Source organism: Crinia signifera, chromosome 2, assembly GCF_055691185.1.
Source record: "Crinia signifera chromosome 2, ASM5569118v1, whole genome shotgun sequence".
Taxonomy (NCBI): Eukaryota; Metazoa; Chordata; class Amphibia; order Anura; family Myobatrachidae; genus Crinia; species Crinia signifera.
In genome coordinates, this window is record NC_139218.1 from 265,363,556 (window position 1) to 265,651,913 (window position 288,358).

At 43.7% G+C, this 288,358-nt stretch overlaps 2 protein-coding genes across 9 annotated transcripts; both read right to left on the reverse strand.

Annotated features, from left to right (window-relative positions):
- Nucleotides 1–5,075: 5,075 nt before the first annotated feature.
- CNGA3 (cyclic nucleotide gated channel subunit alpha 3) lies at nucleotides 5,076–51,570 on the reverse strand. Of its 6 annotated transcripts, none has more exons than XM_083168551.1 (10): nucleotides 51,232–51,570; nucleotides 38,136–38,316; nucleotides 29,799–29,915; nucleotides 28,258–28,431; nucleotides 19,231–19,281; nucleotides 18,437–18,529; nucleotides 16,506–16,598; nucleotides 14,656–14,763; nucleotides 14,423–14,529; nucleotides 5,076–12,563 (listed from the first exon to the last, which is right to left on the reverse strand). In XM_083168551.1, the coding sequence occupies exons 2-10, from the start codon at nucleotides 38,246–38,248 to the stop codon at nucleotides 11,143–11,145; spliced, it is 2,277 nt and encodes a 758-aa protein (XP_083024677.1). In that variant the 5' UTR covers nucleotides 38,249–38,316; nucleotides 51,232–51,570; the 3' UTR covers nucleotides 5,076–11,142. The 6 variants fall into 6 exon arrangements, with proteins under 6 accessions (XP_083024677.1, XP_083024676.1, XP_083024678.1 ...); XM_083168550.1 differs by having other exon boundaries at nucleotides 38,136–38,289; nucleotides 51,232–51,569; XM_083168552.1 differs by lacking the exon at nucleotides 19,231–19,281 and having other exon boundaries at nucleotides 38,136–38,289; nucleotides 51,232–51,569.
- A 21,785-nt stretch (nucleotides 51,571–73,355) lies between these two features.
- On the reverse strand, nucleotides 73,356–232,816 carry VWA3B (von Willebrand factor A domain containing 3B). Of its 3 annotated transcripts, XM_083168557.1 has the most exons (36): nucleotides 232,579–232,816; nucleotides 229,503–229,591; nucleotides 228,363–228,536; nucleotides 227,478–227,566; nucleotides 225,710–225,960; nucleotides 224,327–224,483; nucleotides 221,906–222,075; nucleotides 217,033–217,139; nucleotides 215,057–215,167; nucleotides 205,702–205,895; nucleotides 204,774–204,928; nucleotides 204,367–204,505; nucleotides 199,507–199,638; nucleotides 174,621–174,719; nucleotides 173,271–173,453; nucleotides 168,199–168,329; nucleotides 166,174–166,310; nucleotides 164,149–164,286; nucleotides 162,376–162,433; nucleotides 162,143–162,299; nucleotides 142,185–142,303; nucleotides 137,187–137,237; nucleotides 132,184–132,388; nucleotides 124,584–124,704; nucleotides 122,962–123,086; nucleotides 121,071–121,208; nucleotides 120,788–120,885; nucleotides 116,309–116,472; nucleotides 107,766–107,860; nucleotides 106,262–106,421; nucleotides 88,604–88,690; nucleotides 86,276–86,397; nucleotides 82,507–82,599; nucleotides 79,990–80,155; nucleotides 78,149–78,383; nucleotides 73,356–73,967 (listed from the first exon to the last, which is right to left on the reverse strand). In XM_083168557.1, exons 3-36 carry the CDS (start codon nucleotides 228,502–228,504, stop codon nucleotides 73,778–73,780), a joined length of 4,719 nt encoding a protein of 1,572 aa, XP_083024683.1. In that variant the 5' UTR covers nucleotides 228,505–228,536; nucleotides 229,503–229,591; nucleotides 232,579–232,816; the 3' UTR covers nucleotides 73,356–73,777. The 3 variants fall into 3 exon arrangements, with proteins under 3 accessions (XP_083024683.1, XP_083024682.1, XP_083024684.1); XM_083168556.1 differs by lacking the exon at nucleotides 229,503–229,591; XM_083168558.1 differs by lacking the exons at nucleotides 229,503–229,591; nucleotides 232,579–232,816 and adding an exon at nucleotides 232,410–232,531.
- Nucleotides 232,817–288,358: the final 55,542 nt, after the last annotated feature.

The window sequence follows — 288,358 nt, forward strand, 5'->3', positions numbered from 1 at the left end:
CCAAATACAGGATAGTGGGGCAGATGTATTAAGCCTTAACAAGAGATCAATGCAAGGGTGATAAGGAGAGATAAACGTCCAGCCAATCACCTGCTAACTGCCATGTTACAGGCTGTGTTTGAAAAAGTCAGTAAGGAGCTGATTGGCTGGACGTTTATCTCTCCTTATCACCCTTACATTTATCTCTTGTTATGGCTTAATACATCTGCCCCATTATGCATTGCATGGGAGGGGCTCCTGACTGTTTCCAATCCATCCATATCTGGCAGGTAGTCGTGATGCCACTGTCCCAGGGCCGTCTTAACATATAGCGACCTGAAGGGCAGTTGCCCAAAGGCCCCTCAATGCAAAGGGTTTAAAGAGCAATCCTATCACCCCCATGGGCAAGGGCCCCCACGATCTGACCCTGTACAACTACTAACCGTAATGGAAAGGGCCCTCCAACCACAGCGCACCCTGATAGCCATTCCGCTCTAATGCCCGCCACCCTCTGGATGGCAGAGCAGTACTTGGAGACAGTCTGGGAGGGGATGGCGCGCAGTGGCTGTACTAACCAATGACTTGCACGAGAGGCAGGATCCCTGCTTCCGCTCTCAGGGTAGTCTCAGAGCAGAGGCGCTGCGAGAGTGTGATTTCCGGCTCCTGCCATATATATATATATATATATATATATATATATTTGAACACTGCATTTATAATAAATAATTCATAACAATGTCATACTGTTTCCTGTCTATCTTAATTGTTTTTATCATTGACATTGTTGTAAGTGGTTGTGTAGGTAAGGGCCCAACTCTACTGCTTTGCCCAGGAGCCCACAATGCTTTTAAGATGGCCCTGCACTGTCCCATATATAAGGTCAATGGCCCTTATTCTGATCGGTGCGTACATTCCTGAATTCTTACGGAGCGGGCCGCACACAACGCTATGCGGACATCGTCCGTAGTAATGCCCATTGAGCCCCCGCATTTGGATGGACTCGCTCTTTAAGAATTGGGCGTGTGTACGGACGACATACAAACCTTGCGTGTGCGGTGGACACGTACAGATTCTGCACGGTCTTACAGCGTAAGCACGGTCTTACCGCGTTGGAACGTACGGGAACCTGGCCGTAGGCACCGATGCGGAGTATTTTCGCTCAATACAACACTATTTTTCGGAGCACACACAGCGAACACATGACCCACTTATGCAATTAGGCAACCTCATTAAAAAGTGATTGTTGTCTATTTGAATCAATTAAATCTTAATATATACTGAAACACATTACTACTATATTCATGACACACATTAACCCTTACAGCATGTGAACATAACATAGGCCCTTATTCTAATCGGCTCGGTACGGCCCGCGTGCGGCCGTACCGCCGATGTTTTCTCTCTGCACATGCGCAGAGGTCACTCTGCGCATGTGCAGGGGAATTCTCCGTGTTAAAAATTTAGACGCCGCAAAGGGGGCGTATAGGGGCGTGAGGGGCTTCATCCCCTCATTTCCCTATGTGTACGCCCCGCGTTTCATGGGCGTTCCCATGCAAACGCGGGGCGTACGCATGGTAATGAGGGCATGACGCCACTCATGGGGGCGGAAAGCTGACGTCGCCGGATGTCAGCTTTCAGCCCCCATACAAGCTACCACACGGACGATTGTCCGTGTGGTCTCAGCTTGCGGGAGCTGCCGCGGCGTGCGGTCCTGCCTTCGATGGTCGTCGACCATCGAATGCAGGGGGCAGCTCCCAGCATGGTGGAGGCGTACGCCTCCACCATTTTCGTGCGGTTCGCCAGCCGTCCGTGTACGGACGGCCGTGGCGAACCGTATGGTGGGCGGGGATTCGTCTGGTGCGGTCGGAGCCGCATATGCGGCTCGACCGCACCAACCAGAATAAGGGCCATAATCTGTATACAGTATGTACAGTTTGCTTATTTAAAAGATTATAAACAAGTTACACATATACTTTTCCATTTTTAAAAAACAAACAGACAACTTCAAACTGTAATTAACTATTTATTAAGGTTAAAAAACATAGAAATTTAAGAAAAAATAAATAAATTAATTTGCGCCATCGGAATGGGATTATATGGTCGACGAGTATTAGATCGACGGTGTTTTGGTCGAAGCCGTTAGTCAGACTGTACGGTTTTATCGAAAGTGTATAGATAGTAGCATATGGTCCATCATAGTTAGATCGAAATATGCAAGGTCTTACGGCAGAAAGGTAGACCGCTATTAGGTCGACCTGTATCTAGGTCGACCGCATTTTTATCGACAAGTACGAGGTCGTTAATCGCTAGGTCGTCCGCTATTAGGTTGACTGTTAAATATGTCGACCGTTTCCATGTCGAAAATTACAAGGTCGATCAACAATAGGTGGCCCGCTATAAGGTCAATAAGTGCAAAGTCAACTGTTTATAATTTGAGCACATTTAGGACGCCTTACACAAGGGTCACCGTTAATAGGTTGACACATAAACCACGTTGTACAGCAGTATTCTGACGTGGCACCACAAGTGCCACAATGACCTGGCACTGCTTAGCGCTGCACACCCCCATTACACCGTCACCCATGAAGCTCTCCACCCCTGGGATCCCTCCATCTCCCTAGTTGCACCCATTAAATACAGCACACCTATTGCCGGCTAAATGCAGACTCCCCAAGTCTCCCCATAGAGTCACACAGCCTCCCGTCTACATTTAAAAGCTCAACTCCACTCTAGCGCATTGCCGGGCCCTATCATGACTGCGGCACCCAGTAGGCAGCTGCCCAGGGTGCCGGGATCTCGGGGGGCGCTAAAGTCTGCCTATCAAATAATCGAGGATTTCTGTGGAGGATCCCTGTTGTACTTAATGCAGCTGGCTGCTGTGGAACCTCTGAGACCTCCCCCACACTTTCCCTAGAGGCATACTTCCCTACTTTGGAGCCTAAGAAGACTTATACCGGCCCTTGTGGCACCACAAGTACCACAATGACCTGGCACTGCTCAGCGCTGCACACCCCCATTACACCATCACCCATGAAGCTCTCCACCCCTGGGATCCCTCCATCTCCCTAGCTGCACCCATTAAATACGGCACACCTATTGCCGCCTAAATGCAGACTCCCCAAGTCTCCCCATAGAGTCACACAGCCTCCCGTCTACATTTAGAAGCTCAACTCCACTCTAGCGCATTGCCGGGCCCTATCATGACTGCGGTGCCCAGTAGGCAGCTGCCCAGGGTGCCGGGATTTCGGGGGGCGCTAAAGTCTGACTATCAAATATTCGAGGATTTCTGTGGAGGATCCCTGTTGTACTTAATGCAGCAGGCTGCTGTGGAACCTCTGAGACCTCCCCCACACTTTCCCTAGAGGCATACTTCCCTACTTTGGAGCCTAAGAAGACTTATACCGGCCCTTGTGGCACTACAAGTGCCAGAATGACCTGGCACTGTGCAGCGCTGCAAACACCCATTACACTGTCACCCATGAAGGGCTCCACCACTGGGATCCCTCCATCTCCCTAGCTGCACCCAATAAAGACGTCACCCCTAAGCACCCCTATACCTGACTAAATCCAGACTCCCCAAAGTCACACAGCCTCCCTTTTACATTTAGAAGCTCATTCCACGCTAGTTGATAGCGCTTTGCCGGGCTCTGTTATTACTGTGGCACTACAAGTGCCAGAATGACCTGGCACTGTGCAGCGCTGCAAACACCCATTACACTGTCACCCATGAAGGGCTCCACCACTGGGATCCCTCCATCTCCCTAGCTGCACCCAATAAAGACGTCACCCCTAAGCACCCCTATACCTGACTAAATCCAGACTCCCCAAAGTCACACAGCCTAACGTCTACATTTAGAAGCTCATTCCACGCTAGTTGATAGCGCTTTGCCGGGCTCTGTTATTACTGTGGCACTACAAGTGCCAGAATGACCTGGCACTGTGCAGCGCTGCAAACACCCATTACACTGTCACCCATGAAGGGCTCCACCACTGGGATCCCTCCATCTCCCTAGCTGCACCCAATAAAGACGTCACCCCTAAGCACCCCTATACCTGACTAAATCCAGACTCCCCAAAGTCACACAGCCTCCCGTCTACATTTAGAAGCTCATTCCACGCTAGTTGATAGCGCTTTGCCGGGCTCTGTTATTACTGTGGCACTACAAGTGCCAGAATGACCTGGCACTGTGCAGCGCTGCAAACACCCATTACACTGTCACCCATGAAGGGCTCCACCACTGGGATCCCTCCATCTCCCTAGCTGCACCCAATAAAGACATCACCCCTAAGCACCCCTATACCTGACTAAATCCAGACTCCCCAAAGTCACACAGCCTCCCGTCTACATTTAGAAGCTCATTCCACGCTAGTTGATAGCGCTTTGCCGGGCTCTGTTATTACTGTGGCACTACAAGTGCCAGAATGACCTGGCACTGTGCAGCGCTGCAAACACCCATTACACTGTCACCCATGAAGGGCTCCACCACTGGGATCCCTCCAACTTATGTTACATTCGACCTATAAGGTTTCGATGTAATGTAAGTGTCGACCTTTACAGTGTCTGTGAAGTGGTGGCGACCTAAGTTCGTTCGATCTTCCCGTGATCGACCAAATGACCGTATACCACATTAACATATACATTTCATGTCTGACCTCAGTTTTATTTGGTCATTGGTGTACAAATCTGCATTTACCTACTAAATGTGCGGTGCACATTTCTGTGCGGTATTAGTGAGTACAAGTACGTAGACCATGCGTGGCACATGCGCATAGTGTTCCCCGCGCTTGCGCAGACGGCTAAAAAACGGCATCCGAAAGTATACGGAAATTTACGCACCAACCAGAATAAGGCCCAATGTGAGGTATTGGCCACATTCTGAGATTATTGCAGAAGCACAAGAAGGCCTAAAAAATGGATGCCACTACCACAATTTAACCTAAACCTAAATTATAACACTTCACTTACTCTTATACGTAGCGATTGTGGTGTCACGGAGTAAATACTATACTCTGTGGATCTCTGAACTTTTTGAGGGTCACTGTTCCACTCTATGGTCAAAGACAACAAACAACAGTCTTTTCTGTCCATCTTATTTATTACTTATCCTGTGCTTTTGAAAAGAAAGTAGTATTAAAACACACAGTGTATTAAGTAATGCAAATATTTTCCATTATAACATATACTCATTTACAAATATTAGCAAAAATTTATAAATTCAGAGACAAAAGCAGTGTGTACATAGCGAGGAGATTGTCTGGTAATTGCTGAGGTAAATGGACAAAGCTACTGTAGTCATCCACATTAATAGAAACATAGAGATAAACCTTACTTAGGCCCCCCATACACTAGGCCGACGTGTCCTCAGGACAAGTCGAACCTGATATTCTTGGCAGCTCCCCAGGAGGCTAGAGTTACCACCTGTCTGGGATTACTCCGGACAGTCCAGTAATTAATCCCAATGTCCGCAGTCCAGACGGGTGGAGTTCCCGGACTATACAATTTCCGGGCACGGCAGCTGCACACTCTCTTTTGACTCTGTGCTCTGTGGCCTCATGTTGCTATTTGCAACCAACCTGGCAGGCTGTTGAGTTGGCTGCGGCTGCCTCTAAGTCTGTGGCTGTAGGTGGTACTGCAAATAATGTTTGCTACTGCCTTTGCCTGGCTCCTGCCAACTCCCTGTTTTCCCCAGGGCACGTTCAGGCTGCCAGACTGACACCACAAGGCTGGCTGTCCCTGTCCCAGTGTCCTCCTGAGCCCCCCTCAGCTCGGCTGTCCCAGTATAATGCTTCAGCTCTGTGTGGACCTGTGCTGTGTGGCCCTGTGAATCCTGACTGGCCCTGAGCCCTCAGTTATGTGCATGTAATCCCCCATGGCATCAAACATGAAGGCCCTGGCATTGAGCAAGAAACCGCTAGCAATTAACATGCAGGTAAGTGGAATTTATATGGCTTAATATGTAATAGCCATTATGTTGAGTGGTATAATATGTATTGGAAATCACTATTTATGTCACATTATAGCATGTGGCATAAAATGTAATCAGCATAATAGTGTGTGGTATAATGTGTAATCTGCAACACGGTGTGTCGCCTATGGCATAATAGGCCAATGTGTCGCATAATGTGTAATGGGCATTACGGTTTGTGTTATGTAACGTGTAATGGGCATCACTAGGTGAACCACTAATGGTCGACAGTCACTAGGTCGACACCTGGGAATAGTTGATATACCATAAGTCGGCATTGACAGGTCGACCCAAGCGTACATGTTGACACTTGAAAGGTCGACACAAGTTTTTCGAGTGTAGACCAACTTAGTTCGTACTTTACTATCCAAGTGAGCATAGCGTGATAATACAATATTGTACCAAGCGCAGCGAGCCATGCGAGGGGATGTGGTACACATATACGGTGTCCATGTCGACATAGACAGAAAAAAGTGAAAATCTTGTGTCGACTTTGTGAGTGTCCATGGCATGTCAACCTTAAGATTGTGTTGACCATCTGGCAATGTCGAACTATGGTATGTCAACCATTTTCAGGTGTCAACATAATCAACCTAGACCATGGTCAACCTAGTGACTGTCGACCTACCCTCTATACCGTAACCAATGGTAGACAGGGTTGTGGCAGCCACCAGCATTAGTTTTATCTATAAAACTGACAAGAAATTATTTGTTTTGGTCCTGCACCACCAACCTTCAGTAAGGCACCCCAGCAATTGCCCTGTGGCACCTGGTTTGGGAACCACTGCTTACAGTGTTAGCACTGCCGTTATGGTAAATGCCACATTAACATATTTGTGCTGAATATAAAAATGTAAGATGTCAAATAAACAAGAAAACATGTGTAAAAATCACATTTGCCATATAAGCATAATGTTGTTTTCTGCCTTTTAAAGCAAAAAGGGAGAATTCTTTCCTGACACAGTCCAAATAGAGAGCCCAATAAATTAGAATAGATGCTTCACCTTAATTTAATATAGCAGCCACAAATACTATTAATGGGATCTATCGACACAAAATCAACCAAACCACTAGCAAATTGGCCGCATGGATGGTGTAGTGCTTAATATACCAGCACTGAGGTCATTTCCTGGTCAAAGGGACCGGTGTAATGCCACAGTGGTGGGACACTTTTTATACGGGTGCCGGACGGGGTCCCGACAGTCAGGATGCGACAGGCATTCACCCGACGTCGGGATCCTGACTGTCAAAAAACACCGACAGCTGGGTTCCCGACAGCCGTCGGCTATTTTCCCTTGTGGGGGTCAACGACCCTTATGAGGGAGAATAGAATAGGTGGCTCGCGTAGCGAGCCACCGTGCTTGCAGTGTGACGAGTGCAGCGAGCCCGCAAGGGGCTTTGTTGCGCTCGCCATGCTGTCTGGGTCCGGCCAGTCAGGATCCCGACGTCAGGCTAATGACTGTTGGGATATCGACTGTCGGACCCCTATACCACACCCTTTTTATACAAGGTCCTCCAGCTGTCACAATAACACCCTGGCTAGTAAGACCCGGACAGGGTCCCTGGGGGAGTGTGGATCCCTTCAATATAGGGGTCCTCCTTCAGGTTTTACCTATCCGGCTGAAGCCTGGGGTTGTCCCCGGCACCCCATGGAGATTTTTAAGAACAAGACAGAAATCAATTGCGATTTCTGTCTAAAAAAATTGCACCATATTACATGTCTGATTTTTCGCTGAAAATGTGATATGTGTGATTTGGTGCGATCTGAAAAATCGTCCCCCATTACTTTTCACCCATGGTCTATCTGTGTGGAGTTGATATGTTTTAAATTCCCTGTGTTTGGTTTCCAATAGATTCCATCCAATCTTCAAAAATATCCTGGAAGGTTATTTGGCTTTAGACAAAAAAAAAATAACTCAGAAATGTATGTGTATCAATGCACGGTTATAAGGAATAGATAGATTGTAAGCTCCACTGAGCAAGTACTGGTGTGAATGTTGGAATGTTTGTAAAGCGCTGCAGAATGTGTGGACTATACAGTAGAAATGTTTATAAAATAAGTGAGGCCAATTGTCATATCATTGCCCCAGGCTTCTGCACATGCAGGTGCCTTGGCAGACAGAAATGCATCTGCTCCAGGTCTGCCTTTGTCACAGGTATGTGAACAGGCCTTTACTGGCTTCCCAAGAGTAAGCGGCTTTAAGTGGAACATGTGGCTACAGACAAATGTGTGTACATTTCTGTGTATGTGCAATGTGTAAACATAGGGCCCAATTCAGACCTGATCAATGTTGTGCAAATTAGCAGAGGCCAACAATCAGGTAGATGCCGCCCTGCTATAGTGAAATCCCCCCTTGTGGATTATGTGCACGCTGTGAGAATGAATGTGTACGTCTGCTAATCTATTCGCAGCCAAGCAAATATATAAGGTCCTTAGTAAGCCACTAGTCCATTAGTAAGCCTCTCACTATCTAATGATTTCCCAACTGGTCACCACTGAACACAAGCTCCACATAGCCAGGGACTTAAGGCCGCCAACCACTAGGGCAAGGTATCACATGCGGTACCTCACATGCAATACCCCACCAAATCACTCTGCAACTCCTCGGCAGCTGGATCACATACATCATATTATGCAGAACTTTTGCATGCTAGCCCGGGCTACGGGCTGGGACAATTATTCATGGCCGCCCATCTGATCCGCAAATTGCATACCTCCCAACAGTCCCGATTCCCAGCCGGCACTGTCCCGTGGTGGTGGGGGGGGGGGCTGTTGGGAGTCCCCCCTGTCAGCTGGTGAGCAGCGCTAAGTAGATGCTGTGCACATGCCCTATTCCTGCTGTCAGAGGGGCTGGGGGCATGGCTAGGGTCACAGAGCCTCTGGACCATGTCCCCCCCAGTGTCAAAATGGGGGACATGGCCTCGCGGAAAGATGTGAGTATAGGCCATGCCCCCTTTCTGGCAAGCCACGCCCCATAATTATGTCCAGCATCATAGAACCAAGTTGGCAGGTGTGCAATTGCAATGTGGGCTCACTGGAATGCACCTCACAACGAATAGGAAAAGCGTTGTGTCACTTTGCATGTGATCAGTTGCAGCAAAGCATTGGAATCACATAAAAACAGTGGCCATATCCCACTAGTGGATAGCGCCCTTCACTCTGCGGCTGTAATGAAATTAGGGTGCTCGAGGCCGGAGCTGACGCACATCCTCCCTTAAAATGCTTGGCCGTGCCTGCTTTTTCCAAGCACTCCTAGGAGGACATTTACTAAGATGGGAGTTCTATTTCACATGTGATGTTGCTATGGGCAACCAATCAGATTCTATCTATTTTTCTTCTAGAAGGTGCTAAATAAATAAGAAGTATATTCTGATTGGTTGCCCATAGCAACATGCCATGTGAAACAGAACTCCCATCTTATTAAATTTCCCTTCTAGTGTTTTTTTCTCTTTTCCAGTCACGCCCGCGTTTTTCTTGGCACTCCCATGAAACGGCCAGTTTCCAGCCCCAGACACAGACTTCCTGTACGTACTTTGCGAATGGTTAGCAAAGGAAAAAGTAGCAGGATTTCTTAGCATGTGTAGTACTGTATATTGATAATCGGCCAGGTCTGGTCTGAATCGGGCCCATAGATATTATATAAACAGTGGATAGACTAAATTATTCCCACTATGTAGATCTCAGGTTAAAACAATATAAGAAAAAATATAAGAAAAATGTTATATATATATTTACCTGATATTTATTTTTTAAGCAGCATTTATTATAAAATGACTTTATAGAATAATAAGTCTACAGTTTTCTAAATTGTTTTAATTATACTACAAACTGGTTCACGTAAAAGTGATACAAATGAAGACAAAGTTACTGATTTATAAAATATATCAGAGGTTCTGGAGGGAAGAGGCATTTTATTAGTGAGGTCTGAAAGTACAATTTAATATAGGTAAAGCCCTTTCATATTTTCATGTGAGTGTATCATAAATGAATATACATGTTTTAAACAATCCTCTCTTCCATCAGAAGTGCATTAAATGGGTATTAGAACTCCAAATTTAAATTTTAGCTGGATTGTAAAGTATTATGTTTGATAAACCACCTTAAAACCAGTGGCGTCCACACCGCAACAACCGGCACCCATGCTCAACACGTTCCTCTCTGGAATCCCACGTCCGCAGTGGTATCGCTGTACAAATCACTGGGAAATTGGCACAGCAGCCATTTACCTGGCTATTTGTGTAATCACAGTAAACAAATCCCTGTGAATATGCCTTGGGTGCCATTTTCCTGGAGAAGTGCATGTGCAGTAAACCCTGACACAGTACCAGAGTCTACTCACTTGTGTCGGCGGCTAGAGTGGTGATTGGGGCCTGGATTGCACATAAACCACCTCCACTCTCAATGGGCAGGAGCTGCAGGGCAGCGATGGTGCTGTGACCAGAACCCTGTTACCCGAGCAACAGCACCACTCATGCCCTCCTTCCTACAGCCCTGATACAAATAGACAAACATGTGCCTGGTGTGCTGGAACTTTTGCATTCTGGTGGACTTTATGCAATAAAGAAAATCTATCCTTGTGTATCAATGCCTATTTCCCTATAGATTGTAAGCTTGCGAACAGGGCCCACCTACCTTTGAATGTCTGTAAATACCCAGTTTGTTGCATCACTGTCTCCTTTGTAAAGTGCAACGGAATATGCTGCACTATATAAGAAACTGATAATAAATAATAAATAAATAACCCTCTAGGGTGCATAATCCAAATGTCTTTTTACAAATATTTAACTTGGTGAGCATATGTGACGCTATACCTTGTGGGCAAAATCAGTGAATCAGAAATGTTATTTTTAATTCTTATATATATGAACCAAGAGCAATTTTCATATAATTATATAATTAATATAAAACTAGAAGATATATATTTCTACAACTAGTCTACCTTGCACCAAATAACATCTGGAACTGTTTGTGCCATTGCATTGTCTGAAGAACTCTAAAAGTTCTTGAGTACAAAAATACATTATTAAAGAAAAACTAAAATATATATTTAAAAAAAGTTCTGCCCCCATGTAAGCTCAGAATGAGCTGAAGCTGCTAGAATAAAAGATCCTATGTTGTCCAGTAGAAAGAATGTATAAAATGTACACAGTAGTCTTCAGCTGAGTTTGAAGTATCAAAAAAAATCTCGTTATGCAATTATTTATCATGGTCTTTGGGCTTAGCACTTTCTGTTTCTCCTGCGCTGTCTGCTCCTTCGGACACGTGCTCCACGCTGTAATTTTTCATACTTTTCTCTAGTTTAGTAATCCTTTGCTTAAGCTTTAATTGCGTAGAGTTGTAGTCAGCCAGCAATCTGGCAAACCTGGTCTGTAAACTTTCGTAAGCAGTCTCCATCTTTTCAACTTTTTCATTTATGTCCTTTGCGTCTATCCCTGCCTTTGCTGCCTCTTCATCAATGAGACCATCTTTCATAAGAATTTGTTTTCCTTTTTCTTCTAGCACTGCTTTAGCATCTGGGTACTCCGTGAGAGCCTCCATTAAGTCATCCTTAGATAAACAGAACAAGTCAGAATATCCTATACTTCGAATGTTAGCAGTTCTTCTGTTTCCTGATTTGCTCCCTTTAATGTTCAATATGCTAATTTCTCCAAAATAACTTCCATCACTGAGCACCACAAACTGAGTCACACCATCATCCGCTACTACAGCCAGCTTACCTTCTTTAATGATGTACATTTCACGTCCAATGTCCCCTTTTCGACAAATATAATCACCAGGACTGAAGACTTGAGGCCTTAGTTTGAGGACTAATTCCACCAGTAAACCTGCTTCACAGTCCTGAAATATCCTAACCTTTTTTAAGGTCTCCAAATGAACATTAATGGCAATTTCAGCTTTCAGTTTGTCAGGTAGGTTCTTCATGACCTCCTTTTCATCAATTGTTTTCTTGTTTGTCCAGAGATAGTCAAACCACTTAATCACCCTGGCTTCCAGATCTTTAGACACATTACGGAATTGCATATATTGCTTTATAGAGTCAATCTTGGATTGAAACTCTGCCCTAGATGCGTTCATATTTGAAATCATAGACCCCACGTTACCAACAATGGTGGCAAATATAAGAACACCAATTAGGAAATCAAACACCACAAAGAGGTATTCTATATCCTTTACTGGGGGTGGTGTCTCCCCAATAGTAGTAAGGGTGAGGGTTGACCAGTAAAGACAATAAATGTATTTTCGTGCAAGACGTCCATATTCTGGATGAGATATGTTGGGATAGACCCATGTGTCAGATCCAAACCCAATGGCTTTAGATATTGCAAAGTAAATGCAAGCATTCCAATGTATGATAATGAGAATATAAAGGACAAGGTTTCCAATACGGAAAATATTTGGATAATTGGTTCTGGTTTCGGTGCGGTCAAAAAACTCAAACATCCTTGCAAACCTAAACAGGCGATTAAACCGTAGCTCTGGGATATTAGGTCCTGTTTTTAGGTAGACTAAGTCAGTTGGCAATAGGGACAACATATCAAGCTTAAACTGCAAAGTTTTTGTGTAATAATCTTTTAACTTCTTGGAATCTTTCACAAGCAAGCCTTGCTCCAGAAAACCTGGGAAAAAATGAAAATATTATTAAATGTATGAAAAATACACCATGCAAACAATTAACAATACATTGCAGAGAAAGCTGAAGAAAACACTGCAAGGGTAGATCACCTGATAGATAACCCATGTGATGGATCCTAGAATTATGCACAGAGAATAGATTTGTCTGTTTTATCTACTGTATTGATGCAATCTTTTGTGGGGAACTGGGGCTGTAATCGAAGAAGCCCATGATTATTATTACCTAATGGTGACCAACCCTACTTGAGGCAGACTCAGTCCTACCTGCTATGTGGATCCTCTCTGGTCCCCTACCTACTCCTCCTCTCTGTTTTACACATTCTGTATTTTAGCTTCCCTCTAAGTGTGTTGTGGGGATAAATGATATGTGGGGTGGTGCAATATAATATGGCGGGTGGGCAAGGAATATAAATGCTATATGAAGCATTTATTTTGGTGGGGGGGGGGATATCAATGTTATTGGCTGGCTCCTTATCATATGGGTTTGGCTGGCTTATTAATACATTGTATTTGGCTGTAAATGCAAGCTTGGATGTTAAATCTACTATATGCTGTGAGATTTATTTTTAAATATATTTTTATTGAAGCCATTTGTAAAATATTAAATAATAGATATAGTACAGAGTAGGAAGCACATGTACATATTTAAGAAGCCCATCATGAACAAATCCAAAAGACTTGTTGAACAAAAGTACTTTGTGGACAGTAGATTGAACAGTCGTCAAAGAAAAAAGCAGACGTTGATAGTCCCACAGAAATATCAAAGTAAGCAAAGAGAAAACTCAATAAAATAAACTCTGCTCGTAGCCCCTGCCCCATGATCACACCAAAGACATACTAAAAGTTATTACACAAAGGGGGTTATTCTGGTTGTCAGGCTTGCATGCAAATTCGCATGCGAGCACAATGTTTTTTTTTTTATGTGCCTGCATATTTCTGTTCATGTGCATGCACCAGGTGCGTGTGGCCACGGCGAACAAACTGTTCGCCAGACGCACACCCCCAAGACTATGAGCATGGGGGGGGGGGGGGGCGAGGGATTCGCCCATGGGAACGCCCCAGCATTTCATGGGCGTTCCCATGAATACGCTGGGTGTTCCCATGGAAATCACCGGTGACGCGGGTGCGGGGGGAGGGCAGTTGGCATCACTAGATGTCAGCTGCCTGACCAGTTCCCGTTGAGTGTGCATGCAAACCTAAGTGACCTGAGAGTCACTTAGATACTGTATGCATGCACACTCCACATCATTCGATGGTTGGCAACTATCGAATGATGTTGGTGTTTCCATATGGCCTGCGAATGGATGTTTATGTTAAACATCCATTCACAGCCATGCAAATGTCACAGGACACTGCAGAATAGGGACATGGTATGCTGATATCACACACCCTTCCCTAAAATGTTTGGGCACTCCTGCATTTTTCCTGTCACTCTCAGCATTTTTTCTGTCACTCCCATGAAACGGCTGGTCACTACACACAGACATTACTTCCTGTCAGTCACCTTACGTATAGGCCAGCAATCAAAAAACTAGCAGGCTTTGATTGCAGGATGGCCTCGCGCATATGTACTACAGGCCGTACACATGTGCAGTTTCTCAATAATCGTCCGCCATGGGAATTCACAGCCGTGCGATCAGGTTTGAATTACCCCTCAAGTACATTGCTGCTGGGGTGGAATACATTCTCATTTTAGCACCTTTGATGCCTATAGGAAGCCTTCATTGCTGCAAGATTAGGTCTAATGGTACTTATGTTCAATTGCACAGCATATAGTTGTACTGAGTAAAACCTAAACAATTTGTAGCTTTGGAAATGAGCAAACAGCAAATATGGGACTCACCTGTTCTGAATCTCACTAATGTGTCAATGACATAGATAAGATCTGCACTATAGTCCAGGACAAACCACAGGATGATATTTTTTCTATGCAGCTCATCAAAGCAAGCTCTTCAAAACAGAGAATCAGATATATTAGTCCAGTACTTACACATACATACATACATACATATATACATACATACATACATACATACATACATACATACACACATATAGATATAAAGTGTTCTTCACCTGCACACTAGAAAGCACCAGTTATAGAGAACAGGTACAGAGATAATCGATAACCATCGGTAGTATAAGTTGCTAGCTGGATCAACGACAAATATTTCTCTCTTCTTTCTGTATATAAAAAAGTGATATATTTAAATTATTGTGACGTTGAAGGTGCAATATATTCACAATGTCGCAGTCTCTTAGCAGTAAAAGTCAATAAACTGTTAACCCCCAACTACACTGTAATAACTGATATCTTGATACACTCCTTATTTTAAGTGTGGAGTTATTCCTATATTGTGTTACCCCCAACCACTAAGAAAGAGCTTTATACAGGTTGAGTATCCCTTATCCAAATATCCGTTATCCAAATTATTCCGAAAAGTTTTTTTTTTTGCTCAAAGCACAACTGAGGACATCTGAAACAGCACTACTGGGGACATCTGTAACAGCACTACTGGGGACATCTGTAACAGCACTACTGAGGACATCTATAACAGCACTACTGAGGACATGATATGTAACTGCCACTAAATATGTACAAGAAAATGATTGCTTGGCATTTAAATTCAGTATCTGGTATAGTACACAAACTTTGTTTCATGGTTTGAAACCTTGTTTTATGCACAAATGAAATATATTTGTGTGTATTTCATGTGTTTGTACAACATAAATGCAAGATACCTCAAGATACATCATTGAAATATAAAAATATTCTGAAATACGGAATAATCAGTTTTTCTAAATTCTCCTGGTCCCGAGCATTTTGGATAAGGGATATTCAACCTGTAGCAGGGCATATAAAAGAGGGAAAAGTCACATTATACTTTATTGCCTTTTTTTAACCCCATTGAAATAGGCATAATATAACTATGATATATTTTTTTATAAACTGTATATCAATAAAATAAATTCTAGTGTTGAGAAGTAAAAATAATAATATCAAGCCTTTGGACATTCAAACTTTATTGGAAAGTATTGAGATCAAAGGGAATCTTAGTTGTGAGAAGGTACCAGTGACTTATATCATAGGAGTGCTATCGTACATTAGATAAAGAACATATAAATTAATTAATAAAAAGACTTCAATAGTTAACCACAGTTAAAACCGACAATTGATATACTCAGCCCCAAGCATAAAAGGGTTAATATATAAACGATTATTCACTTATTTTGTTATAACCAATCCCAAGGTATTTGACCCGACACTTTACACGAAAGTGCCCAATATAACATTTGGTATATATATATAGCTTTAGAAGAACATTAAATGATCAACATCTCAGTGTTCATAAGTCTGTTAGACTCTTTGATCCGCTTATTAATTTAGTTCTGGTGTAAAGCTGGGCACCTATTTGAGCAACATCAAAACAAGTGTCCTTAAGTGGTAATTGCACATACGCATTAGAACGATCATGTTCCAGCCTTCGTTAGCATAAACAAGATCGTTAATGATATCACTAGGTCTGATGTGCAGCACATAAAGCCTACCGGTGTGTCCTGCTACACTACTGATGTGTCCTGCTACACTACTGATGTGTATAGCAGCTTACTGTAGTGGGACTAATATGTGAACTAAGTGTAGCATAGAAAAACCTGTATGTAGTGAGGATTTTAAACACAAATAGGGTTTTCATTCTTTCCTTTTACACAGTTTTCACACATCTTGTTTGGGATGTAAACCAGTCCCCTGTCCCTTTTGTCAAAGCAGGATGATCCTGTCACCTTTAAGTGAAATCAGTTAGGGACATGATAAACACAATATGAACTAAGAATCAATTTGGTTAATAATACTTGCAAATAATACCTTGTCTTTCACTGTCTGATGATACAACGCAGTCTAGTCTAGCAAAGCTTTTAGTACTTACTCATTTTCTTTTTTATCATCATTTTTTGCATCTTTTTTGTCTGCTTGTTTTTGGTCTTTGTTGTCATTGGTTGCGTTCTGATCCTTCTTTGTACTGTTTAGTGCAGTAGATTGGAGAGTGGAAAGAGGCCTTTCAGAAGAAGATCATAGCAATACAACTAGGACTAGAGCTACCTATATCTAGCTACATGAACATGTGACCATTCCCTTCAAATACAAAATTGGAGAGAAGAAAGTATTCCAAATGGTAAGAGGGGATTCTAGGTCCAAAGATAATAGATTGCGTGTGTTTGAAATCTTAGTTTTATTAGATATACAAAGATAAAAGGGGATATTCAATCCAAGGTCATGACTGTTGGGCTGGCCGACAGCCGTGACCCTGGCCCATTCTCAGCCAGCTCGACGTGAAATTTGGCAAGCGGGATTCAATGTCCCCCCTGCTGAACGCTTAAAAGGGGACGTGGCCACGAGATACAGCAGTGGATTGTTGAGCTGCAGCCGGGAGCTCAACAATCCATGTTTGTTCTCGGCAGAACGGGCCTAGATGCTTCTAAAGTCGGGCCTGTTCTGCCGAGATCCCTGTTCAATGCTGTCGGGGAAGACAGTATTGAAAAGGCATAAATCGACCAATCATAAATCAACCGTTTTTTACAGATAATGGCGATAATGGTAAAAAAAAATGGCTGATATTGGTCCGATGCATGCTCCCGTGGATCTTTTGCTAAATTTTATGATCTTACATGCTGCATGATAGATCAGAAGGTTTAACAAAAGATCCATAGGAACGCACATGGGATCTTAGAGAAATCTTTGGTGAAGATGTGCGCTTGCCTTGATTTCAAGGCTAATTTAGGCGCACATCTTAAGATTGCAGATCTTTCTAGTGTGTGGGCACCTTAATACCCAAAGTAACTGCCTTGAAAAAAATGAATTTTTCACATCAACTCTAGTTTTTGTTCAGTAGAAAAGAGTCCAAAAATAAAAACCTGCTTCAAGTTACCTGAGTATTTAACCCAGAAAGCTGTCAGGGCTGGACATTGGTAGGGCCTGGGTTCACGGCCATTGTAAAAAGGTAAACGCGTCATCCGACCAGCATGTGAGTGCCTATGCCTCTTGAACCATATTGTGTCCCATGGGAGGTTGCATGCTGTGTGCCCTGTTATGCAGATACCAGCAGTGTACAAAGATAGTGCATGCCAGAGCCAGAAGGCTGCACAAGCAACTTCAGTGGGGCAACTTCAATGAGGGGGCATGGCCTAATAGGAGCCCTGCCACACCAAGGGGATTGTGGTCTGCCAGATTTTCTGGTGCTTGGAGATGATGTTGTCTCCAAATACCGGTCAGAGGAGACTGCACCTGTGTAGTTTAAATGGTGCAGTGGGAAAGGGGTCTGGGAAAAGTCCTGGGTCTCTCTCAGCTTGGAACCATATTCCAATTCCCGAAGCAGAACCAGAACTTTGGTGGAAAAAGGGTATAGAATCACCAAATGCAGTGTTGATACAAAAGCATCTAAATTACACTCTCAATCACTGGGGTCTTACATTTGAGATGGTTGTATCATAAAACCATTCATGTGTGAACCCATGTAATTCAGTATAATATATGAAAATATACTGCATAAATATATAGATGAGTATTCTACATTAATTAAACAATTGTACAATTTGGTGTGACTTTGTGAAGTCTGAGTAATTCTCAGTTACTCTAGAATATGCTGTGCCACCAGTAAAGTGACACTGAGCCTGCAAATGGAGGATCAAGGCTCTGGTGCAGCGGCACCACTGAGAGGGAAGCTGTGCACTATAGTTTGTGTGTACAGGACAACTGCAAGGGCGACTGAATCAGGGATCTGCGTTTGGCAACATTAGCTTTATCAAAAAGCCTATATGGCCATCGTACAGAGTCTAGTCTAGCAAAGCTTTCAGTACTTACTCGTTTTCTTTTTTATCATCATCCTTTGCATCTTTTTTGTCTGCTTGTTTTTGCTCTTTGTTGTCATTGGCCGCGTTCTGTTCCTTCTTTGTACTGTTTAATGCAGCAGATTAGAGTGGGAAGAGGCCTCTCAGCAGAGAATAACAGCACAACAAGGACTAGAGCTACCTATATGCAGCTACATTAATATGTGACCATTCCGTGCAGATATTATTCAGACGGTGATCTTCAAATACCTGGGTTCTTTGTGCGACTTGGAAAGCAAGAAAGAGTGCCATGCAATCAGTTCCTGACATTTCTCAAGCACAGAATGCCAAACTTTATCTCTCTCCAAGATTTGATAATTCTCCTACTTACATCTTACATGAAAACTTTCTTGATGCTATTTGATAACAGTCTACCTCTTGCTCACGTTCAATGTGTGAGATTTGAGAGAGAAATAGAAATATAACATTTCTTGACAAAAAGACATATGATCTATCTAGTCTGGTGGTTCTCAAAGTCGGTCCTCAGGACCCCAAGCAGGCCATGTTTTCCAGTACTGTACTACATTTATGTAGGAAACAGACACACCATTATGACTCGACAATGGCCACAATTCTTATAAACTAAAGAGTTACAGCAATAAAGGAGAAACTGACAACAAGGTTTGCTATAGATAGGCCGGACACTATATGCTATTGCCTATGTAAGCAATACAGTGGGATAATACAACATTAGGGATGAATAGTTATCACTACTAGCACATAGGGATGAGGATTTTGGTTCTACCATGGTAACAGACATGAACTTACTCATCCGTGTTGTTGCTGTTGTTGACATTGAAATTGGCAAGAACCCAATGACTGTGATGAGATGGATACAAACAGACAAATGAACATATAACATCATCCTATATATATACAGGTAGAAATCCAAACATGTTGCTGAATAAAGCCTTGCTGTCTATTAATTATAAAGGTAAAGTAATAGTCCACCTGACACTGGGTGGGGTCAGGGCCGGTGCTAGGTTCTTCAGCGCCCTAGGCAAACTTTCTGTCTACTCCCCTCCCCCCCACCAACACCCACTTTGAGGTGTATGTATATATATATATATATAGAACTTTGTAATCCTGGCACTCACTGCATACAGGGGCATAGGGTCTGGTGCCTTCCGTAGGGTCCACCGGGCAAACAGCCTAGGAGAATCCAGCGATAGCTTGTCGGTGCGGCGGCACTCAGTCACAATAGAAACTTGACTCACAGCCTGTTAGACGCCAACGTTTCAATATTTATTCATATTTTCGTCAGGGCAGCATAATACATTAAAAAACTCACCAATTTGTAGTGCAGACCATCACCAAGAATCCTCCCGCTGGGCGGACGCCGCACACTGTCGGAGTCGCCACCGGAAGTTGTCACCCCGTGAAACCTTCACCACCATCTTTAAAGCTGGAAAACAGTATATTTTAATGCAAACAACTACTGGCAAGCAGTAATAACGTTGATCACGACGTGCATAAGATATACCAGAAGTACTAAATCAAGTTCATAGCAGCAAAAAACAAATGTTTATAAAAAACAACTCAAACCCAAGGTCTCATTCAAACCATTTGGACTTAGAGAATCCAATAGATAGATCCATTTGGATTCTTTCTGCAGTAAACATTTAGATCTGTTGCCCCCACGACGTAGTGGTGGGACATGATCTATAATGATGTGTTTCAGAGCAGTGGGGGAGTGGCCAGCTTCAGCATAATGCCTAGCAACCGGTTGTGTACTATTGCCAGATAAAACCGCTGCCCGTATAGCCTGCCTGTGCTGGGCCATCCTGGTTTTAAACTGACAGTCAGTTTTGCCTATATAATACTTGCCGCACGGACAGATTAAAGCATATATGACAAAACTCGAAGTACATGTGAGCCGATGATAAATTTTAAAGGACTTGGGCAAAGAGGGATGTTTAATAATATCACCTGTGAGCATGTACCCACAGGTTGTGCAACCTGTGCACTTGAAGCAGCCGAGTTTGGGAGCACCCCAAAACCCAGCTGTGGTTCTTTTGCCCAAATCCGTCACATCTGCATGAACCACATAATCTCTCAGATTTTTACCTCTGGAATAGGTAGGCATAATTTTCTTAGAATTCAACGAAGAAAGCTGAGAGTCAGAGCTAATGATGGGCCAATATTTTTTGACCGCATCTCTAGCCTGGTTGCTATAAGGATTATATCTCGTGGGCCATATCAGTGTATTGGCCATGTTTTTCTTGGGTTTTTTCTGGAGAACACTGGCTCTAGATTTATTCATCACTTTATGTTTGATGGAAAGTAAATGTGACTTTTCATAGCCTCTGACTACGAACTTGTCAATCATAAGATCAAGTTGCCTCTCCGCTTCTACATCCTCATTACAAATCCTCCTAACCCTTAAAAATTGTGATAGGGGTAATCCTTTTTGAACCGGAGGGGGATGAAAACTGGAGGGGGGTAGCAGAATGTTACGATCAGTTGGTTTTACAAATAGGCTTGTTTTAAGCAAATGGCCATGTTTCTCAATTTTGACATCCAAGAATTCAATACAAGTGTTAGAGATCTTATGGGTCAATTTCACTGGGCTGTCACTGCTATTCTGCTCATTGATAACCTGCTCAAGTGCATCACTGCCACCACGCCATATCAATATCATATCGTCAATATACCTAGAATAGTATATGACATTGCGAGAAATGGACTCAGAAGAAAAAAATATATCACGCTCAAACCCAACCCCATTCCCGTGGAATTACAAAAATTAAAGAAAAAATCAGCATTCGATCCTCCAGTGAACAATGCATCGATAAAATCGTTCACAAGGCTTGTTGAGAATTCTCTCAAAAGTATGGTCCCCCCTGTATCTACTTCACACTCTAACCTTACGCCAGCTGAGTGGAAGGCCTTAAAAAATCTTGAAAAAAGGGAGGACATTGTTATACGGTCTTCGGACAAAGGGGGCTCCATAGTCATTCAGGACACCAGTGACTATAAGAAGGAAATTGAGAGGTAATTAGCCGACCGTGCAGTATACACACGTTTGGCGGGTGACCCCACGACCGCCTTCAAGCGGGAGTTGGAGTGTTATCTCTTAAATGCTGTAAAAAATAATATCATTAACATCGATATTCTCACTCTTTTGTCCACAGAGCATCCCACCAGGCCTCTGTTATACACCTTGCCTAAGGTGCACAAAAGCCTGGTGTGTCCCCCTGGCAGACCAATTATCTCTGCCAGGGGGTCCATCTTTCATGTGGTTTCAATGTATCTAGACACCTATCTACAGCCCTGTATACAGGGTGCTAGATATGTGTTACAAGACACTACTTCTTTGTTGCTGGACTTGAACCAGCTTACTGATGTCCCTGATGATTGTTTGCTTTCGAGTATCGATGTATGTTCTTTGTATACTTGTATTCCCCATGCTCAGGGGATTGCTGCCACCCGCCATCTCATATCAGACAGTCCTGCTTACCGCGGTCCAGATATTGATTTTTTTTGCAGTCTTCTTGAAATGGTACTCACTAAAAATTACTTTTTCTATGATGGTGCTTATTACCTGCAGTTGGCGGGCTGCGCTATGGGGGCGTCGGTAGCGCCAGCCTATGCCAACGCCTTCATGATTAGTGTGGAGCGTGATATATTTTTTTCTTCTGAGTCCATTTCTCGCAATGTCATATACTATTCTAGGTATATTGACGATATGATATTGATATGGCGTGGTGGCAGTGATGCACTTGAGCAGGTTATCAATGAGCAGAATAGCAGTGACAGCCCAGTGAAATTGACCCATAAGATCTCTAACACTTGTATTGAATTCTTGGATGTCAAAATTGAGAAACATGGCCATTTGCTTAAAACAAGCCTATTTGTAAAACCAACTGATCGTAACATTCTGCTACCCCCCTCCAGTTTTCATCCCCCTCCGGTACAAAAAGGATTACCCCTATCACAATTTTTAAGGGTTAGGAGGATTTGTAATGAGGATGTAGAAGCGGAGAGGCAACTTGATCTTATGATTGACAAGTTCGTAGTCAGAGGCTATGAAAAGTCACATTTACTTTCCATCAAACATAAAGTGATGAATAAATCTAGAGCCAGTGTTCTCCAGAAAAAAAAACAAGAAAAACATGGCCAATACACTGATATGGCCCACGAGATATAATCCTTATAGCAACCAGGCTAGAGATGCGGTCAAAAAATATTGGCCCATCATTAGCTCTGACTCTCAGCTTTCTTCGTTGAATTCTAAGAAAATTATGCCTACCTATTCCAGAGGTAAAAATCTGAGAGATTATGTGGTTCATGCAGATGTGACGGATTTGGGCAAAAGAACCACAGCTGGGTTTTGGGGTGCTCCCAAACTCGGCTGCTTCAAGTGCACAGGTTGCACAACCTGTGGGTACATGCTCACAGGTGATATTATTAAACATCCCTCTTTGCCCAAGTCCTTTAAAATTTATCATCGGCTCACATGTACTTCGAGTTTTGTCATATATGCTTTAATCTGTCCGTGCGGCAAGTATTATATAGGCAAAACTGACTGTCAGTTTAAAACCAGGATGGCCCAGCACAGGCAGGCTATACGGGCAGCGGTTTTATCTGGCAATAGTACACAACCGGTTGCTAGGCATTATGCTGAAGCTGGCCACTCCCCCACTGCTCTGAAACACATCATTATAGATCATGTCCCACCACTACGTCGTGGGGGCAACAGATCTAAATGTTTACTGCAGAAAGAATCCAAATGGATCTATCTATTGGATTCTCTAAGTCCAAATGGTTTGAATGAGACCTTGGGTTTGAGTTGTTTTTTATAAACATTTGTTTTTTGCTGCTATGAACTTGATTTAGTACTTCTGGTATATCTTATGCACGTCGTGATCAACGTTATTACTGCTTGCCAGTAGTTGTTTGCATTAAAATATACTGTTTTCCAGCTTTAAAGATGGTGGTGAAGGTTTCACGGGGTGACAACTTCCGGTGGCGACTCCGACAGTGTGCGGCGTCCGCCCAGCGGGAGGATTCTTGGTGATGATCTGCACTACAAATTGGTGAGTTTTTTAATGTATTATGCTGCCCTGACGAAAATATGAATAAATATTGAAACGTTGGCGTCTAACAGGCTGTGAGTCAAGTTTCTATTGTGACTGAGTGCCGCCGCACCGACAAGCTATATATATATATATATATATATATATATATATATATATATATATATATATATCGGGTGTTCGGGCGGCACTCCAAGGATTTTTTAGAAATAAGTCAGACACAGACTTCTGCTGTAACCAACGTTTCAAATCTTTACTAGATTTTTCGTAAGGGATTTGATTTCGTAAAGATTTGAAATGTTGGCTACAGCAGAAGTCTGTGTCTGACTTATTTCTAAAAAATCCTTGGAGTGCCGCCCGAACACCCGATATACTACAGCGTTTCACAACAGAACACTGAGGGAAGGCAACCAGGTTTATTTATATCGTTTATGGAGTGCCGGTCCACTGGACAATAATATATATATATATATATATTTATATATCCAGAAGCCATTACAATAGCTGGGGTGCACCATTAAAGAGATCCTTCTGGAAAACCATATATATGTCCAAAGTGCTTAATGAAAACCCAGGGCACTCACCAAAATGTTGCTGAAGTCAGCATAATTTATTCTTTCATGTAATAGTCGACGTTTCAACCCTCTAGGGGCCTTTGTCAAGACACTGTAACATATCCATAGGCACAGCAAGCTTGCCCCCCAATCCACCTGCTCCCTCCTGCTGCCCTCCAGTGGCCGGTGCCACAGGCAAATGCCTAAACCTGGCTAGTGGTGGCGCCGGTCCTGTGTGGGGTATAGCCCTCCGACTGTCTGGATTCCAAGAGTCATTAGTCTGACGTTGGCATCCTAACTGCCGGGACTCAGACAGCAGGGCGAGTGCAATGTAGTCCCTTGTGGGCTTAATGACTCACTGCGTTCGCCACCTATTTTATTCACTCTCTATAGGGGTCGTGGACCCACAAGGGAGAATAGCCCCTGTCAGTCGGGATCCCAACTGTCAGGGTTTTAACAGTCGGGATTACAAAGTTGGTGTAATGACTGTGGAAAATCCCGACTGTCAGGCAGTCATTCGACATGCCTGACACTACAGAGAGATCACAGCTATGTGGATGATTTAATATTCACATGACTGTAACCTATGAATTCCTCATGAACCAGCACCCCATTAACACCCCATTTGGAGTCTTATAAGGAGTTTTCTTAAATATAATTTTTTCTGTGTGCCAAGAAATAAAGAAACAAAAAACTGGGGTTTCATGTATCAAGCAATGAAAAGAGTAGAGAAGTGGTAAAACGGAGAAGTTGTCCATAGCAACCAATCCGCTTTGAGGTATCAAGTATCAATTCCATGCAATAAAATCATAGGTAGAAACTGATTGGTTCCTATGGGCCATGTCTTCACTCTTTACATTGATTGATACATCACCCTCATACAGTGTTCAAATGCAATTTCTTTTTCTCATTGCTTTCCCTTATAAAAGGTATTAGAAAAGCATTGGACAATCTTACCCCCATGTCTGCTGGTATCTATGAGGGTGAATGGAGACTCCATAAAGCCCAGGATAAACACCAGATCAAAACCCATTTCGTATCTCAAATGCTTGAGAATCCACCCTGCAAAGCACTAACTAGCACCAAGCAATGCCAGACTGGGCTGGTAACAGCAGATGTACTAATCTGCCTATAACGTTTTGAGAATAACGAGTCCTGCTTCTCCAGCATAACGTGGAGAAGCGGGCAAACGTTATAGGCAGATGTATTAACCCCCCCAAAGCCGATAAGGAGAGCCGTTATCCCCAGCGTTAACGGCTCTCCATATCGGCTCCCTCGCCGCCCCGCACATGCGCAGTCGCCGTCGCCCCCCCCCTGCCCGGCTTACTGGGCATGCGCGAGATCTCGCAAAAACCGCGAGATCTCCAGCGCAGCCCAAGCCAGACGCAGGGCTAGCGTTGTCCCCATAGTGGGGGATAGGACAACGCTAGCCCTGAGCTGGCGAAGCGGCCGGGGTGAATTAACGCCTTGAAGGCTGTTAATACATCACCCCGGCCGTTAATCCCTGGGGGGGGGGATTGCAGGGACAGCCCCGCCGAGCGTAACTCGGCTGGCTGTCACTAGCGCACGTTAGGTGCGCTAGTGATACATTAGGTACAGACGTAATCCCCCCAGGTAACCAGCGTTAAGTGCATTTTTGCACTTAACGCTGGTTAATACATCTGCCCCACTGTACCAGGGAGACGTGTAGCATGGGGTCTCTAAACTGAAAGACCAACTGTTCTACAATGTGGACCATACTACATTAAGGGCACCATGTAATGAAACTCCACTTACAATGGAGCTAAAGCTGCTCCTACTTCTCCTGCTATCATTGTGAAGCAGGCGTACCGCAATTTGTACTAAAACTATTCCTGCTGAGGAGACTGATGAAATCAGTGCTGGCGATGATGGTAGGAGCCCTATCTGGGTCACTTAGCGCTGCTATAGGTGCCCATGGCAGTGCCATCATTCTAGCCTGCTGTTAGTGCTAGTAGGTAGAAGTCAGAGAACTCCTTGTAGTACATATTGAGAAATGATATGTACAGGGATGATAAGGCCTGAAGGCACCTCATATAAATTGCAGCATATTACAATCTTATAAAATCCATGCCGTCAATATAAGATATATAGGATTGTGGGCAGGATCTGCAAGGGAGAGATACAGTTGCCATAATATAGTACCAGCCAATCAGCTCCTAACTGTCATGTTGGTCTGTGTTTGGAAAAAAAAGAGACAATTATGAGCTGATTGGCTGGTACATTATCTCCTTCCACTATATCTCTTACCAAGGATTAGAACATCTGTGGGAATCCAGTACTTTAATGAGGCTCTGTTATGAAATATGTAACTCACGTTGTGGTCATATCTGTGACTCCCTGATACCTCTGGGCAGGTGATGGGCACCAGGTAACTGGGTGATGGGCACTTCCTAAGGCTGAGCACTACCTGCACAGGCTGCAAGATGTTGTTTCAAGCACCACAGAAGACAAAGAAACACACCGCCCCTTACTACCCATTCACAACATGCACAACAAACACTACAACTATTTGGTAGAGGAGCCCTACAGGAGGGAAAAAGCAAAAATGTAAATTGAGAATTTAGTCCAAAAGGCTGAAAGACTCTCAAAATAAATTTTTCTCTTTTATAAGCTCACATTTTTATACTGTATTTGTAAATGTAAAACTTATCTTATTATAATATTAGAGGTTTCTGCTTCTTTCCACAAACTAGAAAGCTGGAAATTCTTACAAAGCTGCAATGCAGCCTCGTTGTTTGTCTATGCAATGGGTAATTTATCATTGTCTACCAATATAACAAACAGGGAACAAGCAAGAAGGGCAGTTAGGAGTCCTTCACATAAAAGAGAGAACATTGCTATAAATGAAGAAGGAAACCATAGATGATAAATTGCACCCCAGTGAAGATGAGATACAAGTACGCCCAGTGTGCATTACAGTTAAATGCCTGCTAAGAGTTATCAAAATATTTAGTACGTCAGTTCTTGTCTTTCCCCTGTTTACATCAATTTCCATCTCCTATAGAATAGCAAATGCTACGTACACTACATCTTTAAAGATTCACTACCATGCACATAGGGAAGCCAATCCTAGGCCATTTACTTTTGATTCAATACCCCCTTTTCATTGAAGAAGTGAAAAAGTGATAGAATAAGTACTGTAGGATGCTCGTTACCCTTAGGGTGGAATACACCCCTGAGTCATTCGTTGGTAGTTTAGTTTTAATATGGAATAACTTTTTGACTACTTTTGCACAAAAAAATATACAGTATGATAGTATATATGGATATACATTTAGGCCCTTATTCTGATTGCTTCACTTGGACCCGAACTTGGCCAGTGTACCGATGTTGTGCGTATACGCATGCGCAGAACCAATTCTGCGCATGTCTCTACGCAGGGAGCAAGCAAACTCGGTGAGAAGTCCGGTCGCCAAGTGCTCGCTTGTGGGGGGCGGAGAGGGGTGTTGCGGCCTGATAAGGGTCATTACCATAAGAGCACGCCCTGCGTTTCATGGGCGTTCCCATGAAAATGCAGGGCGTGCGTATGGAAGTGTGGTCGTGGCGTGCGTGAGGGGCGGACAGCTGACTTAACTGGATGTCAGCTGCCCACCCATATCCCTGCTTTTAGTCACGCAAATGTACGCATGGTCTAGGCCACTCCTGCATGGGCGAGTGCTTTCCACATCATTCGATGGAGTTTTAATAGCATTTACAGCTAAATATATATAAACATACAAATTTGTATGTGAACAGGGAAGCTTGAAAGGTGATTGATCGGTGAACCATAAGCGCAGACTGCAAATGTCTGCCACAGTCAGGAGCCCACTGAATAATATACCACAGTAAATTGAAAATATCTCTAGAAAATATATTTTTCCACAAGTACATACAGTATAAGGTTGTACTAAATGTTATAAAATAATGTTTTACTAAAATAATAAACTGAGTAAAGTAGAACAGAGTAGTTGTGCATAGAGTTTTAATTGGCAACATGTTTTTGAAAGTATACTATAACATTCAATAATACCTAAGTTAGAATTGCGCAAAAGAGGCCTTACCCACACAGTATTTTGCTTAAATATTGGAATAATAATTTGAACACAATTGATTGGATCATTGAAAAATGTAGTCCCATGAAAACAATATAATGAAATATTTATTTCAAAGCATCCATGTTATACTATTTACTTTAAACGTACCTATTTGCTCTCTGGAGTTGGCTTTCTAGAACGGAATGTGTGTTGCTGTTCCTACTTGACACCTCTTTCATGTCTGGTCCTCTGAAACGCTCCAGGAATGAGTCTGGGCGCTGATCTTCCCGGGTCAGGTGTCTCATTGCCCAGTTCCGCAGTGTGAGAAGTAATCTTGACAACCTAAAAACAAGTTATTTTCCTCAACAAACAAAATCATTCTTCTAATACATTTTAATTTGAATGCAAACTGGAGTAACATTTCAGATAAGGCCATTGGGTGGTATTCAATCTGGATTTCTGACTGTCAGAATAACCCTACAGTCGGAATCTTGGCCCGTTTTCGCTCTGCTCAATGTTCCGCATGTCGAGTGTCAAAAAGGAGGCATCATTGAAATGTGGATTGTCCAGAAACGGCTGTGAATTCGACAATCCATGGCCGTTTCCAGAAAAAAACAGATCTGACTTGTTTAAAAGTTGGATCTGTTTTGTTGAAATCCGCTATTGGAAACGGCAGTAATGAATAGGCGGCAGCGGCTATATCCCCTGTTAGAAACAGCAGCGAAATTGACTACCCCCATTGTCTGAAAGGAAAATAACACTGTAATGCAGTATTTTCTCCAACCCTCATAATGAACAAGGTATTTAGTGTGCGTTTGGGAGATTTGTACTTGCGACAGGACTGCATAAAACGCCTATGTTGTGGAAAATTGAAGGAGGGAGCCGGACCTAGGACACCCTCCTTCTGCCTTATTTTATTATTTGAATTTTTTATCACCACTACGGGGTAGCAAACACGTTCAAGTGAGATTATGATGCCATATTTTTCATCTGCCCTCCTTGGCAAGATACTTGCCAGCAATTGAATAGCACCCGAATATTGATTTGGAACAATAACTACAGTACTTTCAGTACGGGTGACACATGAAATTGCTTATTGTAAAATCCAACAAAATAATTGCCAATGATATTCAACTAGTTTATCTAGTTGTCTTCAACATTTTTATAATTTTGGATATTTTTCCCAGAGTATCACAAAAGACTTTGGTTTAGGTAGTGTTTTCCTCTCAGGAAAGTAAACATTCCCCTTGTTTTCAGATCGGAGGTGATTGGGAAATTCAGACCAAGATGGTGATTATGAGGGGAACATTAATAAGATGGGAGTTCTATTGAAGATGGGCTGTTGTCCATTGGAATCAATCAGATTCCAATGGGCATCTATCTACTATCTTCTAAATTCTTATTGGTTGCTTCTGTGATCCGCTGCTGCGTACATATTGTCTATCTGAATACCCTTTAGGGTATTTCAAGGTGTACTCCAGGCTTGCAGGGGCAGGAAATCTGTGAGGAAAGACTAAGTATAACACAAAAATCCGCTTTTAAATGCAGACAAACGTAAGAATAATTTCATATTTTAGCTATATATACATATTAAACATGGTCACAGTTTTAGATGTAAACTGAAGGAACTATCATTTTAAAAGTCTAATGAAACAATGCACTAGTGAGACAATCCTGGCAGAAGTTCTGCTCTCTTCCATAGCTATTACCTGGCCAGTCCTCCCCTTCCGGTGAAAGAGCTCCTGCGGGACTCGGGAAGGCCTCTTGGATCTAAAGCAATAACATGCTGAAGCTCTGATGATGTGTCCTCACACAGGGAATGGGCTCTGCAATAACAGAAGTTAGAATCACAGCAAACTAGTCACAAAACAAAAACGTAATACAAGACACAGATACTGTAAGAACTTGAAGCAGGAAAAAGTAAAAGGAGATATATTTTAGCAAAATAGAAGGAAGTTATTAAAATAAGTGATACATCAAGATAAAATACAAAAATGTATTCTAGACAATGTAGGCTACAGCAGTACAAAACCTCTGCATTATAATAGCAGCCCTGAATGGGGAATCCTACAGCGGGAGGCTTTGTCACTCCGATAGCAGGCTTACTGAAGCAACCGCCACCACTTACCACTACAGGAGCCTCCACTGTAATCACTATGCAATGAGGCCTCAAGGAAATTAAGGTGACACAGACCAACAAGTATTGTGGCGTTTGCATGGCCTGGCCCTCATCTAAGTGAAGGAAGGGTCATAGCTTTCATTAACACAGGGTTTCCGACTTTAGATTCTCCTCTCCGGGAGAAGCCCGGAGAGGAGAGATTCAGCAGCCACTCAGGGGCGGGGCTTGCGAGTGACATCACTAAGCCCCGCCCCCATGCTGTTAAAGCAGCTAATTCACGGATCTCCATGGAGGGGGCGGGGCTAAAATGACACGTTTGTGCCATTTTAGCTCCGCCCCCTCCTCTGAGACCCGAGGATTGCGGCATTTTAATGCCACGATCCGGGGGTCAGCGGGGGTCCCCCCTGAATCCCGGAGGGTTGCCCACCCTTCCGGGGGGCCGGGAGGGGGACCCGATTTTCAGCAGACTCCCGGAAATTCCGGGAGGGTCGGCAACCCTGAATTAACACCCTGATCGGTATGATTACGGAGATCTGAGTTGCTGACAACCACAGACATGTGTGTGAGACTCTGGGGATGATTCTGGTTTACTCTCTCAATAGCGAGTTTGGTCCAGGGACCAATGTTGCGTATCAACAAAAATACACATGTGCAGACCCAATGTGCGAACACCATTGGCGAGTAGTATCTAATGATTTTTCGCCCATACGCCCACATGGAAATGGATGTGCTAGGGTACATATCCATTCGCTTACAGGTGCAGACATTTGTGCAGTGGTGGGGGACGGGAGTTTGCTCTCCCAGCAGGTGGCGTTAACCCGCTCACTAAGCAGTGAAAGTATGCTGCTTAGCTAGTGGGTCTGAATCAGGCCCTCTGATTCAGACCTTACAATAATTTATGGGGACTTATTTAATTTTACACGTATCTGCCCGGCGTCCACCGCCTAGGGACACCGGTGATAGCCCAGGGCGCATGATATGACTGGCGGACCTTAAGTAAAAAGTGTCCCTCGGCTGTGGCATGACACCGTGGCCTGTTGGAGCCAGGTGCTGGTTCCAAAATATGGGGGACCCCCAGTTTTTTTGTCCCCCGTATTTTTGGAACCAGGAATGGTCCAAGAGACCAGGGCTGGTTTCGTAAATATGGGGGGCCCCTACGCCTACGTGATTAATATGTTATATGCACCCCCATTGTTAATGCCACCGCCACTATTAACGCCAACCCAAAGCGTGGCGAGCGCAGCGAGTCCGCGAGGGGCGGCGGTACGTGTCCTCCGACCTTTTCATACCCCCACTATCCACGTCGGCGTGGAGTTGATTTTATATAGTGTGGCGAGCGCAGCGAGCCACCGAGCCCGAAGCATGGCAAGCGTAGCAAGCCCAGCGAGGGTACGCGGAATACATGTGAAGTTATACGCGTCCGCTCGCCACCCTATATAGAATTAACTCCACGCCGACGTGGATAGTGGGGGTATGAAAAAGGTCGGAGGACGCGTACCGCCTCCCCTCGCGGGCTCGCCACGCTTCGGGTTGACGTTAATAGTGGTGGTGGCGTTAACAATGGGGGTGCATATAACATACTAATCACCCATCAGGGTGCATGTACAATTAAATCATCGTTTTGATTGCATCGCGTGCGATCTGGTCGCATGCGATGCGATCGATGCAATCAAAACGATGTAATAAGATTAAAATCGTGGGCGCCGTGCTAGGTAACAAGTAGCTAAAATTCTCACTCTGTTACATCTCACCCTATATTTTATGTGACATCATTCAGTTACTTGATATTTGTACAAACTTATTTCATTATCTGATTGTCACTATTTCATTGCTAGAAATAAACATAAAAAAGTTTTTGTTTCTATAGTGTAATATGGAAAGGGCTGTAGGTGGCAGTGTTATATAGAAGGAGTAGGGTGCCAGGTGACAGCTTATAGGAATAAGCAGGGAATATGGTAAGATGCTATTAACTACAGTGCTGTTATTGCCAGCATCCTCTCTTGGAGTGATTAGAAAATAAATGAGTTTTCACACTGCCAGCTTTAATGACATCTGGAACACTTTGACACTGTGGGTCCGGTATTCAGAAAGGGGTAGACCTTATCTTATGTGCTGTGAATAAAGCGTGTTATACATTATCCTAGCATGTAATGTACTGAATGTGCTAATGCTTATATGTATGTGTATTATTACCAGGTAATTTATATTGCATACATATTTTGCAACACTTTACATAGATTACTGAGCCATTCACATTAGACTCTGCACCAGCGGAGCTTACAATCTATAGTTATTGCCACATGCACGTGCACACACTAGGGTTAATTTTTGTGTTGGGAGCCAGTTGACCTAACAGTAAATTCTTATCAAGTTGGAGGAAACCGGAGCACCTGGAGGAAACACACACAAGCACTTCGGAGAATATACAATCTCCATACAATTGGGACTGTGGGAATTGACCTCAAGGCGTCAGTGCTATGAGGCAGTAATGCTAACAATAACACTGCGTACCTCCCAACTTTCACCCAGGAGGAGCACATTTTTTTTGGGGGGGGGGTGGCCTATACTCGCGGCTCCCCGTGAAGCCACGCCCCATTTTCGACTCAGTGGGGTCATGCCCAGCAGCTCCGTGAGCACAGCGTCTATTCAGGGTGACAGGGGGGACAGCGGATGTCAGCTGCCCGCCAGCTTCCAGTACAGGGCACCCACAGACCAGAGAGGTGTCGTAGGTCTAAAGGCACTTGCAAAATCATTCGATGGCCGGCAACCATCAAATTATTTAGTCCCCACACGCAAGCTTGCAAATGGATGTATATGCAAAACATCCATTTACATGCGTGTGGGGATATTTGGGGTGCGAGGGGGGGGGCACAGCCAGTAGTGCGGGTGGCGGGCAGCGTTTAATCCACACGCAAAGCTGTGAAATTCATCGATTTGCGTGTGGACCAGAATAAAGTACTATATTTGGAGTTTGAAAATAGAACATGGGGCAGATGTATTAAGCCTTAACAAGAGATAAATGCAAGGGTGATAAGGAGAGATAAACGTCCAGCCAATCACATCCTTACTGACTTTTTTCAAACACAGCCTGTAACATGGCAGTTAGCAGGTGATTGGCTGGACGTTTATCTCTCCTTATCACCCTCGCATTTATCTCTTGTTAAAGCTTAATACATCTGCCCCAATATTTATAGTTAAAAAATATACTGTTGCCACTTTTATGTAGTACGTTCACATAGGACAAGTTTGATATAGTTAATCAATCTTATTATGCAAATGACCAAACATTTGTTAAATGTGCCACTAATTTAGTGTTTCAATTCAGCCAGTGACATCACCAAGCAATTAGGTGAAATTGGGGCTGCACCTCCCATAACAATAAGTGGGAATGTCGGGTGTCAGTGCGGTTCTCACCTCACCATGGGCCTTATTTTGGTTCATTCTTTCTGACAAAATCCTTCTTAGATGGGCAAAACCATGTGCACTGCAGGTGGGGCAGATGTAACATGTGCAGAGAGAATTAGATTTGGGTGGGGTTTTACTTCAAAGTGAGATCTATATTGCAGTGTAAACATAAAGCAGTCAGTATTTTCCCTGCACAGAAACAAAATTACTCACCCAAATCTAATTCTCTCTGCACATGTTACATCTGCCCCCCCCCCCCCCCCCCCTGCAGTGCACATGGTTTTGTCCATCTAAGAAAGATTTTGTCAGAAAGAATGAACCAAAATAAGGCCCCATGTCTGGCCTTGAGCAGGAAGTGCTATGTGATATCAGTCACTGTCAGAAATGGGGCCTACACACGGGGCGATTTCAGGGCATTTTCTAAGTGATCTCACTAGATCGCTTAGAAAAACTAGATGCTTGAAGAAACCGCTGTGATAAGTTGGCGGGGAAACGCATCGATCTACAACATATTCTCTGCTCATAAGGACCAGCCGGCCGGCTCCAAGTGGAGCTTGGCTTATTTCCCAACAACTCAAACACAGGTTTGAGGAATCTAACTGTGGGAGTACTTTCTCCCTATATACCTGCATGCCATTGAAATCAGATATTAGAGTACTTGTAAATGTCATCTTGATTGCTGGAATATCTGCCCACTAATCCAATACTAACAGACTGGCTGCATTCATACTAACTTTCTTTGCATTATTTGGAGAAATAAGCAAGACTCTAATCGAGTTGGAACTAACTCACAGTAGGATTAATCCTAACTCATTAACACCCAGTGTGATTTCTATGTTTTTATTTTATTCTCTGGGTTTATCCTCAGTACCCCAGTAGAATTTATTTTATTCAGATTACTAATGCTTGGTATCGGCCGGTACCATATGAGATCCATTTCTGATATTTTACTGTATAATCGTTGTGTGTTTTTTTTTTTATTTGTGTGTTTATAAATATTACATGTTATAAAAATTTTGGCTATTGTCTTTGCCTAAAAACCCGAGCGCTTTCTATTTCTGTTTGTAAATATGCCTGTCAGCAGGTGTATCTATCACTGGTAAAAGTTACAGTATGTGCTGATTATTACAGTTCAGTTTTGCTACAATTTGCATTCATTCTAAGTAGGTGTTGCACTAAAACATATGATATATGCCTTTTTAAAGAACTATATGCATTAAAAGTCAATGAAGTACAGTTATGGTTCCACAGTGTCATACATTGTATCTATATTGAAGTTTGTAATGACATGCTGGATATGTACTGTTTGCTGTATGTAAATGGTGGCTGAATGTTCTAATGTTCTAGCCATGCTATGGAATTCTATCCTTATTTATCCCTCCTATTATCCCTATAGATTGTAAGCTTGCGAGCAGGGCCCTCCTACCTCCATGTCGGTTTGTATCTACCCAATTTGTTTAATCACTGTTGTTTCCAATTGTAAAGTGCAACGGAATATGCTGCGCTATATAAGAAACTGTAATTAATGTTGCGTTGCGTTCTGGTATGAAATGCAACGCCGTTGAACTTGTTTGTTATCGCAGATTCGCATTCTGATTAAAGGGTGCATATATATATACCCAGGTTGGTAAGTTAGATAATTTGGTTAATTTTTTAATGTTGGAGAATCTTCTGTGAAAGGTCAATTGTTACCACACATCCCCACACCCATGCAAGTCTGCTGACTATATTCAATTGTTTCTACCGGCGGGTGCACTATAATTATTTCCGCTTGCCACCCTGGAGGGTGACAAGCTGAAACTTAAGAAAAATCACTGTGGGACTTTTTGTGTTGAGCCCATTAGTTTGGTTAAGTTTACCTGCTACATAGGCGTGCGCACTGGGGGTGCCAGGGGTGCACAGGCACCTCCTAATGACAGGCACCTCCATGCGCATGCCTATGGTGCCACAGCACATTGCACCCCCACACCTCGCACGATTGCAGCAGCAGTGAGGATGCTGCTTGGACGGGCTGTCTGCTGTCTGACCATGACCAGTGCTGTGTGGCCGCAGTGAGGATGCGGCGCCAGCGTGGGTGCGCGGGCACACGGTATGCCGAAGACAACATTGAAATACGTGCGGACGGCTTGCTCCTCCTTTCAGTCAGCATAGCAACAGGCAGCCAATCGCGAGGCTGCCTGTTGCTGAATGGGGGGTGGGCCAAAAGACACTGCTCCTCAGACACGATTGATCTGTGAGCAGTTTTGTGCTGTGGAGACTCCTGAAGGACGCCGGGAGCACTGCAGCAAGTCCATGATTTAGCATCTACCGCAAGTCCAGGCCATACCAAAGGTAAACAAATTTAAGGGGAGGGGGGTGCAGAAATATTAGAACATATGATACAGTATAACAGAAGAACTTAATTATCTAGGAGTGGGTGGGTGGGGGGGGGGGGGTGGAGGCTGCCAACATTTAAATAACAGAACTACAAGGAGGGGGTTGTTGTATACTAATAAAACTACAGGGTGGTACTAGGGCCTGATAAATCAACAAGGCCTGCTGAGCTGTTCACACTGGTACTGGTGAACATTTGATATATGGCACCTGTCTCCCAGCCTGTCAGAGCTGGCGGATCGCCAGCCAGAGTTAGTGATTGGCTGCCAGACCGCAAGCGTTCATTGAGCCAGCGCCATATTTCAAATATCCCCCAGCACTGGTATGAGCCATCAGCAGCATAGGTGCTGAGCACACACCACACAGGGCCGTGACATTTCTCCTTCATGGAAAATCTGTAAGGGAATTATGTGTAAGGGTCATTATTGGAGGCATTATGTGTGTGGCATAGTGTGTAATGGGCATCACAGTATGTGGCATAATGTTTAATGGACATCACAGTGTGAGGTGTAATGGGCATCACAGTGTGTGGTGCAATGGGTAATGGTCATCACAGTGCGAGGCATTACGGTGTCAATTTTTGGCATTTCTGTACCTATTGCCCATATTTTACAAAAATTTCTAAAGCCCTGGTATAATATGTAATGGCCATCATGCGTGATGGGCATTATGGTGTGTGGTATTATATAGTTACATATTTCTTATTTGTACCCATGGATGTTTTTCTCCAGTAAATGTTTGTCCAACTTTGCCTTGAACGCATTTAATGAGCCAGCCGTTACCACCTCTCTGGGAAGAGAGTTCCAGAGTTTGACTGTTCTGACCGTAAAGAAATTCTTTCTACTAGCTGAATTAAAATCTTTTTTCTTCTAATCTATACTCATGCCCTCGTGTCCTAGATTCCTTTCTAGTAGAAAAGAGGGTGTGTGACAGTTCCCTATATTGGCCCTTGATATACTTGTACATGTTGAGCATGTCCCCCTTAAACGTCTCTTTTCCAAAGTAAATAGTCCCAAATTGCTTAATCTCTCCCCGTAGCTTAAATTCTCCATTCCCCTAATAAGCTTTGTTGCTCACCTTTGGACTTTTTCTAATTCTATGATGTCCTTTTTATAGTGTGGGGCCCAGAACTGTACTCCATACTCGAGGTGAGGTCTCACCAATGCTTTATACAGTGGCATAATTACCCTTGAGTCCCTAGTTCTCATTCCCCTCTTAATACATGCCAGAATTTTGTTGGCCTTTTTTGTAGCTACATTACAATGGGCACTACATCCCAGTTTGCTGTCTATTTGGACTCCTAGATCCTTTTCAAGTATGGAATTACCCAGTTCCTCTCCGCTAAGGTTGTAACTTGCACACTGGTTGTGTCTCCCAAGGTGCATTACCATTTATCTACATTGAACCTCATCTTCCATTTTTTTGCCCACTCATCTAGAATTGCAAGATCATTTTGAAGCATGGTGACATCTTCTGATGATTTGCATATACATAAATATACATACATAAGTCACATTCTATTAAGTTTGCATTGATGTGTTGATGGACACGCCCAGTAGGCTGTGATAACATGCCTAGTACGTGGTGATAGACAAGCCCCTCCAATGGTGAACCCCCTAAGAAAATGGGCTGCGCATGCCTATGACCTGCTATATGCAGCTAAACCTGACCACAATAAGCGTGATATGTGCGATAAAAACTATCAGTACAATATTGCCTCTGGATAACCCAATACTTTAGATGGGAGGTGGGGCATGATTAAAAATTAGAATATGCCCCAATGATTAAGACTGAAATGTTGAGAAAGTGTCTGACCGATGGGCCTCCTGGATATTTGCCCACTTTTTCAGATGTCTAGGAGAGACATGCGCAAATAGGAGTAAAGTGTATGTGCAAAAAGCAGCAATGGCAATAGCTTTTACTCCCCCTGACAGTGCCGTTTAAATACCGCAATCCGTGGGTCTCTGAGGAGGGAGCATGGCTAAAGTGTCATAATCCCATATTTTAGCACCGCCCCCTCCACGGAGATCTGCAAATCGGGTTATTTTGCATCATGGGCCGTGGCTTAATGATGTTATGCTCAAGCCCCACCCCCGAAGTGCCGCTGAAAGTCGGCAACCCTGGTGTATATTACATAAAATGACTATACCTGCTGGCTCCATTTTCAATTCTTTCAATTCTTTCCATATCTTCATCAATAGTTCTGACTGACAGTCTGTGCAGTACTGGGTATGAAGTCTGTGTGTTCACTATAGCAGCCATCTTGAATCACAGGCAAATGGTCTCCACAGTGCAGGAAATGGCTAAACAAACAAATGTAAACACATATGCTATATTTATCATTAGAATTGCAACCAAATATTACAGTGCTGTACATTAATAATCTACTTAGAGCGAGACAGAGAGGAAGACAGAGAGACACAAGGATATTCACCTTTGTATACTAAAGACAGCAAATGAAAATAAAATGAATCCCCATGTTACTGTTTCATTGAATTACAGTGTTGCTATGAGATACAGGCATTTGTAATAATGGTTTTCACATTTGTCCTCACATTCTGACCTCAAATGTTAGGAGAATCCAAACATACACTAATGTTAGTCCCTATCCTATATAATAAAAGGCTAATGCTGTTTCTCACCTTATGGGGCAGATTCAAGAGTTTTGTGCATCGGCGCCCACTAGATGGCGCCTGATGGAACAATTTTAGTGTTGTCCTGTTGGGGCGCGCACAGCCACGGGCAGCTGACATTACTGTTATGTTGTTCCATCATTTTGACGAACTGGTAACTACTATTGTTACAACTGTATAAATCTGCAAACGTTTTAAATATTGCAACATATTTCATTCATACAAATTATTATATTATATTTTTAGTTTTTTTTTTTTTATATATATACTATTTATAAATTACAAAGTTACTATATCGATAATAGTAATTAATTTATATAAAAGTGTTACAAAGAGTCTAATTCGGACCTGATCGCTGTTGTGCACAGTTGTAAACGACTGCAAATAGATAGTTGCCGCCCAGACAGAAAGAAAACCGGAATGTGTAAATTTGCATGAGAATTGCGAAACTATCGCAGATCACTATCCACACACAAATTCATACACAATTCCTGAACCATCAGATGGGTTTTCCAGTCCCAGCAAGTAGCTCTGACCCTTGCACAAATCTGTGACTGAGACAGGCTGAAAAAAGGCCGGGACTGACATCAGAACTCCTCCCTTAAAACATCTGCACACACTTGCGTGTTTTCCTGACACTCCCATAAATCCTAAAAATTCCACCTCCAGGTGCTGGCTTCCTGTCAGTCAACCTACGGCCACATTGCGTTTACGGTTCATACTCATTTTCTGTCGCTATTTGCACCTTTCCGATGCATACGGTATGCATGCGCAGTCATTCCATAATCCCTCGATTTGCAAATTAATCAGCGATTACTGTAGCTCTGAATCCTGAAAGTGCTGTACTCTATCAACTTAATTTATGCATTTAGTGACCCTGTATTTTGTTTCTTTTTGTTGTCCCCTATTAAAAATGCATTTTATCTTAATACAATAAACTTGCCGAATAAAAATAAATCTCCTACCCTGGTCCACTGGAATTCTCTCAGCGGCCTCCCATATGATTGTCTGAGAGTATTTTCTCAGCCAAACAGCATCCAGCCAGTCTGTTCAAAATACATATATATTTTTTTAATTCAGTAGCACTTTGCCTGGCAAATGCGGATACCACCTCCCAGCTGCTGCTCAGACCCGCTGGCCAGACCCCGCTGCTGCACATAGGTGTGTTTCACCGCTGGCACCCACACCTAGGATCAGAACTAACATATCATGGGTGCTAAAAAACACCCGCGATGTGCCGCTGATGGGTCCAATCCGACAAATTAAACCTGCTGCAGGTTCAATCTGTAGGATCGGACTCAGTGCGCACAAGTCCATGCATCGGATTGATGTCTGTTTTGGGCTGGTTTCTCTGCCCGATCTGTTGAAATCAGGCTAAATTGGTCCAAATCGGATAAGTGTATGGGCACCTTTAGTCATATCTATATGATTCCCTAAGTGTCCAAAAATGTATCCAGCCTCCTGCCTCCACCATCTTTCCTTCTGTATTTTGGTGGAAATCTAACAGTACGTGAGATATTCAAGATGCACCACAGCATTTACACTGTGTAGTGGACATTGTATGGTTCATAAATTGCCTGCTGGAGCGGGAAGAGTACTGACTCCTAGCCTACTGCTGTGAGCCCTATATGATCTGAACTGGTCCTGATTAGCAGAGAGAAGTATGAATTTGCGGGGTGGCACTGAGCTCCCATAGCTTTAAAAAAAATGAACAGGCTTAGTTTACATTTGGTTTGTCAGTTCTGTTCGCCCTTTCCACCATCCCCATCATTGGAATACAAAACTAGCGGACCCTAGCCCTTCAATTTATCAACAGGAATCAACTCACAATTTCCAACTCCCGGTGTCTTCAACATCCATCCTGACAGTGAGAATAATTTATCAAATTTATAATCATAAGTTATATGTTATTTTCTATGTATTGAATTTTTATGTGTGTTTTTATTAAAACTTATTTTTCATCCCATGGTTACTTTTCCTCCTCAAACTAGCGCTGTGCCACCACTTTGTCTCTTTTCCTGTTTGAGGGACTAACTACCCCACTTTTGCACAGCAGCTGGAATCTGAACCATTACCAGCGCCTGCCTGTCTGTCCCCTAGGGGACCACCTTTTGTTCTCCCTTCTAAATGGCTTTAGCCTAGGAAAGAATAAAATAAAGGCATAACACAAAGTTAAAAAACACATATGACAGAATTCAATTAGATGTTGCAATTTACTGCAGACTAATTGAAACAGTGGGGCTATTCAATTAGTGCCAACCCATAACCTGCTATTGCAGTTTAGTTTCCAGTCTGAGGGCTGGATGTATTAATATACATCGCCTCCCTTCGCCACTCCCCCGCTGCGATGCCAGCGCATATGTATTAACATATGCGGCTGGCATCGTGGTATGGTGACGAAGGCCCCCTGCGATACCTGTACTGTAGTGTGCGGCGGGGGGGGGGGGTCTCCATCACCTCTCAGCCGCCTACTGCTCCCCTGCAGCCGGGACAGCTCAGCGTGGCTGTCCCCGGCGCCTCCTCCTCCACCTGCAGCCGGAAGGACGTCCAGCTGCCTGCGGTGATGGAGGCCCCCTGCAATACCTGTACTGTGGTGTGCGGGGGGTCTCTGTCACCTCCCAGCCACCTACTGCTCCCCTGCAGCTGGGACAGCTCAGCGTGGCTGTCCCCGGTGCCTCCTCCTCCCCCCTGCAGCCTGAAGGACGTCCGGGTGCCTTGCTAGGGGGAGAAGTGGTTTACCTTCCGGTGTCCAGGAGGTGCAAGAAGGTAAGCTGGAGGAAGGGGGAGAGGGGGGTCGCCGAGGCTGCGGGGTTTTGGCAGAGGTGGCAGACGGCAAAAAGAAGCGAAAAGAAGCCCATAGGCTTCTATAGGCAGTGCCAGATTAAGCCTTCGGGGGGCCCGGGGCACTTTAGACAGGGGGGCCCCCTTGCACTTGTCATTACTGGCCGCAAACTGCATGGGGGAATATTACACTGTCAAAACACAGAGTAAAGGCAGTATAAACTTGGTCAATGGGTAACTTCAGGGGATATATATATATATATATATATATATATACACATACACATACACACACACACACACACACACACACACACACACACACACACACACACACACACATACATACATACATACATACATACATACCACATGAAAAGCCTGTGTTTGTCTCTCTGCACCTTACTCTTTAGGAGACCTCACAGTCCCAGTGCTGCCTCTGATTAAAACCCCCCCCCCCCCCCCATGACTAGGCTGCTGCTGCTGTTATCCATGGGCCTGAGAAGCATGTAATGAGCTCCACCAATCAGAGCTCAGCACAAACGTCTCAGCCTCTGCCCTCTGGTGCAAAGTGTCATGGGACTTAGTCAACTCCCAGTAATGCACTGCACACTTTGGCTCCAGATGCTCAGCACCATTAATCATTGTCACATTGGCAGATAGGTGAAGCTGCAGCACTACCCCACTCCCATTCACAAAACCTTTAGCTAAAAAATAAAATAAAACAGGGGTTTTACCGCATTTTCAGCTTAATACATCTTGCCCTGAGCAGGTCCAAAAAGAAATGTCCGTTAAATGCCCTGATCATGAGTGCCGTAAATGTGTTAACCCATAGGTTCATGAACTTATCCCAGATTCTATTCATTAATGTGCATTAGCAAGCTCATTTACCGGGTGAGATAAAAGCGGCTGTAATTGAATCTTGGGTTTAACACCCAATGGTACCACCTACACCACCCCCCTTGTAAAAACAAAATACCACATCTAATTGAATACCCCCAGATAAGTTTCTTTGAAAAATACAAGCCAACCACAAGGGGCCCCTAGATAGAGGAGGGCCCAGGGGTGCTGACTCTCTGTGCCTCCCCTTTAATCTGGCCCTGTTGGTGGGGCTCCCCTATTTGAATTTGGACTGTGCTGCAGCCCCACCTCTGGAGCTGCCACTGCCTCTAACACGTTGCAGGAACATGCACCTATCTGAGACCCGTCTCTGTGTGTTTAATGCCTTTGAGCATTACATAATTTTTTATTGCCATGATGAAAAATTTTAATGAACAAAATGCCCCTTTCTCACGTTCTGATTTCACAAAGATGTGACTACACAAGCATACAAAGACAAAAGACAAAATATATACTAGGAAGCACACTTGTGTGTGAATGTATGACAGCTCCACAATTACAAAGGACAGCTGACAGCCGCTAAAATTCTCTTTGGTTTTATTCCTTGCTAGAACACAGAATGGATTGAGCCTTCTACTGTATATGTGCCATCTGATACACCATGTCATTCTTTTTCATTTCACCATTACCAGCTTGACTTCAAAAGGAAAAAAATAAAAAAAAAATGGCATAAAAGCATCACTGCTTTTCACTTTGATTTTATCTCCATACATATCATTTTTGGTGATTTATTTTATTATTATTTTTAATTGAGAGATTAAATGCTTTCACCAGTAAAACTGCTGGAAGCCTTCAATCCATTTTCTAAATATCAACCCCTATTTCTCATTCTTTTTGATTCGGAATTTGGAACCCATACTTGCCTAGATTTAAAATCTAGTTTCAGAGATTATAGTTGGTTGTAGAATTTGGCACAGCGCCCCATTGAGGGGGCGGGTCATGCTCCACCCAAAGGGCGTGCTAGTTCCATATATGGAGAGATTGTGAAAATAGATTGTGAACGTGGCACCTAGAAGCGTGGGTGAGTACTGCTACATCCTAAATGAATCTTTTAAAAATACATATCTAAATGTAGATGAGCCCCAAAGCAGTTAGTAAGAGATACTCGCTATGCCCGGCACACTATTTTATTCTCCCACCATGCCATAGTGGATGGTAGAGCATGAAATACCGCCTGTCGGCACATGTTGGCTCTAAAATAAAGTGAAAAACCCCATGTAGACCTTTTAACTGTCATCCTTCCCCATGTCGACCTAATGATTGTGTCGACCTAATATCCCTGTTGGCCTAACTAATCTCGACCTTCAGTCATGTCGACAGATGTTAGAGGTCCTAGTTGACCTATTGGGTGAGATTTAATAGGATGAGAGATTCAGAAAGTGAGAGATTTGGTAAGAAATCTCCAGGGTTTTTTTTAAAGCGGCAATCATTTACACTGCAACATCAAACTGGTTCTGCAGTGTAAATGATTGCCGCTTTAAAAAAACTGGAGATTTCTTCCCAAATCTCTCACTTTCTAAATCTCTCATCCTATTAAATGTCTCCCCTAGTGTGTGTCAGGGAAGCACAGAGTGTACAGTGTTACTAGGAAAACTGGTGCCGCCGGGAGTGGATGCAGAAAGCTGCATCTTCTACCATTAAAATCCCTGACAATGAGCATGAAAACCCTGGCAACGAGAATGGAACCCAAAGCATGAAGCCCGTGATAATAAACATGAGTCCCCTGACAACATGCAGATAATTAAAATGTAATTAGGTGCTTTACTGTGGGCAGGCCCAGCAACAGGGGACATCAAAGGGGACAGTCACATTCCTACTAACATGGCCCATGCCAGGAAGGACATCTCCTGGACTTCCCTCATAATGTATGAATGGCAGCACCTATTTTGAACAGGTTAACTAATAAGAAAGGTGTTTCTTTTTTTTTAAATTCAGTAATTTTTATTATTTTTTGCATAGTACAAATAATAACCCATAACCAAAGGGGTAGGCACTACAACATATAAATGGCATATAACAATTGAGCGAGAGGATATATCGTAAGGCAATAATATGATTATTCAATACATGTTTGTAACAGGATGTACAGAGCACTGACTGCATATAATAAAGTCAGGAATACCCGAAGGCGCCAATCAGGTATACTTGTAATATAGTAAAACAGGAGTGCACATGCTGTATAAAAGAAAAAAAACTTGACATGTCGAAGCAGAGAGAAATGCCAACAAACCATTTATATTATAGTATCAACAACCTGTAGTGCCCAAGGAAATAAAAATAGATGAATAAAAAGTAAACCCCTAATACCCTTAAGCCCTATCCCAAAGCAAACCACCACCCTAACGACCAAAACAACCCTCCCCTATAACCCCCCACCCTGTACTACCCAACACCAACTGAGGTGTACCTGGAGCCCATAACTTAACTATACCCCCCCCCCCCCAGCTAACTCTACTACTAACTACCATCTAGTGCTACTCCCCCCCCCCCCCCCCACCCTTATGAACAGAATAATTAATCGGAGGAGTACTCAGAGCAAAAAAGAGGTATCAAGCTAGGATCATAGGAAAGCCAGCAAACACACAGGAAACATGTATATTTACATGCAATATCCAAGGGTATAGCATACACATGATTCCTGCGACATCAAGAAGACAAAGCAGGATGTATATATAACAGTATTCTGAAACGTAGTAAGGTAGAAAAAGACATGAAGTGGGCATCCCAGGGTGCCATATTATAGGATTTAGTCCGGCCAGTTTTCGGTGCCGTGAATGGGCCGCGGTATAGTAGAAGACCCATATCTCAACCCTTGATTCCCTTGGGAAAGCTGAGGATTGCGTCCAGAATAGTCAGGTACCAATATGAAATATTGTAAAGTTGTCAGCAGGAACGGGGTGGGGAATTTTTGTTGAGACATGGTCAGGTCAACACGAATTTGCATAAGGTGCCAAATATTTTCACAACCATTGCGAACCAACTTCAAGGAAACTTCTGGGGTGCGGTCAAATAAAGGAGTCATATGGGTTATATATGCAGGATATTGATGTAGAATTTCTTCAACCACTTGTGGATATTTGTCAGGGACATGCGAAATGGAAGGGGTTAACTCCCGAACATCATCAAGTCTGGCAGCAAGTCTGTCAGCCGAGGCCGTTATAGCATGAAGGATTTGTTGTAGATAGGCTTCCATATCTGCGCCAGGAATGCACACAGCCAATTTAACGATGATTAGGTAGACTGCTGGGAAGGAGACTTTGGGCCTTATTCTACTTCACTCTTTCTGACAAAATCCTTCTTAGATGGACAAAACCATATGCACTGCAGGGGGGCAGATGTAAAATGTGCAGAGAGAATTCGATTTGGGTGAGTTATCTTGTTTCTGTGCAGGGTAAATACTGGCTGCTTTATGTTTACACTGCAATTTAGATCTCACTTTGAAGTAAAACCCCACCCAAATCTAATTCTCTCTGCACATTTTATATCTGTCCCACCTGCAGTGCACATGGTTTTGTCCATCTAAGAAGGATTTTGTCAGAAAGAGTGAACTAGAATAACCCCCTTAGTGTATTACAATATGGTGGTGGCTAGCACACCACCTAACAATCCAAATATATTAGCAGCAGCAGAATATCTGGCTGTAGCTTCTCCCAGAAAAGAGCAGGTGATGTGTATTACATAGTATACTGTCCCTGCAGTCTCCAGTAAGCTTATACCCCTCGTATCTGCTGATCAGGGTCAAATCTGTATAGTTACCGCAGACCAGGGGACCAGCAGGCGAGGCAGCGCCACCGGCTCCGTGCGGCCGAACGGCCTGTCTCAGTGAGGACAGCTACCGCTCTCTGGGCTACTCCCCGGAGCCCTTCCAGACGCCCCCCCCCAGCCGACTCACCCAGGCCGCGGCAATCAAGCAGCCGGATTACAGAGACCGCAGGTCTGGGGACTCCCCCGTTCAGCCGCAGCAGCCGGGAGATCCAAGATGGCGCCCGCCGCTGTATAGGATGCACGAGGCCCAGCAGGCCAGGCCAGTCAGCACTCTCCGAGTAGACCAGGATAGTCACGGGCAGCTCAGGAGGTACAGGAGCAGTTCTAAAGGCAGCTGAATTGCATATAAATCTTCTGCAGGTCCGGAGACAGGATTTTTTTTCAGGATAGTTACGGAGCTCAAGGTCTCCACACCCGCTCTCATTGCCGGCTAGGCCACGCCCCAAGAAAGGTGTTTCACCACAGGTGATGGTAATCATAAATTAAGAGGGAAGTCCAGGAGCAGAGCATTGTGTCCCTCCTGGATAGGATCATGGTGGGAGGTATGCAGTCATCCCAGACTCCACGGTTTAGAGGGGCCTCACAGATTCAGGCAGGCAGTGGAGTTCGGGATGGGTAATGCATACCTCCCAACTGTCACGATTTTAGAGGGACAGTCCCGATTTTCGGGTCCTGTCCCGCTGTCCCACCCGCGGCAGGCATTGTCCCGCTGCGGGGGGTGGCAGTTGGGAGACCCCCCAATCTAGTAGAATAGATGCTGTGCGCATGCGCACAGCGTCTATTCTCCTATGAAAATGAGGTTGCGGTTAATTAGCATAAGCCGCACCCTCATTTGCATATGCCCCGCCCCCTTTTCGGGCGCTCGTCCCTATTTCCTCTGGGCAGAAGTTGGGAGGTATGGTAATGGGTTAGTTCTAAATTGAAGTGGGCTAAGGGACCTTCCGACGTCACAGGGGAGGAGAGGGGACAGAGAGAGGAGGAGCAAGCTCTGATCAAGGGTCGCTTCACTCGCCACGTTTTGGGCATGGTGGCTCGCTCCGCTTAGCTCTCCACCTGGTTACTAACGGCAACCAGTGGTGGCGCGGATAGTGAAGGAGCAAGTCATGGGCAATGCACTACTGGGTAATTACTCCCATGAGGCATTGCTGAAGGGTCAAAAGAGCATGTACTGAGCTGTGTTGGAGGAGCCCGTCACATGCTTCTCCAATGGAGATCAGCAGCAGGAGACTTGTGGAAGCGATACACACTGAGGGACAGATGTATCAAGCTTCAAAAAGTGATAAAGTGCAGAGTGATAAACAGCCAGCCAATGAGCTCCAACCTGTGATGTTACAGGCTGGGTTTGAAAAAAACACAGGTGGGAGCTGATTGGCTGGTTGTTTATCACTCTCCACGTTATCACTATTTGGAGCTTGATACTGAGGCTTTAACTGCTCTGCTGGCCTGGCTGTTGCCTGATGCTGTGGCTCCTGCTGTGAGTACACTGTGTCATTTTATAGGTTAGGAGCATTTAGTCTACAGCATGATGGTCAACACCATTAGGTCGACATGGGAAAAGGTCGAAATGGTTCTAGGTCAAAAGGTAATTAGTTCAATAGGTCGAAAGGTCGACATGTGGTTTTTCACTGTTTCTGATACATGGATACAGTTTAAAGTGCACTGCATCCGCTCGCTATTCGTCATGCACCGTGACGCGCTATGGGCCATGCACACACAATTTTATTCTCCCACCATGCCCTAGTGGATGGTAGGGCATGAAATACCGCCTGTCGGCACATGTCGGCTAAAAAAACCAGTGAAAAACCCCATGTTGACCTTTTGAAAGTCAAACTAATGACCTGTCAAACTAATGACCTTTCGACCTAGAACCATGTCGACCTTTTCCTCTATCGACCTAGACCCATGTCGACCTTTCCCCATGTCGATCTAATGGTGTCGACCTAATGACTGTCTACCATCATGCTGTAGACCACAGTGGGGGGATTGGGGAGCTACTGTATACTGTGGCATTATGTAAGTGTGAGTACAGATTTTTTGAATTTTTTACACCCACATTTAATCATCACTCTTCTGGGGAAAAAACTCTCCCTGTCTATCCAGCCGTGTACACAGGGGGGAAACCATTCACAATCACTCACCATCTAATGGTTTTCCCCTTGCAGATTTGTTTTGAAGGGGCATTGCTATATATATGGTCATGGCTATGAAATGGGGTGCAATGATATCATGTGGTGGCTCAATGTATGGGCTGCGGGATATGGTTCAATCTCCCCTGCAATCTGACAACTCAAGGAGGGACAGGCAGGGTTACTTCCAAAGCATGGGCCTAATTCAGCATGAGTTGTAGTTTTAAAGTATTGAGGGGTCGCCCTGCACAGGAAAAGGCCGCCCTGCATGCTGGGTCCCTTCCCGCATATCGGCCATGCCATGTTTTTGTCCGCAATGGCTGGTGTGACTTGCTTGGGCCACCCTGCAAACTAAGTTATATATATATATTCAGGTTGTTACTATAATAGTATCAAGTGATTTTGAAAATTATTTTTCATTTAGTAATATAGGGGAAAATTTACTAAAGGAAATTTGTAAATATAGGTGTATTTGTATCCAAAAATATAGGTGTATTTGTATCCAGAAATACACTTATTTTTGACATTTACTATCCCGAAAATACGGCAATTCGTATTCGTATTGATAGCACATAAATACGACTACGAATTGCTGTATTTTCGGGATAGTAAATGTCAAAAATAAGTGTATTTCTGGATACAAATACACCTATTTTTTACAAATTTCCTTTAGTAAATTTCCCCCATAATGTTTCCTAGATGGGTTCTGTATACTCACTGGGGCAGGATGCACCAAAGGTAAAAATGTGGGCAAACTTCTGAAAATGCCAATTTCACAGGTTTTGACACATTTCTTGTATACATCAAGCTCCAGAAAGTTATACATTCCAGAGCACGGGCTTGGTGGGCATTGCCATCTTTCAATGGCATTGCCTTATAGAAGCCTATGGGATTGGTATTACACAGACTGTAATGTAAGAATGCTACAGTACCTGTGTTTCAGTCACCAAAGTGAGCACTGTATAGTCACCAGCATGTGATATTTTCAACGTGTGTACTATATCTCACAGATATGCACAACCCTGTAACCCAGATCATTATATTATCTAACATCAGATAGGCACTGCATGTACACTGGCTATAAGACAGGACTCTATGATATATCTGCCATTTGGTTTAACATGCAGACTGATTAAAAAAAACAGACTTGATATTATATATTGGACAGCAGATGGGTTCTGCATGTATACTGGTCATATGACGGTGCTCTGTAGTATATATCAGACATCATATGGGTTCTGCATGTATACAGGTCATACTCTGTATAAATATACTGGATATGGGCTGTACATGTACTGTGCACACACTATGATTAAAAGTTAACGCAACATAGTAAAAGGCGTATAAATGGCCTGCACTGCACATTGTATTTACTATGGCAAACCTAAATGGATTGAAGCTGTATAGAGGACTATTTTCTAGTTCAAACCACTACTGAGAGGAATCCCTTTCTGTTACCTAATGAGTGAATGTAACATTATAAGAGTAAGGGGCAGAGGGAATTACGGTAATAGGATGTAAGTGCTTATCAGGCCCCATCCTGGTCCATCAGGTAAAGGAATATTGTCTACAATTGTGGCGTAAACATAAGTATGCTCCAATGGAGTTGCGCACCTGATGTTAGAATTAGGGGGGGGGGGGGGGGGAATGAAATCAACCCTGTATCATTAGTTTGGTACTAGGAGAGAGGCAGCTTTTACTTCTAATTATGGACAGTATAAAGGCTGGTTACAGTATACAGGCTGGTTACAGTATACAGGCTGGTTACAGTATACAGGCTGGTTACAGTATCACGTACAATGTATGTTCAGAAGTTCTGCTTTTTGCAGTTCTATCACCAAATGTGTAAATACATTGCTCATATGACTGTATAGCACAGCAGCACTCAATACATGATTCTTCCTTTCATAGAGAAAACACAAGATCCATCATCCACACAATTTGGATGCGCTATTAATCAGTAGTGAAGATAGCATTTAATCATTGATTATAGTGACTGAGGAATCATCAGGTGTGTGGCTGACAAATCACTTACCATACCAATCCTGGGAACTCTATTACACAATCATGTATCTCTTCCTATAACAGCTGAGGGTTAAATACCTTAATCCATCCCCCATCTCCTTCTAACAAGACAAACAACAGGCAACCTGCTCTCTGATGTGAAGCATACTGACAAAACCAAGGGAAAACCCTGCAATGTACCATTTTATCCCAATGAGGCTTATATGATGAATCTCTACAAATGAAGTGCCATCCTGAATTCAGTATGTCTGTTTCCCAGTAGTGTAACCATTGTCTCCTGTGCCAGTGTCTTTTGTTGACATGCCTGAAAAAGTCATTTCAATAGCAGAAAGGGAGAGAAGGCAATTTAGTCTAATCCACCTATGCATCGAGATGATAAGAATACAAAAGAGGCAGATTCCCATGAAAAGCACAACCTCAGCAGAGGAAGCCTAGGATAATGACAGTGTATTGTACTGTGTGCCTCCTGGAGCATGGTGACTGTTCTCTTCAGTGTGTTTACATCCACCTAGAACTACTGAGTGTCCCCCAATGTAGACTGGTGTGTGCAGCCTGCATGAACACATGTTACCCACCTCCCTATTCTGAGCACACACGCATAACATACTGTATATGCTGGCAGGGGGTAGCCGTACAGGTGGGACCCCTGGGGATGTTTCTGAGCTGTTGGTGATGAGGCTATTGCATGGTACCATTATATGACATGGTTACAGGACAGCAGAATAAGGGATGCACTGTAGTATATTCCATTGCATAAGACAGTATGGCACATCAGCACAGTGTCACGATAGAATGGGGTGCTGGTCACTGAGCGACGACTCAGGCACAATTAAAGTGAAAGCATAATTCCCTGCACACAGAGGAGAGCTGGGACAATCTTGTTACAGTAAGTGCTTTGTTAATTAGGATCGCCATGGCAACCGACCCTTCACTTAAGCTTCCCTTATCCGCAAAGTAAGCGAAGTTTGGAATATACATGTGTCCCATATGTGACACTCACTTTGCTGGCACTCACCTTATATCCAGGTTATCAGCATGCTCCGAAGTTTCATATCTTCCTACGCAGTGGTATCATCTCTTTGGCATAGTGGCATCCCTCTGAGGCTCAGTGCCCACGTACAGTGTGATGGTGAGCTGCAGTTGTATCATCCTAGTCCTGCCTCACATCCCGGGTCAGAGACCTCCAGCAGCCGCCCCCTACACCTGCCCGCAGCTAGCAGACAGACAGCGCCCTCAGCGGTGGCATTGGGGGTAGCTGCCCCGGCGCCAGTGCCAGCCGTGTACCCAGCGCTGTGTATGTGAGAGCTGCCAGCTAGAGCGGGGTTTGCACTGTGCCCGATCCGCGGCTCTGCTCCCCCTCCCTCCTCCCTCTCCTCCTCCTCCTCCCCTGGTACACAAGGTCCTCTAACTTGTGCTTGTTAAAGCCTCTGATGCACACATGTCACTCTTGTGTTGTTACCGGGAATAAAGGAACATTTTATCTTGTCACCTCGCACATCTTCCTTCATGTCTTACTAATTACATTCAGCAGGGCACATCTATAGTAAGTCATCAAGTGAGAATAAGTTATACGTACACTGAATATACTTCTGTTTTACCTTTGTACATGTACGGTTCTTTCCTCTGCATTGATCGTGCTTTTCAGCACTATGGAAAGCTCCATAGGTTTAACTTCGATTTCACTTCATGTGCTCAGAAAGGTTCTCCTACAGGACATAGCTCTATTGTGAGTAAATAGGGAGGATGCAGAGTTTACTTTTCCAGTATATGGGGTATACACATGGGGCAATTTTGGGTTAACACATTAACCCACTACGATTAAATACAACGCCGCTACAGCAAAGTATCCTTTTCATTTGGGCACACCTTATATACTGTATATATGACAGTGGATACAGGTGGCACTCATAGGACTTCTCAATTACTGTAATAAAGATACAGAGCTCTAATTCAGATTAACATTTTAATCTCATGTCAAGATCCTGATTCTGATGAAAATCTTGAAATAAGATTGGAACGTTAATCTGAATTAGATCTCCATCTCTTCATTACCTCAATTGCTAAATTTTATGAGTGCCGCCTGCATCCTCTGTCTTATATGCTCGCACCTACTGGAGGGCACAAGGCTATACTTACTATTAGGAATTGAGTGCTGATGCGTTTATTTTGTAAGAAATCACCCGGGTTTTTTAAAGCACCAATCATTTACACGGCAAAACCAGTTTGATTTTTGCCGTGTAAATGATTGCCGCTTTAAAAAAACCCTGGAGATTTCTTACCGAATCTCTCACTTTCTGATTCTCTCACCCTATTACATTTCACACATTGGGCCTTATTCTAGTTCACTCTTTCTGACAAAATCCTTCTTAGATGGACTACAGGTGGGGCAGATGTAACTTGTGCAGAGCGAATAGTATTTACCCTGCACAGAAACAAAATAACTCACCCAAATCTAATTCTCTCTGCACATTTTACAGCTGCCCCCCTGCAGTGCACATGGTTTTCTCCATCGAAGAAGAATTTTGTCAGAAAGAGTGAACTAGAATAAGCCCCATATTTTCTGCCTTTCATTGAGTGCTAGAATAGTTTAGGATAGTTAAAAAAGAAAAACAATCCATAATTACCCACTGTAGTAAATTAGTTAATTAAATGCCTTCTTACCTGTTGCCTTTTCAAAAAAAAAAATGCTGGGTTAGACTTCCAGTTTTACTGGTTAATTAATTTTTTTTAATTCAATTATTATTTTTTAATTATTTCATATAAAAGTATACAGTATCATTACAAGATTTTCAGAGGTGCAAATACTGTTGTAATACCAATTCCATAGGTTTCCTCATGCAAAGGAAAGCAACATCAGACTGTCCTAAGCAATTAGTACATGTTGTGCCCTTGTCTATTCAACACATTTGACATTGGATTAATAAGTACAAACAAATTGCCCATTTAAACATTTTTATTCTTTTACTAACATGTTTTCTCTTGCACACTTACAGATCACATGGCTGCCTCATTTAGGGCAAACACAAGCAGATACACCAGCGATGGTCTGACTGACCACATTAATGATGCCGCCCAGCAGGTGCTGCGAACAGGGCCGCCGAGAAAATTGTTTGGGGCGTGACCTAATTGCGGAAGGCGTGGCCACCTCCCGTGATTAGGCCACACCCCCAATATTTTTAGAGGTGGGTGAAAAAACACTAAAGTCGAGGGGGGTGGGGAGGTGTTATTGCCCCCCCCCCCCTCAGCAGCAGCACACACCTACAGCATGTGCTGTGATGACACGCTGTCAGTATGATGCTCATGCTGAGCCTGCTATTAGCACAGCACATGCTGTAGAGATCTGTGCTGCTACTGCCCAGGAGGGACGGAGAGGGAAGGGGGAGGGTCGCGGACCAGGGCCCCAGCCAGGCCCCTCCAGCAAGCCTGGGCCCGGGTAATTAGAACCCGCTCCCCCCCCTCTCGGCGGCCCTGGCTGTGTAGCAATATCGAGTAAAAGGCTTGCAGTCTGCAGAAAAAGGAGCATCTGGCACCTTCAAGTCTGTCTCTTGGCCATCATTAGAAATCCACCTGGATATGGATGACAACCACTTTTTCATTTCATTTTTGGGCACATACACAGGGGTTAAAGTGAGGGGGAACGGGGTGGAACTTAGTTCCACCACCACTAATGGTGAGGTGGAACATTTTAACCTCCACATTGGCCCTGCACAGTAATTCTCACAGAAAAGCATTCTAGTTTGCAGGGATATGCCAAAACCCCTACCCCATGGCCCTGTCTCTGCCTAATGGGGGGCAGGGGAGTGGGGCAATTAGATGAAATGAGTTCCCCCACCTCTGCATGACCACTTTATGCCCTGCACATACATATTGTAGGCAGTGATAATTGGTGGCTTACCTGTCCTGTTAGCAGATAACTGCAAGACATCTGTTGTAAGGACGTTCCAAAAGACCGGCTGAAAAACATGAAAATCCTGGACTTGGAGCAACAAAGGGCAGGCACAGGGGACTATGGACTATGTGGGTCATTCAGATCTGCTCGCTGGACTGCACATTCACAGTCAGAACAATTATTGAACAACTGCACGGTATGCAGCCTGAAGGCTAGCCTCTGCTTTCTGCTCTCAGGGTGATTGACACTTTGGAGGCGTGCCGGCGGCAGTTTCTGGACATCCCTTAGAAAATGCAGGCATTCCCTGGCTGTTGGGAGGGAGGGCCACTGCCATCATCAGCGGCCTCAGTCTTCCCACAGCCTTTGCAGCGATGAGTGAGTCCTGTCTTACTCTGCGCTGCGAGCAGAGGAAAAATCATTAGATGGTGAATGATTTCCCCTTTGTGCATGGCTACGTATGCATTCGCAGCTGTGCACAGGGGCAACAGGTGTGCGTCGGTGGTGCAGCGGCTACCTGCTTGTTGGACTATGACCACTTGCAGCCCAGCGAGCAGGTCTGAATTGGGCTCCATATGCAGTAGAGAATGCTGTGGAGGTTAGATACAAATATACATCAATGTGCCCACATCTCAACCAGTGCCTGAAGACTGGGAAATTAGCATTATTTACGAAACTGGGAAAAGAAAATGCTGTGAAAAACTTTATCCGAAGAATACAAAATACATTAATCAGCCCCTGTGTGCGAGTTTCTTATTATATTGAGAGTCGGTGGAAGCCGTCGGTATGCTGGGATATACAGTATATAGAGTTGTAGTGTTTAAAGTAAAATATTTGGATGTTATTGCTAAATATTTGTTATACTTAAGCTTAGCCTTTGTGTGCCAAAAGAGCGATGTTCCAAATTATCCCATAAAAATTATACTGCATTTTTCATGTAAGGAAAACATAACAGGACATTATGATGAATAAAATTGTTTGCACACCTATTTTGACAAATTCACTTGGCACTCACTCAAGTGGTTAATGAACAGTGCCTGTTAATTGTTTTATTTTGTTCGATTTACGAGAGTTAGCACCTCTTTTGCGGAAGTGTCAATTTTTCATCAGCAGTATATTCACGGTCGCCACAAACTTTTTGGTTGAGGGCGGCAAGATATAATTTAATTTTGACGCCCCTAAATTGCTGAATGTTGCGGCACCTTTATTTGCCCTCCACACCACCTAGCTAATAACAGAGATATTTATCTACAGATGCAATTGAAACCTACACAACCAGGCAATACCATAGATCATAGTGCAAACTTTACAGATTTTAAGCTAAACCCAGTTGGAAGTGGGCAGAGGCGAGGGGGTGTTGTGAGTGCAAACGTGAAGTTGAGGACCATATGAAGTAGGAGGACACTGGCTAGCAGGTGGAGAAGGGTTATGGGGAGGGAGGAGGTGGAGCAGCCTGGAAAGCCTCGCTCCAGACAGATAGCACTGCGTTCCTTGACCCAGTGCTTTCACTGGCACCTCTGAAATATTTGTGGGGTGTGGAGGAGAGCTGCCCCCTTGCCCAACCTGTTTTAGCACCTATGGGTATATTAAATCCATTTTTATTCTGTCCAGCATCCATAAATGTCACTTTTTTTAACATTCGGAGGACCACAGCCCTCCACCAAATGACATCCCGAATCTTACATCCATACTAAAAGGGTTTGCTGGCCGGCTCCCTACAGGCTATTGAACTCTGGGAATTTAATCTCAGCTACACAGGATGGTGGCTAACCTTTGCTGCTAAACCTCATCATCCAGAGGTTTTTTATCGTTTTTTCACCCTCCTGTCATTAAGCAGTCATTTTAGACATATATGTATGTACACATTTTTTTATTTTTTATCACTGGTATCGGCCGGTACCCAATGAATTGTTATATCATTGTTATTATTATTATGCTGTGTGTCATTGTGTGTTTAATTGTATTGTGATTATGTGGAAAAAAGAGGAATGTCACCAGCGCTGTGTTCCCATTTAATAGTATTTCCTGTGTCTGGTCGTTAGTTGTAGAAATTCTGACTGACCTTAAATCAGTGCCCTATGTTCACATAAGAGTATCTTTTACGAGGATAATCCACTGTCAAACATGCACTGTTCTTTAAGCAACAGGATAACCACAAATTACCTTTTTAAGGTGCCCTATATGCACGTAACAGTTTCTTTGCGATGGACAATATTCAGTGATAACCTTCAGATGAATCCCCCTTAGAATGTATAACTTACCGAGGGTAAATGCCCTATATGCCTTGAAAGGTATCTTTATCCAGTATTCATCGATTCAATCCACCATATAAACAAAAGTGAAGATGAGGTTCCTCCGAAGAGATGTTTATTTCCATAAAAATACAATACAGTGTAAAATCCAGTCCAAAGACTACATAAAAAATGGATGTGGAGGAGGTAATCAAAGTGCCCTCAATCCGGATGGGGTACAAAGATTGGTGCCAAGATGACCATCAGCAAGCCTTCACTCCCAATCCAAACAAACAGCTCCACTCACCAACGCGTTTTGGGCTCTCAAACAAGACCTTGTTAGAAGATTTGGGTACATCTTCGGAACGGTCGACCAGCAGCAGAGATTTTGGGCGCAGTCATTGTCCTATAATTTTTTCTGTATTGTGTATTGTGATTATGTTTATAAATGTCAAAATACTCTAAACTGGCATGTTTCTTAAATAACCTTAACCAGTGCGCTTTCTTCTTTTCGTGTTTGTCTTTGCTGTATCATGATTGGTAGTCCTAATTAGTTAGCAGCCGGGTTATAGGTCTATTATTAATTTAGATGGATACGGAGATTATCTTAGGGTTAGTGCGCAGATCAAAACCACAAGCAGCTCAGTGCAACATATATAGTGAAATCCCACTTTCACTTGGATTGTACACAAATTGCAAAAAAGAAATATGGCTCTAAGCGCTAATGGTGTTTGTGAGCAAATTGATACACCAAAAAGTGATTTACAAAGACAATAATACGATTACCACCTTGAGGGGTAATTCCCATATAAAAGTCACTTATCCAGTGTATGTTCCATAGGCTCTATGAATACAAAAAGAGCAGAAATAGTGCAATAGGTCTCAAACATATAACATTTTAATGAGATTTTGCACTTACAGACGTAGACAGAAATAAAACATTCAAATTGTTTCTCCAAGGCAAAACAGCAACAGTCCAGTGTGTCCCAGGTGGAATTAGGGCAGCAGTTCTCGGTCCGGACCAAGGGGTTGCTATCACCAGAAAGCAGCAGGATCACCAAGGAGTCAATCAAATAAAAAACGGAGGCACACTTAACGCGTTTCTGAACATAAGTTCCTTCATCAGAAGTGTGCTGGATTAGCCTCCTAGTCGCATATATATAGCCAATATACACCTGTGTGTAATTAACCTTGACTTCCGGCCCGGGTCCCTGTGGCCGGAAGCTGTATAATGTATTCCACATAACAATTCCCCTGATTGGTAAGGTCCGGTCATGTGATCGCTTCGCCGCATCATCATTCATGGCTGTGCGTTCCACACAGCCGGAAGCCACACAATCTTTATGGCAGGACATTCTATCAATGGGGTCCGATCACGTGACCGCGTGACAGCGTCATCACTAATGGCTGTGCGTTCCACACAGCCGGATATGGCACGGAGGGAGCAAGTTTAAATGAATGGCTGTGCGTTCCACAGCGTAACACTGTGTGACACGCACAGTCCCAGCTACAGATACATCAGATAAAAAAAGGAAACACCCAAACATTAATTTCTTAAAAACATAGAGTTTAAAAAATAAATAAAAAAATAGAATAAAAAGTGGTGAGCTTTAGAATAATTTATGTTAAAAAATGCTTCAACTCAAAATCTATATTTAAACCATTGGGCACAATGGTATTCAGACGATGGATCCAACGCATCTCTGCTTGTGCCAATCTTTTATCAATGTCTTTTGTCCGCCATCTTGGGGTTACTGCTTGAATCCCCCAAAAATTAATTAAAAAACACTCACTACAATTGTGATGTGTTTTAAAATGAGCGGAAACATTATGCGTCAGAAGTCCTTTTCTAATATTGTAAATGTGTTCCGCTAGGCGGACTTTAAGTTGTCGTGAGGTTTTGCCTACATAGAATAATCCGCAGGCAACCTCCAAGACATAAATAATATTTTTTGAGTGACATGTTATAAAATCTTCAATTTTGTATTCATTATTATTTATTCTAAAATTCACCATTTTTCTTTCCGAGGATTTTACAGATCTGCACATAAGGCAGCTTCCACAACGGTGGAACCCCCTTGTTCTTTTGCTTTGTCTCTTATTAACTTCAATAGAACTTCTAACCAGATGGTCCTTTAACGACTTTGCTTTTCTATATACGAAAGATGGTTTAGATGGTAATAGGGTCCCTAATATTGGATCCTGTTTTAGAAGGTGCCAATTACGTTTGAACACATGTTCTATTTTTTTGTGTGAATCGTTGTATTTACAGATAAAGGCCCATTGGTGTTGCGAATTTTCTTTTTTCTTATTAGGGCTTTTTTCTTTTAAAAGTTCATCTCTATTTAATTCGTTCACTTTTTCTCTTGCTTTGATTAAAGTGTCCTGTGCATAACCTTTGGCTAAAAAACGTTCAGTAACCTCTTCAAGTTGTTCTTCACAGATATTTTTGTCGGAACAGTTTCTCTTTATACGTATAAATTGGCTATATGGAATGCCGCTTAGCCAATTCCGATCATGAGCACTATTTATATCTATAAAACTATTCGAATCTGTTGGTTTACTGAATGTTTTAGTCATCATTGTACCATCTTCTATAAAAATCATCAAGTCTAAAAAGGAAACTTCACTTTTGCTGATATTAAAACTAAAATGGATGTTAAAAGTATTAGTATTAAGATGTTCACAGAACGTGGCAAGATTTTTCTCACTGCCGCACCATATAAAAAACACATCATCTATGTAGCGCACCCAGGACACCAGATTTGCCCCCATTTGACCACCGGGCCAAATTGTGAGGTCCTCCCAGTAGGCCATGTATAAATTCGCATAACTGGGGGCAAATCTGGTGCCCATTGCTGTCCCTATGCACTGTATATATATTTGAACCGTCAAAATAAAAATAATTATTTGATAAGATAAAATCAATACCATCTAAAATAAATTTCTGGAGGTCAGTACTATAAGAGGATAATGATAAAAAATATGTGACTGCCTCTATACCCTTTTCCTTATCAATAATGGTATATAAAGTACTGACATCAGCACTACAAATAAAATCAGTCTCAGACCAGTTGTAACTAGATATTTTACGCAAAACATCACTGGTGTCTTTCAGGTAGGCTTTTGTTTTGACCACCATGGGTTGCAAATAGTGGTCTATCATGGCCGAGAGATTGCTAGTTAAGCTATTGCAGCCAGAAATAATGGGCCTACCTGGAGGATTTATAGGATCCTTGTGTACTTTAGGAAGTACATAAATAGTAGGAATTGACGGTTCCTTTATAATCAAAAAGTCATATTCATTTTTTGAAATTCCATTTAAATCTCTAGCATTAGTAGTTAAAGTGAGCAGTGCTTTGGTAATTCTTGTAGTGGGGTCTGCTTTTAATTTTTTATATGTATTTCCTGTTTTTAATTGTTTTTCTATTTCTTTCATATATGTGTCTTTTTTCATTAAAACTACCCCTCCCCCCTTATCTGCAGGTTTCACGATGACATCACTGTCATCTTTGAGTGTTTTTAAAGTTTCGAACTCTTTTTTGGTGATGTTGACATTTCTTTTGTGTGTCTTTTGCTTTTCCTTTAAAATTATCTTGTCTATTTCCTCACATACTATTTTATTAAAACACTCCAAGAAACTTCCCTTGCAATGGGTAGGGTAAAAGGTAGAAGCTGGTTTAAAATTAGATTGAATGGGTGGTACCTTATCCTCAGTATTATCTTCTTTATTAGCAAAGAAACATTTGATCGTCAATCTACGAATATATTTCTGAACGTCCAGAAATAGTTCGAAGGAATTGGGTTTGCAAGATGGAGCAAATTTCAAACCTTTCTGGAGAATTTGCATCTCACATTCAGTTAGATCTCTCTCTGTTAGATTGAATATTTTTCTTGTGATAAATCTGTCCTAACAGTAGTTTTTATTGGTTTCTTTCTTTGCTTTTTCTTTTTCTTTCCACCCCTAATTCCACGTTTAGTTTTAGTTTTACTTTTCTTTACTAAAAGCGTCTTTGGGGTGTGTGGTAATCCCACTCTAAAAAAGACTGTTGATTGTTTCTACTGTTATCTTTATATTCGTTAAGGGCTGAGTAACGATTTTGCAATTTAAACCGAGGATGATTCTGAGGGGTTGTTCTAGGTCTAAAATATTTCTTGGGGGTTTCCCATCTGTTTTCCCTGTTGTAATTGTTAAATGGTCTTTGATTAGTGAAGCGATCGTGATATTGGGGTCTTTGTTTTCTAGAATATTGATCCCTCTGTGGGTGTCTATTTTCATACACTGGCATTTGTGCTCTTTCTTCCAGTGAATTATGGAACCTCTTTTTTAAGAATTGTTGCTTTTTAAATGGCGGGATATATGGCTTCTTGTATGGTCCATTAGTCCATTGGTTCCTTCTCCAAATTACAATCCCGTAGGAATTTTTTACCCTTTCTTTCATGGAGTTCCCTTGTGTTTTTGCTCGATTTATCTAGAAGGGCTTCTTCATACATATTGAAATCATCAAGACCTTTGAATGGGCTCACCAGATTTTGAAGTGTTGTGATTTCCTCATTCAAAGTCTTTAATAATTTTGCTCTATCCTTAAGAATTAAATGAATTAAAGAAAAAGAGCAAGAGTCTAGAATGGTATCCCATTCCTGTTTAAAATTGTCGTCTAAAGCATTGAAGGAAGGGGGTTTGGTAATTTTTAATCCCTTCGGGATAATCTTGGATGACACATAGTGTTCTAGTTGTAAGGATTCTGGGAGTATCCCCGGCACCCTAACTCCGTTGCTTCTGGCTGGGTTTGACGGATGTGTGCGGTGCTAGGCTTCACCTGGGCCCGTCTCGGCTGAAGGGCGAATTAGGTCCTCCCCACTCCGCTACAGGCAGGTCTTAGGAAAGTACAACACATCCACCAAGGCCAGGAGAGAGCAAGGGGAAGCCTAACTAGACCCTAGAACCGGGGAACTCCCAGAAACCCCCTGGAAGCAATACTGCTCAATCAGAGCCACGAAATGGCAACAATGCTTGTGAGATGTTATATAAAGAAATGGGCAACAATGCTTGTGAGATGTTATATAAAGAAATGGGCAACAATGCTTGTGAGATGTTATATAAAGAAATGGGCAACAATGCTTGTGAGATGTTATATAAAGAAATGGGCAACAATGCTTATGAGATGTAATATAACGAAATGAGCAACAATGCTTATGAGATGTTATAAACGGAATGGCAATAATGCTGACTGATAAGCCCAATAAGAAATGATACCAAACAACGGGAGAAGAAGCACAGGGTAACCCCTGACTTATCTGGAGAGATGATGAGAAACCAGACAAGCCTCGGCAGACTTCTGCGACCGCTGAGTGACAGCTGGGCACAGCGACGGAACTCCAGATACAGCAGGACAAGACAGGCACGGCAAGGCAGGTAGTAACAGCAAGGGAACTTCCAACCAGGACCAGGACCACAAACGTAAGCGATAGCTAACAGAACGCTATAACCGGCGTCAGTGAGAGAAAGACGCCGGCTTTTATTTGAAATAGCCGCCCCCTGTGGTGACATCACTTCCTGTCCGCTCTGCACAGTCTTCCCCGTGCAGGAGCGACTGGAGCGGAAGTTTGGGATGTTGCCTAGCAACATCCCCTGCAACCTCCTGACGACGTGTGTCGGAAAATGGCCGCCGTTCTAGCAGCGCAGATGCTGCTGAGGGACCAGGACGGCGGCAACGCCAGGTGCGGCGCTTAACACTAGTGGTTACCATTTCCCACCAGATTTTATTCTCTTTAATCATAATGGATTCTAATTTGAAAAACACGGATCCCAAATTTTCATCACTGATATCTATGTTATTATCTTGTGATGTAAAGGTATTTTTTACTAATTGGTCACGTATTTCTCTAAAGGCAAACATAATCGCAGCACCAACCACAAAAGAAATGGGAGAAAGAGAATAGATGGATACGGAGATTATTTTAGGGTTAGTGCGCAGATCAAAACCACAAGCAGCTCAGTGCAACATATAAAGTGAAATCCCACTTTCACTTGGATTGTACACAAATTGCAAAAAAGAAATATGGCTCTAAGCGCTAATGGTGTTTGTGAGCAAATTGATACACCAAAAAGTGATTTACAAAGACAATAATACGATTACCACCTTGAGGGGTAATTCCCATATAAAAGTCACTTATCCAGTGTATGTTCCATAGGCTCTATGAATACAAAAAGAGCAGAAATAGTGCAATAGGTCTCAAACATATAACATTTTAATGAGATTTTGCACTTACAGACGTAGACAGAAATAAAACATTCAAATTGTTTCTCCAATTGTTTTTTAATTAATTTTTGGGGGATTCAAGCAGTAACCCCAAGATGGCGGACAAAAGACATTGATAAAAGATTGGCACAAGCAGAGATGCGTTGTATCCATCGTCTGAATACCATTGTGCCCAATGGTTTAAATATAGATTTTGAGTTGAAGCATTTTTTAACATAAATTATTCTAAAGCTCACCACTTTTTATTCTATTTTTTTAATCTATTTTTTTAAACTCTATGTTTTTAAGAAATTAATGTTTGGGTGTTTCCTTTTTTTATCTGATGTATCTGTTTTTCAATGATATGCACTTTATGAAATATAGTGGATTTTGCACATCAGTATCATGCATGATTTTGCACATTGACACCTTGCACTTTGGGGAAAAAAACCCATATATAAAATGGAAAACATGTTTTTTAATGGAATTGATTCTGTATCATTACATCTTTTTGAATTTCAGATAATTTGACCGGCGCCGGCGGGCTGTAGCTGTGACTGTGCGTGTCACACAGTGTTACGCTGTGGAACGCACAGCCATTCATTTAAACCTGCTCCCTCCGTGCCATATCCGGCTGTGTGGAACGCACAGCCATTAGTGATGACGCCGTCACGCGGTCACGTGATCGGACCCCATTGATAGAATGTCCTGCCATAAAGATTGTGTGGCTTCCGGCTGTGTGGAAAGCACAGCCATGAATGATGATGCGGCGACGCGATCACACCTTACCAATCAGGGATATTGTTATGAGGAATACATTATACAGCTTCTGGCCACAGGGACCCGGGCCGGAAGTCAAGGTTAATTACACACAGGTGTATATTGGCTATATATATGCGACTAGGAGGCTAATCCAGCACACTTCTGATGAAGGAACTTATGTTCAGAAATGCGTTAAGTGTGCCTCCGTTTTTTATTTGATTGACTCCTTGGTGATCCTGCTGCTTTCTGGTGATGGCAACCCCTTGGTCCGGACTGAGAACTGCTGCCCTAATTCCACCTGGGACACACTGGACTGTTGCTGTTTTGCCTTGGAGAAACAATTTGAATGTTTTATTTCTGTCTACGTCTGTAAGTGCAAAATCTCATTAAAATGTTATATGTTTGAGACCTATTGCACTATTTCTGCTCTTTTTGTATTCATAGAGCCTATGGAACATACACCGGATAAGTGACTTTTATATGGGAATTACCCCTCAAGGTGGTAATCGTATTATTGTCTTTGTAAATCACTTTTTGGTGTATCAATTTGCTCACAAACACCATTAGCGCTTAGAGCCATATTTCTTTTTAGCAATTTCTATTAATTTAATAATAATCTTATTATTATCATCATTATAACCAATTTTGTCATTAGCGCTACTTTGTCTTTTTGTCTCCACCAAATGAGCATGTCACCAATGAGTGCATTCCCTGTAGTGCCCTTCATACTCTGGTCCAGTGTCGGACTGGAGCCCAGAGGGGATTCCAGTAGTTGGGCCCATGTTTATAGGTGTGGCCAGAGGTTTGGTCTGAGCCCCTTATATAGTAAATACTGCTAGACCATGCATGATAATGTACTAGATTAATAACAGCAGAATTACACCTTAGTACTGTGCAGTATAAGGTAACTTTTCTATATAAAATGTAATTCAAGTGCACAGTCTGGAACCTGATATCTCGAGGAGGAAGTGGGGCCCCTAGGCAGTAAGGCCCCCGGAGGTTTCCCCTTTGGGCCAGTCCAACACTGCCCTGGGCCAACACTGGGCAGGAGTATTTCGGTAACACCACAATCCACCACAGAGATTCCTCACGCTGTAATAAATAAAGATGTAATTTCTATGAACGCAGGAATAAAGACTGATTCCATAAAGCATATCATAGCGAATCCCTTCTCTGGAAGCTGATGAGATCTGTAGCCCATAAGCTACAGCAGATAACGCCATTTGAAGTATTCCAAAGCTTGGTCAATTCATCATTTAAGCGGCTCCCATAGAAACACATGGTGGCTGCTTTTGCGATTGAAAACTGAAAGTTGCCAGCCATCACTGCCCATACATATGGTCAGCTTTGTGAAGGGGTGTAATGCCACAGGTACAGGATGTTTGAGTTACAGCTAACTCAGTCACACCGGCCTCTCTAGTTACTTCCATACTTTGGAGGTGAGTGCGACTGGCATAGAGTAGATTTGCTTTGCTCCGTTCCTCTGCATTCTTATGTTGTTCGGGAAGCTGGCTGTTAGAATGCCGGCTGTTTAGGATTCCGGTGTCAATATCCTTATTCAAGTTGAAGTTCAGGCAGCCTGCATCCCAACTGCTGAGACCTTGTGGGTTGTGGGCCAAGGTGCAAAAATATAATTTGGGCCCCCCTCCTCCACTCCATTCAAGTTCACAATATGCAACATGGCAGTGGCTGACAGGGAGAGGCAGTAAGAGTGTGACAGGAGCAGCAGTGGGCCCCTTAGTCCTTGGGGGCCCCTGCAACACCAATAATAGTTCTGTCTGTGGCTGAGATTATAATATTTTTGTTATGTTTAGCAGTGGCGTAATAATAGCTCCGCAGACCCCCGCGGTGGCTTAGAGGTGCTAGGTAAGTTTGTGCGCCACGGGGTATGCGGGAGCTATTGCTGGGGGTTAATGCGGGGACCGCTGCTGCCGCCGAATGTGTCGCTGCTGGCAGACGCCCTCCCCCTTTTCCTTTTCCCACTGCTCCTTCTCCTCCCCTCCTCACCGCTGCCGGCCAGTCCACTGCTGCCCGCCGCCGGGAACAGCAGATCCTCCTGTTAGAATGTCACTTTCAAAATGTCCGACCCCTCACAGTAGACAGTTTCTTAAAAACTAAAAATAAAACAATGGTATATGGTAATACAATTACTAGAGCTGTAGCCCCATCATATACAGTTTGAGGAACCCAGTGCTGTGGGAGAATGTGAGCATAGAAAGTGTAGCACTGGTTCTATTATGTTTGTGTATTATTATTATTATTATTATTATTATTATTATTATTATTATTATTATTATGGTATGTTTAACCTTTCCTGACCACTTATTTATATTGTTTAAATGTTCGATACAGCCTATTCTATAGACCATCTATAGTACTCAATACAGTATCCAGTGTATACATAGACCAATGTTTACATTCATGTAAAGTGTCATCTAGGCTGTTTTTCCTCTTCCCCAGACTCCTGCACTTGCTCCACTGTTCCAAAGAGTGGTAGATTGTGGGCTGCATTTGGTAATCCCCCCTCTAGAAATCCTGCATTTGCCACTGGTAGAGCTGAAGTTCATGATGTGGGACAATGGATAGGGAGGCCCCTGCTAATTTTAAAGTATTCAAATGAGGATATAATAAGAGAATTGGTAAGGCATAGTCATATACAGGTATATATGGCTAAGAGGCACTTGGACACATGAAGATGTACACAATCAGAGTAGATGTGGGAGTGACGGCTGAAGGAGCATGTACAGTACGTTTACCAAGAGAAGAGGTACAAGGTGAGAAAAACAATAATGCTTTGGGGATCTGTAAAAGAAAGCAGAAAAGAGAAGAGAATGTTTAAGTAATTGGGTGCTTATGTATTATCTGGGCGCCCGATTTTTTCATTGCATGCCATTACTTAAGGCATGCGATGCGATGCGATTTTTAATTGTAAAGACCCGATTTTTAATTGTATAGTCATCCATGGGTAATTTCATACTCCCACTATCCAACTATGCATGGAGTTGATTTTATATAGTGTGGCGAGCGCAGCGAGCCCTGCAAGGGGACGCGGATTACTTTACATGTATTCTGCGTCCGCTCGCCACGCTTCGGGCTTGGTGGCTCGCTGCTCTCGCCACACTATATAAAATCAACTCCATGCGTAGTTGAATAGTGGGGGTATGAAATCCCCCATGGTTGACTATACAATTAAAAATCGGGTCTTTACAATGAAAAATCGCATCGCATGAATTGTATGCCACTATATTGCATGCGATGTGATGCAAAAATCGGGCACCCAGATAGTACATAAGTACCAGTAATTGAGACATTAAGTATAGTTTCTTTAACGGATACTTTACTATGGAGATCTCTGCATTGGATTTCCATTTCTTTCAGAATTCAATTCAGGTTTATTTCTCTCCTCATCTCGCCCAACTTTATACTCCTCTTACCTTGTCATGAGATTCACTTAAGGCCCCCATACACTATGCGATTTTGGGACGATTTCGGCACTTTGTGCCGATAATCGGATGAAATCGGCCCAAAATCGTAGGTATGTGACATTTGATCCGATCCGATGCGCGGTCCCGTGCGCATCGGACCGGATCAGGGAGGTCGGACGGTCTGTACATACGATCACGTCCGACCTCCCTGTATGCATATGCCTGCCACCTGACAGGCATATGCATACAGACACCGGGGGAGTAGTGGGGGCGGCCAGCGGCAGTGGGGGCGGGCAGCGGCAGCGGTGGTGGGGGCGGCCAGCGGCGGTGGGGACGGGCGGCGTGTGCGGTGAGCGCAGTGTACTTACACATAGCAGCAGCGGCGGGGACGGGACGCGCAGTGGCGGCTATTATATTTTTAAAATACTTGTCAAATGACCGGCCGCTCTCTGATTGGCCGGAGAGCTCTCAGCCAATCAGAGAGCGGCCGGTCATTTGACAAGTATTTTAAAAATATAATAGCCGCCACTGCGCGCGTCCCGTCCCCGCCGCTGCTGCTATGTGTAAGTACACTGCGCTCACCGCAAACGCCCCCCCCCCCCCGCTGCCGCTGACCGCCCCCCCACCGCTGCCCGCCCCCACCACCGCTGCCCGTCCCCACTACTGCCGCTGCCCGCCCCCACTACTGCTCACCGCCCTGCAGCTCCCCGGGTTTTTTTTTACATGGGATAAATCGCATGCGATTTATCCCATGTAAAAATGGCACATCAAGTGCCAAATTGTATGTGAGCCTCCCGGGGAGCTGCCGGGCGGCTCGCAGGTAAATTGGGTCCGACTTGTCCCTAGGACAAGTCGGCCTAATGTATGGGGGCCTTTAGTCTTGCCCTCCCTGAACTGCATCTGACCTTTGCCCCTCATTGGCTTAAATGTACAAAGATGGGAGTTCTATTGAAGATGAGATTTGCCTATAGCAACAAACAGATTTGATCAATTATCTTCTAGAAGGTGTTAAATATCTAAAAAGTACAATCTGATTGGTTGTTATGTGCAACATCCTATCTTTAATAGAACGCTCATCTTAGTAAATGTACCCCTCCCTTTCTAGTCTCATCCTGTAGTGCCACAGCATACCTGCATAAGCCCCAGACAATGGTAATCCCAATGCCACGGCACATGCAGGCTACACTGACTGTATACGGCCCACTTCCTTATTACGTGACTTTGTATTGGTGTTTGGTATTGGTGCATTGTGTCCCTAATAACTGTACCTCCTAATGTATTATTATAGCAACCCACAATGTACCAGGCTGAAGGCCTAGAGACGTCAGAGTGAGCATTACACGGCTCTCACGGATACTCTGCCTGTGGCTCTTATTTATCTAAAACTGGTCTTGTCATTTTGATCTATAATTACAACAACACAGCTTTAATTTCCTCTTGTATATGCTAATTACACGTTCCATCTTCCTCTCTACTTACCCATCCAAAAGCTGTTTCAATATTTATAAATGAATAGAAAAGAGAATCCATCTGGCAAAGCCTTGACACATCCACCTGGGAAATATGGTTGGCAGTGTGAATGTAAAGCAGCTTAGCACGGTCACCCAGTCCTGACAGTATGCACAGAACACATCTTATGAGGTATCCATCAAATAGAACACTCTACACTGCTGCCGCTGTTTACAGGATTCACTGATGTCAAGTGTTATATGTGCAGAATGTTAAATATGACCTGAATATATAAGATGCTGATATCTATGTAAATGAAATGTAGATGTCATTGCACAGCTGATACCAGCAGAGGAAATATCAAAGCCGGAGACATCAAGGCCTAGCGAGTAACCAGTAGGTTGTATCACAGTACTACAACTGGTAAATAATGAGCATACTGTACATATGTTATTGGGCTTTGGTTTGTAATGACTACAGTCAACAACAGTATGCAGTTATTGGGTTCAATGCAGAGATGAATGCAAGCCTGTTATTCAGATGGAATTTGTTTTTCTTATTAGTTATTACCGCACATGCTTCATAGCCAAGAGCATAAATCCCATTTTGTGAACATCCACCTGCTGCATTGTGTAAGGAGATCCTTATGTTTTCAGATGCCTTTTCTGCACCAATGATAAGGCAGGTGCATGCTCACACTACTAATGAAGCCAGACAGGTAGGAGTGCGGTCACATAGTTATACACAACTCGGCATATGCGCACTAGTTACTCCACCTCAGTCTCATTATGCCTAAATAGCAAAAACCCTTGCTCTGTCTTCTGGTGATACACAGAAATGCAGATTAAAGGTGCCCGTATACGGTACATATTATTGCATGCGTTTTGGACTAGATTGCATTGAGCTGTTTGATGGGATGTGCGCGGGAGCACGCATCTCATCACACCCGGCAACTGTAAATTTGTACCGTGTATGGGCACCTTAACAATGGGGAGGAAGGCACTACAGCTCCAAGCTTCCACATATTCAGACAGGCCTGTTATTATGACATCATGGTGGTGACCGGGCACTCAGCTAGTTACAGGTTGGTCATAAAATCAGAAGTAATGACTTTCTATGTACAAATATTGAATTTTTTCTACTTTTATAAATTATATAAGGTAACAAAGGGGCTGATAGAGGTGAGAAGGGGCTGGTAGGGAGTGAACATATTTAAAAGATATTGGCCAAAATCAGGGTAAGACTTTTTTAGTCCCAGCACTTGGATTAGTGGGGGTGGAGCCCTCAGTGTGGTAGAACAGAACTGCTGTGAATGACATCAGTAGGGGAGATTTCTAAATTGATCTGCCAGGTTGTAGTGGGGGTAGAACCTGGTCACAGCTAAGTTTGACCAAGTGTAGCTGAGCCTTTTCACACTGGGATTGAGCACTCTCTCTCTTTCCCATCTTTCACTCTCATTCTCTCCACCATATATCTCTCTCTTCCCAATCATTATCTCTCTCATTCCCATCTCACACCTCCCATCGTTCCCCTCTTTCTCGTCTTTTTCTCTTTTTGTCTGTCAATCTACTTTTTTTCTTCCTGAATACCAATAGTACTGTATTTAAGTATTTAGGTTTACCCCTGTGTGCAATGGCAGTGGGGTCTCCATACCAACACACATCATCTTTTAATTCCAATGCCCAGTGCAGCACCTGGCCAGTATACCGCATATCCCCAAAGCCAGTATGTGTATTGTCCCTTGCCTCTTGCAACTATCTCTAATGAAATGTACACTATATTGCCTGGACAGCATATATCACATCCCATGGCATTATATAATAAAGCACCATGCCAGGTTACAACATAGCAGGTATAATGTACAATTCACAGCTACCTCTTATAAGTCTACTCTCACTTTTGACTTCAGTTAATGCCCCTACTCTCATTATAGAAAACTATCAGACTATGAACCATGGGGCCCTGCAAAAATCAATTGTCCATCACATTCATAGTTAAGCTCTTTATTGTAGGTATTTAGAGTGGTGCCAGTGTGACATGTGTGCTAATTATTTATAGTGCTGGCTGGTTCTGTACTAGTGCCCACCTACTAGTGCACACAGCATTGCCCCTTTCTTTTCCAAGTTGATGGCAGAGGGACAGAGAAGGCTCACAATGGTTAAAAGTATACCAGCCCCCCCCCATACTGTGCCAAAAGGAAAGAAGGATTACTTAGATGTGGCGACCAGTGCAGATATTATTATTCCACGTTGGCCCGGTGTTGACCTCTTCAGCTTTGTGCCACCACCTCTTCAGGGGGAACCTACCATTGCATTACCCCTGTGGGCACTTCGTACCCCAGTCTGATTCTGGAACATACCCACACAGCACTGGTCATAACCCCTCCACTTCTCACAAGATGTCTTTGATCATTTTCAGTCCCAGTTCCCGTATGGTCCTTATACCAGCTCAGGCCCAGATGCACTAAGCTTCAAAAAGCGATAAAATGGAGAGTGATAAACAACCACCCAGCAGCTGATGCAAGAGCAAAAATGCAACAGGAAAAAACGTGACCTGTTTATGAAGCCAAAACAATGCAGAAACAGCTGCTTCCACATGATTAAAGTACTTTTTTTTAACATATGACTGGAATTTCCACCGATCTCCCTGATCAGATTAGACTGACTTTTATTACAGAAGGCAGGAGAAATCATTCGATGGTGAGTGACCATCGAATGATTTCTCCTGCTAGCAGCCGCGTGCAGGGGGATGTGTTAGCGAACTCATCCCCTCGCATGCTACCGAGGGGATTTTTTTTTTGGGGGGGGGGGGGGGGAGAGCATTAGTGTGATTTTATATATATGTATTTAAAGCATTAAAGGTTTCTTTTGTACATACTTAACACATTATTCATATAATTCATGACACCTTTGTTAAACTATTGTAATAAATAAATAAAACTACAATCATTAATTAATATTAATAGAGGCAGAGGAGGGTGTGTGGCCATCTATGGAAACAGGGAATAGACCATATATCCGCTTGGCCAGTGAGGCTCTCTGCCTCCCACGCTTTAAGGAAGCCTGTTGGCTTGTCCTCTTTCTCTGCTTACCAATGTCATTTTCTTCATTAGTATCACTGTGGCTACTTTCAGCCATTTCCATAGACTAGAAATATCACACAGCACCAACAGTGTAAGTAAAAATATATGAGCTGCTCCATACAGGATAATCGCACAGCAGGGAGGCAGGGGGTGTGGCCACCTGCTGCTTGCCCTTGCCACTTATGGTTTTTAAATCTATTAATATTAACTATTGATTGTGGTTTTATTTATTACAATAGTTTAACATTGGTATCATGAACTATATGAATAATGCAATATGTATGTACAAAACAGAAATTTAATGCTTTATATATACTGTATGTAAAGCCGAAATCTGCAGTAAAAGGCTATTTGCCCCTACACACATGTCGATATTAAGGCATTTTCTAAGCGACTTTGCTAACTTTGGTGAAGAGTGTTAAACATCTTTTAACCAAAATTGACATGACACCTTTTCCTCACCGACTGTATTCACCCAAATTGTATTTATTGCCTCCTATTAAGAGACCTTCATGGAAAATGTTTTCTGAGGTGAAATAAAAAACAGCAACAGTTCTACTAAAAGGCATCAACGTTGAAGAGTTTAAAAAATATTTTCTGAGCAATGGAATTTTTTGGGGGGGGCAAATGTATCGATTCATGTTCAGGGAGAACTTTGAAGGTGACTAAAGTTTAAAATTGTACAAATGAATAACAATAAACTGGGAGAAGCACTGCGGCAACATGGCACAGTGCTCCACGAGTCTGGAAGTGGTGGAAACACAGTACAAGTTACTGACCAGGTGGTATAGATGCCCCCCCCCCCCCCTTATCCACAAATTCTATCCCTCGGTCTCCCCCTTGTGCTGGCGATGTAACTCTCAAAGGGGAACCCTGATACACATATGGTGGGACTGCCCTAGAATCATACCCTTTTGGGAAACAATAATCCAACTATCCTCCACCATCCTGGGATTCCAAACCCCCAATAAACCTGACTTCTGGCTACTCTCTCACACCATAACACCATTAGCCAAATACAAGCGATCGCTACTAAAACATTTAAATAACGCAGCAAGGGCGGTGATTCCAGTTCACTGGAGGTCCACAGACCCTCCCACGATATGGGAATGGTATCAAAGAATAGACTTCTACTGTGCCATGGAGGATATTTACCACTCAGCCCTAGATAAACAATCAGACTGTTGCCACGTGGCTACCTTGGCTCGAGTTTAAGTCGACGGCACCATACAAAGACCAGGCCCCGACTGTTGCACCTTAATATGCTGCCTTCCTCTATACACATCACGTAGAGCAGTGTTTTTCAACCGGTGTGCCGTGGCACACTAGTGTGCCTTGAGCTGTTCTGAAGTGTGCCCCCACATCTAGAGATGCCCAAACCCATTTACAGCCACCACCAGTTCAAATGTTATTTACTGGTCTCTTCTTTTCATGTAGACGGCCACTGTATTTTATTTTTTGTTATTTGTGGGGATCAGTGTGATTGTTTGTAATGTGGGCGCCAATAGGTTTGTTTTTTTCCTGTGGTGGCCAATGTGTTTTGTCCTGTGGGGATCTTAGGGTGTGCCTTGGCAATTTTAAAGTCCAATTTAGTGTGCCGCAAGGTAAAAAGGTTGAAAATCACTGACGTAGAGGAACCAATTTTGTAGGATCTGACAGATTCAACAGGCTCGCCCAACCTGACCGGGCTCACTCAGATCATACACCCCCACCCCCCCCCCCCCTTTTTTTCCCCACATCTCTCCTTCCTGCTACACCCCCTTGTCTTGTCTCCCGTCTCCCCCCCCCCCCCCCAGATAGGGTTTGTAATATGACTAAGATAGTAGAGAAAACAAATAGACCAGACCGATTGACAGGTATAGAAATATTTATTTTACAACTGGTTTCTCCATGTTAATTCGACAATGTCATGGTATACCGACGTGTAATGGTTCACATTTCTCATTTTGTTACAGTGTACTTGTTCAACGCATTGTATTCATGACTAACTGTAATGTTCCTTTTTCTTGCTAAAACCAAAACAAAGAATATATATATAAAAAAATTTTTTAACAAATAAGCGCGCCATTTTTATAAATTAATTCCAGTTTCTTTTGGGTACCCCAAAGTAAAGCAAAATAATTTTTAGGCATTTATAGATAAAATGAATGTGCTCTAGGTGCTCGTTCACACCTATACTTTGGAAACATGATATGCAGCTGCTACACACAGCCACAAGAGAGAGGGTGAATGATTAATTCCATAAAGTATTGTCAGTAACATGTTAATGTGTTTATTCTGTAAATTGTGTGAGTACTTATAGCAAAAGCAAAATACTGTACATGGAAGCATCTGGAAAATATGTAAAAACACATCAAGAAAATGTGTCTAAAGCAAGCAATAGTTTCCTCGGTGCAGATGTGTGAGTGAGCCATTAATATGGAAAGCTGTAAGAAATAAAATACTAATTACTGTATATTATAATATAACAGAACAGATATGCCTCTATGCTTTCTTATCTGAATCAACTGATGACACTGTAAAGGAAGAGATGGTGGAGAGTGAGTCCTCGTCCTCTGAGGATGTATCTTCATCTGACTCATCTATCTGCTTGTGTTGCTGGTAGAATTGCACGGCACTGCTATACTTTCTCTCAGACAGACCAAAGCAGTGATGTGGCTCCACATTGTCACACCTGAAAGACAGGAGCAGTCGGGAATGTTGCTTAGACCCGGTTCACTGTATTATTTTCAGCTAAAAGGAAGTTAGGTTCAGCTTTGGAATTATATAAGATATATCTGTATCTATCTATATGTCAATTTATCAATCTATCTATTTATCTGTCTATCACTTTCATAAATATAAATGCAGGCGGCACTCCAAGGGACACGTATCCAATAAGGCAGGCATTCATACAAAGCTCTGAATACATGAAAACATTGGGTGCAGACCTGTGTTACAATGCATGCCTTACACATACCAATTCAGATGGTCATATCAATAGATGCAAAATGTGGCACCCCTGCAGTGGTAGACCTTCTGGTGCATAGAAATAGAAATATTGGGGGAAATTTACTAAAGTAAATTTGTAAAAAAATAGGTGTATTTGTATCCAGAAATACACTTATTGTTGACCTTTACAATCCCAAAAATACGGCAATTCGTAGTCGTATTGATGTGCTATCACTACGAATACGAATTGCCGTATTTTCGGGATAGTAAATGTCAAAAATAAGTGTATTTCTGGATACAAATACACCTATTTTTTACAAGTTTCCTTTAGTAAATTTCCCCCATTATCTCCCAACACTTTTGCGCCTCAACCCTTCCACATGTATATTACACCAATAAAAATACAGAAATTCTTATCTTTTGGACTCCAATTGATTGTGCACTGTTCCTTATTCGAGTCTCTCCAATATGTATCATGCGAATGAGAGATATAGAAAGACCATCATAAAAACAGGTTAATGGAAAGGCATCCACTCCATCACATGCAGGAAAAGAAAAAACTTTTCTTAAGCCTTGAAAAAGACCACGGCCGTGGTCGAAACGCATCGGCCCTTTAAGGAAAACTGGAAGGAACCCACCCCGAGTGCAGGAACAAGGAGAAGGTGACGCTGCCCGGAGACCAGCTGCAGAGGTCCAGGACTAGCGCCGAGTCGCGCACTTTGCCCATTTGAGAATTCAGTGGCCCACTGATTCTCCATACCATCTGGTAATTTGCTATTGACTTGTCTTTTCCTGCATGTGATGCATTTGGAGTGGATGCCTTTCCATTAACCTGTTTTTATGAGAACTCTTTAATTATAGTTCTCAATATTTTATGGTAATTGCAACATCCTGTGCATGAGGATTTTTTAGTGTGTGTTATTGTGCATTGTATGTGATTAAATCTGTTTACGCTATGATGGTCTTTCTATATCTCTCATTCGCATGATACATATTGGAGAGACTCGAATAAGGAACAGTGCACAATCAATTGGAGTCCAAAAGATAAGAATTTCTGTATTTTTATTGGTGTAATATACATGTGGAAAAGTTGAGGCGCAAAAGTGTTGGGAGATAATATTTCTATTTCACTGTACTTTGGGAGGACTGTGGAAATACCTCCATTTATCTCATCAGCAGATTTGCTGCCCACCTGGGAGCGCACTATCTGTGATTCTGAAACCTTTTTTGAAATAACTTTTGGTGCATAGACCCATGTGCTTCTGATAAAACTGTATTCATTTATTTACAGTTTCTTATATAGCGCAGCAGATTCTGTTGCGCTTCACAATTGTAGACAGTGATAAAACAAACTGGGTAACAACAGACAGACTTTAGGGTAAGAAATGGACACATTTGCTAAAAAAGACTATGGGTGACATTCTATGTGTTGCGGTAAAATCCGCATGTTTTATACCGCACCTAATCGCACTTTTGAAAATCGCAAGATTGGCCCGTTTTTAGCATATTTAATGAGATGCGAAAAACGTCCCAAATAGTGCGAATAGGTGCGATTTGATGCGATTTCTTTGGTCCTGAAAATGTGCGATTTTCAGGTCTGAAAATCGCACATTTGCAGGAAATCGCAATAAAAAAAAAAAAAAAAAAACTGCGCGGGGTCCTCATTGAGCCGGTGCTGGTGACATAAAATCACGGTCCCCGACAAATAGGGGTCCCCTTGATTTAATGAAACCAGCACCAGGCTCAAGGTCCGGCGCTGGTTCCCAAAATACGGGGGACAAAATGACTAGGGGTCCCCCGCATTTCAAGAACCAGCACCAGACCCAACCAGCCAGCAGGGTAATGCCACAGCCGGGGGACACTTATTATATAAGGTCCCGCGGCCAAAGCATTATCCCCCTGGCTGGTCAGCATGGGCAGGGGTCCTGGGGAAGTGGGGACCCCCCCAAAGAAGGGGTCCCCCCCTCCAGGACTTACCAGCCCATGTAAGTCCAGGGCTGTCCCCGATGCCCCTGGGCGGTGGGCATCGGGCTGATGAAAAGTGTAAAAAAAGAAGAAAAACTATTGTCTTATACTGTAGAACTATGAGTCCCAGCAAGCCTACCCCGCATGGTGGGACTTGGAGAACCACAAGTCCCAGCATGCGGGGCATTAAAGGGCCCGCTGGCACTTGTAGTTCCACAGTACAAGAAATAGTTAAATAAAACACACACTGACACCCAGAAAAATAAACGTTTAATACATCCACAGCCCACACATACTGATACTTACCTACCTTGAGCCCGTGGGTCGGTCCCTGGATCCGGGGTCCGGGGTCCTGGCTCCAGGGCTGAAGAGTCCGGTTCCGGGGCCTTGGTCCTGGTTCCGGGGCTGGTCCGGGGCTCCAGGGCTGAAGAGTCCGGTTCCGGGGCCTTGGTCCTGGTTCCGGGGCTTGTCTGGGGCTCCTGGGCTGAAGATTCCGGGGTCCTGGATCCGTAGTAATCCTAAGGGGTACCTGAGGAAGGAAATCCTACTCACCTGGTCCCCGGCGACGACCCCGGCATCTTCAGCTCCAGACACGCTGCTCCCGGCTGGTACCCGCTCACGGACTGGAGAGACGCAGAGATTTTCATCTTCTGCGCCTCTCCTCAGACTGGTTATGCTCTGGCGGGGGACCCCGCGCAGTTTTTTTTTAAACTGTTTAACACTTTTTTCCACCAGAACCCTGCACAGATCTCAATGATCTGTGCAGGGTTCTGGCTAATTCGCCCATCAGAACCTGGTCTGATTTTTGGGCGAATTTTAGACGCATACTATTAAATATGCGATTTGTATACTTTTCAATGTGAAAACATCTGGATGCGATGTGCTGCGAAAAACAGCCATCGCATTTCCAGAATGTCCAATTTGTTGGCCAAAATCGCACTTTTTTCACATTTTCGCAGCTCATTAAATATGCGAAAATGGAAAAACATGCGATTTTGGCCGTTTTTGCGAAAAAAATCACAAAAAAAAAACCGCATCCCATAGAATGTCACCCTGAATATTATAAAAAATATGGTACTTGTTTCCTAGCACGGCGCCCACAATTTTAATCTTGTTACATCTTTTTGATCGCGATGCGATCGATGCAATCAAAATGATGATTTCATTGTACAATCACCCTGATGGGTGATTAGTATGTTATATGCACCCCCATTGTTAACGCCACCGCCACTATTAATGCCAACCCAAAGCGTGGCGAGTGCAGCGAGCCTGCAAGGGGCGGCGGTATGCGTCCTCCGACCTTTTCATACCCCCACTATCCACGTCGGCGTGGAGTTGATTTTATATAGAGTGGCGAACCCGAAGCGTGGCGAGCGCAGCGAGCCCCGCTAGGGTACGTGGATAACTTCACATGTATTACGCGGCCGCTCACTGCGCTTTGGGCTCGGTGGCTCACCACACTATATAAAATCAACTCCACGCAGACGTGGATAGTGGGGATATGAAAAGTTCGGAGGACGCGTACTGCTGCCCCTCGCGGGCTTGCTGCGCTCGCCACGCTTCGGGTTGGCATTAATAGTGGCGGTGGTGTTAACGAGGGGGGTGCATATAACATACTAATCACCCATCAGGGTGCATGTACAATTAAATCATTGTTTTGATAGCATCACATGCCATTTTAATGGCATGCGATGCGATTTTAAAATTGTACAGTGTGGCTCTTAGGACCCGAAAATCGGGTCCCATCACATACCACTAATTAAGGCATGCGCTGGTATGCGATGGGCGCCGTGCTAGGAAACAAGTACCAAAAAAATTGATAGAAATCAACTGCACGGAATCTTTTTTATAAATATAGTAGCAGACTCGTATTTTCTACTGTACACTACAAACAAAAAAATTATGCGCCTATATCACTTCGACACAACATTAAACAAAAATTATATGGAATTTGCCAACCTTTGTCCGTCACAAAACAATGTCTGCAACTTCGCACCCCTAAGAGCAGTTATCACCCCGGGCAAGAACTTCAGTGAAGATGGGTATGCTAAAGTCAACACGTGGTCACCAACATTGAGAACATGGGGCTTGCTGAACTTCCCAAATATCCACTCAATGTCTTGTATTGCTGTACTGCCATCTGCCCAGGAAACAACATACTTTCTCCCATCATCAGTCTGCTTCAGTACTTCAGCTGCAAAAGTAAATGTTTAGTTAGCAATATAAAAGAAAGATAAAATGTTACATGTACAACACATTCTACTTAATATGTATTGGTACAGTGTGCCGGGTAATGTGTCATCTGAAAATTATAATTCAGCTTTGTCTTGTGGATGAATATTAAAAAGGGGTGTGGATTAGCTCACAGGCAATGTCCAGGTAGACAGTCAATAGTCTGACACCAAACAGTTGACAAGCACTAGGCTGACATTAGCCAAGGGTCGACACACAAACAGGTTGACATAAATTTTTCAGGTTGTGTTGGTGTCAATGTTAACACTTAAGCACATGTACCCCCAATTAGTGTAGTGCGTACACTCGCCATGCATCGGGCCTTGCTCCACTACCTCTTTCTTTAATGTTCCCAATCAGTTCACTTGCATGGTAAAGCATAAAAATATTTCAAAATAATTGAAAAATAAATGATTAAAAAAACGCATGCTAAAGTCAGCCAGAGGAGAAGTGGCCCATGGCAACCAATCAGCACTGAAGTAACACCTATAATTTGCATAATATCAAATTATACAGAGCAGATGATTGGTTGCCATGGGTCACTTCTCCTCTGGCTCACTTCTACTCGATTATCACTGCTTCATACATCTACCCTGGTATTTCTTGTTACTCGCCTGGAACACCACAATCATCTACAGTACATGTAGAAAGTCCCGACTATATATAAGTGCAGGGACTCTAGTAATATCAGTAAAGTCAAATTTTTTTTTTTTTTTACCACTTTAAACGTAAAATTTGAATGTATTTAGAAAAATGTAAATCTCTATCAGCAAAAGAGCATCCTGCAGTTATATCTAATTACCAGGGGCATAATAATGCTGGTGGGGACCTGTATGTGGCAGCCAGGGCAGCCGAGAGGAATGCCAGGCCCCGGTAAAATTTTGGGGGCGTGGCCTAAGTGTGTGTTGTGGGAACCTCCCACACTTAGGCCACGCCCCCAGAATGTTTAGAGGAGGGTGAAAGAAAACTCTAAAAACTGTAATCTCAGAAGCATTACACACCTACAGCATGTGCTGTGCTGACTGCAGGCTCAGCATGACCTCTCACGCTGTCAGTGAGACACTCATGCTGAGCCTGCTGTCAGCACAGCACATACTGTAGAAGTGTGTGCTGCTGTTGCTACCTGGGAGGGATGGAGGGGGAAGGGAGGGGTCAGACCAGGGCCCCTGCGGGGCCCCTTCAGCAAGTGTGGGCCCGGGTAATTAGTACCCGCTCCCCCCCTCTCTCGGCTCCCCTGGTGGCAGCCTCCTCCCCTGAGCAGCAACCCTATCCCCACCGCAGACCCACATCAGTTATTGCTGGTCTCTCCTCCATCTTCCCAATGATATTTGTGATGACAGTGCATGCGCACAAGAGAGCTAGGGATTTGTCACAGTGCTGGTGTCTTTGTTTTCACTGTGCGGCACCATCTTTCTGAAGATGTCGCCAGGATATATGGCTGTGCTGGAGCATGGGCCCCCTTGCAGGTATAAGGTTAGTATACCTTGCACCTTCTATAGATACTCCTGACTTAGAGCAATACTGAATGCAATTTATACATTTATACAAGTAATGAATAGTCATGTTACCAAGGTGAAATGATCCTGTTTCATCATTCCTAGCAACAACTGGCTGCCCGACCCATCGCTCTTCACATGCCAAGATGTATGCAGTATCTCGCTCGTACTTTTCTGGACTTATCAAGTAAACACATTCCCTTGGAGTCAAAGCTTCTGTATCGTCATAGTATTGTATCTAACAGTAACATATGGAACAGAATGGTGGACATTTATCAGGCAGAATTACGTCCTGCATATCTGTAGCTACTTTATTGATACAGTTTATATTTTATAAAACATAAATGTATTGTTTACAAAACAAAAAAGGATGTAAAATACAATAACAAAATTATAATAATTATAATAATAATAATAATAATAATAATAATAATAATAATAATAACAATAACAGAATGATTATTCAGTGGATTGATACCAGCCTGGGACGGCTTCCTATAATTCTGTATAAAGTAATTAGGAAAATACATTTACATAGTCTCTCACATACTGTACTGCTCACACATAAATATTTCATTTAATTTAATTATTAATTACTGCCCATATTAGAAATAGTACTCTACAGAAGACACATACTGTACTCTGCAGAGTACTGTGACACATATAAATATAGTATAACAGCTAATAGCTACATTACGTAACAATTCTTCTATACCCATTATAGCCATGTACGTATATATATATATATATATATATGAATTGTACAGTATATGCATAAACAAAAATAAATTTCAGAGTTGCCATTACCAACAAACAAAAGGCCAGTGAGAATGCATCTATGTAATATAATATACAGTTCTAAACTTAGTATATTGGATGTACCGCATGCAGAAATCCTTATGTTACATTTTCAGTCTGCCCAATGTGGCCCATGTAGTATATCAACAGAAAGAGAATGTGAAAATTGTGCATTCAGCTTATTAAAGATACTGGACGGTTCTTTGTCATTTTTAAACAGTAGTTTGTATGTAACAGGTGCACTTTGACACAGGTGCACCAATTAAGCACTAATTGAGCAATGAACCCACTGCTATTTAAACTGGGCTGTGATCATCAGTCTACACTTGCTCCTGAGGAAGCCGGCCACAGATAAGCCGGGGAAACGCGTTAAGCCTGATATCCACTTGTCTGGACTCCCATCCATCATATGTGACCAGTCCACTCTCCCGACGACGAACAACCACTCCTAACAACTGGACTTTCACCACTTATGGGATACATGCTTTATTCCTAATCCAGCACAAATAGGGAGGCTTGAGCCCTTGGAACTATAGGGCAAAGGACACTTGGTGTCACTTTTCCTGGACTATTCATCATGTCCAGGAGACAGAAAAGGATGGTAATATCTAAAAATCATTTATCATTATCTTACTGGAGTCCTAGACCTTTATCCCAAACCCACTTGAAGTTTATACATTGCTCCAATCCCTGCAGCTCTTATATATTTTTTATGCATTTTTTATGTGTCTTTTTTAGTATCTATGTTAGATATACTGTATATTGTGATAAATAAACACTTTTTATTAGAACCGTCGTTTATATTTTATTGAAACAGCTAGCGTTGGCACACCATTGTTTATATTCAGGTTATTATGCCTTCAATTGGGGAGATTTACTAATAGTATACAGCCACATACCCACTAGCCAATATCTCTATAAACTCCTGGCCAAATGACATTGAGCATACACACTGAATGATATCGGTAAGCAATATCGTTCAGTGATGTCACCGGAACCTGCTAAACATATGGGTCATATATAGCCAAAATTGAGTGTGCATCAATAACGATATTGAGAACACACTAGCCATTTCTTTTTTTTTATGATATCGCTCAGAAGGGCTTTTCTAAGCAATATGTTAAATTCTCGTCTATTGTTTATGGGGCTTAACTCTGATTGTTAGATCTGTGCTCACTGTTTATTTGTTACACAATGTAGTATACAAGAGGGTGGAAAACACAGGTAAACATATGTAAAACCATTGCAACCAATAGTTTGTCAAAGTAAATCCTTTTTCCTACAATCTGTATGGAGGATGGTATCATATTTCAGGCAGTATCATATTAGCCACGATCACTCATCCAATTAGCACCGATAATCCAGTGCGGGTTGCGGCTTATCAGGAATTTTGCCTCAGACAGGCAATTCCCAATTACCCGAAAGCAGCCCTGTTTTCGTGTGAAAACGAGGCTGTGGCAGCTAAAAGCACACATATTTCACTGAACCTGTGTGTTTTCAGGAGAAATGTGTTTACTTTTTTGGGCTATCTAATTGGATAGCCTGAAAAAGAAAACTTTAAAGAAACATCAGGAAAAGTTGTGGCTAACTGGAGGTCCCCCTTTGTCTAAAAGGCTGAAGCAATCAAGTTGCAATTATATTAACCAGAACACAGAAGTCGATATGTCCACTTATAATTTACATTTTTTCATTAAACTAACTTGAATGTTTTCTACTTTGCACGTCGCTATTGCAACAAAAACACAATTACAGTAATAACTACTAAAAAAGACAAATGCATATATTCCTTACCATCACTTTGAGATCAGAAGTAGAGTTTAATACAACCCCTGGACAATAACTCCCAGGATGCAGTGGATGAGGTCCAATAACATGGTCGCCGGCCTTCAGACACATAGCAATGAGACATGATTAAAAGATACAATGATATTCTACTGTGCAAACTTAAGGCCCATACACACTTGACGATTTTCAGCCGAAAATCGCTCAAAACAGCCGTTTTGAGCGATTTTCGGCTCAAAATCGCCTAGTGTGTATGACCCAGAGATTGCCCACTAGCGATGATGCGCGCTCCCGCATCATCGCTAGGAAAGTGGTTCATCTGCTGGTTTTACCAGCAGATGAGGCGATGATGGATGGTTTTTCATCCATCATCGCCATGTGTGTACGCCTGCCGGGCTGAAAGATTAACCACTTTCAGCCCGGCGGACCGCCCCGCTGCCCCCCCGCCCCCCCGCCCCCGCCTGTCATACTCACGGCTCCCTGCGCTCTCCCTCTGGCCGCCCGGCTGCTGCTGCTGCTGCTCCCCGGCCAGGTGAAACACCCGGCTGGCCCCGCCCCCTCCCTGCACAACACGGAGCAGACAGCACAGAAGTGCTGTCTGCCCAGCTCAACCACCAATGTTTAGATATTTCTACCCACTGCCACCAATGTATTTAAATGCAGCAAATATTATTATTAATATTATATATATATATTATATTATAATATATATATATATATTATAATATATATATATATTATAATATATATATATATATATTATAATATATATATATATATATATTATTATATATATATATATATATATATATATATATATTATAATATATATATTATAATATATATATATATATATATATATATATTATAATATATATATATATAATATATATATATATATATATATATATATATATATATTATAATATATAATATATATATATTATAATATATTGTATATTATAATATATATTATAATATATATATATATATATATATATTATATGGCCAGGTAGCGCCCCACTTTCTTCACTGGGGAAGGGGGTGTGATGCGGGCGCCGCGTTGCTCCACGAGGTATCGCTCGGGGGGAGGCTGGCAGGTGATGCGATGAGGACTACCACGTCGGAACCCTTGGAATTCAAACCCAGCCCATTTATAATGAAAGATTTTCAGCAAAGTCTTTCGCCTTCTGAAAATCTCTTGCTCTTTGGGGAAAATGGTTCAGTGTGTACGCACTACTTTGGTGAAAGATATATCTATCAAAGATTTTGGCAAAGTCTTTTAAAATGAAAATCTTCAAGTGTGTATGGGCCTTTATTCTGTGTAATCTTAAATGAGGGCAATAAGATATAGGAGGTCTACTGCAGAGATTATAATGCACTTATCTTGGGTAATATAGCATTGAATATACCCTGACCTATATTTTGTGATAAGGCCAGCAGCGTAACTATAGCCCCGCAGCCCCCGCCACCGCGCGGGGGGGCACTGTGCATGTGAGGGCGCCGGGGGCTGCGGTGCTATAGTTACACCCCCCCCCCAATCCCCTGCAGACTTACCTATCTCGCTGGTCCCGGCGGCTCCGTTCTTCTGCTGAGGACCACCACAAAATGGCCGCCCCCATATAGCACACTGTTCTCTGAAACTGTCTGCTGTATGGGGGCAGCCATTTTGTGGTGGTCCTCAGCAGAAGAACGGAGCCGCCAGGACCAGTGCGATAGGTAAGGCTGCGGGGGATTGGGGGGGGGGGGGGGGTTTGCATGGGCGGCGGGGCGGGGGGGTGGCCAAAACTTAGCTACGCCACTGGATAAGACGGAAATTATGCACCTAGTTGCCTAGCTTGAAGACAAAACACTGGCCTCACAAGCTATTAAATATTTTTTTTCCAGCATCAATTTTACTTCATGGTAATGATGACAGCCAAGTTCTAAAGGCCGCCATACACTAGTGCAATTGGCCATTTTTTACACAATTTTGAGGCATTGAGCCAATCATATGCCTTTTAATTACAATTCCAATTCGATGTACATTTCCATGCGCATCAGGTCAGATCCGGAGATAGTTAGTGCTGCAATGAGGAGTTATCGTACCCATAGCGGTGAATGGGATCACAAACAAAATGACCACATACAATGTATGTGTTCCAGCTGCTATGGAGCTGCCGGGTCATTACAAGAGGTATTGCATGCGAGGCTTGCATGTGATACCTCGCCCTAATGTAAGGAGGCCTTAACACTAACTTTTATTTTACTGTCACTATTATAATAGTAGTAAACCTGCTGGTAACCAAACCTGCAGGGCTAATCAGCATTTTGCAGGAGATTTCCCCATATGTGGTCCTTATATGTTTAGAATTAACATATTAGTATTGACATTGCTTTGTCATATTCTACTTTTACACTTAATAATCTGGGGACAGTTGATTATTGCTACTATATTTACTTTGTTTCACTGGTTGTGTTGCAAGCCCGCCCCCTATCCATTTACCTTTCTACTTGTCTATTGTAAAATTCTAGTAATAAAAAAATATATGATATTGTAGATATTAGGGATATTAACAATCAAGCGCTCCATTTATAAAAGTACAGCTATTTGTGTACAGTTGTGTATGTTGATAGTTTACACATATGTATACTGTATATTGTATTATATGAACATTTATGGAATTTTCCATTTCAACATATCCAGCTGCAGACAACGGCACACTTAGCTGTACATATGTTGGTACGGGTGTTACATTCTTGACCACAGTCATCACAAAATTGAGCACTGCAATCCTGAGAGAAGTTTGTTCCTGAGAGAAAATAACCAGGGACGTGCAGTCAGGGGAGGCAGAGCCTCCCCTGTCATAATGATGAAAATAATAAAAAAGAAGATATATTTATATATCTTCTTTTATTATTTTCATAATTTCTACCTCTCCGGCAGCCTCCCACCCTCTTACACTGCTGCATGTGAGGGTGGGAGGCAGCGGTGCCTCCCGCTGTTACATTAAAACTGCGGGCAGCGTGGGACGGGTAGGGGAGGGCAGGAGGCAGGGTGCAGCAATGGGCTGTAAAAGCCCATTGAAAATGAATGGGGAAGCGGCACTTATACTGGTGCCGCAATGACAGGGGCACCAGTATGAATGCACGCCCCCAGATGTAATTGGGCCAGCGGATCCAGTGCTGGATCCGCTGTCCTATCACACATGCAGGGCAGAGGATGCAGCAGCGCGGCCAGCGGGGAGTCCGGCGCTGCTGGGAGAAAGCCACAGCCGAGAGGACAGGTGAGTCCACCCGGGAGGGGAGGGGAGGGGGGGGGGGGAAGAGGCCTGTGCTGTGCCGTGCCCGACTGTGGCAGTGCGGGGGGGCAGAGGCTGCCGCATGTACCCGCTGCGCTGCTGCCTGTGCCCGCTCGTGGCAGTAGGGGGGGGGGGGGAGTAGGCTCCCGCATGTACCCCCTGCTGCCTGTGCCCGACCGCGGCAGTGCGGGGACAGGGACGGAGACAGGGGGGAAGGCTGACGCAAGTACCCCCTGCTGCCGGTGCCCGCGTGAGGTGAGTGCCTCCCCAGGCAATGTCCTCACCGCACGTCACTGAAAATAACCCAGCAAGAAATGTGTTTAACAGAAAGCCACAGACATGTCCATGGTGGTCACAGTCTGCCAATTTATAATCAGTTCTTCTTTTCGTTAGCAGTGACATTAAAGTTATTTATTAATTAATTCAATTATACATATGAATTTCTCTCTCCTAATGGCAACTACTAGATTATGATTTAATTGTCTGATATTGTCTACCTTTATCTCCTTTCTGTAGTCATCAGCATCACTTAGTATCTCCTCCCTCCGGACCCTTGCCACCTCGCCGGAGGTTCTTTGGACAAAATAGGTAAGATTATCACAGTCGTGGATAATGGATCCTGAAATGAAACTATTTATTAGATTAAGGCATAGCAACAACTAGAAAAGCACATATTTCCTGACATAAATAAAGGATAATATATTTTTGTAATCTTAAAAAATTTACCCCCCCCTATTCACATTCACATTCATGGAACTTCACAATGTTAAAAATAAATGAATGCATTTAAATGACTGAGAAAAGCGTGATCTATTAGGCACACATAGGTTAGCATAGTGGTTGCTACTGCTACCTCACAGGACTGGAGTCATGGGTGGGTTTGATTCTAATTAAGGCACCATCTGTGTGAAGTGTGTTTCTGTGTGTGTGTGTGTGTGTGTGTGTGTGTGTTTGAGATGGAAATGTAGTGCTCCTGCTCTTTCCTCCTGTCTCTCTACAGCCTAGCACCTCTTTTACTGGTCATATGTTTATTTTTATTACTAGTCCTAGATGATCTCATTTATTATTATACTTACCCCTGTGTTCTATGGCAGTTTCTGCTGCAGAAATCACTGGGAAAATGGTGCAGTGGCCATCTTCCCGGTGATTTGCACATGCACATTAGAGATGTCTCCAGGAGCATGCAACACAGGCACCTATTGATGGCACAACTATCTCCTCTAGCTCCAAAGGGGGAAATTTACTAAGATGTGGATTCTACTTCACATGTGATGTTGCTATGGGCAACCAATCAGTTCCTGTCTACTGTCTTCTAGAGGGTGCTAAATAAATAAGAAGTAAATTCTGATTGGTTGCCCATAGCAACATCATATGTGAAGTAGAATACACATCTTAGTAAAATTCCCCCAAAATTGTGTTATCTTTGAGTTATCCTTGATTCATCACTCTCCTTCAAACTATACATTCAGTCCTGCCATTTCCATCTCAAAACTATTTGATCAGACCCTTTTGCACACTAGATGCTACGAAGTCCCTCTTTCACTCACTAGTCATCTCCATCTTGGACTACTGTTATCTCATTTTATCTGCCGCCCTCCCTGACAAAACACCTCTCTCCACTCCAGTCATTCCTCAATGCTGCTGCCTGGCTCATCCTCACTTACAAGCCCTATACTGGTCCCCTTCCTATTCCGAATCCAATGCAAGCTTCTTACACTCACTTACAAAGCCCTCACCCATTCTTCACCCTTTTACATATATGACTTTATCTCCCTTAACACTCCACCTGCCCTCTTCACTCCATCACTCCACAAATACTTCCTCCCAATCTTTTACCCCATCACCTGTCTGTATGCTTTAGAATGTAAGCTCTTACTAGCATGGCCCTCCCATCATGTGCTCTTCCCTATTCTACTCATTACTTCCGACAAAGGCACTGGCCCTGAAACGTTTGATCACAATGGACCTAATTCGGCATGGATCGTTAAGAATTGCAGTGGACAGCCAGGACAAAGCCGTCACCCAGACAGAAAGAAAAAACGCTCCTTGCAAAATTGCTAATGATTTGCGAATGTATCAATGGGGCAGATGTATTAAGCCTTAACAAGAGATAAATGCAAGGGTGACAAAGAGATATAAACATCCAGCCAATCAGCTCCTTACTGACTTTTTTCAAACTCAGCCTGTAACATGGCAGTTAGCAGGTGATTGGCTGGACGTTTATCTCTCTTTATCACCCTTGGATTTATCTCTTGTTAAGGCTTAATACATCTGCCCCAATGATTGCTATCTAGTCGTAAATCCATATGCAGTTTCCAAAACATCGAAGAGACTCCGCCGTCTGTGGAAATTTTTGTAGGTCTGAGGCTTCCACTAATCTGTAACTGAGACAGACTGGGAGTGGTCCACATTGATGTCACAGACATTCCCCAAAAACGACTGGGCACGCCTGTGTTTTTTCAGACACACCCAGAAAACATCAGGTCTCCACCACCAAACACCGGCTTCCTTTCAGTCAAACTGCAGCTCCATATGCATTTTCAGTGACTATTTCCCATTGAACATGCGCAAAGCATACGGTATGCACGCGCAGTCATTCGTTAATCGCTTGATTCGCAAATTCTTTGATTAGTGATCCATTGTTTGCAATTAGATTTTGTACAACAAACTGAATTTCTTCACAACTGCCGAAACAATAGAACAGGGTCAAAAAGGAAATAGTTTGCTCTTTTACCATTACGAGGCTTTTTGTGTTTATGTTACGTTTTTGTTTCTTATTCAGAAAGCATTTTTAAACAATAATTCTTCCAAACCACTGATCATACCTTCTTCATACCATCCATTGTGAGTGCAGACAGAAAGCACCTTCAGCCCTGGAAGAAGTGTGTGCTCATCATTCACAATTGGGCCCACTAGAGTAATGTGACATGTAAATTACAATTAATGATAAATAATAAATGTTTACTTATGCAATAACAGTATATACTGTAATCAATTCTGTTATTATTTAAAAATGTTGATTCACATACTAACTAATGACTAATGCCCCTTTCAGACCGCACTTTTTACCCGTTATTTTGCCGTTTTTTTACCGTTTTAAAACGGTCATTTGTGCAGTCTGAAAGGTGCAGAGTGAATTTACCAGTTCTATTAAACTGGTATTTCTAAACAGTAATAATGCCCCTTTCAGACCGCACAAAAAAAACGGTATTTTGCCGATTTTAAACCGTTTTAAAATGGTAATCTGTGCGGTCTGAAAGGTGCAGAGTGATTATACCGTTTTTTTTGCGGTCTGAAACGTTACTTAGGCAGTAGTGAGCCCTATTGGTCCCCAGCGCCGTGCATATTAATGAGCCGGCCTCTCATTACATATGCGCATATGTAATGAGCGTCCGGCTCATTAAATATGCACGGCGCTGGCTCAGAGGGGACCAGCTAATGCTCAGTGTACCCTGCCCCTGCCTCAGGTACCGGGGGATGGGTACCTGGGATGTGTGCCCAGAAGCAGCGAGGTATGCAGTGTGTAACATTACCTCCTTACAGCAGCCCATACGCCTCCCCTCCTGCCTGCCCCGGAACCTACATTCTCAGAGCACACGATGTTCGCAGGCTGCGCTTCCAACCTGGGAAACATGAGGAGAGGCTGCCGTGGTTCCGGTGGTTAGTGCTGGGGGACAGACAGCAGAGGAAACATGTGCTGCTGACAGCGGGGATGGGAATAGGAGGACGGACGGGATTACTGTGCTCCCCGCTTCCACCTGGACTGGAGAGACCGGGATCGGGACTACGGGTGTCACTGTCTGCTGACCCGCAGAGCTGACACTCAGACCACCGGAGCCATTCCTGTAGCAGGGGAGCCAGATTATATATACCCAGGTGTGACATGTATTATATAACGCATGCCTGACTTCTGTAGTAACCTTTATTTACTAACCACTTCCATGTGCTGCTTTCACACCGCAAACCTGCTTTAGACCAGGCATTTAGATGCGGTGTGAAAGGGGTTACACTTGCTCTGACCCGTTTTAAAAAACGTTTTAAATACCTGGTCTAAGCAGGTTTTGCGGTGTGAAAGCAGCATCAAGCAGGGTCCTAACCGCTTCAGACCCGTTTTTTTTCATCCACTGTTTTCTATGGGTTAAAAAGGGTTCAGTGTTGTGAAGGAACAAAAACTGCATTGAAATACCGTTTAAGGACAAAAACTGCACTGAAATACCGTTTAAAGGCATGCGGTGTGAAAGGGGTTTTAGCTGGCAGACCCGTTTTTAGAAACGTTTTAAAATACCTGGTCAAAGCCAGTTTTGCGGTCTGAAAGCAGCTTAACTTATCTTTACTATATCCTAATTTATATAAAAACTTGGTACAAAAAGCGCAAGTGTGAAGTAATCTCTACCCAAATGGCTGACAGACAATGACTATGTCGACAGTCATTAGGTTGACAATGAAAGGTATGCATGCACATGGTCGACATTAACAAAAGGTTTGACACAAGCAAAATGTCAGCATGACTTTTTGGCAATTTTTGTTTTTACTTTTTCATCCTTTACTATCCACATGGACTTCGATTAAGAACGGTGAAGTGTGCTGAGCGCAGTGGTGGTGGAGTGAGGCACCTGGTTTCAAAGCATGGTGAGAAAAGTATGCGGGGGGGGCATAATACACTAATTGGGGATCCATGTGCTCAGGTGTCGACACTGACACAAAAAAAGTGAAAACCCTATGTCAACCTTTCATGTGTAAACCTCTTCCATGTCAACCTTTTGTCAAGGCCGACCTTGTGCATGTCGATATTTTGCTGCTGATCTAGACACTGTCTCTGATATAAACCACACTCGATGTAATCTTTAAGAGTTTCCAGTCAGTAAGTGAATGCTCACTAGGTGGTAAATTACCTAAAGGTTCTAAAAAGTGTCTGTGTGGTTCCGAGACACTGCCATCTGTTGGCAGCAAGTGAAACTACATCAACTAGCTTTTTAAGCATTTGCTTTGAGAGGGCTTACTAGTTATACATATACGTTTGTTATATCTATTCATGTATATTGTATTTTACACAGCCAAAATAACCACTACTAATTTTACATTTTAGTGTGTGAAAACAGTCTATAAGTCAGATTAATATGGAAAAACCAATTCAAGTGGTGCAATAGTCATTTTAAAATGAGTGACTTAAGGAAATATTGTACGAAGCAATTAAACATGTATTTTAGCTAAAGAGACAGGCTATATATGAAAGAGATATTCACTGTACACTTGGATGTATTTTCCTGTCATTCACATGTACTTCTGTATCTATATTATGGGATCATTCTCAGACAACACGACAAAAGACAGTAATTTCGGTACTAGCAGTTATGCCGTGTACACACAGACGCTGCTGCTGTCACTTTGATGGGAGGAGGGAGGGAGCAGCGGCACGGGGCTGGGGAGATCAACGCTGATCTCCCCGGCGCTGACCTCCCGGCACAGCGATCGCCGGGGAAAGCCGCTGGTCGCAGGAGCATGCTCCTGCGACCAGCGACCATTAGGCAGTGCACACGAGAGCGCGCAGCTGGCTATTTATCGCCAGCTGCGCTCCAAATCACTGGCAATATGGTCGCTCAGCGACCATATTCCCAGCGATTTCACATGAAATTGCACCCGTGTGTACTCACCTTAAGTACAGCACTTTCCCTTCTTCTTGGGAACAAAATGCACACTATGATAGAAGCCAATAATACAGCTCAGCTCAGGCATCTCTTGTTAACTTACTACAGACACATTTTCAAGACACATTTAACCGTTACCAAGCTGCTAATGCAATGACATGTTCCAAAGTTGTACACATCAAGTGTTTTACACAACAAATGTGATTATTGTTTTAAGAAATCATTCATTTAACACAAAAATAGTAACTTGGCTAGGACGTGCATCATTCTGAAATAAGAAATTGGGACACACATATCTCTTTTAGACTGCTCACCCCATATAGGGGCTGATTCAGACATGATCATTGCTTTGTGGATTTGCAGAGGTCTGCAATCAGATAGCTGCTTCCCAGACAGAGTGATATCCCACCCCATGCCAGTCTGCGAATGACTTGTCAATGGATCACTAAGCTGCAAGTCCTTTAGCAACTCACAATCAAATGATTTTCTGAATCAGCGCAAGTGTGCGTAACTCTGACCATGCACAACTCTGCAACAGAGATAAGCTGATCGGGGGCCGGAGCTTCCATCACACACCCTCCCTGAAAACACATGAGCATGCCTACATTTTTTAAGAAAACCGATAGAAAACATTAGTTACCACCCCCAAATGACAACTTCCTGTCAGTCAAATTGTGTGGGGATTGTGAAAAAAGTAATCGCACATTATTTACGCTGTTTGGCCTTGCGCATGCGAGGTACCATCCATATGCGCAGTCATTCGATAATCGAACGGCTCAATCAGGTCTGAATAGCTCCCATAATCAGGCCAATGTATTTTTTGGGGTTACCATATTAAATAAATGGAAACCGTTATAAAAACAGATTCCAAATTGTCATCCTCATTGGGAGTTACCAGGAAAGTAAATAATGGGGGAATAAGTATTTTAGGTGTAATACACATGAAAAGCCAGGGAAACATTATTAGCACAGTTACATCAGTATTATTATTATTATTATAGTTTATTTATATGGCGCTACAAGGGTTCCGCAGCGCCTAACAATACATAGATGATCAAAAAACAAATTACGAATGACAGTACAAGATAATTTAGGACAAGTACATGGTAAATAAGGATAGTTACATCAGGGGACAGGACACTGAAGCAATTATCAGGGTGGCAGAGGTTTATATATTCTAAGAAAGGCACATAAGGAGAGGGGGCCCTGCTCGTGAGAGCTTACATTCTAAAGGGGAGGGTAAGACAGACAGGGGTGACACAGAAGGGAAAGAAGTGAGCATAAATAGACTGAAATAGAAATAGATGAAAGATGGTTTTATGCAGGAGGGTGGGAAGATAATCAGTTCAGTCTTAGACATTTTAAGTCTAAGAAAGCGCTGGATCATCCAGGAATAGATAGCAGAGAGAAAGTTGGAAATGAGTGAGGACAGAGGGAGAGAGATCAGGAAAGGAGAGGTAGAGTGGAGTGGATTATCAGCATAAAAATGATATTTGAAGTCGGGTGAGCAAATGAGCTCACCCAGAGAGGGGGCGTATAGAGAGAGAGAGGAGAAGAAGAGGACCAAGAACAGAACCTTGGGAGACACATACTGACATTGGAAGTGCAGGACAGATGGCATTAAAGGTACAGCTGGGCATTTTCAAGTCTGACAGTGCAAATACAAGCATTAATGGTTACAGTGAATGTTCTTGCTGATGTCAAAAGGTGATGTTATTACGGAAGAATATCCAGATTAAGCAGGCAGAAGTAGTATATAGTGAGGATAAAGTGAACTCACTCAAAGCAGTCCTTTGGTTTTCAGAGTTGTGGTTGTTATTTCTCAGTCATTGACATTTTTATATATATATATATATATATATATATATATATATATATATATATATAGGAGTAGGCAAAGAAGCAGACAGCGGCACTCTGGGAATTTTCAAAAACGTATATTAGTGCAAAAATAGCATACCAACGTTTCGGGGCATAAGGTACCCCTTTGTCAAGGTGAACAGTGCAGTTACTGCACTGTTCACCTTGACAAAGGGGTACCTTATGCCCCGAAACGTTGGTATGCTATTTTTGCACTAATATACGTTTTTGAAAATTCCCAGAGTGCCGCTGTCTGCTTCTTTGCCTACTCCTGCACAACTGTTCCGGAAGGCACCTGGGTCCCTGACCAGCTGGGGGAGTGCCAGGTCAACACACACCTTTATATATATATATATATATATATATATATATATATATATATATATATATATATATATATATATATAATGGACGTCCTTCCTAAGTCTTAATGCAAAGCCTGCATTCAGACTTAGGAAGGACTCCCATCAGGACAGTCTATCTTGGCTTATCCGTATTTTTTTCTCAGACAGCAAAAGTCTAATCCATTTCCGCTCGATATTAAACTCCTTGTCCCCTGATGAAGCAATTTGTGATGAAAAGCATTGGGTCTTTATTTGCCATCTTGAAAAACTTACCTATGGAACCTGTCTGATTTGCTTTTGTCGAATTTGATGTTTTAATAAATTTTATAAAATACATTGTGTATTATTGTATGTAGTTTATCACACTGAAGGTGGTGGCTATTATCTAGCTCGCTCTATCTCTATCTCTCTCTCTCTCTCTCTATATATATATATATATATATATATATATATATACACACACACACACACACAGCAGGTCAGAAGTTGCACCTTTCTGGACTTTGGGTCCTAGTGCCCAGAAAGTATGCACAGATTGGAGACCATGGTCAAGCGCAACGCTCTCTAACAAGATTATCATGCTGTACCGAAGATTACACCTCATTCAAGACATTACTCACAAAATGTATAAATCGAACTTGACAAGTGCATGCGAAAGGGGACGTTACCTCATTCCTGCTAGTGCAACACCCTCTGCAGTAGGAAATATTAGGCCTGTGGCATACAGTACAGGCACACTGGGAGGCATGCAACACCAGGAGGAGGCTATATGCAGTGCAGCAGCTGATTGCGAGCCCACTGAATCAGCCGTTATGCTGCTCATAGCCTTCTCCTGATGTTGCATGAATGTATTCACCAACAGTGGCATAGTAGAGCAGTGGTGACAAAGTGTCTCCCAGCCTCTTGAACTCTGGTGGGACAATATGGTCCACAGGTAGGACAGAGTCAAAAAAGTAGTACAATCCTGCTGAAATAGGATAGTTGGGAGGTACAATCAAGATCTTAAGAATACGTATAAAATAACAAGAAGGAAGGTGGTGTGGGGTGCCGGACGCGGTCCCGTCAGTCGGGATCCTGACAGTCATTTACCTGACGTCGGGATCCCAACAGTCATTTACCCGACGTCGGGATCCCGACAGTCATTTACCCAACGGTGGGATCCCGACTGTCAAAACGCAGACAGACAGGTGCCTGACAGCCACCCGCTAATTTCCCTCATGGGGGTCCACGACCCCCATAGAGGGAGAATAGAATAGGTTGCGAGTGTAGCGCGCCACCGTGCCCACAGCGTGGCGAGCGCAGCGAGCCCGCAAGGGTCATCATTGCGCTCACCATGCTGTCTGAGTCCGGACCGTCGGGATCCCGACTGTCGGAACCCTATACCACACCCAGTGGTGTGATATGAGCAGAATCAATGCTAACAGTATGTTTCATTAAGCATGTTAAGAACAGAGAGGTGAGTCACTTGTGTACCATTTAATTTAAAACAAGTGAGTGTGGAAGTAAGAGAGTGTTTTGTTAGTGTATTTCCAGAGCCCTCAGGTAAGTATAATGATTTGCTGTACAACAGCAGATTTACTGTTGCTATGAAAAGTAGGTACTGTATTATGATCAGTATCATTGTATGGTGTCATAAAATTCTCCAGCTTCATAGGAAACCGCTAAATGTCTAAGAATCAACAAGCAAAATACAGATACAAGCAGCAGCAAAACGCAGAACATTCAGGTTAACAAATAAGAAGAATACTTAGACCAAAATATGCACGATGTATGTTATGAGGGTGCATGGTTGGATGAGGTTGGATTGGACACATTTTTGCCCAGGCTTCGCTCATTTTATTTATTAAATAAGCACATGGCATATGCCATGCTATACAAACATCTCCCCATATTTACATCAGGCAGTAAGAGTGGGAGCTGTTTTAGTGTCCAACAATGGGCAACATTATAAACCAATGATAATTATGCCCGGAAAAGTCACAACTTTGTGTTATTATTTTTACATTATTAACCTCATTTCTATTTGTTCCAGTATTTTCTAGATCTGTGCAATGTATGCAGTGCTGTAGTCTCCGGTGCTGTAGCCAATACATGTGCATATGACAAAGGTCATATTTCATCCTCTGGTAATGACACACTGATTGGGATTATTGTCTGGACACATTTTGCATTCACTCCAATAAAGATAATGGCAGAGCGCAGGAGTGTATTGTAGGTGGCATCACTTGTTATGCTGTAGGAGCAAGAAATAAATCTAAAAGGTGGGAAAGAACAAAGCAAAAGCTAAGCCGTGGCAGGAGATGAGGCACATGATATACAGTTTATGAGATATTAGTCCAAGCTAAAGTGTGCATGCATGGAAAACAATGTAATTGGCTGAAACAGGGATGACTGCACATATCTGTTGGTACTGTACTGTATTGTAGATTTAAATATTGTAAAATGATTTCATCACCTACCGCTGCACTTAGTAGCAGAGCATGGCAGGACTTATCATTCTAATATCTCCTAGAATAAAGGGGTGTGTAGGGAAAGGTCTACAGTGTCTAGGTGTCAATAGGTCAACACCAAAACATCGACATGCAAAAGGACAACAGTGACAAAATGGCAACATGCAAAATGTCGAAGTTGACAAAAGGTTAACATGCAAAATGTTCACACAAGCAAAATGTTAGTATGAAAAAAGTGAGACAAACGAAAAATTAAACCATTTAAAAAAAATTTTTTTTTTGTCAATGTAGACACCTATGAACATGGATGAGTAAAGGAATCGAGCCACAGAAATAGCAGCTTGGTGAGCGTAGCAAGTCCATTAGCGGCTTCTTTGCACTCGCCCCCCTGTCTAAGTACCAATGGTCGGGATTGCGATGTCGGTACACTGACCATCGGAATCCTAACTGTCGGGCTGTCATACCACACCCTGCTAGACCTGTCTGTAACAAATTTCTACCCCCCACACATGAGCGTTTTATTACCACCTCCCTGAATCTCCTAGCCATTACAGAAACCTCAATTTCCCTTCTCTGACACCATTTCTCCACTTTGTTTATTGATTTAGTGGAGAAAAACCTAGAGCGTTACACCACTCAGGGAAATGTACATTAAGCAGACAGGTCAGTGATACATTGTCCACTAAATAAGGAGTTCTCTAGCTTAAAATTACTCAATTAAGTCACGTATATGTAATATACGTTGAACTCGAAGGACAACCTCACAAACTATGTAACATTTACACACTCTGCAGGCCTGGGGCTCAAACGAGGCAGTGATGTTGGGATCCTACCAACCTATATCCCCAGAACTGTCACTGGTACCCATTACACATCACATTGAAAACCCTGGGTTATTGATGGGTTGTAGCCAGGTTGACCCAGGTCAAGATGTGGTGTGAAAGCATCCGACCCAGGTTAAAAGAAGGGTTAAACCCTGTTTAGAATGGGTGACTTGGCTTTGCGATGTGAAAGAGATAGAACATTCTCTTTTTTGAGGTCCATACCATACTCCTATTCTAACCTGTTCCCCTTCGAGTAGCTGTCATTTTCCATCCCCCTGGCATAAATACATCTAAAAAGGTATTATATCCATTAAAATGAAATAGATACTTCTTCTATGAAAAATGACATAAAAAAATGACATACAAATAGTAAAGGTGAGGGACACTATCCCATCTCTTCTGAATCCGGATACAGAAGAAGGCAAATAGAGCTGGTAGAATGGGTAAAAAAGTCCTCTCACCTGACAACGTCTCTCCTAACCACAAACGTGTTTCTGGCACCATGAGTGCCCTTTTTATGTCATTTTTTGTATGTGATTTTTCACATTTTTAGAAGTATCTAATTCATGTTAATGGATATAATACCTTTGAAGGTTTATTGTCCTAAATAAATATCTTATTTATTTGGATTGACAAGTTATGGGGTAGAGAACTGGGACTGTATGCACCTGTTGCTGCCTTGAGAAAGGTCCCGAGGTACCAAAACGTCATCAGGCCTTATGAGTACCATTAAACTTGGACATTTACCTTGATCTGTCTGGACTTGTCTCAAGTCTGGTGAGTGCTGTTTTCTCCCAGGGGAGTAGTTTGTATATATATATATATTTATATATCTTTGTTAGTCACCATGCCTTTATGCTTCCAATACCCATTCTCTTCACTCTGCCCTCACCTCTGTCACATAACCAGCTAATCTTCAGCTCATCGTATGGCTTCATTCTGTGTCTAGAAACATTCACCAGGATACAGTAGTTTTGCTCTTTTTTTATGTTCATTTGGGGAATTTCATTTATATTATATTCATACAGGGTATGTTTTATTTAAATATATGTAAATGTGGGTACTTGTTTCCTAGCACAGCGCCCCCGATGTCCATCGTACACCAGCGCATCGCATGCCTTATAGCCGCATACGATGCGATGCGTTTTTCAATTGTACAAGCACCCTTATGGGTGCTTACAATGTTAAATTGCCCCCCATAGTCAACGCCACCCCCAGGATCAACGCCAACCCGAACCATGGCGAGGGGCGGCGGTACGCATCCTTCAACCTTTTCATACCCCCACTATCCACGTCGGCGTGGAGTTGATTTTAGATAGTGTGGCGAGCACAGCTAGCCACCGAGCCCGAAGCGTGGCGAGCGCAACGAGCCCCGCGAGGGGACGCGTATTACTTCACATGTATTCCGCATCCCCTCGCCACGCTTCGGGCTCGGTGGCTCACTGTGTTCGCCACACTATCTAAAATCAACTCCACGCCGACATGGATAGTGGTGGTATGAAAAGGTATGAAAAGGTTGGAGGACGCGTACCGCCACCCCTCGCTGGCTCCCTGCGCTCGCCACGCTTCGGGTTGGCGTTGATCCTGGGGGTGGCGTTGACTATCGGGGGCCATTTAACATTGTAAGGACCCATCAGGGTGCTTGTACAATAAAAAATCGTATACGATCGCATTGTATGCCATTGTATGGCATACGATGCAATGCGATATTTTATTGTACAATATCGCGTCGCATCGCATACCATCGTATACCTTATTTAGAATAATGGTATACGTGCTAGGAAACAAGTACCTAAATGTGTGTATCACCTAATATCTGAGTTTATGTAGGAAGCATTTGGCAACATGCATTTGAAAACATTGTCCGCTTTGCAGCCAGCACTGCTTGTCCCCCTTTCCAGTGTGAAGCACCCCCTTTACAGTTCCCTGTGGCATGTGCATGATATTTTTTCTGTTTATTGTGGGAGGGGGCATGGTCATACCTCTGTAATTTGCAGGTAGGGCCTGTGCTGTTGCCTCATGGAGCTGCAGGTAGAGAAGGCGGAAACATAAAGGGAACAGCCATAGGGCAGTGCTGACAAGAGGGGGAGGACCCCCTGTAAGTCCCTTTGAGGAGAACACCATTTCCCATACTAAAAATCCCTTAATCTCCCCCCAGAGCGGTTTTCTCAATCTACAGTTAAATGAGGTACTGTATGAAATTCCTCTCACAAAACAGCAATGGCAAGTGTGAGACATAACTGGGGGACAGATATTGGATGTAGAGTGTAAATCAGGCATGTCCAACGTTGGCCCTCCAGATGTTGTGAAACTACACATCCCAGCATGCTTTACCACAGTTTTGCTATTAGAGAATGCTAAAACTATTGCAAAGCATGCAACATCTGGAGGGCCAACGTTGGACATGCCTGGTGTAAATTATAACAACCTCCGAATATTTTCAATTCATGTGATTCGTTCTTTTTTAAACTAAATGTTTCCTTGGAAAAACTCTATAGCCCATATTAATGTACAGCACAGCGCAGCGCAAGGCAGGACAAAGTCACGCTGTGCCTGCTCTGTGCCCCATCACGTGGACTGTGCATAGCACAGAGTGTGAACACTGACATCTCTGATCTTTCATCTGTCACACGAGCCAATCACTTTCTGAAGCTGCTGGCAAATCCTGCAAAATCCACCAGACAATCTGTTAATCACAGATTTAAGTCATGCTTAGCATAAGGCTGCATGTTCCTTATGTCAGGATCCTGTATACCTTAGTGTTGCATACAGTTCAGTACTCTCGTTATACATTCACTGTAAAAGAGACAAATTGTTGTTGTTTTGTTTTTCTGTTGAAACTGGTTATAGAAAGCGGTCATTTGGCATTAAGAAACATGCCTGGTTGTTTAAAACCTATAAAAATACAATCTTCAATTAACCAATAAAGTCTGCAATCAATACATCTTAGAAGTGGTTATATTGTATATGTGTAACCGCAAATACTGTAGGTGTAACAGGTAACGGCAAGATCTAAAGTGATATTTATGTCTCTGCTGAGAAGCTGCAGATTAGTCCTGTTATGGAACGATGTCTAATCTTCTGACGTCTTGGGAAAGACAAATGAGAAATGGGCAAGCAGCTGCCCCAGGAGAGGAGAGTCTGCAGGCATAAAGCTAGAGTCATACACACAGTAGCTTCTGTCTGGCTTTAGATTAATACATTGTTGAGTAATAAAATCCTGGTCTATAATATGCAAATGATTCATGATCTGGAACTCCTCACACCTAAAAATAATAATAATAAAAAAACCACTATGTGGGAAATGTACTAAGATGTTCTATTTCACATGGGATGTTGCAATGGGCATTTACTTATTTATTTAGCACCTTCTAAAATATAATAGTATCTGATGAAATAGAACTCCCATCTTAGTAAATTCCCACCTATGGGTCTGTCTGTTAAACAAACAAGGGACACAGCAATAATATAACCAGGTCAATCTAATATTAGACTTAGCGCACACATGTCCTGCAGCACTTTTATAGAGAATAATGTAAATGCAAGAAAGGATTTATGTAGAGACCTGACTAGCTGTAGCGCTATAATAGTGTCATGTCCAACTATATATATATATATATATATATATATATATATATGTATCTATGCTAGATATGTATATATATATATATATATATATATATATATATATATATATATATATATATAGGAGACAATCAGGAAATCCGCACACCATAGAAAATCATCACTCGGGTGCCAAAACCACATAAAGGGTATAATATTTGAGCAATTAGAGGTCAGCACAACCGATAGTAGCCAAAAGTTTTTATAGGTGAAAAAAAGTCATTTCAAGACATCCATTTGACAGCGTTACAGCATTCAATTCAAAAGCTCCATATACTTATCAGTGCCAAAGTACAAGCATAAGAATAGCTGCCAAGGTGTCATGGTCAGGCGTGCTCTACAGCTGTTTCGGAGGGTAGGTATCCGTCATCAGGAGCATGTATATATATATATATATATATATATATATATATATATATATAGTTGGACATGACACTATAATGACACGATAATATCTGACAAATGTTTGGAAGTCTGTCAGCTGGACACACCAAGTAAAGACAAGTCTTCACCTCTCATATAATTTGTAGCACACCAGGAGCAGGAGCAGCACTGCGGAGACCAGCAGCATTGTGACTGGTGGAAGGTGGCTGCAACCTCTGCTCCTGGCTTTGAAGGGTCAAAAATATGAGTCTCCTCTGCCAGTGGCAGCAGCTACAAGGTTGCAAGCTCAGTTCTCAGCTCAGAAGGCTGTGAAGTCTGGGGGAGACAAGAGTGCTGGCTCGGCACTGGGGGGCACTGCCTCCCATAGCTGCCGCCATTTCTATGATGCCGTTGTCCGGTTCGGGGCTGCTGTGGGTAGGGGTCAGCTGCGGTCTTTAGCCGCCTCCCACAGAACCCGCAGCTGTAAAAACACGGATCAGTGAGTTTGAATGCTGAGCCCACGGCCCCCAAAATGGCAGGGCCCCATAGCAAGTACACCCCCTGTACCCTCTATAGTTACAACACTGGGCTAGAATATAAGTTGCATAAGGTATGTCAGTGGACAGATCTTGAAATGTTTAGCAAACTTTGCATGTGTTAGAGCCTGAATATATAAATATGGTATACAGTCATTAGATCTGTGTTTAGGTCGACAGTCAAAAGGTCGGCATTGTGAAATGATCGACATAGAAAAGGTCAACATGAAAAAGGTCGACATGAGTTTTTCAAAGCGACCCATGCAAGGGTACACGGTACACTTATTTGATGCTGACCTATGTCGACATAGACAGCCCCCCAAAAATGAAGAACTGTCTACCTTTTGACCATGTCAACCTTATGACTATCAAACTTTTGACCATGTCGAACTTTTGACCCGGACGACCAATAGTGGTCAACCTTTTGACTGTAGACCTACACATTGTAGATCTAATATACCGAAACCCATACATATAGGCAATGCACAGGCATACAGATCTCAAAGTATCTCCTTTTGCAGCTGAGTGGGCGGAACTGGAAGGCAGCTGGAAGTTTGCAATTGAATTTGGCAAGGTGTGGGCGCTTAGATGGAAATAGAAGCTATTCATAGTGTGTATGCAGAGATCTGTCCAATTTGGCCACCACTGATATTGGTTGTACATGTATATTATATTTGAATTGGGGTTTAATTCGCAACAGTGAGAAACCCAAGGGTCAAGATGCTGACAGTGGTATACAGAAAGTTAAACTCCTGATGGGTACTGGTTAGTTAAACTCTATTCCTAACCAACCCCTCCTCCTGCAGCCTAACCCTAACCAACCCCTCCCACAGTCTAACCCTAACAGACCTCCCGCCCACCTGCAGCCTAATCCTAACCTGCCAATCCCCACAGCCTCACTCCCACTTCCCATAGTTACTGGTAGGTACTATTGGATACTTATCGTCGGGATCCCGCTGATGGAATTCTCACTGCATTTCTTATATTGATATATTTTTATTTCAAAATATGGTAACTGGGCTATTTCTCTACCACAATGGTTCATCCACTACTTTTATGTATTTTTAAAGTGTTTCATGAAAATATTAAATGCAATAATTAGATGGCATTGAAATGAATGCACATTTTTATTTCCATTAAGACACATATTACGGCTGAGATAAACTAAACATAAAATACTTAAATGATATACTGGGATACATACGATATCACAGCGGTTGGGATGCCGGCAGTCAAAAGACCGTTACCAGCATGCCAATATGGAGAATCCCTACAGGGGCTCCTTATGTGACTTAACCCTCTTCCCCTTACCCTCACTGCTTGCAGCCTAGCTGAAACCCCCACTGCAGCCTGACCCTAAGTCTCCACACTAGTGTCTTACTCCCGCACCCGCCACTTAAACCTAACCCCCCCTCCCCACAGCCTAATCCTAATGCACCCTCCTCCACAGCCTAACCCTAATGAAAACCCCCTCCACAGCCTAACCCTAATGCATCCCCCTTCACAGCTTAACCCAAATGCACCCTCCTCCACAGCCTAAAACTAATGCATCCCCCTCCACAGCCTAACCCTAATGCATCCCCCTCCACAGCCTAACCCTAATGCATTGCCCTCCACAGCCTAACCCTAATGCATTGCCCTCCACAGCATAACCCTAATGCATCCCTCTCCACAGCCAAACCTTTATACAATCCCCCTCCACAGCCTAACCCTAATACACCCTCCTCCACAGCCTAACCCTAATGCATCCCCCTCCACAGCCTAACCCTAATGCAAACCCCTTCCACAGCCTAACCTTAATACAATCCCCCTCCACAGCCTAACTCTAATGCAACGCCCCTCCACAGCCTAACCTTAATGCAACCCCTGTCCACAGCCTAACCCTAAGCTCAACCCTAAGCTCAACCCTCCCTGTAGCCTAAAACCCCCCTCTTCCCTGACCTGACCCTACTCAGTTACGTTTGGAATGCTGATATTATAACTGCATCCTGATATACTGTATAATATTTTTCTTACATTTTTCATCAGATACTTGAATGATACTTTAGATGATAACAGTTTCTTTTCTCAATCATTAAAAAAAAAAAATCTGCAAGATAGTCATTACTGTCTTCCATCTGTAGTTCTTATTTAACGTTCTAATCAGGAAAAGATTTGAGTGCAAATTCACAAGCAGCAAATGAAGAATGCAAATCTTCTTCAAAAGAACTCAAAATCACTAGATATTATTCTGACCCTGAAGCCATTAAGATATATTAATAATATGTACTATACTGATTACTTGGTGTGTTTCATTTAATGGAACTTACAGTAGATGCAAAAACGTGTCCATCGTCCCCTCTGTGTTATGTTCCTTATCTTTTAGACTAATAAAAAACAACATCTGGATCACCATATGACACCCTTTCCATCTTAATGAGAGAATAAACAGCTCTGTGACTTACTTACAGCAGTAAATTAATTTGGGTACTTAATGGCAGAAATGGATTTTCTAGTAAAGCACATACAATATAGACCATGTAACACATCTGCCTTTTGCACCATCACATATTAGGTATATTTTGCTCAGGTGTGTGATATTTAATTTGGAAACCCTGTCTTTGATCCTTCTAGCATTAATGGCGTGTCAAATATATCCTGGAAACGGAGATAAGTCAATCGGTTACAGTAGCTCTGACTCTGGGGAGTTACTGACTGTTGCAGAGACTGTTTCCCATTGCTTAACTGTTCACCTCTGTGCCTAGTTGTAAAGCAAACATTCATTTGTTATCAAGCCGGCATTATATATTCTGCATATAACACAATTCTCTGTTAAACTATATTAAAATATTGCCGCTATTCGCACTGGACAAATTAAAATTTCAGGGTGAATTCAGGGCCACAAAGAGCATTGCTACTGGGAGGTGCGGCCAAATACAGAGAGGCATGACCTCAAACAAAAATAGTTTGTACTTGCAAAGGAGCCACTAGCTGCGTAGACAGCAGGAAAGAACAAAGCATGTCGGGGGGAAGGGGGGAGGGTCATGACTGCACTGATAATGGTGTTGCCTCATCATGAGGCTGTGGAATCGTGGCCTGACCCCCAATTTTCAAAACTGATGGGGTCTGAGAGAAGCGTGCTTTCCCTGGGGAGTGCTTTAACTACAAAAGCCAACTCCTACAAACTGACAGGAGTAAGTGTGCTGCACATAATGGTACAATGGAGCACTAGCATCTATCACTGAGCAGGAACCAGCAGCAAAAGTGCAGTACTAGCTTCAATCACTGAGCAGGGACCAGCAACACACCCCTCACCCCTCTTGTGATGCTACTGTTAGTTTGTGCACTGCACTAAGGACATCAGAAGTTGATGATCCTGACCTGGGCCCCTCCAACAAGCCCATGCCCAGGTAATTAGTAACTCCCCTATGAAATTCTGGATGGATTTATCTAGGTGAAAGTGCTGGGACTTAGCTAGCAAGCAGTGGCGTAGCTACGTTTTGGGTGCCCCCCCCCCCGCCGTTATGGGGGGGGGGCGCCCCCCCTCGCCGCCGCCCCGCCAAGCACCCCTACCCCCCTGCCCTGCCGCCACCTATGCAACCCCCCCCCCCCAATCCCCCACAGCCTTACCTATCGCGCTGGTCCTGGCGGCTCCGTTCTTCTGCTGAGGAACACCACAAAATGGCCGCCCCCATACAGCAGACAGTTTCAGAGAACTGTGTGCTATATTGGGGCGGCCATTTTGTGGTGGTCCTCAGCAGAAGAACAGAGCCGCCGGGACCAGCGAGATAGGTAAGTCTGCAGGGGATTGGGGGGGGGGGATGTTTAACTATAGCACGGCAGCCCCCTGTGCCCCCACATGCACAGCGCCCCCCCGCGGTGGCTGCGGTGCTATAGTTACGCCGCTGCTAGCAAGTAATACTGGATACACATCAGAACGATTTGGCCTCAATTCCCCCAATTTCGATACAATCTCGACCGATTGTATGTAAATTGTGCCTGGTTTGGCATGTTTTAGATCCGATTCCGATCCAAAATGGTTGTTTGGTTGCTTTGAAGATCCCACCTGCTGCAGTTAGGATTTCAAAACGACCCCCTCAACTGGGTACAGATCGTGATCGGATCGTATGCAGATTGTGTGCTCCAACAGATCGTGCGCCCATCATATGATCGTCTCACAATCTGCTCATGATCATGATCGTTCTGATGTGTGCCCTACATAAACCCTGTCCCAGTGAAAAATTCCTGCCACATTCTTACATGTTCTTTCTGTGCTTCATGCTGGAAATCATTGGGTGTCCCATGCAGCGCCATAATCTATGATATGGCACTATGGCAAGTATTGGATGGACGGACAGACAATTAGAGCAGCACCAATAGCAAAGGTAAGAAAATTAGATATTTTAAATGTGTTCTAAAACTATTTTTTTTAATTTAAATACATTTTTTGCAAAACATGTTCTAAAGACATAAAAGAGAGGAGATCTGTGTTGGTTGAATATTAAATCTACACCAAAATTAAATAGGAACCAAATTGAAAACTGTACTGTATAACTATAATACATACATCTATATTTAGGTTGTAAATGTCAGAATTGTCAGTAAAATACATGGAGACTAAAAGGTTGTGAAATCACTTCCTAATAGTTATCCTAGGCTAGTTTGCTCATTTGTGAAAGCAATACATGTTACTAGCAATCCGCATATTATGCAATAGGGATATTGATCCATATAAAACTGCTAAACAGCTTTTACTTTAAATCTACATTTCTTCCACGAAAAAAAAAAAGCCAATCAATGGCGACATTCAGTACAGTGAGAGGGTGTTCATTTAGCTGGGTGTGAAGCATGTTCTTACCTTCACCGTCACTTTGCTTCCTGCTAATAGGTATCAGCATTCTCAGCTGCTCAAGCAGATCAATTTTCTGATTTTCAAGGTCTTTTTCTTCCTCTCCTAATTTACATTTGTCTTGGTGAGAAGTAACTTCTGTTAGTTTTTTAAGGTATTCCTGTATCACCTGGTTAATAAGAAATATAGAATAGGAAAACATTGTATAATAGCAATATATATGACCAGTAAGCCTGCTTGAAGCAAATGCTTTGAAAGCTAGTAGATGTAGATTCACTTGTTGCCCGCAGATGGCAGTGTTTTGGAGTCACACAGACACTAGACATATATATATATAGATGATCAGACGTTAGTAAACCTGCTGCACCATGGCTGTTATTGAACCCCAAACTATTTTGTAGTTTTACTCATTAGGTTTCAATATCAATAACAAGATATCAATAATGGAGATCTTCTTATTGACTAAATGTCTCGCAGCAGTGTACGGCCACCCGATACTCTGCAAGCCGCCCGGGACATTCTCGGGTGGCAGGGACGCATGCGATTCATCACAATTTGTTGTGATGCATCACATGCGTCCCTGCTCGGTTCACTGTTGGGAGGGAGGTTCCAAGTCGGGTGGTTGGACAGCCAGCAAGTCCGACTACCGACTCAGCTCCTATGCACACGGGACTATGCATTGGACCTGAGGGGACATGAAACTGACACTATTTGGGCTGACTTGATGGCCAGATTCATCAGAATCAGACAATATCGGCAAAAATCGGATCAGTGTATGGACACCTTACGTAATGAAGTTCCTTTGCTGGTTGGAATAAATCAGATAGTCTTGCATGAGTGGTACCATCATTGCTTTTCATGTCAAAGCAGTAAATTGATTGGCTGAATCCTCATGTCTTAGTTCAGCTGACAAAATACCTCAATCAAAAACCTAGTTGTAAAGGTTCTTAAGGTGCCCATACACTAGTAAGATTTATCTTCAGATCTGGCTGGTTGGAACAAACACATGGTTATGGATGAGTGACAGTTTGTCAGTTTTCCAGCATTTCCAAGCAAATGGTCAACTGTCATTTGCTCTCATCCATAACCAGGTTTTTGTTCCTACCAGACAGATCTGCAGATAAATCTGCGTGTGTATGGCCACCTTTAGAACACTAGTCTTACTTGCCATGGCTCTCTGCCATCTGCCTTCTGGAGAATTGAAAAAAAAAAACATAGTCCAAAAAGGAACTATTCCCATCACATGGCACTATTATGTTTTCATGACTAACCCTGAAGTCAAATAGTCAGATACCTCTAAATCAGGACAGTGGGAGACCGAGAGGAGACAGTCGGTGATATACTGTATCGGCCATTTAAACAAACAGCCATAGTCCCCATCCCAGTGAGTACTATCACTACAGTCTTCACTGCAGAACTCTTGTTATGCTCCCCCATGCAAAGGACTGCAGCGTGGCTTGCACCTAAATGTAATTAAATATCTACATCGGCTAATTTGTATTCAAACACTCACCTCTTGTTTCTCTTTTTGTTCCTTTTGGTGTTGGGCAATCTGTAGCCCTAATTCTTCCAGTTTCTTGCTAATGGTTTGCTTTGGAGACTGTTTGCCTACAGAGAAGCTAAAATTAGTATGCCATGGGCATGGCATAGGTCAGGAGATCGCTGTTCATCACATCAATTTCTTTGTATAACACTTATTTAAAATTTATATAGTTTTCTTGTAATATACAACAGTAGTATACTCCATTCTCACACACACACTACTATCAAATGACCTCAACAAGTTACAACATGCTTTTACAAAATAAAATGTGACACTAACAGTAGACAGAGTTCAGCATAATTTTCCATGGATTCATAAAACAAATAAATAAAAAATAAACAATAAAACACCTGAACTTATCAAACAAAACCACAATTTTGTATTACAATTTGATGCGCGAGGCCTGCACCCTTGATTTGATGTCCCAGCCCCAACGCCAGATTGGTGGATCCAGAAAAATTGTAGAGGTGGACAAAAGTCTATTTGTCCAGCGCAAGAATCATGTTGGATGCGTCCTACCTCAGCAGTGGCTCTTTGGTGGCATATCTCGTGAGACAGGTGAATGTTTCATAACACCAGTGGCCAGCCGTGACACCAGCACCCTGATGTCTGCCATCCAGATGCATATTGAACTGGGTACCACCATATACTCAAACTGTTTGTGAGCGTACAACACACAACTTGGCGGAGTACCATCATGCGCGCGTCAACCACCACTACAATTTCGTGGACCCAGACACTGGGGTTCATTCCCAAAATATTGAAAGGCTCTGGGGCTCATGCAAGTGAAGGAACAAGAGACAGAGGGGCACTGCGCGCCAATACCTTGACTCCTACCTGCAGGAGTTTATATGGCGCAAAACCCTTGGTGCAGAGAACGCTTTCCTGCGCATTTTACACGCACAAACTCTGGTCCCGACGGCCGACAAACCAGCCGATACAAATGTTGACGCAGCTGCATCAACATCAGCTGCATCTGAAGGGAATGCTATATGCTATTATTGAACATTGTTCATTGGTTTTCTTCTTTCTTCTTTATTGTTCAATAAAATCCAGTTTAAAATGGAGGCATTTGGCAGAATCTGACATGGAGCACTGGCAAATGCGCCCTTTTTTGTGCACGAGACTCACATGCGCTTTGTGCACGCGGCACACGTGCGCCCTACCTCCTAACCCTGTTCGGTCTGGGGCGCTCGTGCATATGAGATGCTCGCGCGTTCAACTAACATGGATCGCCTCTCTGCCGGCGTCCGCCAGGGTTGGGGATCTGGCAGTTCCCGCTGCTGTATGTGAAGCGCGTCCTCAGATGCTGTTCCTGCGTCTGCCAGTGCACCCGACCCTGTGGACGCCGGAAGCTTTACTCGTTACTTTACACTACGCTGACTACACTTGCTACACTGCCTTACTACGACTACACTGGCTGGCGCTGACTACGCTGACTACATAGCTCTGATTATGCCAACTACTGACTATGTTGCGCACAGTGACGCCGTGATAATACACAAGTACCATGTGCGGAGTTTGTATATTCTCCCTGTACTTGCGTGGGTTTCCTCCGGGTACTACGGTTTCCTCCCACAATCCAAAAATAGACTGGTAGGCTAATTGGCTCCCAATAAATTAACCCTAGAATGTCTGTGTGTGCGTGTACCTGTGGTAGGGAATATAGAGTGTAAACTCCACTGGGACAGGGACTGATGTGAATGTTCAAATATTCTCTGTAAAGCGCTGCGGAATATGTGTGCGCTATATAAATAACTGTTAATAAATAATGAAATAAATAAAAAGTACCATAGATTGAAGCTGCACTTGGCAGGAACTGATGTGAATGAGTAAATACTCTCAGTAAAGCGCTGCGGAATATGTGTGCTCTATATAAATTACTGGTAATAAATAAATAATGTCTCCAAAATGTAATGTTTCATGTAGCTGCTGTTTCATCTATAGGAATATCTTCTGTCAGTGCGACTCCACACATGCATATTTTCCCAACTGCAGCAAAGCTTTTGTATTAATGTAACCTGTGAGGCAGTTCAGCTTTTCCTACAGTAGATAGAATTTAGTGATGAGATGTGACATTGGAGGTTATCGGAGCTTTCAAAATGGGCAGAGTCTGATAATAATGCCTCTGCCAGATTCAGCGGACATAAATTATGCAGAAGACTACAGTAGGCACAGTGAGGAGAGAATAGGACTCTGGCAGCCTGTATTCTGGTTATATTGGGTAAATGACACATTTAGGCCTACAATATGTAATGTGTTTAATGACAGATTTGTTTCTGTTAGATATGTGCTGAAACGCTGAGCCCAACTCAAAGTATTTATCTAAATAAACACCTAAAACTGTATACTTTCTATGCCTTCACATACACAAATCCATTGAATTATTTATTATAATATAAAGAAGTTACATTTATATATGTATTTAAGTGTGTTTAAGGATGTCAACATTTCATATGCAAGAAGCATTCGAATATTAGTTGTAAATATCTAACAAAACAGTAACATATTTCTACATATTCATACATCATTATGATCAATGAAAATGAAAAAGTTTCCAAAGGAAGACAATTTATTTTTGTATTAATTTATTCCGATTCCCTCGGAGGGACTATATTTATCTAGCTAGAGGGATTGAACGGATTGGATAAGTGCCTCTAATTTATCAGCAGAAGCTTGGGGTGACATCAGCTGCTAAACTCTGTGTGAGTGCGGGGAGCACATATATTCTGCCAAGAGATCACAGTAGTACCAATTAGTATGATGCCATGTACAGATCTTATACATGGCATAATCTATGATCTGTGCTGGGCTACAGTATTTCCCATTCATTATCCAGAGTAGCTCATTTATGTTTGGAGAGGAGAATGGAGACAAGAGAAAAGAAGTCCGCATTCGTCATACTATTACACAGGAAATGTACCTTTTATGGCAATGCTAGAGAAACCCGATAACAGGGTCCGGTTGATCGTTTGACAGTAATTAGTTCAACAGTCAATAGGGCGACCACTATTGGTCGATAGATGGAAAAAAGGTCGACAGGCTTAGAGTTGACATTGACAAAAGGTGGACGCAAGCAAAAGGTCAACATGAAAATGGTCGATACGGGAAAAGGTTGACACTTTTATTGAAAGATCTGAAGATTTTGACATAGACACCAAAATGGTGAAAAACTCATGTCAACCTTTTCCGGTGTTAAAACTTTTTATGTTAATCTAAAGCCTGTCAACTTATTGCCTTTTAAACCAATAGTGGTCAACCTATTGACTGTCAACCTAATAATCCACTCGTGATGATAACAGCCAAACAACCCTTATGCACTAAATAATAGTAAAAAATAAGCACAGAGATCTAGTGGAGGATTGAATGGGATGGCCACATACACTATACCAGATTTACAATAAGGACAGTGGTTTATTATACTTTATTAAAGTTCCAACAAATATTACAAAAATACAACACATATACTAAACATACAATACTTTACACACAATATAGCATTATATATATATATATATATATATATATATATATATATATATATATATATATAAAGCACTTACCCCCCTTGGTTGTAGAAGGATAGGAACCGGCACACGGGTGGATGGTGAAGAAAAGTTGATTTATTGTACAAGCATGATTGCACACAATGACAGCTGTACACCTGACAGCTGTTGTTTCAACCGAAATTTCATCTGATGAAAACCGTTTATTTCGGTTGAAACAGCTGTCAGGTGTACAGCTGTCATTGTGTGCAAACATGTTTGTACAATAAATCAACTTTTCTTCACCATCCACCCGTGTGCCGGTTCCTATCCTTCTACAACCAAGGGGGGTAAGTGCTTCTCATGTTCTAAAACTTTATGTTCCTGGCACCGGGATTTTTTCTATTTAGAGTGCCATCCTGCAAACCAAAAGTATATATATATAGGCAGAAGAATACTAAAGCACCCGGAGACTTTGTAAGTGAGCAAATATTGGACCGATTTAATACATAAAGGTGCAACGGCCTGTCTACGTTTCGGGGGTCAAGCCCCCGTCGTCAGGACAAAGAGGCTAGTAGTGTAACAAAGGTTTGTTACACTACTAGCCTCTTTGTCCTGACGACGGGGGCTTGACCCCCGAAACGTAGACAGGCCTTTGCACCTTGATGGATTAAATCGGTCCAGTATTTGCTCACTTACAAAGTCTCTGAGTGCTTTTGTATTCTTCTGCCTACATTTGCTGGCTGTATTGCATGCAGCCTTCCTACATATGGCAACGGAGCAAGTTCCAGATACCTGCAGCCAAAGTCAGTCCTGAGTGAAGGTTCTTCTCCAGTCCCCTATTTGTTATTTGTAAAGTGCCAATATACTATATTATACAGTGCAAGCAAGCTGGCAGTGTGCTTCTGTTGGGCAAGTGTACCAACCACAGGGCAAGGATGCCAGAGACAAGTGAAGTAAACTAATGACTGATGGAATGTAAATCTGAACAACAGATGGAGCCACAACTCCCGGGAATCGTTTACTCCCCATAATATGACCCAAGTCCAGCAGTCCCCTTACAACAGTGGCCCCAGTCACACAGCAGATGTGTCCCGAATGTGAGTGCAGTACAGATTTGGACCCATCAGGGTCTGTGTGTTCCTGGGAGGTAGCTAAGCGGATGCGGTTGTGTCGCTGAAAGTGGCATAGGAGCCCATAGTCAAAGTGGGAAGCTGAACCTGCTGTAGGGCTTGTGCAAGATTCAGTGGTGCACTGATGCTGCAATTAAAGTTGCTGCAGAGACAGAAATGCATTTTCACAAAAGTGTGCAAGTGCATCCCTCCCAAAATTTTAGGAGAGGGATCGCTAAGACGAATGCATGTGCAGTAGGTGCATGCCTGAAATTAGGGTGCATGGCTTAGCAGTAAAGGGAATGCCAAACCGGCGAGCCACACATGGGTCTAGTACCTGATGGACATTCTCAACCCCTTCCAGAGCTGGAGCAGTGTGGAGATGACAGGGACGCCACAACGCAGACTGCCTTGTTGCGCGGGCAGGACAGTGCAAAAAAATAGGATAAAACTGCATACCTCCTAACTTGGATAGTTAGGAGGTATGCAAGTGGGCGCCTCAGTTTTGTGAAAATTGCCCACAGCATTAGCAAAAGACATAGGGCGGTATTCATTGCTGCCGGCTAGTGTCCGTAGTAAGGGTGGCTTGTTTTCGGCGAGGATCATTAAAAACAAGCCATCCTCGCCGTTTAAACCCTGCGCCAGCCGCTCGCCCTATTCAATGTTCCATCAGAGGACGCTGCATTTAGCCGCGACCCTAGCCATTTTGACAGCTGCACTCGCCGTTTCCACCTCACTGGAAAAACCCAGCAAGGTGGAAACCGCAAGTGCAGGAAGGGTCAGTTGAATACTGACCCAGGAGCTGTGACGGCGAGGTATCGGCACTGTTCGCCATCACATTGTGCCAAACAGCGTTAAATATACCCCATAGATGCGAATGCAACAAAAGAACCATCTGCATCCTAAGAATCCAGCCCACAGTATCCATGGAAGGTCCAGAAAGAGAAGTAATGGAACAGTAATAACAGCTCTCCTAGCCCAAGAACTGCCTTGTGCAGACCCAGAGTCAGGTATTCTGGTTGTTAAGCATACAAAACAAGGTTTGTTGCAGAAACAAACAGAATGACATTTTCCGGGACCTGCAGTACAACTGGCCACGTCATCTTGTCCAAAGGGCCGCAGTATGTACTGTAAATACAACAAATCACATGCAGAATGCAGCCCACAATGCACTGCATTCTAGATCACACTTGTAATGTAAACCATAAGAAGTCAGGCATAGTTTCTGTGATTCCCAAACACATATAATTGGGTTCATTGCTGAAATTGTCCAGTGATCAAATAAAATAACATATGTATTAATTCCATACTATGTTTAATGTAATAATTAGGGGTCATTCTTTATCCTGTGACTGGCAGCACTTGGAAGTTACTGTTCTGGGAATCCCACGGCTACCAAGCGGTCTATACAAGACACTGACCCAACAAGATAAAGACATCTACAACACCTACAGTGGCAATAACTTCCCTGTATTGAAGGCATTTGTAGGACGGCTTCCTCTATCTGTCCTCTGATGCATGAAATAGAATAACACAATAGAAGATGTAACATAAGTTTAGCAGTAATAAAGAAAATGTAAATGACATTTTTGAAAAAGAACATATTGCCTGTTTCCTACCTGCAAAGTATTTCTGTGGATAGAGTTTTGTTGATGAGAAAACCAAATCCTAGAAATATTGCTAGTTTATGTCACTTCCCAAAGTATGCGAATCAGGCACAGTATAATCACATGATTCAGAGGCAGGTGGATGGAGGGGACCGGCTGGGGCACGAGTCCTCTGCTGCTGCCACCCTGGCCCATATATTACCTGACAGCAGCAGCCTCTCTCCCTAGCCCAACTGCTCACATGACATTGGGCCTGATTCAGAGGAGGGTGGATGGAGGTGACCAACAGGGGGCCGAGTCCTCTGTTGCCGCCACCCTGGCCCAACTATTACCTGACAGCAGCAATGTCTCTTCCTAACCCAGTTACTCACGTGACATTGGGCTGATTCAGAGGCTGGTGTGAGTAAAACATCGGATGCAAGTGCCCAATGTTTTACTGACACAGGTACACTGCACCTGCATACCGATGGTTACAGCCGGATCCCGCAGATTGGAACTTCACGTACGGTCATGCAGTTCTAACTGGCGACACTGAGGGTGACACCGCCATGTTACTTCCATCAGACATACAATACTGAGCAACCATGTGGTTGGTCAGAAGTCTGATGGTGCAGCCGATGTTGACTCCATGATTTGTATGGAATGCCCTGGATTAGAGCCGCAGCTTGTGGGCATCTCAATAGACAGCTGCTGGTACTGCAGCCGATACTGGTTCACGACCTCCGCTAACTCAGGGCCTGTGCCAGGTAAATAAGCTGCTCTTACAGAGATAGAACAAACACAAGGAGACAGGTATAATCTAATAAATGCTGTAGAGAAGTCCCATTTTCCTTGGGTAATGTCATTTTTTTTGTAAGTGAAGATTAATTTTCCCTGGTGAAATAAACTCGCTTCCTCCAGCCTCAAATCATCATTTCACAGGGTGTAAAGTAATAGCTTCACTGAATAATACTTTTCTCCCAGTCAGAGGTGGCATCATTTATTGATACAATTATCAGATGCTTCCTGGGAATAAATTGAATTTTCACACCCATTAAAGACATTATAGATAGGTGTTATATGTTTCTGCATAATCTTTGATATAATTTCACAGTGAAAGTGGAAGAGAAAAAAAGTACAAAAAAATATACAATGTATCAAATATCCACTTAGTAGAATAAGGGTTTTACAGATCTTATTTAGTAGAATTGCTAGTTCATTTCATTTGCTTGAGGGATTTATACATTGTACAGTACATGTCTTTGCATTAAAATAATATACAAATATATAATTTTGTTACAATACGGAATGTTAGATCAGTACTGGACAAAAGGAATGGTGGACATAACAATCTCTTTGACAGTATTAATGTCACTATCAAAGCAACGTGAACATTAAAATAGTTTCCCAAATTCCACCATTGCAGTCTATGTTTTAAGGATATCCATGCTTGAGTTCAGATAGTTACATCAAATTGACTGAGGCACTAATTAAGTCACCTGTGCTAAAGCATGGATATCCTTAAAACCTGGGTTGTAATGGCAGAGTTTTTCAAACTCTGAATTAAAAGAATTTCTACTGATAAAAGGGGGGAAATATTCTAAATGGACTGGGTGCGGGATCCCAACAGTCCGGATTCCGATGATCAAAATACCAACAGTGACATCCCAACGGTCATTATTTCAACACATTTTTTTAAGTACTGTAACCCTTACCTTACCCCTAACCGCTCTCTTCCAGCAGTCTAATAATAACCTCCACCTCCTACAGCCTAACGCTAACCTCCCCAACCTAATCTCCTCCTCCTCCTCCCTGCAACCTAACCATAAGTCCCCCTAATGAGCGCAATGTGTCAGGATTCTGATAGATGGGATGCCACTGTTGGTATAGTGACCATCAGCATCCTGACTGTTGAGATGCTGACTACTTCCCACTATATACTGTATAACAAATGAAAATATTAAGTTTATTTTCAAAATCCCAGTTTTACTAAGGATGAGGCTAGAGACTGTGAGACACTCAGCCATTTCAATTATGGCTCGGCGGACAAGAGAGAACTCTGACATTGTATACTTTGGATGACCCTCTAGAATGGGAGGAAATTGAAATGATTGTCTTGTCAAATCAAAAAATCATTTGAATTCTTATGAGCTATTTAAATCAAACCCACATATGAAACAGTGGAACCAATCATGCTACTTGCAAGAATAAATGGAACCGTTAATGCGTGTATAAGAAATGAATCGTTTTTTAGCCTGTGATGTCAAAGCCTATGTGAAGAAACATGGCTGGGGTAAATCACTAGGTAATATTAATGATGAGTGCTGTACCTTGATCTCCGGTGTCAGTGCTAGCAGAGGAGTCACTGTCACTCCGAGTTCTGGATTTTACATGTTGCTTCATTGATGGTCTTATTCCACTTGGTACAGATCTTTTCTTTTTATCTTTCGGTGGACTTGGTTTTAGAAGGGGTTTAACGAACTGGACATTAGGACTAAAATTCAATATTAGGAAATTAGTAAGTACTCAAGGAACAAGATGTAAATATAGGTCATATTGTCCATTACAGTCTTCAACACGAAAACATACAGTATACAATAAATTAGAAAAAAAATCTATCTTCAAAAAGTTGCATAAGGATAGATTTTACGATAACCACATTTTTTTTATATAAAACAATAAACATTACTTTAATAAATTGTACTCTTGCTGAAGACTTAGAGAACAGGTCTTCAACCTGTGGCCCTCCAGATGTTGTGGAACTACATGTCCCAGCATGCCCTGAGGTTTTTTGGCAAGCTCTTATAGGAAAAAATGTGGCAATGCATGTTCGAACATGTAGTTTCACAACATCTGGAGGGCCACAGGTTGAAGACCCATGACTTTGAATATATAATTTATCATTTACTCTCTCAGTGGACATTTTTTGGGTGCATCTATTATTTACTTTTTTCAAACTGTAAAAAGGGGGATACAGAAAAGTGGAAAAGAATGAAAGGGCCTAGTCATTGAAAGGGGCAACAATAATCACAAAAAATAATCCCGTAGCCCAAATAGCAGCATCTGTTGGCAGTTGCCCTCCTGCAAATTTAAGCAAATGGCCTAGGAATGCTTTTCCTTTTGTACAACTATGCGGATGAATGTGCAATACGTGAGGGGCTTGTTTACCACCTGCTTATGGTGTACTACTAATTGATACATACTGATATGCATCAATCGGTCAGTGTGACAAAACATACACCAGGCCTATGGCAGGAGCAGTTTCTCTTTCTGACCATGGCCTCCTGTGCTTGTGTCTGTGCACCTGGGAACGCAGGCCCTTGTATTGACACGCCTGTCCCATAACACGCACACTGAAAGGACATTTTTGCATGCACTGCTAGCCCCTCCCAGTCCACGGTCTGTCCCATATCACAACAGTGCCTTTGTGCATACACTCAGGGGTTACTCGGGTTGACACGCAGCGTTGCATGTCATTTTTCACCTGCTCGCATATGCCACCGCCCACCATTTGCAGGGCGAATTCCCCAGCACGGCTGCGAATGGATGATTAGCATAAACATCCATTTGCAGCCTATGGGGAAGTGTTAAATGATGTGGAAGGCACACGCAAAACTAAGACACTCTACGGTGTCTTAGTTTTGCGTGTGTTCTTGAAGAAAACATGACGGGCAGCTGACATCTGATGAATTACAATGGGAATAATACCCAGCATTTTCATGAGAACACCCATGAAACGCTGGATGTTCCCATGGGCGCGTCTTCCCACCGCCTCCCCACGCCCCTGCCCGGTGAACACTCTGTTCACAGTGGCCGCACGCACCAGGCACAAGTGCCGAAATGCGCATGTGCAAAAGTGAAACATGGGTACTCTGTCAAGCGCTGCGGAATATGTGTGCACTATATAAATAACTGGTAATAAATATTATAATTATTTTTGTGCAGTTATTCTTAAAGTCATCCTCAAAAATATAGCTGCCTCCTAATTCCTGACTGTCCACTGGAATATTTCCAAGAATAGTTGGATGGTAACACATTACTGATAGATTTGTAGCTAAATAAATATATTATAAACCATGTAATCACATATGTCTGTTATACTCCTCACTCTCTCTAAAGCACATGACTTAGTCCACTGTTATTGATACACTACTAATCTGCGGTTTCCTCACTCGGCCCTTATTCAGATCAGATCGCAGTACAAATTTGTTCTCAAAATGGGCAAAACCACGTGCACTGCAGGTGGGGCAGATGTAACATGTGCAGAGAGAGTTAGATTTGTGTGAGTTATTTTGTTTCTGTGCAGGGTAAATACTGGCTGCATTATTTTTACACTGCAATTTAGATTTCAGTTTCAACACACCCCACCCAAATGTAACTCTCTCTGCACATGTTACATCTGCCCCACCTTCAGTGCACATGGTTTTGCCCATTTTGAGAACAAATTTGTACTGCGATCAGATCTGAATAAGGGCCTCTATTTTCCATATGGGTGCCACTTTCTTCCTAGAAGACACATGTATCAAAAGAAAATGAGTAAATCTATAAAGAGAAATAAAATGCAGCAATTTTCTTTTGTAATCAATTGTGAAAATATGAAATTTGAAATAACAAATGGACATGATGCCTCATGCTCCACTATCTTCTGTGCCAACAAAAGATTTAAGGACTTTCCATTGCAGTCAACAAAAATGTCAAAAGAAAATACATATTGCATAAGAGGAGTTAACTATGATATGAACAGTTTAACTGCTAAGTCTACAGTCTAACCTGTAAGGTGCACATGTAGGACAATGCAAAAAAAATCATATTAAAGCAGATTTGTTATTAGAAGATTCCAAAATACAGGTTATTTCCTCCTAGTGTACATCAAGACAATCCCAAGTGTTTCCCTCTGCTCAGCAGGATATGCCAAACCATAGCTCTTACTGTATAGAGAATGTTTATACCTGAACACTTTATGTGGAGGAGACGTGCTGTTTCCCATCCTGTACTCTCAGGTACCTTATTGTTATGGCAATCATTTCTTATAGAACACATTCTAGCCTTTCACAATTCACTGCACTGGCAACAATACAATGGGAGCTACAGATAAATCCCAACACCAGCAAAGATATATATATATATATATATATATATATATATATATATATATATATATATATATATATATATATATATATATATATATATATATATATATCTGCTGTTGATATTTCTATTCATGCCAATGGGTGCAGGGTCAGACAGTTGTATGTATATGCTTTAAACATCTGAGGGTAGAACAATCTCCAACATCCGGAGAGGACCAGCACTCCCAATATCGATGCTATATAAAGTTTAATATCACCCGCGGTTCAGCAGTTCGACACATCATGTCGGCATAAGACCGCAGCAAAACAGCATAGAGGAACACATTATACAGAGCCCTGATGGGCCATTTTGGTGTTATTTACACCTTTATTACTGAAGGTCGACATGTCTGAAGGTCGACATGGGGTTAGGTCGACAGTCAAAAGGTTGACAGGGTTTTTTTAACTTTTTTTTTTAGCTGACATGTGCCGACAGGAGGTATTTCATGTCTTACCATCCACTAGGGCAAGGTGGGAGAATAAAATAGTGCCCGAAGCATGGCGGTGTACTTTTTGAATTTTCAACCCTTTGACTGTCGACCTTGCCCATGTTGACCTACAGTATGCTTGTGTCGACCTAGATACATGTCGACATTTAGTGCTTGACCAAATGCATGTCGACCCTATAATCCGTACCCGTATTTATATGTATCTTTAATGTGAACATAGGAGTGGAGGAAATAACAAAAAATAAATGACCCTCCTCTGTTATTTTTAAAATAAAAAAAATAAAAAAAATGGCTGGGTGGCTGAAAAAGACTATCAATGGAAGGATATATTGAGAAAAAAACAACATATTCAAACCATAACTTGTGCATATGCCTAATTTGTTTATATTCTAAATCCGGTGGAGATGAAGTAACCAGTCAGGACGAGGTGAACAGACCATCACCTATTTCTGCAAGGACAATTTTCATTACAAATCCTCTGTGTTGTCTTCAGTCACCCATTTCTTCTTTCATAACCCCACCCTGAAGGATCAATCATATGTATAGGCTTACCCTAGAAATGGGTAAAGGATTGAGCAGTGGAGCAAACTGGGTATGAGGGTATGAGCATGAGGCACTAATAAGTAACACTGTTAAAAAGAGAATTATGTACTTTTTGCATTGAATACAGCTGTCTGCTTTTCTTGCACTTGTGATGGCGTTTTCTGTTTTTTCAATATTTATATATAGCATACTTGCCTACTTTTGAAAACTAGTTTCAGGGAGATTGTAGTTGGTGGTAGAGTTTTGTACAGCACCCCATTGAGGGGGCATGTCATACTCCACCCAAGGGGCGTGCCTAGTTCCATATATGGAGAGATTGTAAAAAGAGATTGTGAACATGGCACCTAGAAGCGTGGGTGTGCACTGCTACATCTGAGAGGAATCTTTTAAAATGACTTTTATACAAATGTAGATGAGCGCCAAAGCAGTTAGTAAGAGCTACTATACTTGGTAAAGTGCTGTGAAATGGTGCTGATGATTCAATGTAAATGTATCTATCTCTCATTCCTTTTCCCACCAATAAGGTAACAGTGTAATGTGGGCTAGGTGACATGAGGGAGATTGCTAGACTAATGAGGGAGAGAGGGAGATTGCTGCTATTTCAGGGAGTCTCCTGCAGAATGCAGGAGGGTAGGAAGCTATGATATATGGCCTACAATATATGACTATATAGAATTATACTTACATCGTATAGTCAATCATCTGAGCTTTTCTGATATAGCCACAGGAAAAAGCAAACTGTGATGGGCTCATTTTAAAGAGCTCCCTCCGTAAACAATGTTCCTGAAAATAGAGAGAAAATGAGTATGGCATATTCATAATTTATTGGTCTGTTGTTTTACTTTGTATACTGCAGTATGAAAGGTTGCTACTGAAGGGGTGAATGGCTGTATATACATCCTGCTGCACTATTCTCAGATAGACTGTATTGTGTTGGTAATAAACAAGAGGCCAGTGACCGCACTTACTTTTCTATTGTTGTACTTCATAACAGTGTACAATTTATCCGCTGCTTCAGTCCTTGGTGTTGCTATGACCACTGCAGGGACATAACAACCTCCTCCTCCTCCTCTCGCCCCAGTTTTTGCAAAAACACAATCTCCAACCTGAAGTCAAACATATAGTTACAACATTTATACCATTTATTTATGTGTTAATTAAAATGAAAAACCAATATTTTTACTATCTTCAGCATGACGTCTTAAAATATAATTTACTGCATATTTGAATGGTAAATTGCTGTTTAATTTTAGCTATAAAAAAAGATACATTTTCAAAGGAGTTTTAATACTTTTAATACACCCGTCAACATCCACATTAATGTCTTCAAAATGAAAATATAGGGGGACAATTATTAAAACTTGGAGAAAGAGATAACATGTAGAGAGATAAAGTAACAACCAATCAGCTCCAATCATTTTTCAAACACAACTTGTAGAATCACATTTAGAAACGTATACAAGCCTTATAGGGCAGTGGAATTTTGGGCAAATTCCAGCGAATGGCCGGTGTTTAAAAACTGTGGCAATGGCACCTAGCACCCTCCAAATATATTAGGAGCAACCCCATAGAATAGATTAATGTTGCTGACTTTGGGCCTTATTCTAGTTCACTCTTTCTGACAAAATCCTTCTTAGATGGGCAAAACCATGTGCACTGCAGGTGGGGCAGATGTTACTTGTGCAGAGATAATTAGATTTGGGTGGGGTTTTACTTCAAAGTGAGATCTATATTGCAGTGTAAAAATAAAGCAGTCAGTATTTACACTGCACAGAAACAAAATAACTTACCCAAATCTAATTCTCTCTGCACGTGTTACATCTGCCCCCCCTGCAGTGCACATGGTTTTGTCCGTCTAAGAAGGATTTTGTCAGAAAGAGTGGATTAGAATAACCCCCTTTATTGGCATACAATGCGAGAGGAACTAGATTTATAGGTAAAACAAGTTACTTTAATGTAATATAATACCAAACTTTCTTTAGCTGTTTTAAATTTGTCTCACTTTTTGTTTGCCTGGTGGAGATGTACTTGTCTTAACCACTACATTCCATATATTCTACAAGAAACCTTTATAGGCACAATGTTGCCTGCTGGAACTGGAATTGGACCAGGATGTGCAGTGCACATAGGCTCCTTTATCAAGGAGGCCCATTCTGATTCAGCACATCTCTATCATCAGACTGCTCAAAACAACTTTCCAGGAATGAATAAACTGAGACAAAGCCATTCACTACACATGTGCAACTCATAGTTGCCTACCCTCCTGCATTCTGAAGGAGACTCCCTGAAATAACGGCAATCTCCCTCTCTCCCTCATTAGTCTAGCAATCTCCCTCATTTCACCTAGCCCACATTACACTGTTAAATTTTTGGAGAAATAAGGAATGAGAGACAGATACATTTACATAGAATCATCAGCGCCATTTCCCAGCACTTTACCAAGTATAGTAGCTCTTACTAACTGCTTTGGGCTCAGATACACTTGTATATAAGGCATTTTAAAAGACTCCTCCCAGATGTAGCAGGACACACCCACGCTTCTAGGTGTCACGTTCACAATCTCTATTCACAATCTCTCCATATATGGAACTAGACACGCCCTTTGGGTGGAGCATGACACGCCCCCTCAATGGGGCTCTGTGCAAAATTATATTACCAACTATAATCTCCCTGAAACTAGTTTTCAAAAGTAGGCAAGTATGGCTGCAACTGGGAAATACGCCACACCATCTAGTGAAAAACACATTAACCCACTGTGATCAGATACAATGCCGCAAAAGTCTCCTTTTCATTTGGGCACACCTTATATTTATAGCATTCATTCATTTCAACACATATAACGATATATAATATAGTAACCTTCAGAGCTGGACAAGGCAGAGCTCCTCCTGTTTGTATTATAAATCTGATGGGCACAATCTGGTTCTCTCCAAGCCAGAAATCCACAAGAGCAGATTTAGGATTAATACTTCTCAGCACGGTTCCTGTATGAAATAATTCAGCAATTATTACTTGGAAACAGCATACCTGCTATACACTCTGCTACCACATGAATTACACACTTAAAATAGGAATTGATTGGAAACCCAGCAGTATCTTTTCCACACAACGTATTACTCAGTCAGCTTTTTGTAGCTGGGCTCAGGAGAGAAATAACACCCGTCATCACACTCCCTGATCCCTTCCTCCAATAATAATTCAATTAGGACACCAGCTAAAGTTACAATATTCTCCTCCATCCCTTAACTAAGATACACTATGAAGTTCCTGTACCATGGGCCACATCCCCATCGCTCCTTAGTTATAACAAGGAGAAGGGTATTGGACAAAGGGGAATATTTACAAACAAGGGCAAGTGTTCATACTATGCACTCAAAGATGATATAGTATTCGGTGCACCCCTCTTCTCCACTCTCATTTGCTCCCAACAACTCATTCAGTAGCACCCAGACACACTCTCTCTAGGGGCGATGAGATGGAGGGGGATGTACTTATTACCAAGGGCAGGGCCCCAAGACATGGTTCTTCCTGAGCGGCTGACTGTGCCCCTTGTACAGCTGCAATGAGAAGTGGACAGTAGTGGGGGGAGTGTGTACTCAAGAGGAAGTCTCTCCCCATAGGTAGTGGCTGCTGTGGGAAGGGCCCTGAGTAGTATAATACAGATATAATAGCCTAATGCCTAATGCGGGTATATAGCAGTAAGACGGTCAGAATGTGAACTGCAGGGGTACATTTGTACAAATCCTTAGTTACAGTACCACTGCATTTAGGTGAGGTATGTATAGTTACCCCACAATATTGAGAAATATTTAACAAGCCTCCAATAAATGACAAGTGAAGGTGTTGTAACCAATAAGATTCTAGCTATTATTTTGTAGAATGTACTAGAATAGATACATTATAGCTAGAATATGGTTGCTCAGAGTAACAGGAAGGCTGAGAAGCCTCCCCCACAGTTTAGCCCAATGGTGATTATATTAGAAACTAAAGGCCCCCATACATCTGGAAGCCATTTCCCCGATTCCACAAACCGACTGGCAGCACAAATCGGAGGCCAACGTGATTGCCAATCTATTGGCGAATAAAGGAAATAAAACATGTGAAAAATCCCTGATTTGCCGTTCCAAGCTGTTTACAGTTCGTATTAGGGAACTGAGATTTTGAAACATATTTAATATTCCTGATTCACAAATGTGGCATTAGGGGATCGGGACATTTCCACAATCCATCGTTAATGTTAGCACAACACCTTTGAAATGAAATAGGTCAGTCCTGTGAACAGGAACAACGGCAGTGCTGCCGCTAGTTCGGGTAGCAGGTAATGCTAGTTAAATATATTTCAGTGTAATTCTCCTTTAATAACAGTGGAATTGTAATTAGTAACAATTATAATAGCAAGACTTAACAATGTACAGTATATCATATTCTAGATAGTTTCATTTTGGAGTTGATGTAAACTGGAGCAGTAGTCAGTACAGTACCTGGGTAATAAAACCCATCAATCTCGGACCTTGCGATGACTTTTTGACTTCTCAATGTGTCTAATGGTTTTCTTTTTGGTTTATTATTAATATTTTTCTTCTCATTTTCTTCATTATTTTTCTGTTGAGAACACATACAGTAATTATCAATAACGTTTTTAAATAAAAAAATACATTCAAATACAGTGGGCAATGACAGTCAGCTGACAGCTATTGTTTGTAGGATAGACTTAACTCCTTAGCAACAAATTGGCCACATTGGCCAATGAAACATACTGTATTTATATCTTTATAATTTTAGGGAGATTTATACCCCTTTCAGACAGAAAAAAAGACCCGGGAATTTCCCTGCTCTTGCCGTGTCGACCCGGGTTTTTCTTCTGTCTGAAAGGGTCAACACGGGTCTAAAGTTCCGGGACTTCGACCCAGGTATTTACCTGGGTTTTTCCCGGGTCTGTATTCCAAAAACCCGGGTCGCCGGCTGTCTGAAAGGAAACGACCCAGGTTTTTGGGATTATTACACATTGTTAGGCACTGATTGGCTCTCCTGGTGGGGTGCTGGCTGATTGGTTGTGAGGATAGGCTTCTCTGATTGGCTGGGAGGGCATGGCAATGGAGCTGGCCTCTGAGGTCATTAGGGAGCTGAAAAAAGGATAGCATGGCCCACTGGTAGAAGCAAGAGGTGAGAGCTGCTGGCAGTGAGAGGGGAGGAGGATATCGGCAAACAGATGACTGGGACAGTCAAAGATGCCACAGTGTACTCAAACATTGCAAATATACTGACAGCCATGTGAGGTAACATGTACCTTCCAGTATATAAAAGCAATAAAACTTGTTTACAACATATCCTTGTGTCATGCCATGGTTAATGCAATGCAGTAAGCAGTCACCACCCACTTTTGATGACCTCATCTCTGTGTGCCTTTAAAACTGTCCTATTCTTATGACACACAGAGTTTTGCAGGAAAAAGCCGGCTTCTGTGTGAAAGGGGTCGACACGGGAAATACCCGGGTTTTTGCTCCTGTGTGAAAGGGGGTCAGCCCCTTGCTGCCTAGTTTTACCCGGGTTTTTGGGATTTTTCTGTCTGAAAGGGGTATAAGTGGGACAAACAGGGCATCAACTATCGATTCTAGTTCAGTCAATCACCAGGATCTCTGTGCTAACTTTACCAACTACTTAGAGATTCTAAACTGTTGGATGATGGAGCAGTTGAGTTTTCCCAGTTGGTAATTAAATGTTACCATATTTGGGATACTATAACTATAGGATAAAACACTAAAAGACCAAAAATGTTTACAGTGTTCCATTTCGGACTAAATGAATATATAAAATACATATACATTTATTCACCACAAGATTAACATTTACAAAATCTGAATGACATAATTAAGTACAAAACATTGAGATCCATAATTGTAGACACATTACATTAACTTCACTGCCATGACTATAAATCCTTCATAAAACCAACAATATTCAAAGAAAATGAGTTTCTCGTATGTATGTATTCAGAGAGAGAGAGGGTGGGTGACAAAAACAATCTTCTGATAACACTCAGACTGGAGGCCAACAGGTCAATCAAATATTTTCTGATTACAATATCAACATCTGTGTTACAAGACTCAAAGCTGTTGTTTCTTAAGGTCCATACACACTGGGTGATTTTGCCTAGCGTGTATGGACAGCGATGATCGGTGTCATTGCTGGGGGGGAAAGCCACTCAGTGCATACACATTGAGAGGCTTTCCCCCTGCCTGGTGCTGTCAGCGGGGGGCGGCCGGATTTGCATAGCACAGCATTATGGAAAGCCGGCCGCAATGCCACTCATCTGCTGGTAATACCAGCAGATGAGCGGCTTTCCCAGCGATGATGCGGGAGCGCTCATCTCAGCTCACGACTCATCATCGGGCCGTACACACTGAGAGGCTTTGAGCTGAAAGCTGCATAAAACACCAAGTTTGGCTGCCCATCACGCTGTTCCCCCTGAAATGACTGACCACCGGGCATCTGTCTGCTTTCTCCAGTCCAGTCACATGATCAAGGTAAACTTCAGGTGCATTCCCTGGTTCTGTGTATGCTGCTGCGGGCTGTAGCGAATCAGCACACACCAGGGGACTAAAGGCACCCTCCCAGAGTCTTCTTTGCCTTGAACAAACTTGTCGGTTCCCATGCAAGTTCTCCAGCATCAGCTCCCAAGGCTCCTGGCTTTCTCCAGAGATCCGGTTACCTGTGTCCTGCTGTTACCTGTCTGCTTACCTGGTTTTTCCACTGTTGCCAGAGACTCCGCTACTTACCATCTCTAGTGCGATCCAGCTCTCTGAGTATGGTCCAGGATTATCAGCATAGTCTCTGGCACTTATAAGTTCTCATACAGATAGCCCTTCCCGGCTCCTAGGCCACACTATCAGTTCCCACATGCCGAATACCATCAACCAGCTCCTAGTCTGTATCATTGGTCCCCAGCTTCACTGCATCATTGGTCACCCGCTTCACTACATCATTGTTTCCCTTCATCAGCTATCCCTATGTATACCGCAGTTACCTCCAGTGTTGCTATACAGCATTCATTGCCATCGACCCACCCGATGGTTCAAGTACTTCACTACCATCATCACTCTGCATTCTCCTGAGCACCATCCCAGTCAGCCACAGAGTAACCCGTGCAGATGACCGCACCCTGCCCATCAGGTGCAGCAAAGTCTATACCCGTTGCGGGGGTCACTGGTAAAAACCACTGGTGGGTTATACTCTGTGCCTCTGTTTAGGGTCACGCCAATGCTCTGTGGCTTCAGCAGAAGTTACCAGTGCATCCCTCTGCACGATCTCTAAAACCACACAGCTTCCGGGTTCCCTGCACCCTCCACTGGCCCACCCAGGTCTTTACCGGGAACAGAGCAAGATCAGTCCATGGCCAAAAGGTAATATTATTAGTATTAGTCTTTTTGCATTCCTTGGAGTAATCGAGGACCCAATACATGCTTATTTTTGTGATACAATGGAATTTATAACAAATGATGCAAGAAGAGCATAATTACATAAAATAAAGTATTTCCTTGATTTTAAAGCAGTAAACAAGATTACCTTTATATTAGACTACATGATGGCCACAGTCCACTGAAGCTACACTAAACATTCACAACCAGGTTCTGCAACATGCTGCTCCAGCTTCAGCTTTATTTATACTTTTATTTTAATATTTTAATACAGTGGGTAGTTTAAGGCCATGTCGGTGTTTAGACAAATAGCAATCCTTAAATCTTCACATAGAGGACACTTTCATATTATACAACAGATAATGTCATAGGGAAATCAACACTCCAAATTCTTTTTTATGACCTTAAACCTAATGTCCTATCCTGACTATACAAGAAATATTTCCAGATATTTTGTAGATTGCAGTGTCACATAGCAAAGTACAGTCATCAATACCAATATGTAGAAGTTGTTTTTGCAAAGAAAGGCCAATATAGAACCTGGAAATACTAATTTATCATAAAGTCACATCCTACAGAAATGACCTTGAAGTACACATATAGCAGTGACTGAACTCATTGGCCATTGTACTTTTCAAAAAACAAAGACAAGTTAACCTTATACATACACAGTAATGCAATTCATGGGCCTAATTCAACTTTGATCGGAAGGGACCGACTTCGGCCCCATTCCGATGGTGGGGGGGGGGTCTGCACATGCGCGTATTAGCGCATGTGCAGACCCCCTGTGCAAACACCTTAGACGAGTATCACACTCGCTGAGACATTATCACGGATAGGAGAGGAAGGGAATCACTGGAACGCCCAGCATTTTATGGGCGCACCCATAAAAGCATTGGGCGTTCCCCTGGGAAAGCAGGCATGGCGTTCCCTGCTCAGGGCAGGTGGCTGATGTCACATGACATCAGCGCACGCCCCCTTTTATAGGGAATCGGTACATCTGTCATAATGAACTTAGGTCTATAGTCATTAGGTCGACCCCACTAGGTCGACTGGCAGGAAGGTCGACCTGACTTAAGGTCGACATGGGCCAAGGTCGACATGACTTAAGGTCGAATTTGCATAAAGGTCGACATGAGGAAGGTCGATTGGTCATAAGGTCGACATGGGTTTTTCACTGTTTTTTTTATCTGAATGTCGACACAGTCGGCAATGAGAATCGGACCCTCGCATCGCTCGCTTCTCTCGCAATGCTTCGGGCACGGTGGCTCGCTTCGCTCGCCACAGCTTTAATAACCTCCTCCACGCCCTAGTGGATGGTAGGGCATGAAATACCGCCTGTCGGCACATGTCGGCTCAAAAAACAGTGAAAAACCCCATGTCGACCTTATGACCAGTCGACCTTCCTCATGTCGACCTTTATGCAAATTCGACCTTAAGTCATGTCGACCTTGGCCCATGTCGACCTTAAGTCAGGTCGACCTTCCTGCCAGTCGACCTAGTGGCGCCGACCTAATGACTGTAGACTGAAGTTCATTCTAATAGATGACCGCATCCCCTTTTATAGCGGCTGTAATAGAATTCAGTTTAGACTGACTTTTATTACCGAAGGCAGGAGAAATCATTCAATGGTGAGAGACCATCGAATGATTTCTTCTGCTAGCAGCCGCATTTGAGGGGATGTATTAAGGCCCCCATATAGTATGCGATATGGGCCAGATTTCACCCAATTCAGATCCAGCCCAAATCGCATGTTTAGACATCCCTTCCGACCCGATGCGCGATCGGAGTCGGGCAATCAAAACAGCTGCACATAATAGTTCACTGAATTATGGTTATAACAGTCAATTACTTCAGGTACTGTAATTATTTCTGTTAGTTATTACTAGAGACAGGATTATATGCATTTGCATATTTGCATATGCATTCGCATATTTTGCCCATTCTCACTGGTTATTGCATATTTTACCTAAAATCTAGTATTGGTGCATATTTTAGGCCCCGTCCTCTTACCACCCATGAGTTACAGCACTGCTTTGCCCTGCTGCTGCTGGCCAGGTAGTGGTAGAGTGTGCAGGCTGGGGCAATATGTGCACAGTGTGGGGAACCTTGGATATACGCTATGTGTTGGATATACACCATTATGAAGCTCCTAAACCTTTGCCTGCCCCTGGCCTGGGACTTTACACCAAGAGAAAGACTTCTGCAGCAGAGGAGGTGGGCGGAAGAGTTGTGACATCATGCAGCGCGGAGGAAATGCTGTGTCACAGTGAGTATGAGGTATCCTTCCACTGCGTGCCCTCACGCTATGCTGATCCATCGGCGCTGGAGATGAGGGTCCGTGTAGTTGATGCAAGAAAAGCTTTGGACGCTGCAGTATGCTGTAGTAGCCAGGAAGAAAAAAAATCCTGTGTACAGATGTCTAATCTGCAGATGCTGTGGACCTATCTTTGAGGGTTATTTGCAACTAATTGTATGCTGATTTTTAAATAAAGAAGTGAAAAATTACTTTTTTTATTATTTAATGTAGCATATTTTAACACTTTTTATGCATATTTTAAGTATTTTTCATGCATATTTCAAGCTTTTTATGTTGCATATAATCCTGTCTATAGTTATTACAGTTCATTCAAGTTTTCTTCCAAATTCATCCAGTGGAAGGCCCAGAACAGGCTCACTCTGGCATTGGGCGTTCCCCTGGGAAAGCAGGCATGGCGTTCCCTGCTCAGGGCAGGTGGCTGATGTCACATGACATCAGCGCACGCCCCCTTTTATAGGGAATCGGTACATCTGTCATAATGAACTTAGGTCTATAGTCATTAGGTCGACCCCACTAGGTCGACTGGCAGGAAGGTCGACCTGACTTAAGGTCGACATGGGCCAAGGTCGACATGACTTAAGGTCGAATTTGCATAAAGGTCGACATGAGGAAGGTCGATTGGTCATAAGGTCGACATGGGTTTTTCACTGTTTTTTTTATCCGAATGTCGACACAGTCGGCAATGAGAATCGGACCCTCGCATCGCTCGCTTCTCTCGCAATGCTTCGGGCACGGTGGCTCGCTTCGCTCGCCACAGCTTTAATAACCTCCTCCACGCCCTAGTGGATGGTAGGGCATGAAATACCGCCTGTCGGCACATGTCGGCTCAAAAAACAGTGAAAAACCCCATGTCGACCTTATGACCAGTCGACCTTCCTCATGTCGACCTTTATGCAAATTCGACCTTAAGTCATGTCGACCTTGGCCCATGTCGACCTTAAGTCAGGTCGACCTTCCTGCCAGTCGACCTAGTGGCGCCGACCTAATGACTGTAGACTGAAGTTCATTCTAATAGATGACCGCATCCCCTTTTATAGCGGCTGTAATAGAATTCAGTTTAGACTGACTTTTATTACCGAAGGCAGGAGAAATCATTCAATGGTGAGAGACCATCGAATGATTTCTTCTGCTAGCAGCCGCATTTGAGGGGATGTATTAAGGCCCCCATATAGTATGCGATATGGGCCAGATTTCACCCAATTCAGATCCAGCCCAAATCGCATGTTTAGACATCCCTTCCGACCCGATGCGCGATCGGAGTCGGGCAATCGAAACAGCTGCACATAATAGTTACTAAATCTTATGTGCAGCCGTTTAGATTGCCCGACTCCAATCCGATGCGGGGGACACTGTGAGGTAAGTGACGGGCAGGGCGAGAGACGGGCAGGGGGACAGGCGAGCAGTAGCAGTGGGTAAATAGGCAGCGGGTGGGGTACGCCAGAGAGAGGGGGAGAGGCAGACAGGGGCAACAGAGGCATCGGACTGAGGACGCTGGTGAGAAGAACAGTGAGCTGCGCATGAGGATCAGGGAGCTCCAAGGGAAAAAAAATGAATATGCAGCCAGTGATTGGCTGAGAGCTGTCTCAGCCAATTGCTTATTGGCTGAGACAGCTCTCAGCTGATCATTGGCTGCCCATTCATTTGTATTGGTTGTTTTTCCTTGCATCTCCCTGATAATTATGCCCAGCTCACTGTTCCCCTCACCGGCATCCCCCACCTGCTGCCTCTGTGTACACTGCCCCTAGCCCCTTACCAGCTCACCAACGCCCCCCGCCCGCTACCTCTTTGTCCGCTGGGCCTGTCCGGCTCTCTCCCTGCAGCTCCCCAGGAGTTGCATATAATAAGTTGCATGCGATTTATCATATGCAAAACTTGGCACATCAAGTGCCTAATCCTGTGTACCCCTCCCGGGGAGCTGCAAGGGAAATCAGGTTGGCCTTGTCCCTAGGACAAGTCGTTTTAATGTATGGTATGCCTTTAGAAAACACATCTCCTTGCATGCTACTGAAGGGATTCAGAATCCAGGCGGTGGAGGGGGGAGGGGGCTCATGTTCGTTAGGGCGGTGCTTACTAGCTCACTAGGCATGTTTTATCAGGGGAATTATTGCAGGTAATTTAAAGAAAGAAGTTCAGTTTGTGAAATGGTAAATATTTTTCCTCAAAATATGTAATATGTTCACATCATTTTAATATATTACTACTATTGTGGTATTATTTACATACTTGTCTGGAAAACATTTCCCTGAATTCCCCCAATGGTCAGTTAGTGCCTAGAATGTTACAGAATATAAGACAAGCTTTATGAGGCATAGACATGTACAGTTTCTGGGAACATAGGTAGATTACCTGTTCATTTAAATCATCCTTTAGTGAATTTCTCTTGGAGGCCTCTTGTAGATCAGAAGCCTGCTGAAGATATGTTTTCCCAGCTAGAATTTCATCTTCCAGCAGCATTACATCTTCAGGAGACACAGGCCACCCTAGACTGTCTAAAGTTTGCAGCAGGGCCTCTTTATATTCCATGTATGAGACTGGAACATCACTGTCAAACCTTCAACAATAAGTATGTAAACGTTAGTTTTCTGTATATAAAGATATCTAGGTTGTTATAAATAGTAATACATTATCTTGTAAATTACCATAATCATTTAAATTGTGTGTGCCAGGGGTAACAGAAACACTGTACCAATCCTCGTCTATTATGATATTCTATATTAGCAGAAGTACTCATCGTTGCCTGGATTCAAATGTGTTAGTTATTAGGTTGTCAATGAGTTGGGAGGAACTGTCAACATGTTAAAAATAATGAGTTGCTTACTAGCTCTTCCAACACACCCATGAGGTGGCTGCCCAGTGTTGTTTTTTGTTTCTGGAGTGTTTCAAGTAGCCCTGATTCCCAATGTTTTTTCTGTCCAGTTTTATAATCACTTTTCCATTGTGAGATGGGTTTAAAATGTTCCTTTTGTTATCAATGTTGCTATTCCATGGGTACACATTTTTGTCTTCCTAACTCCATTTCTGTCAGTTATTTTAGTTCACTGAATTATGGTTATAACAGTCAATTACTTCAGGTACTGTAATTATTTCTGTTAGTTATTACTAGAGACAGGATTATATGCATTTGCATATTTGCATATGCATTCGCATATTTTGCCCATTCTCACTGGTTATTGCATATTTTACCTAAAATCTAGTATTGGCATATTTTAGGCCCCGTCCTCTTACCACCCATGAGTTACAGCACTGCTTTGCCCTGCTGCTGCTGGCCAGGTAGTGGTAGAGTGTGCAGGCTGGGGCAATATGTGCACAGTGTGGGGAACCTTGGATATACGCTATGTGTTGGATATACACCATTATGAAGCTCCTAAACCTTTGCCTGCCCCTGGCCTGGGACTTTACACCAAGAGAAAGACTTCTGCAGCAGAGGAGGTGGGCGGAAGAGTTGTGACATCATGCAGCGCGGAGGAAATGCTGTGTCACAGTGAGTATGAGGAATCCTTCCACTGCGTGCCCTCACACGCTATGCTGATCCATCGGCGCTGGAGATGAGGGTCCGTGTAGTTGATGCAAGAAGAGCTTTGGACGCTGCAGTATGCTGTAGTAGCCAGGAAGAAAAAAAATCCTGTGTACAGATGTCTAATCTGCAGATGCTGTGGACCTATCTTTGAGGGTTATTTGCAACTAATTGTATGCTGATTTTTAAATAAAGAAGTGAAAAATTACTTTTTTTATTATTTAATGTAGCATATTTTAACACTTTTTATGCATATTTTAAGTATTTTTCATGCATATTTCAAGCTTTTTATGTTGCATATAATCCTGTCTATAGTTATTACAGTTCATTCAAGTTTTCTTCCAAATTCATCCAGTGGAAGGCCCAGAACAGGCTCACTCTGGTAAAGTTCTGCTCAGCGTACACCACTGGGAAGCATACTTGCCTACTTTTGAAAACTAGTTTCAGGGAGATTATAGTTGGTAGTAGAATTTTGCACAGCGCCCCATTGAGGGGGCGTGTCATGCTCTTCCCAAAGGGTGTGTCTAATTCCATATATGGAGAGATTGTGCAAAGAGATTGTGAACGTGGCACCTAGAAGCGTGGCTGTGTACTGCTACATCTGAGAGGAAACTTTTAAAATGACTTATATCCAAATGTAGATGAGCCCAAAGCAGCTAGTAAGAGCTACTATACTTGGTAAAGTGCTGGGAAATCGTGATGATGAATCAATGTATAAGTATCTATCTCTCATTCCTTTTTTCCCCAAAAAATATAACAGTGTAATGTGGGCTAGGTGAAATGAGGGAGATTGCTAGACTAACGAGGGAGAGAGGGAGATTGCTGCTATTTCAGGGAGTCTCCTGCAGAATGCAGGAGGGTAGGCAACAATGCTGGGAAGTCCAAGTGGGACCCCAACACTTTAGTATGTCTCTTTGGGATTCAGTGTTTCCACTCTGTCAAGTTTTCTTACATCCAAACCCCAAATGCATAACTGGACAGACAGACAAACAAACAAACAAACCAATTCATCTTATATATCATACATATATGGCCTTAGCCTGGAACAGGGTGGATTTGTTTTTGTTTAAACCCTGTCAGTATTTTAGGATGGATAATGAAGGGTACTGTATGTGTACCAAGTTTAGTCAAGATCCATCAAGTTACATAGGAGCCTATGAAGAACGAACAAACATACATACAAGTATGTGTGTAAATAAGACACAGTAACATAATCTTGCATGGTGATGTGAACACACCTTAAAGAATACATTTGCTGTAAATAATAAATGGCATTTCAATCAGGGTAATTTTAATCAGGAATAGCTGCAACACTGCTGCTAACAAATGTTGACATCAGTGTCTTTAACATTGTGGAGTCCTTTGTTTTATATTGGCTATTTGCTGATCCTTGTTGCACACACATATGTCCAAGAACTGGAGTTTATGTAGACTGTCACATAGTAAGCTTAATAGCTTATTCCACTTCAAAAACAAAATCATTTTTCTTTAATAATAATCAAAACGGATCCTCCAAAATCAATGCTGCTCTATGGATAACAAGTCACGAACAGCAATAAGAACGTGAGCATAGGAGCTGCATGTAGAAAGACTCATCACATCCATGGCTAGTTAAAAATTATGCATTATCACATCAAAAAGATGAATCTTCATAAATTCATTGCAAAAATGTACCCATGAACTGAGCCTGTGACTGAGTTACTGAAATGATATCTGACAACCCAGTGGCTGTGTGTTCTGGCAGTGGCACATCAGTCCCATCCAAAGTGAGGAATATAATGGTAAGAATGATATATAAACCCCTCTGTTATAATTGTTGCTTCATTGTAGTCAGTACCTGGCTAGATAAATGATAGATTAGTCTCTCATCCTTAGTGGTTGGCATCTTTTCCCTACAATTTCACTGATGACCACTTCTTGTATGTTCAGACCTTGATTAGCGGTTTGTGCTCTTGCAGTACTGAATGAGACACTAACAGATTTGGTCAATCTGAATGGTCTTAGGTATCTATCTGATCTATATCATTTAGTGATGAGGCACTAGTGAAGAGATCCCTTTTAGAAAATGGGAGTCGATTTAGATGAAAACTTCCATTGTATTGCTGTCAGTAATCATTCATGTGTGCAGTCAAGTGATACGCACTGTGTTCCAAATGGGTGTCTTCCAGCCAATTCCACACAACTCTTTTGTCTTGTGGGAGTGTAATGGCCTCGCAAGCTGAATTCCTTGGTTGATCGTAATACAGAGGGCAACCCGGGTTTAATCATTCTTGTAACCCAGGTCAAATTGCTGGGTTGGTCGACCTGGGTTATTAGCTTTGGTGCTTTCACACCGCACCTCGACCCAGGCCGACAAATCAGCAACACGGCAATAACCCAAGTCCGAGGTGCGAAGTGAAAGAGGTATTTCTTTCAAAAGAAAATATTTTCTTGCCAATTCCTTTCCAACAGTAATCAGTGTTCCATTCTCTCCCCAGTTAAGCTCTCCTTGAGCCTCAGACTAACAGAAACAGCCATCAGAGGACAGACCACCTGTCTGTTGCCAGCTTAAGTCTCTCTCTTTAGCTTCCTGCATCCAGCACAAATCACAGCTCCACAGTGAGCGTCAAATGGGCATTGTCAAACATCATTACAATGCCGATGGGGAGCATTCATAACTACAGGGTATAAACAGACTGCAAACTATTACTATACACATACAGGGGTAGATTTATTAAGCTCGGTGAAGTGATAAAGTGTCTGGTTTTTATCAGCGGCCAATCAGCTCCTACCTGTCATTTTTCAAACTAAGCCTGTAACTTCACAGTTAGGAGCTGATTGGCCAGTGATAAAAAACAGACACTTTATCACTTCACCAAGCTTAATAAATTTGCCCCACAGATACTAATTCAGACTTGATCGCAAAAATATTTTTTTCTCAAATGAAAAAAACAATGCTGCAATGCAGAGTGAGTTACATTTGGGTGGGGGGTGTTCAAACTGAAATCTAAAATGCAGTTTAAAAATAAAGCAACCAGTATTTACCCTGCACAGAAACAATATCTAATCCAAGATGCACTAAGCTAAATGCATTAATGCACGACTAAGCCGAATCTAAAGGCTACCACCCACTAGCTCGATATGGACACTTTTCATTCGACACATCGCATGTCAATTTCCTGCAATTGCGATGTGAGCTGCGTTTCCATGTGCGTTCCCGGGCTGCCATGAATATTCATCGCTGGGATCGCATATGATACACTGGGGCAGATGAGGAGATAAAGTGGAAAGTGATAACGCACCAGCCAATCAGCTGTGTTTGAAAAATAACTGGAGTTGATTGGCTGGTGCGTTATCACTTCCAATTTATCTCCAATTATCTCTTCTACTGGCTTCTACATCTGCCCCAGAGTATGCAAAAAAACTGCATACAATGTATCGTATGCGACCCTGCCGCCCGGCAGCTGCCAGGTGAATTGGCGTGGTATGACATGTAAGGTACCGTATGTGATACCTCGCCTTAGTGGATGGGGGCCCTTAACATTCTCTGCAGATGTTACATCTGCCCTCCTGCAGTGCAGCATGGTTTTTGTCCATTTCAGGCAAAAATTGCTTTGCGATCAGGTCTAAATTAGGCCCAAAGTTTATGTTATCAAGCCTAGGGGTATATAATTTAATTTTGGAGAGTACAGTAATTAGAAATGAAATTTCTGGTGAACAGCAGAGTAATATACAAGTAACCTTTTTACATGCTCTTGGGCATTTTAACCAATTTTATTTATTCTGGATTTCTTTTTATAGCTACATTTCCTGTATCCCAGTCTAGCAAGTGCTTGCACACGAAGTCGCGACTTACTTGTCTCTTTCCTCCTGTGATAAAGCCCTCCACACAACTAGATTGAGGCGCCTAGTGAAGGACACAAAAGGTGGTTTAAGCACACTGAAGATGATTAGCATAATATGAATTCAGTAAATAGATGATACAGTTGAAATGATAAATAAAGTGATTTGCATTCCAAATTCACCATAGCATCAAGCTACATCTCACATTGTAGCCATGCAATTATCTTCTACATAAAGGGATGAGAAAACAGCATCTCTCATCAACGTTCTTAATTATTTCTGGGCCACTTGGGAGACAAACATTTTTAAACCATTAAAATCTGACCAATTGATTTGATGTTACAGATGTGTCCTTATACAGTATTGCTGCAATCGAGACAAACAGCACCTCTCAGCGTGCTAGCTCCTGTGAGTCTCTGCTAACGTGTTAGTAGCAATGCGGCACTTGTACAGATGTCAAGGGCCGCAAGTTTCAAATTTTCCACAATTGCAACTATTTGCAGCAGCTCGCAACCCATTAACGATGGATCGAGGGTGCAGACACAGGGCCCACACATGCCCACTGGCTCATTAATGGCGGCAATGGACCCACATTTGCTGCGATTAGCTTTTAAGCTAATGTCTGGCACATTTTTATATCTGTGTGTGACTGAGGGGGTATTCAATCCCGGGTCCTGACAGCCATGACCCTGGCCCATTTTTCCTTTTGCTGGACCGCATATCGCCAGGTGGGATTCAATGTCCTGCCTGGCGATTGGTGGAAAGGGGGCATGTCCGTGTGAACAGCCGTAGATTGTTGAGATTCGGCCGTGATCGCGACAATTCACGGGAGTTATCAACAAAATGGTAAAACAACTTTCAAAGTCCAGCCCGTTCTGTCAATCTGCCTCTTCAATGCTGTCAGGCTAGACAGCATTGACTAGGCACCCACCGCTATTTCCCCTGTCGGAAAAAGCGCCAGGGATTGAATCTGTATACAGTCCTGCAAAGGGATTCGGCTGGCGGGTGAGGGGTCTTGAATCGGACCCTTTATGTAATGCCAACAACACAACTTACAGTACTACCTCATAGATTCATGTATCTACTGTATCTGATGAAAGGCCAAATCTCTATTGTTATCCACATGCTTACAGAAGTAATATTTCACTTAAATTAACATTATAAATCTCATGAATAGTCAAGGCAATAATTACGTTTAGCTATTTCCTATTTTTGCACCCTATTCCATTTCGCCCTATTTCTCTATACCCTGTGTGGACTTGAGACCTACAGTGCCTGCAATTTCTGTTTGCCTGTCATTTATCATTATGTCCATACTAGTGGTTGATATATCTTATGTATAACGCCCTGTTTGTTGCATTTCTCTTTTGTGTTCTCATTCATGTTCACTCATGTTTTTCTGCAAACACTTTGCACCAATTTTTAAACTCGCCATGTTTTTGGGTGTTCACCTTTGGGGATTGCTTTGCAGTAGTGGCACCTGGATCCTCTGACTTTGGTGCTGCATAACATTCCCTTTAGAATGTCAGCTCTAAAGAGCAGGGCCCTCTCTCCTCATGTGCTTTTCTAAGAATATATCTCTGCCATTGGTATAATTACGTCAGTAATGACACAAGTAGGGTAAGATTCTGCGCTTCCACTTGGATGTGGCAGGGTCCCTTGAAGTACCACCCCCTACAATAAAGACACAATAAAAAATAACAGTAGGGACCCGCGCTTCCTATTAAAGTAAATGTTCTTATCCTTTAAAGCCTGGTACAGTAAAGAAAAAGAAAAAAACTGCGCAAAAGGAAATACTAATATTCGATAAAATTTATTAGAAATAATAATTAATTATACGCTAGGTATGTAGCCACAACCTATAGAAAATTAAAACATAAAACACATCTACATGAATAAAGATACAGATAAAAATATGTATAGCATCCAATATGGCTAAACTATTCAATAATCACAAATAACTCAATGTTAATTACCCTATAGGTTAGTAGTGCAGGTTATTGGATTAATCGGCTCTTTAAAAATATATAATTGGATAATGCACAATCCATATATTCTCTCTCTGAAGAAGCCGCCGACGCTCACAGCAGGCGGAGAAACGCGTTAGAGCTCAACCAAGAACCCTCCATTCTCTCATGGTTTACTGTGACGCTGACTTTTTTGCACCCGAGGAGACCTGCCCTTCAAATTTCAAACTACTGGTGTTAAAACTCCGGATATAGTTGCACCTACCAAGGAAATTCAGTTCCAGCAACTGGGAGGCACTAGGGACTGCAACTTGCTACAAGTCTCCAAAGGTACTTACCTATTTTTTATTATTTTTATGTCTGGCCAGACAATCTTTGCAACTAACCTGATGGTTTGCTATTAACAGCACTATATGCTAATCGGAAACATACTATCTACTAATTACATCTAAAAAAACATCACCATCGGTTTGAATGTATGGACTTTCTGGATCCAATTATATATATTTTTAAAGAGCCGATTAATCCAATAACCTGCACAACTAACCTATAGGGTAATTAACATTGAGTTATTTGTGATTATTGAATTAGCCATATTGGATGCTATACATATTTTGATCTTTATCTTTATTCATGTAGATGTGTTTTATGTATTAATTTTCTATAGGTTGTGGCCACATACCTAGCGTATAATTAATTATTATTTCTAATAAATTTTATTGAATATTAGTATTTCCTTTTGCGCAGTTTTTTTCTTTTTCTTGTTTGTTTCAATTGGGGCTAGCTGAGCAGTCCCACTAAACAGCAGCAATAGTGGAAATACTCACACTATTTGTAGTGTTTAATAACGTCCGGATTATTTAGCGCTGGTCTCTTTTTTTTCTTTTTTGGTACAGTAAAGGCCAGATACGGTACCAGGCTTTTATATACGAGTTATTTTCTGTGTATATGTTATTGATTAAATTATACTTTTTACACTATGAGTTCTTTCCCTCTATGCTTTTATCTCTGAGGGAAATGGAAGGACCTAATGAAACGGATAAATAAGTGTGTGACCCCCGATCTACATGTAATCGTTGGCCTAAGAGAGGCCCCAATATGGTATGGGCATCTCACCATTTCTAATAAGTCATCAAATTATCAGCACTGAGTCTACACCATGAGATCTCTTTCTGTTTTTTTCTGAGGTCAAGATCTCCGATTGAACAACATAAAGGAGAAATACCTATAATTAGAGTCACCTTTACTGTTATATTTATGATTGCGTCAGTGTCCGCTGCTGCAACTGTCTTTTATTTACCATGTACTTGTCCGAATTTGCATTTGTACTGTAAATCACTATTTTCTTGTTTTGTTCTTTTGCACATCTATATATTGTCAGCCACTGCGGAACCATTGTGGCACCATATAAATAAACAATTCTAATAATAATTGACTAATGCCACGCAGCATTATGCACCTAGCACTGATCAGCTGTAATTGACAACAGCATGCACTTGCATGATTGGCTGCTGTACTCAATGGGGGTGACTTTTATTTACATACATGATTACGCCCATGTCAAATGACATCCAATGAGCCCGTGGTGGGCTTGGTCAGCCTGTGTCAGCATGGGATGTTCTGTTTTTGCACGTTCTTCTTTTGCTATATAACTGGCCCCCAAAACTTCATCATTATCCCCTGAAACAGACCAGTTGATTGTGGTTAAAATGGCTGTCGGGCCGCTGTCATCACATTTTGACAGTATGGATCTTTCATTTTTTTTTTTTAAGTAAAAACGCTACAACTGATGCCTCTTAGATACAGAAGCCCGACTACTCCTGCTATTTCCCTACTGTTATGATGGGTTGACTTTGGACCCTTAATCTCTCTCCTGCTCCTATTATTTTAACATACTGATAGTTGGCCTAACTTTACAGTTTCCAGGGAAATCAGTTTGGCCAGCCCTGGTAAATTGGAGGGGGCATGGCCTCTGCAGGGGGCATGGCCTGTAATTTGTGTGGGCTCGGGGATCCTTATTTCACATACAGAGAGAGAGATTACAAGCTGCTGCTGCTTCTCTCCCCAGTACAGCACACAGCACTGAGCAGTGTGTTCTGAGCTGTGGAGAGAGGCTGTGCTGCAGCACCAGCCTTTCACCTCTCTCCCCACTACCTGGATCCCTACAATGATGGATGGGGGGGGGGAGCAGGACCGGGGACACCCAGCAGACCCTGTATCTATAAGAGTACAGCAAATCCAACTGTTTATCCTGCATAGAATATATATTATACTTGCCAAATAGTATAGATTTGGGGATCGTGCCTCTAATCTGCCGTCAAATTCTATGTTTCTATGTTTCTAATCTGTGATACTGGGATGGGCTCATTCTGGAACTTGGTGAGGGATTGTTCGCCAGTGACACAGTTTTGGGATAGAGTCAAGCCAACCTTATCCGAGTGGGGCATTCCCAGGTCTATACATCCCCCAACAGGATGTTGTCTTGGAATATTTAATGAGGACTCAATTGATCCATATACTAATTTGTTCACGTCATATATGTGCTCTGGCTAAAATTTCCATTGCTCGGTCATGGTTGGCTTCTGAGGGATGGGAAATGGCAACCTGGCTCTCATTGGTTTGCGTTACTGTCCAACATGAAAAATACGTCTATATTTCTCGAAGAGCTGTTGCCCATAGCAACCAAACCTTATCCTATCTATCCTTTTCTAGGATGCAACAGAAATTATAGAATCTGATTGGTTGCTATATCCCCTTTAATTTTTAGAAGCTTTAGTAAATTAACCTCTAGATGGGGAGACGAATAAGATATTTTAATGTTTATCATAAAGGGTCAAAATTGAGGATTAATGAACAAAAAATAAATTTAATCCTCCATTTTCCAGGTTATCTGTTCAGAAATACAGTATGTTAATTCAAAAGGTGTGCTCGTCTGTGCTCTAATAAGAATAGATAAGAGAGCAGGATAGAATTTTTTTGTGAAGACCGGAGCAAAAACAGAGAGCGGCATTGTCTAGTAAATATACATAGGATGTAAATTGTACCTTTCATAGGACTTAATTGCTTGCTCAAGCTTCTCTTTGTAGTCTGTAAGATTCACAGCCTTGGGATTAATTAATGTGATAAACTTCCTGTTTCCACTTACATGAGCCAACGGGAATACCTGAAACAATTATCACAGACAAGGATAACATACAGTATATTCCAACTGTTTACAAAGTCGTACTTGCATAGTGAAGATTACCAACATTGCCTTCCTTTTTAGCATCTTTATTTAGAACAGTATATACAGGTACAGCAGCAGAGAGATTTTTCTGATTGCAGATCCTTTGTATAGTATTAAAACAGTGGCAACTGTAGCACTGCACAGACAGATGAAAAGATAAATTTAGCATGAGTTGTGAGTATGTGCCCCATTGTAAATGGGACCTCATCCAATGTGTTTACTTACAGACTGTGGAATAGAAATCACTGGCCTGTGAAATCAATGGGTCATTGGTCATCCCAGAGTGCCTATAGCGGATGTGGTATAGCGGACCGACAGTTGGGACTCAGACGGTCAGTAGACAGACATCGGAAAAAAATTAAAAATTAAAAATGGCCGCACGTGCCCGAAGCCTGTGCATGCACATTTCACATGCAAAAGAACAGGCCAGAAAAAGGTACTTTGTAACATGTGTCAGGCTTAGATATTCTCTCTGGAGTACATCCATCATTGTACCTTATTTTCTTTATATATTTTATTAATTTAGTTATATTTTATTTAATTTATTCAGGATGCATTATGTTTAGTTAGATTTTTTTTTAATTCAGTAGTTTTTATTGATTTTTCAAAAAGAAAAATAAATTAAGTAAAACATGGAAAGTAAAGGTGCCCATACACAGTACAATATATCCGTGAGTTTTGAACTAGATTTGCATGCAAAGTGATCTGAAGCTAGTTCAAAAAGCACGGGCTGCACAGACTTTATGTGCTGTGCGATGGGATGCCCGCAGGAGCGCACATCGCATCACACGGCACCCTTGCACCATGTATGGGCACCTTAAGGCAACATTGGTTTGTATCAAAAACAATATCGCAGTATTTCAACACAGTAGAAAATATATTAGGGATATTTAACAGAATATTGAAATTGTATTCATTTTAGAAGAAGAATAACTTCTTAAATGCCCGTAGGCACCATACGGGCACAGCATCACAATAGAAATGAAAGAGATAAAACATTGGATATAGAACTCTACCACTATAGCAACCTATTGCCTTACAAGCTTGGGAATTAACCAGGATGAGAGAAAAAAAATAATATATATATATAAACAAAAATAAGAAAACCCAAAACAAACCTCTCTGTAACCCCCCTCCCTACATTACCCAACTCAACTCAGGCATACTTGGATTACACTAATCTTACACCCTCTAAAATTACTGTAAGCTATACTATACTATACCCCCCCCCTCCCCCCCCCCCAGATCTCAGGATATTATGATAAGGATATGAAGAGGGCGATAAACGAATGACCCCAAGCTAGGCTGAACTAGATCAAGCTCTCCCCCCTGGATATACGAATATAGTACATGAGAACAAGCATGTATAATATAGGGCTGCATTGTAAAATTTTACCTAACAATTGCAGAAATATAAGCAAATGAAACATGCGTACTGTGTATCAACAGAATCATTTGCAGAATAAGCAGACCAAGATTCCAGATTGGTATAGAGGCCATTGAATGTCAGTGGGGTAGTCCTGGGCAGATGTCAACAGTAGCAGGGTCCTGGCAATGTAAACTCTACCACTACTAAGTAATAGTGGAATCAGCTGTGGTAAGTATGGCAGGGATGGCTGCTTTTTCGCGACAAGTTAGATCCTTAATTATTGAGGGCCCCGATAATGAATAGGCCAAATAGTGAGCAACAGTGTCTAATTTGTGAGAGCTATTCCAGCCTCTGACTCCCTTCATATTATAGTAAAGAACATAATCGCAGTGATTTAATAGCTAAAACTACAGTATTTTATTTTGTTTTTATTCAAAGCTTATTATAATTGATATTAAACATTTACTAGTGGGGTACTAAAATGTCATACATAATTTTCATTAAATATCATTGATGAGGCTTGTCCTCTGACCCCTGCCACATGCGTTGACCATCTATACCTGCTTACATCCTGCCATCAACCCACCTCTCACCTGCTTGCACCTCATGTCATCTGTCTGTTGGCCCTTCCTTGTAAGCTCTTCAGAGCAGGGCCCTCTTCCCTACTGTCGTCTAAGCCCTCTTCTCATTTCACTCACAGCTCTCCCATACTCAAACACTCAGGGAGAAATGTAATAGGTGGCGATTTTTTAGACATGTGCAAATTTTGGTAAAAAACATCCGAAATCGCATGTTTTCCAAAAGTCGTACATGTAGGGTGCGATTCGCGGTAACAAAAAAATGCACTTTTTGCCGCGAAATTGCACATTTTGAAGTGGCGATTTTTAGTCACACTTCAATTCGCATCCAGATGTTTTCCCATTATAAAATATACAACTCACAAATGTAATAGGGTGCGATTTTTGGTAAACGTTACCAAAAATCGCCCCAAAAAATAGACCAGGTTCTGACAGACGAATTTGACAGAACCATGCACAGATCATTGAGATCTGTGCATGGTCCTGTGTAAAAAAATGTGTAAAAGTGTTTTTTTTTTTTTTTTTTTATCGGCATGGGGTCCCCCCTCCTGAGCATAACCAGCCCCGGGCTCATTGAGCTGGACCTGGTTCCAAAAATACGGGGGACAAAACGCATAGGGGTCCCCCCCCGTATTTCTGAAACCATCCCCAGACTCTTGGACCAGTCCTGGTTCCAAAAAATACGGGGGACAAAAAACATGGGGGTCCCCCGTATTTTGATACCCGGGCTCCAACAGCCAACGGTGTCATGCCACAGCCGGGGGACACTTTTTATATAAGGTCCCACGGCCAAAACATGAGCACCGTGGCTGGTCAGCCTTGAAGGGGGAACCTGGAAGAGTGGGGACCCCCCAATAAAAGGGGTCCCCTCCAGGCTGTTACCCGCCCGGGGCTGTCACCGGCATCTGTGGCCAGTGGACACCGGCCTGATAGGATCTCACATACCTAACATTGCTTTATGCAGGAGAACTACAAGTGCCAGCAGACCTCCCCCGCATGTTGGGACTTGGAGAACCACAAGTCCCAGCATGCGGGGCATTAATGGGCCCGCTGGGACTTGTAGCCCACCTGTAAAAATAATGTTAAAATAAAACACACACACAGAAAAGTATAACTTTATTTCACACACAAACACACACTTGACTTTTACACCAATATACTTACAAATCCAGGGTCCAGCGCTAGTCTGTCTCCTGCATTGCCAGCTCACCCCGCACTGACAGCGGGATGAGCCGGCTTTCTCCTGCACAGCTAACACCTTCTGTAGCGCTGTCCCAGCGCTACAGAGGCTGATAGCGTCTTTGGCTTATGCGACTCCATGGACGCATAGCTCAGCCAATCATTAAATATGCAAATTGTATACTTTTCAATGGGAAAACATCTGGATGCGAGTTCCGGCGAGACTAAAAATCGCACTTTCAGAATGTGCGATTTCGCTGCAAAATCGTTGGTTTTTGCCTCTCATTAAACATGCGAATTAGAGAAAAAGTGAGATTTCGGCCGTTTTTGGCGAAAAAAATCGCAAAAATCCCATTTTCACATCTCATTAAATGTCACCCTCAGTGTTCCTCTTTGACTACCAGCCCCTAGTAGTACGTATCAAGTCCTCACTACCTACATTTAAGATGTAATTTGTATTGAACTGTGGCATGCATTTTACCTGTAATCTTTTTCTGGGATTCCCGGCGGTCGGGATTACGGCGTTCAAAATCCCCACGCCGGAATCCCGACCGCCGAAATCCCGACAAGGGGGGGACGTGGATCGCCCCCCCCTTGCGGGCTCGCTGCGCTTGCCACGCAGCGGGCCCGGTGCCTCGCTACGCTCGGCACAATAATTTATTCTCCAGGGGTGTCGTGGACACCCACGGAAGGAGAAAGTGTCGGGATTTCGGCGGTCAGGATTTCGGCGTCGGGATTCTGAACGCCGGGATCCCGACCGCCGGGATTTAAACTGCATCCCCTTTTTCTGTTATTTATTTACTGTAATGTTAAGTTTTGTCTCCCTGTACTGTTCCTTTGTACAGCGCTGTAATAATAATAATAATAATAATTTTTAAAAAACCATTAACAATCCATTCACAAGTTCAAGAAGAGAAGTAAAAAAATATCTATCTATCTACAACACATTATGTAAATTATAAGCACAAGATTAAATTACAGGTACTACAAATAAAGACAAACAAAAAATATAAATCGGCTATGTTTTAAGCCATGGTTTATTAGGTTTTGCAAATTAATTTGGTTATATACCTGTGAGAGGAATATTACTATATACAAATATCAACATGCACATCGTTTAATTCTCTGTAGACCTTTTTCCATTCAGTTCAGTCTGTATGACGTTGTTTAATTAGTTCACTAAGTGGAGTCTGGAGGTACAATGTATTTATATTACCTTGTGCTAATTAACTTGCACAAGAAAGTGGAACTGAAAATAGGTATATAACACGCAATTGTAGAGATAGGATAATTAATTATATGTTATTTTTTAAGTCCGATACAGCTGCTGCTAAAAATTGTAAGGAAAAAACATTGAAATGGCGCATATTGGGAGTGGTTTGTGCTCACATGCGGTGGGGGCAGAGGATGGTCGCTTGCTCGTGGTTTGTGTGAAAACGTTCTCCCTGTTTTTATTGTTATGTGAAGTAAAATTGTTTTTTTTTTTGGAGATCATAGTGCCCTGAACCGGGTCCAGGTCATTTATAGCATACCCACTGCACTGTTATATGCGCCATCTCTGCTGACCATTTCTTCCTAGATTTGCTAAACCAAAGAGTGGGTGTTTTTGCTCTTTTTCCGGTCAACAGAGGGCTGCTAATAACATTACAGCTAAAATTGTGCGCACAGATACCACCAATCCCCTTTTATCACTGTACGGTACGGTTAAAGTAGTGGTGTTCTGCTAACACCATTACTTTACAGCTATGTCTACCTCTGCATATTACTTACTGCACACACACACACACACACACATGCATCTTTACGAGTATATGCTGTGTAGACCATTAGGTAACCCACCCATATACCTCCCAACATTTCTAAAGAAAAATGAGTGTTACTTATTATTTTACTTGTTCTACTTATTATTTTACTAGTAAAGATATCTGGAAACATACAGTACATGCTTGGGTCTACTTATCATAATTTAGAACATACTGTATTTATATCAATCATATGACCTATTGATTGTCGACATATACAAGGGCAGATATTCAATGCTGTGGGCGAGCAGCGACAGCCAGCAGGACTTCCTGCTCGCTGTCACCACTCACCCTGTCAGTATTCATCGCACCCCCCCCCCGCGCATACGCCAATTCCCCCTCGCTCAAAAAATGGAGCAAGGGGGAATTGGCGTATGCGGCTCGAGAAGCAGCGAGACTCGCGGCTAAATACAGCAAGTTTTCTGCATTAGCCGCGGGTCTCGCTGTTTTGGGGAATTCTCGCCGTCCTGTGACGGCGAGGATTTCCCCAGAACGTTGAATAGAGCCGGCGTGGGGGTTAAACAGTGAGGATCGCTGGTTTTCTGCAATCCTTGCTGTTTAACCCCCTCACCGGCTGCATTGAATACCTGCCAAGGTCTGTCAGCCATCCGAATATCTCCAATCCCTGGTATTCTGGCCTCATCAACCAAAGCCTGGGGTTTATTAACCCTTTGAGTGCCAAGGGAATTTGTCAAAATAGATATGAAAATTGCCAAGGAAACCTTTTAATTAACCCTTGAGTGCCAACGTTGCTGTGAGAGATCCTCAAAATATCAGTTAAAAATGCCAGCGCCGCTCACAGTGACTGTTCTTTTTTTTTGGTGCAATATTTAACTAAATTTCAATTCATTGTGCAGTATTCAATGCCGGTGCGAGCGGCCGGCGAGGGGGTTAAACTGCGAGGATCACAGAAAACCAGTGATCCTCGCAGTTTAACCCCCGCGCCGGCCGCTCGCACTATGCAACGTTCTGGGGGAATCCTCGCTGTCACAGAACGTCGAGGATTCCCCTAAACTGCGAGAGCCGCGTCTAGTGCAGCAAACTCGCTGTAATTAGCCTTGGCTCTCGCAGCTTTTGGAGGCACATTCGCAAATTCCCCCTCGCTCAAAAAACGGAGCGAGGGGGAATTTGCGAATGAGGGGGGGGTCAGTTGAATACTGACAGGGTGAGCGGTGACTGCGAGCAAAAAGTCCTGCTCGCAGTCACCGCTCGCCCACGGCATTGAATATATGCCATAGACTTGGCTGTATTTGTATTTATTTATACTAAAAGAACAGTTGCTGAGAGCAATACTGGCATATTTAGCGGATATTTTGAGGTTTGCTCACAGCAACATTGGCCTGCACAGAGTTAATATCCTTATTCGATCTAAGAGCTAGATAGGACTACACAATGCTACAAATGCTCAGCTAGTAAAACAAAACTTTTGAAAGTCAAAGCTTGTAGGTCACATTGAAATCTGTTCTGTCACATTTCCTCCATCCCATACAGCACACTGAGAGCAATCATCACACATATATTACACCATGACCTATTTCACCTGGGACACAGGGGACTGCTCCAGTTTCTCCCTATGTATTTTCTTATAATGAAATATATGCTGTGTGGGAGATGCACAACAATAAAGGTGAAAAGCCTCCTTTTCTGAACCTCGCAGAGATACATTGGATCTGAATATGTATGTTCCCCCAGCAGTAGTACTGTGGTAGTTTATGAAGAGCCGAGCCCCCTGCAAAATTACGAAAGCATAATGCTCTGGGACCGTACAAGGCTTATGGGTATAGTCGCTCATTTGTTTTGTATTGTTCTGTGAAGGTCAGAGGGCCCGCACATGGCCCCAAAAAAGACTGTTCCATATAATGTCCATGCTGGACATGCATGAGCTGTGTTTGTTAGCTTACAATTCATCCGCAATCCATACTGAGCCTGCTCAATACTGCAAACTACTACTTTTTCTGGCTCACAACAACAAAGTGACAAAAATGCCACAATGAGACACTGCTATATTTATCTCTAAAACTGCAAAAAGAATTGGCTTTTCGCAGTTTGGTAAATTGAGAACACACAGCAAAGATGTATTGTTTCACTGAGGAACCTGGTTGGTAAATTGGGCACAGCTGTAAAAATCCTTTTTTCTTTTCTCAGAAGACAAAAGAAAGATGAAGTCACAGAAAAAAAAATAGACCCCTCTGGATCCAAAGTACTGTAGGCAGTGCTATTTTTCAGCAGGAACCTCTTATTAAATATGACATCATCAGGAACCCCGTTCCTGAACCTGTCCTGGGCCAATTTCCATAAAATACGTATTACTTTAAAGCTCTTTTTGAGTGCCTTCATTTTCTTCAAAAGAACAACTTGAAGTGTATCTAATTATTTTTTTTATATATATTTTATTATTTTATATTGTATGGACATTACAATCAGAGGGCGCTGAAGACACTATTGGTGGTGTGTTTGAAGTATTTACAGTTCCAGCTAGTAGGGGACTGAGTGTCAACAGCGACCAATATATGTTTTATAACTTAATAGCGCAATTTTAGAGATTTTGTGTTGCGTATATATACTGCAGTTTGGTCTACCACATGTATGCTGAGCTCTGCTATTGAGGAACCTGTTGATACTACATGAAACGGTTTGATTGAATTCCTTCCGAAGTTCCCCCTCCCCTTTTCTTTAAAAGGGTCCCATTTGGAAATTGGAACCTGTTGATACTACACGATACGGTTTGATTTAATTCCTTCCGGAGTCCCCCCCCCCCTTTCCTTCAAAAGGGTCCCATTTGGAGATTGACTACTTTTTTAGATGCGGTTACACATTGAGATTAAGACCTACAAAGGATCTTTTCTTACACCCCTTCCATATTGGGTCAGAAAACTTCTGACATCTGGAGTTATAACACCTGCATTCAAGGTTAAGTTGCCTATGGAAAGTTACCCCTGAGGAAGTCATTTATCGATGAAATGCGTTGGGTTTTTTCCTTGCATTGACCGAACTGAACCAATGTCTCTACACAGATGAAAAAGTGTTTTATTGTCTTTTAAAAATTGTATTAAATGGTTGTACTGTAATTTGGCTGTTGTTTTTTGGACATCTGGTGGTGGACACTGCCAATTAGGGGCGCACTCTGTTTCTTGCTACCTATTCCTTCACCATTCCCCCACTAACAGGGGGGACTAACAAAGTTGCTGCCCGCCTACAACTTCTAGCGCACTGACAGGGTACCTCTTCTTGTCCTATATATATATATATATATATATATATATATATATATATATATATATATATATATATATATATATATATATATATATATATATATATATATATATATATATATATATATATCTTACCCCCTGATCCTTCTGGACCAGGCAAGGAGCAGCGACACTCCACGGACTTTTTAAAACAAGTGATGTTTAATCCATATTGGTTTAATCCATATATAAGTGTTATGAAGTGTACATCATGCCGACGTTTCAAGACCTACAGGTCATTTTTTCAAAACGTAAACCGCAAAGTGCAAATAGTGCTGTGCCATTCAATGGCACAGCACTATTTGCACTTTGCGGTACACGTCTTATATGGAATATGGACTGGTGCACAGTCCATTTTCAAAAGATATTCACACTCACCCTCTTTGTGGAAAGAAAAGTCTGAAAAACCGGCGCTCCAATTATGAGATGTCTTATAATTGGAGTGCAGGTTCTTCAGACTTCTCTTTCCACAAAAAGGGTGAGTGTGAATATATATACTGTATATGTATATATTTTTTGCTTCAATCTATATATAAAGCCTTTTTGTAGATACCTCCCAGAGTTCATGAACCTATTTTTCCAGAAAAATAGAACTGACTGTAGGTAATTAACACTTTCAAATGTCTTTTGCAGTAAAAAAAATAAAAAAAATTAAAAGACTCTTTGTAACGTATTGGAGGGTGCAAATTTATAGTTTGCAGGAGGTCATCGAACACTCTAGCAGCAGCCCTGCATGAATTACCGCTAAATGAGGATCTTTACTGCATTATTACTTATGCCCCTTTCAGACCGCACTTTAAAAACGGTATATTGCCGTTTTTTTACCGTTTTAAAACGGTAATGTGTGCGGTCTGAAAGGTGCAGGACCACTTAACCGGTTAGAAAAAAACGTTTTTTCTAACCGGTTAAAATGCAGGGTCCTACCCGTTTCAGAACCGGTATTTTAGGCTCAAAATCGGTTCTGAAACGGTATTTAGGACCCAGCCAATGAGCTGGGTCCTAAATTCAGCACAGTGAATACTTAATGAGCGCTCATTAAGTATTCACAGCACTGGAGCCCCCCCCCCGCGCGCGCGTCGACACCCCCCGCGCGCGTGTCGACGCCCCCCCGTGTCGACTTACCCCGTGCCGGTATCTCCGTTGTGGTTCCCGGCACTGCAGCTCAGTATGCTCGGAAAGCACTTATGAAAAAAGTGTCTTTCAGAAAATGGCTGCCCCCATACGAAAGACAGTTTTTTTAAACAGGGTTTCCTATGGGGCAGCCATTTTCTGGAAGACACTTTTTTCATAAGTGCTTTCCGAGCATACTGAGCTGCAGTGCCGGGATCCACAACGGAGGTACCGGCACGGGGTAAGTCGACACGGGGGGGGGCGCCGACACGCGGGGGCGTCGACATGCGCGGGGGCGCCGACATGCGCGGGGGCGTCGACATGCGCGGGGGGCGTCGACACACTCTCGGTCGACACGCGCGAGGGGGGGGGGAGGAGGGGGGAGCTGCACGGAGGGGAGGGCTGAAGGCTGCACTGGCTTTGACCCTGTATTTGGAAAGTTTCCAAAATTGGGTCTGCCAGTGTCAAAAAATCGGCACTTAAACGGTAATATATCGTTTAAGTGCTGCGGTGTGAAAGGGGTTTTATCTGGCAGACCCGTTTTTGGAAACGTTTCCAAATACAGGGTCAAAGCCAGAGATGCGGTCTGAAAGCAGCATAAGTGACCTAATATAACCAATGTTTCCTACTTCTTTACTAGTTTTCATTATTCTACTTTTAAAAGGAAAGAAAATGTATTAATGAATATGTACAGAAAAAATCTAATGTTCTCACTGATTTATTGTTATTATACAGAAAATTTATGAGAAATATCAAGTACTATATTAATGCTGCGTCAGCAGACAGCTTCTTGTTAGTCAATGAGTATTCTAATGAGGGGTATAATTAATTAATCTCCTGATACAGATCATGTAATGCACTCTTGTTATCAAGCTATTGAGAGCACACTCTGGCATGATGTTAATGAGGGGCTGCCATAGCAACTTAATGTGCTTATTGGAAAATGAAATAAAGAGGCAGGGAATTTTCTAACGTCCTGTAGTCTTGGCAAAGAAATAATATGTTCACCCCACGGATGCAGGTGTCTGGCCCAAAAACATTTTTTTTTCATAAACAGTTAAATATTTAATTACAAAATGTTATAAAAAGTAGGATTAAAAAAAAAAACTATAAGCAGTGGCCTATTTTTTAATGGAAAATACAATGAATAAAAAAGAAAAAAATTTCCATAGTTTATGTGGTAAAAAATCTTTTATTTTAATAATAATAAAAAATTTCCTTTACTGCCTCAAACAATCAGGAGTATTCAATGATTTTTTTCTCCATGTGCAGCGAATCCTGTTTAGGATTCGCTGCACATTCGCAGGGTTACGGGGGCTGCAGCATTCACTGCCAGCCCTCCCTGTCACCCTATTCAATGCAGCAGGGGCTCGTTGCCCCTGACGGCGAATTTTAACCCCTGAGGCGAATGCCACAGGGAGCCGGGGGACAGAGGCAGGCAGGGAGATGTAAGCCTCCCTGTCTGCCCAAGAATTTTTGTTGGGGAGAAGGAGGGCTTAAGGGGACACAGGCAGCAGTAGCTGCCCCCTGATAGCTGGCAGGGGGCAGGGGACAGGGGGTAGGGATCCGCTCCACTGGTCCCGCTCGTAAGAAGCCGGGACCAGTGTGCAGTAAATATATGAATATCTAATGAGCGGCTCCCGGCCCCCTGCTGGCGAATGTGTAAAAAAAAAAAAAGTAAAAAGTAAATCTATATTAATGTACTTAAAGCACATGGATAAAAATAGCATGCCGCTTCACAGAAAAAAAATCTGATTTTTTTTTACACCAAAAAATAAACCTTTATTTTTAAAGATCACTTTCCAGTTCACCTTAAAAAGATGTTGAAGGCAAAACGGTGAATCATGGCAAACATCAGGGAGAAAGCAATTCGCCATCCTAGCATTGAATACACTCTCGGCGAATCCCAGTGAAAACCCCATTGAAACACACCAGCGAATTGCAGCGAGCATGAAACGGAGAACTGGCCGGCATTCACTATTCACTTTCGGCGAACAGTGAACATTGAATAGGGTGAATCAGATTTTCAGTGAAAAAGATTCACTGCAAGGAGTGAAAACAGCCCGATTCGCCCCCCCCCCCCCCCCCCCCCCCCCCCCCCCCCCCCCCCCCCCCAAAAAAAAGATGAATCAGGAGCATTGAATACTGGCCAATGTTGATTATATTCAAAAGACAGTGATGGTACATGTACTTTGTGAAATGGCAAGACCCCCCAGTGATTGCTACTCATGGTGATGCTCAATGGCATGTATTCAATGCTCCTATGTCGCTGTAAAAAACGGTGAGAGTGCATGTTTTTTGGAGAGTGGTGAACTTTTCTCTCCTATTTTGTGCTTCCCTCTATTCAGCTCTGTTGCTTCTCCAAAAATATTTTGCGAAGCTAACTCAGTTCACCCTTCACTTCTCACCATTTCTGTTCAATGGGGATTTTAGTGTCTCTCTCCAAAAGTGTATTCAATGCACAAATTGCGAGTCCTACTGGTTTCTTTTTTTACAGCAGTTCACCATTTTTCCCTCGGCATCTTTTTTAGGTGAACTGTAGGACTATCTTTGTTAAAGTTGTTATTTTTTTTGTTTTTTATGGCTTATAAATTAAAAAAAATGTACTCTAATGTATTTATTGCAAGTGCCATAATGCTGTACTTCTATATTAATTTATTTGGAATTAATAAGTTATTTTAATGGTATCCAATAAGAAATCAGTAATGCTCCTAGTTAGACCCCCCTAACATAAAACAGCATGCAGCAGGCAGGGAAGCTCAGGGAGACCCCTCCTAACATAAAACCACAATTTAGGGGTGTATTAAAAAAAAAAAAAACTAAACCAAAGCCCCCAAAAAAGCATTTAAAAATGCTAACAATTACAAAATAAATAAAATAAAAACCCAGGGCACTGAAAGGCCAAAGCACAACACAATAATAAGAATAAATGAGGACAAAATACACAGCACCAGTCTGCAGCCACAAACCCAATTAAAATTGTCACACAGCCATGTGTTGTAATAAAAACAATGCACAAAACACTAACCTTAAACCTGTTCAGAAGCCAAAATCCACAGATCCCCCGAACACACTGCTCAAACACAAGTCTGCACACCTCACATGGAGAGCAGGAGAAACCTGATCTCTCCTGCTACAGCTCACCCATTTCCCCTCGCATAATTATGCAGAGTTCGCAAAAAGGGATGGTGAGCTGCAGAAGCGTTGAATAAGGAGACAGACAGAAAGGAGGAGATGATTAAAAGTGGTGAGTGCTTCAGCGAGGTCACGGTGACATGCAGGAGCGAACAGTGAGCCTGACTCGCAAAAAGCATTGAATACATGCCAATGACTCTACTGAAGACCATAAACCTTAATAAACAGGAATAAAACACGCTGGTGGACACTTTCTCCTTTGGTAGGGCTTTTCAGAGCATCATAATGAGATCCCTAAATCTAAGCAACTTTTTATCCAATGATAATTATTACAATTTAGGGTTTTAAATATGTGTAACAAGTGAACACGTAATAAGATTAGAAAAAAGTAAAAAAGTTTGTCCCCTAAATTGTTCATGTAAAATATCACAGGAAGTACTATAACACATTTTTCTACAGGACCCCGCAGACCCTGCAGTGACAAATAAAAAAAAAAAGAGTTTGATACAGGTTTGATACATAATAGATCTTGATCTAGGCACACTAACAGACAATACTCATCTTCTTAAAAGAGGCCCGACTCCAATCACAGCTTTCAATGGACAAAAGCAATAACACATGGTAGCTCTGTGGGTAATAGTTACTGTCATGAATTGTGGTGTTAGAAACACTTTCCTACCTCTCAAGTGTCTTTCCAGGCTTGCTCTGTGCTGCACATCCAGGAGGGTGAATCCTGATGCACATGCAGTTAGCCATCTGAGGTCTGGTCAGCGTCTTAGCGCGTTATACTGTAGCACTTTGTCATACTCTAGTGCTCCCTCCTGACTCTGCTGTGCCTGTGTCACCCTGTGATACTTATTGCTGCTTTCCGCCATTGCTGTAAGCCATAGCAATGCTGCATACAAACCAAAGTTCCCTCTATTCCCATGTATGGGCGTGGCCATCTTGGATTCCGTTACATGGCTGTTTACTGGCTGCCTTCCTGGTTCGGACATCAAAGACTCCAGCCAATCCCCGTGCTGCTCACCCAGGGGAGTAACTACAACCTCGTGGGCCCCATAGCAAAATCCTGGAAGGGCCCCCCCTCTATTGTCACTACAATGCCACTGGGGGGGGGGGGGAGAGGCTTGTGTGGGAAGATTTAGTGGGTAGAGTGAGAGATAAAGGGTGCCGGGAAAGAGTAGAGAAAGGGAGGGGTGTGAGCAGGAGAGAGGAAGAAAGGATCAATAGTGTGAGAGTGTCAGGGAGAGAAAGGAGGAGAGACAGGGGGAGAGGGAGAGACAGTGCCAAGTGTATAAGTAGGGGGGAGAAAGAAAGAGGCAGACTGTTAGAGAGGGAGGAGTGAAGGAGAGGGAAAAGAGGTGGGTAGAAGAGAGATAGAAGTGAAAGAGACAAGGGGCAGAGAGAGAAAAAGAGATGTGAGAAAGCGGAGGAGTGATAGAGGGTTGAGAGAAGGAGGGGAAAGGGGGAAGACAGCAGGAGGTGGGGGAGAGAGAATGTGGCACCCCAGCCTGGGGTACCTGGTTTTGCCCCAAGGCACTCCACAGTGAGCCAGCGTTAGGTGGTTGCTAAGCAACCAACTCACCCAAGGAGAAAAACCCAGCAGCCATTGAGGGAGGTACAGACGCGCATGATTGGCGCCGTGACGTGACACCAGCGCCCTCCAATTGACCCCTGTGTGATGGACAGCGCAGGGAGCAGGAAGGAGAAGAGGCAGAGACGTGGTGAACATCAGCAGAGGAGCAGGAGATGGCAAGTAGCGCGGTGGCCTGCCCAGAAGAGAGGAAGGAAGAGAGCGGTGTGCAGGGACCACCTGCAACGGGAGCCGGGAAGAGAGCCAGTAGCCGGAGAGAGAGAGAGAGGAGAGAGGCAGTAGCCGGAGAGAGAGAGGAGAGGACCGGAGCAGCAGTGAAGAAGATCAAGGGGGTGCAGGGGATAGCCTGCTGCGTCCCCCCCAAGCCCCGGGCTCCATAGCAATTGCATCCCCTGCACCCTTTATAGTTACGCCACTGCGCTCACCTTATAAGGATAGTGGGCTGAGCCCTGACAAGTCACCAGTACAATGATGTTTCCAGAGTAAGCTGCATGTCACCACAGCTCCAGTGAGATCCTGTTGTCGCTGTATACACTCATCATCCTACTGCACAGTCTGGCTTCCTCCAGTGTCCCTAGAGTCTCCTCAGGTCTAGCTAAGTTCTGCATTGTGTGTCCACTCCTCGACCATCGATCTTCACCATCAACTGTCACCATCGATAGTTACCATGGACTCGCAGCATCGATGGCCAACATTGATTGTTTCATCGATAATCATCATTGATAATCATCATCAACTGTTATCATCAGTTGTCAACATCGATAACCATCAATGATTGTTACCATCGATAATCAACAACGATTGTCATCTTTAAATGATTCAAACTATAGACTGTAAACATCGGTTCATATTATAAACCACTAACTTCACAAGCAACACTCTAGCGCCACACGCTAATCGATAACCTGTTACTGTTTGCATCTGTTGATTTTAAAGTTTACTGCTGTCTTTCTATACTTTTATCTCCTCAAATATCACCTCTGTCCAGTCACCTTCAGAGAGAGCATGCTGATATCCACCACCATCGGTATCCAGCATTGGTAATCATTATCACAGATGTACCCCCTCTGTTCCTGTGGTAATGGTACTCAAAGTTCTGTATAGAGTACAGTTCACTACCTGCTTGTGTCTTCCAAGATACCTACCTCTTCTTCCTCATCCATCAATGGTCATCATCGGACATCAGTGATGACATACTTTGGCTATTGCAGATTCCTACTCCTACCGGTTCCATTCTGGCCATAGCCTCCACTCGGGCCAATCCAAAGACTTCCAGTTATTATTGTTTCCTATTCTTACAGTCTAAGACTCTCTCACAGTAACTACCATTGTTTAATTAGTGTTCAATAAATACTAAACTTATATCAGTTTCCTCCATCATTTGTCACGCCTTCGGGCTCTTGACTCTGCACCCACACCCGAGGTTATCCACATATGTGGATGTGTCCTAAGAGAGCCTATCTTCAAATTCTCACCAACAAATATCTCAGGCGTGACAGTTACAGAATATAAATATTTAACCTGCACAACTGTATTGGTGTGCTTTCACAAATCAGCTACTGACAGTCCTGTTTTCTATGCTGCTGGATACATACCTCCCAAACATCCCTAATTCAGCAGGACAGTCCTGATTTGGTTGCTCTATTATTATCCTTTATTTATATGGTACCACAAGGGATACGCAGCACCCAATTTCAGAGTAAAAGCAGTGACTTACAGTTTAATACAATAAAGTAAAAGTACAGGGTACATAAAGATGTACACTAAAAGAAGTATCAGCATGGCAGAAAACCCACAGGATTTGGTGCCATCAAAGATGGGTTAAGTAATAGTAGGAAAAGCCCATGAGAGAAGAGGGCCCTGCTTGTAAGACCTTACATTCAATCCAATAATATATATATCCACATATATATGATGTTACTCTGTCCGTCAGGCAGTTGGGAAGAATGTTCCCTGCTTATGTTGCCAAGGTCAAGTGACAGGAGTGGGTCAGGAGGCAGACAAGGCACTATGGCACTGTTCAATGCTAGGAATGCCCCTGAAGGCGTGAAGATCTCCCACTGTGATGCAGACATACCCACTTCATGGCATGCCTATGCCCTCTTTCCTGAGATGCTAATCCATAACATTTGGTGTGTCCCAAGTTTTGGGATCAAAGATTTATTTTCTCATTTTATAGAAAATAATAATAATATATAGGAAAGTAGAAGAGGGAAGGAGGTGAGGGAGAAGAGAGGGCAACCTGTCTGGTCAGGTCAGTAACTAAATGGCTGGATACTCTAGTACTGGGATCAGTAATTTCTAAGTAGGATATTGATTAATTAAAAGCAGGGAGGGTCTGGAAAAATTAGGTTGAGTGTTCTTAAACCTTTAGAAAGTTTTTAAGTACAGTATGCTAGTAATATATTGGAAATGCCATATTTGGTGATGATTTCACTCATAGTGGGTACCTCAGTTTACTTCCATGCTGAGGCCATGACACATCTAGCCATCGAAACCATGTGGGTAAATCATTTTTGTGGCTACAAGTTCCTTCTATAGTGGGGCTAATTTTGTACAACACACAAATGGAGCTAGAAATTAAATTAGAATAGATAGCAGACCATTCTTCATTGTTAGACTCCCTGTAAAGAACTAGTTTTTATAATGTTGTAAGAGACCTATGGTTAGTTGCGTTACTATCAGGGCTATTTTTCTGCAGGCTCCAGCAGGAACTGAGGCCCTTATTCTAGTTCACTCTTTCTGACAAAATATTTCTTAGATGGACAAAACCATGTGCACTGCAGGTGAGGCAGGTGTTACTTGTGCAGAGATAATTAGATTTGGGTGGGGTTTTACACCTGTCTCACCTGCAGTGCACATGGTTTTGTCCATCTAAGAAATATTTTGACAGAAAGAGTGAACTAGAATAAGGGCCTCAGTTCCTGCTGGAGCCTGCTGAAAAATAGCCCTCATTACTATCATGGTAAAAATAATTGGTAAATATTCGAAAAAAAACGGAGAGATGAGGGATCAAAAATTTGGTGTGTATATCTGAAAATGTAGGAAAGGTTGAGCCTTGCGTGATATCAGTCTAATGACAAATAAAGGGGGAAAATATATCTGGAAAGGTGTTTTTGGTGTGGTAAGTGTATAGTGTACCAATAAGTGTGTATTAGCAGCCACCAAAAAGGGAGTATACCAACCTCCAACTAAAAGCAGAGAAACAAAACCAATTTTTCTGGTAGCGCTCAATAGTTTCAATATATCTTTATATAAATAAAGTTTGTAAATACAACAACACGATATATAATAATAAAAATAATATTATTAATCAACTTCCCGGGGGTAATAAATAATACATGAATAAAACAGTAAAAATGACATATGGACACACAATAAACAATTAATAATGAATGAGCATAATCCCTTCACGTTTGTTAGATCTGCTCTCAAAACAGTGTGAAGCCTCCTTATATCCTTTAACAGATTTTGGGGAGAGGGAACTGTTGAATTCTCAGAACTTGTGTATTATCTGGGCATCAGATTTTCTTCATCGCACCTAAAAATCGCGTTGTATCGCATACAATCATATTGCATGCGATGCGACGCGATTTTACGCGATTTTAATATGTTAAGGCACCCAGATGCCTGTTTCACATGTGAAATGGCCCCCCAGACCCCATATTTAATTGTATACCCACCCTGATGGCTAAATGCCCCCCATTGTTAACGCCACCCAACTATCAACGCCAACCCGAAGCGTGGCAAGCGGCGGCGGTACGCGTCCTCCGACCTTTTCATACCCCCACTATCCACGTCGGCGTGGAGTTGATTTTTATAGTGTGGCTGGTGCAGCGAGCCACCGAGCCGCGAATTGCATGTGAAGTAATACGCGTGCGCTCGCCACGCTTCGGGCTCGCCACACTATATAAAATCAACTCCACGCCGACGTGGATAGTGGGGTTATGAAATGGTCGGAGGACGTGTACCGCCACCCCTCGCGGATACAATGAAACTTGAATTCTTGTATGTAATGTGTGATATTGAGCGCTACCAGAAAATTTGGTTTAGTTTCATTATTCTGCCAACATGCAATAAAACAGTAGAGTGACTTCCCGGGCTAAAAGCCATATTGTTGAACAGAAGGTTTACAGAACTAGTATATGGTGCAAAATTATATTTGAGGTAATCTAAATCCCAAATATCTAAGGTGAGAGAGATAATGGTGTGGTGGATTATGTCCAGAGGACAGGCTGCTCTAGGGAGCTATAGCAAGGTAGATATTGAGTGCAATGTGAGAGAGATAGTTTCTTTCAAAACCCAAACCCTCTTATGGTGTGTACACACACTCAGATATGCCGTGCTATGCGAGTCCCGATACGATCAGATCGTATCGGGACTTGCATAGAAAGGCATGCATGCAGAGGGACAATTTGGACTATATAGTGCAGATCTGCACTATATAGTGTTGCCTGCCCTCTCTATTTGACGGCCGACTTACACTCACACGGGAGAGCGCATCGGCAGCGCATCGGCTCGCAAGCCCTAAAAAAGCATGCGATCTGGCTTCCAATGTTCACTATATCGGCAACATCGGAAGCCATATCTGCCCGTGTGTACACACTTTTAGAAATAGGTCCATTGCATAATATGCATTGTGCTAATCTGGCACCAAAGTAGTAGGACGTACGTCTATTACATCTACAGATTGAAGGGTGTGAAACATAAAAGGCAATTGAATCTGGTCAATTGCCTTTTCTGCGTCAAACCCTAAAATCAAGGCAGGCACTTTCTTTTTTTTAATAATATGTGAATCAGATCTACTTCTGTTGTCTCTGCAACTCTACACTTATATGTATGCGCAAACATTACAAAACCCTCTTATCTGTCCCTTTTATTGTCATACTTTTATGTGTCCCATTTATACCTAACTAGTAAGCCCGCTTGAAGCATTGTCTGAATTTCTGTTCTGGAGTTTCATAAAAGCACCACCACTTTTGGGGAACCTAACTGTAACATAAGTCAGGTATTTGAAAAGTAAAGTTTCACAGCAGGGTTTCTGAAAGATAGTGTGCTCCTGGTGTGTTACTATGAAGCCATAACATTAACAAACTGTCTTAAATATCAGCCTAGGCTTTAATTAACTTAAGCCTCTGCAAAATGGCCTCCGTCATGGCTCTTACTTATGTAGAAAATAAGTGACCTGTGGTTTCCTGATGGAAAGCACTGGTTTAGTAACAATAAAACATTTTGAACTGCGCTGATTTTCCTACTTTTCTCTATGCAATCTTTGGCAGCCGTTATACGCAAGCTAGGTTACTACCGCACCCCCCTACCTAAGCCTAACACCCCCGCATCACTGTCTGATAGTCACATATGGGATCATCAATAGCTGGTAAGGAGCGGTAGCCCTTGTAGGTCCATATTGGAGGCTCTTCGGGTACCTTCTGGTAGGATATAAGGCATATATCATTACCCTGAGTTTGGTTGCTATACACAATGTTCCTACAAATTAGCTTGTTTCACTGGGAACTATTCATAATGTATTATAGTGAAATGCACTACTTTACTGATATAATACTTACTTTATGTAATTTGTACATCCTATCATGATGGTATAAATATAATTCCTGGAAATAAGTTTAAATAAACTTAGACAGGATGCGATAAGCACGGCAAAGATTGAGATATATTGCTTACTATGTGGCCCCCAAGTGGCAGAAAAAAAAAGTTCTGTAGGAAATACAATAATTGTTGACTAGGTTATCCTTACCTCATCAAACACTTTAGATAGGACATGTTTGTCGAGAACTGGAATATATTTAGCGCTATGTGGAACAGTTGTAGGTGCCAAAGCATCCATTATGGTAAGTCTCCTTGCCACCAAACCATGTGTCTTCAGCCAGCGTGATGAGGAAACGTCCAGACAACTGAAATGTTATTAATAATTATAGCACTAGCACATGCTGCACATTATAACATGAAAGCTCAAAGCTATTTACTTACTTTTTTGGTAACTTCTTAGGTTTTTCTTGCACTTTCGTGCCATCTATGAGCTTTAAATCTGCAATCATAAAATATGTTTTAAATAATAATAATAATGATAATAATAATAATAATAATAATAATAATAATAACTAACTGGGCAAAACTGTGTTGCAATGCAGATGTTATAATTGGGTGGGTGTGTTTTAACTTAAAGTCTAATAGTTTAAAAATAAAGCTGTCTAACATGTGTGGGCTATATGCAAAAGCAGCCAGTATATACCCTGCATAGAAAACATACTGTATACTGTAAATGCATTTGCTCACCTTGCATGGCAACATGGTTTGTTCTGGACACAAAGTTATTTGCTTTTCCTGCATTAATCCCCAATTCAAATCAGTTTAGCAATTTAGTAAATTGAGAACGGAATGTTCAAATCTAACTTCAATGCTAAACCTGCAAGAGCAGCAGCAGATTCCTTGAATGAATGTCCAGCTATGCTGCATGTACAGCAGCCTAACTGGCCTGACACTTTAGCCGCTTGCAGCAATACTGATATAACCAGGAATGGAAGGATGTCACCTGCTAGGTTTACACGCTGGTCTATCCTGAGACCAACACCAATGGGGCTAATTCTTAACCATATGTGTTTGCAGCTGCATTAGCCTTGTTTGCCATAGTTGTGTTTGTGACTTTATGCGGTACTTGTGTATTGTCACTGCGCCCATCACATACCACTAAATAAGTTATGCGACGGCATGTGATTTTCGCGTCAAAACGGAACAATGTACAATTAAATATTTCATCGCATGCCAGCAAATGGCATGCGATGCGATTTTTAATTGTACAAGCACCCTGATGGGTGCATACAATGTTAAATGCCCCCACAATGTTAAATGCCCCCCCCCATTGTCAACGTGACCCCCACTATGAACGCCAACCCACTTCGGGCTAGGCGGCTCGTTGCGCTCGCCACACTATCTAAAATCAACTCCACGCCGACGTTGATAGTGGGGGTATGAAAAGGTCGGAGGTCGCGTACCGCCGACGTGGATAGTGGGGGTATGAAAAGGTCGGAGGTCGCGTACCGCCGCTCCTCGTGGGCTCGCTGCGCTCGCCACGATTCGGGTTGGCGTTGACAATGGGGGTGCATTTAACATTGAAAGCACCCATCAGGGTGCTTGTACAATTAAAAATCGCATCGCATTACATGCGGTTATATCGCATGCGATGTGATGCATGCAATGTACTAAGATGAACATCGTGGGTGCCGTGATAATACACACGTACCCTTTATGCTAATGCCAGTACCAGCCCTTCCCTGACTATTCTCAGTTTCTGTGTTCTACACAACTGCTTAGAGGAACCCATGGTGCTGATTGTTGGGGCAAGGTCAGATGAGTCTGGGACGATGAGTGAGAACAATCCATCACACTGCGAGGTCTCAGCTGTCCAAAGGGGGCGGTGCATGCAATAAACTCTGCAGGGTGCCCAAACTTTTGCAGACGCCATTTTTAGTTTTCTGTTATTTTGAAAGTGTAAATGATGGAAATAAAATAAAACTTTTTTTGACATGCTATAAGAATGTCTAATCTGTAATTTGATGCCTTTTGGAGGTTTTTCCATCTTTCCTTGGCTTCTTTTTGCACATTAAAATAAATTTTTGCCAGGGGTGCCCAAACTTTCGATCCCCACTGTATGGGGCAACTTTAATAAATAAGCTGCTCTGTTTCTACAAGATATCGTACAGTGCATTATATCAGTTATAGTTACACTCATATAAAAGGCATTACCTTTAAGTACGGAAGTTGTTTTCATATCGTTGATGAGAAACAGCTCTCTGGTCTCTGGTGGCATTTCCAGGTCTGATATACTCTCAGACGGTCTAACACCATGGCTCAGTGCCCTGAGGAGGCTAGACCGTGTATGCTCTGGTGGTATTACCAATACAGGAAAAGAAAAGGTGAAATACACGGTTACATATATACATACAGATAATCACAGATGTCAATATTATTTCTCATACAGGTTATCCAAGGGTGAGGCAGGTGGGTTATGTGCCTCTTGAACCAAATTTTGTGGGCACTTTTTAAAAACAAAATTCAAATACAGGTTGAGTATCCCTTATCCAAATAAACTATTCTGAAAACCATACATTGCAGAAAGTGAAAGATTTTTTTTGTTGCTAAAAGCACTACTATGTGCAAGAAAATGATAGCTCGGCATTTAAATTCAGTATCTGAGATTGTACACAAACTTTGTTTCATGTTTTGAAACCTTGTTTTATGCACAAATAATATATGTTGTGTGTATTTCATGTTCTTGATGTGTTTGTACAACATAAATGCAAGATACCTCAAGATACATCATTGAAATATAAAAATATTCTGAAATAGGGAATAATCCTTTATCCAAAATTCTTCTGGTCCCGAGCATTTTGGATAAGGTATACTCAACCTGTATCTACTATGGGCAGTATTCAATGCTCCCGATTCACTGTTTTTTGGGGCAAATCGGGCTGTTTTCACTCCTTGCGGTGAATCTTATTCACTAAAAATATGATTCACCATATTCAATGTTCGCTGAAAGTAAAAAGTGAATGCTGGCCAGTTCTCCATTTCATGCTCGGTACCAATTCGCTGGTGTATTTCAATGGGGTTTTCACTGTGATTCGCCGAGAGTGTATCCAATGCTAGGATGGAGAACTCCTTACAGCATGATTTTCGCCCTGATTCACTGTTTTGCATTCAACATCTTTTTTTTTTTTTTAAGGTGAACTGGAATGTGTTCTTTTAAAATAAAGGGGGTTTTTTGGGTGTCAAAAAATCTGTAATTTTATTATGTGCAGGGGCATGCTATTTGGATTCATGTGCAAATATATATTACATTTTTTTTTTTACACATTACGTCACCAGGGGTCGGGGAGCCGCTCATTAGTTATTCACTGCACTGGTGCCACTTTAGTCCGGGTTGCGTTTGGCCTGAATTTATGACCATCATTGAGATGATAAGAAAATATTCCAGTAATGTAAGTTTATTGTGATTTTTTTTTTTTAATTATGAATGCTTTTTAAAGATGCAATCATTGTGGATGATTATATGTCTTTTCAGAATGACCATATTTTTTTTGACCATATATTTATATATTCTTCATCCTGATTTCATATGAAGCCACCATGTTATAAGGAGTTACTGCACTATATTTTCCATGTGTTGCTGATTTTTTTTTACATGATTTGGAACATTTCGCTTGAGGTCCAGAACACTGAAATAAAGTCTCCCACTTATATGCTAACAGTGTAGCGCAGTATTTGTATTCATATTGCTGTTACTGTATTTATTTATTGTATACAGAAGTGATATGTGTCTAGTACCTAGCTGCTTCATTTCCCATGCAGGGAACTCTGTATTAGGGCCAGATGTATCAAGCTTCAAAAAGTGATAAAATGGAGAGTGATAAACAGCCAGCCAATCTGCTACCAACTGACATGTTACAGGCTGGGTTTGGGAAATGACAGGTAGATGCTGATTGGCTGGTTGTTTATTACTCTCCACTTTATCACTTTTTGAAGCTTGATACATCTGTGTGTTGTGTTATATTTCTCCAAATAATCATAAACTGTGACATACAGCATGTATCAAATTAACCTGCATCCGTCTGTACCAATAGTATAAAACTCTAGGATCAGGGGTTTATGTTCTTTGTATGTTTATCAGCTTTTGAAGATGTAAGTAGAAAAGAAATGCTAATGATACTGCAAATAAATCTCAGGCTTTATTTCTACATCCAGGGACATGACGATGCAGAGTGAGACTACCTGCGTGGCGGGCTTTCTTTCTCTGGAGTAGCCTAGGTGGACTTAAACGTGATCTGTGCAGGAACTGTGAAGATGATCTGAGATCCTGTGCAGGCTGCAAGCTTGATAGTGACTTCTGACTCTGGGTCTCAAGTGACCTAAAATGTACAGGAAAAGTCATCAGGCACTTGACTAATTTTACGTGTCATTTTAAAGAAATTCTATCTCAAGTGAAGTAAGTTAAGGATAAAATCATTTGCTAACAGGAATTATACAGTATTTACCAGCAGGCAGAACATAATTAAACACTGTAGGGCAGTGCCTCAGGACACTCGCAGGGGTGCCTTGGGTTGGTGGACCAGGATCAATTCATATTATTTATGGTCAATGTACCAGACAAAACCAGTGCTGGTGGCTGCCAATCATAATATATGTGGACAAACAGAAGCAAATCCTGTCCCTCACCAGATAACTGTGACATATAAACACAATGCACTTCATTTTATATTTTTTTTCTGAATTTCTCGATAAGAAGCATTTGGCCATGAAAATATTTTGATGCTCTAGGGCGTTATGATTCAAAAAAGATTGGGAACCCCCAGGGGCGTAACTATAGCACCGCAGCCCCCGCCACCGCGGGGGGGCGCTGTGTATGTGGGGGCGCCGGGGGCTGCGGTGCTATAGTTACCTACCCCCCAATCCCCCGCAGACTTACGTATCTTGCTGGTCCCGGCGGCTCCGTTCTTCTGATGAGGACCACAAAAAAATGGCCGCCCCCATATAGCAAACAGTTCTCTGAAACTGTCTGCTGTACGGGGGCGGCCATTTTGTGGTGGTCCTCAGCAGATGAACGGACGGAGCCGCCGGGACCAGCGCGATAGGTAAGACTGCGGGAGAGGGGGTTAGCATAGGCGACTGGGCGGCCGGGGGGGGGTGGGTATGGGCGCCCCCCCCCTAACGGCGGGGGGGCGCCCAAAACGTAGCTACGCCACTGGGAACCCCTGCTGTAGGGTATATTTACTAAAGCTTCCAAATATGAAATCATATTCTGTCTATCATTTTCTAGAATGCATTAGTGACATGATAAACAGAATCTTATTGGTTGCTACAGTATGAGCAATATCACCTCTTTTCATTTTTAGACGATGTAGTAACTTTACCCCAGTGTCTTATTTCCTGGAATTTGTTATCACATGACATCGCAGTCAAGCACAATCCAATGGGCAGAAGGTCCTGGGACAGACCAAATAGGCTCTTGGACATATTTGGATATAAATAGTGTTTATAATCCATTAAGGTATGATGTTAGTTACCGCAAACAATTGCTTAGTACAGTATAAAGGCCCACATACACTATGTGATTTTTTCCCCGATTTTACCTGATTCCAATTAATTCGGCTGAGAAATCGTGTGAAATCGGGCCAAATAGCATATGTATGACATCCGATGCCCGGTCCCGTGTGCATCGGATCGGAGGTTGGACGGGCTACACATAATATAAGTCGTGTTTTTTAGCACCCACGATGTATTGCATCCGATGTAGTTAGACACCTGTCTGCAGAGCGGGGAAGCGCCAGGCAGGAGAGGCTTTACCCCCACTCTGCATCCCCAATGGGTGGCAGACAGGAAATAATAATAAAAAAAAATATATAAAAGAATGGATGGCTGCTGATTGGCCGAGAGAGCTCTTTTAGCCAATCAGAGGCTGCCAATTCTTTTCAATGTTTTTTTTTTGTAAATTCTCCTGCCCACCACCTTCAGCTCCCCCATGCGTTTTACTGCATGTAAAAAATGGTACATCAAGTGCCAAATCATATGTAAGCCCTCCCAAAAAGCTGACGGGGCACCTCAGGAGAAATTGGGTGTCGGACTAGTGTATGGGGGCCTTACGAGTTTACTGATATCACAAATGCTCTTTGAGAGAACACTACTACTGACTAAATCAGCAGTACAGCATTAATAGATGATAAGAAGTACTGAAAGGGTCTATCATACATATACTAGGCAATGATTAAGCCCACAGGGCAATATACTATGCATCGCTACCTGTGTGAATGATCTGTGTCTCCGTTGTGGTACCAGTCTAACATCAAACATTCACTATGAAGCTTTTTGATCTTCTCCAGGTTAGATTTTCCTTCTTCAATCTCATTTAAAATTAACTGAATGTCTTCACTCTGCGAATTATAAAGTTTGGGATATTAATTAAGGCAGCCTTTTGTATACACTCTACAAAGTCATTCCCGGCACAACACAAAAAAATAATAATTCTATTACACATAGATTATAAATGCACTTATTTTAATCTATAAATTTAATCTATCCACAATTTGAGAACTGCTGAGTTAAGGGAATCTTTATTAGCAAAACCGTAAAGTACTTTTTTTTTTAAAAGGCATTTATTTTGACCTTTAATTACAGTTAGATTGAGGTACTGTATAAATAAGTGCCTGTTTCAAAAGTATTTTATGGTTTTGCTAATACAGTAAGTATTCTCTAACTCAGTGGTTCTCAAACTGTGAGACCCGACCATCTTATGCTGCTTTCACACCGCAAAACCTGCTTTGACCCGGTTTTTGAAACGGGAGGGGCGGGGGTGGAGAGAACACGGTACCCGGACAGCGCTGGCAAGTACCAGGAAAACTGGTATGGGGTTCAAAATACCGGTTCAGACCCGTTCACACTGCATAACTAACGGTCTAAACGGTGTAGGATCCTTCTTTTTATCACATCCCCTTACTACGGAGCACCACTTACTACTTTGCCGCCGGTCCCTACCACCCAGTCCCACCTCCCCACTCCCACCCGAACCCTGCCTGTCTCCCTGAAGCGGAGACGTTCAGTGTTCGCGCCCCCCTCCGCCTGGAAACTGGGACGCGCGTGCGTGTAAGATGCTCGCGCATCCCAGTTAGATGTATCACCATCTCGCCAACAGAGGCAATCTGGCAAGCCCCAGCGCTGGCTGACAGGCGCTCCATCTGTTACTTCAAATCACTGTCTGGAAGCCGTCAACGCGTTTCGTCGCAGCACAGACTGGCAACTTTTTCAAGATCTTGAAAAAGTTGCCAGTCTGTGCGGCGACGAAACGCGTTGACATCTTCCGGCTGATGTCACTTCCGGATCCTCCACTCACACCACGCAAGGATCCATTCCCCCACGGCTTCCCAGCGACTGCTTCCTGCCATAAGCACACACCATCAGCCCACCGGCAGATACCGCTGAGCGGACTCTATTAAGTGTCTCACTCTGCATAGCTGCACTTGTGGCAATCTGCCGCTACAAGGGAGGTAACCCTTGGACCATCTAATCTCACCTCCGGGACCCTTCATACCTGTATGCAGCACTTGCCTGACGGTGCCAACAGCAACCTACAACCTTGCTGCTGAAGGGGACACAGAAACCAGCGGCACTACCTCCCTCATTTGCGCAGTGAGAGGAGACTGTGGTGTACAACCATTTGGTGAGATAAACAATTTACTAACCTACTGCTTTCTTGGCTTACTAACCCATCTCCAAATGCTGTTTTGAAATGTGCTTTGCGTGTCAGTCTGCATGCTAATACAGCGGGAGAGTGACTGTGAGTTTTAACCCTTCCGACCCCCTTTAACTCAGCAAGAGTGAGATTTTGCAGTTCCAATCTCTCTAATTATAGGTGGCAAATACCTACTAATATTACTAAGTGGGACATTACCTCTCTACTATAGCATTCACCTTGCCATTTGCCATTTTTTATTAAGTAGTGACGTCTAGCCATTTTTTCACTGTGTATATATATTTTTTACTGTGTTTATTATATATGTATGTTTTTTATTGATGCTTATTCATTTTGATTATATATAAAAATGTCCATATGATCAGTGTGTCCGGTTTATTCATTTATGCACAACAGGCACCACCCGATGATTTCAATTTATTTTAGCAGCGCAATGTATTATTGATATTTTGGTCCCCTGAATTTACAGTATATAGTTATTTGTCATAAGAAATACCTGTTTTTTTTCTTTGGTATCCATTTTCTTATTGCATTATTGCAATAAGAATGCTGAATGCATCTTATTGCATTCAGTCGCCTTGTGGGCACTTTTTGGTTAAATCCCTTTTACAATTTCATTGGCACTTGTTTTTTAACATGTTTACGTGCACTTTTTATTTTATTTTTATGTACACCAAAGGCTCAGGTATACGGCTAACATTTTAGCTAAACATATCTTTTCTTGTCTTGTGTGAAGATACTTTTGAAAGTTCCAAAGATTTAAGTTTTGGGAGTAAAAAAAATGTTTTTTTTTTCCAAAGAAATTAGTGTGGTCTCTTCTTCTAATTTGGTAATCTTTTTAATGGTGGCCCTTTTGGTGTAATGGTGGCCCTGTTTTGTGACCTCCCCTGGTAAAGCCCTTTAAAAGGGCTTTTTTCTTATGTAATCTATAGGAAAAAACAGGCCTTACCCGGGTTAAGTGTAAAAGGGGCTGATCAGGCAATTTACCGGGTATCACTGTAGTTGACATGTTTCTTTTACCTATGTCCAAACCGGGTTCGAACCGGGTACAATTTACCAGGTCTAACCCAGGTTGCTAGTGGAAAAGGGGTATTACAGATAAAACAGGCAGAGTGAGAGAAGACATTTCTCAATTAGCAGGGCTCGGAATCTGCTTAGAACCTCTTGTAAGTAAGTGCAGCATGAAAGGGTCATCTGCAGGCAACAGGAGGGGAGGTTCCAGGAAGCAGCAGGGGTCACTGAACACAGACTTTATGGTATGTGTCTGCGGACCCCCTATTACCCTCTTTCATCCCCCATTATCCACTGTTGTATTCACTTGTTTTGTGCCTCTGCAATGATACTGCGCATATGCAGTCTGCTGACCACATACAGTATGTGGCGCTCATTTTGTGGAAAATTACTGGGGTTCTGTAATAATTTTTGTTTTTGACAGGGTTCCAGAGAAAAATAGTTTGAGAACCCCTACTATAACTAGTGTCCTAATTATGTTGGTAACTGAACATTACAGTCATAATATCTACTAATATACATTGCAATGCCCACTGTAATGTATACTAGTAGTAGTGCAGACTTTCTCAAAGGAGGAGCCATTTGTGGGATGAAACCCATGTGGAACTACTCATACTGGAAATACCACCTATTGGTTCATTACATTTTGTTTTGGACCATATTTGTTTTACTTCATGTATCAATAAAACTATGTGATTTTAACACAGAAGCAAGTATGTTATCATTAGCCATCCCATAACCTCCCACCCACTCACACCTCATGAAGACTTCATAACAGCCTCAAGTGGAGCAACCAGAATGGCATGGGTGTTACTGCTATAATCCGTACACATTACTGTTTGTTACTGACACACTTATTCTGGTGTCAGAGACTTCAGAGGAGTGGGGTATTTAGGAAGTATCGGGATTGGTGATAGACACCTTTTAAAGGAGGACCCATGACTAACATGCCTGCATACTATGCGAAATAAGAAAGCCCAAACCTACAGTTTGCTGCATTCTTGTGGATATATAGTATTGGGAAACACCCTTTATTAATAATATAGGACATGTCCACAGCTTTTACTCCCTTACTAACTTATAACATAAGACTTGACATGTTCACCTCCTAGCCACTTATTCATTATTACTCTAATTGTTCATCAGTAAATCCAAGAGCGCCACCACCAATATTCCTAATTCTGATAACTACTATGTGATTCTGCCCCCTCATCCGGCGACCTTGGGAAATACCAGCCTGGCCAAGGGGTAGATATCCCTCTGGTTGAATATATAGGTAAAATAGCAATATTCCTGCAAGAGGCATATGACAGACATAGAAATATGGGGTTCAGTACGATGTGCTGGCAGCAGGGAACTCAACGTTTAAAATTCCGACAGCGGTATCCCAGCCGCCAGAATGAGGACGGGGAGAGCGCAAAGAGGCACCTTGCAGCCTTGCTGCGCTTGCCATGCTGAGGACACAGTGGCTTTCTTCACTCACCACAAGGTTCTATTCCCCCGCTATGGGGGTCGTGGAACACCACAAGGAAGATAGGCTCTGGGTGCCAGGATTCCAGCTGGTAATGTCAGCAGTCGGGATTTCGGCATTGGGATTGTAACCACCGGGATCCAGACTGCATACCAAAATATGTTTACACCTAATGATAGCATAGGAATCTGGTTTGGCAGTGTTAATAGTAAATGCGCATGTCAATTTATGCTGTCTGTACACATTAAATGCAATAGGGGTCAATTTAATTTGGTGTATGTGGGAGGAACTGCCATTGCGGTGGCACCTCAGATTACATTTTTCTCACTCCATTCACTATGTGGCTTCGAACAAAAATCAGCAAGTCTGGGGCTACAATAGTGTCTTAACGGTGATAGTAATAAATGTGAGAGCATCGCATTTGCTTGTATTCAGAGTTATTTTTAGAAATGTTTCTAATTTTGTATGCTAATAAATTGCTGATGTCCACTTTTTCCTTTAGGTCTTAAAACTCTTCTACAACACGTTTGCTTTTGCATGTGACTGGTGTATATTTATCCCTAAATCCAGAAATAGCACTCTTCCAATTGTATGTGGAGAGAATCTATCTTGGCCATACATTACAGATTTGTATAGTGATCAGCAAGTTTTTCACATCATAAGATTGTACCTTCACATCTTAAAATTGCCCATACATTACCTCAATCACTTGTCATTTTCCTTGTCACATGGAGAAGATTTAAATTATGGGAGATACTACTACTGCTCGCCACCCCCATTCTATGCTTGAAAAAAAAATGTATAGGGGTTCGCCCCCCCAAAGCAAAACCAGCACCATGCTCATTGAACTGGCTTTGCTTCCAAAAATATATGGGACATTTTTTGAACCGGCACAGGGCTCCACTAGCCTTTATAAACTGCTATAAATCATTGTTACAGAAGGAGCCGCACTCATCCGAGCGGCTCCCAGTGCGCCGATCACCAGGTCTTACGTTGGAGATGCTCGCAGGCCCCATTCTCGGCAATGGACGCACAAACTTTTATAGCAGTTTGTAAAGGCAAATGTAGTAAAAAAGGAAATTACCATGCAGCTTCTTTTTCATGAGAATGCTGATTTAAAATAAATGCTAAGGGGCAACTTACCATGAAAGGTTGGGGGGCATCAGGGTCCCGAAGGTAACTGTAGTAAGAATGGAAACGGCCGCCTGTCTTACTGGAAAGCTGATGCAAGAAACTGTTTGCCTCTGTGTCATCACAGTTGAATGCAATTGTGTGTACTGGAACTTGCCTTAGGATACCAACATGAGCAAGTATTGTTTCATTGGGCTGTTAAAAAAATGTCTTAGTTTATCAGATACAGCATAACATATACTATAATAATGGAGCATCACAAAACCATCATAACCAAAAATGTATTAAGGTTTTTTTTAAAAAGGAAGGCCCCAATGGGCCATATCATGATCATAGCTCATACTGTATTAAATTTACTGAAATTAACAATTGACTAGAATTCATATGTGATTTGCATCACAAGGATATGAAGAGAAACCAAATTGTTATTTTTTTTTATAGAATTTGGAAATAAACCAAGGGGTAAATTGGATAGCCTGCCAGCTGCAATTTATGATGATTGGTACGCTAGTCCTAAATAATCAGTCATTTTGCACTGACATGCTCCTGCTAACCAACCTCTGCTTGATCATTTAAAGTGGGGTGCAGAATGTGGCTACTTATGGTTGCTAAAAGAACAGTGTGTACCTGAAGCCTAAACATAACCACTGTCACACTTAGAAAGTTATTAATTGGTGTCAAGTCCTGTAAAATGGCATGAATAATTATTCACACTATCGATATTGCTTAGGATTCATTGTGAGACGGAGTTCTAGAATATTAATCTTTCTGTGTTTCATGTCCATGCCCATCCCTACCAACATCACCCTTTCCAGGATGAGCAAAATGCTCTGTTCCTGGACTTACCTATTAATTTAGGATGGGCATGAAGTGTGTTGTACTTGTTAATTGCTAAGAAAGGTGGTTCTCAACACAGGTGAGGGCAAACATACAACAAGCGGGAGATCCAGGAATAGAGCATTGTGTCCTTCCTGGAAAGGGTCATGTTGGGAGGTATCTGGTGCATGTCCTGGAAAACCCAGACCTAATGCATGCCTCTCTACATGACCCATTCCAGGACTGACAAAGTACCCAGTTCCTGGACTTTCCTATTAATGTATAATTGCCATCACTCGTAGTGAAACAACTTTCTTATCAATTAACTACAGTAGTTCAACACAGGCTATGGCAATCACAAAACCTGGAATGGGTCATGTTGGTAGGTATTCTAATGGACCCAGTAAGTGTGACACCTGCTAACTCTCTGCTATTTGCTGCAGGTAATAGAATGCAGGTGTTGGCTTTGTTATCCTATACTTTGTTTCTAAACAATAAGTTACGGATATATATTAATTTTAATAGTTTAAGCTGTTTTGTTAGTACCTGATCAGGACGTCCATCTGTAAGCAGGTAAACTGCCTCAGTATTAATGTCACACAATGCAACCTGGAGAGCCTTCAGTGTGTTTGTTGAGCTGCCAACCTATCAACAAAAAGATTCCCGGTCAAAAATTTGTCCGTGTGTAGGCATGATAACACTACAATGCGCATAACCGCCACTTGTTCATCTTGCTAAGCATGCAGAAAGACAACGACCTGGTCTTGTAGGACTTGGCACACATCCTTCTGTGTGTAGTCATGATGAACACTGTGCCAATGATGTGTTGTTAATTCGCAATTGTTAAACAACCCATCAAATTCTGTGATTGTCAGAAAAGTCATCAGGGGGGGAGGAGTCACGACGGCGTGCACGTGAGGGAGGTGAATGTGCTCTCCGGCGTCTATGGTTTCCAGCCGTGAGACTCTCTCCCATCTCCCCCACTAAACTGACCCGAGTAGCAGGCTGACCTGGTGAGCAAGCTGAGGGGCCAGGGTGTAGCAGAAAGGGATTGTACCTTCCGAAGATTGGCGGCGGCGGCAGCCCGCGTGTGTGCAGGTGTGAGGCAGTGACGCGCTGGAAGCGCGCGGCTTCAGGAGAAGAGGACTGCACGTGGAGTCCGGCGTGGGGAGTGGAGGAGGCAAAGCGGGCGGCCAGATACAGTAATCCACACCTAACGGAGGTACCGATATCAGCCCAGCACGGCGGCAAAGTCTGCAGTAATTGGAGGTGATTGTTCGATTGAAGTGATGATGTGGTGAAACATATTCTGCAAACAAGTCCTAACAAGCAAGCTACAGGAGCGGGGAGTTGCTTAGCGTTACAACCCGGTGAAGCACAGTGGGACATTCGTTTGTGCTGAATAAGTCTACACACACTTAAATGGAATAATTCCTGCAAATATTCCTAAACAAGTAAGCTACAGGAGTGGTGAGTCATTTATGGTTACAACCCGGTGAAGTACAGTGGGACATTTGTTTTTGCTGAATAAGTCCACACACATTTAATGGATCATTGTTTAAAAAAAAAAAAAAACAACATTAATAACTGTCTGTTGGGCACAAATAAGCTCTGCTCATATGAGGCTAAACCGTTGTTATAAAAGAGACTGTATCTAAGGCTTTGCTGTAGGACTGCATAAACAACGTGGGGGGAACTGGTATAAGTTTGAATAAAGTGTATTAGTGTGTGTGGTGAAGACAGCATTGCATAAGAAATTGTAGGTGCAATTATATTGCTAGAAAAGCAGGAAGCCACCACTTGCTGATCTTAATGGGTAAATCCACCCAAAATACAGCCGCAGCTCGGCTTGAGAAATATGCCCGTACTCAAGCACAGGGCCCTCCACCATCACGTGACAGTACCCCCCACTCCACTCCTACAAAGAGTAATACCCCTCCACAACAGCAAGATATAACATTAGCACAAGTATTGGAGGCGATTAGTGCATCGGAAACCAGGTTATCGGGTCAAATCGATAAGGTCCAATCAGACATTATGCTCATCCGGGACGATGTACAAAAAATTCGTACTAGAGTAACCGAAACGGAGTCTAGAATTTCTGGGGTGGAGGATAATTTGGTTCCTATGCAGGCACAAATTAAAATCATGGCCGAGAAAATGCAAGAAATGCGCAATAAACTGTCCGACATGGAGGGGCGCTCGCGCCGCAATAATCTACGGTTCGTTGGGCTTGATGAAAAAGTGGAGGGTGATTCGGCAGAAAAGTTTGTAGAGAACTGGCTCAGACAAACATTTGGCCTGGAGGCTCTGTCCCCACAATTTGTGGTGGAGCGTGCCCACCGAGTACCAAATAGAGCTCCGGTACCGGGTGCCCCCCCTCGAACCCTGATAGCAAGAATACTACTGTCGAAGGACAGAGACAGAATCTTGCGACTTGCCCGTGACATGGGAGATCTTAAACATGGAGGGAAAAAAGTCTCGGTCTTCCCGGATCTGCCATATGAGATCCAAAAGGACAGAGCACAATATCGAGAAGTGAAAGCTCGAATGCGAGAATTGAAAATCAACTACTCGATGATTTATCCAGCCAAGCTCCGTGTGGTTACAGACGATGTTATTAAGTTCTTCTATTCTGTACAGGAGGCAGCTGCTTGGCTGGACCAAGCGTATCCGGCCAAGATACAACTGGCTAAAATTTAGCATGAGCAAGAGCAGAATAGTAGCTATAATTATATATTGTGTTAATATATTGTTACAGAGATTCAAGTTATAACATCGTAATCATACCTGTAGAAATGGGTCGGTGGGTGGGGGGATGGGAAAGTTCTCTTATGTAATTCTATCTAAGCCGGAGAGTCACACACGTCTTGTGAGGGCTCTAGTACAAGTTTTTGTTCTCCCTTTGGGTAAGGATATTGGCCCTGGTGGACCAATAGGGAGGGGGGAGTGGAGGTGGGGTATTGGGGTGTCTGAAGTATGCCTAAAAGGGTAGGTGATACAGGGTGGGGGGAGGGTGGGTATGTGTTATATGTTTTGTATAGGTGTGTATTTGGGGGAAAACTGCAGCTATATTGGATGGTAAGGGCCAGATTTCGGCGAGGGGTAATTCTATATATGGGATGTCAACTCCTTCTGTATTCTTCACTAGATAACGCCAATGGTATGTTTTAGGACATGGAATGTTAGAGGCATGGGAGAGAAAATTAAGAGATCTCTGGTTCTCAACCAATGTCGCTTAGCACCAGCTGATGTCATCTGTCTCCAGGAGACACATCTCAGTGGTGATAAGGCAGGTTCATTGCGGCGACCTTGGATGGGCAAGATTTTTCACTCATGCTTTTCATCTTCTGCTCGAGGGGTCTCCGTTATTTTTAAAAAGAAAACTCTGTTTGAGCTGGTTGCCTCAGAGATAGATCCTTTGGGGCGGTATGTCTTTTTGGATGGTCTCTTGGAGACAAATAGATATTGTATCTTAGCGGTTTATGTTCCTCCCCCTTTTACACTGGATATCTTAAGACTGGCTGTTAACTTCGCCGCGGCACGCCCAGACAGCTATGTAGTATGCCTGGGCGACTTTAACGCAATAATGAACATGGGCAAAGATAGATTCACAACTAGAGGTGCCAGTCCTGATAACGAAACAACATTGTCCCATTTTGTATTTGAATATGATTGGGTGGATGTATGGCGGGAAAAGAATCCCAGCAAAAAACAGTTTTCTTTTTTCTCCCCCCCGCATAACACCTTTACTAGGATTGATAATGTCTTTGTTTCTAGAAATTTGACTCCGAGAGTGACCAGTGTGGAGTACCTACCCCGCGGCATCTCGGATCACTCTCCGATTCAAATAATGATCGAATCAGCTAATCCAACCAGTATTAGGCTGTGGAGACTACATCCGAATTGGGTGTCTGTAGTGGGGATGGAGGAGGAATTTAAAATAATGGTGGAGGAGTTCTTTGAACAGAACATTGAAACGGCAAATCCTTCCGTAGTATGGGACTCATTTAAGGCCTATCTACGGGGCCTGTACGTTAAAAAAATCTCATACATTAAAAGTAATTGTCGCGAAAAGGCTGTGAAATTGGAGGCGCAGGTGGAAATGCTTGAAGGGCAATATATCATCGATCAACTAGAAAGCTCTAAAAAAGAATGGTTGAAGGTTCAGCAAGAATGGAGGGCACACCTTCAAACAATGATGACTTATAAAATTAGGATAGACTCACATAAATTTTATGCAAATGTTGATAAACCTAGCAAATACATGGCCTATCTGTCTAAACTCGATAACCCATCAACAATAGTTACTAGAATAGTTCTGGGGGATGGTAAACTGGTTACTTCATCTGCAGATATCTCTGCAGCTTTTTGCGCACATTTCTCCCAGGTATATAAATCCTACCTGACTGCAGACGAAAATCAAATTAAGGCATATCTGGCGGATATCAATATTCCAGTGCTTGGTGAAGAGGATAGTAATAGCTTGGAGGAGCCTTTTTCCATAAGTGAGATAGAGGCAGCGATTGGGGCTCTCTCTGGTGGGAAGGCCCCAGGAGTGGACGGCATCCCAGGTGAGCTCTACAAGACGTTCTCCAGAGCCCTTGCACCACGGTTGCTACAAATGTACAGTAAAATGGAGCTAGAGGGCCAGCTCTCTGACTCAATGTCGGAGGCTATTATCACGGTCATCCCCAAGAGTGGGAAGGATTTGAGCTTGGTTGACTCTTATCGGCCAATCTCCCTGATCACGACTGACGTTAAGATTTTCGCAAAAATTTTGGCGACTAGGTTGAACAGTGTGATGGGGAGGATTGTGCACTCTGACCAGGTGGGCTTTATGAGTGGTAAGTCAACCAATATCAATCTTAGAAGACTTTATATGTTCCTGCAGATGGCCGTGATAAACAATAAAAAAGCAGCAGTGGCCTCATTTGATGCCAATAAGGCATTCGATTCGATTGAATGGCCATTTTTGAGGCAGGTATTAATTACCTTTGGTTTTGGAGAGAAATTTGTCAACTGGATTTTTTTGATGTATAAGGCTCCGCGTGCAAGGGTTCTGGTGAATGGTTACTTGTCAGAGTCATTTCCCCTATTCAGGGGCACGCGACAGGGGTGTCCCCTGTCGCCCCTAATATTCGCACTGGCCATCGAGCCATTGGCATGTAGACTGAGATCTGCGTTGGGGATAGGTGGCCAAACACAGGAGGCTCATAATAACATAATCTCGCTATATGCGGATGACCTACTGGTCGGTATGGTGGATAGGTATAGGTTGTTACCAGTAACTATTGACCTTATAAAGGAGTTTGGAGTTTTCTCTGGATTGACTATAAATTGTAGCAAGTCGCAGTTGTTAATATCTCAAGAGGATGAGAGTGAAATAAGGGGTAACAACTGGGGTATGACTTATGTTACAAAATTGAAGTATCTGGGTATTATAGTCACGATGAATCCCATAGATTATGTTGGAGATAACCTAGACCCCATCATTACTGAGACCAGGCGTAGATGCAAAAACTGGCAGAGGCTCCCGTTAACACTTATTGGTCGTGCGAATCTTATAAAGATGATAATATTGCCTAAACTGTTATATATATTTATTAACTCCCCCATATTAATTAAGGAAAAAAGTTTTCTAATAATTAATCAAGTGATTTCCGCATTCATTTGGAGGCATAAAACACCCCGAATTAGTCTATCTACGCTCTGCAAAGAGAAGAATCAAGGGGGGATATCGTTACCAAACTTTAAAATATACTATTACGCGGCCCAATTGGCCCAGCTGGCTACCTGGTGGAGGGAAGATGAGTACTATCGGGAGCTCAAGGGGTATATGGGGAGAATATGTTCGGGCCACACTCCCTTGCAGGTTCTGCTACTGTAGGGAAATCCGTTAAGAGCCCCCCCCTATATAAAACAAGCACGGTATATATGGAAATGGGCGCATAGGAAAATGGGATATGTAGGTCTAGACCCAGATACAAATATATTTTCAACATCGATATATAGTAAACTAAATGACAGTCAGGGTAGTAGAGTCTGGGGACAATATGGTATACACTCTATTGGGCAAGTATTTGAGGGGCAAGAACTCAAGCAATATACACAGCTGCAGACCGAGTATGACTTGTCAAGGGGCATGTTTTATAGATACCTCCAAATGAGAAATGCAACATCACAGTATTCACGGCATACTTTATTGTTAATTGAGGAATCCCCACTTAAAAGGGCCATTAATATAATGGGGAAGGATAAGCTGGTATCAAAATGTTATAAAAATCTCATGACTGTTGTCCAGAAGGATGATAGTGAGAGGCGCATGCAAAAGTGGCTGGTGAATATACCAGAACTGAACGAGGAAATATGGGGTAATGCCCTCAAAAATATGTGTAAGGCAACGAGCTCACCCAGAATTCACCAGGTTCAATTGAATATTATGTATTACACTTATCTGACCCCGGACAGGATAAATAGATACTCTCATGGGAGTGGGGACAATTGTCCCAAGTGTCGTTTGCCAAAATGTGATTTCTGGCACCTGATTTGGGCATGTGAGTACCTGCAGGAATTTTGGAACGGGGTAGAGGAAGTACTTTCAGATATAGGCCTGAGTGGTTATAAGGTTACACCTTTATCGGCAATACTGGGGGTATGGCCTAGGGATACACCAAAAGGGATTGCTCAGTTTCTGATAAATGTATGTGCAATTGCTAAAGTTACGATCGCGAGAAGTTGGATGGGGAAAAGGGGACCACCAATTCAAGAGTGGATATCCTTGGTAAACAACACGGCTAATCATGAACAGTACCTGTATCTCTCCAGGAAGGCGATAGAAAAATTTAATGATATTTGGGATAGGTGGTATATCTCATCGTATAGTAAAGTAAAAAATCCACACTAATTAATTGGTAGTATGATGGGTGTTCACATAAATACTTAATAAACAATTTAAATATGTATTATAAGGTTTTTTTTTTTTTTTTTTTTTTTTTTTTTTTTTTATAAAATGTCACTTTAAAAATAAATGTTCGTCTTTAGGTATTCTATAAAAAAGAAAGTGAAAATGGTGTCCACTAGGTTAGAGATGTCGTGCGGCAATTAAAGTAAAAACTGTAAAATAGTATTGAACTAAGTATAAGGGCAATTCACACATATATATTGACTATAAAGCACGTACATAGTTTTATTTTTTTTTTTTTTTTTTTTTTTTTTTTTTTGTATAAAGTGTCACTTTAAGAATAAATAGTACAATAGTAATGAACTAAGTATAAGGGTAATTCACACATATATATTGATTTAAATATATGGATAAAGCACGTACATGTTTTCCCCTTTTTTTTTTTTTTTTTTTTCTTTTCTTTTTTTTTTTTTTTTTTTGCCTTCTACAATAGGAAAGTAAAAAGGAAATGCACCAAGTTAGAGAAGTTGTGAGACAAGTAAAGTTTTGTTTATTGAGTAGAATCGAATTAAGTATAAAGGTCAATCCACATATATATTGAATTAAATAGATGGGTAAAGCACACATATATATTTGATTGCTATGAACTTAGCGACCACAAATGCCCTGGGAAGGGCCTCACAGGGGGAAGTTAGGATAAAGGAGAATAAAATACTCCCTGGAGAGATATAAGGGACTGCTATAAGTACAAACCCACAAGTTGGGTAAGTACATGAGGTGACAAACTAGCTAGCTGACTATAAGAGAGGAGGGCGTACCCCTGAATTTAAAATAATGTATAACTGTTATGTGTATTATATGCAAAAACTCTCAAAAATGTATAACCATTGGACTTGAAGTAGCCCGATAGCCGTGTATAATGTTGGTAGTAGTATTTCTTACCATAAATATATATAATGTATAAAGGATGTACCTTAATCACACCTATGTTTTTATTGTATGTATGTCTTTTGTAGTGTCATGAAATTTATAAAACCTCAATAAAGAAGAATAAAAAAAAAAAAAATTCTGTGATTGTTTGCACCATCGTTCCGTGTGTGTGCATAATATTGTTTGGCCAGGAGTGTTCTGGATTTCAGGGTAAATTGGGTGACAGATTAGATTACTCATAGAATCATGCTGTGTGTGGGCACCTTAGTGCAATTTTCTACAGTATATTAAGTATTACATGTCAGATTTGGAGTCTGGTTTGGGACCGGGACCAGTGCTTAGAGAAAAGGTGCGTACACAATGGCCATTCATTGTGTTGGCTGTGAAACACTGTACACATCGTTCTGTGTGTACATGCGATCCGGTGACCGCCCATACAGCCGTTGTAGGAACCAATCAGATAAGTGCCTGATTGAGTTGAACACAAGCTCACTTTGCAGTGTAACACTGTAGGGGAACTGGATGCCTTTTCCTGGGGTACAAGGCAGCAAGCAGCAGCTGAGAAATCATTCAAGTCCAGTCTTTGGGGTGTAACTGGCCGCAACCAGTTTTATTCAGCAGAAAAAAATAAAAATAAACAACAAAAGAAAATACCTTGCCTGTCCGGCACTAACTAAACACAGGATATTCCTAACTATCTCTAAACAAAACACCAAGTTTTCCAGTCACTACTGGATAGCTTAAGCTATGTACACACACTTCATTTTGCTTTAGATTCGATGTTAGATTCGATTTTCTATTAGATCTGGCATTAGATCTTTCCATTCGATTTGGCATTAGATCTATATTTTTGCATTAGATATCGAATTCGATATACATTCATGGTACATTGTACACATTCGATTTACTAGATCGAATTCAATATTTCCTTGACTGCACAGTAGATTTTTCTGTTCGTTTTTGTTAAAAAACGGGAGCGCGCATCGAATCGAATGTAGATCGAAAGTGACACAAAAACCATTCGATTTTGTTTAGGATGTGATTCGATTTTGCTTCTAAAAGCAAGATCGAATAGAAAATCAGGAAAAATCGATGCATGAGTACAGGGCTTTACTTGCATCAGAAAGCTTGTTCCCCTCACAGAGATTCTGCAGCCTCCCCAGGCAGTATGCACACACTGATCAGTCCAGCAGCTCTACATGGGCCTTGCACAGTTGCAAGTGCTGATTAGCCCTCTGTGAGGCCAAACACCTGAGCTGGGCCTTTACTCAGCTTTAACAAAAAAAGAAACATTCTCATGGAAGTTTTCCTGTTTCTAAAAGGTGTAAGACAAGAACCTAGGACAAATATACCTGCCCTCAAACACTATTCCAGTGTTCTTGTTACAGCAGATGAACCTGAGCTGAGCATGTACAACTATGTCATAAACATCTTAGCTGCATCTCTACTTGCTGCCAAGAACTGTAGATGTACTGTAAATAGGCAGTAACTGGATATTCTCACTTAAGCTAATTGTTCTGCTACGGTGTGCCTTGAGGATATACAGTAGGTAAAATTGCTGGCTATTCAGAGTTCAACATGGACAGAAAGGACAGGGACTCAGGGTGCTATTTATCTGGGCAAGGTGCCTGAGTCTGAACCAGCTGCTGAGGGGAAGAAGTGTCCCTCTTTGCAACGCTCTACACCAGGGCCGGTGCAAGCCCCCCGCCCGCCCCAGGCAAAAAAAACGTGCGCCGCCCGCCCGCCCGCCTGCCGGGGGGGGGGGGGGGTGGCGGGTGATACTGCGGTGGGCGATATCCCCCCCCCGGAGCGCAGGTGGTGCTGCACAGAAATCTCCTTGGCGGGGAGCTTAGTAGTTTCATGGCACGGGCGGGATGGGAGCGGGCGGCGCGAGCAGCGTTTTTTTTATAACACGGGGATAGGAGAGAGGAGAGGGGAGCGGGCGGCGCGAGCAGCGATTTTTATAACACGGGGATAGGAGAGAGGAGAGGGGAGCGGGCGGCGCGAGCAGCGATTTTTATAACACGGGGATAGGAGAGGGGAGCGGGCGGCGCGGGGGGGGAGCAGCATTATTTCATGCCACGGGCGGGATGGGAGCGGGGAGCGGGGGGGAGGAAGGATGAAGAATCACAGACTTACCTGCTCCCTGCTTTCGGGTACCTCGGCGGCTCACTACCGCCCTCCAGCGGCCGGCGCCCTAGGCAAATGCCTAGTTCTGCCTAGTGGTGGCGCCGGCCCTGCTCTACACTCATTTTGTTGTTGGGGTGGGGGGGTGTGGAATCCCCCAGGATTAGGCCGCACGACTTCAATCATCCTGGACCCTGGCTAATATCAATAACACCTACTTTGATAAGTGGTGATGTGCATCCCACATTTTTATCTAAAGGAGCAACAAGCAATACATTTAAAATAAATAAATTACAATTGAAACATATGTAAAAAATGTAAATCAACATTAAATACATTTAAAACACAAAGGTTCTGCTCTCTACAGCCGTGATATTTCTGAAAATAGCTCTGTTGAGTTATAAGCCATCAAGGAATAAATTGGTTTAATATTCATAGCTTTTTTTATTCTGGTTGTATGCAAGGTCAGGTAACTGTCTCCAACCATAAATGAATGAGCAAAGTGTTTTGTCAATCATGTTCCCAGCAAGATATGTCATCCTGATCAGCGTGCTTTCTGTATGCCATGAAATGGTTCGCTGAGTACAAGATGCTGCAGGGAGAATAATACAGGTATATCATTTGTCTGCTAAAGTGTGCAGCACTCTTTCTTACTAACAGCTCTGCATGAAGAATAACTGCATATAACGTAAAAAGTAGTGGCAGATTCAAAATAAATATAATAATGTCATTTAGGTAATTTTTTTTTAAACAATGATTTATAGCACCTAGGGTTGACACTTGCTGGGACAGCATGTTCACTTGCAGTAAGGCACTTTTAGGTCATTGGGCAGATGATTCCTTTTTTATTTTTAGTCATTACAACATATTGTTTGCTATTGTCACTGAAGTGGGCAATGGTCAGTAAATTGTGGTGGTGGAGGGGTGTGGTTGGTGCTGTAGTAAATTGTGGTGGTGGAGGGGTGTGGTTGGTGCTGCAGTAAATTGTGGTGGTGGAGGGGTGTGGTTGGTGCTGCAGTAAATTGTGGTGGTGGAGGGGTGTGGTTGGTGCTGCAGTAAATTGTGGTGAGGGGTGAGTTTGGAGGCCCTAACATTTAGGGGGCACTGACATTAATGGGGACAATCACTAACATTGTGTCTAAGGGCGGCCTGACCTCTAAATTCCAGAAGAAGGTTCCATAAAACTTTTATGTAAACATTACACCCAGTGTCAGGACTCCAGGAAGCCATGGAATCATTGGCCGCTGTTAGGGGCACCGATAAATCCACCTACAGTATAACTGCTGCCTGTGCCCTGATGATCACTGCAGTAGCATAGGGCATGGTTATAGATATAGGTATCTGTGGGCCTGGTTATACAGCTCTGCCTCCTGGTGCTCTGCTTGGCCAATGTTGACATGGGCTGTGACGTGAGATTACACCTCCATGACTCACGGCACACCTCTGAAATGTGTGGCTCTGCTCCATTTTACCTGCAGTGTGAACAAGGATTGGGCCTGATTCAGAATTGATCGCAAAGCAAAAATTTTCTCTTACGGATAAAAGCATGTGTACTGAAGGCAGGGCCGGTGCAAGGCATCTCAGCGCCCCAGTTGCTCGGTCCACAGGGGGGTGCGGCCACCACTCCGGCATAAATGTAATACGTGCAGAGAGTAATGGCCACCATGTCCTAAGGACAAGTGGAACCAATATGCCCTTGAGCTCCGCTGGCAGCTCCCCGGGCGGATAGCATACGATTTGGCACTTGATGTGCCATTTTTACATGTATTTGTACATGGGGGGGTCGAAGCGGCGTCTAGGAGCTAGTAGCGGCATTTGCCAGGAGGCGAGGAGGAGCTGTTGAATTTGAAAAAATATTTTTTAAAAGCTGGCTGGCTGGTTATTAGCTGAGTGTGTTCTCTCAGCCAATCAGCGGCCTCCCATCTGATTGGCTGAGAGAATTCTCACAGCCAATCAGCGTCCGGCCAGTCTTTCCAAAATATTTTTTCAAATTCACTAGCCGCTTTCTGCCCGGCCACCTGGCCAATGCCGCTACTAGCTACCAGCCGCTGCTCCGACCCCCGCCGCTGCACATAGGTATGTGGCAGCGGTGCTTCACTGCTGCCACACACCTAGGATCAGACCTGACACATAGCAGGTGCTAAGCACGCTGGATGCCTACATGGATTAAAGAGGCAGTGATCTATGCCGGAGGACCCTGGTGAGCATGGTTTCCTTCCACAGGTACACATATGGATTGTCTTCAGGACCAGCGGACGGGAAGATACCTACCTATGTGTCAAGGTAGGTAAGTATCAGTATGTATGGGCTATGTATGAAATAAAGTTTTACTTTACTGGTGAGTGTCTTTATTTAAATATTTGTACTGTTGTGGAACTACAAGTTCCAGCGGCCCTTTAATGCCCCTGCATGTGGTGCAGGCTTGCTGGGACTTGAAGTTCCACAACAATACACAATAGTTTTGTCTATTTTTTTATACAAACATCAGCCAGGTGCACCGGGACAGCCCCGTCTTCAGCATGGGCAGGTAAATTCTGGAGGGGGGACCCCTTCATTGGGGGGTCCCTACTTCCCCAGGATCCTTGCCCAGGTTGACCGGTCAGGGGGTTAATGGCTGATTCGTGCAGGCTTCTGCCAAATATGCCTGCAAATTTCCCCATAGTGTAGACTGTCCAAATTGTATATGGCGATTTCTTGCACCCCAGTGACAGGTCTTCAATAACTGGGTGTGTGTGGGATCTCCTTTGACCAAATAGAGAAGATGAATGTTACCGTACGTATGCTTATAAAAGGTATCTTTTTGGGTACATAATGCCCACACTAGTTGCCAGCAGTAGAGGCGCTGCCTATACCTAACGCCCACACTAGTTGCCAAAAGTAGTAGCGCTTGCTTATATCTAACGCCAACACCAGTTGCCAACAGTAGTAGCACTGCGTAACCCCCACACTAGTTGCTGACAGTAGTATTGCTGCTTATACATAACGCCCACACATGTTTCCGACAGTAGTAGCACTGCTTATACATAACGTCCATAGTTACTGAGAGTAGTAGCACTGCCTATACATAACGCCCTCACCAATTGCTGACAATAGTAGCACTGCCTGCACGTAACGCCCACACCACTTGCCGACAGTAGTAGTGATGCCTATGCGTAATGCCCACACCAATTGCCGATAAAAGTATCGCTGCCTATGCGTAACGCCCACACCAGTTGCAGACAGAAGTAGCGCTGCCTATGCATAACACCCACACCAATTGCCTACAGTAGTAGCGCTGCCTATACGTAACGCCCATAGTTACTGACAGTAGTAGTGTTGCCTATGCTTAATGCCCACAAAAGTTGCTGACAATAGTAGCACTGCCTGCACGTAACGCCCACACCGTTGCAGACAGTAGTAGTGCTGCCTATACAGAACGCCTATAGTTATTGACAGTAGTAGCGTTACCTATATTTAATGCACACACCAGTTGGCAATAGTAGTAGAGCTGCCTATATGTAACGCCCACACCAGTTGCCGTCAGTAGTAGCTCTACCTATACGTAATGACCACACCAGTTGCCGACAGTAGTAGCGCTGCCTATAAGTAACGCCCCCACCTGTTGCCGACAGTAGTAGAACTGCCTATGCTTAACGCCCACATCAGTTGCTGACAGAAATAGCGCTGCCTATGTGTAACCCCCACACCAATTGCCGACAGAAGTAGTGCTGCCTATACGGGATACGGTCGGTTGGTCGACCTAAAGATGGTCAACAGCCATTAGGTCGACACCACTAGGTCGACATACTGCAAGGATGACATGGATCTAGGTCGACATGGGACAAGGTCGACAGGTCATTAGGTCGACAAAAGCATTAGGACGACAGTCAAAAGGTCGACATGGGTGTTATTATTGTTTTTTGAGCTGACATGTGCCGACAGGCGGTATTTCATGCCCTACCATCAGGGCATGCTGGGATGTGTAGTTCAACAGCTGGAGTGTCAAGGTATCCATCACTGCACTAGAGCATGGTGGGAGAATAAAATAGGGTGTCAAGCGCAGCAAGCCATGCGAGGAGACGTGGTGCATTTAATCCTGTGTCCATGTCGACATTCGGGTAAAAAAACAGTGAAAATTCCCATGTCAACCTTTTGCCTGTTGACCTACACCATGTCGACCAAATGCTCTTGTCGACCTAATGACCTGTCGACCATGTCCCATGTCGACATAGACTCATGTCGACCGTGTAGTATGTTGACCTAGTGGTGTCAACCTAATGACTGTCGACCATCTTTAGGTCAACCATATGATCCATACCCACCTATACATAGCGCCCACACCAGTTGCCAACAGTAGTAGCGCTGCCTATACATAGCGCCCACACTAGTTGAAACAGTAGTAGCGATGCCTATGCGTAACCCCTACACCAATTGCCAACAAAAGTAGTGCTGCCTATACATAGCGCCCATCAGTGGTTGAAGTGGGGCGGTATGGGACGGTATGCCATACCGCCACTTTCATATGGGGGTTGAAAAAAAACGCGGGGGTACTTGTGTATTATCACGGCGCCCAAGATTTCCATCGTAGGGCATCGTATTGGTCGCATTTCATCGCATGGTATGCGATTTAACCCGATTTTTAATTGTACAGGCAACCTGATGGGTGATTACTATGTTCAATGCACCCCCATTGTTAACGCCACTCCCCACTATCAACGCCAACCCGAAGCGTGGCGAGCGTAGTGAGCCCGCGAGGGGCAGCGGTACGCGTCCTCCAACGTTTTCATACCCCCACTATCCACGTCGGCGTGGAGTTGATTTTAGATAGTGTGGCACATGCTTCGGGCTCGCCACACTATGCAAAATCAACTCCACGCCGACGTGGATAGTGGGGGTATGAAAAGGTCGGAGGACGCATACCGCCGCCCCTCGCGAGCTTGCGGCGCTCGCCACACTTCGGGTTGGCGTTGATAGTGGGGGTGGCGTTAACAATGGGGGTGCATTTAACATAGTAATTATCCATCAGGGTGCTTGTACAATTAAAAATCGCATCGCATCGCATGCCATTTTAATGGCATGCGATGCAATATTTTATTGTACAGTGCGGGTCTTTGGACCCGAAAATCGCATCCCATCGCATACCTTAATTAGTGGTATGCGATGGGCGCTGTGATAATACTCAAGTACCAACCCAGGACATGCTCTGACCAGACAGCTCAGCCTGACAGCGAGGAGCAGTGGTACTGTCCAAGAAAGACTAGCAGCTACATGCCATGCCGTGCATCATCATAGATCAGGGCTGGACAATTCCCACATGCCATGCGAAGCTCCCCTGTCTGCTAATTGGAGAGCGGGGGCCGGCTGTCACCTGTATCCCCGCCCCCTTTACACATCACCCGATCACACTGTCTCTTGGATGGAAGGCAGCTACTAGTAATGCAGCTACAGGAGGAAGCTCCGCATCCATTGGGAAAGTGCAGCAGCCCCTTGCCTCTGCCTGCGCTGCGCTCCTCTGGCACACTGTCCGCTGTGTACAGTAAGTCGGAAGGGACTCAGAGTGGAGACAGCGCTGGCCGGGGAGGCATCCACTGCAGCCAGTAAGTGTTTAAAAACAATGTGCTGCTCTGTGTTGGCGGGGGAGGGGGCAGTTGGGTTGGGTTATTAGCAGGGCTATTTTTGTGCAGGCTCTAGCAGGAAATGTGGCCCTTATTCTAGTTCACTCTTTCAGACAAAATATTTATTAGATGGACAAAACCATGTGCACTGCAGGTGAGGCAGGTGTAAAACCCCACCCAAATCTAATTATCTCTGCACAAGTAACACCTGTCTCACCTGCAGTGCACATGGTTTTGTCCATCTAAGAAATATTTTGTCAGAAAGAGTGAACTAGAATAAGGGCCACAGTTCCTGCTGGAGCCTGCACAAAAATAGCCCTGGTTATTAGCATGCACTGCAGGGTTGTTATTTTTTTACAGTGGAGATTAGCTATCTACAGGAACTGGGCGAGAGAGGCAATTCTATACTAGAGGGAGATGATATGTCCTGAGGGGGAGGGAACTATTTTGTGCTAGGGGGAGATGATGGTCTTTCTGAGGAGGAGGGGGTTTATTAATTGCTAAAGGGAAATCAGGTAACTAAGGGGGTCTTCTGTACTAGGGGATCGTACACTGCTCATACCTACAGCTGCTAACTTCCCCTATCATGGTGCCCCATCCCCCTTCATTTTCATCTGTATCTGCCCCTGCACAGCAATATATGATTGATAACAGCATCAGGGAAACTACAGCAATGCATTCTGGTAAGAATATTTACCTTCGCTCTACCCTCCCCTAACACTCCCTTCTTACAGCCTAATCCTAAACACACACCCACACCAGTCTATCCCTATCCCTTCCCGCTATTGCCTAACCCTTGTACCCCATTGCCAAAACCTAAACCTCCCTCCCAGTACCCTATCTCTAAGTTCCCCCTGTTGGCTAAACCTAACCCCCCTCCCCATCCTAACACTTACCCACCTGCATATTTATTATCCGTATGCTTGGAGACGGGACTCTGACATCGATATCCTCAGTGATGTCAGGATTCTGGCACCTGGATACTAGTTGGGATGCTGGTGTCGGTATTCCGACTGCCAGTATCCAATCTGCTGCAATACTAACCTCATCCCTCTCTAAATCCCTATTTTCTGATGTGATCAATTTGATGTCACTCTCCCTGCCATCCCTCCCTCTGTTCCTGCCATCCCTCCCTTTCCATGTCCCTGCTGTCCCTCCCTCTCTCTGCTGTTACTCCTTCTCCTTGTCCCTGCCGTCCCTCCCTCCCTCTCCTGTCATCCCTCCCTCTCCCTCCCTCTTCTGCATCCCTCCCTCTCTCTGTCGTCCCTGACTCTCCCTGCCATCACTCACTCTGCCTTCCTCTCCATCCGTCCCTTTCCCTGCCATCCCTCCCTCTCCCTGTCCCTGCTGTCACTTTCTTTGTGCTTTCACGCTCCCTCTCTTTATCCATATGTCCCTGCTGTCCCTCTCTATGTTCCTGATGTCACTCTGTCCCTGAATTTTGGCTCATACTGTGTGGCATAATGTTAATTTGGCTCATTACGTGGATATATGGTGTGGTACATTACACTTAAGGGCATGCCCCTTTAGCATGGCCACGCAAAGGCGCGGGCAAGAGGACATTTGTACTTTACCATACCCCCACTTCAAAATTTCCACTTCGACCACTGGCGCCCATACTAGTTACTGACAGTAGTAGCGCTGCTTATACATAACACCCACACAAGGTGCCAACAGTAGTAGTGTTGCATAACCCCACACCAATTTCCGACTGTAGTAGCACTGCTTATACATAACGCATACACCAGTTGCCGACAGTAGTAGCGCTGCTTATACGTAACGCGCATAGTTACTGATAATAGTAGTGTTGCCTATACGTAATGCCCACACCACTTGCTGACAGTAGTAGTGCTGCCTATACGTAATGCCCACACCAGTTGCTAAGAGTTGTAGCGCTGCTTATACATAACGCCCATAGTTACTGACGTAGAAGCATTACCTATATGTAATGCACACACCAGTTTCTGACAGGAGTAGTGCTGCCTATACATAATGCCCACACTAGTTGCCAACAGTAGTAGCGCTGCTTATACATAATGCCCACACCATTTGCTGACAGTAGTAGTGCTGCTTATAGCTAATGCCCACACAAGTTGCAGACAGTAGTAGTGCTGCGTAACACCCACACCAGTTTCCGAGAGTAGTTGCGCTGCTTATACATAACGCCCACACCGGTTTCAGACAGTAGTAGTGCTGCTTATACAGAACGCCCACAACAGTTACCGACAGTAGTAGCGCTGCTTATCTGTAACGCCCTAAGTTACTGATAGTAGTAGTGTTGCCTATACAGTAAGTAATGTCCACACCAGTTGCTGACAGTAGTAGCGCTGCCTATATATAATGCCCACACCATTTGCCAACAGTAGTAGCGCTGCCTATACATAAAGCCCACACCATTTGCTAACAGTAGTAGTGCTGCCTATACATAATGCCCACACCAGTTGCTGACAGTATTACCCTCACACTTTACTTACCTATTCAGGCTAGCAGCTCATCCTCTCCTCTGTCCTTTTTGCATCAGCCTGGCTCCCATGTAGCCCCGCCCCCTCTGTTCTGTGTAACCCTGCCCCCTACACCCCTTTTCTGTCCCTTCCACTGCTTAGATAGTTAGGAGCCTGGAAGGGGGCTTCATGCTACTGGTGCCACTGTCTTTTATGCAGTCATTGTGATAGCAGTGGCATGATTTCAGAGCAAACCTCGTCCTCTGGCGCAGGTACATTGATGATGTCCTGATAGTATGGGATGGACCAGAAACCGCACTACAAGAATTCACCAAACACATAAACACCAACATATACAACCTAAACTTCACAACACAATACAGCCAATCTAAAGTAGAATTCCTAGATCTAGAGATCTATGTAGAAAACGGACATTTAGCAACCAGAACATTTCACAAACCAGTCGATGTCAACAGCTATATTCTATCCACAAGCAGTCATCACCCAAATTGGCTCAATAGTATCCCCCTGGGGCAATTCACCAGAATCAGATGCAACTGTTCCACCCTAGAAGAATATCACAACCAAGGAAAGGACTCAAACAAAAACTCATGGAAAAGAACTACAACACAAAAACAGTAGATGAGGCATATGAAAAACTATGGTCAGTCAACAGAAACACACTCCTAGAAGACAAGAAAACCAACACTATCACAAGAAACACAGACAAGGGCCCCTTTTTCATCAACAAATACAACGACTCTGCCACCCAGATGAAGAAAATAATCAATAGGCACTGGCACATTCTCGTACAAGACGATACATTGGCAGAAGTCCTGACAGAAAAGCCCCAAATAGTAACAGGAAGGCCCCTGACCTTAGGACCCAACTGTTACACAACCACATACCACCATCCAGCAGCATACACACCAGGTTTTCATTACTGCGGCACATGTATGGGTTGCAAGACCACAGACAGACAAGGGAAAAAGAAAATATCTGAAATAACATCACACACCACTGGGCATACACATAAAATTAAACAGGAAATCACATGTCACACCAAAGGGGTAGTCTATGTCTTATCATGCCCATGTGGAAAACAGTATGTTGGAAGAACCATAAGACCTGTAAAGACCAGAATTTACGAACACATCCGTAATATTAGGATAGGTTTCGAACAGCACAGCCTATCCAAACACTTCAGAGAAACACACGGGAGGGACCCTTCACTCATGTCATTCACAGCGATCACCCAAGTTCAGCCAAACTGGAGAGGGGGGAATTGTAACAAAAAAAACAAACAAAGAGGAGCTGAAGTGGATCTATACGCTTCAGACGATGCAACCTAGAGGGCACAATGTAGACTTCAACATCAGTGAAATAGTTTAGCAGCTCCAGGGACACCTCAACACCCTTCCACCTATTGCTCAGGCCAATTTATGTCCATGTCAATCCATCTTTTTAATCCACCTTTTTTAATTCATCCCTTTTAAATCATCCACTTCAGTTGACCATAACATCCACTGATTCCATTTATCTCATGTAACCTCCAAGTCACCCTATGTATCCCCCCAAATGTCGACGCACCACGAAGGAGACCTCTCCAATACAACCACTAATACACACCCAAAAAAACACAAAAAAACAATAAAATCCACCTTAGGACAATGTCGACACGCAAGTGTGTCAACACTCACACAGAATATCACCACAAAGCATTACAAAACACCCCATTAAACCTCCTCCATACACCTGAGCATGATAATCACACATGCCACAGATTATCATCAATCAGGCAGCATCAGGGCATGTACCTCAAAAGAGGCCACTCCCCCATTGACGCAATCAAACCAACACAAGGCAGCTATTTAAGACGGCCCTTGCAATATCATATGCATAGGCGTGCGCAGCCCATTTTGTTAGGGGGTGCACCATTGGAGGGGCGTGTCCATCACCGCCTACTGGGCATGTTCATCACCACCTATGGGCATTAGTGCAAACTAAATAGGTGACTTATTTATGTATATGCACTTCAGAACATTAGAAATAGGGACAGTGCACACACGGCAACAATTTACACTGTAATGCCCATTCCACATATGCCACACAAAGTAATGCCCATTACATATAATGCATTGCACAGAAATGCACATTCCACGTAATGCTACACACCATAATGCCCATCACACAGTAATGCACATTCCACATAATGCCCATTAGACATGCCAGGGCTTGACTAATTCTTTTTACACCGTAATGCCTATTACACATCACAGAGCCACTACATAGTATACCATATGCTATAATGCCGATTACACGTTATGCCACACACCATAATGCCCATTACATGTTGCACCTCACATGTGATGCCGATTACAAGTTGTGCCTCACAACGTAATGCCCATTAGACTTTGTGCCTCACACGGTTATGGCCATTACACATTACGTCTCAGATCGTGATTCCCATTACACATTATGCCACACACTGTGATGCCCACATCACATTATGCCATACACCGTGATGCACCTATTACACATTACCAAACACTGTGATGCCCATTACACATTATTTGACACACGTGATGCCCATTTCACGTTATGCCATACACCATAGTGCCCATTACATATTACACAACACAGGACAGATAGGGGAGGGGCAATTATGGACAGATAAAACAATATTGATAGACAGATGGATGAGGGGAGGGGCAAGCACAGATGGATGGATTGGGGGGGGGGGGAATAGACAGATGGGGACAAAGTACCATATTGGGGGGCAGCATAGACAGAGGGAAGAGTTGGGGGGGGGGGGGGGGCAAAGACAAACTGACAAATAGATGCTGGGATGCTCACCATTACTTTCTCTACTTCACCAGACAATGGCAGCAGCTCCTCCTCTCTGTGTATAGCATGTCTGGGCAGCAAAAAAACCCTTCATGGTGCGGCTCTGGTCAGCAGTGTGTCCTAATGCGCTCCCTCTTCTCCCCACCTCATGATGCGGCTGCGGGGTGCGGCGCCTTCAGTCACCTGCGGCCATTTACTTCCTCAACCCCCCCTCCCCCGGGTGTAGCTCGGGCGCTCCATCTTCTACCCACCGCATGATGCGGCTCCTGGCAGCGGCGCCTTCAGTCACCTGCGGCCGTTTATTTCCTCAACCCCGCCTCCCCCCTGGTGTAGCTCCGGCGCGATGACAGCAGCATCAATGATAATTCCTCCTCACTCACCCTGTCGGCAGCACCTCCGCCTTCCGCCCAGTACACCGGCTGGCAGGGAAGAGGATTTTCTCCCTTCCTCCCTCACAGTGCGGAGGCAAGGAATATTAAAAAAATCAAGAGGGTGCACTTGTTACGGGGGGTGCCGGTCATTAGGAGGTGCCTGTGCACCCCTGGCACCCCCCGTGCGCACGCCTATGATCATATGCAAATCCTTGAGAAAGGCACATAGTGCCGAAACGCGTTGGACCTCAGGACGTAGGTCCTGCACCCACCCAGCACGACACAAGTCTCCTCCAGGAGGAGTCAAGCGCACACCGCTCCAGCCCCGGGTGAACGCACGCCAGCAGAACCCGGAAGTGACAGGAGCGACTGTAGCAGTGGTGTGGACCTGCTGCCGGCTGCACCGTGGGAAGTGCGGACGCCCGTGAAGACTGAAGAAGACGTGAGGCAGAGATCTGCGCAGCAACTGCCGGGTATCGGGTAAGTGTCACGGTGCACCACCGGAGGGTTAGGGACGCCAGCCCGCGGTACCACCCAACACTTCCCTTGACCACCAGGAATTTTTTATGCATGATCAGAGACTCAAGCCTGTGACCTCCAGTCCAAGTGCCCTCTCCCACCCCATACCCACCACTGACCCCAGCACCACCCATCCAACCCACAAGCGGACCCCGTGCATTTCCCCTACACTGAGCCCCTACTTGTCCCCAACCAGAATCCAGGTTTTTTACACATAGGTAGGCTGACACACACCAGCCCCTGCGGAATACACAGCATTGAGATCCACAGTGCACAGCTGGTCATTGTGACGCCTACCCAAAGTGTGACCACCCCTACCCTACCCAGCAGATCTCCTTTTGATGATAGACTCAAAACTAAGATTGTATCAGTTACAATAAAGATATTTTCTTTCACATTACCCAGTCTCCTAGAACATTTGTGATTGGCAGAACCATAAGTCCACACACACCGCACAGATCATAATCACAGAGTGCGCATTTCTACCCCAAATACAATATTGTGATAGGAGCAGCAGCAGTGGGCAGCCTGCAGCCACAGAGGAGGACAGCAAGGGATGCAAAGCAGGAAGAGCGCCTCTTCTGGCTCCTGAGAGGGTAGCGCTGGCACTGAGTGTAGGGTATAGAGGGGTCAGTGATGTAGTGTAGGGTATAGAAGGGTCAGTGATGTAGTGTAGGGTAGGGTATACAGGTGTATTGATGTAGTGTAGGGTTTACAGGTGTCAGTGATGTAGTGTAGGGTATAGAGGGGTCAGTGATGTAGTGTAGGGTACAGAAGGGTCAGTGATGTAGTGTAGGGTATAGAGAGGTCAGTGATGTAGTGTAGGGTATACAGGTGTATTGATGTAGTGTAGGGTTTACAGGTGTCAGTGATGTAGTGTAGGGTATAGAGGGGTCAGTGATGTAGTGTAGGGTATAGAAGGGTCAGTGATGTAGTGTAGGGTATAGAAGGGTCAGTGATGTAGTGTAGGGTATAGAGAGGTCAGTGATGTAGTGTAGGGTATACAGGTGTATTGATGTAGTGTAGGGTTTACAGGTGTCAGTGATGTAGTGTAGGGTATAGAGGGGTCAGTGATGTAGTGTAGGGTATAGAGGGGTCAGTGATGTAGTGTAGGGTATAGAGGGGTCAGTGATGTAGTGTAGGGTATAGAGGGGTCAGTGATGTAGTGTAGGGTATAGAGGGGTCAGTGATGTAGTGTAGGGTATAGAGGGGTCAGTGATGTAGTGTAGGGTACAGAGGGGTCAGTGATGTAGTGTAGGGTATACAGGGGTCAGTGATGTAGTGTAGAGTATACAGGGATCAGTAATGTAGTGTAAGGTATAAAGGGGTCAGTATATAAACACACTTAGGGCCTGATTCAGACCCGCTTGCTGGGCAGCGTATATTCTCTGCCGGTATGCTGTGTACCGCTGCGCTCGCCAAGCTTCGGGTTGCCGTTGATAGTGGGGGCGGCGTTAACAATGGGGGTACATTTAACATAGTAATCACCCATCAGGGTGCTTGTATAATTTAAAATCGCATCGATGCGATGCAATATTTTATTGTACAGTGCGGGTCTTTGGACCCGAAAATCGGGTCCCATCGCATCCCATCGCATACCTTAATTAGTGGTATGCGATGCGATGGGCGCCGTGATAATACACAAGTACCGAAAAATTTACAATTTGCCTGTCAGCATTAGAAGAAGATGAAAGTGTCAGGCGCCTCCACTGCATGCATCTATTTTACAGAGTGTGTGTGGACCATGGCTGTCATCAAACAGAAAGTGCCCCAACTGCAGACGGGACATTGGGGATCAGCTTCGTATGTAACATCTATACAAGCAACACAATGCCCGAAACATCCATCTGCAGCCTAAGAAAAGACATCATAAAAGTGATTATAAAAATGAGCAGAAAGAAGCTGGGGATTAGGGCAAATGGAAATACCCCATAAAAGAAAGGACACTGGGCAGCCACCTCGTGGGTGTATTGGAAGAGCTGCTAAGCTGCTAATTATTTCATTGATAACTTTAAACCTAGGCAATACCATGTACTTCAGTTAGTTTGTGTATATATATATATCACATAAAGATACTCTCCTGTACACAAGTTTCATGGAAAGTTAAATGCAATTATGAAGATTGTGGGATAGTCATTAGGTTGTCAATAGCAACAGAGGCAGACAATAGGCAGAGATGGGAGATTAGGTTAAAGCTGGGTACGCATTGTACAACATTTTAAATTAATGATTTTGCTGACTGTATTTGGCAGAAACAACAAAATCTAATGGTAGTCGAGGGTGTAAAGCAATTTACACCAAAACAGGAGGTATAAGCTGCATGGAAAAATTTTCATAGTATGCAGTCACAGGTCTATTAAAATGCCGGTAAATTTACATGTATCCAGTTAGAGGTCATTTTATCGTCTAAAAAAGGACCCACGATGATGCAATGGAATCCAAGATAAGTTCCTGATCCCTTGTATTATTGGGGCCTTCTTTTTGCCTCTTAAAAAAGTAAGTTACAGCATAATCACCAATAAGAGCAGGCTTAAGGGCACGCCGCATCGAGACTAATTGGATAGCCACCGGCGAAGCTATTAGCAGCGGTAAATTACAGCTGCTACTACGATTCCCCATTAGTAGTTGCTGATTACAGTAAATATTATCAAGGTGCTCACTTGGGTCATTTTTTAACAATACCCCATTCACACCAGAAATGCAGGGACAAACCCGGGAATTCAGTTCCCGGGACAAGCAGGGACATTCCCGGGTTTGGACCCATTCACACCAGAAATGTCCCTTCATTTTCTGGTGTGAGAAGGGGGCGGGAAGGAGGCCGGCAGGAGGTGGGGAGGAGGCGGGCAGTCGGCGGGATGGCGGCGGAGGTGGGGAGAATACTCACCCCGGTTGCTGGTCCTCCGTGCAGGCCAGGGATCCACACAGGCGGTGGCACAAATGACGGGACAGGCTGCGGATGAAGATGACGCAGCTCTCCGGCGTCCTCACTGCCGCCGGAGAGCTGCGTCATCATCATCCACCGGCTGTCCCGTCATTTGCGCCTGCCACCTGCGTGGATTCCTGTCCAGACAGCACACCGAGGACACGGCAACCCAGGTAAGTATACCCTGTACCTTTCACACCAGCCAGGTCCACGGGTTGAACCCGGGAACAACCCTGGTACCTAGCCGGGTTGAAATTTGCCCGGGATTTTGTCCCGGGAACCTTTCACACCAGCGTTAGTACCGGGTTGTTCCCGGACTCAACCCGGGAATTTAGGCTGGTGTGAATGGGGTATTAGAGATGTCCTTAAAGTACTAGATGGTGAACTAACATATAAGAAGCAATATCTATGCTGCAAAAAACTCAATGTGATAATGATATAATAGATACCATTAGTGTCTTGATTTTAATTCTACACCTTATAGGAGAAGCTTTGTAAATTGCTCATATTTGGTTTGTATTTTTTATACCCATGTACATGGTGATGTTTGAGAAACATGCTACACTTCTAGGTACCATTTATGTAAAGTATTTATTTTCATGTTACACTTGCCATCTAGATTTTATGGGGAAAGCAGTGACACTGTATATGTAAATAATCTGTACCGTTCTTGTTTTAACTAAAACACCAAAAAACATAAATCATTTTTGTAGTATTTAATTATTTTGTATGTTTAGATATTATTAGCCATTGTACTTCATATGTCATCATGTTACCTGAAGTTCTTTAACCCAAAACCAGGCTTCCTTCATGTTTTCCTCATTCACCTCTGCTAACCTCGCCTTCCAAGCCTCTACTTTAGAATCAAACTTTACAAAGTTGAATGTCTTCTTGTATTTGAGTTGCTCCTGTGAAGAACAATAGTACTAGTTATCATAAGGTATTAGTCAAAGACATGAAAGAACAGAAAACAGACTGAAGCTCTATTGCAGGCTTGTCCAACGTTGGCCCTCCAGATGTTGCGAAACTACACATCCCAGCATGCTTTGCCACAGTTTTGCTATTAGAGAATGCTAAAACTATTGCAAAGCATGCTGGGATGTGTAGTTTCACAACATCTGGAGGGCCAACGTTGGACATGCCTGCTCTATTGTTTACAAAATAAATAAAAGGAACACACATTTATGCAGTGCACACACGGTGCGAGTACCATGCAATGCGATCCCGATGCGATCTGCATACAACTTTGACTATATAGTGCAGATCTGCACTATATATAGTCAGGGCAGGCAAGACTTTCTGTTTGTGATACGTGAACGTGCATCGGGATCGCAAGGGTTAAAAACCCATGCGATCTGCATGCGATCCAATGAGATTTTGACTATATAGTCAAAATCTCATGCAGATTGTACCCGTGTGTACACACCATTAAACAATTAGCAAATGCCATAAAAAGGTCATATCTTTAATACACTGAGGAATATCTATGTTACTCGTGCAGTTATTAAAGCTATTATCTTTTGTATTTAAACTGAATTATACTGTGAGAAAAAAAAACAACAACAACAATTAAACTTTAATATAAGACATTGCTAAAGATATGCAAGCTTTGACTATTTGGTAGTGATAAAACCAATAGACTGCCTCCAATATCATGCTGTGTTCCCGAAACTAGCTACAGTAAGGTGGTTGTACTTTCTCAATGGAAATATGAATAGGCCATGTGAACGGCACATTGAGCATACAACATTATTTCAGTTCTACTTCTATATAAAGGGAAGAAAAAGTACATTAAATCTGCTTAAAAGCATTTATTTGTTGATCCATTAGTCTATTGTTAATAGGGTAACAGTTGCTCATTATCATCTGATATGTGATACTAATACATAGTTGCCTACCCTCCTGCATTCTGCAGGAGACTCCCTGAAATAGCAGCAATCTCCCTCTCTCCCTCATTAGTCTAGCAATCTCCCTCATTTCACCTAGCCCTTATTAAACTGTCACATATTTAGGAAAAAAGGAATGAGAGACAGATACATTTACATTGAATCATCAGCACCCATTCCCAGCACTTTAGCAAGTACAGTAGCTCTTACTGCTTTGGGGCTCATCTACATTTGGATATAAGTCATTTTAAAAGATTCCTCTCAGATTTAGCAGTGCACATCCACGCTTCTAGGTGCCACGTTCACAATCTCTTTTCACAATCTCTCCATATATGGAACTAGACACGCCCTTTGGGTGGAGCATGACACGCCCCTTCAATGAGGCACTGTGCAAAATTCTACTACCAACTATAATCTTCCTGAAACTGTTTTTCAAAAGTAGGCAAGTATGTACTAATATGATACTAACATGCTTTGGAAATACTGCATTATGTGTGTTTAGATGAGACTGCTTAGGTGAGACATAGTCCTGTGTGTTTAGATGAGACTGCTATAGCAGAACTGGAAAGATCTTGGTGCCTATAACAGCCACTCCTGGTTCCATAGAACTTTGGGCCTGATTCAGAACTGTGTATACACGCAGCCTAGCAAACAGGTCACCACCGAATGCCCCCCCTAGCATGCAAGGGGATTTGTACAAGAACACAACCCCTGGGATGCGCCCTTCTGTAATAAAAGTCAGTCTGAACTGACTTTTAGTGCCGCTGCTGATCACCGAAAAGGGGGCTGGTGCTGACGTCATTTGATGAATTTGGCCCCATCCAATGGGGTCTGAATTAGGCCCTTTATGTGTTATGCTTGAGATGCCACCAGGACTTATGCTCTAAAGCTATAGCGGCAAAAAATAAACAGTAGAAGAGTGAAGGAGGATTATGAGAAAGAATTCACAGAACTTTTGGATATGGTATTAAGAAGCAGCAGAGGTGGCAGGACACTGGATGATATGGTGCGGGAAGCACCCAGAGGTAGGGCTGGATTAAAGGGGGGCACAGGTGGTCAGTACCCCTAGGACCCCATCTATCTAGGGGCCCCCTGTGGTTGGCATGTATTTAAGAAAAAAAAATATTTTTTAGCTAAAGGTTTTGTGCATGGGAATGGGGTAGTGCTGCAGCTTCACTTATCTGCCAATGTGACAATGATTAATGGTGCTGAGCATAAGGAGTCAAGGCACACTGACTGCACAAGTGTGCAGTGCATTACTGGGAGTTGACTAAGTCCCATGAGCCTTTGCACAAGAGGTCAGAAGCTGATAGGCTTGTGCTGAGCTTATCGTATGCTTCTCAGGCCCATGGAGGATAGCAGCAGCAGCGGCCTTGTTATGGGAGGGTTTTTAATCAGAGGCAGCACTGAGCCTGTGAGGGCTCCTACAGAGGGACAAACACAGGCTTTTCACGTGGTAATTTATATATATATATATATATATATATATATGTGTGTGTTTATTTTAATCCCCCCCTGCAGTTACCCATTGACCAAGTTTATACTGCCTATACTCTGTGTTTTGACAGTGTAATATTCTCCCATGCAGTTTGCGGCCAGTAAAGACAAGTGGGAGGGGGCCCCCCTGTCTAAAGTACCCTGGGCCCCCAGAAGGCTTGATCCGGCCCTGCCCAGAGGCACTACAAAAGCCAGACAGAATGAACCTGCAGAAGTAGCAGCAGGACTATTACCGGACCAGGCAGGACTTGAAAGAAGGCTCACAGACAGGGACCAGTATTAAGGCCCTTATTCAGATCTGACCGCAGTACTGATTTGTTCTCAAAATGGGCAAAACCATGTGCACTGCAGGTAGGGCAGATGTAACAGGCGCAGAGAGAGTTAAATTTAGGTGGGGTGTGTAGACACTGAAATCTAAATTGCAGTGTACAAATATTGCAGCCAGTATTTACCCTGCACAGAAACAAAATAACACACAAATCTAACTCTCTCTATACATGTTACATCTGCCCCACCTGCAGTGCACATGGTTTTTCCCATTTTGAGAACAAATTTGTACTGCGATCAGATCTGAATAAGAGCCTAAAGGCCCCCATACACTACGCGATTTGGCCCCGATTTCACCCGATTCTGGAGGATTGGGCCGAGAAATCGGGTGAAATTGGCCAAATTGCGTAGGGTATGACACTTGATCTGATCCGATGCACGGTCCCGTGCGCATCGGATCAGATCCGGATGTCGGACGGTCTGCACATAAGATAAATCATGTGCAGCCGTCTGGGGGAGTGGCAGGAGCAGGCTGGGAGAGGGGAGCGGCACGAGATGTAGCGGCAGGCAGGGAGCGGGGACCGCAGATGCACAGCAGAGACCGGGGGCGTGGCGGGAGAATAGAAAGAAATCCTATACAAAAGACTGGGCGGCCGCTGATTGGCTGGGAACTCAGCCAATCAGCGGCCGCCCAGTCTTTTGAATAGGATGGTGTCTAGTCTCCCGCTGCTCTGCCGTCCCCACAGCGAGCAGGAGAATAGAAACTATCCTATTCTATCCTATTCAAAAGACTTTTGAATAGGATTTCTTTCTATTCTCCCACCGCGCCCCCGGTCTCTGCTCTGCATCTGCGCCGCGGTCCCATCTACATCTTGTGCTGCTCCCCCAGACCGGTCCCCACTCCCAGCCTGCTCCTGCCGCTCCCCGGACCGGTCCCCACTCCCTGCCTGCTCCTGCCGCTCCCCCCCCCCTCGGACCGATCCCCGCTCCCACGGACTGCTAGCTCTCCTGCAGCTCCGCGGATTTTTACAGGTGATAAATCGCATCCGATTTATCACCTGTAAAAAATGGCACATCAAGTGCCAAATCTTATCAAGCTCCCCCGGGGAAGCTCAGGGGAAATCGGGGCTGACTTGTCCTTAGGACAAGTCGCCCTAGTGTATGTGGGACTTTAGTGTGAAACAAAGTACCAGTGGAGAAGCTCTGGCTGGAATGCTATTTGATGACAGTCCCCAATATTACTGCTTGGTTTTTACTCCACCAAGAGCATCTCGGATCCGGTATGGCTGCTTCTTGAGTATCATCAAGGGGATGCGGTTAACATCACAGCAGTCAGGATGCCGGAAGTGAAATACAGAGGCCAGAAGAATGATGCCAGAATCCCGACATCAATGGAGATGCTGATGCCAGAATTCCTACCATAAACATACCAGGAAAGGTTAGGGGTTTAGGCCATGGTGGGAGAGGGTTAGGATTAATTTGCAGGGAGAGGGGTGAAGGTTAGGCTGTAGGGTTATGGTGGGCAGGGAGAAGGTAAGGTTATTTACCGGAGCTGTCAGGATTGCCTCAATGGGTATGCCAATGTTGGTATTCTGACCATCGGCATCCTGTCCACCAGTCAAATGTATGTATTGACCATTGAGGGTTGTAGAGGAACCTAACAAGGTGGCTTATACAGCTTTGGAAAACTGATACTGTGTGGGAATCCTATGAGTGTGTGCGACTGTGTGGAATAGTAGGAAGTTATTGGTCCGCCCAGCCATTATGTCACTAATAATATGGCTCAGCTGTGGAGGCGACTGTACTGCATATAAATAGTAGTGCTCCAGCAGCCACCACCATCATTGCCATCATCAGGATAGTGGTTTTGGCCAATAGGTAATCTTGGGAAGAATTCTGTCACCACGTTTCAAAGCCATTTGTTTCTCTTCTTCTACAGAGGGATGTAAGTGATAAATGCCACTATTCAATAGAAAAGCGTTTTACCTGCATAAGTTGAAATATTTTTTCCTTTACCAAAAACAGCTTGTCCTTCATGGAGTGTGATGTGTCAATAAGCACATAGACTTGATCTTCAAGGATCGTACCAAACAACTCTCTGCTCCCTTTCTGAAGCCATGTAACCCTATTAAATATAAAGTATAAACATTTCAGGGTCAATGTCACATTTAAGCCAATTTGTAAAGTGTTAGGTGTGTAAACTGTAATACAGCACAAATAACATGTTACTCTACAATACCTTGCTATAGAAACAGGTATAGCGTAAATCATTACATTGACAATAATATATATTTTTGAAAGTGACGGTCTTCACATCCACCATTAGAGATGGTGTTAGTACTATAAACCGTAGTAATAAAAATAAACTGCAGGTAAAACATATGCAGCATCACCTCCTTTCCATTTTCTCTAGTGTAGCCGCCATTTTTTCCTCATACCACCGGAACTTTTCCTTGCTGATCTGCACGTGCACCACAGAGCCATCTTTCCAAAGCACATGGACAAAGCGGTCACAGTATTTGGCATTGATCAATTTCAAGTTGTTCTCCTGTCAGGTCAGATACATATCATGAATTAGCATATATTACAAGTCTTTGCAAACCATTCCTGTTGTTCTGGACATTCTACAAAATAAGCTGTTGTATGTATGTATGTATGGAGAGCTCCTTGCCCTTATGAGTGCTTATGCACCCTTTTCACAATTGAACCCCACCTCCCTCATAGTGCCTAACCCTAACCCTCCCTCTCCGCAGACTAAACGCCTCCCCCTTAGTGCCTAACCCTAACCACCCCACTAGTGGTACCTAACCCTAACCTCCCCTCAGCCTAACCATTCCCTCCCACAGCCTAACCATGGTATGTGCCATGTATCCTCCCATCCCTGGTTACATACTCACCTCCTCAGGCGTTCTGATGATTGGGATCTTGTCTGCTGGGATTCCGGCACCAGTATCCCAACCCTGGCCGGGATTGTGGACGGTGTAGGGATCCTGACTAGCCATCTTTTGATTGCAGATATTTCAGCTGCATCCCATTACCCTGTGCTATATATTACCCTGTGGTACTACGGAGGTAGTGTAATCTGTAAGGAGTAATGTAATGTCATCTAAGGACTGTCCACCCTAAAATCCGTAATTGCTGTCCATTATTGTACGGCTTGCAGAAGGGATGAGCTTTATATGGGGTGGTATATGGCATAAATCTGGTTCTGACAGTAGCTAGTACCTCCCTAGCCACTAATTTCAATGCAGGTCACTGGTTTACAGGGTACAAGAAAGAAAATGTCTTGAAGCATGGAGCAGCTGTGTTTGCTATACTTACTGCATCCGTTTGTATAGATTCATCTTCTGGTTTGGTCCTTATATCCACTACTCCATCACTATGGCGAAAAGCACAGTCTGCAAGTGCATCATAAAACAGAAGCTTCTCTGGTTTCAAGCCAAACTTCTTTAGCCATTCCTTTGAGCTAAGACAATCCTCAGAAGTCTCTTCTAGCACACTAATGTTGTCATTTTCTATGTACATAAAGATAAAGCGCCTTCAATTAGGTCACTGTGGTGCATCTTCTATAAAACATACTAAGGAATCATTTTAATCAAGGAATTGTTCTAAAGATTAACCCCTTCCCGACATTGCCTTTTATGGTAATTTTTTTTTTTTTTTCCTCCTTGCGTTCAAATAAGCGTAACTTTTTTAATTTTCCGGCTATATAGACACATGAGGGCTTTTTTTTTGCGGGACAAGTTGTACTTTGTAATGGTACCATTTACTATACCGTATAATATTCTGGGGAATCAGGAAATAATTCAATGTGGGGTAAAAAAAAAAAAAAACGCCATTGCACAATTTTGCGCTGGTTACGGTTTTTTTGGAGTTCATAGTTCGTTTAAAATGATGGGTTATCTTTATTCTATGGGTCGTTACGATTCTGGTGATACCAAACTTATATAGTTTTCGTTATGTTTTACCACTAAAAAAAAAAATCGCAACTTTTACGGTTTTTCTAATTTGCGTTGCGTCGCCATGTTCTGCGGCTTATAACTTTTTTATTTTTCCACCTACGGACCTGGGTGAGGGCTCATTTTTTGCGGGCTGAAGTGTACTTTTTAATTAATACCATTATGGGATATGGGCGACTTTCTGATCTCTTTTAGTTATTTTTTTTTGGGTACGCGATGCGACCAAAAAACGTAGTTTTGGCGTTGGGGATTATTTTCCGTTTACGCCTTTAACCGTGCGGGATAACTAATGTTATATTTTAATAGATCGGACTTTTAGGAACGCGGCGATACAAAATATGTTTATTTTTTTTATTTTTTATTTATTTTTATTTGGGAAATGGGGAAAGGGGGGTGATTTGAACTTTTAATATTTTTTTATTTTTTTTTTTATTTTTAAACTTTATTATTTTTTTTTTTTTTACTTTTACTACAAGGCCCCCTAGTGTACTTGACCACTAGGGGGCGCGATCGCCTGTACTAGGTTCAGCCATAGAGCTCTATGGCTGAACGTAGTGATTTTATGCACTTCCTATTACATCCTGCCTCAGGCAGGATGTAATAGGTATGCAGACACGGCCAGCACAGGGGTCTACATTAGACCCCTGGCTACCATGGCAACCGATCGGCACCCTCCGATCTCGCTGCGGGGGGCCCCGATCGGCGCCGGAGGGGGGCGCCCCCCCTCCGATCAGCTATTTAAGCACTGCGGTCGCTTTGCCCGCGGTGCTTAAAGGGTTAAACGGCCACGATCGGCGAACTCGCCGCTCGTGGCCGTGAGAGCAGGGACCTGGCTGTAATATACAGCCATTACCTGCTCTCTTTCAAGCCAGCTCACTCCGTGAGCTGGCTTGATTCCCCCTCAACCGACATATGACGTAAATGTACGTCATATGTCGGGAAGGGGTTAAATACGTGGATTTTGTGAAGATTCTAGACTCTAGAGTACACTATGGGGGTTATTCTGGTTGATTCGCAAGGCTGAAAATTCTTAGCCTTGCAAGTCCACCAAACCCCACCTGGCAAATGCCGGGCCGTCCACCCCCGCTCGCAGTGTGTGTTCCCACGCACATGACACCCACATCATTTGATCGTATTTGAATGTCTTTAATGTACATATTAAAAAATGTCATATAAAAGCACTATTTTAAACTGTAAATGTACATTAAAATTTTATATTTCAATGTGCCTAATGTTTTGGGGAATAAGTCCCACCCCTAAGAAGTTCTGCCATACCTGCTGGGTGATTTGAAGCATACATGCTGGTAAGGATGTTGACCAAATGTAACAAATGTAAGATTGACAATGTATTCAATGCTATGGGGTCCAGAGCTGAGAGGGGACACCTTCAGCGCCCAAAGTTACATGTGTTATATACATTTTTCAGGGTTGGATGGTACATCAGGGCAAACTTTTGCCTTGGGCCTGATTATGCCCCTGGACCTGCCCATTGTAATGTGGTATAAAATGAACTGCAGGGCATTATAATGTTATATAATATGAACTGGGCTCTGTAATGGGCACAGTATGAAGTGGAGGCAGAATAGTGTGGCATAAGTACTGGGGCATTGTAATGTGGCAAAATACGAAGTGGAGGCACTTTAGTGTGGCATAATTTGAACTAGGGCACAATATGAAACAAGGTACTAGTGTGGTAAAATATGAACTGGGGGAAGGACTGCAATGTGGCATAATTTTAACCGGGGGTCCCTGCCGCGAATGGGAAATAGAGGGCCCGAAAATTACATATGCGCATATCTAATGAGACGCTACTTAAATGTGCGCATAATTAATTAGCGGCTCCGCTATTTCCCATTCGAAGCAGGGACCCCGCCGATTAAATGACAATCTCCTAATGGACCTTTCTCCGCTTCCTCCTCCTGAGCACAGACCGCGCTGCCCGGATCCCCAGTGCCCCCGCTGTCTGTGCACCAGCATGATGCTTTCAGCAATCAGTCTGGGACCTGCCGACTAGGAGCCCTTCAATGCCCGCTGCCTACCATGCTGCCCCGCTGCCCGGATGCAAGGTACCAGGGGAGGGGGGGGAGCAAGGTACCAGGGCTGGGGGGGGGGGGGGTACCAGGTACCAGGGCAGGGGGGTACCAGGGCAGAGGGGGAAAAGTGAGGGTACCAGCTGGCAGGTACGGGGGGGGGAGGGGGGCAGGACAGGTACCAGGGGACACGAGGGGATTAAACGGTTTACTGCGATGTGAATGGTACTTAAACGGTATTTAAAACGGTAATCTACTGCAATGTGAAAGCTAATACCGTTTTAAATACCGGTTCTTTAAATGGCTTGGCAGTGGGAAAGCAGCATTAGTTATCAACTGCATGATAGACTGTGCATGCATATGGCTCGCAGTATGAATGCCCGAGGCCCTCCTGCTGATGAAAGCCTGCTACTTTTTTTTTTAAATCACTGGTCATTCGCAAGGTGATTGACAGGACACCAGCTTTTATTGGGGGTCCATTTTAAGGGAGTACCAGAAAAATGCAGACATGCCTATGGAAAACGCAGACATACCTAGGTGTTTGAAAGGAAAGGTGTCTGACATCAGCTCTGGCCTTAATCACGATGATTTCATCACAGATGATAAGTAAGACCAGGGCTACACACAGGCTGCACACAGTGGGTAAATAATTCAATGGTGAGTGAGCTGCGATATGCAACATGTCACTGGGCTGCGGCATCTTCGCTACCCATTGGCAGCCTTGTGAAGGGCGGGATTACACTCTCACGCTGGGTGCCATTGCACGTTTATTGCATTGAAATTGAATTCATCCCCACTCTGCGCTCTATCACAATAACGCGCTTCCTAACCCCCTCCTGTGCAGCCTAATCCTGACCCACATATACACAGACACACACAAACACATAACTCTTACCATAAAAATAACAGTCTGGCTGGGTAGGCCAGGAAATGCAGCAGCCTCTCCTCTCCCATTTGCATACAGCAGCAGCTGCCTGATTCACCTCTAGCTCCGCCCCCAAGTCCCACAAAGCTCTGCACCGGTCATCTTGTGAAGCTCCGTCCCCATGTAGCTGAGGCCTGTGCAGTTCCTTCCTTACCCCGTGTTCCAGGGGCTGAGGGGCGAAGGGAGAATAGTGGAGGTACTGAGCAGCCACGAGATGGCTGTCCCCTTTGACCTCCCCTGTCGCCAAGCATGCAAGCACCCCCTTCCTCCTACTCCATTCACCCGATAACCACTCCTCTCCCCCCCTGCCACCAGCTGACTACACTCACATCCGCCCGCCCATTGATCTGTCCTGAGCGCATCACATCCGGCCCCCACAATACAGGACTGACTCTCCACAGAAAAACATGTGGCTGCCAGCAGGATGCCTCATTAGGACCATCTGCCGCGGCTCCCCTGTGACAGTGCTACAGAGGCTGATAGCATCATTGGCCGATGCGTCTACATGGAGATGCATAGCTCAGCCAATCAGGATCATAATCCGCAATACTTGCCTGTGCATCTGGTGGATTGTGATACAAGAAACCATGGAGGTGATCTAAGACTGGTGCAGCATCCAACAGGTGCACATCAGCACATGGTGTCACATCCATACAGAATGCCACACACATCACATGCCAGGCAGGCTTCTGTGACTACAGCCCCACATTCTGCTTCCTTTTATCCACATGCCATCTTTTAGCCGATTTGGAACATTCCCTCAATGGAGCCAGTTCCTCATCAAGGCATCACTGCAGATGTGGAAGATCGAGCTTCACAGACGACAATAGAGAGCTGCACGTACCCTTACACCTATCAGAAGAGGGTTCTGCATGGCATCCCAGAGAGGTGGTAACGGCTGGCTCATTAAATGCGTTCAAGGCAAAGTTGGACAAACATTTACTGGAGAAAAACATCCATGGGTACAAATAAGAAATATAATTTGTCTGTAAAATACCAGAACCTACCAAATCAGCAATGGATATCTATACCAGGTTGAACTAGATGGACGCAAGTCTTTTTTCAGCCTTACCTACTATGTAACTATGTAACTATGAGAAGAAAAATGTACAATTTGCCTGTCAGCATTAGAAGAAGGTGAAAGTGTCAGGTGCCTTCCCTTCATGCATCTATTTCACAGAGTGTGTGTGGACCAGTGGCTGAGCCTGTCATTAAAAAGAAAGTGCCCCAACTGCAGGCTGGACATTGGGGATCAGCGTTGTATATGTAACATCTACACAAGCAACACAATAAATTAGTGAAAATAAGCGATTTTTCTTCTGCAGTCTGAGACAGCTTCACCTGCTAGATCAGAGGTATGTTGAATCCTGAAGGTTTCTCCATCATTTGGTTACTTTGTTTGTTAATTGCTGTGTCTTACTCTCTATGGCCCTTATTCTGATCGGTGCAGATATTCCCGCTTGCGTACGGCCCGCCGATGTTTATCGTCTGCGCATGTGCAGAGGTCACTCTGCGCATGTGCAGGCGATTTCGCCGCATGGATTCTTTATACGCCGCACAGGGGGCGTAGAGGGGCGTGAGGGGCTACTTAGCCTCATTACCCTATGCATACGCCCCGCGTTTCATGGGCGTTCCCATGCAAACGCGGGGCGTATGCATGGTAATGAGGCCGTGACGCGTGGGTACGGGGCGGGCATCTGACATCGCCGGATGTCAGCTGCCCGCCCCCATACAAGATTTCACACGGACAAGTGTCCGTGTGGTCTTGTGTTGCGGGACCTGGTGGAGCGTGCGGCCCTGCATTCGATGTTCAGCGACCATCGAATGCAGGGGCTGCTCCCACCATGGAGGAGGCGTATCCCCGTCCACATTCATGCGGACCGCCACATATCCGCATACGGACGGAGGTGGCGATCCGTATGGAAGGCGGGGATTCGCCAAGACGGACATCACCGCATATTTCTGATCGGGCCGCACCGATCAGAATAAGGGCCTATGTGCCATTTTTTGCCATATCTAAATGAACCTGTTTATGATTAAACTGAGTGTCTAAATTGGTTTTGAAAAAATCTGTATCCTTTGTACAAAAAGTTTATATATGAAAAATCACTTATTTTCACTAATTTATTCTTCAGGCTTATCTGCGGAAGGCCAAATAATTGTTCTCCTTCCAGACCAGCTAATTTTTAAGAAACTTTTCAGGAAATTGGTATGTGCAATTTCCCGCATTTTTTTAATGTTTAATAGTAGTATGTCTTGCTCTCCTCCATTTTTATGTATATTACTTAATGTTTTTAGATGCCATTTGAATGTTCACTGATAAAGGAGTCCAATAAGGCCCATCTGTTTATACTAATCAGAAGATGACACACCTGCATATATATTTATTCACTTAATACCACCTTATGGGTATGTACATTGTGATATTTTATTCATCCAGAGATCAATTGCTATATTAAAAAGCTAATGTAGCCTTCTCCATCTCCCACCACCTAGAACTTTACCCCTGAAGAAGTTGTTATGATGAAACGCATTCGGTGTTATCTCCTTGTCATTTGAACTGTCTTAATTACTTCAAACGAGTGAAAATGTTTTTACTATTGTTTTCTATGTATTTTTATAAAATCTTTCAATTGTTATTATTGTATGTGATTATTACAGTCACGTATATTTGGTGGTGGAGCTATCTGATAGTGGCGCACTCTATTTAACATTCCACACATTTCTGTCTTTTCCCCCACTAACAGGGGGGACTTATAGAGTTGCAGTCCACATATTTCCAAGCGCATTGAAAGGATATTCCATATTTTCCACACACACACACGTGTGTATATATGCCAAGTATTTCAGTGAAAAGTGTCCCAAATCATATGTACCTAACCTTCTATTCCGATCCATGGTCCCGTGTGCATCGGATACGGAGATCGCAAGTAATGGCCCCATACTCTATGTGAATTCTCAGAGGGGAGAAGCCGCATTCTATTTCCCCATGAGTCACCCGACAGCTTCCCAGGAGGCTCACATGCGATTTAGCACTTAACGCACCATTTTTACATGCAAGAAATCATGGGGAGCTGTAACAGAGGCAGCAGGAGAATTGAATTTTTTTTTAAATAAAGTGTGGCCGCTGATTGGCTGATAGCTCTCTCAGCCAATCAGCGGCCGCCCATTCTTTTAAATGCTTTTTTGTTTTTCAAATCTCCTGCCCACCACTCAGAGATTGGACCTGCACATACTGTAGATGTGTGCCAGTGCTGTGACATCGACTACCGATTTCTTTGCCCGATCTGGCCCAAATCACATAGTGTATGGGGGCCTTAAGCTTTATCTGATGGGCAGCACTTTCTGCGGTTGCCGCTCCATGCGGGCTGTTGCCAAAGTATCGTATACCCCGGATAAGTGTAACCGAATTTTGGCAACTGCGCATAGTTACTTATGCGCATGTGCAGCCGCTGTGTGTGAGAACTTGCACACAGAAGCCCGTGCGGGCGGAGTCTGGGGGACTCATTATGTTGAGAATAACAACAATGACATCACAATATTGACAGTTATGATGACTGTTAAAATGCTGACAGACAGGCAATGTGTTGACATTCTGAGAATGTTGACATTATGGATAGGTTGCAGGAAGGCACCATGCCCGAAGCATTGCAAGTGAAGCGAGCGATGCGAGGGGCTGCGGTTGACTTCCAACTGTGTCCATGTCGACAGTGTCGACATGCAAGTAAAAAAACAGTGAAGAAACCCATGTTGATCTTGTGACCTGTCGACCTAACCCATGTCGACCTAACACATTTGTCAACCTAAACCCATGTCAACCTTGTCCTATGTCGACCTAGACAATTGTCGACCTTCAGCCATGTCGACCTAGAACCCTGTTGACCCAACGGTGTCGACCTAATGACCGTCGACAATACAATCCACACCCCTTGGAGTTGCATCCCCACAAGCCTTTTTGATAATCTGGCCCTGCATATGGGAACAGCAGATAACCACTCTTTCCAAAATTGTCACCAGGAGGAAGCAAACATCTATCATTGTCGGGGGATCTGTCCCATAGTTGAATACTTTTGGCACCTAGTTCGCAGGTATGCAGAAGCCAAACTTGTCAATTATGGTCCATTTACCCTGGAATTAGCTATTTTAAGAATTGTGAACCCAAACCTCAGAATAATCCTATGGGCCCTACACACATGCCGATGTGTGCAGGGCTACCTAGCTATGCTAGGTCGGGCTGTGCTGCGCAGCTATCGCCTAGCACACAGAGCTGACAGCCCACACACAGAGCGAGCTGTCAGCTCTGTGTGCTAAGCGAGCAGACAGCGCCAGTGCTCTCCGGTGGGAGAACACTGCCGATGCCGAGATTGATGGACACTGTCCATCAATCTCGGCCAGCGATAAAGACGCGCGGGGACGCGCACGGATGCCGATACAGCCCCCACACATACACCGATGTGAGGGCATTTGCTAAACGACTTTGCCAAACTAAGCAAAATCGCTTAGAAAATGCCTTAATATCGGCATGTGTGTAGGCCGTACTAGAATGCAAGACATTTTTACTTCCTTTAAACGTAGCAGGTATGAAAACTATCTTGCAGGGTTGACTATACATATTGGGGGAAATTTACTAAGCAAATATGCCTAAAAAATTTGTATTTGCATAGTAAAATACACATTTTTTAGGCGTATTTGTATTTTTGGCATTTACTATGCCAAAAATACACATATTCGTATTCGTATTTTTGGCACATTCGTATTTGTATTTACAAATATGAATGTTTACGCTATCGGAAAATACGAATATGAATCACCATTCAAAAGAATGGTGATTCCTAATTTACTAAACGGCCGCATTTTCAATACGGCCGTTTAGTAAATTAGGAATCACTAATTAGCGTATTTTGGCCGTAGTGGCCGGCCAAATACGCCAGGAAAATAGACTTCAATTTCCTGGCGTATTTGGCTTGAGCCTGCACGGATCAGTCAGATCCGTGCAGGCTTCAGTGTAAAAAAAATAGAAAAATAAATGAATACATTTAAAAAAACGTTGTGGGGTCCCCCACCCCCCACGGCCATAACAAGAACCAGGCTGAAAGAGCCAAGAGTGGCTGAAGCAAGAGGGGGTGAGGTTACTGGTTGAGGTGGGATGGGGTGAGTTGAGTTGGTGGGGCGAGAGGGTGTGGGGTGAGACAAGAGGGGGCGAGGTGACGTGGTGAGGTGAAAGAGGGCAAGGTGATGTGGTGAGGTGAAGGTGAGAGGGACTGAAGCAAAAGGGGGCCACAGCTGCAGGTTGGAGGGGGTGAGGTGATGGGGGATGTGAGGGGGTGAAGTGATGGGGGCAAGGTGACAGGGGTGAAAGGGGATGAGGTGACTAGTGGTGCGGTGACAGGGGGTGTGAGGGCTTGAGGTGACGGGAGTGCAGATGCTGTCCTGCTCCCTGGCCGCCTCTGATGGTCAACATCTGTGCATGCACTGGACTCCATGATGATGACTTGAGAGAGTGGATTGCTGAGAGCTTAAAGAGTATTTCACTTAAACTATATTTGGGCAGCATTGTATTTATTTAAAATAATATCCTGTTGGTTTCCAAAGCACAGCTGAAATTCAGGTATGTGCAAATAAAATACAGATAGCAAGCAGTAGTTCAATAGGGAGCAATAACAAAAAAAAATAATGGTAATAAAAAAAAATGCAAAGGCAGCAAAGTGCATTTGATAACTGGAGTACATATATTGTACTAATAAATGTATAAATCTACTTACCATCATCTGAGTGATACAATGTTTGCAAAATATCCTGCAGCTGCCTCAGAGTCTCCTTTGCTTCATTCATTTCCTTCATAATCAGCAGTTCATCTTTCCTCAGGGCACATTCTTAAACAAAAAGGAAACAACTATAGTTTAATTATAACAAATTATTGTTAGTAATAATAACAGCTAAATACAGTTCCCTGAATCGAATGATCAATAATCTAGATGTACCCTAGTATACAGTACATTGGGGCGTGGCCTAATCATGGGAGGCATGGCCACCTCCCTAAATTAGGTCATGCCCCCAAAATGTTACTGGGGGTGAAAAAAACACTCTAAAGTCGAGGGGGGAGTGTTATTGTGCCCCACCTCAGTAGCAGCAGCAGCACACCTACAGCATGTGCTGTGATGACAGTAGGCTCAGCATGAGCTCTCAGGCTGTCAGTGAGACGCTCATGCTGAGCCTGCTGTCAGCAAAGCACATGCTGTAGGTGTGTGCTGCTGCTACCACCCGGGAGAGACGGAGGGGAAAGGGGGGGGGGGTCAGACCAGGGCCCCTGCCGGGCCCCTCCAGCAAGCCCGGGTAATTATTATTATTTTATTTTTCTTTTACATTTTTTTTTATTTTTTATAAATGATCAAAAATCTCCCAAAAACTTTTTTGCACGTTGTCATTATGAGGTATTGTGTGTAGAATTTTAAGAGAAAATTGCGTGTATATATATATATATTTATATTTATTTATTGTTTCTTATATAGTGTAGCATATTCCGTTGCGCTTTACAATTGGAAACAACAGTGATTAAACAAACTGGGTAGATACAAACCGACATGGAGGTAGGAGGGCCCTGCTCGCAAGCTTACAATCTATAGGGATAATAGGAGGGATACATAAGGATAGAATTCCATAGCATGGCAGTCCCATCAGATTACAAGACAGTAATAATGGGATACAATTAGATATGAATGCTACTGAAGGTTGTGTGGGGGTCCTGAATATGGCTTGCCTTAAGAGGTGAGTTTTCAGGGAACGCTTGAAAGTTTGGAGGATAGAGGAGAGGCTTGGTGTGCATGGGAGGGCATTCCATAGGGTGAGTGTGGATGAGAGACGCAGATCTTGTGCAGAGCGGAGAGGTCGGGTGGGGATATAGTTTGAGATAAGCGAAGAGATATAAGTCGGTGTAGTCAGAGTAATGGCTTTGTATGTAAGTAGAAGTATTTTATATTGAATGCAGTAATAAACAGGCAACCAATGGAGGGACTGACAGAGCGCATCAACAGATGATGAACGTCTAGCCAGGAAGATCAGCCTCGTAGCTGCATTCAAAATGGATTGTAGTGGTAAGAGTCTTTTCTTAGGAAGACCGGTAAGGAGGCCATTGCAATAGTAAGTGCGTGATATAATGAGTGCATGGATTAGAGATTTTGCAGTGTCTTGTGTAAGGAATGGACACATTTTGGATATGTTTTTTAGATGCATCTAACATGATTTAGAGACACATTGAATTATTATTTATTATTAATTATTATTTATTTGTACAGCACCACCATATTATGCAGGATGAGAGATTCAAAAAGTGAGAGATTTGGTAAGAAATCTCCAGTTTTTTTAAGTGGCAATCATTTACACGGCAAAACTACTTTGATTTTGCAGTGTAAATGATTGCCGCTTTAAAAAAACCCTGGAGATTTCTTACCAAATCTTTCACTTTCTGATTCTCTCATCCTATTACATTTCACCCAAACTTTCTGCTGCTATCTGATTATATAGAATATATTTTGAGACACAGCACCTGTCACTACATTTCGGAGGGATGTGGAACCCATATTTAACAGATATTCCACATGATAAAGTTCCCTTGTGAAATGCTTGCGTACAGGTATATGACAAATGAACGGCTTTTTATTTACCATCTCCATGCCTTCATTTCATCAGAGACTTGTCAGGGCATGCACACAGTGTGCACACAGTCACACCAATAACTCACCAGCTGAGAGCTGCTCCTCTGATGCAGCTGCTGGCATATCCGTATATTCATTGCCTTGTGTCATCGCAGTGCTATTCTGTTTATTCTTCTCTATATAGACATGAAACCTATTAAAAAAATAATGTAAATTGAAACTTTGTACATACAATATGCCCTATAATTATACCGTTTGTTGCCTTGGGCTACTGAAATGTACTCTTATACAATGCAATCAGAATTTATAAGCTTACATGCAATTTGCTAACTAAAGGCCTCCTCACATTAGGGTGACTTCTCCCCTCTGAAAAATTGCATGCAATCCCCCCTTTGAACCGACCGACAGAGCCACAGAGGAGAGCAGGTACCATAGAAAGCTGCAGCAGCGGTACCAATCCAGTAACTCATCCCAGCAGGGAGCGGGGAGCAGGTGAGTCAGTGAGCATCCCCTCCCGCCCAGATCCCGCCCATGAATCAACGCTAAAACCACTCCCCCCCTCCCGTGCGCTCAGCGAGAATCAAGCGCCCACACCGACACCGTGGACCATGCATGCCTGTGGATTATTATCGGCTGCCGCAACGCGGGTAGTGCCCACTGAAATCCCCCTCTCACCCAGAGGGGAGAGGGGGAGCGGAGGGCGGGGGTGGGGCGCTGACAGGGCTTGCATCAGCCCTGGATCCCAGCAAACCCTGCACGGCTGAAGAAGCAATCCAAGAGATTGCTTCTGTGCGACTAGAAGGCTCTGGTGCAATGTTCTCAAAATGGGCAAAACCATGTGCACTGCAGGCGGGGCAGATGTAACCTGTATAGAGAGAGAGAGAGAGAGAGATTTGTGAGTTATTTTGTTTCTGTGCAGGGTAAATACTGGCTGCATTATTTTTACACTGCGATTTAGATTTCAGTTTCAACAAACTCCACCCAAATTTAACTCTCTGCACTTGTTACATCTGCCCCACCTGTTGTGCACATGGTTTTGCTCATTTTGAGAATAAATTTGTACTGCGATCAGATCTGAATAAGGACCAACGCATGTGTAACGCGACTTAGAGCACACAGAGGATCAATGTATGTGAACAAAGGCCGGACCAGCCATTGCACCACTATGTATTTTTTCTAAAACCTGGAAAAGATTCCATCAGTCTCATATTCCATGGTCTCTAAATAGGAGTGACTTGAATTAATCGATTTATAAACTAGAAGCAAAACACACGGAGTGATGTACAGAAGGTGCATTTTCCATGCGATCTAGTCAAATTAAGTCAGAACACTTAGAAAATGCCCTGAAATCACCCCCTGTGTAGGCCCCATAAGAGTTTTCATAAGAAGCTATCTTTCAATAAATAAATTTTTTTGTAAAAAAAAAAAAGAACATTTTCACACTCTCCCTAACGGTTAATCAATGAGGTGCGCTAAAGCAACTCAATGACGACCATAAGTCATCCTTGAAAAAGTCTTTGGATGAAGTGCAATTGGAGAGGTTTGTGACTACTCTAATGCTGGGTACACACCAGGACGACTAGGGCCCGATCCCCACAATCTAGATCCAATTCTGATCAATTGGATGTAGATTGTGTGCTGATTGGGCCCTTTTCTGACCTGGTGTGGACCGATACCGATCCGATGCGCGGTCCCGCGGGTCGGTCGGTCGTTATTGAGATCCTAGCTGCTGCAGGTAGGATCTCAATGACGACCATACAGCCGGGTGCGGGTCGCCATCGGATCGGACCCGCTCACGGTGCACATCGTGAGCGGGTCGTGCCCCCCCACGTCACCGTGAGCGGGTCGGACGAGACACTGACGACCCGCTCACGATGTGCATCGTGAGCGGGTCATCCTGGTGTGTACCCTACATAACTGCCTACTGGAATCACAGACAGCTTCTGCACAATCACTGCACTGTGATCTCACGTGATCTCTTTTGGCTGACCGTTTATTTACATCCATTTATTTTCATGTTTGTACTCCTTATTGTGTTTTACCTTTTATTTTATTTTTGGTTTAGTGTTTTTTTTTTTATATTTTTATTTGTAATTATTTTTATTTCTCAGTCACTTAATGTTATTGTGATGGATGATACAATATTTAGCAAAATTTTAATGTAATAATATTATTTTTCTTCTGATGATCAATTGATGTCACTATTCTGTATTACCAATTTTTCTTAAGTATTGCTGTACATTTGATTTGTGATGCCTCAATAAAAAGTATTTAAAAAATATATATATATACAATCCAGTATACTTTCACATTTCTCATATTGTTTTGTGTCTGCGCATGTGCAGAGGCGTCTCTGCGCATGTGCGAGCGGGACGCACGGCCACATTCCGCATGAAATGTGTACACTACGAACAGGGGGTGGAGAGGGGCGTGAAGGGCTGTTTGGGCTCATTACCATATGTTTACACCCCGCGTTTCATGGGCGTTCCCATGAAAACGCTGGGCGTACGTATCGTAATGCGGCCGTGACGCACATGTAGGGGGCGGACATATGACATTGCCGGATGTCAGCTGCCCGCCCAGATCCCTGCTTTTGCACGGAGAAATGCCTGTGTGGTCTGAGGTTGCGGGAGCTGCCTGGCCACTCGGTCCTGCATGCGACCATCGAATGATGGGGGAGGTGTATTCATGAGAAATACACGTGCGGTCCGTTCGGACAGCTTCTTACCGCGTACGGACGGAGTTGGCATTCCGTATGGAAGGCGGGTTTAGGACGCACGGTGCTGGCCGCATATTTGGATCCGGCCGCACCGATCAGAATAAGGGCCTATGTCTGACAATCAACACTGAGATCAAATGGATCATTAAAGGACATGTTTGGAAATTCACTCAAAAGACACCTTCACAATTTGATATAACAGAGAAGCATTTCAGCACATTAATAAATATCTGTATATAATGCTCTGCTTCATTCGGTCCTCTGGGCACACCCATGGAGGACCGATGTTTCCTTTGTGCACATGCGCATTTATGTGCCGATGCATGCGCCGGGTGTGTGTGCAGCCACGGCGAACAGAGTGTTCACTACGCGCTCGCACCCAAGACTGTGGGCCGGGGGGGGCAGCTGGCCGGGGGACTCACCCATGGGAACACACAGCGTTTGATGGGCATTCCCATGCAAATCGCCCAGTGATGCGGGTGCGGGCAGCTGACATCACCGTATGTCAGCTGCCCGTCCAGTTCCTGTCGAGTGTGCATGCAAATCTAAGTGACCTGAGTCACTTAGATAACGGTGACCATCGAATGATGTGGGTGTTTCCACGGCTGCGAATGGATATTTATGTTAAACATCCATTCGCAGCCGTGCGGGCAAACCCGGCGTGGGAGGGGGTAGGGAGGGTGGGCGGACCTACGAGCGTCCGGCATCGCCTGTGGAACTCACAAGGCTGTGAATGTAGCAGCTTTGCGAGTCAACCAGAATAAGGGCCATAAATCACAATTATAGATGAGAGAACGCAGTCTTACAAATCAATTAAAATATATATTTTTATAAATTAACAATAGTTTAGTGAATTGTTGCAATAAGTATAAATACAGTATACAATCAGTGCCAGGGCATTAAGAAGCCTTAGGGCCTTATCCTGAGTTTTATCCAATGCCAATGTTCATGGAGTTTTATTTTTGCTACTGTGTGAAAATTCCTGAATATGTCGTACTCTCTGTAGCAGTGCAGTGTGTGAATTGTATGGAAATGTACTGGGGGGTCCTAGATGGTGATTATGTAGTTGTAGAGAGAGGCAATATCTTATGGTATTGCTCCGGTAGTGCTGGGGCCGTCACATAACTGGTTGCAAACTCATGCGGTTAATCAATCGCTTACAGAGAAGGCCATACTGTGAAGGAAAACCTGCATCCACAATGGACCTAGGGCGCCAGAAGACTTCCCAAGTTAATCCTGTCCAGTATGCTTGTGGAAGTATCTGGCCTTCTTGGGCAGACAGAATACTGTACAAGCAAAGACTATAATATTTCAATGTTAAAATTGTTCAGAAGTTCAGGACCATCCTAAAATGACACCTGTATCTTATATATTTGGCTAAAGGATATTTTTCTTGCAGGTGTTCTAAAATGCAAACTGTTATGTGAGTGGTCAAAATAATGTAGAATCCAGGCACTGGTCAATAAAGTCCAGAAGTAAGGAGAAGAACATGCAGGAACATGCAGACAGATACCTGTAGAAATTCCTCCTAATTCTTAGGAACTAGAATTAGTCATATTCTCTGGGGCTACAACGCTCCTGGGTTTGTCAAACACTGTGTTACTGAAAATTTATAAATCTCACCTGGCAAAAGAAATGAACTAGTAATATTTCATATGTTAACTTCAAAAGTATTTTAATTTTTGACTTTTACTTTAAAAACAAGATATTGGCTGGGCCCCAATACTAAAGTGGAATGGAATCACAAAAACCTCATGTGCCCCAGACTGCCGCTGGAGAACACTTAAGGGTTTCAACCCGTAAGACAAAACACAAATGTTCCCCTCAGCGCTGTCACATCACATGTAGTCTTCTATATCCTTTCAAGACGGTCTTTACAGATCCTCTCCTTTCCACCCAAGGTTCTCCCAAGAAAAGAAAGATTGGAATAATTAATTATTATTCATGTGATGTTCTAATGGGTGCCACATGTAAAGATACCTTTATAGGAACATCACCCACTTCTGTGAGGTGAGTGTCTGTGGGTATATCCCATTAGAACACCACGTGAATAATAATGAATTATCCCAATACTAAGGTGCTTGGGAAAGCATGCCTAAGTCAGAAGGGGGTGTGGTTGTCTCATCTTGGGGCATGATTGCCACTCCCTGGCAGAGAGGCCTGGGCACTTCGTACATGCCACTCCCTGCATCTTATTACACTGAACTATAAATGTAAGGTTATAACATGAAGATAGATACCTTGCTGATGTTTGATTACTTAAATCTCTCAGCAATTTCACTGTTTCCATTTGAAGGGGGTTATAGCAGACAACATGAAGCAGACATGGACTGTTTTCAGTACGCTGCATTAGTTTCTGAATCTTCTCCACGGGAACATCTCCCACAGAAAAGTAGTAAATAGCGTCTATCTGCAATGAAAAAGCAATAACATTCGAATTTTCCCTTTCCCTTTGGAGCAGTAAAAGAGGTAGAAATATAGGTTATACAGATTATTCCAAATGTATTTACCATTACATTATTTAACGTTCTAGCTTATTTCAAAATACAAATATGAATACATTGTTTTGATCCTATTTTGACTATAGAACCAATGCTTTTTAGGTATGTTCTTATTTAGACCATTGCAACAAATTTTAAAAATAGGAAATTAATATAATTAAGAAAGAAAGGTCCACTTTGTTGAAAACCCCTGTCCGTTTATCTATTAAAAAAATCTTAAATAGTAGACAAACTATTTAGCATATTTACGTTGGGTATCCAATTACCAATGTAAAAAAAGATGTTCAAAAACACAGAAATATATAAAACAGCTATGTAATTCTTTCTGTTAAATTATAACGCCTTTCAAATAAATGAAAGTTATTTAAATATTGAATTATATATCTTTATTTAATAACTATGTTTATGCCACAGCAATTGTTAATATGACTCCAGTATTGATTGACCACCAATGGTCGATGCTCGATGGTCTTGCCAACGAAAAAAGAGATCTAATGGTTCTCTGACACGGATGACACCTGGAATGTTTTAATGTTCTTTTTCACTTGTTCCAATACACAGGGCCTAGCTCTGCCCTTGATGCAACCCTCAAACCTGCCCTAAGTCTTTTTGGCCTTCTGTCTGGTGAGTAATAGAGCAGTGATGACCATCAGCACGTAAAAACCATTGATTGTTTTACTATTGCCCATTTCATACCATAGAAGTTTACCACCACTGGTACCATTGATGGCAATTGCGCATCTTAGAGATCAGTTTAATCCATTTCAAACCTATGGAAATTGTTCTAAGACACTGTTGTGTTTACTGGGCTAAAACACATTTATTAACATTTAAACATGAGTAGTATCAGAAATCAACTAGAAGTAAATGTCTGTTTTAGTAATGAAATCACAACATAGATTTTGACTGATTGAAAAAGATATTGATGAACATCGATTTAAAAAAAATATATAACCCGAGGTTTATTTTATTTTATGTTTTGTCAAAAACATATACTATGGACTCCTTTAATGTTGTCATGTTGTTATCAAATTCTGGTAGCGCACTGCTGCTCATGGTTCCATTCAAGAGACCGCACTGTCTATGATAGTGGACATGGTCTGAAGCCAACACACAGACACAATGGGGGTTATTCAGCCCTGTACAAGCATGTGCATTGCTTATCACGGCTTGCAAAAAGAAGCTGGATCGGCAATTAACTGCAAATCCATAAGCTTACCATCCAATGATTTTTCTAGTGTGTGCAGTCTGTGCGTAGCCCAGGCCTTATTCAGCAGCTGCAATGGAAGCAGTCATATCGGGGCCATAGCTGACGTCACACGCCTTCCCCTCAAATGCCTGCGCATGCATGCGTTTTCCCTGACACTACCAGAAAACAGCCGGGTAACACGCAAAAAAGCGGTCTTCCTGTCAATCAACTTGTGTACGGCCAGCGATCAAAAAAGTAGCAGGATTATATCGCAGGATGGCGATCGGGTCTGAATAACCCCAAATAAGACAAAGTATTGTCGCAAATGTGATGTTATATAAAGAGGATTCTAGTGACAGTATAGTGGTGGCCACCCTCAGGAATAGCAGAATATTCAGACAGTCCAAATCCATGTATGGAGGACTTGTGTTGGACCTTCCCCATTCCCTGCATATAAGAATCAGAGAAAATGACTATATTTGCACTAGATTCTAAAATCTCTCTCTCCAACTAAAAAAATTAGGGTCAAGAAATTGCCTTTATGCCTCTGTTATGTTCATTCATGAAAAAGAACATAATCCTTATGTAGAATTTAGAAGTATCCATATAAAATGTTGTGCTTCACACATTCAGGATCCATAATTAAATACACAATATATGCGCTTGGTTATTCTAGCCAGCAGGTGACTGTGACATTACATTTTACAGTAACATAGAACTGTTCACTATGGTTTCAAGATGGCTCACGTTCTTTCCTATCACATAACAGCTCAGAACAATTGCACCTCAGATACAATTACAAAAGTTTACAAGAATGCCATTGGGACTGTGCTAGGCAAGCAAATTGAATATCTTAAAGACACTATACTTGTCAGATATATTGTTACTCTGTTAGTGATACTACTCAAGCATTTAATGACTAAAGAAAATAATACAGGTTTACAAGAGGTTGTGTTATTTTTCTTTCCAACCTGGTGATCCAGAGCTTCTGACACAGCTTCCGCTGCACTATCGATATTGGCCACTGGGGAGTGCTGAAGGCTCCAAATCCACTCCACAGCTTCTTCTATGGAATGCTGAGTTACATGGAAAACTTTCTGCTGCCACTTTACTGGCTCCTGTGAGACCCTATTATAACAGACCATAAGCGATTACCAGGAATACTCAGCAAACGGTTTATCTCACTTTTCTGGAAGATTCCAAGACATGTCATTTATTTTTATTGCTAACAACACTAAAACAAGATTCTCCTAATATTCAAAGTGTAGAGTTAAATATAGCTAAGTACAGTACATAATGTACAATATGCTCTGCTGCCAATGTACTGTAGGTGAAGACAGGGACTTGCTGATCCATTTATACCTCAGTCTGGACAGTAATGTTATAGGAGTTACTAATGGGTGGACTTTTGTACAGTAATAGGAAAAAAGATCATTTATCATTTCGAAAACAATCATTCTACAGTTTAAGGGGGTATTCAATGTGTTCTCATATTTCCGACAGTCAGAAATATCGGTACACATCTATTCAATACGGCCAATTAAAGAGGTGAATCTGTGTCAGTTTTCAACAAAATCCATGTGGATTGAACATTCCATGTGTATTCCGACTATCGGCATTGTAATGTGACAGGGGTATATTTGTTGCATTTTCTCTCTCTTTTTTTTTACAAATTTGGTGCAAGTTGTTTGGTAAACCTCTTATTTGCAAACTTGAAAACCCGCCCCAACAAAAAAATAATAATCTGAATTTTAGGTTATTATTAGGTTTAGTAAATTTTGCCCTAGTACAACTGTCCAATGGATTATGACATTGATAGCACAGGTTGAGTATCCATTATCCAATATGCTCAGGACCAGAAGAATTTTGGATAACGGATTATTACGTATTTTGAAATATTTTTATATTTGAATGAGGTATCTTGAATTTATGTTGTATAAATGACATTACATTAAATGCACACAAATATATTTTATTTGTGCATGAAACAATGTTTTAAAACATGAAACAAAGTGTGTGTACTATCTGAATTTCAATTCCAAGGAATTATTTTCCTTCACACATTTAGTGCCAGTTATATATCATTTCCCCAGTAGTGCCAGTTATATATCATTTCCCCAGTAGTGCCAGTTACAGATGTCCCCAGTAGGTTTTTAGCAACAAAAAAAGGTACATTTTGGAGACTATGGTTTTCAGAATAATTTGGATAACGGATATTTGGATAACGGATACTCAACCTATATTACATTAAAAAATACTTACTTGGAATCTTAAGTGTATGTTTGTAATATTACATTATAACTTTATTACATTATAACTGACATTTTTTCCTTTTGCACCAAAGACCTACTTACCAAATTAGGTTGAACTTAGAAATGTGTGCCACCTGTTCTCTCATAACAAGACATATGGCATCCTTGCACATATCATGTTGTACTTTGGTAATAGAATTAAGGTCTAGAATAATGACTATAGATTGCTCCTGGATCACCCCAAATACTGATCGACTTGAACTCTTCAGCCAATCCAGTCTTTGATTATACAATCTAATGATGTCTGTAACAGATTCCACCTTCTGCAAAACTTCTTCTCTTTTAGCTGTTAACTAGTTTGTAAAAACAAAACAAAAAGTATTCAAATGTGACCCGAGTGCTATACAACAGAATTGTACACTCACTGTAAGTAGCGATGAATGATTACTTTTTATACAGCATATTACTACAGTCTTAACACACAGCACAAAACTGTAAAAACTGGTAAAGAGGGTGACAAATAATACTGTAAAATGATTACATTGTGTTACATTTATGTGTTGTAGTATTTTGTAAGGTAACATTCGTAACAGCAAGTAAATCTAATCAGAAATGTCCAGGATTTCAATTTGATTAGACGTCGCACGAATTTTGAAACATACAAAATTTCCAAAATTAGGAAGGAGGACCTTCGTGAGTAGGATTTTCTTCCACAGGTACCCCTATGGATTTCTTCGGATCCTGGAGCCCCGGACCATGGACTTTGCAGCCCTGGAGACCCGGACCCAAGGCCCCGGACTCTGCAACCCAGGAACCAAGGCCCCGGACTCTGCAGCCCCAGACCCAGGAACCAAGGCCCCAGACACAGGAACTAAGGCCCCGGACCCAGGGAACCTACCTACGGGCTCAAGATAGGTAAGTATCAGTATGTATGTGTAATGTATGTATTAAAGTTTTATTTTGAATGGGTGTCAGTGTGTGTTCATTTGACTATTTTTAATACTGTGGAACTCCAAGTGCCAGCGGGCCCTTTAATGCCCTGCATGCTGGGACTTGTGGTTCTCCAAGTCACAGCATGCGAAGGAGGCTTGCTGGGACTCATAGTTCCACAGTATTAAAAAATAGTTTATTCTATTTTTTTACAACATTGCATCAGCCCGGTGACCACAGCCCAGGGTCACCGGGGACAGCACCAGACTTCAGCCTGGCCAGGTATGTCCTGGAGGGGGGGTAACCCCTTTATTGGGGGGGTCCCCACTCCCCCAGGACCCTTTGCCAGGCTGACTGGCCGGTAGGGTTAATGCTTATATAATAAGTGTCCCCCGGCTGTGGCATTACCCTGCTGGCTGTTTGGGCCTGGGGCTGGTTCTTAAAATACGGGGGACCCCTAGTCATTTTGTCCCCCGTATTTTGGGAACCAGCCCCGGCCCTGGAGCCTGGGGCTGGTTTTAAAAAAAAAATCAGCGGAGCCCCTATTTGTCGGGTTTCCTGATTTTTTTAATACCAGCCCCAGCTCTTTCAGCCTGGTGCTGGTTACGGCAGTGGGGGGGGGACCCCATGCCTTTTTTTTTTTTTAACGGGTAGAATGAATACCTCTTTCCCACTGCCAAAAAAACGGCTTTTAAACAGGTAAAACACTGCTTTTTACATGTTTAACAAATACCGGTATTTGTTAAACGGGTAAAGCAGTTGGAGTATTCCCACTGTAGCTCTACCCATTTAAAAAGGCTAAAAAAAACTGTAATTTACCGTTTAAAAGCTGCAGTAAGAAAGGGGTAAGAGTGTGTATGCCTCAATAGGAATTACAGGGACATCTATATACATTTACTGAAAATGTATAAACAATTATCAATATTTGGCACAAACTTACATTATAGATTTTACCATTGCTGTTATACTGTCGGAAAAGTCCACGAGAATATCGGGAGGACACAGGACGTCCTAGTTTGTTAACATAATCTGTACAAAGAGAATGGAGTAATTCACCCCAGTTAAAAATGTGTTGATGAGAATCGAGGAAATAAACTGTATACTGTACGACTAGTTTTTCTACATTTTCCTAACACAAGAACAGCAGTAAATATGTATGTCATATACTGGTTGTATAACCCTTGCCCCATTCTTTAAATCAGAAATCACAGAATGCCAGGTAGAGAAGTTAAAGTCAGATATCTCCATAGCCTGAAATCTGTTTCTACGTGAAATCATTGCTTTCTCATGTCTGAAATTTTATCTTCCCCTAAAGTTGGATATACACGATAAGATTTTCTTTCCAACTTGACTGGTTGGAATGAAAATCTGATAATTTCTGTGAGCAAATGAAAAGCCGATCTGCATTTGCGGAAACGGGCGCAACATTTTTGGATTAGGACCCGTTTCCACTGAAAATACATGGTTTTGTGTATCCACATCTTTTCCAATTTTCAGATTTTTTTTTACAATTTTCGCAAACAAAGGAAAAATACTGAATAGATTGAATGCGAATTCCATCTATTCTTTGCAGAAAACGCCTGCTGTTTTGCAGTAGAATAGTACTATTGAATACCCTCCAAAAGAAGATGTAGTTTCACTCTCTGCCAGCACATGGGAGTGTTTTCAAAGACTCACACACACTAGATAGATAGATAGATAGATAGATAGATAGATAGATAGATAGATAGATAGATGATAGGGTGTATCCAGCTTTAAATACTGTACATGAAAACTTTTTTTTAAATGAAACCAGCAACTGAGCATCCATCTGTATGCAGAATACCTTCCTTCTGTGGGAAACCAAGCAGTGCCAGAATCTTAGGTAGCGTAAGCTTCTTCTTTTTGAGCCCGAGAGACTGCAGCCACACCGATGACGAAACAAGAGCAGTTGCATCCATATTAGATGACATCTTTCTAGTGCTCATTTCTTGGTACCCAAAATGTTTCTATCACACATCTAGGTATGAATAAAGATAAGGAGTGTTATGATGTTTTACATTTGCAATTCTGACTTCTCAGAGGAAGTTTGGACATGCCTGGCTTAGCATGTACGCCCAATATGCACACAACCTTGGTCGCATGTGACATCAAACATAATGACCTAAAGCATATTAATAAAGAATGGAACAGTGATCATTCTGTCCTTAATTAACATGGAGCCAGCTTGAACCAGTAATCCCGGGGCTAAATGAATAACCGTCTCTTAAGTGTGTACCCAGCTTTATATACTCTCATTTAAGTGGGATGATTGTCAAAGGTAGATATTCAGAAATGTATTTATCATAGACACAGCATCATAAACTAGAATTGCAGATGAACACACTGCTGTCTTACTGGGCTTACATATCCTGTGTTTTGTGCCTGCAAGCATTACAGTATGTCACGTCACTTGGAATGTCAGAATTACACTTTTTAATGATGGTCAGTCCCATTCCATGTATCGGCTTTAATCTGACAGTTCTACCATAAATTCCAGCTATCAAAGATAACAATCATAGCTGTAACAATGTTATACTGCACTTTGTCGGAAAATGCAGCTACAAACCCATATTTCCCGATAACGCTCCCGCAGGTACTGTCCAAACCAACAGTACAGGTATGCAGTCAATGGGTCGACACTAATTAGGCCCCGACACTCAATAGGTTGGCCACTATTGGTCGACAAGCCATAGGTCAACATCTTAAAATGGGAGACATGGCTAAGGTTGACTGGGACAAAAGGTTGACATGAGTTTAAAAAAAAAATTCCCAGAGCAGATGTTCTTTCATACTTTCAACTATCCACGTGGAGAATATAATAGTGTGCGCGAAGCATGGCGAACGAAGAAATACTGATATGGTGTCCATGTTGATCTTTAAGAAAATGACATGTATATTTAATAAAACACTGAAAGAACAAGAACAGCATAGTCAGTTTTATTACATTACGACAGATGTTCCCAAACTTTTTTGAATGACGGCGCCCCCAGAGTATCAGAATTTTTCAACGGCACCCCTTGGCCAAAAGTTTCTCTTTGAAAAAAATCAGAAAAAAACAAATTACATGAGGTCTCCTGCTTACGGCCAGTTATGTGGGAATGGGCATGATTCACTTTTGTTTGTCCACAATTACATTGGCCAAAATTAAGTTGAATTGGTCATCGACAACTAATCCAGGGCACCACTGCAAGTCACCCAAGGCAGCACACAGTTTGGGAACCACTGCATTAGGATATGTTCTAGAATGATTCATATAATTTTAATTATATACCTCATATAAATATTTTAAGTATTTCAAGTACTCTTCTTAATTTCCCAACAGAAGCCACATTTAACCAACCCTGACTATGCTGCCTTCCATCCGCCAGCCAACCCTACTTTGCTGCCCACCACTACCCAGGTACCTCTGCTATGCTGCCCACCACTACCCAGGTACCTCTAGTGTGCTTTCCGTCACACACACACCCCAATACACACTACAGCAACCTCTACTATGTTGCCCTCCATCTCCAGCAACCCCTACTATGCTGTCCTCCATTACCATGGTACTACTGCTATGCTGCCCTGCACCCCCCAAGTAACTTCTATTATGCTGCCCTCCACTACCCAGGTACCTCTACTATGCTACCCTTTCACCCCAGAAACCCCTACTATGCTAACCTCCACTACTCAGGTACCTCTACTATGCAGCCCCCAAAACCTCCAGCAACCCCAGCTTTGCTGCCATCAACAATCCAACCTTCTATTTTGCCCTCCAACCCCCAACCCAGCAATTCCTACTATGCTGACCTTACAGTGTACCTCGAATATGCTGCCCCCAGTAACTTCTACTATGTTAACCACCACTACCCAGGTACCTCTACTTTGCTGTCCAGGACCATCCAGCAAACCAGCAACTAGGGATTGGCATCGACCATCAATGATTTTAAATCCTTGATGGTTTATGACCGATGTTGAATACTTTTGTCATCTATGTGGGAGAACCAGATGGTTTCCCTACATCAATGGTAAAGGAGAACCGATGTTTCCTGTTTTTATTTTTTTCAGGTGTCGGGACACGGAGCATAGCTCCGCCCCATGAAACCCAGAAGTCCCATCCCTGAGTTCTGATTGGCCCATGGACCATTCAGCAAATATAATGGATGACCATCGCTACCTAAAACATTGATGGTTATCCATCAAATAGTTTACCACTATCATGGCTGGGTGCAGAACTGCCATCGATGGCAAACATAGATGGCATCTGCACCAATGGCCATCCCTACCAGCAACCTCTACTACGCTGCCCTCCACTCCCGGCCTCTCTTACAAGGCTACCCTCAACAATTCAGTTACCTCTACTATGCTGCCCACCACCCCCAGCAACCAATGTTAATCTGACCTCCACCATCCAAGTACCTCTACTATACTGCCTAGAAAACCCTGCTATGCTGATCTTCTACTACTCAGCAACATCTACTATGTCACCCTCCACCCCCAGCACCCCCTACTATTCTGCCTTAATTCCTCCATCCAGAAACACTTGCTATACTATGCTCATCATCCACCAGCACATGGTATGCTGCCCTCCACCATCCATCAAACCCTACTGAGGTGCACTCCACCACCCAGATAACTTTACTATGCTTTTTTCACCACACAACCACTCCTACTATGTTGCCATCCACTACCCAGCAAACCTGTCAATGCTGCCATCAAAAACACAGGAACCCCTATTAATCTGCCACCCAGTAACCCCTGCTATGCGTCCTCCTCCATCCTTCAAACCATACGATGCTGCCCTTAACCACCCATCAACCCCAAATATGTTACCGTCCACCATCCATCAACCCCTACTATGCTGCCCTTCGCCACCCAGCAACCCCAAATATGCTACCCTCCACCACCCATGAACCCACACTATGCTGCACTTCCCCACCTAGCAACCCTAAATCTTCTACTCTCCTCCATCAATCAACCCCTATTATGCTGCCCTTTTCCATCCAGAAACCCTATGTTCTGCTTCACCACCCAGCTAGTCATCAGGAGAATGGGCCTAATTCAGCATAGAGTAGAGAAAAAGCAGTTGCCTGAGATTAAAATGTCACAAAGAAAGAAAGAAAGAAAGAAAGAAAGAATAAAAAACAAATTTGCCAAAAGAAAAACCTGAAACACCTACAATTTTTTTTCTCCATCTGAGTAAAGGTGCCCATACACGGTGCGAGGATGCAGTGTGATGTGATGCGCGCTCCCACGGGCATCCCATCGCGTAGCACATAAAGACTCTACAACCCGTGCTTTCTTGAACTAGCTGTGGATTTCATTGCATGTAAAATCGCATGCGGTGCGATGCAATCTAGTTCAAAATGCATGGAAATATTGTACCATGTATGGGCACCTTAAGTCTGGGGTTTCACTAATCTGCTAAAGAACCTGGCTGGAAGTGGCCATCACTGACGTCAGAGACCCAGCCAAAAAAACACCCGGACATGCCTTGTTTCCATCCATATACCCTGCTATACTGTGAATCAAACTGCGACTGCTCTGGTACTTCAATGTGTATGGATATACTGTACATTCACAGTAAGTGCAATGCTAACACTGAGCATGTGCAATCATTCGATGATCGGTCAGACTGCGAATTCTCTAATTATCGATCTATGGTGGTGAATTAAGCCCAATGATGGGTATTATATAACACAGGAAATTCACTGGTTCATGAAGCACAGAACATGCAATAAAGCAATCACACGTGACAGGTACAGTACATTGCAATTATGGTGCACTTTGCCTGTGCCTATTGACATGACACTATCAATGGAATTAGTTTTAGCAGCCTGATCATGTATTCCTCCCCTGACCTAGTACGGACCCGTACTCCTGCTGGTATGTGACTGCAGCTATAGCAGTGGCTACACAGATTGCCGGAGCCTCAGTCAGTGCCATGTAACATGCGTGTGCCGCTTTACACAGCTGTGCGGAAACGGAATTACGCCTGGTTCCCACTTCCCGCAGTCCCCTTGCATACACATCACCCGTACCTGTTTCTTCACTTGCCGGGTGATCCGGACGTGACCACTTGTTGACTATAGAAACGATGGTTGCTAAGTTCTGGCCAATCAGCCGCCTGCTCTGCCCGCGGCACACACAGACCCGGCAGAGTGAGCTGTGCGGGAGCATCTGATTGGCAGCCTGATGAGGTTGGGCGTTCCCATCCCAGCACCTGTGTGTTACTGATGGCGTGCTGCAGTGGTTGTCATGTCACACATCCATGGATGTCACATATTCTCCCGTTACTGCTCAGGCGTGTTCCACGGCAGTAGTGTCCTATAACGCCGAGGGGTGGCGCTGTGCTATACAATGTGTAAAATCAAAAACCGATTTCTCTGACTGACCAGTGTCTGCTACTTTCCAGCATTCTGGGGCAAATGTCTGGCTTGCTCCCACACATTACTAGTTATTATTTCCCACATACTGTAGTGTACAAATCATTGGGGGGCCATGAAATAGTGGCAGCTACAATGCAATCACAGCATGCCTTGTAATGGCATGTAGACCACTTGCTTACATTTGAAAACTAATTTCAGGGAGATTATAGTTAGTAGCAGATTTTTGCACAGCGCCCCATTTAGGGGGCGTGTCATGCTCCACCCACAGGGCGTATCTAGTTCCATATATGGAGAGATTGTGAAAAGAGATTGTTAACGTGGCGCCTAGAACCGTGGGTGCATACCCTCCAACATGACCCATTCCATTCTGTACACAATGCTCTGTTCCTGGACGTCCCTGGTAATGTATGATTGTCATCACCTGTGGTGAAACATCCTTCTCTTCAATAACCTAGCTCCCCACAGGTGCTGGCAATCATACATTACCAGGGACGTCCAGGAACAGAGCATTGTGTACCGAATGGATTGGGTCATGTTGGAGGGTATGGTGGGTGTGTACTGCTACATCTGAGAGGAATCATTTAAATGACTTATATCCAAATGTAGATGATCCCCAAAGCAGTTAGTGAGAGTTACTATACTTGGTAAAGTGCTGGGAAATGTTGCTAATGATTCAATGTAAATGTATCTATCTCTCATTCCTTTTTCCCCAAAAATTTTAACAGTGTAATGTGGGCTAGACTAATGAGGGAGAGAGGGAGATTGCTGCTATTTCAGGGAGTCTACTGCAGAATGCAGGAGGGTAGGCAACTATGATGTAGACATCATATACCTCCAAAGGGTAGACGGTCCCTGGGTCGACAATTTCCAGGTTGACAATCATTAAGATTACCACTATTGGTCAATAATGACTAGGTCGACACCTAAGGATTGTCTGTATGCTCTAGGTCAGTGGTCTCCAACCTGTAGCTCATGAGCTACCAGTAGCTCACGGTCTTGGCCATACACAGGCAGATTTATCTCCATATCTGGCTGGTTGGAACAAAAACATGGTTATGAATGAGAGCAAATGACAGTTGACCATTTGCTTGGAAATGCTGGAAAACTGACAAACTCACTCATCCATAACCATGTTTTGTTACTTGTTTCCTAGCACGGCGCCCCCAATTTTGATTGTATTACATCTTATACAATGGCATCGCATCGCATGCAATATAGCGGCATGCAATGCATGCGTTGCGATCCGATTTTTAATTGTACAAGCACCCTGATGGGTGCTTTTAATGTTAAATGCATCCCCGTATTCCGCTGCGCTCGCCACGCTTTGAGCTCGGTGGCTCGCTACGCTTGCCACACTATCTATTGTAGTGTAATGGTATACAATGCAATTGTCGCCGTGCTAGGAAATAAGTACCCATGTTTTTGTTCCAACCAGCCAGATCTGAAGATAAATCTTACTAGTGTATGGGCAACAGCTCGCCTTGCAGCAGTACTGCTGTCAGCTGGGATTAACTGCCTGAAATCAGGACCTGACTCCGTGAGCCACCACAAGGCAGGAAGCAAGAACCCAGGAGAGACCAGCAGTTGCAGAGGGATCAAGGGTCATTGTGGCAGATGTATTAAGCCTTAACAAGAGATAAATGCAAGTGTGATAAGGAGAGATAAACGTCCAGCCAATCACCTGCCAACTGCCATGTTACAGGCTGTGTTTGAAAAAAGTCAGTAAGGAGCTGATTGGCTGGACGTTTATCTCTCCTTATCACACTTGGATTTATCTCTTGTTAAGGCTTAATACATCTGCCATATTGTCCCATAGCAGACTAGAGGCTGCTCCGGGAACCCATGAAGATGCTCACCGCCGGTAGCCTCTGGTGGGAGACAGAACAGCTAACACTACTGCAAAGATAAGTGGGAAGGTAGTTGAGAGTCACTGCGAGATGGAGTGGGGATCCGTTTGAAGTCAGCCAGACAGGTGCGGGGATCATATGAGAAATTAGCAGATTTTTCTAAATACATTTTTAGCAGCTCTTCAAGCAGTTAAATTTTTCTCGAGTAACTCACACCCCAAATAAGGTTGGCAACCACTGCTCTAAGTCGACAGTGACAGAATGACGACACAATCTCAAGATTGACATGTTCATGGCTGACACTCAAAAGGCATACCCTCCAACATGACCCATTCCATTAGGTACAAAATGCTCTGTTCCTGGACATCCCTGTCAGTGGCAGTTACAGAGTTTGGACTCCAGGACAGTCCAAAATTCAAAGAGGGGGGGGTCACATTAACTGCCAGTGTGTCCAGGACAGTAATGTTTGGAGTGGTATTAGGTGTGGCTCCCCTTTTTGAATATTGGACTGTGCTACAGCCTAACCTCTGCAACTGCCACTGGCAGGGAAGTCCAGGAACAGAGCATTTTGTACCTAATGGAATGGGCCATGTTGGAGAGTGAAAAGGTCAACTTATGTTTGGATCCAAACGAGCAGCTCTGAATCGTCCCCAATGTGCTTGGTCCTCTTTCCAAATCCTCAGGGCATGTGAGGTGGGTGAGACAGGTTGAGTTAAACAGCATCACCTGCCATGGTCTGATTCAGAGGGGGGCACCCGGCTATGTGCCCTCCCTGTCATTTCAGACATAGCTGAGGACCGGGGCTTTCTAACGAGAACCAGAAAATGCAGGGACTAGGCTGGTGTAAAAGGGGTCAACTCTGCATTTTCTTGTGTGAAAGGGGTATTATTTCAAATAGCCATGACCTGCAGTGCTCTGAATACAGCCAGGCAGCCCCCCGCTCTCTCCTGGCTGTCAATGGCTGTCATTTCTGCCTGGTGGCTGTCCTCCAGTTACCACAAGCATGTATTCCCCCTTGGCAATGAGCATGTAATCCCACATGGCAACGAGTATGGAACCCTTGGCAATGAGCATGTAGGTAAGCAGCACTTATGTAGCATAATTTTTAATAGGCATTATAATGTTTGGCATAATGCGCAATGGACATAATGATGTATGGCTTAACATGTAATGGGCATTTTGGTGTCAATTTTTAAAGCGCACCTTTGGCGTACAATGTCCCTGCTTATGCAGCATTTTGTGAATTTTGACTTAATCTGTGTGGCATTATGTGAAAGGGATTTTAGCTGTCTGGCCCGTTTTTAGAAACATTTAAAAATACCGGGTCCATGCCGTTTTTGCGGTGTGAAAGCGGCATATGTGGGATATTTACTAAGATGTGAGTTGTATTTCACATGGGATGTTGCTATGGGCAATCAATCAGAATCTATTTATTTATTTAGCACCTTCTAGAAGATAATAGATAGGATCTAATTGCTTGCCCATAGCAACATCACATGTGAAATAGAACTCCCATCTTAGTAAATTTCCCCCTATATATTTGGCACAACAGTCCCTTTAGGTCAAGCATGTCCAAACCATGGCCCTCCAGTTTTTTTTGAAACTACAAGTCCCATCATGCCTTGCCACAGTTTTGCTATTAGGGAATGCTAAAACTCGGGCCTGGCATGCTGGGATGTGTAGTTTCACAACAGCTGGAGGGCCATATTTTGGACATGCCTGCTTTAGGTGATATGCTTACACTGGGCAACTCTGCTAAAGAAACTGTGCTGATTAATTTGATATGCGACATGTAATCAACTGAGTCTGTATCCGAAGTACAACGGAACAAAAGGTGCCCATACATCGTACTTTTTGTACCATGTGAGGCAATGCTCGCTCCCATGCACCATACATTGCACGGTATTACAAAGTATGTGCTGCATGTACTTTTTGAACTAGATTACTTTAGAAAATTTGTGAAAAAGGATTGTGATTCAGTGACGTAAGTTCGCTCCAGTTGCCTGGAGGCAAGATATATATTGTTACCGCTCCCCCTCTCCCACAATCTAATATATGTCTGTTCTGAAATATACACAGTATGTGTTCAATATATATCTATATCGCTCTCTATATATGTCTGTATCTATATATATATGTAGAGAGATAGAAAGAGAGAGAGAGAACACACATATTTCTCAGAACTCAGCCACAGGAGTGATATTGTTGGCTTTCAATTAACAGATTTAAACCTGCAGGGAAGGAGAGGTGCCCCCTTGGAAGCAGGAGCCCGGTGGCAGATGACTCCATTGCCTCCCAGAGTTCTGCCTCTGTTGTGATTTATATAAAGGTATCATTGTTTCAGCAAAACTATAAGTGAGATTAAACCAGATGTGCAACTACCTTTAAAGGTCTTAAGCAGGCATGTCCAAACTGCGGCCCTCCAGCTGTTGTGAAACTACACATCCCAGCATGCCTTGCCATAGTTTTAGCATTCCCTAATAGCAAACCTGTGCAAGGCATGATGGGACATGTAGTTTCACAACAGCTGGAGGGCCGCAGTTTGGACATGCCTGGTCTTAAGTTTATCACATGCACCATAGATTGAAATGATAAAGCAGGCATGTTTAAACTATGGCCCTCCAGCTGTTACAATACTACACATCCCAGCATGACTAAATAAATGAATAGTGTGAGTAGATGCGGCCGCATGGGCGAAAAATCATTAGATTTTTTTTGGGGGGGGGGGGGGGTTTGTAGATAAAAGTCAGTCTGTAGTCTAGACTGACTTTTAACTTGGACGGAGATGGCCAAATTCAGGGAGGGCCCTGACGTCATATGACATCAACCATCTGCAGCACGGGATGCGGTCATTTGGTCTACAGCATTATGGTCGACAGTCATTAGGTCGACACCATTAGGTCAACATGGGAAAAGGTCGACATGTGAAAAGGTCGAAGGTTCTAGCTCGAAAGGTCATTAGTTCGACAGGTCATTCGTTCGACAGGTCATTAGTTAGACATTGTCTAGGTTGACAGTCAAAAGGTCGACATGAAGTTTTTCACTGTTTTTCGACCCACATGTGCCGACAGGCGGTATTTCATGCCCTACCATCTACTAGGGCATGGTGGGAGAATAAACTTGTGTGCCAAGTGTAGCAAGGCACCGTGCCCAGCCCCTTATCGAGCGCAGCGAGCGATGCGAGAGGATGCAATGCACTTTAAACTGTGTACATGTCGACTGTGTTGACATTCAGGTAAAAAAAACAGTGAAAAACCCCATGTCGACCTTTTGACTGTCGACCTAGACAATGTCCAACTAATGACCTGTCGAACTAAGGACCTTTCGACCTAGAACCATGTCAACATTTTCCCATGTCGACCTAGACCCATGACAACCTTTTCCCATGTCGACCTTTTCCCATGTCGACTTAGACCAGTGATTTTCAACCTTTTTCAGCTCGCGGCACACTGGACAAGACTTTAAAATTGCCAAGGCACACCACCAGTCCACACGGGGATAAAAATGCACACATTAGCCCTAATGGAAAAAATACAACACATACAGTACACTGGCCCCCACAGTAATAAAACATAAAGGCCTCCAGAGTAATATAAACACAATGGCCCCCACAGTAATACATGTTTTATCCACAGTAATCAAATACATTAGCACCCTAAGTAATTTCACACATTGCCCCACAGTGATTCACGTAGATTGTCCTTCACTGTGCCACCCAGCCTGTCTCCCTCCTTCACTGTGCCACCCAGCCTGTCTCCCTCCTTCACTGTGCCACCCAGCCTGCCTCCCTCCTTCACTGTGCCACCCAGCCTGTCTCCCTCCTTCACTGTGCCACCCAGCCTGTCTGCCTCCTTCACTGTGCCACCCATCCTGCCTCCCTCCTTCACTGTCTCACCCAACCTGCCTCCTTCACTGTGCCACCCAGCCTGTCTCCCTCCTTCACTATGCCACCCAGCCTGTCTCCCTCCTTCACTATGCCACCCAGCCTGCCTCTCTCCTTCACTGTGCAACCCAGCCTACCTCCCTTCTTCACTATGCCACCCAGCCTACCTCCCTCCTTCACTATGCCACCCAGCCTGCCTCCCTCCTTCACTATGCCACCCAGCCTGCCTCCCTCCTTCACTGTCTCACCCAACCTGCCTCCTTCACTGTGCCACCCAGCCTGCCTCCCTCCTTCACTATGCCACCCAGCCTGCCTCCCTCCTTCACTGTCTCACCCAACCTGCCTCCTACACTGTGCCACCCAGCCTGTCTCCCTCCTTCACTATGCCACCAAGCCTGCCTCTCTCCTTCACTGTGCAACCCAGCCTACCTCCCTCCTTCACTATGCCACCCCCACTCTGCCCCCCCCTTCATTGTAACATCCACCCTGCCCCCTCCCCTTCGCTGTCTATGGTATGTCAATGTCTCACACCTAAAACCCCTCTCGTCCTCATCTCCCCTCTCCAATCTTTGATAGCCGCCCTCACCTGAATGAATGTGAGAGGGCAGATAGCGACAGCTTCCTTTCATATGCTGGCTCCCATCGACTTTAAGCAAACTTCCTCTGTGGTCTCAGTTGCAGCTGCTCGCGAGGGCAGGGAATGAGAGCCGCGGCTGTGCGGATCTATCACAGCCAGTTGCCTGAAATTTCCTACCAGCATCCTTGTACTCTGCTTCCGGATTGGTTCCATAGCTTGGAAGGTGGAACGCAAATCCCGGAAGTGTGGCATGCGGCCGGGCAGATGGCAGAATTAGTCCGGCCGACAGTTGGGTGTAGCCACACAGAGATTCACCTGGCGTCCCGGCAGTCCAATCTGCCGCTGGTCTGCGGCACCATTGTTATGCCACCCGCCGGGCAGCGCATCTCTCGCGGCACACTAGACCGCCACTGACGGCACACTAGTGTCCCGCGGCACAGCGGTTGGGAACCGCTGACCTAGACCCATGTCCACCTTTTCCCATGTCGACCTAATGGTGTTGACCTAATGACTGGTGACCATAATGCTTTTGACCAAATGATCCCAACCCCTGAAGCACAGACACCCCCCAGCAGTAAAAGAGGGACCCTCCATTAACCAGGTGTACCCTTGGCAGGAGAGTGCTGCCTCTCCCAAAAAGTCCTAATTTGCTTCCAAAACCGGCTATATTACAATAAGGGTCCATCAGGCAGGGCCGGCAACAGGGGGGGCCCGTCTGTGTTACCCTTGCTGCCAGCCTGGCTGTTTCCGTCCGACCGTTGTGCGCGTCGCCCCCGGGTCTCTTCTGCCGCAACCATAGGCGTGCGCATGGGGGGTGCTCAGGCACCTCCTAATGACCTCACACGATTGCAGCACCTAGTTCTGGTCTGGGAGGAAGACGTCCCCAGTAATAGGGTGAACGGCTGGCGAGGGGGTTAAACAGCGAGGATCGCTGGTTTTCTGCAATCCTCGCTGTCCCTGCGGCGGATGGGAACTAGTAATGTTACTCGTTCCCATCTGCCGCAGGGAAAGCGCCTTGAGTCCTGTTGGAGAAAGTGCACTATATGAATTAAACTTACTTACTACTTACTTACTTACCCTGCCGCTGACTTCCCATCTGCCGCAGGGACCCCGCTGCAGACTTCCCATCCGCCGCAGGGACCCCACTGCCTCTCCAGTGCTGCATGGACCCCGCTGACCGAGAATCCCCTCCCTGGCCAGGTACCAGGGGAGGGGGCAGTGTGGGGGCCCCAGATGTGTGGGAGCCCTGGGGCGACCGCCCCTGTTGCCCCATGGCATCTTCTGTCATGGAGCTGCTGGGAGTCCAGGGAGAGTTTTGTGTGCAACTTGGATGCCTAAAAATGTAAAGTATAGTTTATTGGGATTTGTTGCATACTCCTACAGTTTGCAGCTCAAGCAGTAGTGACAAGAGGTGTAATATTTGCAATGACTTCCAGTGTCAGGGTATCAGATATCTTAATTTGGTAAATTCCATGCATGGGCTATATTTGTCAAGTGGCCCAGGATATACACTCCCTAAGGGTTAGCCAACCTTCTGTGTTTTATGGCAACACCCCCTCTGTAGGCTGATCACACACCAAAACATGGACCCGTGCCACCGCATTCCCTCAGGGGGCCCTTCATGCATGGGTGACAAGATGTATTAGCGCACATACTGCTGATACCTCTTCTCCTCCATACCAACACTTTTTACAACGAACTACCCCACAGTGACACCACTGGCAACTGTCCCCAAGTGGCCAAGTGCATCAGTAGTCCTGAACTGTATGCAAATAGAAGCCAGTGATTCAAAAAAGAAAATGTATAGAGATACATGTGTGCACATTATTGGTGTAAATGCACAACATTTAAGTAAACACAAAAATAATCAATTGCACTATAACTGTGTAACTTAGCCCATAAGAAGTCCATGTTCTGCCTGAACTAATGATTGATGAATTGGTATGTTGTCTTTTGTTAAACAATACTATTCTTATGTCATTGCCGTGTTTAAGCTTAAAAATTCTATTTTACTATCCATGACGCATATGGTGACACAAGTGTGTCACTCATTTTGTATATGAAGTTTTTGCTTTGTCCTCAGTTGGAGTTTTAGCATACTTTGTATTACATAAATGTCTTACAAAGGAGCTGTCAACCGTATGTGTCAATCTTACATTTTGTATGCAATTCAGATGTCTATAGTACAATAAAACCTAGTTTATTGTGATTTGTTACATACTTACCTGATTATACATTAAAAGCAGTAACTCTTACGGATTGCAATTCAAGCAGTAGTGACAAGAGGCGTCTTTTATATGCAATTATAAAATCATTCTGCTTATGACTCAGTCCTCCCATTGTTAGTGAATGAGATATTTTTCCTCTTAGCAAATTTGAAATGTTTTTTTTTCTAAACATTTTTGTTCATATTCCACAATCATTTTTGTTTTTCCAATTTACGGTTCATGTTTATTAACCATATCATCTAAACTTGCAAACATTTTTGAAAATGTGTAATTTTTTTTATTCAAAGAATAATTAGGTAAATAATACTTTTCTAAAAGCATATTTAACAATATTTTTCCAAGATAGTTCCGGTCCCAATGTGAGCGGCCGCGGCGAACGAGTCCTCCGCTGCATCCCCAGTTCCAGCTGCCCTCCTGAACCCCCAGGTGGACCCAGAGCCCAGAGCCTGGCTCCCCTGACACCCCAGAGCTGACCGGGAGAAATCTGTGCCACGCGCCACGCACATCCCCAGACGCCGGGCCAGTGGCGTAAGTTCCTCCATTGCGCCCGGAGGCAAGAAAAAAGTTGGTGCCCCCCCCCCCATATATAGCTAGCTAGAGAGAAAGAATGTCAGGGGGTGTCAGGAAAGTAAGGAAATGAGAGGGGAGAGTGAGATAGTGTCAGGGATAGATAGGGTCAGGCAGAGGGAGAGAGAGGGGGTCAGGCAGAGAGAGAGGGTGGGGGTCAGGGAGAGAGAGAGGGGGGGTCAGGGAGAGAGAGAGAGGGGGGGTCAGGGATAGAGGGGGGTCAGGGAGAGAGAGGGGGGGTTTGGGAGAGAGAGAGAGAGGGGGGGAGAGAGAGAGAGAGAGCGAGAGAGAGCGGGGGGGGGGGAGGAGAGAGAGAGGGGGGGTCAGGCAGAGAAATGAGAGTGGTGGGTACGAGCCTGGTGCTGCTACAGCCCGGATGCAGGCCATGCACACAAAGCAGGGTCTGTGAGGTGACGGAAGGAATGAATGAAATAGTGACAGGTACCTTCCCCATGTCCTGGGCTTGCTACGCTGCAGCTCCCCAGGACTTGCGCTGCTGCGGGACGGCTGACAGGAGTGTGTGGGGAGTCCTTGGCTGGCTGAGGCTTTCCCGCGGGTGGTGCGCTTCTGGGTATGAATCTGCCCTTGAATCGCCGCTGATGATGGGAGACTGGTCAGGCTGACTCCTGGCCGCTGACACCAGGTCGCGGCTGGGAGCTTGTTTGGTGCGCTCAGGGGTGGAGCTGTACTTTTCTTCTGGGGGAGGGGGTGATCATCCCCTTCTTTATCCCTGAGTGGCACCGGGGTCCCGCACTGGCTATGGAGTCTCCAGGCCGTTTCCTGTTGGCGTGCTGGCGCGCTGTCACGCTGTCACGCTGACAAGTGAGGTGGGGCGCTGAATACTGTACTGTCAGACAGCACCTATATAAATAAGCATGACATAGTAGGGGGGCAATGGAGTCAGTGCCCCCATGTAAGGTTGGCGCCCGGCGGCAGATGACTCCATTGCCTCCGGGAGTTCCGCCACTGCGCCGGGCTTCTCCTCAGCCCCTGAGCACAGCCACCACTTTCAAGCACCGGGACCCGGCGGCGCAACATAAAGACCCCTCCACACAGCTCCGGCGGCGGATGGAGAGATTCCTCTCTCCGCAGATGCTGAGGGGGTCTCAAAAACAGCGTGACCATAAGGCACAGTCCAGCTCCAAGTCACAAACCCGCTCCAAGATGGCCGCTGAGCCTGATACGCAGGGGGACACATCATCCCAGCATGGCACCCAGGTACTGTTTTCACAACCATCTGACAGCATTGAGGGCCCCCCTGTAACATACTCAGAGGTAGTTAAGGCTATACAGGAGACAATGGGTCCCCTGATGGAGGCACAGGCAGCCAAGTTTAATATTGCCATACAGGATGTCACAACAAAGCTGAAGCAAGTAGCTCACATGCAACACACTACTGAATGCAGAGTTGGGGAGCTCTTTCATGATGTTACCACTTTCAAAGTTTCTTCTTCCAGTCTCCAGCAAACTTGTTATGAGCTGCAGAACAAGATTGACGATCTTGAAAACAGATTACAAAGCAACAACCTGAGCATTGTAGGCCTGGATGAATTTATTAGGGGCCCTGAACTGTATAAATTCCTACAAACTTCTTTGCCTGACATGCTTGAGATCTCAGTCCAGTGCAGAGACATGGTGGTGAAGAGGGTGCATCGCCTGGGCCCAGCACGTGTTGCATGGTGGACAGGGGCGGATTGGGATTTTAAACCAGTCCGGGAAATTTCTCAAAGCAGCCCTAATGGGGGTGGGATCTTGTGAGGGGGCGTGCTCAGCCAAGGGGGTGGGGCTACTCCCACCTCATATATCACTCCTTCCCACCCCGGCTGACCATGCCCCCTAACCAGATTTCCCCACCACAGCTATGCTGCAGTCCAGGGTGTATGAAAGATTAGGGTTAGACTTTGGGAGGGGACAGTGAATGGATAGGGTTAGGCCAATGGTTCTCAAACTCGGTCCTCAGGACCCCAAACAGTTCACATTTTCCAGGTCACCTGACAGGTGCACTCATTACTGACTGACACATTTTAAAAGATCCATAGGTGGAGCTAATTATTTTACTTGATTCTGTGAGGAGACCTGCAAAACCTGCAATGTGTGGGGTACTGAGGAATGACTGTGTGTGTGTGTGTGTGTGTGTGTGTGTGTGTGTGTGTGTGTGTGTGTATAGATAGGGTTAGACTTCATACTTGCCTACCTGACCCTCTCCTTCAGGGAGAAAATGCTCTGTTCCTGGACTTCTCTGGCAATGTATAATTGCCATCACCTGTGGGGAGCTAGTTAATTGATAAAAAAAGGTGTTTCACCACAGGTGGCAATCATACATTACCAGGGAAGTTCAGGAACAGAGCATTGTGTCCTCCTAGAGAGGGGCATGCTGGGAGGTATGGATAATGTATGATTGCCAGCACCTGTGGGGAGCTAGTTAACTGATAAGAAAGGTGTCACCACAGGTGCTGGAAATCATACATTACCAGGGAAGTTCAGGAACAAAGCATTGTGTCCTTCATGGAGAGGGTCAGGTAGAAAAGTATGGTTAGGCTATGGGTGTGTGTGTGTGTGTGTGTATATAGATAGGGTTAGGATACCTGTGTGTGTGTGTGTGTGTGTGTGTGTGTGTATCGATAGGGTTAGCATCAAGGGCGTAACTACCATATGTGCAAGGGGTGCAGCTGCTATGGGGCCCAGGGCTGAAGGCGGCCCATCTTCACTGTTTAAGTAATGTTTTACATACATTTAACACCATCAGTTGCTAAATAGGGGGCCCTTAAAAACGTTTGCTATGGGGCCTACGAATGTCTAGTTACGCCTCTGGTTAGCATACCTCCCAACATGACCCTCTCCAGGAGGGACACAATGCTCTGTTCCTGGACTTCCCTCTTAATTTATGATTGCCATCACCCGTGAGGAAACACCTGCCTTGTCAATTAACCTGTTTAAAACAGGTGCTGGTAATCACACATTAAGAGGGAAGTCCAGGAACAGAGCATTGTGTCCCTCCTGGAGAGGGTCATGTTGGGAGGGTTAGGCTACATGTGTGTTTGTATAGATAGGGTTAGGCTGGGTGTGTGTTTGTATAGATAGGGTTAGGCTATGTGTGTGTGTTTGTGTGTGTGTGTGTGTGTGTATATATAGATAGGGTTAGGCTAGGTGTGTGTGTGTATAGATAGGGTTAGGCTACATGTGTGTGTGTATAGATAGGGTTAGGCTAGGTGTGTATGTATATAGATAGATAGGGTTAGGCTACGTGTGTGTGTGTGTGTGTGTATATAGATAGGGTTAGGCTACGTGTGTGTGTGTATAGATAGGGTTAGGCTAGGTGTGTGTGTGTATATAGAGTTATGCTACAGGTGTGTTTATATGGATAAGGTTCGGCTTCATGGTGGTGTATACTTGCTACTAACCTGGCCTTCTTGTGGATGAAAGAAGCCTTCTTTTTAGGGAGATGCACTGGACCGGATTTCTCTTATATCATCGCACTCTGGCTCTGGATGCCTCCAGAGGTACACACTCTGATACTGTAGGGCAAATAAGCTGTCATTACCTCATGCACAGTGCTTGCCACCTGTGTGTAGCTGGGCTGGTAAGTTCTGCTGCATTGGAAGCTGACAGTAGTAGCATCATTCCCCCCATTAGTCAGTCACACAGCATATGAGAGGCCAGGCAAGTGGCACAGAGCCCCTGGTGAGCGCTGCACAGTGCAGAGCAGTAAGTGGAGCAGTTGGCTACATACTATCTCCCTGCCCATCTGCTGGTCACACAAGCAGCAGTGAGTAGAAGTTGCAGAACGCATTGCAATCAAAGAGGAAGACCCTTACCTCAGTCGCATGCCATTTTCTCAAGAAACATTCCGACGATTCTAAGAACTTAAAATTCTGTGGCTTGGAGCAAATCCATCTGGGAAGACGGGGTGGCGACATTAACCAAGCGCTTTTACGCAAGGAACATTGGTGGATTTTCCACCTGGGATCCCTGGCTCCCACTGGACTTAATGAAGGAATTAACTTCAGTGCATTTTTGTAAATAGCCCCCTCTTCCATCACTTAGTAGCGAATTGAGCCAACATCATGACCACAGGGACACATGTCCCTGCCAGGGACACCCAGATCTGTCTTCTCCACCCACCCAGCCATGTAGGTGATAGTGCCAAATCTTATGTACAATGATCTCATCTAATGTGGTAAACACACATATCATATATTTTTTTAAGCACCCATGTACCACAACAAGTGCTGTTTTACACTAGTGTCCCTTAATATAAAAACCATCTGGGACACCGTGGCACTCTCCAATGTCCAACTATCCTCTCATACCCATACTACCAGCTGAGTTTCACCAGACGATTCTCCCTTCATCTAGCAGGCCTTTTCAGAGGCCATCTCAGCGACCAATTCCTTTATACCTCCAGTTAAGTCTAGAACCAACACAAATTACTAGATCTTAACAATAAACAACAAAAAAAGTACTATCAATAATATTAATGACTATTAAAACTATACTTAAAAAATTGATATTCTCTGAGTGTCTACACACTCTTTCTCTCTCCGCCTCCCAGTATAGTTAACTGCCAATTTTGCCTCTTATCACCACTATCAGTGATCATTTAATTTACACCGTATATTTAAGAGACATTCACCTATCATCCTATTTAATTCTCCCATCCTCGATTCTATCGGTCCTATTATGTCTATATTGTCCATTGACATTTATCGATGTATTTATATCACTCCATGTCTCAGTTATATCTACTATCATTTGCGTGTTTATATATTTTTATATTCTCATTTTATCATCTCTTTAGCTCAATATCTATATTATTTTTATATCTATCTTCATTTGCAATCTTCTAGTTGATATTTATTAGCATCATTAGTTTTTATTCACAATTATTTTCATTTTTATCATTTTTATTATTTTTTTCAGGTCATCTCTTTATTATTACCTTAATTCCATCACATTCACCTCTTTCCGTAATCAACACAATTGTAGTGTCCTGTCTGCTTGTTTTTTATCAAGATAAACCACGGACAACACATCCATTACCATATCAAATCGCCCAACTTTGTCAGATCAGTTCACTCATTATACCACCCCCGGCCGCCATTGGTCAGACCGGCGCATTTAAACCCAGCGCCAGAACACTGTCCTCACAGCGTCCTTTGAGAAAGCGTCAGCGAAACACGTGTCAGGAGGACGCCTCTGACACACCCCCAACCTCCGTCCTGCTGCCGATCCCGGCAGTCATCACCTACGGCGTCCCCCGTCAACATGGTGACGGGCGCCGCTCTCCGCCTGAGCATCCTCCGGCTACCGGCCACCAACTTCACCGCTGATCTCAGCACCTACGCAGCGCATCCCGCCAACCTGAGGACGGGCGCCGCTTCACAGCTAAGTCACTCAATTCCACACTTCCCCCTCTCCTCGTTGCCATACTCCGGCACAAACACCCTGCAGCAACCTTAATTGTAACCCAGCCTGTATACATTTATATGCTGTAGCGGGAAACTGTTGTGCTGTGTTAAATTGTGCCACCTTTAATTCTTATTAACCCCATGTATGCCAGCGGCATCTGGATCAACACAAGTCTCATATATCTGTTTTTCCTTTTATTACAACATTGTGATACCAGTGTTACCAACAGAGCCAAACATGTTTAGGAGGCAACTGTTTCAATTTATCTAAAATAACACATGAAGTCCGCTGTGTGCAACAGTTAGAGGCTCATAGTATTTGTTCTTATCAACCCACCAGAGAGGGCTAACATTGTGATCACAGTTCACTGATTGTCCTTCAATTGGTTGTATATTTACAATTAGCAACAATGTTATCATAGTACTTTATCTACAGAAAGTGAATTCCACGGCAACCGGTCTTCATTTTGCCTGGTCATTTGGCTGGGGAATGACAGATGTCAGTTTACCCAAACCCCACCAACAAAAAACCATACAGACCAGGCAATCTATGAGAAATGTCCTCAGGCTGCCACAGAGGTCCCAGTAATACTATACTGATACCAGTGACCAACCAGCTGCACCAGCAGCGAGGACACATTCACTATCTTAAGTAAAATAATTAGTCCAGTATTATACCGATGCAATCACGGATTAAATGAGCAGATCTGTCTTTTCTTTTGCTTCTCACCTTTTTCTATCTTTCAACTACTATTTTAGGGGAGGTGTTGGCGCTGCTCACCTCTCTCATCCACCATTGGATACATCCAGTAGATGGTGGACAGCAGAAGGTGAGACAAGCCACAGACAACAACCCAATTTTTTCCTATATACCTGCTCAATGCTCTCTCATCAGTCGTGTCATATCTTGATCACCCTGCAATGCAGGCAGGTGACAGGGTGAGATACTGCCGGCACCTCTGAAAGCAGAGGCACTTACTTTTCCTTGGGTATCAACACGTGTGTTCTCTCACTCTGATAAAAATTTTACTACCATACATCACTGGATCGCCTGATTCCGTACCGATCTCAGCAGCTAAGCAGTGATTGGCCGGCTTAATACCTGTGGGCAGGACTCACTGGGAATATCCGGTGTTGTAATAACACAGAACAGCAGAAATACTCAGTGTCTGACCCAAACTTATAATTTGTACTAACTCCACGCCTCATGTGTGTGTGTCAAGCGTCTGCTTGAACTGCCTGTGCCAAGTAACCTCCAACATTTGTGCCAACTTAATCTGTATTATTGTTACCAATTTTTGTGGACAGGTAGATCCGAATTGTACTCCATCATTGCGCCAGCTTAAAAGATATACTCAGGACTCTCTATACAAGTTGACCTGTCAATTTACTTGTGAGCCAACACAAGTGACGTGTTCACCTTTACTCCTCTTTTAGTGCATATCTATTAAAACTTAATTTTTACTCACTCTATTTACACCCTCACCACCATTATATGATAAGCGTGCCCCAAAAAACCTCACGTATGTTCTCTTGTAGTCATCTCCGTGACAACCCCTTTTTTCAGTTTCATTACTGAACATCCTTTGGGAGCACCACCAACCAGACACTGCGAAACATTTAGATATTGCAGTAACCACGTTGGTAATCTAATGTACTGTTTAAATTAATTGTTCCTATTAGCCTGTGCCAATCCCTCCCGTCTTCTTTTAATGTGAATAGATATCATGCACATGGGCATGGCATCTATTCACAGAGAAGCGGGGATGGACAGGCAGGCTATTCTAGCAGGGGATGCTGCTAGAGGGGCAGGGCACAGTTCGCCCTGCGCCTCTAGCAAATCGGGCTAAAACAGCCTAACATAACCATTCCAGCACACATAAACATGAAATTTTGACCCTCCCCTAGTACAAATTAACTTCACCCCTCCTCACCAGCACACATTAATATGCACACCCCCCCCCCCTCCCCAGAAGACATTTAACACCCCTCCCAGCACACATCAAATACCTTATCTGTGCTGTTGTGGCTGGCTGTAGGGCTGGCTCCTCTCTCCATGCCTTATGGCTCCTCCAGTGAGTGCACATGTGCACCATGCTCAGCAACAGAGCATCGGAGGAGTGGCTGCCAGGCTGCTGCTATTGGGGAGGTAAGGGGTGTAGCAGAGGGGAGATTGGAGAGCAGTGCATCTCCCCTGTCTGTATAGGGGAAGGAGGGGGGATAGCTGCAGATAGCTGCTGTCAGCACCGCTATCCATCACACAGTGTGACAGACGTAGGCAGCCGTGCGGGCAGCAGTAACACGGCAGACCGGTAGGAGCTGTGAGCAGGGATCAGAGGGCAAAGCCGGGAGCCGACACTCACGAGCTCCGCAAAGCCCCATGGGAAGAGCTTTGCGCGGCCGGGCTTCCGCAGCAGCCCGACCGGCACCATTTTGGATTAGGGCAAAATGCTGGAGCCGCAGCCGCTAACCGCTGATACTGCGGTCACGCTGTCCGCGGCCCAGCCAGGGGGGGAGAGTGGCCTGACCAGCCCAATCCTAATGCTTTATGGTCCGGCCCACCGGGAAATGTCCCGGTTTCCCGGTGGGCCAATCCGCCCCTGATGTGGGAACAGACCGAGAGTTGTGATATTCAGATGCCTAAACTTTTTGCACAAAGAAGCTATATGGTCAGCATCCAGGAGACACCGTGATCTAACTTGGAATGACGCTAAAATATTTCTCTTTCAGGACTACTCGGCTGAAGTTACCAGAGCTCGTAAGGAGTTTGCCCCTGTATGCATGAAACTGTTTAACTCCAAAAGAAAATTTGCGCTGCTATATCCGGCTCGACTGAAGGAGATACCGCTAAAGATTTTACATCTGCTGCTGACACCGACAGCTAACTTACAGAACAAGCAGGCGAAATTGATGCCGGCCCTGATCGTCTGGAAGCACCAGAGGCTGACAAGTGATCTCTGAGGGTAAACCTACGTATTGTTATGGGATGACGAAGATCGTAATCCTTGGGAGTCACTGATCTCCATGGTAGCAATTATTGTCCTGACCACTTGGGGTATGACTTTCACTGTCTGACTACGGACATGTTCCAAGTTTGCTTAATTGCAGTTATTGCAGGTTGGGAGGGACAAGTGCTTGATAAATACCACCTATGTTGCCCGATATATAGGACAGCCGTGTGGGAGGTGGTCCATATTTGCTATGTTTATATCACTGTTTTTGTTTATACTTGATCGGGTTTAGAAGTGAGGTTTATTTCTGATAATTTATCCATATTTTAGATGTTTATATGGGATTTCTGAGGTGGATTGGGGGGGGGGGGGGGGTTTGCTAGGGGGACCGTTAGGCAAGGTTTTTTGACTTTCTCTGGCTTCCACGCTGGCTTGTGCCCGGCAGTGGTGGTCTATATTATATGTTTCATGTTTGTCCTTTGTCTTCCCTAAGTCCGTCTTTTTCTTCCTTTTGTGTTCTCACCATGTATGTTTAGGATGTGAGAGGTTATTCAGATTGATCACATAGAATTCCGGAATGTCGACTCTTAAATTAGGAAAATTAAATGTAGGCGGATTCAATACTCCTGCAAAACGCAGGAAAATTTTAACATATCTTAATAAACTGTCACTAGACATAGCCTTCCTCCAGGAGACCCACCTTGTCCCCCGAGAAGTGTTGAAGCTAAATATGCTACGATGGACAGTGATGGCTTCTGCGTCATTTAACTCTAAATTTCGAGGGGTTGTGGTCCTTATCAGGAATGCTATTGATTACAAAATCATATCAGTGGAGGCTGGCGAGAAGGGGAGATATGTTATTGTAAATGTAACTATTCATGGTGTTTCATATGTATTGTGCAATATCTATGCTCCCAATACTAACCCTGGAAAATTTTATACGTCTCTGGTCGCCAAACTTGACTCATTGGGGAATCAAGAATTGATACTGGATGGAGACTTTAATGTAGTGGCATCAAACACATTGGATAGAAAAACACCTACACCAAGACGCAACCGCCACTTAGATGATACTATATCAGCTCTGTGTGATCGTTTTCAATTAGTAGACTCTTGGAGGGCATGTTACCCTGTAGAGAAAGATTTTACCTGCCTGTGTGCAGCGCATGGTACTCTTTCCAGAATCGATTTACATTCTGGTGTCCCGTCACCTGTTCCCCAGAGTGGCTGCCACGAAGATTGAAACAATTAGCCTCTCTGACCATGCCCTGTGATGGTTGCAATTTGCCGCCCAGGTTGATAAAGGACCTATTTGCCAATGGCGTTTTATGGCCTACCTTGTAAACTCCATCCAATTTAGATTCATGCTGGAGGTGGCATGGATGGACTATACACACAATAATGCATAAACAGAAACAGCAGACCCTTTGCTATTCTGGCAGATGTCTAAGGCTGTACTGAGAGGTATTATAATATCATATTGCAAAAAAAAAGAGACAAAGATCTAGATAAGAATTATCTGGAGGCACAGTCTAGATTGACCCAATCCTTTACTGATTTTAAATATAATCCGACTGAGACTAATAGGATCTCTTACTATAGAGATAAAACAACATTTGATAATATCTTAACGGGTATAGAAGCTAAATTTAGTTTCCATAAACACAGCAAATTCCATCGCTTTGGAAATAAGGCAGGGAGATTGCTGTCTCATTTACTGGTGGGAAGACGTCCTCCCACGATTGTGAAATCCATTCGTGGTATGGATGGAACTCTAAGGGAGACTAATGCTGATATTGCAAAGGTGTTCTTTGACTTATATTCCTCCCTTTACTCTGCCCCCTTAGTGGATGATAAAGCCAAAGAAAGGTTTTGGGCCAAACTCACAATACCTGGTCTTACAGAAGCACAAAAAGAATCCTTAGTCTCCCCAATTTCATCTGAGGAAATCCAGAGTACTATAACTGGGATCAAAACAGGAAAATCCCCAGGGCCGGATGGGTTTGCTAATAAATACTTTAAAATATTGTCTCCCAAATTTGCCCCCCCTTTAGCGGCGATGTTTAATGCAGTCATGTCTAGAAAGGCCCTCCCTACATATTTCAATTCAGCGGTCATACGAATTCCGGTTTTAGAGTCAATTACACCAAGTCTGAGTTAATGGTCCTCACTATCTCAGATCTATAACAGAAATTTACTCTGCAAATTTTCCTCCTGTAATAGCAGAGATCTCTGCTCTCCTCCAGAGGTGGACCACTCTTCCCCTTTCAACGTTGGGTCAGGCAGCGGTTATTAAAATCATTGCGTTCCCTAAATTAGCATATTTACTGGAAATGCTCCCATTGTCCCTTTCCAGACATGACTGCTCCATAGTCAATACTATTTTCTCTAAATTTTTATGGGCTGACAAAAAAACCTAAGGTAGCGTATGCAACGTTACAACTCCCTAGATCTGAGGGAGGGCTCAACATCCCTGGTGCTTCAACATTTAGCAGAGCAGTTAGCTTTCGGTACATAACAGACTGGTTTGGCAGGCACTTTATATTCACAAATTGGGCTATAGACAATACACACCCCCAAGGGAATGATTAAACAAGACATACTTAATAAGATTTTATTTAAAGACACGTATAGGGCCTGGATATAAACTAATAAAAAACTGGGAAGGTCTCCCCAAGTCCCCTGCTTTATTACATTCTGGGGTAATCCCCGGTTCACTCCGGGATTAGATAACCCCCAGTTCCTGATTTGGAAGAAGGCTGGTTTGTCGGCGATCAGGGATGTATATGATCCGGGGGTCTTCTTCGATCTTTTATGAATCTGAGGGAAAAATATAAATTATTGCATAATCACTTGTATATGTTTCTGCAAATCAGACATATGATTCAATCCCTGCCGCCGGCTGGTCCGGAAGGTGCAGAGACTGATTCAATCAATACCATTATGACACTGGCTCATACCGGAGTATATAGATTGCGGTACTATTATATGGAGGCAGAAGTCACGGCTGGAGTGAAAACATGGAGTAGAGTGATGACAGCCTGGAAATCTGTGGTGCCCTCACTTCCGGAATGTTCTGCAGTCCTGAAACACTGTCAACAGATTTTGAAATACCTCCACTCCACTTGTAGAGCCATTAGCAGCACGTATAAGAGCAAATCCAAATATTAAAGGAATTAAGATTAGGAATTCAAAGTACAACATTTTTTTGTATGCAGATGATGTTCTATTAACAATTTCAGACCCAATACAGTCCCTTCCACATTTGTTCAAAGAAATTGAAGAGTTTGGAATTATTTCTGGATATAAAATAAATAAACAAAAAAACAAAAATTTTGTATTTTTATATTTCGCAAAAAGATAAAGACATATTGGGATTTACTTTCGATTTTAAATGGCAAAAACAACGTATTTCCTATTTAGGTATCTCCATTACTAAAAATTATTGGAAACTTTATGATGCTAATTATCCCAAACTAATTGCTCAGATACAAAACGATCTTAAAATCTGGGGAGGATATTATATCTCATGGATAGGTCGGGTTAATGCAATTAAAATGAATATTCTCCCTCGTTTACTTTATTATTTTCTAACTTTACCAGCCAGGGTTCCGACGTGTGTTTTTAAATTTTTGCAACGCAACATTATGAATTTTATCTGGTCTATGAAAAAACCGAGAGTAAATTATTCAATACTTCAGAAGCGTCCACCAGAGGGTGGCCTAGGGGTCCCTAACGTTAGATCATATTATTTGGCGGCAAAATTGTCACAATGTATCCTTTGGATCAGACCGAAAATAGAAAGAGTTTGGGTTGAAATCGAATCTAACGTTCTAAACCTGCACTCTATTTCTTCATTGTTATGGTTGCCAAAAAAAACAAGACCAAAATCTTTTAAAAATCATCCAATAATTTATTTTAGTTTAGATATATGGGATATATGTAATAGACAATACAACATTGCTCCTCTGCCTAGTCCATTGATTCCATTGTTTGACAATCCCAGCTTCCAACCAGGAATTTAGACAAAATCTTATGAGTACTGGTGGAAGAGTGGAATTCGATTTCTTAATGATATTTCAAAAAAATGCTATTTTTCAAACTTTTGCAGATATTCAAACTCTACACTTAATTCCTCATAAAAATGTTTTCAATATCTCCAGATAAGATACTTTCATTTATCGACAAAATATCAAATCACTGCTAGAAACATGACTCCAATTGAAAATGTAGTTTATTGCAGAACAAACACTAAGGGTCTTATTTCAACATTATATCCTTTATTATTAAAACAAGGTTCAAATATAAGAGATTTACATGAATTGGCATGGGAAAAAGACCTGGGAGAGCCTTTAGATGATGAAGAATGGTCAGAAATCTACAAAAATGTTTCTTCGAGCTCAATATGTGTAAAACTAAAAGAAAATGCGTACAAATTATTATACAGATGGTACTATGTCCCAGTTAAACTTAATAAAATGAATTCAGAATTTTCCTCTATTTGATGGAGATGTAATTGTATGGAGGGCACATTTATTCATATATGGTGGGATTGTCCAGTTTTAATTGCACTTTGGAAAGAAATTAATGTGTTAACTAGCTCAATTTTAGGAATTCAGGTACCCTTGAAAGCTGTATGTTTTCTCCTTTCCATGAACATCCCAGAGGCCAGTCATGCTCAGAACAAATTATTCATGCATATAGTTCTTGCGACTAGAACTTGTATTGCTAGTCATTGGAAATCATTAGAATTGCCAACTTTGAATGAGATAATTAATAAAATATGGCATGTTTATTCAATGGAGTATATAACTAGCATTTTAAATGGTTCTTCTGCTAAATTTATTAGAGTCTGGAACCCATGGAGTTCATATTTCAATATTCCTTAAGCATTTCATTAATATAATATATATACGAATATATATAATTTATTTATTTATTTATGATTTCCCCCCCCTTCTTTTCCTCTTCTCTCAAGCATCAGCCGGGTTGGTTCCCCTTTCCATTCCATTCCACTTCTTTACTATTCTTTTTGTCTTAATATAATTTTAATTAAATATCTAATGAATTGTTTATCTGATATGTATGAAGATAATATGTCTTTTAATAAAAAAAAAAAAGCAAACTGTTATTTTCAGAAATGCTTTAGATGTTTTGATGTTATATTTAACAGAATGCCCTCAATATTTCTATTGAATTTAAGCTTACAAGAAAATTGTACTACGTACTTTATATGTATTCATTGACTTTTCATTAATAAAATTTATATATATAAGAAATACCGGTACTCTTTACCTAGCACGGCGCCCGCGATTACAATCGCGGGCAAAAAATCGCGGGCATCGCGGGTAAATCAAAAACGGGTGCGACGCGATGCCCGCGATGCCCGCGATTTTCCCATAGGGATCAATGTTAAAAGTCAGATTGGTCGCGATTTTAGCGTTAATTGGCTCAATGCCCGCGATTTTTACATAGGAAACAATGTTAAATGGGCCACAGAGCCCTAATAATCCCCCTGAAGTGTGAAATGGCCCCCACAATTTTTAACGCCACCCCACGATCAACGTGAACCCGAAGCGTGGCGAGCGCAGCGAGCCCGCGAGGGGCGGCGGTACGCGTCCTCCGACCTTTTCATACCCCCACTATCCACGTCGGCGTGGAGTTGAGAATAGAATAGTGTGGCGAGCGCAGCGTGCCACCGAGCCCGAAGCGTGGCGAGCGCAGCGAGCCCCGCGAGGGGACGCGGATACCTTCACAGTTATACGCGTCCCCTCACGGGCTTCACAGGTGTCCGTGGCGACGCGGACACCTGTGAAGCCCGCGAGGGGAAGCGTTTACCTGTGAAGGTATCCGCGTCCCCTCGCGGGGCTCGCTGCGCTCGCCACGCTTCGGGCTCGGTGGCTCGCTGCGCTCGCCACACTATTCTATTCTCAACTCCACGCCGACGTGGATAGTGGGGGTATGAAAAGGTCGGAGGACGCGTACCGCCGCCCCTCGCGGGCTCGCTGCGCTCGCCACGCTTCGGGTTCACGTTGATCGTGGGGTGGCGTTAAAAATTGTGGGGGCCATTTCACACTTCAGGGGGACTATTAGGGCTCTGTGGCCCATTTAACATTGATTCCTATGTAAAAATCGCGACCAATCTGACTTTTAACACTAAAATCGCGACCAATCTGATTTTTAACATTGGTCCCTATGGGAAATCGCGGGCATCGCATCGCACCCGTTTTTTAGTGCATGCGATGGTCGCGATGGTCGCGATGGTCGCCGTGCTAGGTAAAGAGTACCGAAATACCTCCACTCAGCATCCCTGCAGTAGGTGCATTGGAAGGTGATGCACAGAGCGTATGTGGCCCCATCTAGATTGATGTTTGATTGATGCAAGTCATAATGGTGCTCTTCGCGCTTCAAATTAAAATGACATCTGATTGAAATTTATAACATGTTATTAGTGAAGTGGATTTTATATCAAATTACTGAGATAACACTATATGACTGCATATCATGTTGTATTATGTTACATTTTGAAAAATGAAAAAGTTAGTCACACTGCGGGGTGCAATTTGTCAAACAAGGAAAGAATTGTCTCCTTGAAATATGTCATTGTATTTTATGTGACCATTACAATAAAATGTGTTTGAAAAAAATATATATATTTTTCCCCAAAATTTCCATCATTGGGTGCCTGAGACTACCCTGTGGGCGTGTAAAGAAGAATATGTTCAAGAACCCCATATAACAATTGTCCCCTCCCTCTATTGGCATCCCCCTCACCCTATTTGCCCTTCCATGCTTAAGCCCCCCCCCCAATCCTTTTCAGCAATTTTAATGAGTGGAGAAATCGCAGCCGATCCCCCATGAGCCACCCAGGAAGGTTACGAGCGGAAGGATCAATTGTGCATGTTATATATCGCAGGTGTTCCGAGGGGCAAACGCAGGATTTTCAGAGGGGGGTTTCCAGAGGGGCGGAGCAAAGCACGGAGATGGACACTTAGGTGATCCAGTATATGCCGGGTCAGTTAAAGTATTATAGATAGACCAAATGTATATAAATAATAATAATAATAAATATATATATATATATATATGTATATACACACACACACATATATATATATATATATATATATATAACACAATATCTCTAAAATTGCGCTTCTATAACCATATGGTCGCTAATTAGACACTCAGATTCCATACCAACAGGAACCAACAAATTCTTTACAGCCAACAATAGTGTCTTCAGCACCCTATGTTTTATATGTAATGTCCATTCAAAATATGGAATAAAGGAAGAAAACGCTTGTAGCTCCTGATTTTCTGGAATGATTCTCCTTTTATTTTGATCAATACCCAACGCGTTTCATTCCGGTTCATCGGGGGGTGTTTGATCTTGAAGATAATAATGTCTCTTATAGCAAGAGTTATATCAGTGTTGTTGTTCGATAGTACAGGAGTGACTCCTTTACAGAGACAAAATTTTGTCTATAATAATGCTTTTGCCGCAAGAGTGGTCTTGAATGGGTCCTCTATAATTCAGGCATGGGCTAAAACTTTCACATCAAATATTCCAATTTGAACCCGTACACAGTCAGGATGAAATTCCACCACTATGTGTATATGGAAGCGGTACATCTGTCAGAACAGACTTAGGTCTACAGTCATTAGGTCGACCCCGGAAGGTCGACTGTCCCCAAGGTCGACAGGGTTAAAGGTCGACATGGCTCAAGGTCGACATGACTTAAGGTCGACATGGGCCAAGGTTGACATGTTTTTAGGTCGACAGTCATTAGGTCGACATGAGTTTTTCACCGTTTTTTTTACCCGAATGTCGACACAGTCGACATGGACACAGTTGGAGTCGAACCACAGCCCCTCGCAACGCTCACTTCGCTCGCAATGCTTCGTGCACGGTGCCTCGCTGCGCTCGGCACACTATTTTATTCTCCCACCACACCCTAGTGGATGGTAGGGCATGAAATACCGCCTGTCGGCACATGTCGGCTGAAAAAACAGTAAACAACTCAAGTCGACCTAATGACTGACGACCTAAAACCATGTCGACCTTGGCCCATGTCGACATTAAGTCATGTCGACCTTGAGCCATGTCGACCTTTAACCCTGTCGACCTTGGGGACAGTCGACCTTCCGGGGTCGACCTAGTGACTGTCGACCTAAGTCTGGTCTGACAGATGACCGTTTCTCATGTATATGTGTTAGCTCCTTGGAGTCCAGCCAGCAAGTCTTGCTGGCTGCGAACAGCAAGGAACAGCAAGGAGAGTGCCAGGCCGCAACCACCCACTATATATATATATATATATATATAGGAAAGAAGAGACTGGCACTCGAGGGTCTTTGTAAAAAAGCAGTGTATTCACAGGAAAAACATCCAACGTTTCGGGGCTACGCCCCTTTGTCAAGGTGTGTGTGGTAACAACATTAAACATAAGTGCTTACCTTAAATAGGTGATGGTGGGTGTGAGGCAGCGTGAAACGCTGTGAGCTGTCTGCCGTTACTGCGGTCGTATGGGCGGAAGTGATGCGGCTGTGACTAGCGCAGCCAGAAGTTACACTGGCCGGGTCTGGAACGCAAGCTGCTGGGGTCTTGCAACGCAAGCTGCTGGGGTTGCCTAGGTGACCTGGGAGAGGATCGCGTAGCCGCCGGCGGCAGGACAGTTACAGTGCCTCACGTTGTCTAGGGGTGATGGAAATAAAGTGACAAAAAGTTATAATCAACATACCGTGCACTGTAGGTTAAATAAACAATACTGTATAGTGGATAGGCTGCCCATGGGTTAGTGAACATGGGATTATAAAAACCTGATATACAGGCAGTAGTCTACTCTCCCTATGTTGACATCAGGGTTTGTAAGCTCGGCCAAAAGTGCTGTTTAAAGGTACTGTTCTCTTCATGAGAGAAAAAGGAACCCAAAATTGGGTGTCAGTCAATCCAGTGGCCCTTGCGGGGTGCTGTAGATATTGCAAAGGGGTTTAATCGGATTCGTATTGTAGTAAAAACACTAGGTGTTCCAAAATCACTGGCCTAAGGTAGTTCTCTATTGTTCCAAAGTTTACACATTATTATGAACACAGGAAAAAAATCACAGGGATAGTAAGAGAAAGCGGAGGGAAAGAAAAGCACACTGGTAAAGTTGCAGTCGGCACAACCATATGTCGACTGTCTGTTGTACACACCATTATTCATATTAGGTGGTCGGGCACATAAATATCAGAGGGATCTTATTAAATTTAAGAGGAACAAGCTAACAACTGTAAAAGACGACTATGAACATAACTCTGTATATCGCTGGCTATCGGGAAGTTCTTCAAGTAACCCAACCTACCAACAGGGCAAAGGTGGGCCATTCAGACGCTCTAGAAGTACAAGCTCAAGAAAGCCACCGAACAGGTCTCAAAGTGACAGTGACTTGCAAGTAGACTCTGACACCCCAGACACTCCAGACACTGAAGTCCCTTTAGGGACCCCCGCCACGGCCAGTGCCACCAAAGGCAACAAAAGAGGAGGCCGACCACCCGCAGGGGGGGCCAAAACGCGAGAATCACCAAGAGCAAAAGGCCCACAGAATTGCTAGTCTACAATCTGTCCGATAGAATATTCACAGACACTGAGCTTAAAGTCCTGAATCTGGGACTATCTTTTGTGCCCACCACGCCATATCATGAATTAACCTGGAAAAGTGACCTACACAGATTCGGACGAAAATTACGTCTTCAAGAGCATTTCCAGCATACACCCAAAGTGCCCAGCCGGGACCCCCACCAGAATTTTATACAAGCACATTCCAAGTCGACTTTCGACCCAGTGTCGACAAATCCCTCTATAGATTCCTACCTACGCCTAATGGGGGAATCTGTGAGCCGCTACACAGCACCCCAGCACCCCACGCACTGTAACCTCAGCAGTGAGGAATCCAGGGCTCTGAAGAACATGGGTCAGTACAGGGACGTGGTCTTTCGAACGGCCGACAAAGGGGTCGGAGTGGTTGTTCTCAATACGGCTGATTATATCAAAGAAGCCCACAGACAGCTAGAAGACCACTCAGTGTACGAAGAGCTACACAATGACCCCACCATCCTTTACAAAAGGGAACTGGACGACATACTGCAAGATGCTAACAGATCAGGCTTGATCACAGACAAGTTGAAAACCACTCTGTCTCAACCTCACCCAGCAGTACCCGTCTTCTTCATGGTCCCAAAAATTCACAAATCCCTGGAAAACCCCCCTGGTCGTCCCATCATTAGCACTTTCCAATCCATTTACCAACCGATCTCACAGTTTCTGGACAGTATTGTACAACCCCTCATTATAAAACAGCCTTCCCACATCAAGGACACTACCGACTTTTTAAACAGGCTCGACCTAGTTCCCCACCTCCCTGAAGGGGCTCTGCTGGTGACCATGGATGTCACCAGTTTATACACCAGCATTCCCCAACAGGAGGGCTTGGCGGTTATGCGACAATTTCTTGTCCAAAACAACATGGACACCCTGGACTTGGACCTTTACATCAAATTACTGGGTCTAACATTGACCAAAAATAATTTTTTATTTAATGATCGGTTCTTCCGTCAAAAGTCAGGTTGTGCGATGGGGAGTTGCGTGTTGCCATCATTTGCCAATGTATATATGTTTGAGCAAGAAAGAGTGATGTTCCAGAATGATCCTGAGATTCAACAGCATGTGGCTATGTTCACCAGATATATAGATGACTTGTTCATGGTCTGGACAGGAGGCGAGACACTTCTGACGAATCTGGTTGATAACATCAATGCACAGAACTCGCCCATTAAACTCACCCATGCTTTTTCCAACATAGAAATTAACTACCTGGACGTCCTGGTGAAAAATAACAACGGAACACTGTCGACCTCGGTTTATTCCAAGCCAACCGACAGAAACACTCTTTTGAGAGCCAACAGCTTCCATCCAAGGTCCTTGAAGAGGGGGCTGCCTAAATCGCAAATGGTGAGAGCGGCTAGGATCACTAGTGATATAACCACCCTACCTACAGTACTGGACAACTCTGTCAGTAGGTTCGAGCAAAGAGGATATAATCCCAAGATTCTAAAGCAACAGAAGCTGGAAGTGCTGGCCATAGATCGCAAAAGCCTCCTGGAGGGCTCTCAGGCCAAAGATCAATCACAACAAGAGATTATACCATTCGTCACCAGGTACAACTCTGCCAGTGCTGTCCTGCCAAGAGCCACACGAGCCTTATGGCCGATCATAAAAACAGACAAGAGTCTACCAGGGTTCCAACAAAAAAGGCCGATGTTATGTTACACCAAAGGCAGGAGCATAAAGGACATGTTGGTCCACCAAGACATAACAGGGTTTGAGAACCCGGATAACACTGTCAGCAATTTCCTGAGTCGGGCGCCTGGATGCTACAAGTGCATCAAATGCACTACCTGCCAGCATATGGTCACAGGCACACACTTTGTGCATCTGAGAACCAAACAAAAGTTCCCTATAAAACAAGTGCTGAATTGCATGTCTACACACATCGTGTATGTTATCACCTGTCCGTGCAAAATGACCTATGTAGTGAAAACCATTAGAAACATGAGGGAGCGGATGGCCTTACATCGTTCGGCCATCAGCCAGGCGCTCACAGGAAAAGGCAATGAGCAACCAGTAGCGAAACATTTCGCCCAAGAAAAACACAGACTGTCAGACATGAAACACATGGCAATAGACCATGTACCCGAAGGTCTACGCAGAGGAGATCGAGAAGGCAAACTATTACGTCTGGAAACAAGATGGATCCATCGCCTGGACTCGGTGAAACCGATGGGACTAAACGATAGACTGCCACTAAATGTTTTCTTATAAGCCTTTCATCCACAACAATACCAGATGGTAGTGGCAGACTTTTTTGCCCCATTAACCACAACAACATCTTTGTGACCATCGAACCAGAAGAAGTGGCCCTCCTGGGCAGACTCTTGCAGCATGGTTTTAGTTCTACCGATTATGACAGTATCTACCAGCTTTACGATGCACTGACAATAGAGATAGGCTGCCATAAGCCCACCAGTGGATTAAATCACACCTGCACCCCACTTCCCTATTATGGAGGTTCCCAGCCCTCCTCATATTGTGTGCTTTTTCTTCTCCTCCGCTTAATCTTTCTGTCCCTGTATTTTTCTTCTAGTGTAATTTGTAATGTATAGACTCTAGAGTCCTCATGATAGTGTCCAATACGGACTTTAAATAGTGTGCTTTTCTCTTCTCTCCACTACTTCTCGCTATCCCTGTGATTTTCTTCCATTGTGATATTAATATGTAACAGATCCGCTGTAACTCAGTCCATCACTTTTAATTGGCTCCTAGTGATTACATCCCTGCAGTTTGTCCAGCTTCGACTCCACCAGCCCATAAGCAGTATATTCATTGATCGTACCCCTAGGGGAAACAATTGATCCTATAGTGTACTTTTCTCTTCCCTCTGCTTTTCTTACTATCCCTGTGATTTTCTTCCATTGCTTAAAATAATTTATGTGCCCGACCACCTAATATGAATAATGGTGTGTACAACAGACAGTCGACATATGGTTAGCCGACTGCAACTTTACCAGTGTGCTTTTCTTTCCCTCCGCTTTCTCTTACTATCCCTGTGATTTTTTTCCTGTGTTCATAATAATGTGTAAACTTTGGAACAAAAGAGAACTACCTTAGGCCAGTGATTTTGGAACACCTAGGGCGAAATGTAATAGGGTGTGATTTTTGGACATGTGCGATTTTGGGTCAAAAACGGCCGAAATCGCACATTTTCCGAAAATCGCACATTTAATAGGTTGAAAATCGCGGTAAAAAATCGCACTTTTTACCGCGAAATCGCACTTTTAGAAGTGCGATTTTTAGTCACATTTCAATTAGCATCCAGATGTTTTCCCATTATAAAGTATACAACTCGCAAATGTAATAGGGTGTGATTTTTGGTAAATGTTACCAAAAATCGCAAATAAAATAGACCAGGTTCTGACAGGCGAATTTGACAGAACCATGCACAGATCATTGAGATCTGTGCATGGTCCTGTTAATAAAAATGTGTAAAAGTGTTTTTATAAAAAAAAAACGGCGTAGGGTCCCCCCTCCTAAGCATAACCAGCCCCGGGCTCATTGAGCCGGACCTGGTTCCAAAAATACGGGGGGACAAAAAGCATAGGGGTCCCCCGTATTTCTGAAACCAGCCCCGGACTCTTGGACCGGTCCTGGTTCCAAAAATACGGGGGACAAAAAATCTGGGGGTCCCCCGTATTTTGAAACCAGCACCGGGCTCCAACAGCCCACGGTGTCATGCCACAGCCGGGGGACAATTTTTATACAAGGTCCCCCGGCCAAAACATGAGCACCGTGGCTGGTCAGCCTTGGACGGGGTACCTGGAGGAGTGGGGACCCCCCCCAATAAAGGGGTCCCCCCCCCAGGCTTCACCCGTCCAGGGCTGAAGCCCGGGGCTGTCACCGGCGTCCGTGGCCAGTGGACGCCGGCCTGATAGGGTTAAATCGATCATACATATCATTACATTGCTTTATACCGGAGAACTACAAGTGCCAGCAGACCTCCCCCGCATGCTGGGACTTGGAGAACCACAAGTCCCAGCATGCGGGGCATTAATGGGCCCGCTGGGACTTGTAGTCCACCTGTAAAAAGAATGTTTATAAAAAACACACACAGAGAGAAGTACAAGTTTATTACACACACACCTCACTTTTACACCAGCGTTACTTACCATTCCTGGATCCAGCGCTGGTCTGGCTGCTTTACAGCCGGCTCCCCCCGCACTGACAGGCAGCGGGGAGAACCGGCTTTCTCCGTTGCCTCTAACAGCTTCTGTAGCGCTGTCCCAGTGCTACAGAGGCTGAGAGCGCGATTGGCCGATACGTCTCCATGGAGACGCATAGCTCAGTCCTGATTGGCTGAGCTATGCGTCTCCATAGAGACGCATAGCTCAGCCAATCTCGCTCTCAGCCTCTGTAGCACTGGGACAGCGCTACAGAAGCTGTTAGAGGCAACGGAGAAAGCCGGTTCTCCCCGCTGCCTGTCAGTGCAAGTCCCAGCGGGCCCATTAATGCCCCGCATGCTGGGACTTGTGGTTCTCCAAGTCCCAGCATGCGGGGGAGGTCTGCTGGCACTTGTAGTTCTCCGGTATAAAGCAATGTAATGATATGTATGATCGATTTAACCCTATCAGGCCGGCGTCCACTGGCCACGGACGCCGGTGACAGCCCGGGCTTCAGCCCTGGACGGGTGAAGCCTGGGGGGGGGGGGGACCCCTTTATTGGGGGGGTCCCCACTCCTCCAGGTACCCCGTCCAAGGCTGACCAGCCACGGTGCTCATGTTTTGGCCGGGGGACTTTTTTTTTTTTGCACAAAATCGCATTTATGAAAATGCGCACATTTTCATGACTGAAAATGCGCACATTTTCATGACTAAAAATCGCCCGAAATCGCGGCAAATCGCATTTTTTGCCGCTAATTCGCATCTCATTACATATGCGAATTCGCGGCAAAAAACGCGATTTTTAAAGGTGCGATTTCTGGCGAGTTTGGAACTCGTCCAAAAATCACACCCTATTACATTTCGCCCCTAGTGTTTTTATTACAATACGAATCCGATTAAACCCCTTTGCAATATCTACAGCACCCCGCAAGGGCCACTGGATTGACTGACACCCAATTTTGGGTTCCTTTTTCTCTCATGAAGAGAACAGTACCTTTAAACAGCACTTTTGGCCGAGCTTACAAACCCTGATGTCAACATAGGGAGAGTAGACTACTGCCTGTATATCAGGTTTTTATAATCCCATGTTCACTAACCCACGGGCAGCCTATCCACTATACAGTATTGTTTATTTAACCTACAGTGCACGGTATGTTGATTATAACTTTTTGTCACTTTATTTCCATCACCCCTAGACAACGTGAGGCACTGTAACTGTCCTGCCGCCGGCGGCTACGCGATCCTCTCCCAGGTCACCTAGGCAACCCCAGCAGCTTGCGTTGCAAGACCCCAGCAGCTTGCGTTCCAGACCCGGCCAGTGTCACTTCCGGCTGCGCTAGTCACAGCCGCGTCACTTCCGCCCATACGACCGCAGTAACGGCAGACAGCTCACAGCATTTCACGCTGCCTCACACCCACCATCACCTATTTAAGGTAAGCACTTATGTTTAATGTTGTTACCACACACACCTTGACAAAGGGGCGTAGCCCCGAAACGTTGGATGTTTTTCCTGTGAATACACTGCTTTTTTACAAAGACCCTTGAGTGCCAGTCTCTTCTTTCCTGTATCCCATTGTTTGTATGGGCACCGGGGCAGCTGACCATTCGGAGCGAGTGCCGGACCGCATTACCCTAAATAACAGGTCCCACGGGACCACTGGAGCCAAGGCACCCTCAGCTACTACCAGAAGTTCTACCTTTAATAAGGTGGTGATTACTTTACTCCTTTTCCCTTTGTGCACCTTTCCTTTGTGCACTTATCATCTGCACTGATCCCCACAGTTTGCACTGAAGTCTACCCCCTCCCTCAACACCTACTGTAAGGAACCATGTCGTCATCCCAGCCTAAAATACAGCCGGGACCCAGTGACAGAACACAGGGAGCCAGCCAATCCACTCCGGGCTTTACTGGCATCACGGTGGATGCCAAGGAGCATTATAGCTTCACAGATGAACATACAGCACAATTACTATTCAGCTAGAGTCTCAATAATATGGAGGACAGACCTAACTCTGAGGTCCTATACCGTGACTGGTTCAGACTGAGAAAAAGGGAAATTGACTATCTCCTACATGGAATTTCTCTATCAGACTATGTACGAGACCGCATGATCCCCCGGGGCTTCAGGGTGAGGAATATGCCCACCATCGGTCGAAACAACCCTGAATTTTGTCGACGGTGGGTGGGCATACTAAATAAATGTAGCCATGATCTCATGGTATTAGTGATAGAGGAGGCTGGCCAGGAGCTAAGGCGAACCAAAGAACGCCTCAATACTTATGAGGCAGAACATAGGAACACCCTAATGGCTGACACCAGCATGGACTGGCTGTCCAGGTTGCAAGAACAGTGCAACAACTATCAGAGGGATCTTATTAAATTTAAGAGGAACAAGCTTACAACTGTTAAAGACGACTATGAACATAACTCTGTATATCGCTGGCTATCGGGAAGTTCTTCAAGTAACCCAACCTACCAACAGGGCAAAGGTGGGCCATTCAGACGCTCTAGAAGTACAAGCTCAAGAAAGCCACCGAACAGGTCTCAAAGTGACAGTGACTTTCAAGTAGACTCTGACACCCCAGACACTCCAGACACTGAAGTCCCTTTAGGGACCCCCGCCACGGCCAGTGCCACCAAAGGCAACAAAAGAGGAGGCCGACCACCCGCAGGGGGGGCCAAAATGCGAGAATCAGCAAGAGCAAAAGGCCCACAGAATCGCTAGTCTACAATCTGTCCGATAGAATATTCACGGACACTGAGCTTAAAGTCCTGAATCTGGGACTATCTTTTGTGCCCACCACGCCATATGATGAATTAACCTGGAAAAGTGACCTACACAGATTCGGACGAAAATTACGTCTTCAAGAGCATTTCCAGCATACACCCAAAGTGCCCAGCCGGGACCCCCACCAGAATTTTATACAAGCACATTCCAAGTCGACTTTCGACCCAGTGTCGACAAATCCCTCTATAGATTCCTACCTACGCCTAATGGGGGAATCTGTGAGCCGCTACACAGCACCCCAGCATCCCACGCACTGTAACCTCAGCAGTGAGGAATCCAGGGCAGTGTAGACCCCTGGGCATAACAATGTATTGGTCCTCCAGCGGTAGGGGTGGGGGAAGCTCTGATGTCCTGCGGGTGGTAGGGGGTATTATATCAACCGCTCAGCATGTAGGGCCTGGATCAGTAATTTCCACTAATTACCCCTTTACTGTACAGATGGTGGGAGAAGGGGGCATTGGCTGAATGAAGGGGCCCTGATACATAACTTCCAGGGTTGTACAGGATGTTTTATTTGCAGAGGAGGGGTGTATAGTGGAGTGGGCTTATTATTCATAATTTTCTGGTGGGAGGACAGCTTGCTTGACTGCAGATATCTCCAGTTCCCGGAAATAGATTTCTTAGATTTTAATGGAATCCCACCTACCAAATGGTATTGGGGACTAGGGGATCAGAGTTCAGGAGGCAGAGAAATCTGCCAACGAGTATATAAAACTACATACCAGGAGTGTGGAGCTGGAGCAGTAACCAGCTGCTTCTGGGAACAGTAGAGACAAGCTTCTAGTGTCCATCAAAGGGGGAGAGTCCCAGCTTTTGGAATATACCCTCAGAAAAACTATAAGTCAGATAGAACCTGAAATATCTGACTGAGAAGAGCAATTAACAGGCTTGAATGGGGACCACTATTTTGAAGTCAGATATCTCCAGTTCCCAAGGGCCGATTTTTAAAATTCTTGTACCCATAGAAAGAGGGGACCCTCAGCTTTCAGCCTAGGGTCCGTAGACTCTGGGTACTCAGAAACCCCCCCTGCATGCGCTACTGGATCCCATTCCCCATTGTGAGATCCAATGCTTCATTGATGCAGCAGTGCCAATTTCCAGCTCTGAGCCGATGCACCCGGGACTGCGCACCAGATTGGTATCAGAGGTTAAACACATGCGATTTGGGCCCTTTTTATACAATTCCTTGGACCGATACCTTGGAATCAGATGAAAAGGGCAGTAACCTTGGTGGCAAGTACTAATAAAAATACACTAGGAAGTTTATTATTATTAGTACTTGCCACCAAGGTTACTGCATTCATTACCTATGTGCTTTGGCTTTTAGCGCCAAATGGTTAGTCATCATCCTATATATTCCATATACCTCTAGGGTAGTGGTTCCCAAACTTTTTTGAATCAGGGCGCCCTAGAGCATCAAAATATTTTCAAGGCACCCCTAGGCCAAATGCTTCTTATCGAGAAATTCAGAAAAAAAATATTAAATGAAGTGCATTGTGTTTATGTGTTACAGTTATCTGGTGAGGGGCATAATTTGCTTCTGTTTGTCCACATATATTATGATTGGCAGCCACCAGCACTGGTTTTGCCTGGTACATTGACTATAAATAATATGAATTGATCCTGGTCCACCAACCCTAAGGCACCCCTGCAAGTGTCCTGAGGCACCCCAGGGTGCCTAGGCACACAGTTTGGGAACCAATGCTCTAGGGGTTAATTTTGGGGAGCCCCAGCACTAACTCAGACCAGCATGGCTACAGTGCAGTTACCAATCCTATTGTTTCTGTATTAACCTGATATAACTATGCCTTGCAGTGATCAGCGACCCAAATCTGAAAGATGGAAACATCAAGTACATTTGCAACTTTTAAAACTATAAGGCATCCTAGGGTGTACAAATCACAAGTGAGCTTGGCCAACTGGGCTTTTAAACATGTCTGGAGAGGAACAGAGCCCATAGCAGGCACATTTTTAGAATAGAAAGGCACTAAGGGAAATATGTATTCATTATGGGGTCCTACACTTATACTGTATTTAATTATTACTGCTATGTGCATCAATAAGAAAAGGTGAATTGATAAAATATATTTAAATACACCCACATAGACAGGAGCTGCTGTTCAGCTATCAATGCTACAATATCTGTCACCATACACAGTCCCTTCTAAAAATAATGGACACTTTATGACAGAATTGGAGCTAGCTCATTTCATTTTGATTTTTTGACAGCCCACTGTCTATTAGCACATAATATAGTCAGTGAAGTACAGAGTTCAAAGCTTAATTCTACAATGTAGTCATCTTGGAAACATTTGGCAATGGTATTATTATTGCAAACAATTTGTACACTTGCATAACACATTTCATGCTTGACTTGCTTAATTAGAAACTTTTGAGTAATATTTTTTTTTCCCCTAGAAAATTCAGCCCTGTGTTGGATAGGCAGAATATGTACCATCATATAGCAGACAGCACATTTCACACTCATTACTCCCAACTTTAGAAATATGGAAGTTGGGATCCCTGTACGCACCCATGATTTGGGTGTGTGGCCTAGTGACCAGGGGGCGTGGCCTAAAATTGATATCACTCTCATGAGGCCATGCCCCATTTTCGCCACTATGGATGCATGGCCAGCCCCTCTGTATATAATTATAATATATATATATATATATATATATATATATATATACATATATACATATACACTCACACTAATCATTGGCACTCACCATTCCTAGTTTTGGGGTTCCCTATAGTTTGTGACCACATTGTTTAAATATAAATCACTGGGGCTCTGCACTCATTAATTGCAAACTGCATTAACTAACAATAATAAAAAGTGGAGATTTAGTTAATGTATTGATCAATGCATTTAAGCCTGCAGCTAATCTTAGTGTCTTTGTGGTCACATTCTCTCTTTCACCCTGTTTTAAATTTTTTATCATAACTTATGTCAACTATTTCCCCAGGTGCTTTGCAATAGATGTGTTGGCAATTGCCTCACCTTTAAAAACATAGTTGCTCTGTGCATTAGACCAAATAGCGCACCTGAAATCTAGCATTAATGTAATAGCTATGATTAGGGCAATTAATTTGAGCAATAGAATAGGACCTGCAGAAAAAGTGGGGTGGAGGGGACTGCAGGCTTAAATGCATAGATCAATACATGAACTAAATCTCCACTGTTCATTATTGTTAATTAATTTAGTGAGTGCAGAGCCTCTGTGCTATAGATAGATATATAGATAGATAGATAGATAGATAGACAGTATACCAGTGTAGGACCGCACTCGATGCTCCGGAATGTAGCTGCTGGGGTGCTTACTCAAAGACAATCATGGGGTATGGGTAAAAAACCGGACCAGGACAAAACCCCCAGACCGCCGGGGGGTGTCCTGTCCAGGGGTGTCCTGTCACGGGGGGCTGCCTGTGACACCTGTCACCAGGGAGTGGAGGAGGGGTAGAATAAAGCCTCCTGTACGGTCCGGGCATGTAGCAAAAACCGAACGGTCCAGACCACACTGGGAGGCTGTAATCTCCCCTCCCCCATGTCCCTGGTGATAGCTATCACAGGGACCCCCCAGACAAGACACCCCCTGGACAGAACACCCCCATATCAGTGGCTGCCTATTCAATGTTGTCTTTCCCGACAGCAATGAACAGGCATCTCGGGAAAAACAAGCCTGATTTTAAAAGCAGTTGGCTCATTTTGCCGAGAGCGGCCATGGATTGTCGAACACACGGCCGGATCTCAATGATCCATGGCCGTGTTTCATAGCCACGCCCCCTTTTTGGCACTTGACAGGCGGTCCCTTAGCCCACTTGAATTTATTCCTAACCTTGAGTCGGAACATGTTGGTGTGATGTAAGGAGATAAGCCTCTGAGTATCTGACACATACATATTCCAGGTCTGAATTTTTGGCGGCATTATATCCCGGGTAATTGTCCCAAAGCTTTTTTTCAAGCCTGGTATAACATCATATGTGTATAACGTATTTTTTGATAGAAGAGACTACCCACTGTTTCCTCAGTTGTCCATTGGGACTTTACGGTTTTACATATTTTTGGAAAAATAAAGTTGTTTTTATCGGGATGCGGTCATTTGGTCTACTGCATTATGGTCGACAGTCATTAGGTCGAATCCATTAGGTCGACATGCTAAAAGGTCGACATGACTCTAGGTCGACATGGGAAAAGGTCGACATGATTCTAGTTCGAAAGGTCATTAGTTCGACAGGTCATTAGTTCGACAAGGTCATTAGTTCGACATTGTCTATGTCGACATTCACAAGGTCGACATGGAGTTTTTCACTGTTTTTTGAGCCAACATGTGCCGACAGGCGGTATTTCATGCCCTACCATCCACTAGGGCGTGGTGGGAGAATAAAATAGTGTGCCCGACGCATTGCGAGCGCAGCGAGCGATGCGAGGGGATGCAGTGCACTTTAAACTGTGTCCATGTCGACTGTGTTGACATTCAGGTAAAAAAACAGTGAAAAACCCCATGTCGACCTTGTGAATGTCGACATAGACAATGTCGAACTAATGACCTTGTCGAACTAATGACCTGTCGAACTAATGACCTTTCGAACTAGAATCATGTCGACCTTTTCCCATGTCGACCTAGAATCATGTCGACCTTTTAGCATGTCGACCTAATGGATTCGACCTAATGACTTTCGACCATAATGCAATAGACCAAATGATCCCAACCCTTTTTATCTACCATGTTCTGATATATAATTGGTAGAAAACTCTGGCCTGACGTGTGGATTTAGAAATACCTTTTCAGGAGTTCCAGCACCTCTATAGAAGTAAGCATACATGTAATTTTGACTGTGAAATCCTGTGTAAAAGATACCTTTACATGCTTGTCTGCACTGTTTCCAGGTAAGCTGCAAAGTGAGCATTAATTTCTGCCGAGCTCCACATGTGGTGAACCGTTTGCTATCCCAGTGCACGGACCCTAAGCAATACCTAGTTTCATCATTCAGACCCCTTTATATGATCTTTATTGTTTGTGGACTTTTTTAACCTTCTTTGTGACTTGTTTTATGTCTTTCATGTGAATGATACACCCGACATCATATGAGGTTCTGAATTATCCCCCTGAGAGGAATCCCAAACAGAGCAGCGCTATATCCTTTTTTTCTTCCATTGTATTTGTATGTGGACATCCATAACGTCCATCAGATATAAGCCGTCTCCCCCCTACTGGGTTAAGGTTACATTTCTGTTTTATTGTCAGTATATACAGTATAATTGACACTGTAGAATTATTTTTCATTTTAAAATAAATGTAAAACAGGCGCTGGCACAATTTTGGCCGATCAGCAACTGTGCCCACCACCCACTGTATTTATGCCATGGCAGTCTTCGGCAGGCGGGGGGGTGTACATGACCTTATCTCTTTTGCTCCACTTGGCATGCAGCATCTGAGGACACGCCCCCTTTTCTCTCTGCACATTAAACAAGGCAAAGGTAAGTATACCTGCATCCAGTAGCATAACTATGGAGGCTGCAGGGGGTGCAATTGCTATGGGGCCCAGCAGCTTAGAGGGCCTGCTGGCCAAGCAACTCCCTGCACCAGCGGCAACTTTTTATTAATTTATTTGTTTTTACTTTTACCATCATTAAAACTGTGGACAGGCATGGGTGACTGGTGACTGGTGCCTGGTTAATGGGAGGGGGTGGGTTGGGTCATTTGGATAGGGGAAGAGCAGTATTCCCAGCCTCTGCGCGGCTGCACCACTACTGGTCTTGTGAGATGATGACATCATCATCTCTCGAGTATCTGTCTCTCAGCCAGCCTATAGGTGGAAGGTGGGGACCGACACAGATCAATGGCAGAGCGTGAAGTTGGGTGAGAAGTCTGTTTATGTATATACAGTTTTCCCTTAGTTATATTTCTCCTACTATCCTACATACAGCTCTCCCCAGTACCATACATGCATTGCCCCCAATACCTGACATTCATTATCCCTATATCCTAGCTACAGAGCACATATTCCAACCTCCCTCATATCCTATACATACATATCACCCCCCATTAACTTATATATACAATATGTATAACTCGTTTTACCCTGCATCTATGTCCCCCCAATATCCTAAATCCATCACCTCAATATCCTAGATACAAAACCCATATTCCACCTCCCTGTACCCTATATATCTCACATATTGTATCATACACCATTATCTTACAAACTTCACACATATCCCTACTTTACTACCCTACATATATGCCTTCCCCATATCTAATGCTGGCCACATATCAGACCAACTTTCCTCCAACCATCCAACTAGTTGGTTGGATGGAATAAAAATCTGGTACTGGATGGGAGCAAATGTAATTTGTAATTAAGTCATTTGTTTCCCAAATCGGAAAATGGACAACAACTGTCACTCAGACAATGTACTGTAGTTGTATCTGTTTGATGTAAATAATTTCACTGAATGTTTTTGTCCATTCTGCTGGGTTTGTGAGCAAATGGCTTAATTTCCTTTGCTCCCATCCAGTACCAGATTTTCAGTCCAACCAACCAACTAGTTGGATGGTTGGAGGAAAGTTGGTCGGATGTGTGGCCAGCATTATACACATCACACAACCTGATCCTCCCTTAATAATAATAATAATAATAATAATACCAGAATATATGGGAGCACACATCCTCTCCATCTCCTATATTATATCAATTTATAGCCCCCTGTAGCCATCCCACACGCTGTACCATGCACAGCCCCCTAGCTTCGTACCACGCGACTTATACAAGAAAACTTCCCACTGGTCACGGCCCTCTACATTATTAAATGCTGGCTGCACCCCCTGTCATCGCACAAAATAGGCCCTTCATCATTTTCAGCCCCAGACCCATGTAGATCTTAATCTGGCACTGGGAGCTGCTCACAACCCTTGATGACATCATCAGCATGTATCCTGAGTCTGCATAGGCGTATCCCTGACTATGCTGGCAAATCTGCTAACTAAGTATGTATTATTACTATTTCGGCAACTGCACAGTGCATACGTATAACTTACATAATGCCTTACATGAGTCCCTTGTAGTGTGGTAAATCTTTCAAATTAAATTGACCTCAAACACAGAAGGAAAGTTAAAAACATCCTGGAGCTTATTCAGAATTGGGAGCGAGGCAAAATGGGCAAAAGGAGGCAAAACATGCGTCCGTGGAGAGAGTGGTAACTCAGAATCAGCCCTATTAAATCAGCCCTACCTGCAGTGTAGCATGATAGTGCCGAGGTCCAACAACAATGTGCCTAACATACAGATAGAATAGAATAGAATAGAATAGAATCTTTATTTATCATAAAACGTCCACATACAATGAACATTAAACGAAAATAAATTGTAAACAGTACAAATACAGAAACATTAAAAAAGAGGTACACTTGACTACAGGATTGTGCGTAGATCATAAATAACCCTAAGCATTTAAAATATTTAAAGTGTTTAAAGTGCGGATTGCTACTGAAAAAAATCTCTCCCTATATCGTTTGGTTTTACATAAGACTGAACGGTATCGTTTATTTGATGGAAGTAAGGAGAAGAGATCACTATTTGGGTGGGTGGGATCCCTCAGGATACTATTAGTCTTAGAGAGAAGTCGCTTTTTAAAAATATCTTGTAAACTTGGTAAGACTACCCCAATCGTTTTACCTGCAGTTGACACCACCCTCTGTAAAGACTTACGGTCAGCTGCCGAACAGGGACCAAACCATGCCACAGCACCGTAAGTGAGGACACTCTCAATCACACATGAGTAAAAGCTCACCAAAGTTCTCTCACTCATGCCAGCCAAGCGCAGTTTCCTAAGAAAAAACATACGCTGGTGGGCCTTATTGACGGTAATATTGATGTGAGTGCTCCATGAAAGGTCCTTAGATATATTTACACCCAAAAATTTAAAAGAATCAAGTCTCCACCTGTTGACCATTTAAAACCAGTGGGCAATATGTAGTCTTGTGTAATTTTCTAAAATCCACGATCATTTCTTTTGTCTTGCTCACGTTCAGGATCAAACAATTCTCACTGCTCCATGACTCCAATTTGGACACTTCCAATCTATACTTTGACTCATCATCATGAGAGATGAGACCTAGAATGGCAATATCGTCCGCAAATTTAATAAGTTGAACAGAATCGGAGCTGGCAGTACAATCATAAGTAAATAATGAATACAACAGGGGGCTCAAAACACACCCCTGGGGGACACCTGTGTTAACTATCAATTCGCCAGATACCTGATTCTTCACCCTAACAACCTGAGGCCTGTTAGATAAAAAGTCCAGAATCCAGCCACACATGGGCCCGCTTAATCCGATACTGGAAAGTTTGCCCACTAATGTGGATGGAACTACAGTATTAAAGGCCGAACTATAGTCTACAAACAAGATCCGGGCAGAGGATCCCTTTGAATCAAGATGAGCAGAAATCTTATGAACTAACATAAGCACTGCATCATCCGTGGATCTATTAGCCTTGTAGGCAAACTGAAAGGAGTCAAAGCCAGGAGGAATGCTTTCCTTAACGTGAGCAAGAACTAATCTCTCAAACGCCTTCATAATTAAAGATGTATGCAGTGCTTAAAGTGGTCCTTGAGAGGTGGTGGAACTTATTTTGCCGCAAGGCACCCACTACCACTGCACCAAAGGCACGCCAAAGGGGTGTGCCAAAGGGGTGTGCCCTCACAAGAAAGGGGCTTGGTCACAATGTAGCACAATAGCATTTGCATTACACCACATGTAGTGTCCCTAATTCCCATTACATCACGTAATGTGTCCTGGAATTTACCGTGTGTGGCATAATGTATAATGGGCATTCCAGTTTGTGAGGCATAATGTGGAATGGGCATTCCAGTTTGTGTGGCATAATATGTTATAGGCATTACCATAAGAAGAAAAAATGACTGTGGGGACACACACACACATACCCATGCTCCGGCACCATGTCACCTAACTACTCCTCTGCGTGGTCATACAGAAATGATGCTGCTTCTGTCTCAGAATCAGCTCTAGATCACATATGTATTCATATGAATACTGTATGCATGATAATTCTTTTTGTTAGACCAAGCATATTAAACTATTTAATTTTATCCCTTTAAAAACCACATAAAGTAAACCTTTTTAGTATTCTTCTCTATGCTTTAGTACATGTGTTCATCAAACCACCCTGTTTTTGTGTGTTTCAGTATTCATGTACTAGCATGCTAATGTTACATTCCAGCAAAGTATTTCTGGCAGCACATTGCATTGCATAATATATTTTTCCTGTAATCATATGTATATTTAAAAAAAAAATATTTAAAATGATTTAAATATTTTTTTATTTGGCAGCACAATAATGGAGATCATTGGAGGCAGGGCCGGTGCTAGGGTGTCTGGCGCCCTCCTGCAAACCAAAAATTTGCGTCCTCCCACAATACTATTGTAATCACCCAGCTAAGAGTGATTGCAATAGTATTCACCAGTCCACTTTTTTACTTTACTGTATTGCACTATACTGTATATTTCTGTTTTATTTCAGTTACTTAAGATATACTGTACATGTATAGTTTGTGAGTATATTTTTAGCATCCAAGCAGCAGTGCAGCACAGGTCTTATCACCACCAATATCATTGTTTACGTAACCTTACTGTTTTCCTTTTTTTTTAAATAGCTTAGCACTATTGCCATCCATACACGGTACGATGGGGTGGTGCGATGAGATGCGTGTTCCAGCACACATCACATGGCACAGCACATGAAGTATGTGCTGCAGGTACTTTTTGAACTAGATTACATTGCATCTAGTTTATTTATTATTTATTTACAGTTTCTTATATAGCGCAGCAGATTCCGTTGCACTTTACAATAGTAGACAGTGAGAAAACAAACTGGGTAACAACAGACAGACTTGGAGGTTAGAGAGCCCTGCTGCAAGCTTACAAACTATAGGGATATAGGAGGGAAACACAAGGACAGGCATCTAGTCTGGGCGGCATATGAGGGGGTTCATCAGATTGATAGATAAATAGACAGACAGACAGACAGATATTAGGCAGATAGACATACAGAGATAGATTTTAGACAGAGGGAGAGAGATGCTAGGTAGCTAACTAGATAGATAGATAGATAGATAATAGATAGATTAATAAATAGATAGATAGATAAAAACAGAGAGAGATATAGACAGACAAAGACAAATAAAAACGGTACTTGTTTCCTAGAACGGCCACAATCGTGAGTGATCGTGGCTCTTAATTAAGGGACACGATCCTCACGATGTGGCCGATTTTTTACACTTTTTTTACTTTGATTGACAGAAATCGGGTCAATCGGTCGGTCGCGACCAATTAAAATCGGCCGCGATGCGACCGACCGATTGACCCGATTTTTCCATAGACTTCAATGTTAAAAAATCTTTTAACATTGAAATCGGGAGGATCTTGTCGGTCTTGTGCCATTATAATGGCACAAGATGAGATGGACTTGATTAAGTCCATCTCACATAGGGAAAAATGTTAAAAAAGGTGAAATGGGCCAATATGACCCATTTCACATTTTTTATGTGCCCGCCATGACCCCACGATAGACGTCAACCCGAAGCGTGGCGAGCGCAGCGAGCCCGCGAGGGGCGGCGGTGCGCGTCCTCCGACCTTTTCATTTCCCTACTATCCACTAGGGCGTGGAGTGAGAATAGAATAGTGTGGCGAGCGCAGCGAGCCACCGAGCCCGAAGCGTGGCGAGCGCAGCGAGCCCCGCGAGGGGACGCGTATACCTGTGAAGTTAGACGCGTCCCCTCGCGGGGCTCGCTGCGCTCGCCACGCTTCGGGCTCGGTGGCTCGCTGCGCTCGCCACACTATTCTATTCTCACTCCACGCCCTAGTGGATAGTAGGGGAATGAAAAGGTCGGAGGACGCGCACCGCCGCCCCTCGCGGGCTCGCTGCGCTCGCCACGCTTCGGGTTGACGTCTATCGTGGGGTCTAGCCCACTTAGTAACATTTGTGGGGGCAATTGAAAATAATCAGGTGAAAAAAAAAAAAAAAAATCGGGTGAAAAATCGGTCGATCGGATCGGTCGCATCGTATGCGACCAAATCGCATGCGATGCGATCGATCCGATTTTTTATCTTACGACCACAACGATCTAAATCGTTGTGGCCGTTCTAGGAAACAAGTACCATAAAAACAAACTCACACATCCAGCTCCTCTGTAGGCTCCCGGGCAGAGCTGGTCCCAGGCATAGGCAAACTAGGCAAATGCCTAGGGCGTTTGGAATGCCTAGGGGCACCAGCAGATTCTGCTGATTAAAATGATATGCAGCATGCCTATATTCTGTGTGTGAGTGAGGCTGTATCTGCATATGAAATAGTGTATTCATGGAAATCACTGTAACATAGCATTCTGTATGCAGGTACAGCCACAGTCGCACACAGAATATGGGCATGCCACATATCATTTTAATCACCAGAAGCTCCTTGTGTGTCCTGGTCACATAACAATGCAAACAAAAAAAATTCAGCAAAAAAGGCACCCAACGTTAGCAGAACTGGCCAGGAGCTGCATGGGCTATTGAGGCAAGATGTATGAGAAAACATCTGTATCCAAGAAGAGGCAGAGGTCACAATGTTAGCGGCAGTGTGAGTGCTGTCTGCGGGTGGGTTGGTTGTGCAATAGGGTTCGGCATACAGTATGTGTAAGGGTCATTATGTGTGTCATGTATAAATGCATTAATAATGTGTGACATGTGTAACAGGCATGATATGTGTCATGTGTATAAGGGCATTAAAAATGTGCAACATATGTGTAATGGGCATTATGGTTGTCATGTGTATAAGGGCATTAATAATGTCCAACATATGTGTAAGGGGCTTTATGTGTGTCATTATGTGTATGAAGGGCATTTATGAAGGTTGGCATAATGTGTAAGGGGTATTACTGTGTGGTATTGTCAGGGGTGCCGAGAGATAGGGGTAGGGGGTACAAAATATCCAGGCCATAGTCTGATGGAAGGGCCCAGAGGGGGCCCCTCCCCTTAAGTGACAGCAGCAGCTGCAGCTCTTCTCCCCTGCCCAGCTCACACTGCTTTGTGCTGGGTTGCATTGTGGCCATGGAGGTGCTTAAAATACAATATTTTCTCAGTATTTTTTCTAAGGGTATAATGTGAGGAGTAATGTATATAAGGTAAAGTTGTACTACTGTGGGATGTAACGTGAATAAGGGACACCATCGCATGATATAATGTGAATAAAGTTGCACTACTGTGTGGCAGAATTTGAATTGGGGGTACTATTGTGTGGCCATGCCCCTGCCCAACAAGAACACACCCCTGTTTGGGCTGCGCACCGAATGTGTGCACTGTTTCTATTTAAAATATTGCAGGTAGGAGCAACCAAAATTATGACTGCTATGATGAGGGTTGATGGTGCTGGGAAAGGGGAGCAGGGTCAGAGGCGGAACTAGTGGCAGTGCTAGGGGGCACCAGCCAAAATCTTGCCTAGGGCGTCATTTAGGCTAGGGCTGGCTCTGCTCCCGGGCCATCTCTCTTGTGAAGAGCTCCACACTGAGATGGGGGCATCTAGTGGCTCCTGTAAGCACTGCAGTTAGCAGTAACTCTGGAGCTTTCCTCTGCCTCCTCCGATGCTCAGCTCACCCTTCCCCGTGTGCAGGTGGGTGCTTTATGTTGCCGATGCCGCAACAGCGTCTTACAGGCAGTGGCAGCCGACAGGAGCATGGTGCAGAGCAGGGAGAGCGCCTCTGCTGGCCGGCGCCTCCCTGCTTTGCATCCTTGCTGAGCGGGTTCCGCCAGCCCTGATTGGAGGATTATGGGCTTCTTAGAAGGACAGACAGTGCTAGTTAGAGAGTTGGGGACAGATGGACCTTTTAATATTTGCAGGATATCCCCTGAAAACATCCATTTTCACTCGCAAAGATTATAAAAATATCTCCATATTTGCTGAGGATCCTTTATTTACAAAGCAGCCAAAGCATCCATAGAGTTCTATGGGTCTGCAAAGCTGGTAGGTTTACTGCTACATCTGAGAGGAATCTTGTAAAATGACTTAGAGCCAAATGTAGATGAGCCCCAAAGCAGTTAGTAAGAGCTACTATACTGTAATGTAAATGTATCTGTCTCTCATTCCTTTTTCCTAAAAAATGTAAGTGTAATGTGGGCTAGATGAAATTAGGGAGATTGTTAGACTAATGAGAGAGAGGGACATTGCTGCTATTTCAGGGAGTCTCTAGCAGAATGCAGGAGGGTAGGCAACTAAGCCCCAGCAGCTAACTGATTACTGGTACAGCGCTCCTATAGAACTCTCCACAGCAATGGCCATAGCACATGTGTCATCAGTGGACCAAGCATGAGCAGTAGAACCAGTGGCATAACTATAGTGCTGCAGCCCCAGCAATGGCGGGAGGCGCTGACTAGGTGTGGGCGCTATTGTTACTCCCCCAGCTCCCCCCTCCTTGTGGGTGCAGCGGGGTGTGGGCAGGGGGGATCCGTGCAGGTGTACCTGCGGCGCTGTCTAGAAGCCGCGGTGAGAGGGGTCCCTGCGGCGCTGTGTAGTGAGTTGGCGGGTCCCTACAGTGTCTTGGAAATAAATAGTCTAGCGCTATCCGCCGGGCGGCAGCGCGGGAAGCACTTCTGATTTTGAAAACACTTGCCGCAAGCTGATTCGCTGAGATTCAGCCAATCAGCGTGCGGCTCCCCCTCAAGCTCCCGGCTGAACAGATGGGGGTGTGTACAGGTTGGAGTAGAATCCCTGACTTTGTTCCAGTTCTGGTACAGGTATAATCACCCTAGATTGGACAAGCTTTTGAATTTCCTGCTTGAGAATCCTCTGATACTCCACAGCTGCTGGGAGTCCTGAGTGGAAATATCTCTGGGGAGGCAGTCTGTCGAACTCCAGCTTGTAACCATTTGAAATAAGATCCCTGACCCAGGAATCTAGGCAGGAGGCATCCCACACGTGACTGAAGTACAACAGCAGGCTCCCACAGCGACCATTTCTTGTAGTGGGTAAAACAGGGTTGCCGACTTTAAGATTCTCCTCTCCGGGAGAAGCCTGGAGAGGAGAGTTTCAGCAGCCGCTCAGGGGGCGGGGCTTACGAGTGACATCACTAAGCCCCGCGTTCATGTTGTTAAAGCAGTGAATTCATTGATCTCCGTGGAGGGGGCGGGGCTAAAATGACGCGATTGTGCCGTTTTAGCTCCGCCCCCTCCTCTGAGACCCGAGGATTGCGGCATTTTAATGCCGCAATCCGGGGTCAGCGGGGGTCCCCCAGAATCCGGGAGGGTTGCCCACCCTTCCGGGGGCCGGGAGGGGGTACCCGATTTTCGGGAGACTCCCGGAAACTCCGGGAGGGTCGGCAACCCTGGGGTAAAAACTGTCATGCAGAGGCATTAGGTGCAGCTGTACTGGAGCTTTGGTCATGAGGTACAGAGGCCGCGGCCTTTCTGAACTTGCCCTGAACTTGCAAGTACTTTTCAGCAAATTAGTCCCGCCGTAAAATGCACCCAGTGTTGTGATGATGTGCAACTCGCGAATCATCCGCACCGTTCAGGGTTAATAGGATCGACCCCTTAGTCTGCTGTGTATTAGCAGCAAACTGTGAGGACACATTCTCCAGCATAGATTTTATGCTGCTGGCCCATGCAGGCTCCTGAGACTCCCCTTGTGACACCCCACTGAGTTGTGGGGACACACCACTAAGCTGTGGTGACATGCATTGCTCACAAGTGATGTGAGGTAGATGCAGGGGTGAATTTTGAAACTGCAAATCATACGGGTTAACTTTCTCACCATTATGGAGACTGTAACCACCCCACTTACATACACACAAAACACACAATGTAGTAAAGTTCAGTGTGAGAGTGTATAGAATAATTATGTAAGGTTTTCTACAACTTGTAATGTGTGCACAAATGCTTAACAAGCAAGTGGGGTTAGGACCCAGAGTCACTGAGGGGACCAGCACACCCTTTACCTTAGCTCCCAGATTGAGAAGCTGGTTATCAAATACAGGTTGAGTATCCCTTATCCACATATCCATTCTCCGAATGATTCCAAAAAACGTGTTTTTTTTTAAATAAAAAATACAGCATTCCTGCTTTGTGGGAAGGCAGGGGAAGGGTACAGTTGCAGCCCTCTCAAGGAACCGTACTGTTCCCTGTTGCAGGACCAATGTCCTGAGAGTGTGATTGTAACTGTGGGTATTGTGCTGCAGCAAGCACACCCCTTGCTCTAGTCCCAAGATGTCAGTGGTATTACCTGGGGACCCCTTAGAGGTGGACCCCGGTTTCATTGTGTGGCAACACCTGTCCACTGGTGGGTCCCCGATGGTCCCTTGGCATCCATGGAGTCCTCCGGCGTCCACGGCAGGCCTTTCGCTTCATCTTCGGCGTCTCCAGCAGTCCCAGGAGCATTGCGCAAGTTCCCACTACATTACAGAAGCCACTTTCAACTTTTTACAGCTTATTTCAGTTGATTACAATCAGGTCCCAGTAGCATTTGAATATGCTGTATATAATCTCGACAACAGTAGTGAAACGTTTGTAACAAAGTCAGCAGAAGCTATAATTATGGTTTGATCAGATGTTGTCAGTAAGTGCATCACATTTTCTTATTGTTGATAAACCTCTTAGTTGGCAAGTGCTCATGAGTCATGGGCAGTGATGTGCTGTCCATTTACCTCACCATACGTCACTAGTTATCATCATGCAATGACAATGTGTAAAGTACTGTACTTATGTAGCTATTAATTCTGTGCCCACGGCTGCTATAAGGTTTTTCGGCACCCTAGGCAAAACAGTTTACTGCTCCCACCACCCGGGACCGGCAGTAGAAATTTTGAGGCCCTTATATCTTTTACACTTATATCTGCAGGGTCCTCTCAATCCCCCATGATCCTCTACTTTTAAAGCAGAGGGTGGCTATAAAAAAAATAAATAAATAAATAAAATAAAAAATATAGATAGATAGATAGATACAAAAGTACCAACATGCTCACCATTCCTAAGAATGGGGTGCAAAAAAAAAAATATATATACAGGGCTATTTTTCAGCAGGCTCCAGCAGGAACTGAGGGGTGAATTTATGAAGCTTGGAGAAGTGTTATCTATCCCCATAAAGAACGTTATGAGCAAGGTGATAATGGTTCAGCCAATCAGCTACAATATGTAAATTGACAGGTAAGAGCTGATTGGCTGAACCATTATCACCTTGCTCATAACGTTCTTTATGGGGATAGATAACACTTCTCCAAGCTTCATAAATTCACCCCTGAGACCCTTACTCTTTCTGACAAAATATTTCTGACAAAATATGTCTTAGATGGACAAAACCATGTGCACTGCAGGTGAGGCAGGTGTTACTTGTGCAGAGATAATTAGATTTGGGTGGGGTTTTACACCTGCCTCACCTGCAGTGCACATGGTTTTGTCCATCTAAGAAATATTTTGTCAGAAAGAGTGAACTAGAATAAGGGCCTCAGTTCCTGCTGGAGCCTGCTGAAAAATAGCCATATATATATATATATATATATATATATATATATATATATATATATATATATATATACACACACAACAAAATCCCTAAATTTGCGCTTCTATATATATATATATACACCTGGTGGTCGCTTGTCAAACGTAGCCGCGGCGGAGCGCGGCGGGTACAGTACTCACCCACTCACCCGTCCGCACCCGCCGCCGGCTAGCGTGTGCAGGCTCTGGCGTCAGGATGGCGGTCAGCGGCGGTCTGGGGTAGGGACGGCAGCAGGGGAGCTCCGAGTATCGGCGTCCTCGTCATTGGCGTCGCCGGGAGGCCGGCGTCGCAATCTTGGTTTGGGGCAGGGAGCAGATTGGCCCAGAGCGGAGGTCTCCTCCCTATCCTGTGCTGACAGCCAATGGCAGCCGCCCCCTTGAGATATAGGGGATCTGCCTAGGCTGCTCAGCGTCAGTGCAATGAGTCTTCTGAGTCGTTCACAACTCCCAGCTGACTCCCGAATCCCGACTCTTCTCTCCTGACTCTGGTGCCTTGCTCTTTGTGTCCAGCTACAAGGAAAGTTACCCTCCTGACACCAATGCTGCAAGTCCTACCTAGCTCCAGTACCTGCTCGTATCCCTGAGCTACCCGGCACAGCATTCCGCTGGTCTCCTTCATCCAGTGATTCACCTCCATCATCTTTCAGTCTTCCGGATCCATTTCTTCTGTCACCAATATCAGCCTCTTTCCGGATCATTATCTTCTTATATGTACTCTGGCCCTTCAAGTGTACGTTCCCAGAACTGCCTGCCCTTTTCCAAGTACTGTGCTGGACTCTATTATGATTTACCATTAACTGCCACTTAAAGAATTATTTGAGTGAAGTTTATCATTTATGAAATCTGTTATTAAACCTGCACGTTTCAACCCTTCTCCTTCTGGTCCGCCTCCGGCTCCTGTGCACCACACGACTTCATCCAGCCCTTTAGCCGTGACAGTTTGCACTGACCCGATGGAATCGGGTGAAGCACAGGCTTCCATGACGAACGTTCTTTAAGGCATCATGGCTCGCTTGGAACAAGTAGAGGCTACCCAGCGTCAAGTGGCTCAATTTCTCCAGACCTTGTCACCACCTCAGACGGCTCCCTCAGTTTCGGCAGCTCCAACCTCCGGTGCTTCAGTTTCAGCTACCCCACCAGGGCCAGTCGCAACTGTCATCATCATCTACAACTGTCAACCCCCAGTAAATATGACGGGTCACCGAAGGGATGTCGTGGGTTCCTGAATCAATGTGACGTTCACGTTACCCTCCAGCCTTCCAACTTCCCTTCTCCCAAGACTCGGGTGGCATATATTGTGTCCCTCCTGGCAGGCCCGGCCCTGGAGTGGGTATCGCCTCTTTGGGAGCGCGCAGACCCCATACTCAACAATTATGAAGAATTTGTTGCTTCCTTCCGTCGCATCTTCGACGAGCCTGGCAGAGTGTCCTCCGCAGAGATCCTAAGGATTCGCCAGGGCAGTCGCCCAGTGGGACAATATGTCGTACAGTTCCAAACCCTGGCTTCAGAACTAAGATGGAACGAAGAGGCTCTCATCTCCGCCTTCTGGAATGGCCTTGCTGGTCGCATCAAGGACGAATTAGCTACTCGCGATTCTCCTTCCACTCTGGCTGAACTTATTTCATTATGTAACAAGGTCGATCTGCAGCTCCAAGAACGCCAACTTGAGAGGAACCGCTCTGATCGCCTTCGCCCTCGATTTTCCTCCAATGTCGCACCGGCTCTCAAGCCAAATCCGCCTTCTGCTGTGTCACTAGATGAACCCATGCAGATCAACTGCTCCTGGCTCTCCCTCGAAGAGAAGTCCCGAAGACGACGAGAGAATCTATGCATGTACTGTGGCTCCTCAGCCCACTTACTATCCTCCTGCCCGCTGCGTCTGGGAAACGACCGCTCCTAATCTCCCCGAGGGAGGTCTGATTAGGAGTCTTGCTTCCATCTCCCACCTCAACTGATTCCACCATTCCGGTTACCCTTGTGTGTCCCCAAGGGAGAAGTAAAGTTCAGGCCCTATTGGACTCCGGTGCGGCGGAAAACTTTCTTTCTTCTTCTTTTGTCACCCAACATGCCCTGCCTGTGCAACCCTTGGATCACCCGCTGGTTCTCACCGCAGTGGACGGGAGTCGAATTCGTAGTGAGCAAATCACCCATCAAACCATCCCTGTGACCAGAGGCGTAGGGAGGGCGGAGCCACCGGAGCTCATGCTCTGGGCGCAGATTGGTGGAATGGCGCCGCCAGGCCAGCCGCCCCTCCGCAAATGATCCCCTGCTACACTAATGGCGGGCAGCGTGTGCCGGCGGCTGCCCTGCCCAGCGCCTAGCTGCTGGTCCAGTCACTCAGCGTTACTACAGCCTGATGTCTGTTGCTGGACGCTGCTTGAGAGATCAGACAGGGCTGCAGGTCCGAGCACAGACACGGGCATGACGCTGTTGCAGGCTGCTTGTGTTCTCCGGGGCTGCAGACAGAGGATCAGAGGCTCACAGTGCCGGAGAAGCAGCTCGCGTCTGGCACTTCTGACCTGCCAGCTCGGACAGCCAGCGTCTCCCTCCGTAACTGTAAAGTTTTATCATTAACCTTTGACTTGTGCACACACATCAGCTGACCCCCGTTATTGCCGCTGATGAGTGCACACGGGAGGGAGGAGGGGGAGTGAGGGGAGGAAGCTACAAATCTCTGTCCTTTAATTAAAGTAAGCACTCCCCCAAATACAGGAGTAAGAGACACAGGATAATGTGGTGGTGTTATCATCACTAGGCTGCCTAGACGTTACAGTGTCTTATATAGCGCAGCAGATTCCGTTACAGTGTCTTATATAGCGCAGCAGATTCCGTTACAGTGTCTTATATAGCGCAGCAGATTCCGTTACAGTGTCTTATATAGCGCAGCAGATTCCGTTACAGTGTCTTATATAGCGCAGCAGATTCCGTTACAGCATCTTATATAGCGCAGTAGATGGCGTTACAGTGTCTTATATAGCGCAGCAGATTCCGTTACAACGTCTTATATAGCGCAGCAGATTCCGTTACAGTGTCTTATATAGCGCAGCAGATTCCGTTACAGTGTCTTATATAGCGCAGCAGATTCCGTTACAGTGTCTTATATAGCGCAGCAGATTCCGTTACAGTGTTTTATATAGTGCCGCAGATTCCGTTACAGTGTCTTATATAGCGCAGCAGATTCCGTTACAACGTCTTATATAGCGCAGCAGATTCCATTAAAGTGTCTTATATAGCGCAGCAGATTCCGTTACAACGTCTTATATAGCGCAGCAGATTCCGTTACAGTGTCTTATATAGTGCAGCAGATTCCGTTACAGTGTCTTATATAGCGCAGCAGATTACGTTACTGTGTCTTATATAGCGCAGCAGATTCCGTTAAAGTGTCTTATATAGCGCAGCAGATTCCGTTACAGTGTCTTATATAGCGCAGCAGATTCCGTTACCGTGTCTTATATAGCGCAGCAGATTCCGTTACAGTGTTTTATATAGCGCAGCAGATTCTGTTACAGTGTCTTATATAGCGCAGCAGATTACTTTACTGTGTCTTATATAGCGCAGCAGATTCCGTTAAAGTGTATTATATAGCGCAGCAGATTCCGTTACAGTGTCTTATATAGCGCAGCAGATTACGTTACAGTGTCTTATATAGCGCAGCAGATTCCGTTACAGTGTTTTATATAGCGCAGCAGATTCTGTTACAGTGTCTTATATAGCGCAGCAGATTCCGTTACAGAGTCTTATATAGCGCAGCAGATTCCGTTACAGTGTTTTATATAGTGCTGCAGATTCCGTTACAGTGTCTTATATAGCGCAGCAGATTCCGTTACAGAGTCTTATATAGCGCAGCAGATTCCGTTACAGTGTTTTATATAGTGCCGCAGATTCCGTTACAGTGTCTTATATAGCGCGGCATATTCCGTTACAGTGTCTTATATAGCGCAGCAGATTCCGTTACAGTGTCTTATATATTTCAAATGTAACATGCCAACACATGTTAGTCACGCCCCCAATTCATTACCGGGAGGGGGAGGGGGGGCGCATTCCCCAGATCCTTCCGGTCTACCAGACCAATCCACAAAGAGAGGGTACCAGTCCTCCGTCTCCTCTAGCTCCACCCTTGTCCATACCCGCACCATATCGCTCATTCTCAGACGTCTTCAGCAAGGGAGGTGCTGACACCCTGCCTCCTCACCGTCCTTGGGACTGTCCAATAGAACTGGTGGCCGGGAAGTTTCCTCCTCGTGGCCGCATCTATCCTTTATCCCTACCCGAGACCGAGGCCATGTCCACATACATTCAAGAAAACCTAAGCAAAGGTTTCATTCGACCATCTACTTCTCCGGCTGGGGCCGGGTTTTTCTTCGTGAAAAAAAAAGATGGTTCTCTCCGGCCATGTATCGATTATAGAGGTCTGAACGACATTACTATTAAAAACCGCTACCCATTACCCCTTATCACTGAACTGTTCGACAAGATCAGAGGGGCGTCAATCTTTACCAAACTGGACCTGCGAGGGGCTTACAATTTGATCCGGATCCGTCCGGGTGACGAGTGGAAGACGGCTTTTAACACGCGCGACGGTCACTATGAATACCTGGTGATGCCCTTCGGCCTTTGTAACGCCCCGCCGTCTTTCAACAGTTTGTAAATGATATTTTCCGGGACTTGCTGTACCACTCCATTGTAGTCTATCTAGACGATATACTCATCTTCTCCCCAAACCTTCAGCTTCACAGGCAGACAGTGTCCGAAGTCCTACGACGTCTTCGCCGAAATCAGTTATTCTGCAAGTTGGAGAAGTGCGTCTTCGAGGTCACCTCTATCCCGTTCTTGGGTCACATCCTTTCCTCAACTGGGATAGAGATGGACCCAG

Coding starts and splice junctions, on each gene's coding strand:
- VWA3B (XM_083168556.1), bottom strand. CDS start 228,504: ATGAGCACTAGAAAGATGTCATCTAATATGGATGCAACTGCTCTTGTT. Junction 132,389..137,186: donor TCACAGGAGGAAAGAGACAA/GTAAGTCGCGAC, acceptor TTATTGTTGAAG/GTTTGACAGTGATGTTCCAG. Junction 106,422..107,765: donor AACAAAAAGAGAAACAAGAG/GTGAGTGTTTGA, acceptor CTTATTAACCAG/GTGATACAGGAATACCTTAA.
- CNGA3 (XM_083168551.1), bottom strand. CDS start 38,248: ATGGCTGCTATAGTGAACACACAGACTTCATACCCAGTACTGCACAGA. Junction 18,530..19,230: donor AACAGCAACAACACGGATGA/GTAAGTTCATGT, acceptor TGCATTAAACAG/TACAAAGAAGGAACAGAACG. Junction 16,599..18,436: donor GATGATAAAAAAGAAAACGA/GTAAGTACTGAA, acceptor TGCACTAAACAG/TACAAAGAAGGATCAGAACG.